The sequence below is a fragment of the Leptodactylus fuscus genome, chromosome 9 (genome assembly GCF_031893055.1).
Source record: "Leptodactylus fuscus isolate aLepFus1 chromosome 9, aLepFus1.hap2, whole genome shotgun sequence".
NCBI lineage: Eukaryota > Metazoa > Chordata > Amphibia > Anura > Leptodactylidae > Leptodactylus > Leptodactylus fuscus.
This window is the reverse complement of record NC_134273.1, coordinates 7,379,982-7,647,481: the sequence shown is the minus strand read 5'-3', so window position 1 is coordinate 7,647,481 and position 267,500 is coordinate 7,379,982. Positions and strand designations below refer to the sequence as shown.

The window sequence follows — 267,500 nt, the reverse complement described above, 5'->3', positions numbered from 1 at the left end:
ATATATATATATATATATATATATATATATATATATATATATATATATATATACAAATACTAGGGCCATAGTGAAACTTCTAGAAATGAGCTTAGTCTGTGTTCACATCACTACATATGAAAAGCCCAAAGAAGTGACTAAATTTACCTAATTTACAACAATGGAAATAAATCTCAAAATTACTAAAAATATTAGAATTTTTACAATTATTTTTCTTGCAAAAGAGTTATTTATTTTTCAGTTAATTCTCTTACTGAAATTTAAGTGTTTATATATTTTTTTGGGTAAATTTTTTTCTTTATCAAAATTTGCTTCATTTAAATTTTTTCATCGCCTTTCTTGCTAAAACTTAGAAATTTCCTTTCTTATCAAATTTAAAAACAAGGATGTGCGGGCAATTTCCCAGCCCAATCACTAGGGGCGCTACACAACATAGCACTATATAAAGTTGCAACCACTTGACTGAGCCAATGACAACATCAGACCTTTCATGCAACAATGGAATTTTAGAACAAATTAATAACCAAAACACAAAAATATGTGAGAAATTTTTGAAAAAAATATCCTTACCAAAATTCTATTCAAATTTTTTATTTACTAAAAGATTTTTTACTAAAAATTTCTTTCCTACAATTTTCTATCTGTATAAAAAATGTGTTATTTTATTTTTTATTTGAAAATTTTTCTTTCATATGAAGTTGAAATACAAAGATGTGCCGAGGATTTCACAACCCCCTCCCCCCCACTAGAGGAGCTATATAAAATTATAGTCACCTGATGCCCGACTCTTAAGGCAATGACTTCATCAAATCTTTTATACAACCTTTTATAGCAAATCCATAACCAAATTATAAAAATATAGATGACATTTTGATTTTTTTTCACACTTTTCAAAATTTAGTTTAATTTAAAAAATTTCTAAAAAAAATTATTAAAAATTCTTTACTAAAATTTTCCTTCTTTACTATTTTTTTTAAAATCTTTTTACTTGAATATTTCCTTTCTGATCAAGTTGAATTACAAAGATGCAGCCCAACCACTAGGGGCGCTATATAAAATTGCGCTATATAAAATTGCAGTAAGCTGATGCCCAACAATATTGCACCTTTAATACAACAATAAAATTTTATAAAAAATCCCTAATAACTATATCAGAAAAAATATGTATGAAATTTTGAGAAAAAAAATTCCTTGCCAAAATTTTATTTAATCAATCTTTTTATTTACAAAATTTTATTTTTGCTGTAATTTTTTTTACTAAAAATTTTATTTTATTTTTTACAATTCTATTTTTTAATTTTGAAAATTTCCTTTCTTATCAAATTGAAATGCAAAGCTGTGCAGGGAATTTCACCACCCACCCACTAGGGGCGCTCTATAAAATTCCATCTACCCAATCCCACCCCGGCCAATCCCACCTACCCTTTTCCTTCCCATACACAACAAGAACAGTAGACATAGATGGAGCTATGTGCTCCGCGCATCCGGTGCCATCTCCCGTCTCGTGGAATCTCGAAGAAAAAATATTGTTATTTCGGCACCGCCCGACCATTGTTGTTAGAAAAGCTGTTTATAAATATTCATCGGCAGACGCGCGTTCTCCATAACGGAAGGAATCACCCTGCCATTTTATTACTGCCAGGAATCAGTCACTAAAGATTACATTCCTAGAAGAAGAAAAAAAAAATTGACAAATAAAACGGCCCGAAACGCGCACAATCCTGCAGTTTTTTATTTTATTATTAATCTTTAATGTTTACTAAGCGTTACAGACAATCTACATCGTGCGCGCAAATTGCTTTACATGGCGCGCTCCCAGGAACACTATATCTGTGTTAATTCTTCCTAGGCCGCTTGCTTTACATATTAAGCAGCCGGGGCCTGATGGGCGATGGCAGATTCACTGACACTGTCTGACCCGATCTGACAACTTGAATTGAAATTGGAAATCTTGCTTTTTAGCTTGTGTGGCTTTAACAGCGGCGACGCCGTGAGCCGGGAATCAATTCTCGGTGTTTACAGACCATTTCACAGGCCTTTACCTGAAACATCACTTGTGTCAGTGCCATAAATATGTTGCTGTATAGAATGCTTGAATTAGCATAATGAATTCCGCGCAGCTTTCCAAGCACGCCATGAAGAAATGTCAACACGTTCCCTTCTCTTAAGCAATTAAGAACCATTATGCCGCCTCAGTGAAAATTTCGTCAAGGTTACAGACAAGCCCGGCACCCCCAGAAGCCTCCACGCGTTTTTGGTTTTTTTCACATTCCGACTTTACGAAATGAACCATAGAAATTGAAATGTTAGTAAACAGCGGAGGCCGAGTGAGATATTTTGGCATCAGGTTTAATCAGGAGGCGCGCGGCTCTCGCAAGTCAAAGTTCTCCGAGGGCGATTTTTTTGGAAGCGCGGTTTACGTGCCAGGGAAGGAAGATCTTGTGTCCAGATTCCATTTGCATGAGGGGGACGCAATATTACTAGGGTATAGGGAGGCCAACTGGACCATATGGGTTAAAGGGGTTTCTCAAGACTATGATGTTGATGGCTGACTAAGCACAGTGCCATACATTGTATAGTGGCTGTGCTTGGTATTGCAGCTCATCCCCCATTCATGTGACAACCCCTTTAAATCATACTTGCCATTGGCTGGGGGGTTCTCCCAAAAATAGAGATGACTTCTTTGACTCCGGGTTTGGCAGACTAGTTATCAGTCACCGAATACATAATTGGTGCTGGTCAAATGTCAAACAAGGGGTATGGTCAGCACATAAAGTACCCGTGTCACAGAAAAGAGGGTGTGTTGAGGTGGAAAAGGGGAGTGGCCATGCACATAAGTTGTCATGGCCCCACTCACAGTGCCAGTAGCCACATCTGGTAACTTCCATTCCTCCTAGACCCCACTCCCCTAGGCATGGCACAAAATTTCCATTAGGCCTCATGCCGCGACCATGTTCACAGTCAATGTACAAGACATGTTTTTCATGGCTGACCATTGATTTCTATGGCCCCATATACACAATGATGTATCTTCAGGATCCAGTATATGGGGCCGGGAACCGGGAGCTAAACTCAGGACAGGTCGTATTCTGGTCTGTTTTGTGGACTGTGCTCAGTGGCCTCAATGAATGGATGTACAGGGATGGCGTCCATCGTGTGTATGTTGCCTTAGGCTTATATCTGTGTAGGATCCTTGTTCAATGATACTGTCAAAACCCAAACAATTTAGTGCTGGAAGATTGATGGATGCCATAACGTAAACTGAATAAATCCCATTGCTGTCCATTATTGTCATGTGGAGGACGCAGCATTTCCATTAAAGAAGAACAATAATATTAGGGCAGATTTCAGCAGCCACTAGGGGGAGCTCACTGTATATACATGTATACAGCTTACATTACCAGAAGCAGGGAGCTCCCCCTAGTGGTGACTGCTAATAGCCATTACAAGAGGTTTTTCTGGACCACTGGGGTCCAACAAGATTCTTGTACAGTGTAAGAGATTGCACTGGTGTGGTTTATCTTTCCTTTTGTAAGTTAGATAATGGGGCAAATCCATTTTTTTTACTCCCTACCCCTTATACCTGTTCCATGTCCTAGTTGGGTGTAAAGGTGGTTCCGTTGTCAGGTTGTTGTAAAATGGGGCCAATGACACCCATATCATAAAGGGGTGGTAACTTCTGTTACACTGGACCGCTTGTGCTACCTGCAGCCACCACTAGGGGAGCTCCTTGTCATACCTATACAATATGATTAGCTCCCCCTAGTGGTCAGAAAAGCCAGAGAACTCTAAAGCCTTTATATAGATTCTGGAATTATTGAGCACAGAAATTTGGATGAAAAACTATTCCATAAACGTGGACTTTACTCCGGTCCTTTCAAGTCCGACCCCCAGGCGTGAAGGTGTTAATGTAGCCGGTATTAATATGTGACAAGTCACATTGGCTGTAACTAGGGCAGCTGCTTTTCATATTCATTTTGCGATCGCTCATATCTGCGAGGCCGGCCCGCGTTTTACACCAAAGACTGAAAAAATTTAAGAACTGTAAAATGTCTTTTTACGAGAGCGGGATATAAGAGATGAAATGTCGTATTTATCCTCTTCCTGCAGAGAATTTATAAGCACAGAAAGTTATTACTGCTAGACCAATAGTTATCATTGCCATGCAAAACATAAAAAGTGCATTTAAATTGACTAAACCAACTTTTTCCCTTTCAGATTGAAGATCTTCTCCACCTCTCTGCTCATTATGGCGGCCATATAATTCACCTGGAATACGGAGAATTAACCAGCAGCCGCCGCCGCCGCCATCGCCACCCGGGAGACTCAGCCGCCTAAATGTCACTTGTTAAGGAGCGCTTCTTACACAAATAATATTTATAAATGGATGCTATTGGTCTCCGGCCATAAATAATGCCCCTAGAAAACGCCGGACCAGAATGCATTGCAGCTCAGAGCGCAGCATTCCGATTCCATTCCACCATTATTGTCTCCTTTATTGATTCTCTATTTGGGATTCCTTAAAGGGACCGTCCAGGACTGTAATACTGGATGCTGCGGCCTCTTCACTACTTAAGCATAGCGCCGTACAGGATACAGTGGCTATAGTGGCTATGTACAAGAATATAACTACTATGGTACTACTCCTATATATAAGAATATAACTACTATAATACTACCTCCTATGTACAAGAATATAACTACTATAATACTGCCCCTATGTACAAGAATATAACTACTATGGTACTACTCCTATATATAAGAATATAACTACTATAATACTACCTCCCATGTACAAGAATATAACTACTATAATACTGCTCCTATGTACAAGAATATAACTACTATAATACTACCTCCTATGTACAAGAATATAACTACTATGGTACTACTCCTATATACAAGAATATAACTACTATAATACTGCTCCTATGTACAAGAATATAACTACTATAATACTGCCCCTATGTACAAGAATATAACTACTATAATACTACCTCCTATGTACAAGAATATAACTACTATAATACTACCTCCTATGTACAAGAATATAACTACTATAATACTACTCCTATGTACAAGAATATAACTACTATAATACTGCTCCTATGTACAAGAATATAACTACTATAATACTGCCCCTATGTACAAGAATATAACTACTATAATACTGCCCCTATGTACAAGAATATAACTACTATAATACTGCCCCTATGTACAAGAATATAACTACTATAATACTGCTCCTATGTACAAGAATATAACTACTATAATACTCCTCCTATGTACAAGAATATAACTACTATAATACTGCCCCTATGTACAAGAATATAACTACTATAATACTGCTCCTATGTACAAGAATATAACTACTATAATACTCCTCCTATGTACAAGAATATAACTACTATAATACTACTCCTATATACAAGAATATAACTACTATAATACTACTCCTATGTACAAGAATATAACTACTATAATACTACTCCTATGTACAAGACTATAACTACTATAATACTACTCCTATGTACAAGAATATAACTACTATAATACTACTCCTATGTACAAGACTATATCTACTATAATACTACTCCTATGTACAGGAATATAACTACTATAATACTACCTCCTATGTACAAGAATATAACTACTATAATACTACCTCCTATGTACAAGAATATAACTACTATAATACTGCTCCTATGTACAGGAATATAACTACTATAATACTGCTTCTATGTACAAGAATATAACTACTATAATACTACCTCCTATGTACAAGAATATAACTACTATAATACTGCTCCTATGTACAAGAATATAACTACTATAATACTCCTCCTATGTACAAGAATATAACTACTATAATACTACTCCTATGTACAAGAATATATCTACTATAATACTACTCCTATGTACAGGAATATAACTACTATAATACTGCTCCTATGTACAAGAATATAACTACTATAATACTACTCCTATGTACAAGAATATAACTACTATAATACTGCTCCTATGTACAAGAATATAACTACTATAATACTACTCCTATGTACAAGAATATAACTACTATAATACTACCTCCTATGTACAAGAATATAACTACTATAATACTGCTCCTATGTACAAGAATATAACTACTATAATACTCCTCCTATGTACAAGAATATAACTACTATAATACTACTCCTATGTACAAGAATATATCTACTATAATACTACTCCTATGTACAGGAATATAACTACTATAATACTGCTCCTATGTACAAGAATATAACTACTATAATACTACTCCTATGTACAAGAATATAACTACTATAATACTGCTCCTATGTACAAGAATATAACTACTATAATACTACTCTTATGTACAAGAATGTAACTACTATAATACTACCTCCTATGTACAATATAACTACTATAATACTACTCCTATATACAAGAATATAACTACTATAATACTGCTGCTATATACAAGAATATAACTACTATAATACTACCTCCTATGTACAAGAATATAACTACTATAATACTGCTCCTATGTACAGGAATATAACTACTATAATACTGCTTCTATGTACAAGAATATAACTACTATAATACTACTCTTATGTACAAGAATGTAACTACTATAATACTACTCCTATGTACAAGAATATAACTACTATAATACTGCTCTTATGTACAAGAATATAACTACTATAATACTACTCCTATGTACAAGAATATAACTACTATAATACTGCTCTTATGTACAAGAATATAACTACTATAATACTACTCCTATGTACAAGAATATAACTACTATAATACTGCTCTTATGTACAAGAATATAACTACTATAATACTACTCCTATATACAAGAATATAACTACTATAATACTACCCCCTATGTACAAGAATATAACTACTATAATACTACTCCTATGTACAAGAATATAACTACTATAATACTGCTCTTATGTACAAGAATATAACTACTATAATACTACTCCTATGTACAAGAATATAACTACTATAATACTGCTCTTATGTACAAGAATATAACTAGTAGTTATATTCTTGTACATAAGAGCAGTATTATAGTAGTTATATTCTTGTACATAGGAGTAGTATTATAGTAGTTATATTCTTGTACATAAGAGCAGTATTATAGTAGTTATATTCTTGTACATAGGAGTAGTATTATAGTAGTTATATTCTTGTACATAGGGGGTAGTATTATAGTAGTTATATTCTTGTATATAGGAGTAGTATTATAGTAGTTATATTCTTGTACATAAGAGCAGTATTATAGTAGTTATTAACTACTATAATACTACTCCTATGTACAAGAATATAACTACTATAATACTACTCCTATATACAAGAATATAACTACTATAATACTACCCCCTATGTACAAGAATATAACTACTATAATACTGCTCCTATATACAAGAATATAACTACTATAATACTACCTCCTATGTACAAGAATATACCTACTATAATACTGCTCCTATATACAAGAATATAACTACTATAAGGCTGCATTCACACTGAGTAAACGCTAGCTTATTCTGAACGTAAAACACGTTCAGAATAAGCGGCGTCTAAAGCAGCTCCATTCATTTCTATGGGAGCGGGGATACGAGCGCTCCCCATAGAAATGAATGGGCTGCTTCTTTCACTCCGTGCAGTCCCATTGAAGTGAATGGGGAGTGCCGGCGTGTACGCTCCGGCATGAGCAGAGCTTGCCGTATACGCCGGCACTCCCCATTCACTTCAATGGGACTGCACGGAGTGAAAGAAGCAGCCCATTCATTTCTATGGGGAGCGCTCGTATCCCCGCTCCCATATAAATGAATGGAGCTGCTTTAGACGCCGCTTATTCTGAACGTGTTTTACGTTCAGAATAAGCTAGCGTTTACTCAGTGTGAATTCACCCTAATACTGACTCCTATGTACAAGAATATAACTACTATAATACTGCTCCTATATACAAGAATATAACTACTATAATACTACTCCTATGTACAAGAATATAACTACTATAATACTGCTCCTATGTACAAGAATATAACTACTATAATACTACCTCCTATGTACAAGAATATAACTACTATAATACTACTCCTATGTACAAGAATATAACTACTATAATACTGCTCATATGTACAAGAATATAACTACTATAATACTACCTCCTATGTACAAGAATATAACTACTATAATACTACTCTTATGTACAAGAATATAACTACTATAATACTACTCCTATGTACAAGAATATAACTACTATAATACTGCTCCTATGTACAAGAATATAACTACTATAATACTACTCCTATGTACAAGAATATAACTACTATAATACTACCTCCTATGTACAAGAATATAACTCCTATAATACTGCTCCTATATACAAGAATATAACTACTACAATACTGACTCCTATGTACAAGAATATAACTACTATAATACTACTACTATGTACAAGAATATAACTACTATAATACTACATCCTATGTACAAGAATATAACTACTATAATACTACTCCTATGTACAAGAATATAACTACTATAATACTGCTCCTATATACAAGAATATAACTACTACAATACTGACTCCTATGTACAAGAATATAACTACTATAATACTGCTCCTATATACAAGAATATAACTACTATAATACTACCTCCTATGTACAAGAATATAACTACTATAACACTGCTCCTATATACAAGAATATAACTACTATAATACTGACTCCTATGTACAAGAATATAACTACTATAATACTGCTCCTATATACAGGAATATAACTACTATAATACTACTCTTATGTACAAGAATATAACTACTATAATACTACTCCTATGTACAAGAATATAACTACTATAATACTGCTGCTATGTACAAGAATATAACTACTATAATACTACTACTATGTACAAGAATATAACTACTATAATACTACATCCTATGTACAAGAATATAACTACTATAATACTACTCCTATGTACAAGAATATAACTACTATAATACTGCTCCTATATACAAGAATATAACTACTACAATACTGACTCCTATGTACAAGAATATAACTACTATAATACTGCTCCTATATACAAGAATATAACTACTATAATACTACCTCCTATGTACAAGAATATAACTACTATAACACTGCTCCTATATACAAGAATATAACTACTATAATACTGACTCCTATGTACAAGAATATAACTACTATAATACTGCTCCTATATACAGGAATATAACTACTATAATACTACTCTTATGTACAAGAATATAACTACTATAATACTACTCCTATGTACAAGAATATAACTACTATAATACTGCTGCTATGTACAAGAATATAACTACTATAATACTACTCCTATGTACAAGAATATAACTACTATAATACTGCTCCTATATACAAGAATATAACTACTACAATACTGACTCCTATGTACAAGAATATAACTACTATAATACTGCTCCTATATACAAGAATATAACTACTATAATACTGCTCCTATGTACAAGAGTATAACTACTAAAATACTGCCCCTATGTACAAGAATATAACTACTATAATACTACTCCTATGTACAAGAATATAACTACTATAATACTACTCCTATGTACAAGAATATAACTACTATAATACTACTCCTATGTACAAGAATATAACTACTATAATACTACTCCTATGTACAAGAATATAACTACTATAATACTACTCCTATATACAAGAATATAACTACTATAATACTACCCCCTATGTACAAGAATATAACTACTATAATACTACTCCTATGTACAAGAATATAACTACTATAATACTGCTCCTATATACAAGAATATAACTACTATAATACTACCTCCTATGTACAAGAATATACCTACTATAATACTGCTCCTATATACAAGAATATAACTACTATAAGGGTGCATTCACACTGAGTAAACGCTAGCTTATTCTGAACGTAAAACACGTTCAGAATAAGCGGCGTCTAAAGCAGCTCCATTCATTTCTATGGGAGCGGGGATACGAGCGCTCCCCATAGAAATGAATGGGCTGCTTCTTTCACTCCGTGCAGTCCCATTGAAGTGAATGGGGAGTGCCGGCGTGTACGCTCCGGCATGAGCAGAGCTTGCCGTATACGCCGGCACTCCCCATTCACTTCAATGGGACTGCACAGAGTGAAAGAAGCAGCCCATTCATTTCTATGGGGAGCGCTCGTATCCCCGCTCCCATAGAAATGAATGGAGCTGCTTTAGACGCCGCTTATTCTGAACGTGTTTTACGTTCAGAATAAGCTAGCGTTTACTCAGTGTGAATTCACCCTAATACTGACTCCTATGTACAAGAATATAACTACTATAATACTGCTCCTATATACAAGAATATAACTACTATAATACTACTCCTATGTACAAGAATATAACTACTATAATACTGCTCCTATGTACAAGAATATAACTACTATAATACTACCTCCTATGTACAAGAATATAACTACTATAATACTACTCCTATGTACAAGAATATAACTACTATAATACTGCTCATATGTACAAGAATATAACTACTATAATACTACCTCCTATGTACAAGAATATAACTACTATAATACTACTCTTATGTACAAGAATATAACTACTATAATACTACTCCTATGTACAAGAATATAACTACTATAATACTGCTCCTATGTACAAGAATATAACTACTATAATACTGCTGCTATGTACAAGAATATAACTACTATAATACTACTCCTATGTACAAGAATATAACTACTATAATACTGCTCCTATATACAAGAATATAACTACTACAATACTGACTCCTGTGTACAAGAATATAACTACTATAATACTGCTCCTATATACAAGAATATAACTACTATAATACTACCTCCTATGTACAAGAATATAACTACTATAATACTGCTCCTATATACAAGAATATAACTACTATAATACTGACTCCTATGTACAAGAATATAACTACTATAATACTGCTCCTATATACAGGAATATAACTACTATAATACTACTCTTATGTACAAGAATATAACTACTATAATACTACTCCTATGTACAAGAATATAACTACTATAATACTGCTGCTATGTACAAGAATATAACTACTATAATACTACTCCTATGTACAAGAATATAACTACTATAATACTGCTCCTATATACAAGAATATAACTACTACAATACTGACTCCTATGTATAAGAATATAACTACTATAATACTGCTCCTATGTACAAGAATATAACTACTATAATACTGCTGCTATGTACAAGAATATAACTACTATAATACTACTCCTATGTACAAGAATATAACTACTATAATACTGCTCCTATATACAAGAATATAACTACTACAATACTGACTCCTATGTACAAGAATATAACTACTATAATACTGCTCCTATATACAAGAATATAACTACTATAATACTGCTCCTATGTACAAGAGTATAACTACTAAAATACTGCCCCTATGTACAAGAATATAACTACTATAATACTACTCCTATGTACAAGAATATAACTACTATAATACTACTCCTATGTACAAGAATATAACTACTATAATACTACTCCTGTGTACAAGAATATAACTACTATAATACTGTTCCTATGTACAATAATATAACTACTATAATACTACTCCTATGTACAAGAATATAACTACTATAATACTGCTCCTATATACAAGAATATAACTACTACAATACTGACTCCTATGTACAAGAATATAACTACTATAATACTGCTCCTATGTACAAGAATATAACTACTATAATACTGCTGCTATGTACAAGAATATAACTACTATAATACTACTCCTATGTACAAGAATATAACTACTATAATACTGCTCCTATATACAAGAATATAACTACTACAATACTGACTCCTATGTACAAGAATATAACTACTATAATACTGCTCCTATATACAAGAATATAACTACTATAATACTACTCTTATGTACAAGAATATAACTACTATAATACTACTCCTATGTACAAGAATATAACTACTATAATACTGCTCCTATGTACAAGAACATAACTACTATAATACTACTCCTATGTACAAGAATATAACTACTATAATACTACTCCTATGTACAAGAATATAACTACTATAATACTACCTCCTATGTATAAGAACATAACTACTATAATACTGCTCCTATGTACAAGAATATAACTACTATAATACTACTCCTATGTACAAGAATATAACTACTATAATACTACTCCTATATACAAGAATATAACTACTATAATACTGCTCCTATGTACAAGAATATAACTACTATAATACTGCTCCTATGTACAAGAATATAACTACTATAATACTGCTCCTATATACAAGAATATAACTACTATAATACTGACTCCTATGTACAAGAATATAACTACTATAATACTGCTCCTATATACAAGAATATAACTACTATAATACTACTCCTATGTACAAGAATATAACTACTATAATACTAATATAACTACTATAATATTACCTCCTATGTACAAGAATATAACTACTATAATACTGCTCCTATGTACAAGAATATAACTACTATAATACTACTCCTATGTACAAGAATATAACTACTATAATACTACTCCTATATACAAGAATATAACTACTATAATACTGCTCCTATGTACAAGAATATAACTACTATAATACTGCTCCTATGTACAAGAATATAACTACTATAATACTGCTCCTATATACAAGAATATAACTACTATAATACTGACTCCTATGTACAAGAATATAACTACTATAATACTGCTCCTATATACAAGAATATAACTACTATAATACTACTCCTATGTACAAGAATATAACTACTATAATACTAATATAACTACTATAATACTGCTCCTATATACAAGAATATAACTACTATAATACTACTCCTATGTACAAGAATATAACTACTATAATACTAATATAACTACTATAATACTACCTCCTATGTACAAGAATATAACTACTATAATACTACTCCTATGTACAAGAATATAACTACTATAATACTCCTCCTATGTACAAGAATATAACTACTATAATACTACTCCTATGTACAAGAATATATCTACTATAATACTACTCCTATGTACAGGAATATAACTACTATAATACTGCTCCTATGTACAAGAATATAACTACTATAATACTACTCCTATGTACAAGAATATAACTACTATAATACTGCTCCTATGTACAAGAATATAACTACTATAATACTACTCTTATGTACAAGAATGTAACTACTATAATACTACCTCCTATGTACAATATAACTACTATAATACTACTCCTATATACAAGAATATAACTACTATAATACTGCTGCTATATACAAGAATATAACTACTATAATACTACCTCCTATGTACAAGAATATAACTACTATAATACTGCTCCTATGTACAGGAATATAACTACTATAATACTGCTTCTATGTACAAGAATATAACTACTATAATACTACTCTTATGTACAAGAATGTAACTACTATAATACTACTCCTATGTACAAGAATATAACTACTATAATACTGCTCTTATGTACAAGAATATAACTACTATAATACTACTCCTATGTACAAGAATATAACTACTATAATACTGCTCTTATGTACAAGAATATAACTACTATAATACTACTCCTATGTACAAGAATATAACTACTATAATACTGCTCTTATGTACAAGAATATAACTACTATAATACTACTCCTATATACAAGAATATAACTACTATAATACTACCCCCTATGTACAAGAATATAACTACTATAATACTACTCCTATGTACAAGAATATAACTACTATAATACTGCTCTTATGTACAAGAATATAACTACTATAATACTACTCCTATGTACAAGAATATAACTACTATAATACTGCTCTTATGTACAAGAATATAACTAGTAGTTATATTCTTGTACATAAGAGCAGTATTATAGTAGTTATATTCTTGTACATAGGAGTAGTATTATAGTAGTTATATTCTTGTACATAAGAGCAGTATTATAGTAGTTATATTCTTGTACATAGGAGTAGTATTATAGTAGTTATATTCTTGTACATAGGGGGTAGTATTATAGTAGTTATATTCTTGTATATAGGAGTAGTATTATAGTAGTTATATTCTTGTACATAAGAGCAGTATTATAGTAGTTATTAACTACTATAATACTACTCCTATGTACAAGAATATAACTACTATAATACTACTCCTATATACAAGAATATAACTACTATAATACTACCCCCTATGTACAAGAATATAACTACTATAATACTGCTCCTATATACAAGAATATAACTACTATAATACTACCTCCTATGTACAAGAATATACCTACTATAATACTGCTCCTATATACAAGAATATAACTACTATAAGGCTGCATTCACACTGAGTAAACGCTAGCTTATTCTGAACGTAAAACACGTTCAGAATAAGCGGCGTCTAAAGCAGCTCCATTCATTTCTATGGGAGCGGGGATACGAGCGCTCCCCATAGAAATGAATGGGCTGCTTCTTTCACTCCGTGCAGTCCCATTGAAGTGAATGGGGAGTGCCGGCGTGTACGCTCCGGCATGAGCAGAGCTTGCCGTATACGCCGGCACTCCCCATTCACTTCAATGGGACTGCACGGAGTGAAAGAAGCAGCCCATTCATTTCTATGGGGAGCGCTCGTATCCCCGCTCCCATATAAATGAATGGAGCTGCTTTAGACGCCGCTTATTCTGAACGTGTTTTACGTTCAGAATAAGCTAGCGTTTACTCAGTGTGAATTCACCCTAATACTGACTCCTATGTACAAGAATATAACTACTATAATACTGCTCCTATATACAAGAATATAACTACTATAATACTACTCCTATGTACAAGAATATAACTACTATAATACTGCTCCTATGTACAAGAATATAACTACTATAATACTACCTCCTATGTACAAGAATATAACTACTATAATACTACTCCTATGTACAAGAATATAACTACTATAATACTGCTCATATGTACAAGAATATAACTACTATAATACTACCTCCTATGTACAAGAATATAACTACTATAATACTACTCTTATGTACAAGAATATAACTACTATAATACTACTCCTATGTACAAGAATATAACTACTATAATACTGCTCCTATGTACAAGAATATAACTACTATAATACTACTCCTATGTACAAGAATATAACTACTATAATACTACCTCCTATGTACAAGAATATAACTCCTATAATACTGCTCCTATATACAAGAATATAACTACTACAATACTGACTCCTATGTACAAGAATATAACTACTATAATACTACTACTATGTACAAGAATATAACTACTATAATACTACATCCTATGTACAAGAATATAACTACTATAATACTACTCCTATGTACAAGAATATAACTACTATAATACTGCTCCTATATACAAGAATATAACTACTACAATACTGACTCCTATGTACAAGAATATAACTACTATAATACTGCTCCTATATACAAGAATATAACTACTATAATACTACCTCCTATGTACAAGAATATAACTACTATAATACTGCTCCTATATACAAGAATATAACTACTATAATACTGACTCCTATGTACAAGAATATAACTACTATAATACTGCTCCTATATACAGGAATATAACTACTATAATACTACTCTTATGTACAAGAATATAACTACTATAATACTACTCCTATGTACAAGAATATAACTACTATAATACTGCTGCTATGTACAAGAATATAACTACTATAATACTACTCCTATGTACAAGAATATAACTACTATAATACTGCTCCTATATACAAGAATATAACTACTACAATACTGACTCCTATGTACAAGAATATAACTACTATAATACTGCTCCTATATACAAGAATATAACTACTATAATACTGCTCCTATGTACAAGAGTATAACTACTATAATACTACTCCTATGTACAAGAATATAACTACTATAATACTACTCCTATGTACAAGAATATAACTACTATAATACTACTCCTATGTACAAGAATATAACTACTATAATACTACTCCTATGTACAAGAATATAACTACTATAATACTACTCCTATATACAAGAATATAACTACTATAATACTACCCCCTATGTACAAGAATATAACTACTATAATACTACTCCTATGTACAAGAATATAACTACTATAATACTGCTCCTATATACAAGAATATAACTACTATAATACTACCTCCTATGTACAAGAATATACCTACTATAATACTGCTCCTATATACAAGAATATAACTACTATAAGGGTGCATTCACACTGAGTAAACGCTAGCTTATTCTGAACGTAAAACACGTTCAGAATAAGCGGCGTCTAAAGCAGCTCCATTCATTTCTATGGGAGCGGGGATACGAGCGCTCCCCATAGAAATGAATGGGCTGCTTCTTTCACTCCGTGCAGTCCCATTGAAGTGAATGGGGAGTGCCGGCGTGTACGCTCCGGCATGAGCAGAGCTTGCCGTATACGCCGGCACTCCCCATTCACTTCAATGGGACTGCACAGAGTGAAAGAAGCAGCCCATTCATTTCTATGGGGAGCGCTCGTATCCCCGCTCCCATAGAAATGAATGGAGCTGCTTTAGACGCCGCTTATTCTGAACGTGTTTTACGTTCAGAATAAGCTAGCGTTTACTCAGTGTGAATTCACCCTAATACTGACTCCTATGTACAAGAATATAACTACTATAATACTGCTCCTATATACAAGAATATAACTACTATAATACTACTCCTATGTACAAGAATATAACTACTATAATACTGCTCCTATGTACAAGAATATAACTACTATAATACTACCTCCTATGTACAAGAATATAACTACTATAATACTACTCCTATGTACAAGAATATAACTACTATAATACTGCTCATATGTACAAGAATATAACTACTATAATACTACCTCCTATGTACAAGAATATAACTACTATAATACTACTCTTATGTACAAGAATATAACTACTATAATACTACTCCTATGTACAAGAATATAACTACTATAATACTGCTCCTATGTACAAGAATATAACTACTATAATACTGCTGCTATGTACAAGAATATAACTACTATAATACTACTCCTATGTACAAGAATATAACTACTATAATACTGCTCCTATATACAAGAATATAACTACTACAATACTGACTCCTGTGTACAAGAATATAACTACTATAATACTGCTCCTATATACAAGAATATAACTACTATAATACTACCTCCTATGTACAAGAATATAACTACTATAATACTGCTCCTATATACAAGAATATAACTACTATAATACTGACTCCTATGTACAAGAATATAACTACTATAATACTGCTCCTATATACAGGAATATAACTACTATAATACTACTCTTATGTACAAGAATATAACTACTATAATACTACTCCTATGTACAAGAATATAACTACTATAATACTGCTGCTATGTACAAGAATATAACTACTATAATACTACTCCTATGTACAAGAATATAACTACTATAATACTGCTCCTATATACAAGAATATAACTACTACAATACTGACTCCTATGTACAAGAATATAACTACTATAATACTGCTCCTATGTACAAGAATATAACTACTATAATACTGCTGCTATGTACAAGAATATAACTACTATAATACTACTCCTATGTACAAGAATATAACTACTATAATACTGCTCCTATATACAAGAATATAACTACTACAATACTGACTCCTATGTACAAGAATATAACTACTATAATACTGCTCCTATATACAAGAATATAACTACTATAATACTGCTCCTATGTACAAGAGTATAACTACTAAAATACTGCCCCTATGTACAAGAATATAACTACTATAATACTACTCCTATGTACAAGAATATAACTACTATAATACTACTCCTATGTACAAGAATATAACTACTATAATACTACTCCTATGTACAAGAATATAACTACTATAATACTACTCCTATGTACAAGAATATAACTACTATAATACTACTCCTGTGTACAAGAATATAACTACTATAATACTGTTCCTATGTACAATAATATAACTACTATAATACTACTCCTATGTACAAGAATATAACTACTATAATACTGCTCCTATATACAAGAATATAACTACTACAATACTGACTCCTATGTACAAGAATATAACTACTATAATACTGCTCCTATATACAAGAATATAACTACTATAATACTACTCTTATGTACAAGAATATAACTACTATAATACTACTCCTATGTACAAGAATATAACTACTATAATACTGCTCCTATGTACAAGAACATAACTACTATAATACTACTCCTATGTACAAGAATATAACTACTATAATACTACTCCTATGTACAAGAATATAACTACTATAATACTACCTCCTATGTATAAGAACATAACTACTATAATACTGCTCCTATGTACAAGAATATAACTACTATAATACTACTCCTATGTACAAGAATATAACTACTATAATACTACTCCTATATACAAGAATATAACTACTATAATACTGCTCCTATGTACAAGAATATAACTACTATAATACTGCTCCTATGTACAAGAATATAACTACTATAATACTGCTCCTATATACAAGAATATAACTACTATAATACTGACTCCTATGTACAAGAATATAACTACTATAATACTGCTCCTATATACAAGAATATAACTACTATAATACTACTCCTATGTACAAGAATATAACTACTATAATACTAATATAACTACTATAATACTACCTCCTATGTACAAGAATATAACTACTATAATACTACTCCTATGTACAAGAATATAACTACTATAATACTACTCCTATATACAAGAATATAACTACTATAATACTGCTCCTATGTACAAGAATATAACTACTATAATACTGCTCCTATGTACAAGAATATAACTACTATAATACTGCTCCTATATACAAGAATATAACTACTATAATACTACTCTTATGTACAAGAATATAACTACTATAATACTACTCCTATGTACAAGAATATAACTACTATAATACTGCTCCTATGTACAAGAACATAACTACTATAATACTACTCCTATGTACAAGAATATAACTACTATAATACTGCTCCTATGTACAAGAATATAACTACTATAATACTACTCCTATGTACAAGAATATAACTACTATAATACTACTCCTATGTACAAGAATATAACTACTATAATACTTCTTCTATATACAAAAATATAACTACTATAATACTACTCCTATGTACAAGAATATAACTACTATAATACTACTCCTATGTACAAGAATATAACTACTATAATGCTACCTCCTATGTACAAGAATATAACTACTATAATACTACTCCTATGTACAAGAATATAACTACTATAATACTGCTTCTATATACAAGAATATAACTACTATAATACTACCTCCTATGTACAAGAATATAACTACTATAACACTGCTCCTATGTACAAGAATATAACTACTATAATACTACTCCTATGTACAAGAATATAACTACTATAATACTACTCCTATGTACAAGAGTATAACTACTATAATACTACTCCTATGTACAAGAATATAACTACTATAATACTGCTCCTATGTACAAGAGTATAACTACCATAATACTACTCCTATGTACAAGAATATAACTACTATAATACTGCTCCTATGTACAAGAATATAACTACTATAATACTACTCCTATGTACAAGAATATAACTACTATAATACTACTCCTATGTACAAGAATATAACTACTATAATACTGCTCCTATGTACAAGAATATAACTACTATAATACTACTCCTATGTACAAGAATATAACTACTATAATACTGCTCCTATGTACAAGAATATAACTACTATAATACTGCTCCTATGTACAAGAATATAACTACTATAATACTGCTCCTATGTACAAGAATATAACTACTATAATACTACCTCCTATGTACAAGAATATAACTACTATAATACTGCTCCTATGTACAAGAATATAACTACTATAATACTACTCCTATGTACAAGAATATAACTACTATAATACTACTCCTATGTACAAGAATATAACTACTATAATACTACTCCTATGTACAAGAATATAACTACTATAATACTGCTCCTATGTACAAGAATATAACTACTATAATACTACCTCCTATGTACAAGAATATAACTACTATAATACTACTCCTATGTACAAGAATATAACTACTATAATACTACTCCTATGTACAAGAATATAACTACTATAATACTGCTCCTATGTACAAGAATATAACTACTATAATACTGCTCCTATGTACAAGAATATAACTACTATAATACTACCTCCTATGTACAAGAATATAACTACTATAATACTGCTCCTATGTACAAGAATATAACTACTATAATACTACTCCTATGTTCAAGAATATAACTACTATAATACTACTCCTATGTACAAGAATATAACTACTATAATACTGCTCCTATGTACAAGAATATAACTACTATAATACTCCTCCTATGTACAAGAATATAACTACTATAATACTGCTCCTATGTACAAGAATATAACTACTATAATACTACCTCCTATGTACAAGAATATAACTACTATAATACTACTCCTATGTACAAGAATATAACTACTATAATACTACTCCTATGTACAAGAATATAACTACTATAATACTACTCCTATGTACAAGAATATAACTACTATAATACTACTCCTATGTACAAGAATATAACTACTATAATACTGCTCCTATGTACAAGAATATAACTACTATAATACTGCTCCTATGTATAAGTATGTAACTACTATAATACTGCTCCTATGTATAAATATGTAACTACTATAATGTAGCATTAGTATGGCTTTGATACTTTCTCTGCTCTTTTGTACTTTTATTATACTTTTTGTCAGATATGAAGAGGGGAAGTTTTTTTTTTAACTCAGGGAATAAAAATCTCTTTTATTGGTTGCTTAGAATAAACTTAGAGAGAAGTTCTGCTATAATGGAGCTCGTACGGCCATTACCCCCTTCTTCCTGGGAAGGCAAAGAAATTTTTATTCAGGTAAGTAGGACAGGGCCAATAAATTTGACATGGCTTATGCAAGTTAGGCATTAATGAATGTCATCTTCTGTTTTGTCACGAAAAAAAAGATCTTTCTGCTGCTAAAAGAGACGGATTTAGATTATGAATGGCTACAGTGATTTGCAAAAATGGCTCCAGAGAGATGGAATGAGACTCCATGTACTCCTGACACTTCTGGTTTCTGCCCTTTTTGTTGAAAATTAATTTGTCCTGTGGGTTATTGGATTCCAGCTCAGCCAATGTATATTGCTCAGTCATCACAAATTTACTTAAAATTTAGTGGAGCTGAAGTTCATTCCACAAGACTGAAAAGTCTAAAGTTGAAAGCCTCTAAAAATCCCTCGCAAAGCGTTACCATAGGGAGGCCGAGGGAAATGGGTTTGCAATCTCCAAATGTTATGCATAAAGTTTAGTACGTTTTTCTCCCAGTTCGAAGTATGTCAGGGAGACAAATCAAAAAGGTGCTCAATAATGATCAGCCGGCAAATGGAGATCAGATGGAACGTCGGAGGTCCACGATGATGGACAGATCGGTTCTCCAATACGAAGGGGTCGTGAATGTCGTGATCTATTTAGAGTATGATATGCATGGTACACAAGCGTGGAACGATGGTCATCATGGACAGGTGTCCTCAACTGGTCAACCAAAGAGTGCCCATGGGCTCTACCACCAGCATCACGACTGAGAAGACCAAAGGGATTGTCTTCCACCTCTTGTAGATGTGATCTTACCACAACAAGGCCATTGAGGTTCAGAAGAGACAATGAAATCCACAAGAGAGAAACCTTCTTCCTCTTCTTAACCTCCCACCCACCCTATAAGCGAAACCACCTCAAAGGACAACCTCTTGAGAAAGACACCATCTTATCCAGACATGTTAGAGATTTTTGGCTCTAAGGTAAACCTTATATACCGGCCATCTTCTTTGGGAGGACCTTCCTTCTAGAAGACCATTTCTGGTCCTCATCTTACCTTCATATCATTCTTCTCAGTTAGGTGAGGATCTGTAATGGACATGGTAGTTTTAGAAAGAGTTGATCCAAACCAAATCTATGACCATTGATGGGCAATTGGCAATCTTGGCTCTTTGACCAAAGTTTTTGCTGTGTACCAACTTTTTGCGAGAACCTCAAAGAGTTTGTTGAACAGACAAATATTTCCTACGTCAATTCTTCAAGGAATTGTTTCTATGTAGGTGGAGAAATAGGGAATAGCCCCTTTAAGTAGACCCTTATACCTAGTGAGAAGTAAGGATAGAGTATGGTTAAGACCCAACACGTCTTTTCCCGACCTCTGTTGTCACAACGAAATCTGGAGACCACCATACACATTAAATTGTGGGCCAATCCTGACAAAATTAGCAGATTTGGCCAACTTTTACCCAACATCTGGCTTTGGGTTCTAGATTTGCAGAGTTGTACCAATCAAATGTGATTGATCTTTGACCAACAAATTAAGAAGCCCCCATTTTAACAAATTCATCATATGGGCCCCTACCATTGCCTTTCAGCAGTGCTGCATACCCAAAATAGAGAATTGGAGCTATACATGACCTCATACTGGTCAGGATTCCGTAAGTGGATGACATCGAAACTTGCTTTATTTAAATTGTTGGATCCATTAAAAAGATGTTTGCGAAAGTTTACACACCCCTCTTAAAGTTTCAGGATTTGTGTGGCCTGACGCACATTCACTTGACTGACATAAGAGGGCCTCCTCCTGGCGGCGGCGTGTTGTTACACACAATTACAGATACATCATCGCACCGCAGCGTTCCATTTAAATGAAAAACCACAAATGAATGACTTGATGAAAGGCCAAGTCCAGCCGTCTGCCCGGAGTCACGGGTGAGAGCATTTCCCAATTCATTTGTGTTGATCCATGGTGGTTTGTAGGACTCGTCTCCCACACAAGGAAGCCCCAGAATGTGACGGGAGTCAGCGCCAGCCGGTGTTATAAGCAGAATATTGGAGATTAATGGATCCTGGAAGCTGGAGGACAAAAAGAAGGATTCTGAAATTCGGAGATTTCCAATGAGAAGGCGACATAGTCTTATTTATGTGGGAACATACTGCAATTATAGGAGAAAGTGCCCAATAAACCAATGATGTTAATGATGTCACCACTCTCTAGTATACGGATAGCCTGTATTCTCAGTGATGTCACCGCTCTCTAGTATACGGATAGGCTGTATTCTCAGTGATGTCACCGCTCTCTAGTATACGGATAGGCTGTATTCTCAGTGATGTCACCGCTCTCTAGTATACGGATAGGCTGTATTCTCAGTGATGTCACCGCTCTCTAGTATACGGATAGGCTGTATTCTCAGTGATGTCACCTCTCTCTAGTATACGGATAGGCTGTATTCTCAGTGATGTCACCGCTCTCTAGTATACGGATAGGCTGTATTCTCAGTGATGTCACTACTCTCTATTATATAGATAGGCTGTATTCTCAGTGATGTCACTGCTCTCTAGTATACGGATAGGCTGTATTCTCAGTGATGTCACCGCTCTCTAGTATACGGATAGGCTGTATCCTCAGTGATGTCACCGCTCTCTAGTATACGGATAGGCTGTATTCTCAGTGATGTCACCGCTCTCTAGTATACGGATAGGCTGTATTCTCAGTGATGTCACCGCTCTCTAGTATACGGATAGGCTGTATCCTCAGTGATGTCACCGCTCTCTAGTATACAGATAGGCTGTATTCTCAGTGATGTCACTGCTCTCTAGTATACGGATAGGCTGTATTCTCAGTGATGTCACCGCTCTCTAGTATACGGATAGGCTGTATTCTCAGTGATGTCACTGCTCTCTAGTATATGGATAGGCTGTATTCTCAGTGATGTCACCGCTCTCTAGTATACGGATAGGCTGTATTCTCAGTGATGTCACTGCTCTCTAGTATACGGATAGGCTGTATTCTCAGTGATGTCACCGCTCTCTAGTATACGGATAGGCTGTATTCTCAGTGATGTCACCGCTCTCTAGTATACGGATAGGCTGTATTCTCAGTGATGTCACCGCTCTCTAGTATACGGATAGGCTGTATTCTCAGTGATGTCACTGCTCTCTAGTATACGGATAGGCTGTATTCTCAGTGATGTCACCGCTCTCTAGTATACGGATAGGCTGTATTCTCAGTGATGTCACTGCTCTCTAGTATATGGATAGGCTGTATTCTCAGTGATGTCACCGCTCTCTAGTATACGGATAGGCTGTATTCTCAGTGATGTCACCGCTCTCTAGTATATGGATAGGCTGTATTCTCAGTGATGTCACCGCTCTCTAGTATATGGATAGGCTGTATTCTCAGTGATGTCACCGCTCTCTAGTATACGGATAGGCTGTATTCTCAGTGATGTCACCGCTCTCTAGTATACGGATAGGTCAGTGATGTCACCGCTCTCTAGTATATGGATAGGCTGTATTCTCAGTGATGTCACCGCTCTCTAGTATACGGATAGTATTCATTGTTGACATATACATATAGATATAAAACTGACATAACACAAACTAGAATTGATAACTCGTCCTATGATTTCCTCGTGGCCCCGTTCCGCTCCCGCTCCCTATTATTAATCCATCCCATTCTGTACTTTTCTAACCACTTTGCGTCTATTTCCCGTGGCGCTTTGGGGGGGCTCAGCGCCTCATTGTTCTGTAACAAATGACAATACTACGGCCGGCGGATTTCATTCTCATAAATCTTATTCCTGAAAAGAAGAAGAAGAAAATAACGTTTACGGTCTTATGTGAAGCCTATTTATTTCTCTGAAGATTTATGAGCGCCTTGTAAGGTATGCAACTTATCTCTGCGTCTCCAGATTAGAAGGAGATGATCCTTAATCGGTGACTGGCATCATCTGGAATTGCAGGTGATCCGGCTTAAAAAATATTAATCGCAAATGTGCAAGTCAGATGGAAACCTATCCGAGGGCGTCAGGTGCAAAAAAACAAAAAACATCCCCCATATGGTCCCCAGTCGCTGATCACTATCAGGCCGGGTCCTTGTCCGCCAGGTGCAATCTCACATGGTTAGTAAGAAATTAGAGGAATTTCTATATAGCCGAGCCTCAGCTTGATTGATGCAAGAAGTTTACAGCCTGCAAACCCATCCGGGCTTTATTACAATTTAAGAACCTTCGAGCCAAAGTCTCTGGCTTGGAAAACAATTGAAATTGGCAGGCCGGGCCGTCATAGTGCAAGGGATGTTGTCTGCGGCATCTACCATAGGCCTGACTTGAAAGACACATGTACTCGGAATCAAGAATCAATTGAACACTTAATGGACAATTATCTGAACAGCTGTAAGGACTGTCAAGGAGGCGAGGACCCATCTGTACGCTGCTCGAGCAGATTCGGGACAGGCAAGAGACATGGGAGGGAAGGGGGGGGGGGGGAGAAAAAATCACCAAAATATTCTGCCTCGGGGCATCAGTTTCTATTATCCCGTGTCTCTTCCATGCGGAATGTAATGTTAATAGAGCGTCCTTCTCATTACAAACTATAACATGTGTACGGCGTTATGGAAATCGTTCTCGCCATTCGTCAACCTACCTCGATCGATAAATTTCACCATTCGGTGGCTAATGTAGATAAATTTTGGCATTTCATTAATGGTATGGAAAATCGCCTCTGACAACCTTCGGGGGGGGGGGGGGGGGAGATTTTTTTGGATAAATAAATTGCAAAAATTTAAGCATCTATTTGCAATTTTTTTTTTTTAATATAGATTTTTTAATTTTCTAGTAGGGATTTGCAAATAAAACATTTAAACAAAAAAATCACACCTTGAAAAAAAATAAGTATTTAAATGAATTCATTTTAGTATAATATTCCAAAATTTTAAATTGTAGATTTGGGGAAAAAAAATTATTTTTCCAAATTTCAAAATCCGATTTTCAATTTTATGTTTGAAAAATAAAAAAAAATAATTAAAAAAATGACCGTTTTACTGAACCCGCTTTATGATTATGAGTATTATTCAAATAAAAATGTTAAAAATTCCAGTTTTTGTGCTTTTTTTTTTTCGTGGCGTCTCTTTAGTCAGGGGATTTAACGCTCCGATCCGGTCATTATTCGCCTCCGGGCAGGGTCCATAACTCTCTTAACCACTTCAGTTGTAACGATCCTGAAATACATTGCCTAGGCCTCGCTCCCGGCCCTGGACAGACGACGTCCGCTAGGACATGACAAACGGCTTTGTCTTACTGGGGTGTTACGCCTGCTATTTGCAAATGGTTCTCTTGGGAGCCAAGAGGTTAAAATACTGTTCCCCCGGCAAAATGTCATTTGTGATAATTAATCTTGTATTTAATGTTAAAAGATGAACTGGAGGAATAATTGTGTTTCTTTAGGTTGTGTCCACCCATGGCCAACACTGGCCTAAGATAATACAAGCACGAAAGTCACATCAATAAAAACTCAAGAATACAGAAAAATAATAAATCTATATCCCGATGGCAATCATGTGTCAGATTTGCTGTCACGTGACTTTTTTGGAGTTGGGTACAAGACAAGGACCACGCGGTGACTGGAGATTCCATCGTGACGCTGTGACGTGTATCCGGGGGTCGCCAATGTGGTCGCATGGAACATAGCGCGGCTGTGTATCGGTAAGTAACACAATCTGTTAGTTTTTGTAATATGCAAATTTACCAGCTGAGTCCTTAAAGGGGTTGTCCAGGGGGGTTCTGATTTACTTATCTGGTTGATGATGGACCCAGGGATTCCAGCAACGTTGTTTGGTCATGTGATACCAGGCAGCGTACAACCCCCAATCCAGGCCGCTCTGCACCCCATCTTTCCTAAGGGTCCATTCACATGGAGGAAGTTGGCGCTGATTCTGGTACAGAACCCGCGTCGGAATCAGTGCTGAAAAAGCGCTGAAAAAAACAGCGCTGAAAAGAAGACTCCCATTGACTTCAATGGGTTCTGGAACGCTTTGAAATTAATGGGAGGCTTATTTTTCCCATTGAGTTCAATGGGTTCCGCGCAGAAAACGGATCCCATTGAAGTCAATGGGAGGCTTTATTTCCGTGCGGATTCTGACGTGAGTTATTACATCAGAATTAGCGCCAAATTACTCCGTGTCAATGCCCCCTTATACTCACAGTTAATTACCCGAAGGGCGGAGGGACCTGGTGGCCGTAGACTGCCTTAGATCATATGAGCTCCATCATCCGCAATCCTCGGGACCAGGTCGGTAAGTTACTACTCCTTGGAAAGCCTATTTATAGGAATTGTCCCTTTAAGGACACTTCTACCCTATCCCCTATCCCTATCGCTGGGGATCAGACAGCTGGATCCCCAAGTGATCAGGACAACGGGAGATCAAAAGTCCCTCCCTGCCTCCTCCTTGTGAATGGCGCGCCAGTGTGCTTGTGTGACAGCGGCTCCATTCACTGCTATGGGGACTACTGGACCTAGCGGACAGACCTCCAGCATTCTGACACAGGGCTCGTACCCATGTACCCCTAACCTAAGAACAGTCAGATCACAGTCATGCTGCATGTAAGTCCCGCACAACTTCCAGTGAAGTCTATTGTGCTAAAGTCATTTGACCTGCAACTTGAATATTCTGCAACGGTCATATTGCACAAGTCCAAAAGTCATAACATGAACCCTGGCCTTGGGGTATAGCTTGCATTTCTAGTTCATCTTTTGTGCATAGTTTAAAGGGGTATTCTGATCACAAGTTCCCCTCATTTCACAGGATAGGGGCTAACTTGCTGATTTCCACTGATCATAGGTTACATGGAGCAGTACCCTCCCCTTATACAGTTAGACTGCTGAAGATAGTCAAAGTATCTTTGACTCAGTCATTTAAAGGGAGTGTCCACCTTGTTACCATTCTTTGTAATGAATCATTTACTAATATGTGTTTATAATAGCTGACATCGATTGTTTTCTGGCACAGAGCTCCAAATCCTCTGCACAGGCAGCGAGCTGGATCACGATATCCTGCTACCTGCAGTCACCACTAGGGGGAGCTGAGATGTATACGTTTGTATTATTAAACTCAATGCATTATAAACAGGCAGTAAGCTCTTCAGCTCCACCTAGTGGAGAGAAATTTATGTTTTAACAACTTTGCAAGAAATTTGGAGCATAAACCGCTATAAATTCTAATAGGATATTAATGAATACAGACAACTAGACCTAAGAGGTGAACCGTTTTCATACTATAAAGTAAAATTCCCCTTTAAGAATCTGTATGGGTCATCCACATACCCATAAACCAACCTTCTAGGTATAGGGGAACCTCAGAAATTCACCCCAGTCCTGAGCACTGTGTACACAGAGAAGGATCCGGACTGGCAGGCCTGGGTTTTGCGCCGTCACCATCATTTTCCAGCAAAGACATCAATATCCGCTATCAATAAGCCGCTTCCTCTCTTCAATTGTCAGATCTACATTAAACTGAAACATAAAAATGATCCTAACTTATTGAAATATTATCCCAGGGCTGCGCCAGAGATCAAAACCTGTCATTCACAATCCCATTATTTTCTCAGTAGTGGAGGAAATGGATACAAATCAAGGCCTTTATTCGTGACTCCATTCTGCTCCAGCGGACCGCACACACAATCCATTTCTCACGCTCCCAAATTTCTGAGGATCATCTGCTGGATAATTCAGAAAACCTCTCACTTATTCAAAAATAATATTTCACTTAAAGAGGAAAAAGTGTCGGAGATTCTGATCTATTACACTGGATACAATGTAGAGAGGACCGGACACAAAGCATACATTGCCTATTACGGGAGGACCTGTCATGGCGGCTCGGCTGCTTTCATTGACCCCTGCCGCTGGGGTGATTGGCCCCGGTCCAAAGACTTGGTCCATCAGACTGGTTAGTCTCACTAATGTGGAGGAGTGCTGAAGACCTGCACACTATATACATGTATACAACATCACCATAAACACTTTATATACGGCCACATGGTACATGGTAGAAGCTAAACCTCTGTTATACTGTGCAGTATGTTCCACACAATTCCTGCAGATTCCAGCGTATTAGCCCATAGACTTTGGATGCCATATTTGCGGTACATTCAACATAGCAGTGCACAAGCCTTTACCTCCATAATGTTTTCTGGGTCGCAACTACCCATTGTGACCTTCTCCACCCAACAGTTGCATCCTATAAAATACAATTAAAATAAAGACTGGTGTTTAACACATACCCCAAATATTGCACCCAAAAAAAATCTATAGGTTTATATGGTCTTTAGGCCCCTTGAATTACAGTGTCTGTGTATCTTCACACTGTTCTCCCCTAACTCACTTCTTTCTACAGTATCTGTGAGTGCTGTGTGCAGAATCTCCAGTGTATTTCTATGAGATTCAGCTTTAAACTGCATTCACCTGCTTCACTTGCAGGCTATACTATCTATGAGTGCAGTGTGCAGGATATCTAGAGTATTTCTAAGACATATAGCTTCTCACTGTTTTTCCCACCTTACATTACCTGTCTATATTATCCTTGTGTGTTGTGTCCATTATCCCTACAGCATTTCTATAAAATGAAGCTTCACACTATTTCCCTCCTTGTGTGCTGTGTGCAGAATATCCAGTGTATTTCTATGAGATTCTGCTTTAAACTGCATTCACCTGCTTCACTTGCTGGCTATACTATCTATGAGTGCAGTGTGCAGGATATCTAGAGTATTTCTAAGACATATAGCTTCTCACCGTTTTTCCCACCGTACATTACCTGTCTATATTATCCTTGTGTGTTGTGTCCATCATCCTACAGCGTTTCTATAAAATGAATCTTCGCACTATTCCCCTCCTTGTGTGCTGTGTGCAGAATCTCCAGTGTATCCTATGAGATGAAACTTCATAATGCTCTCCCCTGACTCACTTTCTGTCTATACTCTCTTTGTGTGCTGTGTGCAGACTGTCCAAAGAACTTTTATGACATGCAGCTTCACACTGCTCTTCCCTGACTCATATTGCCTGTCTTAACAATCCTTGTGCTGTGTGCAGAATCTGCAGTGTATCCTGGGAAAATGTAATGATTAATGTATTCCATATTAGAACTCATCCACTGGACAGGTGATAATAGTCTGATCTCCTGGGGTGCCCCAATGATCAGGAGAAAGGAGCACCATGATTAGTCCAATAGAAGTCAATGGAGGTCACACAATCACAGGCACACATTAGGCGGATTTTCAGCCCACTTTCCTCCTGACCACTGGGGGACTCTATAATTGGGCATACACTTATTCCCTGTCCATAACAGCCCACCCCCTTGAAGCCCCTTTGCTGACCCCCATTGCCTCTTTATGAATGCTGACCCCTGTTTACACTGCGCTCCGTACCCCACCTCGTGCGCAGGCAACAACCACCATTACCGAGTAAGCAGAAGCATTTACTGACTGCTCGTTCTCATAGGACAGCGCAAAACAAGCATTAGCTTGAAATGAACAATCTCTCCCGTATAAAATGGATTCGGGTCCTCTCCATTTACGTGTAAATATGTATAAATATTTACAGTGCAGCATAATCCCGCCGAAGAGCGCGCTAAATAGACCCAGTGTGTGTTTTATCAGGAGGAAAGCCTGAGATGAGAACATTAGAGGCGCTCTCGTTAAAGCGGTAATAGTTACATTGATTCACTGTTGCAATTACTGCCAGATCTTCCTTAATTACCACAGTGGTATAGCAACTTCATTATGTGCCTGCAGTAATGCATAGAGGCTCGTAGAAGCCCCAGAGCAGAACAGAGCAGCTCGGAACCAACAACAATTGCGAAAGCACCGGCTGCCGGCATAATAAACATGGAGACGCCGACGCTATCTGTCATTTATGTCACGCTGCAAAGGTATCATATCCAGCCAGAACAAAGATGCCGCTGCCTATAGCAACTGGTGCTACGGTCTTCTGCTGGGATCGGCTGGCTACTGGTTAAGGCGTATGTTTCAGAAAACAGAATTATAGGATTGGATCGGAAAAACATGGCGGCCATAAGTAGCATCAAGTGCATTCACCGTAATATAGCCAAACTGCAATACCAGATACAACCCATGGCCAGGTGTGGTGCTGTTTCTCAATTTCCTAATCCTAGACAACTCCTTTGATAAATATGTGAACCTCAGGGTCCGAGATGGAAAAGAATGTGAGACCCAAAGTGGCGTCAAACCCAGTAGAAAAGGACAAGGAATATTTTTTTGACTATTTCATTTTCCCCATAACAGTGTCAGCCATGGAGCATCCGTCACATGACAACTAGTGACAGCCACAGTATTGCCATTAAGAGCCATCGACATTGCCCTGAATACAGTGACAGCCACAGTGCCCCAATAATAGTCAATGACAGCGCCCCCAATACAGTGATAGCCACAGTATTCCCATTAAGAGTCAATGACAGCGCCTCCAATGTAGTGACAGCCACAGTACCCCAATAAGAGTCAGTGACAGTGCCCTAATAAGAGTGACAGTACCCCAAACACAGTAACAGGTAGAGCATCCCCAATAATAGTCAATGACAGCGCCCCCAATGTAGTGACAGCCAAAGTATTACCAATAAGAGTCAGTGACAGTGCCCCAATAGTAGTCAATGACAGGGCCTCCAATGTAGTGACAGCCACAATGCCCCAATAATAGTCAACGACAGCGCCTCCAATACAGTGACAGCCACAGTGCCCCAATAATAGTCAATGACAGTGCCCCCAATACAGTGACAGCCACAGCGCCCCAATAATAGTCAATGACAGCGCCCCCAATACAGTGATAGCCACAGTATTCCCATTAAGAGCCAGCGACATTGCCCTGAATACAGTGACAGCCACAGCGCCCCAATAATAGTCAATGATAGTGCCCTAATAAGAGTGACAGTACCCCAAACACAGTAACAGCTAGCGTATCCCCAATAAGAGTCAATGACAGGGCCCCAATACAGTGACAGCCACAGTACCCCAATAATAGTCAATGACAGGGCCCCAATAAGAGTCAATGACAGTACCCCAAACACAGTAACAGGTAGAGTATACCCGTAGAGTATACAGTGACAGCCACAGCGCCCCAATAATAGTCAATGATAGTGCCCTAATAAGAGTGACAGTACCCCAAACACAGTAACAGCTAGCGTATCCCCAATAAGAGTCAATGACAGGGCCCCAATACAGTGACAGCCACAGTACCCCAATAATAGTCAATGACAGGGCCCCAATAAGAGTCAATGACAGTACCCCAAACACAGTAACAGGTAGAGTATACCTGTAGAGTTTACAGTGACAGCCACAGTGCCTCACAATAGAGCCAACCCATGTGCTCCCATAATAGTAACAGTCTCCATAGCAGAGCCATCCGCAGTAACCCTTTCACCTCCACTGGCCAGAAGTTACATGTAAGTAGCCAATCACTGGCCGTCATATGGAACTTCAGCACAGGCGGAAGAATCCTCCGATCATTTCTGCTGGACACACCAGGTAGTATATAGTATGTAGTCTATACTGTATACAGGACACTTGGGAGACACGGTCTAGATGTCTTATACATAGGCGTGTTTCTATACGTGGCAGCAGAAGAGGGCGAGAAAGCGATTTCCTAAGAAAGATTCTCCATACTTCCTATGTTATTTGTCATATGATACATTTATAGAAGATATGCCGTACCATACTGAGCTATAATGGGGCGACATCTGGGGGGCGCTGACTTTCCTTGTGGAGTCTTCCATTAGTCTTATAGGCCGGGCAATGCCCCCTGGGAAAAATGATATGCAAATGAGTTCAGACCCATGAGGACACAAGCTGTCTCGAGAGGAGCTAGCTATCCTATAAGCCTTTCATCTCTTCAATACAAGTTGGATGAGAACCCAAATTCTGCTTTGTACAAGGCCGAACACCCTGTATACAAAGTAAATCCTACAAAGGTTTCCCTTTAATTAACCCTTTGCAATTTTTCTGCATTAGCGCGGCCTCGCATCCTACCCAGACGCATTTGGGACCAGTCCTTGGGAAGCTTCTTCTGAGATGTGGATGAATTGTTTTTCTCTATTGAGTAGCGAGTTGAGTAATAGGGCCATTAACCCGTAACCTCCTTGACATATCTTGACAGATCTTGGTTGGGTCGACTTCGCTTCAAAGTGGAAATGGAACAACTGAGGCTTTTGTGCGTTTCCAGCTATTAAAATAGTTTTTGTATGAAGGTTCCCCCGAGTTTGTCAAGTTCTGAAGAAGAAAAACAATGGGAAATATGTAAGTGGGAGAAAGCAAAGATGATGGTTGTGTAATGCCGGATGGTATCTGATGGGAGATAGCCAGGAGAATACAATGTAACACTGGAGATCACACACTGTAACGACACGCAACGCTCGGCACTAGTCACTGGTGGAGGTTACAGAATAGGGAGTTGTCTTCTTCTGGGTATTGGGAAAGTCTTTTACATCGGGATCCCATTATGGATTACATAATGTCTTTGGAAGGAACTTTTCCTTGTCCTCATTGTCACCCCCAATGAGAAGGGAAGTGACAACTGCTCCCAGCACATCTATGACTTGCAGAAGAAGTTGTCATATCTCAAACCTATTTATCGGAACGGGCAGTGATTCCAATGGGAGATGTCTAAGACGCCTACCAGACCTCTGTAGAGTGACCACCAGACCATAGATCCCCATCATAAACATTGTATATGTCGGAAGAAGTTTAATGGTATAAATTCCCCTTAAAAGGTTGTAGGTTCATTGAACCACTTGGTAAAATCCCACAAATTGAGGGTCTTTCTATAAGCCAGGGTGGAAGTTCACTGCATTGTGACGTTGATAGTTTGGGTAATCTCATGGTTAAGTTGTAGTTCCCTAAAGGTGGGGAGATACAATGTAATTTCCTCTGTATGAGAAGATGTTGGGACTTGCTCTATAAATGAGGGTTGAAGACACATTTGGACTCCCTGTTGCCACCATGGAGGGTGACTGCACTGAGGCCACTGGAGGACCCAAACAACTGAGACCCCGACCACCAAAACTGAGGTTACCAGTGGACACCGGCAGACCCACAGACTATAAAGGGGGACATCGTTTTTATACTGAAATTGGCAGATACAAGTCCTCCGTACAGGACTGTTCTCTTTACTTGCAATGGAGATTCCAGTGTACATGTGTGCTTAGCCTTAGTCAGGGTGAAGTTACTTATTGGGGCTCCCACTATAATGGAGAGTCATGTTGGGACTTGAGGGTCACATCAGAAATTCCTCGACAAGTCAGGGTTGAGGGACGTCTTGGCATTTCCTCTAGGTAAGAGAATCATTGAGACTCCTATATCCCAGTATGGAAGCCATGTCGGGTCTTCCTCTATAAGCCAGGGTTGAGGGCCACCTTGGGATGACGCTTTAGGGCCCCACTTATAAGCCACAGATTGGGGTTTTATTGGGACTCCAATAATGGAAAGCCAAGTTGTTCGGGACTCTCGGGGCTCCCTCTATAAGTGAGAATAGGGGACCCCGCACATGGATGATATGCGACATTCAATGAAACCAATTGACATCCCATTAATCTCAGGTCATTAGATCGCTGATTGGCCCAGAATTTGTAAGACAGGTATCATAGTCATGTGACAACCTTCTTAATCTTAAGCATCCTCAGCCAAAGTCTTCCAAATTCAGATGTTCCTGCGGCTCTCGGCATCAACAAAACAAGCCCCAAAACTGGAAGCTATTAATAAACCCGTCTCCAAACAGGGACAATATTGTGCCTGGCTTTTACAATTGACAATGTCCAGCGATGAAGATCGGGGTCCACGGCTGACAAGGCTTTTTGTGTCATATGGAAGACTCTGACGGGCCACGTGTCATGGCTTGTTTCCATAGGGGAGAAAAAAAAATCTTTAGAAAGCGGACCTTGTAAATTGATCTTGCAAGAGCTTAAGCCCAGATCACTGAATAATGTCTCTCTGATCCACTGAAGTCTCTCGGCGGAATACATTACCCAGAGAAGAGGCCGTCGTGTCCACGTCGCGATGGGCAGCTGTGTTAACAGTCAACCCGGCACTTTTCTGAAGAGGCTCAATAATCACATTTCTCCGGAGACCGTGACTCATTAATCAAATATTCCTACATCTCTGTAAATCCTCCCCAAACACAGGGCGACACAGCCCCGCACAAGCCCGCTTTCATCCCGCACCCACAATGTGCTGCAAGCAACTTGTCATGTTTAGAATTTTTGATGTTTTTGTCTTGTCCCCAAAACCCCTTAGAAAACAGAAGGCGAGTCATGGCCGAGGCTCCCAGCGATACATGGCCACAATTAACATGATTCCACTATTGCTTCATCTGCAAATGAAGACCCTGAATCAATTCTTCTGTTCATTGTCCGACACCCGGAGCAGAAGCAGATTTTTTTTTTCTCCCCCTTGTTGAGATGGAAACCAAAGGCCGAGCGTCCAATAATAGGAGAATTTGTATTAGCATTAAAACAAGGAGCAACACACTGTGAAGGCTTGTAAAACCGCCATCCATTTACATTCTAAGCATTCCAGCATTACTGAGGCAGCAAAGAGCCATCATACAGAGGGGGCAAAGAGGTGACAGATCAGTCCTATAATCCGGCAATGGGTAATCAAATATATTACGTATTATAACAGAATCCTCAGGCTAGAAAATAGAATGAGAGTAGTACAATATACAAGAGAACGGACTACAACTACTATAATACTGCCCCCTATGTACAAGAATATAACTACTATAATACTACCTCCTATGTACAAGAATATAACTACTATAATACTGCTCCTATGTACAAGAATATAACTACTATAATACTACTCCTATGTACAAGAATATAGCTACTATAATACTACTCCTATGTACAAGAATATAAATACTATAATACTACCTCCTATGTACAAGAATATAACTACTATAATACTACCTCCTATGTACAAGAATATAACTACTATAATACTACCTCCTATGTACAAGAATATAACTACTATAATACAGCTCCTATGTACAAGAATATAACTACTATAATACTATGTACAAGAATATAACTACTATAATACTGCCCCTATATACAAGAATATAACTACTATAATACTGCCCCTACGTACAAGAATATAACTACTATAATACTGCCCCCTACGTACAAGAATATAACTACTATAATACTACCTCCTACGTACAAGAATATAACTACTATAATACTACTATGTACAAGAATATAACTACTATAATACTACCTCCTATGTACAAGAATATAACTACTATAATACTACCTCCTATGTACAAGAATATAACTACTATAATACTGCCCCCTATATACAAGAATATAACTACTATAATACTACCTCCTATGTACAAGAATATTACTACTATAATACTGCCCCCTATATACAAGAATATAACTACTATAATACTACCTCCTATGTACAAGAATATAACTACTATAATACTACCTCCTATGTACAAGAATATAACTACTATAATACTACTCCTATGTACAAGAATATAACTACTATAATAACCACAGAACACCAGATACATTAATAAGTATTTTATGACTGGATACAATACAGATTTCTGTGGATTTTCGCGAAACAATTGTGAATTTAATAGATCTTTCATCAGTCGTAGGGCTCGCTCACACAGAGAGAGGGGTTTGGTTTTGGCACCGAGAGTGATGCGGGGAGCTGCGTCACTCTCAGGTCAAAACCCGCCTGTAACGCCTGTCGCTGCTTGTGGCTTCCCCCTCTGGAGTCGGCTCAAATGAATGGGCCGACTCTGGAGGTTGCTGCTGCCCGGCGGACGCTGTAGCTCACTGAGCTGTGGAACCCGCCTGAAGAATGGGCAGCCCGCTTCTTTTTTCCGTTAGCGGTCTCCATAGATTATGACATGTATTACGCGCCATAACCCGCCCCCTCTGTGCCCGTGTGAACGGGCCCTTAGATCTACAGGGTTCACACAGGGCAGTTTTTTTTTTTTATTTCATGTTATTTCATTTAGCCCCAAAACTGCACGGCAAACTGCCTTGTGTGAATGAGGCCTAAGGTGAGGTGCACATCACAACCTGCACTTGGGTTGAGCAGCAGCTTCAATTTTTTTTGTACATTTTTTATTCCAGTCAGTCACAAATCCAGTTTCATAGGTCGGTTTTAACGAGGGCGGTCTGTAACGTATTGCCTAGTGTATGCGCCGCGTATCCGCAAACTATCTTACAGATCACAGTGACGTCCTGAGGCCTCAGAAAGTCATTAGTGTAGGTAGAAAAAAAAAAAAAAAAAAATTTCTTAAGGGCACAAAAAGCTAAAAATCCAATAAAATTTTTTTAAAAAAAAGCAAAAAGTTAGATTTAAAAACTAAAATTAAAAAAAAAAAAAAAAAATTCAAACCCACGGCCCTGTTCTAGTGTTTCGGTACGATGGACCCAATGTGGACGACTTCCAGGTAGAGGACACAAAGAAAAAATAAAAGTCAGAGCAAGACAAACTCCTCGGTGCTGAAGCTTTTTAATCTGTTCTTCTCCTCCTCCGTGTAAAGGTCACCCTGCTCGTAGACCGGAGTGCAGACAAAATCAAAGTCCTGAGCATGTCCGCTCACAAAGGTAAATAAAGGATAATTCTGCTTGCTGGAAGATTTCAGGACCTGGGAGGGAGAAGAACGGGACACGTTACACCAGGAAGATGTAGCAGATAGAATGCTGCCAAGTTGCAAAGTGAGCTCTGCTACATCTGGATACGTCTATGGCCTAATCCCAAAATAAAAAAAATTACACTAATATATACAGTACAATAGAAAATTATATATGCAAAATGCAAGTGGGTAACAAGATGAGGGCAGGGTGTAGGGTGACACCTGACCAGGTAAGGGCGGCTTTGCAAAAAAAAAAAAAAAAAAATTTGCAACGAATTCTACAGAATGGGTGCAGCATGAGAGAAGTCCTACAGGCGGCAGTGAGGAGGATACAGGAGTAATCCAGGAGGATGAGAGTAATGCCCAGTTCACACATGCTGATGTGTTCCGTCCGTAAGGGTCCGCATGAGGAACCCTATGGACGGAACACAAGCGCAACTGCAAGCACTGTGCAGTTCAAGCACATGGACCCCATTATAGTCTATGAAGTCCGTGCGCTTGAACTGCACAACGCTTGCAGTTGCACTTGTGTTCCGTCCAACTGGGTCCTCATGCGGACCCTTACGGACGGAACACATCAGCATATGTGAACCAAGCCTTACAAGCAGAAACAGGGAGGGTGCTGAAGGCCTGAATCACACAGTGCAGTTTTTTTTTTTTTTTGAGCCAAAGACAAAAATTCTAAAGGAATGGGAAATCTGACGGGCGGACTTATTGCTTCTCCCTGCTGGATCCAAAACCTGCAGGTGTGATACAGAGCATATAATCTGGTGCCGGATTGTCAGATAGTCTGGATTGTTAAACAGGTAAAGAAAAAAAAAAAATAAATAAATAAAAAAAAAAAAAAAATCAGGATTTTCATGGAGGTCGCCATGATCATTTTTTTTGCTTTCTCTGCATCAAGAAAATGACATGTACAATACTGAACTACAAAGACTCCGCGAGGACGAGGATGGAGCAAACTAGATGTATTCTGGAAGAGGTAAAAAAGTAACAAAAATGGTGAAGATTCTGCTCATAATCATTTTATTCTTCAGTAAGTGCTAAAGAGTCATAGACTGGAGGGACGATATTGGTGACTCAAGTGCGCCACCTCCTGGCAAGCAACAGACTTTGCTTTTGAGAAACATTTAGATGGAGACAAACTTTATGAACAAAATGTATATTGGTCACTAAACAGTAAGAACTCTAATAGAAGATTTACATTACATTACTTATCCTGTAATGATCCTGAGTTACGTCCTGTATTATACTCCAGAGCTGCGCTCACTATTCTGCTGGTGCAGTCACTGTGTACATACATTACATTACTTATCCTGTATTATACTCCAGAGCTGCGCTCACTATTCTGCTGGTACAGTCACTGTGTACATACATTACATTACTTATCCTGTATTATACTCCAGAGCTGCGCTCACTATTCTGCTGGTGCAGTCACTGTGTACATACATTACATTACTTATCCTGTATTATACTCCAGAGCTGCGCTCACTATTCTGCTGGTACAGTCACTGTGTACATACACTACATTACTTATCCTGTATTATACTCCAGAGCTGCACTCACTATTCTGCTGGTACAGTCACTGTGTACATACATTACATTACTTATCCTGTATTATACTCCAGAGCTGCGCTCACTATTCTGCTGGTACAGTCACTGTGTACATACATTACATTACTTATCCTGTATTATACTCCAGAGCTGCGCTCACTATTCTGCTGGTGCAGTCACTGTGTACATACATTACATTACTTATCCTGTATTATACTCCAGAGCTGCGCTCACTATTCTGCTGGTGCAGTCACTGTGTACATACATTACATTACTTATCCTGTATTATACTCCAGAGCTGCGCTCACTATTCTGCTGGTACAGTCACTGTGTACATACATTACATTACTTATCCTGTATTATACTCCAGAGCTGCGCTCACTATTCTGCTGGTACAGTCACTGTGTACATACATTACATTACTTATCCTGTATTATACTCCAGAGCTGCGCTCACTATTCTGCTGGGTGCAGAGGTAGAAACCATTATGGTGAGCGGTCACATGACATCCGTACCTTAGTGAGTTCCTCCACCACCTTCTCAAAGTCCTGTGCGTTTCTGCAGTAGAATCCTATTGTACAGCTCGGATCCATCTTCTTGAAGGGCATTTTCTTCGGGGAGGGGCAGTGGAATGACTGCAGAGAGGAAGAAGAGCAGTCAGATATAGTCACACAAGAACAATACAAGACTACACAACCTCTCTGGCCTGTCCAGGGACACTTTGTGCAGGAGGAGAAGTCTTCCCTGCACTGATACATTGTGACGAATCCAGCAGTTGGATCCCCACCCCCCACCCCCATAAGGCATGGATGGCAATTTGGAAAATATTCCAGAGAGATTCAAAGATTCTATCTTGATTAGATTCTAGAACCATTTATCTGATACTGTAAGCAAAAATCAACGTTTTTTTTTTTTTTGCTTTCAGCTGCCACTGGGGGGAGATCTCTGCAAACTGTTCTCTTGTGCACTTCAATGGTCAAGTTGTATACTGGACACTCCCCCACCCAATTAGTGGAGCCCACAGGACACTCCCCCATCCCCATTATTGGAAGCTACAGGACGCTCACCTTCCCCCACTTAGTGGAGGCTGCAGGGTGCTCCCTCACCTATTAGTGGAGGCCGCGGGATGCTCCCCTACCCCATTATTGGAAGCTACAGGAGGCTCACCCTCCCCCTTAGTGGAGGCTGCAGGGTGCTCACCCCCCCCTTCCTAGTGGAGGCCACAGCGTGCTCCCTCACCCATTAGTGGAGGCCGCAGGACACTCCCCCATCCATTAGTGGAGACTGCAGGATGCTCCCCCACCCCATTCCACTGTACTCTCCCCCTATTGGTGGCTGTAGAAAGCCAATATTTTGCATTTCACCTTTACAAGTACACATATAAGCTGGCGATGTAAAAACAGAGCGTTGACTGCTATACCAATACGATAGGGAAATATTTATCTTGGATTTTTTTTTTTTTTAACCCTATGCTTTAGGTAACCCACCTGTTATGCCACGACCACCAGGTGTGGCCATATTTAGCATTACACATACGACTTCTAAAAATTTTATATACGAAATTAACATAACTGACGGCGCCATTCCATATGTTTCCGGTTATGAAGCATTCACTATAAGAATGTATCCAGTAAATCTAGGATATGGGGTCTGCGAGCGTCCATCATATCCCAGCAGCTGCTTTAGTAGCCATTACGGCTGCAGTTTGCTCCTCCGCTGGGCGCTCGCCCCTTCGCTTTTCCTTAGCTTGAGCCTCCTCTCCCTCCACGTTGGTGAAGCAATGTTTGATCGCGTTAATGTGCATGTGATTCTACCTAATTAGATTTGCAAATCTATGTGAGCAGAGTCTGAGCTGTAGTGAAATGTACATTACTCCACTGGGCTCCATCTATCATTGTCAGGATATCCTGACGCCGGGCCTGTACACTCAGCCTGCCAAGGTTTAGGAGAACAGAAAAAGTTCTTCCCTGGCACACAGCGCCAATGCAAGCGGCATCACCAGGCCCGCAGGGCAAGTTATGACTGGGGGCGATTTTGCAGCAATTGCTCATTTTGCAAGGTAACGTGCCGGCAGCCTCACCTGTTGCTAGAATCCCAGCCACTTACCTTTACCTGCCCCCTGCCAGGCCTGGGCATCGTGCAACAGGTCATGCATTTGGTTTTTTTTTATATCCTGGGGAAATATTTGCCCCTACAATTACCATAACTAGGACCAAGGTGCGAAAAAAATTCCCATGACCTGTAGGAATTTGACGTTAATGCGGGGGCTGATGCTACCCAAATTCTGCAGCCCACTGAAATAACAATAAGCATCCTGCTCAATCTTGCTGCAGAGGTCACAGCTGATCCAGCCTTGGATTTCGCTGCATGAATCTAACCAGCAGCGGAAAACCGCAACGGAATATAGATGTCTTTCTTTCCACGGGTTGCAATGAAAATGAAGAGCCCCCAAAACCTGCATGACAAAGTTTTGCAACTTTCTAGGAGACGATGAGGCAGATATATGAAGACAAATGTTTCAGAGGTCAGACTTAATAAAGCTCCCGACTAGCACAAGGAACAAGAGTTATGAAGAGTTATAAATGTGTCAGGCCATGGAGTCGCCACCTACATCCGCACGACAGGGCGAGCGAGGCGCAGAAATGCGGTTATGGCGCATGTTTGGTGCTAGGATTTGTCCCTGTAGGAATAAATAGGAAGCAAGCAGACAGCTTAAAGGGATTGCCCGGCCACAACTGCATTTTTTATTTTCCCACAAGATAGGTCATCAGTATCTGACATGTTCAGGTCTGACACCTGGATCTGCTGATCTGGCATCCTCTAGGCAAGTAATAGCAGTGGAGCTGCAGTTCCCCAGTGTCACCACTAGACAGCGGAGGGAGCTGCAGCTCTGCACCTATTGTTGGAATAAAGGTGCTCTCCGTCCACTACTGTAGTTTCCAGTGCCCGGAGGCTGCCGGATCAGCAGATCTGAGCTGGATTTGGATGTTGGACACCCCCAGAGAGGTCATCATCAGTGTTTAAAAAAAACCCCAAACAGCCTTTTTCAGAAAACTTCTTCAAAAAGGTGCAAAATAAAGTCTAATCATTCTGTAGTAATCTGCAACCTTACAGGTTCTACGAGTGTAATTTGGGTTTCCAATCACTGACAGCAAGCAGAGATCTGAAAAATGGCAACAAATCGAAACAAAGAGGCTGAAATGTGACACAATGTATCAGCTGCGAGAAGTGACACAATATGGTTTTCACTGCAACACTGTAAGGTGGTGTTCACACTAGCGCCGCTGTCCGCCCAGGGGTTTGGCCTAAAACCCAGGGAAACTAGATATGCAGACAAGACGTCCCCTGTCCAGTTTCCCCGGGGTCTGGGCGGACAGCGGCGCTAGTGTGAACAACCCCAACGCTTGTCATTGATCTCTCTCTCTCTCTCTCCCATAATGCTCATTTGCTACAATGTCTCAGTGCAGGTATAACGTGCCAACCTGGGCAGTCTAGCGTTAGCGTTCTTCTGGACTGTTTAAAGGAGTCATCAATATCAGATCAGTGGGTGTCCGACAAAGCTAACTGATGGGGTTACAGTGTTTGGAAGAGAGCTGCAGCCAGTTCTTTGCTTCCCAAGTACAGCGCCAACGGGTGTATAGTGGCCGTGCTTGGTATTGCAGCACAGACCATGTAACATCACTGCCCTGTAAAGTGGAATTGGTGCTCACCAGGTGTCGCTGCTCTCAAACCCCCACTGATTGCATATTGATGATCTACTAACTACTGAGGGCCTGACTATTCGATTCCCAGAAACCCCCTTTTCAGGATTAGTTTTCCAAAAAAACAAACAAACGAAAAACCCCTCACCACTCATGGCTGCCATCTTCCAGAGACAACACCACTGCCATCTACAGCTTCTGTCTGTTACTACAGCTCACCCTATTTTACCGAGCTTACCTACCTGCAATACCAGACACAACCCGCATACAGATGTGGCGCCGTTTCTGGAAAGAAGGAAGCCAGATTTTTCTTCATTTGGAAAAATGATTTCAGGCTTATTTTGTTCAATGTTTGCAGCAGGAACTATTCACTGGCAGGCATTATGTAGGTGCCAACGCTCCCCCAAATCACCTCCGATTTCCCAGCTTCTTCACCCGTTATCACCCGTTGATCCTTGCCCTCCATATCCTTAAGTTTGCTCATTTTTTCCGCCCCAGACAGACGTTACCTGGTTTTAATGTTATGGCTGATCAGTATCACGCCAATGCAAGAGTACAACCACTCCCATCAGATCTCTCATTATAGGGGGAGTTATTACTTAAACTCAGAAAGCGCTGTATAATCTTTGCTTTATAATTAGCGCATAAATTATGGCGGGATGACGGTGCCAAGAGCGCGGCGACATTACCTCGAGAGGGAAATCCTTTATGCTGACATCTACAAAAGATTGGCAGTAATGAGGATCCATGTATATCAAGCTGTCATCTGCAAGGACAAAACAGAAGACAAGTAATTCCAAATACACTTTATTATTACTCCGCTTACAATCCAATTTCTATGCAGAAGAACAGAAGAGAAAAATCGCAGACAAAGGCTCCTGCCATTCGCCGGCGCCGTGACGGATTCGCGCCCCTTAACGGGACAGATTAACTTCTGCATAATCAAAGATGCTTGTATAAGCAGAATTTTTTTTTTTTTTTTTTTTGTGAAAGTGATGAGTCTGTCATTTAATTTTTGGTGATGAAATTACTTTCACAAACACACAATTATATTCCCGAGTTTGCCGATGAAAAATGCGTGGGGGGAACGCGGCCGACATCGAGGACGTATTACTTGTCATCTTAACATCAACTCGCGGCGCTTAAACTGCTCGAATGTAAATATGTAAATAAAATGTGCCAAATGAGAAGAGCGAAGGCGCTTAAAGTTTCATTAGACGGAAGGTAAAATATGCCGTGTTTATGCAGCGCCGCGAATTAAAGATGCAGTTTGCAGAAAGCAATTACAATGGAGGCTAAGTGACAAATGAGTGGACGGCGGCGGGATCTGATGAATTAATAGAGGCCTCGACGCCAGCCTAATTATTCAGGCCAGGGATGGTCATTTACAAATGAGATGGATTCTTCCTATTCCGAAAAAAAAAGAAAAAAAATGCAAAAAGTTAAAGATATACAACAGGTGCCGGATTAGCAAATATTCTGGATTATCAGGGGGCCGTGTAAGGGCGCCTTGGAATACCCCAGTCTGTTCAATCTGCTCAGTTTTGTGCAAAAAACCCGGGGCTCCGGTAATTCTGCTACATCGTGCATTATAGCTGTAGTAAGCATGCGTTCACGTCTGTGCAGTTTAATCCCGTCTTCTGATGCACCATAGGAAGAGCAGAATGGGCAAGGTAAGCAGATCAGTGAGGGTCCGACCACTCAGACCCCCACAGATTAGGAGAACAGGGGCCCAATACGAATGGTGCAGCAGGTGCACTGATCCATTCATTTCAATGGAGATGGGTGAAGTGCAGCGCTCTGCAATAACGGGTGTGGCCATTGAATGGAACGGAGCGGCGCACATGCTGCTCAGCCACCTGCACACCCACATTCAAAGCGGTCGGACCTCAACTGATCTGCAAGTTAACTTCTATTCTATGGATAGGAAATAGATAGACAAGATAACATTAGGGCCCCATAGACTGTAATGGGGTCAGTTGGGTAGCCATTGCTTTCTCCCTGACATTAGGCTTGCAGGAGATTTTCAACTACTATGGCGCAGATGTGAACGTAACCTTAAAGGGTTGTCTCATAATAGACACCACTGTCCATGTACAGCACATATAGCCAGAACAGGAGTCATTGTCCCGTACATGGGGGGGCGGTTCTAAAAGGACATATGGAAAGAGTTGCCGTCATGAGTCTTCCCTTTAGCGTTACGTCACACATGCCATTTTTGCAGCATTTCTTTTTAGGGTGTGGCAGATTTTTTCAGATTTGCGGCAAAAACTGTTTTGCAACTCTGCAGGAGAGTTGGCACATTTTATTTACATTCGAGCAGTTTAAGCGCCGCGAGTTGATGTTAAGATGACAAGTAATACGTCCTCGATGTCGGTCGCGTTTCCCCCCCACGCATTATTCATCGGCAAACTCGGGAATATAATTATGTGTTTGTGAAAGTAATTTCATAATAGCATAAATAAGATTTCCAATCACCGACAGCAAACAGAGATCTTAGAAATGGTGACGAGAAGAAACACAAAAGCTAAAACGTACAGAGAGGTAACAAATGGCAGGAGCAGCGTTACAAGGTTTCAGTGTAAGCAATTCCTGTATGTTGAACAGATCAGCACAAACCTCTCTCCCGTCTTACTTGTTTATTACTTTGGATTTTAAAGGTGTGTGCCCTGTGCGGACGAAACCTCAGGCCCCGGGCACACACAGACTAATCTAGAGCAGAGAATCTGGTCTGTACATCAGCTAGATGTCCTGGCCTGGACTCCCTGCTTTATAGTGGTCTATGATCCCTCCATGCAGCTATACTGTCCATGCTATATACAGTACTGGCAGGGACTCCTTATCCCCCTAGGATGCAGGGACTCCTGGTCCCCCTAGGCCACTAGTATGCAGGGACTCCTGGTCCCCCTAGGATGCAGGGACTCCTGGTCCCCCTAGGCCACTAGGATGCAGGGACTCCTGGTCCCCCTAGGCCACTAGGATGCAGGGACTCCTGGTCCCCCAGGGCCACTAGGATGCAGGGACTCTGGGTCTCTGGTCCTGATTTGTTCATGTGCGTGGGACCTAAGGGTAGGTTTGCCTGGAATTTTTCCGTGTGGATTCCAATGTGGACAAGATCCTGGAATTGGCATAGATAACACCAAGAAACATTGCATGTAATCACGACAGAGTCTAATCACCTAGAACTGGGTTACTATTGAATGACGACATGCAAAGATCTTGACATTGATACAGAACATGTAAAGGAAACCCTGTCCATATACACACACACAGTTTTATAGCACTTACCTTGGAATCCCACAAAATAATAGGACTGTTTTGGTCGCCCACCAATGATCCCAACACAATATTCGAGACTGAGAATCCCCTAAGGATGAGAAATATAAATTTTTAGGTGTGAGATAAAGAGCCAGTCACAGACTTCTATGAGATTTTGCAGTGGCCCATTTATGACCGTAACGTTGTCTGCTGTGATGCAGTAAGTGGCATGCACACAAGCAATGCACCTGCTAGTTCAGGGTGCAGGTGTCCTTGTGCCCTCACAACCTCCTTCATGCACCTCTCCCAGACTGTGCTGTATCGAATGCAGCGATTTCACAGCATCTCACGGTCATGGAATAGCAGAGGTGCATTCGTTCTAGATCTCACATCATCAGCATCTACTATGAAGGGAGTTCAGTTTAGATAAGATGTAATTTTTATGCAGCCATCACATGGACCGAGACCCCAAGACCTGGTCATGTCAAATGCACCTTGGCTGAATAAAAATCTGACCAACACAGGAATGAACCAATATACCCCGACTGCACACAGTCTTCTGCAATGAGACTAGGAATGAGCAAGGGACGGGCCACGCTACCCTTTTTGTCAGAGTGGCACTATCTGCACCTTTCACCCCTAAAGTCATCCATATACACAACAGACAAGCCTTTTATGCTATAAAGAATATGATTGCACTTATATGTCCACTTTCTGCCTGCTATTTTACAGTTACTCCTGGCAGAATAACAAGCAAATAAACCAGTAGTATCAGTAATAAGATAAGATAAGATAATCCTTTAATAGTCCCACCTTGGGGAAATTTCAGAATGGATAGGGGAGGGAGGCTGCTCCTTATTGTACAGGCCCACAGCCTCAGAGACAAAAGTAAAATGTGCTGCAGCCATAATGGGGCAATGAACAGCACACAATCTGATAAAATCCCATGTATGAAGACTTATACAGCCAGAGAACGGCCTGCCCAGCAGAGATTTCAACTTTTCATGATAACTCAGGTGCCCTTTAACTGGTCATGTGACCATGCAAGTTTATGGACAAAGGGACAGCGAGCTAAGTGGCTGCTAGACAAAGGATGAAGTAAGAGCAAAGCTGAGGTGCCAATACATGGTGCCCCACGCCTGCCCCACCTTTGTACCAGGCCTTACACTAGATTATGCTTTCATACGAACTAAGGTAAACCAATGTGGAGAAACCCTTTAAATTTAGTATTGTGATTGTAGCAGAAGTCCTAGTCCAGGAGAGGCTCCTCATGTGTGAAATGTGACAGCGGAGGACTCCCTTACCTTTACAAACTCAAAGTATTCAGTATTGGTCCTTTCTCCACCAAGTCTGACAGGAACCAGAATGAGAACGGCTTTATCACAGTCAGTATTATTTTGCTGGTCGTACACGTCGTCGCAGTAAACTGCAGAAACAAGGATGCAACGTTTACATCAGGCACAGTGTCACGCGGGTATATTGGCAGGATTTAAAGGGCTGTTCCAGTTTCAGACAAGCACTACTGTCTCTTATCAAGCACAGCGCCATACATTGTATAGTGGCTGTGCTTGGTACTGCAGCTCACCCCCATTCATTTGAATGGGACTGAGCCACGAATTTGACGTTGTGAAGGATCAGCTGCTTGCAAATGACAATACGCACAAGCACGGACAGTATATTCCTATATGACCGCTACCTACTTGTACAGTCCTGAGCGACGTATATGGAGATTCCCTGCAGCTCGGGGTCAGTGGACTCTTCATTTGCTTTCCTGCAAAACATTACAGATAAGCGGTTTCGATGTGTCCCATTATTACAGGATTAAACGTAGAGGGTGTGTTCGCCTATCAGCAATAGAATGTAGTTTACAGATATGGCAACCTCAGAGCAAGCGCAACACAATAGCAACAGTCCTCCCTTTACTACAGTCCTACCAAGAACGTACCGCAGGAGGTGAGAGACGACCGCCGGACCGTACCAATCTCCTGCAACTTTCCCCGAGCTCTTCCCGAGCTTGATCAGCTGGTGAATCCCAAAGTCGGCCTTGGGGTGATCCAAAAACCAGGAGATGATTTTCCGATGATAAAAAGCGGTTTGGTTTTTGTCATCGATTTCTTTGGACGTCTGATGTTTGCTGGAGGTGATGCCGCAGGTGTTGGTCTCATCGTACGACGCCTCGAAGGGGGCGAGCTTTCTGGCGCTGTTCCAGAAGTCCGCCTCGGGCCGGTAAAGGGCCAGCGCATGAGGCCATAACCAGTCTGTAAGATGGGAGGAAGAACATGTTCAGCTTACAAGTGCCACGGTCATGAGGCCAAAACACAACATAAAGGAACTGCCCACAAAGCAGTGAGGAAAGACCTGCCGTTTTGTGTATACAGCTCCTAAGCACATCAATGTGTCTCCATGGTAAGACTACAACGTGTCGTCTGGAACCAAGAAGACACATGAGGATGCAGAGGAAACAAAGGATTAACACACACAGGCAGGGTTAGGCTAACCATAGAGACACCTGCCCGCACAAGAGCTGTATACGCCAAACGGGCGATTTGTTTTCAAGTATCTGTTACGTGACTCGGGCCAAAAGTGGACGCAACCTGTTAAATAATTCGCACCAACCTCTTCCTATGAAGTGAACCAGAAGCCCCTGGGCCAGTAACATCTGCCCGGTCCTCAGGGTGCAGCCCCAGCCACAGTCCGTGGTCAATGTGGATCCCTCCAGTTGGGGAAACTCTTCCCTGTAGGTCAGCCATATCCTGGAAATAAAGTCCTTGCGGAAGTCCTCCACCGTGCCAAACCCATCTTCATTAGTCACCGACCCAGAATCGGAGCCATCGGGAGACGAATCGGACTCTGTCCAGAAGTGCAAAAAGTTAAGACAAAAAGAAAAAAATACTTTGCCCATCGTGGGGTGATCGGAGGGCAAAAGTTATTAGACATACATACATTAACCCTTGTGGTGCTGAGCAGAGTCTGGGGTCAACCTTCCCGTTCCCATCGGGACTCACCTTCAAATTTAAAATGGTAGCATTTGCCAAGCAAAAAGACAGGGGAGTTTCTTCTAAAATAAGTTTTTGTCCTGAGTACCCAGCCTGAAATAAAAGAGTTTAAAAAAATTACAATTTGCTATAATTAGAATTACAACAATAGTATAAGACATACATAGCCATAGCTGCAGGTTCAGGGATCAATGGAGATTCCCTGCTTGAGGAGCTACAAGTTCAGAGCTAAGTGACTGCTCACTGCTTGAGGAGTCGCAGGTTCAGAGCTAAGTGACTGCTCTCTGCTTGAGGAGTCGCAGGTTCAGAGCTAAGGGAGTGATCTCTGCTCGAGGAGTCGCAGGTTCAGAGCTAAGGGAGTGATCTCTGCTCGAGGAGTCGCAGGTTCAGAGCTAAGTGAGTGATCTCTGCTCGAGGAGCCGCAGGTTCAGAGCTAAGTGAGTGCTCTCTGCTCGAGGAGTCGCAGGTTCAGAGCTAAGTGAGTGATCTCTGCTCGAGGAGCCGCAGGTTCAGAGCTAAGTGAGTGATCTCTGCTCGAGGAGCCGCAGGTTCAGAGCTAAGTGACTGCTCACTGCTTGAGGAGTCGCAGGTTCAGAGCTAAGTGACTGCTCACTGCTTGAGGAGTCGCAGGTTCAGAGCTAAGTGACTGCTCTCTGCTTGAGGAGCCGCAGGTTCAGAGCTAAGTGAGTGATCTCTGCTTGAGGAGTCGCAGGTTCAGAGCTAAGTGAGTGATCTCTGCTTGAGGAGTCACAGGTTCAGAGCTAAGTGAGTGATCTCTGCTTGAGGAGTCGCAGGTTCAGAGCTAAGTGACTGCTCACTGCTTGAGGAGTCGCAGGTTCAGAGCTAAGTGACTGCTCACTGCTTGAGGAGTCGCAGGTTCAGAGCTAAGTGACTGCTCACTGCTTGAGGAGTCGCAGGTTCAGAGCTAAGTGACTGCTCACTGCTTGAGGAGTCGCAGGTTCAGAGCTAAGTGACTGCTCACTGCTTGAGGAGTCGCAGGTTCAGAGCTAAGTGAGTGATCTCTGCTTGAGGAGCTACAAGTTCAGAGCTAAGTGACTGCTCACTGCTTGAGGAGTCGCAGGTTCAGAGCTAAGTGACTGCTCTCTGCTTGAGGAGTCGCAGGTTCAGAGCTAAGGGAGTGATCTCTGCTCGAGGAGTCGCAGGTTCAGAGCTAAGGGAGTGATCTCTGCTCGAGGAGTCGCAGGTTCAGAGCTAAGTGAGTGATCTCTGCTCGAGGAGCCGCAGGTTCAGAGCTAAGTGAGTGCTCTCTGCTCGAGGAGTCGCAGGTTCAGAGCTAAGTGAGTGATCTCTGCTCGAGGAGCCGCAGGTTCAGAGCTAAGTGAGTGATCTCTGCTCGAGGAGCCGCAGGTTCAGAGCTAAGTGACTGCTCACTGCTTGAGGAGTCGCAGGTTCAGAGCTAAGTGACTGCTCACTGCTTGAGGAGTCGCAGGTTCAGAGCTAAGTGACTGCTCTCTGCTTGAGGAGCCGCAGGTTCAGAGCTAAGTGAGTGATCTCTGCTTGAGGAGTCGCAGGTTCAGAGCTAAGTGAGTGATCTCTGCTTGAGGAGTCACAGGTTCAGAGCTAAGTGAGTGATCTCTGCTTGAGGAGTCGCAGGTTCAGAGCTAAGTGACTGCTCACTGCTTGAGGAGTCGCAGGTTCAGAGCTAAGTGACTGCTCACTGCTTGAGGAGTCGCAGGTTCAGAGCTAAGTGACTGCTCACTGCTTGAGGAGTCGCAGGTTCAGAGCTAAGTGACTGCTCACTGCTTGAGGAGTCGCAGGTTCAGAGCTAAGTGACTGCTCACTGCTTGAGGAGTCGCAGGTTCAGAGCTAAGTGAGTGATCTCTGCTTGAGGAGTCGCAGGTTCAGAGCTAAGTGAGTGATCTCTGCTTGAGGAGTCACAGGTTCAGAGCTAAGTGAGTGATCTCTGCTTGAGGAGTCGCAGATTCAGAGCTAAGTGACTGCTCTCTGCTTGAGGAGCCGCAGGTTCAGAGCTAAGTGACTGCTCACTGCTTGAGGAGTCGCAGGTTCAGAGCTAAGTGACTGCTCACTGCTTGAGGAGTCGCAGGTTCAGAGCTAAGTGAGTGATCTCTGCTTGAGGAGTCGCAGGTTCAGAGCTAAGGGAGTGATCTCTGCTTGAGGAGTCGCAGGTTCAGAGCTAAGTGACTGATCTCTGCTTGAGGAGTCGCAGGTTCAGAGCTAAGGGAGTGATCTCTGCTTGAGGAGTCGCAGGTTCAGAGCTAAGTGAGTGATCTCTGCTCGAGGAGCCGCAGGTTCAGAGCTAAGTGAGTGATCCCTGCTTGAGGAGCTGCAGGTTCAGAGCTAAGTGAGTGATCTCTGCTTGAGGAGCTACAAGTTCAGAGCTAAGTGAGTGATCCCTGCTTGAGAAGCTACAAGTTCAGAGCTAAGTGACTGCTCTCTGCTTGAGGAGCCGCAGGTTCAGAGCTAAGTGACTGCTCTCTGCTTGAGGAGCCGCAGGTTCAGAGCTAAGTGAGTGATCCCTGCTTGTGGAGTCGCAGTTTCAGAGCTAAGTGAGTGATCTCTGCTTGAGGAGCTACAAGTTCAGAGCTAAGTGAGTGATCCCTGCTTGAGAAGCTACAAGTTCAGAGCTAAGTGACTGCTCTCTGCTTGAGGAGCCGCAGGTTCAGAGCTAAGTGAGTGATCTCTGCTTAAGGAGCCGCAGGTTTAGGGCTAAGTGAGTGTTCTCTGCTCGAGGAGTCGCAGGTTCAGGGCTCACAGAGCGTTTCCCTGCTTATACAGCTATAGGTTTAGAGTTTAGTGGGTGCTCCCTGCTTGAGGAGCTGCAGGTTCAGGATCCAGATTTTGCAAAACCTGTAGTGTCCCTTTAAGTAATGGTCTAATAAAACTCATCACCCAATACAATGCTGCAGAACAGGTTTCTTGTAGGATGAATGTGAATAAACCAGACTTACTGTATTTTACATTATGCCACACAGATAAAAACATGGACTTCACTTTGTCATCGCTGCCGCTGGCCTCCATCTTCACCCCGTGAGAATGAACCCATACCTTGTGCGGCCACGTAAGGCATATACCTGGAAGTAAAGACACAGAGTCACAAGTCCAATAAGGAAAGATCTCTGCTTGCCATCAGTGAATGGAACCCCTGGCTACACCCCCGACGTAATAGGGGAGAGCAGGGGATCCCCACACATTAGGCAGGCGGTTGTACAGACGAGTGTAAGTCTCAGAGGTTTCTCGTCTTACAGTAAAGATCGGTTTCACTTCCTTATTGTAAAGATTCAGAAGGAATGAAACCTACAACCTGCAGAGATGAAGCAGACACCAGCGCCAAGGACCAGCGCAAGTCTGGACCATTCTCGGGAGCTCTGCCTGCTGTCAGTGAATGGTTTCCAGTGTCCGACCGCCCTCCAGAGATCTAACAAACCCTCAGCTGTGAGAAGATTTCAGTCTGTCCATCCCCCACACCAAATATTTGGAAGGAACATCTGAATGCAAACACAGGGGAACAGGGAGCAGAGAGCCTTGTTATTGGCACGCCACCCCCTGCTCCACAACACCGCTCATCTGTATGGGCAGGATAGCACTGAGGCCAACAGGTGAATGATCCTGGGGCTGCCATATAATAACCCCTGGGAATATATGGTATATGAGCTGTGATAAGGCATTATATGGCGTTACTCTACAAGCTGTGATATGGCGGTCTTATCTTTGCCCTATATGGTGCTATTACATAAGCTCAAACACAGTTAGTATAACAAGTAATGGGTCAGCCTTGTTGTCGTCCAGGGTCCATTTTCTATGAAGTAGCCCTGTCCGCCCAGTAGCGCCCCCTGCAGTGCGGTATAGGTGCACAGATATGGTTATACGGACATAATACGGGACTACTAAGCCCCCCACCACCATAAGGGTGTGCATAGCTCGCTGCTGCTTTTGGGGTGCGCTGGTATATGGACAGACAGCACCATCACTGCTCTATAATAGTGGGGCACTACAAGTACCAGAGCACCGGAGGCTCCAGGGCAGCAGCTCCAGCTGGAGACCGGGAATAAACATTACTCACCCTGCACAACTTCTCCTGACAGCCCCAGACACCAGGGTCCCCTCGGACTACAGCTCCCGTGATGCTCGCACAGGCAGGACTGCGGGAGGGCATGCCGGGAAATGTAGTCCCAGGAAGGAGCAGAGGGGGAGGGGCGGTCAGGTGATGAGCGGCTGTCATCTGTGGACACAGGGCGGCGATGGCGGAGGGGGGATGGGGGAGCTCAGGGCTCCGGTACCGGGGCAGCCCCTACATACCGTGCAGCGTCTGCGGGCTGAGACACAGGCGAGACTCCTCAATGACTGCACCGGCCGGATGTTATCAGACGGCGGCCATCACCTCAGCACTTCCGAGAGAGGAGGAGAATGGAGCTGCTATATATGTACAGGCCGCAAGGGGGCGCTGCTATATACACAGTATATGTATAGGCCGCAAGAGGGCGCTGCTATATACACAGTATATGTATAGGCCACAAGGGGGCGCTGCTATATATGTATAGGCCACAAGGGGGCGCTGCTATATATGTATAGGCCGCAAGAGGGCGCTGCTATATATGTATAGGCCGCAAGAGGGCGCTGCTATATATGTATAGGCCACAAGGGGGCGCTGCTATATATGTATAGGCCGCAAGAGGGCGCTGCTATATATGTATAGGCCGCAAGAGGGCGCTGCTATATATGTATAGGCCACAAGGGGGCGCTGCTATATATGTATAGGCCGCAAGAGGGCGCTGCTATATATGTATAGGCCACAAGGGGGCGCTGCTATATATGTATGAGCCACAAAGGGGAGCTGCTATGTATGTATAGGCCACGAGGGGGTGCTGCTATATATACAGTATATGTATAGGCCACAAGGGGGCGCTGCTATATATACAGTATATGTATAGGCTGCAAGGGGGCACTGCTATATATACAGTATATGTATAGGCTGCAAGGGGGCGCTGCTATATACACAGTATATGTATAGGCCGCAAGGGGGCGCTGCTATATATACAGTATATGTATAGGCCGCAAGGGGGCGCTGCTATATACACAGTATATGTATAGGCCGCAAGGGGGCGCTGCTATATATACAGTATATGTATAGGCCGCAAGGGGGCGCTGCTATATACACAGTATATGTATAGGCCGCAAGGGGGCGCTGCTATATATACAGTATATGTATAGGCCGCTGCTATACATTTATAGGCCACAAGAGGGTGCTGCTATATATGTATATAGCCCACAAGTGGGCGCTTCTATATATATATATATATATATATATATATATATATATATATATATATATGAATGAATAGGCCACAAGGGGGTGCTTCTCATACGTGTGTGTGTGTGTGTGTGTGTGTGTGTGTGTATGTATAAGATAAGATAATCCTTTAATAGTCCCACAATGGGGAAATTTCAGTGATACAGTTTCATAGATGGTACAGTAGTATATAACAGGAGAGAAAAACACATACAAGCTCATGGCAGATAGAGAAATCCTAGGAATCAGAGCAACAAAAAAGAAAGAAACACAGACACACTGCAGGATCATTTAGTTCTCTGTGTGATGTGATGTTAATAATAATACAATCGACCGTGGTTGGAGGACACGAGGAGGGGTCACAGCATGTAGATATAACAGGCAGAAACGTTTTTTTGCAGAGGTGGGGGACATATGCAGCTATCACAATAACATGTGGTAGTTCTTTGGTAGGTGGTGATATCTCCTGCTCACAGCTGATAGTTCGGTATCTTGCATCAGCGCTATAATATATATATGTATTTTTTTATACCCCCTAGGGGTCTTGAACCCCAGTTTCCTGGCTATCTTGACTACAGATAGCCACCCCCGGACCCCCGGAGACAGTGATCCTGTTAAACATGTTGTGTCGGCAATCCAATGCATTGGAAGAGTTAATGCCTGCAGTAAAAGAGCGGGCGCCATCTTTGAGGTGCCAGTAATAGTACTGTGGAAGTCAGCAAAGGGTTAATGAATCCCCCAGCCCTCCATCTTCTGCCCTCCATCTTCTGCCCTCCATCTTCTGCCCTCCATCTTCTGCCCTCCATGTTCAGCCTTCCATCTTCTGCCCTCCATGTTCAGCCTTCCATCTTCTGCCCTCCATGTTCTGCCCTCCATGTTCTGCCCCCCATGTTCTGCCCCCCATGTTCTGCCCTCCATGTTCTGCCCCCCATGTTCTGCCCTCCATGTTCTGCCCCCCATGTTCTGCCCTCCATCTTCTGCCCTCCATGTTCTGCCCTCCATGTTCTGCCCCCCATGTTCTTCCCTCCATGTTCTGCCCTCCATGTTCTGCCCTCCATGTTCTGCCCCCCATGTTCTGCCCCCCATGTTCTGCCCTCCATGTTCTGCCCCCCATCTTCTGCCCTCCATGTCCTGCCCCCCATGTTCTTCCCTCCATGTCCAGCCTTCCATCTTCTGCCCTCCATGTTCTGCCCTCCATGTTCTGCCCCCCATGTTCTGCCCTCCATGTTCTGCCCTCCATCTTCTGCCCTCCATCTTCTGCCCTCCATCTTCTGCCCTCCATGTTCAGTTTTCCATCTTCTGCCCTCCATGTTCTGCCCTCCATCTTCCGCCCTCCATCTTCTGCCCTCTCTCTCTCACCACCTGCCCCTGAGCTGACACTTTCCTCTTCGTCACTGTTGTCCTCTGTTATCAGCCATGATTTACCTCAGCTCATCAGACCGCAGGACTTGTGCCCATATCGGGGTGATTTATTGCGCCTCATATTGTGACAATTTTCGGTCGTACAATGAGAATGGTCACAAATAGAAACGGGCGACCTCCTAGGATTCATTTTGTTTGGGGTGTCTCAGGTCTCTGATTCATTTTGGGTCAGACATGTTTGGCTAGACCTGGAGGTGTAATGATTATCCTGCGATATCTCTGCAGACCCCAGAATAGAATACGGGGAGGCCGAGAGGAGCGGCACAAATACCAGCCGTTCATCCTCCTCCTCCTCCTCACCTATGCCGGGCCGGCTCGCCGCATCCGCCGCTCTCTCGCTCTCCATAGTGACCTCATGCGCTCGGGGTCACCGCTGAGGCCTGTGATTGCGCCTCAGCTTGGAGTGACCATGTGACTTCTGTGGCCCAATCACAGACCTCAGCGGTGACCCCGAGCACGACCTCACCCATTATACGCTGGGGGGGGTGAAGAGACCTCGGCGTAAAATAATTTACCGCAATGCGTGTCACGGTGGCCATTTTAGTTAGTCTGAGACTAATCTGCAGTTCTTTGGTTTGGATCACACCCGGATTCGCTTCTTTCCTCTTTTACGTTGCCTCAGCCATTTCCAGTACAGGGGGTGTAGTAGTTTGGGGTTTATGACTCTTTACACCGCTGTCTCATTTATCGTAAATGTGGCGCATCCTCCGCCGGCCTGAGAGGGCCCCGTATAGCCGTCACCCAACCAATCAGGCGAGCACTTTCATTTTCAGTGGGGCCTTGGAAAGATGACTTTGGCTTGGGTGCAATGGGCAACGGCCTCTTTTTCTTTCCCACCACTTTAGATAATTCGTCCCCCATTACGTCTTATGATTTTTGGGCTCAGATTGAAGTTTTTAGTCAGATGGCGGCTGATCTGTACGACTGGAGCTGATCCTTTGGATCCAGTAAAAAAAATCTTGATCTCTAAGACCTAGTGCAATGGAGACTGAGGCCAGGGTGACATGGCGGCAAGTGACACGGTATTTTACCCCTAGAGTCCTCTCTGCTTTCCTCCATTACTCACATTATCTTCAGACGTATTCGGAGAGCAGACGTAGCCATACACTTTATTGTACCAATTCAGACAGACAGGTTTTTTCTCACCAGACAAAAGTCTGTAAAACAAAAATACAACAGAAAATAAAGTCTGTCACTCTGTGAAGAAACGGACAACCCGGAGACAGACGAAGTATTATACAGTATTATTACAGAGTATTATATGATATGGTGTATTATACAGTATTATTACAGAGTATGATGTATTATGTGGTGTATTATAGTATACAATATTATATGAAATGGTGTATTATACAGTATTACAGTGTATTATATTATGATATGGGGTATTATACAGTATAATTACAGTGTATGGCATTATATGATATGGGGTATTATACAGTATTATTACAGAGTATGATGTATTATGTGGTGTATTATAGTATACAATATTATATGAAATGGTGTATTATACAGTATTACAGTGTATTATATTATGATATGGGGTATTATACAGTATAATTACAGTGTATGGCATTATATGATATGGGGTATTATACAGTATTATTACAGAGTATGATGTATTATGTGGTGTATTATAGTATACAATATTATATGACATGGTGTATTATACAGTATTACAGTGTATTATATTATGATATGGGGTATTATACAGTATAATTACAGTGTATGGCATTATATGATATGGTGTATTATACAGTATTATTACAGATTATGATATATTATGTGGTGTATTATAGTATACAATATTATATGACATGGTGTATTATACAGTATAATTACAGTGTATTATATTATGATATGGTGTATTATACAGTATTATTACAATGGATGATAAATGATATGGTGTATTATTACAGTGTATAAGATATGGCTTATCATACATTATTACAGTGAATTATATTATATGATATGGTGTATTATACAATATTATTACAGAGTATTATATATATTATGCAGTATTATTACAGATGTTATGTTATATACAGTATTGGAGACATTTGTAAGCACTAGTATTCTGGAGGTTGAGGCTGCTGTAGTCAGTGTCCCCCCCCCCCCCTAGTGGTCAGGAGGCTGAGGCTGCTGTAGTCAGTGTCTCCCCCTAGTGGTCAGGAGGCTGAGGCTGTGTAGTCAGTGACTCCCCCTAGTGGTCAGGAGGCTGAGGCTGCTGTAGTCAGTGTCTCCCCCTAGTGGTCAGGAGGCTGAGGCTGCTGTAGTCAGTGTCTCCCCCTAGTGGTCAGGAGGCTGAGGCTGCTATAGTCAGTGTCCCCCCCCCTAGTGGTCAGGAGGTTGAGGCTGCTGTAGTCACTGTCTCCCCCTAGTGGTCAGGAGGCTGAGGCTGCTGTAGTCAGTGTCTCCCTAGTGGTCAGGAGGCTGAGGCTGCTGTAGTCAGTGTCCCCCCCTAGTGGTCAGGAGGCTGAGGCTGCTGTAGTCAGTGTCTCCCCCTAGTGGTCAGGAGGCTGAGGCTGTGTAGTCAGTGACTCCCCCTAGTGGTCAGGAGGCTGAGGCTGTGTAGTCAGTGACTCCCCCTAGTGGTCAGGAGGCTGAGGCTGCTGTAGTCAGTGACTCCCCCTAGTGGTCAGGAGGCTGAGGCTGTGTAGTCAGTGACTCCCCCTAGTGGTCAGGAGGCTGAGGCTGCTGTAGTCAGTGCCCCCCCCTAGTGGTCAGGAGGCTGAGGCTGCTGTAGTCAGTGTCCCCCCCTAGTGGTCAGGAGGCTGAGGCTGCTGTAGTCAGTGTCTCCCCCTAGTGGTCAGGAGGCTGAGGCTGCTGTAGTCAGTGTCTCCCCCTAGTGGTCAGGAGGCTGAGGCTGCTGTAGTCAGTGTCCCCCCCTAGTGGTCAGGAGGCTGAGGCTGCTGTAGTCAGTGTCCCCCCCTAGTGGTCAGGAGGCTGAGGCTGCTGTAGTCAGTGTCCCCCCCTAGTGGTCAGGAGGCTGAGGCTGCTGTAGTCAGTGTCTCCCCCTAGTGGTCAGGAGGCTGAGGCTGCTGTAGTCAGTGTCCCCCCCCCCTAGTGGTCAGGAGGCTGAGGCTGCTGTAGTCAGTGTCTCCCTAGTGGTCAGGAGGCTGAGGCTGCTGTAGTCAGTGTCCCCCCCCTAGTGGTCAGGAGGCTGAGGCTGCTGTAGTCAGTGTCCCCCCCTAGTGGTCAGGAGGCTGCTGTAGTCAGTGCCCCCCCCCCTAGTGGTCAGGAGGCTGCTGTAGTCAGTGTCCCCCCCCTAGTGGTCAGGAGGCTGAGGCTGCTGTAGTCAGTGTCTCCCCCTAGTGGTCAGGAGGCTGCTGTAGTCAGTGCCCCCCCTAGTGGTCAGGAGGCTGAGGCTGCTGTAGTCAGTGTCCCCCCCTAGTGGTCAGGAGGCTGAGGCTGCTGTAGTCAGTGTCCCCACCTAGTGGTCAGGAGGCTGAGGCTGCTGTAGTCAGTGTCCCCCCCTAGTGGTCAGGAGGCTGAGGCTGCTGTAGTCAGTGACTCCCCCTAGTGGTCAGGAGGCTGAGGCTGCTGTAGTCAGTGTCTCCCTCTAGTGGTCAGGAGGCTGAGGCTGCTGTAGTCAGTGTCCCCCCCTAGTGGTCAGGAGGCTGAGGCTGCTGTAGTCAGTGTCTCCCCCTAGTGGTCAGGAGGCTGAGGCTGCTGTAGTCAGTGTCTCCCCCTAGTGGTCAGGAGGCTGAGGCTGCTGTAGTCAGTGTCTCCCCCTAGTGGTCAGGAGGCTGAGGCTGCTATAGTCAGTGTCCCCCCCTAGTGGTCAGGAGGCTGAGGCTGCTGTAGTCAGTGTCCCCCCCTAGTGGTCAGGAGGCTGAGGCTGCTATAGTCAGTGTCCCCCCCTAGTGGTCAGGAGGCTGAGGCTGTTGTAGTCAGTGTCTCCCCCTAGTGGTCGGGAGGCTGAGGCTGCTATAGTCAGTGTCCCCCCCTAGTGGTCAGGAGGCTGAGGCTGCTGTAGTCAGTGTCTCCCCCTAGTGGTCAGGAGGCTGAGGCTGTGTAGTCAGTGACTCCCCCTAGTGGTCAGGAGGCTGAGGCTGCTGTAGTCAGTGTCCCCCCCTAGTGGTCAGGAGGCTGAGGCTGTGTAGTCAGTGTCTCCCTAGTGGTCAGGAGGCTGAGGCTGCTGTAGTCAGTGTCTCCCTCTAGTGGTCAGGAGGCTGAGGCTGCTGTAGTCAGTGCCCCCCCCCCCTAGTGGTCAGGAGGCTGAGGCTGCTGTAGTCAGTGTCCCCCCCTAGTGGTCGGGAGGCTGAGGCTGCTGTAGTCATTGTCTCCCTCTAGTGGTCAGGAGGCTGAGGCTGCTGTAGTCAGTGTCTCCCTCTAGTGGTCAGGAGGCTGAGGCTGCTGTAGTCAGTGTCTCCCCCTAGTGGTCAGGAGGCTGAGGCTGCTGTAGTCAGTGTCCCCCCCTAGTGGTCAGGAGGCTGAGGCTGCTGTAGTCAGTGTCCCCCCCTAGTGGTCGGGAGGCTGAGGCTGCTGTAGTCAGTGTCTCCCTCTAGTGGTCAGGAGGCTGAGGCTGCTGTAGTCAGTGTCCCCCCCCCCCTAGTGGTCAGGAGGCTGAGGCTGCTGTAGTCAGTGACTCCCCCTAGTGGTCAGGAGGCTGAGGCTGCTGTAGTCAGTGTCCCCCCCTAGTGGTCAGGAGGCTGAGGCTGCTGCAGTCAGTGTCTCCCCCTAGTGGTCAGGAGGCTGAGGCTGCTGTAGTCAGTGTCCCCCCCTAGTGGTCGGGAGGCTGAGGCTGCTGTAGTCATTGTCTCCCTCTAGTGGTCAGGAGGCTGAGGCTGCTGTAGTCAGTGTTCCCCCCCCCCTAGTGGTCAGGAGGCTGAGGCTGCTGTAGTCAGTGACTCCCCCTAGTGGTCAGGAGGCTGAGGCTGCTGTAGTCAGTGTCCCCCCCTAGTGGTCAGGAGGCTGAGGCTGCTGCAGTCAGTGTCTCCCCCTAGTGGTCAGGAGGCTGAGGCTGCTGTAGTCAGTGTCCCCACCTAGTGGTCAGGAGGCTGAGGCTGCTGTAGTCAGTGTCTCCCCCTAGTGGTCAGGAGGCTGAGGCTGCTGTAGTCAGTGTCTCCCCCTAGTGGTCAGGAGGCTGAGGCTGCTATAGTCAGTGTCCCCCCCCCCTAGTGGTCAGGAGGCTGAGGCTGCTGTAGTCACTGTCTCCCCCTAGTGGTCAGGAGGCTGAGGCTGCTGTAGTCAGTGTCCCCCCCCTAGTGGTCAGGAGGCTGAGGCTGCTGTAGTCAGTGACTCCCCCTAGTGGTCAGGAGGCTGAGGCTGCTGTAGTCAGTGTCTCCCCCTAGTGGTCAGGAGGCTGAGGCTGCTGTAGTCAGTGTCCCCCCCCTAGTGGTCAGGAGGCTGAGGCTGCTGTAGTCAGTGCCCCCCCCCCAGTGGTCAGGAGGCTGAGGCTGCTGTAGTCAGTGACTCCCCCTAGTGGTCAGGAGGCTGAGGCTGCTGTAGTCAGTGCCCCCCCCCTAGTGGTCAGGCGGCTGAGGCTGTATAGTCAGTGACTCCCCTTAGTGGTCAGGAGGCTGAGGCTGCTGTAGTCAGTGTCCCCCCCCTAGTGGTCAGGAGGCTGAGGCTGCTGTAGTCAGTGTCTCCCTAGTGGTCAGGAGGCTGAGGCTGCTGTAGTCAGTGTCCCCCCCTAGTGGTCAGGAGGCTGAGGCTGCTGTAGTCAGTGTCTCCCTCTAGTGGTCAGGAGGTTGAGGCTGCTGTAGTCAGTGACTCCCCCTAGTGGTCAAGAGGCTGAGGCTGCTGTAGTCAGTGTCTCCCTCTAGTGGTCAGGAGGCTGAGGCTGCTGTAGTCAGTGTCTCCCCCTAGTGGTCAGGAGGCTGAGGCTGCTGTAGTCAGTGTCTCCCCCCCCCCCCCCCCTAGTGGTCAGGAGGCTGAGGCTGCTGTAGTCAGTGTCCTCCCTAGTGGTCAGGAGGCTGAGGCTGTGTAGTCAGTGTCTCCCTAGTGGTCAGGAGGCTGAGGCTGCTGTAGTCAGTGTCTCCCTCTAGTGGTCAGGAGGCTGAGGCTGCTGTAGTCAGTGCCCCCCCCCAGTGGTCAGGAGGCTGAGGCTGCTGCAGTCAGTGTCTCCCCCTAGTGGTCAGGAGGCTGAGGCTGCTGTAGTCAGTGTCTCCCTCTAGTGGTCAGGAGGCTGAGGCTGCTGTAGTCAGTGTCCCCCCTAGTGGTCAGGAGGCTGAGGCTGCTGTAGTCAGTGTCCCCCCCTAGTGGTCAGGAGGCTGAGGCTGCTGTAGTCAGTGACTCCCCCTAGTGGTCAGGAGGCTGAGGCTGCTGTAGTCAGTGTCTCCCCCTAGTGGTCAGGAGGCTGAGGCTGTGTAGTCAGTGTCTCCCCTAGTGGTCAGGAGGCTGAGGCTGCTGTAGTCAGTGTCCCCCCCTAGTGGTCAGGAGGCTGAGGCTGCTGTAGTCAGTGCCCCCCCCCCCAGTGGTCAGGAGGCTGAGGCTGCTGCAGTCAGTGTCTCCCCCTAGTGGTCAGGAGGCTGAGGCTGCTGTAGTCAGTGTCTCCCTCTAGTGGTCAGGAGGCTGAGGCTGCTGTAGTCAGTGTCCCCCCTAGTGGTCAGGAGGCTGAGGCTGCTGTAGTCAGTGTCCCCCCCTAGTGGTCAGGAGGCTGAGGCTGCTGTAGTCAGTGACTCCCCCTAGTGGTCAGGAGGCTGAGGCTGCTGTAGTCAGTGTCTCCCCCTAGTGGTCAGGAGGCTGAGGCTGTGTAGTCAGTGTCTCCCCTAGTGGTCAGGAGGCTGAGGCTGCTGTAGTCAGTGTCCCCCCCTAGTGGTCAGGAGGCTGAGGCTGCTGTAGTCAGTGTCCCCCCCTAGTGGTCAGGAGGCTGAGGCTGCTGTAGTCAGTGTCCCCCCCTAGTGGTCGGGAGGCTGAGGCTGCTGTAGTCAGTGTCTCCCCCTAGTGGTCGGGAGGCTGAGGCTGCTGTAGTCAGTGTCTCCCCCTAGTGGTCGGGAGGCTGAGGCTGCTGTAGTCAGTGTCTCCCTCTAGTGGTCTGGAGGTTGAGGCTGCTGTAGTCAGTGTCCCCCCCTAGTGGTCGGGAGGCTGAGGCTGCTGTAGTCAGTGTCTCCCCCTAGTGGTCAGGAGGCTGAGGCTGCTGTAGTCAGTGTCCCCCCCCCCCTAGTGGTCGGGAGGCTGAGGCTGCTGTAGTCAGTGTCCCCCCCCCCCCTAGTGGTCGGGAGGCTGAGGCTGCTGTAGTCAGTGTCCCCCCCCCCTAGTGGTCGGGAGGCTGAGGCTGCTGTAGTCAGTGTCTCCCCCTAGTGGTCAGGAGGCTGAGGCTGCTGTAGTCAGTGTCTCCCCCTAGTGGTCAGGAGGCTGAGGCTGCTGTAGTCAGTGTCTCCCCCTAGTGGTCAGGAGGCTGAGGCTGCTGTAGTCAGTGTCCCCCCCTAGTGGTCGGGAGGCTGAGGCTGCTGTAGTCAGTGTCCCCCCCCCCTAGTGGTCGGGAGGCTGAGGCTGCTGTAGTCAGTGTCTCCCCCTAGTGGTCAGGAGGCTGAGGCTGCTGTAGTCAGTGTCCCCCCCTAGTGGTCAGGAGGCTGAGGCTGCTGTAGTCAGTGTCCCCCCCTAGTGGTCAGGAGGCTGAGGCTGCTGTAGTCAGTGTCCCCCCCTAGTGGTCAGGAGGCTGAGGCTGCTGTAGTCAGTGACTCCCCCTAGTGGTCAGGAGGCTGAGGCTGCTGTAGTCAGTGTCTCCCCCTAGTGGTCAGGAGGCTGAGGCTGCTGTAGTCAGTGTCTCCCCCTAGTGGTCAGGAGGCTGAGGCTGCTGTAGTCAGTGTCTCCCCCTAGTGGTCAGGAGGCTGAGGCTGCTGTAGTCAGTGTCTCCCTAGTGGTCAGGAGGCTGAGGCTGCTGTAGTCAGTGACTCCCCCTAGTGGTCAGGAGGCTGAGGCTGCTGTAGTCAGTGTCTCCCTCTATCCCTATTGCATGGTGCGCGCCTCTTGCAGTCATTACGGTAGCCGGCAGCCGCCGCCGTATTCCCCCGCAGTAGCGCGCACTCCGCTTCCCAGCGCTCCCGATCTTCCCTCCGCCGGGAGTCGCTGGTTGTGGCGGCCATGGCCGAGCGCCGCGCCTTCGCCCAGAAGATCAGCAGGTAACCGGGGCCGCCCGCTCCGCTCCACCCTACAGGCCGGCCGGGAATACCGGGAGAAGGGACCGGGCCAGAGGGGATTCCCAGGCTCTGCTCCCAGAACAGGCCGCCCCCGCCTCCGGGCTGACAGGCCTGACCGACCCCCTCCTCAGTGCTGCCTGTCAGGCCGGGCATTGTGTGCGGGGAGAGGGGGAGGGACGGGACAATGGGCACCCCAGACCTGATACCCCAGAGTGTGACATCTACCCCAGACCTGATACCCCAGAGTGTGTGACATCTACCCCAGACCTGATACCCCAGAGTGTGACATCTACCCCGATACCCCAGAGTGTGTGACATCTACCCCAGACCTGATACCCCAGAGTGTGACATCTACCCCAGACCTGATACCCCAGAGTGTGACATCTACCCCGATACCCCAGAGTGTGACATCTACCCCAGACCCTGATACCCCAGAGTGTGACATCTACCCCAGACCCTGATACCCCAGAGTGTGACATCTACCCCAGACCCTGATACCCCAGAGTGTGACATCTACCCCAGACCCTGATACCCCAGAGTGTGACATCTACCCCAGACCCTGATACCCCAGAGTGTGTGACATCTACCCCAGACCTGATACCCCAGAGTGTGACATCTACCCCAGACCCTGATACCCCAGAGTGTGACATCTACCCCGATACCCCAGAGTGTGTGACATCTACCCCAGACCCTGATACCCCAGAGTGTGTGACATCTACCCCAGACCTGATACCCCAGAGTGTGTGACATCTACCCCAGACCTGATACCCCAGAGTGTGACATCTACCCCGATACCCCAGAGTGTGACATCTACCCCAGACCTGATACCCCAGAGTGTGACATCTACCCCAGACCTGATACCCCAGAGTGTGACATCTACCCCAGACCTGATACCCCAGAGTGTGACATCTACCCCAGACCTGATACCCCAGAGTGTGACATCTACCCCAGACCCTGATACCCCAGAGTGTGTGACATCTACCCCAGACCTGATACCCCAGAGTGTGTGACATCTACCCCGATACCCCAGAGTGTGTGACATCTACCCCGATACCCCAGAGTGTGTGACATCTACCCCAGACCCTGATACCCCAGAGTGTGACATCTACCCCGATACCCCAGAGTGTGACATCTACCCCGATACCCCAGAGTGTGACATCTACCCCGATACCCCAGAGTGTGACATCTACCCCGATACCCCAGAGTGTGTGACATCTACCCCAGACCCTGATACCCCAGAGTGTGTGACATCTACCCCAGACCTGATACCCCAGAGTGTGACATCTACCCCAGACCTGATACCCCAGAGTGTGACATCTACCCCGATACCCCAGAGTGTGACATCTACCCCGATACCCCAGAGTGTGTGACATCTACCCCAGACCTGATACCCCAGAGTGTGACATCTACCCCGATACCCCAGAGTGTGACATCTACCCCAGACCTGATACCCCAGAGTGTGACATCTACCCCGATACCCCAGAGTGTGACATCTACCCCGATACCCCAGAGTGTGACATCTACCCCGATACCCCAGAGTGTGTGACATCTACCCCAGACCTGATACCCCAGAGTGTGACATCTACCCCGATACCCCAGAGTGTGACATCTACCCCAGACCTGATACCCCAGAGTGTGACATCTACCCCGATACCCCAGAGTGTGACATCTACCCCGATACCCCAGAGTGTGTGACATCTACCCCAGACCTGATACCCCAGAGTGTGACATCTACCCCGATACCCCAGAGTGTGACATCTACCCCGATACCCCAGAGTGTGACATCTACCCCAGACCTGATACCCCAGAGTGTGACATCTACCCCAGACCCTGATACCCCAGAGTGTGACATCTACCCCAGACCCTGATACCCCAGAGTGTGACATCTACCCCGATACCCCAGAGTGTGACATCTACCCCAGACCTGATACCCCAGAGTGTGACATCTACCCCGATACCCCAGAGTGTGACATCTACCCCAGACCCGATACCCCAGAGTGTGTGACATCTACCCCAGACCCCAATACCCCAGAGTGTGACATCTACCCCGATACCCCAGTGTGTGACATCTACCCCAGACCCCAATACCCAAGAGTGTGACATCTACCCCGATACCCCAGAGTGTGACATCTACCCCGATACCCCAGAGTGTGACATCTACCCCAGACCCGATACCCCAGAGTGTGACATCTACCCCAGACCCCAATACCCCAGAGTGTGACATCTACCCCAGACCCCAGTGTGTGACATCTACCCCAGACCTGATACCCCAGAGTGTGACATCTACCCCAGACCCGATACCCCAGAGTGTGACATCTACCCCAGACCCCAATACCCCAGAGTGTGACATCTACCCCAGACCCCAGTGTGTGACATCTACCCCAGACCTGATACCCCAGAGTGTGACATTCAACCAAATACCCCAGACCCTGTCGGTTGCACCTCGCAGTATCGCGCCCCTATAATACCCAGTATACCCTTTACCAGATCTCCGGGGCTATATATGTATAATCTATATCTATATAGGTCACAATGGGGGGGGGTTCCGCTGACAGCCGCAGGTTGGGGGGCTCTAGAGCAGGGGCGGCTTTTTGTAGGATTTCTTTGTTCCTTTTGTTTTTTTTATGTAAAATCCAGGAGGGCTGAGAAGTTCCCTGTAATATAGAGAGGAGGCTTTATATAATTACTGCTTATAGGAGGGTTATTGACAGGTCTGAACTGGGCCCTGACACAGAGACTGTCTATTACATAGAAGTGCACCTGCAAGCAGTCTATTGTTCTCTGTTATCAGACAATAATATTCCTGCCCCACCCCCATAATTACTATTATGTGCAACATATCACCAGTGCTAAGAAGCTACAGGTACATCATACGTGTGACTGATATAATACCGCCGTACTGTAATACATACATGATATAATACCGCCGTACTGTAATACATACATGATATAATACCGCCGTACTGTAATACATACATGATATAATACCGCCATACTGTAATACATACATGATATAATACCACCATACTGTAATACATACATGATATAATACCGCCGTACTGTAATACATACATGATATAATACCGCCGTACTGTAATACATACATGATATAATACCGCCATACTGTAATACATACATGATATAATACCACCATACTGTAATACATACATGATATAATACCGCCGTACTGTAATACATACATTGTGTAATACCGCCATACTGTAATAACCATAGCTGTAACTAGAGTTAGCGTACTGTGTATTTTCTTTAGTAGTGTGTGTGTATATATAAATCAAATCAAAAAAGCTTTATTGGCACGTCCGAATAGGTATTTGGCATTGCCAAAGCTAGTAAAGTGGGCGGTGGGGGGAGAGTTGTATTCGGGTGGGTGAGTGGTGGGTATAGGGGGTGGGGGGTGGTGGTTTGGGTTATAACAGTCCATGGAGTTTCATCTTCCTCTTCGTTGGTGACCGCTATATGGGGAGGTGGGGGTGGGGTGGGGCAGGTGTATTGGGATAAATATAACAGTACAATACAGTACAATACAAGTATATATATTACAGTACAATACTTATCCTGTATCCTGCGCTCACTATTCTGCTGGTGCAGTCACTGTGTACATACATTACATTACTTATCCTGTATTATACTCCAGAGCTGCGCTCACTATTCTGCTGGTGCAGTCACTGTGTACATACATTACATTACTTATCCTGTATTATACTCCAGAGCTGCGCTCACTATTCTGCTGGTGCAGTCACTGTGTACATACATTACATTACTTATCCTGTATTATACTCCAGAGCTGCGCTCACTATTCTGCTGGTGCAGTCACTGTGTACATACATTACATTACTTATCCTGTATTATACTCCAGAGCTGCGCTCACTATTCTGCTGGTGCAGTCACTGTGTACATACATTACATTACTTATCCTGTATTATACTCCAGAGCTGCGCTCACTATTCTGCTGGTGCAGTCACTGTGTACATACATTACATTACTTATCCTGTATTAGGGTGAATTCACACTGAGTAAACGCTAGCTTATTCTGAACGTAAAACACGTTCAGAATAAGCGGCGTCTAAAGCAGCTCCATTCATTTCTATGGGAGGCGGGGATACGAGCGCTCCCCATAGAAATGAATGGGCTGCTTCTTTCACTCCGTGCAGTCCCATTGAAGTGAATGGGGAGTGCCGGCGTATACGGCAAGCTCTGCTCATGCTGGAGCGTACACGCCGGCACTCCCCATTCACTTCAATGGGACTGCACGGAGTGAAAGAAGCAGCCCATTCATTTCTATGGGGAGCGCTCGTATCCCCGCTCCCATAGAAATGAATGGAGCTGCTTTAGACGCCGCTTATTCTGAACGTGTTTTACGTTCAGAATAAGCTAGCGTTTACTCAGTGTGAATGCACCCTTATACTCCAGAGCTGCGCTCACTATTCTGCTGGTACAGTCACTGTGTACATACATTACATTACTTATCCTGTATTATACTCCAGAGCTGCGCTCACTATTCTGCTGGTGCAGTCACTGTGTACATACATTACATTACTTATCCTGTATTATACTCCAGAGCTGCGCTCACTATTCTGCTGTGTAGTCACTGTGTACATACATGACATTACTTATCCTGTATTATACTCCAGAGCTGCGCTCACTATTCTGCTGGTACAGTCACTGTGTACATACATTACATTACTTATCCTGTATTATACTCCAGAGATGCGCTCACTATTCTGCTGGTACAGTCACTGTGTACATACATTACATTACTTATCCTGTATTATACTCCAGAGCTGCGCTCACTATTCTGCTGGTGCAGTCACTGTGTACATACATTACATTACTTATCCTGTATTATACTCCAGAGCTGCGCTCACTATTCTGCTGGTACAGTCACTGTGTACATACATTACATTACTTATCCTGTATTATACTCCAGAGCTGCGCTCACTATTCTGCTGGTGCAGTCACTGTGTACATACATTACTTATCCTGTATTATACTCCAGAGCTGCGCTCACTATTCTGCTGGTACAGTCACTGTGTACATACATTACATTACTTATCCTGTATTATACTCCAGAGCTCTGGACAGTGACTGTACCAGCAGAATAGTGAGTGCAGCTCTGGAGTATAATACAGTATAAGTAATGTAATGTATGTACACAGTGACTGCACCAGCAGAATAGTGAGCGCAGCTCTGGAGTATAATACAGGATATGTAATGTAATGTACGTACACAGTGACTGTACCAGCAGAATAGTGAGCGCAGCTCTGGAGTATAATACAGGATAAGTAATGTAATGTATGTACACAGTGACTGTACCAGCAGAATAGTGAGCGCAGCTCTGGGGTATAATACAGGATAAGTAATGTAATGTATGTATACAGTGACTGCACCAGCAGAATAGTGAGCGCAGCTCTGGTGTATAATACAGGATAAGTAATGTAATGTATGTACACAGTGACTGCACCAGAAGAATAGTGAGCGCAGCTCTGGAGTATAATACAGGATAAGTAATGTAATGTATGTACACAGTGACTGTACCAGCAGAATAGTGAGTGCAGCTCTGGAGTATAATACAGGATAAGTAATGTAATGTATGTGCACAGTGACTGTACCAGCAGAATAGTGAGTGCAGCTCTGGAGTATAATACAGGATAAGTAATGTAATGTATGTACACAGTGACTGCACCAGCAGAATAGTGAGTGCAGCTCTGGAGTATAATACAGGATAAGTAATGTAATGTAAGTACACAGTGACTGCACCAGCAGAATAGTGAGTGCAGCTCTGGAGTATAATACAGGATAAGTAATGTAATGTATGTATACAGTGACTGCACCAGCAGAATAGTGAGTGCAGCTCTGGAGTATAATACAGAATAAGTAATGTAATGTATGTACACAGTGACTGTACCAGCAGAATAGTGAGCGCAGCTCTGGTGTATAATACAGGATAAGTAATGTAATGTATGTACACAGTGACTGCACCAGCAGAATAGTGAGCGCAGCTCTGGTGTATAATACAGGATAAGTAATGTAATGTATGTACACAGTGACTGTACCAGCAGAATAGTGAGCGCAGCTCTGGGGTATAATACAGTATAAGTAATGTAATGTATGTACACAGTGACTGTACCAGCAGAATAGTGAGCGCAGCTCTGGGGTATAATACAGGATAAGTAATGTAATGTACGTACACAGTGACTGTACCAGCAGAATAGTGAGCGCAGCTCTGGAGTATAATACAGGATAAGTAATGTAATGTATGTACACAGTGACTGTACCAGCAGAATAGTGAGCGCAGCTCTGGGGTATAATACAGTATAAGTAATGTAATGTATGTGCACAGTGACTGTACCAGCAGAATAGTGAGCGCAGCTCTGGGGTATAATACAGGATAAGTAATGTAATGTACGTACACAGTGACTGTACCAGCAGAATAGTGAGCGCAGCTCTGGAGTATAATACAGGATAAGTAATGTAATGTATGTACACAGTGACTGCACCAGCAGAATAGTGAGTGCAGCTCTGGAGTATAACACAGGATAAGTAATGTATGTAGATATACAGAGCAGCTTTAGGTTAAGTATTTGGGTGTTGCAAGTAACGGACTTCACAGTTCTGATCTTGTATACACGGGGGATAGTACTGTGTGGTTTCCTCCTCTTGGCTCTGTATTATCAGGTAATATCTTTCTGTCCTCATTCCATTCATATTAGTCACACAGATCTGAGCGCCTGCCAGAATGGAATAAATATCTGTTATTGAGAGGAAAATTCTAGGTATTCTCCATGATTTAGTAAATTTTATCAGTTCTGAGCACTGTGATGGAGATAGATTGACATCTTGTGTCCATTAGGTTAAGTCACCTAGAAATAGCAGAATATATTATTGTTTACATTACATGACTTATCCTGCACTGATCCTGAGTTTATATTGACATCCTTTGTTATACTCCAGAGCTGTGCTCACTATTCTGCTGGTACAGTCACTGTGTACATACATTACATTACTTATCCTGTATTATACTCCAGAGCTGCGCTCACTATTCTTCTAGTGCAGTCACTGTGTACATACATTACATTACTTATCCTGTATTATACTCCAGAGCTGTGCTCACTATTCTGCTGGTACAGTCACTGTGTACATACATTACATTACTTATCCTGTATTATACTCCAGAGCTGCGCTCACTATTCTGCTGGTACAGTCACTGTGTACATACATTACATTACTTATCCTGTATTATACTCCAGAGCTGCGCTCACTATTCTGCTGGTACAGTCACTGTGTACATACATTACATTACTTATCCTGTATTATACTCCAGAGCTGCGCTCACTATTCTGCTGGTACAGTCATTGTGTACATACATAACGTATCCTGTATTATACTCCAGAGCTGCGCTCACTATTCTGCTGGAACAGTCACTGTGTACATACATTACATTACTTATCCTGTATTATACTCCAGAGCTGCGCTCACTATTCTGCTGGAACAGTCACTGTGTACATACATTACATTACTTATCCTGTATTATACTCCAGAGCTGCGCTCACTATTCTGCTGGTGCAGTCACTGTGTACATACATTACATTACTTATTCTGTATTATACTCCAGAGCTGCGCTCACTATTCTGCTGGTGCAGTCACTGTGTACATACATTACATTACTTATCCTGTATTATACTCCAGAGCTGCGCTCACTATTCTGCTGGTACAGTCACTGTGTACATACATTACATTACTTATCCTGTATTATACTCCAGAGCTGCGCTCACTATTCTGCTGGTGCAGTCACTGTGTACATACATTACATTACTTATCTTGTATTATACTCCAGAGCTGCGCTCACTATTCTGCTGGTGCAGTCACTGTGTACATACATTACATTACTTCTCCTGTATTATACCCCAGAGCTGCACTCACTATTCTGCTGGTACAGTCACTGTGTACATACATTACATTACTTCTCCTGTATTATACTCCAGAGCTGCGCTCACTATTCTGCTGGTACAGTCACTGTGTACATACATTACATTACTTATCTTGTATTATACTCCAGAGCTGCGCTCACTATTCTGCTGGTACAGTCACTGTGTACATACATTACATTACTTCTCCTGTATTATACTCCAGAGCTGCGCTCACTATTCTGCTGGTACAGTCACTGTGTACATACATTACATTACTTATCCTGTATTATACTCCAGAGCTGTGCTCACTATTCTTCTTGTTCCTCCTTGCAGACCTTTTCTCTCCTCCAGCGGAATCTGTGGTAGAGTCTCCGTTGGCGGAGTGGCCGGTCTTCATAAATCTGGGCCATAGTGCATTACATTTCTTATCCTGGGTTGCAGCCTGTCTTTTGCAATTTCAGAGCTGAAATCACTCAGTGCTGACATATCTTTACACTCTATTTGCTCCTCATGCTCCGTGTAGTGTTTGGTGACATTTCGGTTCTGCTGTGGGGTCTCTTCATGGACATTCCCTTGTACTATATCTAGTACGTGCAGTGCCATTGTCGGCCCAGGGTGCTTGGGGTAGATGGCAGGGGCGCAGTACTCTACACTAATGCCTGTTTCGTTATTCAGGCCCCGCCATACCCCTGGATCCAGCCCTATGGGGGAGAGCGGTGACCCCTGTAGCTCCGCCTTGCTATATTGCTAGTGTTGATGGTGCGGGGTGACGGCTCGCTCAGGCGTGAAGGGGCTTCTATGGTGTCCTAGATTTTTCAGTTTCGGTCTCTCGTCCTTTGCTTTTCTTTAGTTTCTAGACCTCTGGTTGCTGCCATGTATACAGCCCTGTTCACACCTGGTCTCCTCTTCTTCCAGTTTATTACAATGTATCAGAATGAATCCACAAAGTTACTTTATATCGATTGTATCTTTTGTGTATCACAATGATCAGATCTGTTCTCTCTGTATATTCTCTATGATATAACCATTCTTGGATCCTTTTCGTTCCTCTGTTGTTCCTCCTGGAAATGGTCGTTACCATTGCCCTTGTTGATGTCCCTGGCGAATCCTCACTGACAGCGCCACACCTGTTCTCTGGTAGTGTGTGGTATTGACACTTAGCCATATTCACTTTAATGGAGTTGAGCTGCAGTACCGGATACAACCCATAGTCAGATGTGGCGCTGTTTCTAGAAAAAAAGCCTTAAGGTTTAGCTGTGTTTTAAGGAATACTTATGGCAAAATTAAAGGGGTACTCCCATCTGATAGCTACAGCTTATGCCATATATGGATGGTAGATGAGGGTTGTGTCTCTAGGCCTCTGACCTGTCTGAGTAATGGGGGTCCCTGACCCCAGACCTATTTGGTTTGGTGGCTACGGGCAGTAGATGGAGAGGTGGCTGACATTCACTGGACTTACAGAGACAGCCGAGCGCGCCCACACTTGTGACCGCCATATGTCAGATATTTATAGCATGCGCAACCCCCGAGTTGGGTATTGCCCTTTAATACCGCCTAATGGGGCGGAGCATAAGAGTACCAAAGAGAGGACCCCGGTCTCATGCCCCGCCCCCAGCCCCATCTTTGACTGGGGTGTCCTTATTATTGAAGGCTTTATCCACCATAGACATTAATGTTGTCGTTTGCTATGGTGTCCCAGCATCCCCGGCAGCTTGTGGCCTATAGCTAGGCTTTGTATATGAAAGCTTTATTGTCCCTTATCCATCCCCATAGCAGTGCGTAAAGGTCACTTGTCTCATTTCCCTTCACCCCCTGCAGCCTGTCATTGAGGAGCGCTGCTCTGGGGATCTCCCCCCGTCCTCGCATTCGTCGCCTCATTCCCATCACTTCTTGTTTCTCTTTGGAAAGGAAAAAAAAAATGTATATATGAATCATCGCTTAAAATATATATCCTGTTTAGCAGAGCGGAGGCCGAACCCTGGCAGTATATAGTTATACTCCTCCAAGTCCATCATTTACATCTCAGATGCAGCAGAGCGGAGCGTGTCATGGCTATATACTGTATATATATCTATGGGCTCATGTAGCTCTGCATTACTGTATAGTGTCCGTCCAGTACCATGGAGAAGGCGCAGTATAGTCACCATATAATGTCTAATAAGACCTGCACACGAGACTGCGGGGGCAGGGACCTAGGGATAGTTGTCAGGTCACTTGTATGGGATCTGCTGAAGATCACCTATGTGGGATGAGAGTACTGAGATATTGATCAGATCACCTATGTGAGATCAGAGTACTAAGATATTGATCAGATCACCTATGTGAGATCAGAGTACTAAGATATTGATCAGATCACCTATGTGAGATCAGAGTACTTAGGCATTGATGAGATTACTTATATTGGGCTAGGGAACTAAGGTAGCATTGATCAGATCACATTTGTGGGATCAGATTACTAAAATATTGGATCCGGATCACCTCTGTGGGACAGAGTACTGAGGTATTGATCAGATCACCTATGTGGGATCAGAGTACTTAGGTATTGATCAGATCACCTATGTGGGATCAGAGTACTAAGATATTGATCAGATCACCTATGTGGGATCAGAGTACTAAGATATTGATCAGATCACCTATGTGAGATCAGAGTACTGAGATATTGGATCCGGATCACCTATGTGGGATCAGAGTACTAAGATATTGGATCCGGATCACCTATGTGGGATCAGAGTATTTAGGCATAGATGAGATTACTTATTTTGGACTAAGGTACTAGGGTATCATTGATCAGATCACCTCTGTGGGATTAGGTTACTAAGATATTGATCAGATCACCTTAGTGGGATCAGAGTACTGAGGGCACTAAGGTCACATTCATGAGATCACCTCTGTGGGATCGGGTTACTAAGTCATTGATCAGATCACTGTGGGATCTGGCTCCTGGCGCTGTCCGCAGCTCACCTGTGTGGGATCAATCTTCTAGGACCAGTCATTTGATCATCTCTGTGGGTCGAGGCTCCAAGGATCCGTCGTCATGTGGCCCAAATCTTACCCCTACTAGTCCTATGTGGTGAGGGCCGTGTTTTGGGTCAGCCTTGTGTTAGCCATCCCATTATCACCCATGTGGATTTGAGTTACTAGGGCAGTAATCAGACCAGATCCTCCTTGGGTTGTTCTCCCTATGCAGTGACCGGTCACACAGCACAGTGATAAATCTGCCCTTGTATTTCACTGTTCTGTCTATAGAGATGTGGCCACACCTGGGCAGGACATACCCTGGCCGACCGCCTCTTTAATTCCGTACGTAAGCAGTGCCCCCTTTAGGTGATCAGCTTTACCTTCATCCTCTTTCCACTTTCTTTTCTATTAAATGCATTTTCCTTATATTTTAATGTTTTCTATAAATACCCGATCCTCGGCCATCCGTCATCGGAGGCGGCAGCCAAATTCCATCCGTCAGCATCACATGAAGATCTATTGACTTCTTTGCTGCGGCTGCAGTTTTTTTTTTCCAGGGATATTTTGCACACGGACGGAGCCCGGATAGCCGATGGCCATGTTCTGCAGCTCGCAGGTTCTCCCGCCTCCGCTTTTTATGGATTTCAGAATGCCGCTATTAATATTAATCTGTTAATGCATAAATATCAGAGACGGAGATGTGGACTGGAGATAATTGCTCCTTGTGAGACGAGGGCCCCTTAAAGGGCCGCAGCACCTAATGTCCTGAGATCCCTGTATGGCTTTCTTCACACTGTATCCACTTGTACACGATACATTTTGCACAGTTTGTTCTGGCTTAGGTCTATCATACTTTAGGTTGAATTTTTTTGCAAATTTTTTTACTTATTTTTTTTTAGAATTTTCTGAATTAATTCTTTGTTTTTCCAGGACGGTGGCCGCAGAAGTTCGCAAACAAATCTCAGGACAATATGGCTCCCCGCAGCTCCACAAAAACCTGAGCGTCGGTGGAGGAGGATCGCACCATGCCTCGGTAAATTTCAGCGCTCGCTGTCAGTATGGCGGCACCCGTCCTTCCTAAATCTATAGGTCATGACTCCTTGTGATGTTTTCCTTCTAGGTCCCTCTTACTGAAGTGGTCGACCCTGTGGATTTTGAAGAGTATCTCATCAGTCATCCTATAGTCGCTGACTCCGGCCCTGTAAGGGATCTCTACGAATTTCCTGCTGATGACGTGGAGGTCGTCTACACGCCGAGGGAATGCCGGACGGTGGTGTCGTCCGTGCCGGAGGAGAGGTAATCCAGGATGAGTGTAGGGCCGCAGCAAGTTTGTGGTTGATCGGCTGTTGCATTGGACTATTTTAGGTGGGGTTTAGGATTTGCAGCCCAATTGGTTGCAGATTACAAAGTGCATGTGATTTTTTCCAGTGTAGGGGTCAATATAGGTCACATGCAACTACACTAAATTGTACCCAGCTCAGTGCCTAAAATAGTTGTGCAACCCCAATGTGACCAGTTTTGGACAAATGCACTAATTTCTGGGATTGCCCACCCCGATGTTGTGTAGCCAAAAAAATTGTGTTGCATGTTGTAACTCAACTAGATCATCTGCAAATCACTTGTGTTGTTGGCGTGACATCCTGCCCTCTAGTTGTCAGGTGACCAAGATAGTGGTAGCCGTAGTCTCACGTACAGATCTGCTATGGTACAGGTCGTCTGAAGTGGTGGCCCGTTGTATTTGTAAACCCTGAGTGACGATTTTAATGTCATTTTTGTTTTCTCTCGCAGCGATATGGAGCCGCACGTGAAGGATTGTGTACGCAGCTACACCGAGGACTGGGCCGTCGTCAACAGGAAGTAAGTTCAGTACATACACCAGTATAGAAAACCTACAGAAACGTAATGGCTATGCTAGATAAATTGGATGTGTTGGGGCTCATGTATTCACAGGGGCGGGCTGACCTGTGGGAGGATCAACGCATAACAGAAACCCCTATAGACCAAGGGGTACTGACACTGCTAAAAATCCTCCTGACCCCCACCATTAAGGTGGACTTTCAGCTTGATACAATGTTACACTGTGGTTGGCGATAAGCGGCTGCCCATCACCCCTGGCACCGCTTATCACCTGGATGAACCAGTGATGTAATAGGTACCATGTCAGATCCATGATTTCCCTGATGTCATTGCCCATGGGTGACGTTATAAGAATTTCTGACATACCCGATGATGATTTCTGAGTGTACGACAAGACCACTCTCTAATCTGTGCTGTGTACATGATAGATACCACAAGCTGGGCACAGGCTTCAACCCCAACACCTTAGACAAGCAGAAGGAGCGACAGAAGGGTCTTCCTAAGCAGGTCTTCGAGTCAGATGAAGCTTCGGAGAGCAGCAGCTATCAAGATGAACAGGTCGGTTGCCTCTTGTCATTGCTCAGCATTATATTCGTTGCCCCATGGTAAGGCGGGAGGATATATCATCTATGTGATTGTATCCAAAAATGGCAATTTTTTGTTATTTGAAAACAGCGCCATGCCTATACACAGGTTGTGTGCGGTACTGCAGCTCAGTTTTTATGATTGCAGTGGAGTTACAATACATGGACATTCGAGGGATCCGGGAGAAAGCCGTCATGCTGTGTATTTTTTTATGATGAGATACTGTTTAAGAGATTAAAAAGGTTTTGGAGGACTAAAATATCAACGAGCAGTCCTTAGGGTTGTCACTAATAGCAGATTGCCAGGGTCTGACACTCTGAAGATGCCGCAGCGTTGGGATCAGTTCTGCGGCCTTACTAAGGACAGCGCCGTTCATTCTGCAGTGGCCATGCTTAGTATTACAACTCAGCCCACTTGACTGATGATGCCAATGGTCAGTAAAGCAGAAGCCATTTTGGTCAGCAATCTGGGTGTCAGACATGGATATGGATCGGTCATTAATATGTTAGTCCTACTCCCTTTCAAAATAGTCGGTCAGGATTTTGTTATAAAAATGGCTTTTTCTTAAAAACAGCACCACACTTGTCCTCAGGTTGTGTGTGGTATTGCATCTCCTCCCCATTCACTTATAAGGAGCTGAGCTGCAATACCAACCACAACCTATGAACAGGGATGGCGCTGTATCTGTAAGAAAGTCGTGGTGGTGGTCTGATCCAGGATAATAAAATCCTACCAATGCGCTGCAGGCTGAACGTGGGGCGGATATGTCTGTAGTTTGGTTTCTTCCGTCTCTCAGGACCTCATTAACTTGTTTATTCTGCACAGAAAATCTTCTTTATCTTCAGAAATGATTTTTTTTGTTGACTTCTGATGGTTTTCTCCTTATTCCCGGGGGAGGTCATTAGCGGAGTCCGCCATCGCCCACATCACTAACATAGAGGATATCGGTCTGGAGAGATGACAATGTCTTCTGCCCCCACAGGATGATCTGAAGAGACGCTCCATGTCCATAGACGACACGCCCCGGGGGAGTTGGGCCTGCAGCATTTTTGACCTCAAGAATTCCCTACCTGACGCCTTGCTGTCGAACCTCTTGGACCGCACCCCGAATGAAGAGATCGATCACCAAAACGAACACCAAAGGAAATCCAATAGACATAAAGAAATCTTTGCACTACACCCAGCTCAGGACGAGGTAGAGGACCTATAGATAATACGGAGATAGTCAGCGTATGCCAGACGACACAATGTGTCTTTGTAGTCTCTTACCATGGAGACACAGATCCCCATAAGAGCTGTACTCTCATATGGGAAAGGTTCCATTGGATAAAATCTCATGGCTATTACTTGTAGGAGGTCAGCACCTACAGATCTGTGACCGGCACCCATCAGAAGGTGACTGCCCCTACTGTCTGTCTTTTTACCTTTTATCATACCTGATCTAATCTTCTTATCCGCAGGATGAACCCATTGAGCGTCTCAGTGTGCCAGAAGTACCAAAAGAGCATTTTGGGCAGCGGCTGCTAGTCAAATGTTTGTCCCTCAAGTAAGTTCAGCACCAGACACACACGCCACGTTCAGGAGCTTTGTTTCTTATTAATACTTTGTGTTTACATTTCCCGTCGGTACAGTAGATGCTGTGAGATGACCTATATATACCGTATATACTCGAGTATAAGCCGAGTTTTTGTGCTGTGAAAGCCCCCCTCGGCTTATACTCGAGTCAAGCAAAAAAAAAAATAATAATTTTTTTTTGGGGGGGAGGTAGTCTATGATCAGCTGCATTAGTAATGTATAGAATCTCCCATAAAATAGTGAAAAAAAAGAAGCTTTAAAAAAATATAATAAGAAAATAAAGTAAATAAAAGTTGTAAATCCCTCCTTTCCCTAGAATACGTATAAAAGTAGATAATGACTGTGATACACATACACATTAGATCTCCCTGTGTCTACTGAATATAGGGGATCTGCAGTGCTCCTGTTCCGTCAGGAAGGGATTAATAGGAGCACTGCAGATCCCCTATAGACAGCCAGGCTGAATTCCAAGTGAGGAGGAAAAAAAACCCAGTCCTCAAGCTCAGGGAAGGGGCAGACAGACAACCAAAACACCCCCTCCCCTCCCCCAGCACCTACTGCACCCAAAAACTCCAACCATTTTAATTTTTTAAATTTTCCAGTATCTGCTGCATTTCCCCCCCTCGGCTTATACTCGAGTCAATAAGTTTTCCCAGTTTTTTGTGGTAAAATTAGGGGCCTGGGCTTATATTCGAGTCGGCTTATACTTGAGTATATACGGCACCTGCTACCACCAGTACATCATAGTCTGACTTCAAAATAATCATCCAGGGAAGACTTACTGACATAGTATAGTGCCCCCTGGTGTACAGAGGGTACAGTGATGTGCACGTCCACCTAATGGGCTGAGTGCTGGTGGACACATAAGCTCAGGTCTCTTTCCATAGCAGGGATCTGCATAGTGATTCTTCCTTCAGTGCAGCACCGTCTATATTAATAGCTGTCTGCCCGGCTGGTCAGGAAGAAGCAGAGACTTTGTAGCAAAATAGCTGAGAAGACTCGTCCTATAGGGGAAGTAAGAGAGGGCTATATTGTCAGCTGCTAGAGGGGGAAGGAGACTGATCCTGTTCAAAGCTCACCCCAGCCAGTACCAAGGGGGACACACAAGGCAAACTGCCAAGCCTGCTGGTTAATGCCGCCTTTGCTTGAAGAATTCATCCTTCATCTCCTAGCTGGAGGTTCTGCTGCCGGAGGATATTGTTCTCCTTTGCCTTCCATCCTATATCTTTCCTCTCCTGGGCGTTATGTCATTGGGCTTATGCTTTTAGAAACATAATACTTGAGCCCCTGTCTCCATGCTAACAGACTACAATCAATCTGTGTAGTCTGATCCATCAAATATATTCCCTTGTAACTGACCCCGCCAGATTCTAATATACATTGGTAGGACTGATGGGAGTATTACTGCAGGATCTGACCACAAAGATGTGCTTGTAGTCTCTTACCGTGGAGACACAAGGCTACATAGGAGCTGTATACATATAACGGTGGGAGATTTTTAATCAAAATGTAACTTTTTAGCTGAATTGGAACATTGTATAAAGTATGTAAAGGTCTGTAAGTGGGTCACAGTACACAGTGTTGTCGGAGGGACACTTTAATAGATTTACTGGGTGATTTATTGCACATTTTCTAGTATTAATAGGACATCTTAATTGCGACTTGTGTTATTTCCCCCTTTCTGTCGCTCCTGTTACACATAACATTGCCACACCATGTCCCGTGTCTCGTCTCGCTCACACATTACGAGGCTCCGGGGAGGTCACATGACTCTTCAGTCTCATCGGAGTTCTAGCCTGGGGAGATGATTTCGGGTAGAAATTTCTTCCCCTCATTATTATTAATGTCTTTTCCTTTTTATTAGCAGTAATCTGCATCAGAGACCCCGGGGGCAGTTCCTCCAATAGTCGGCTTTATGTGAGCGGGCACATTACATATACACGGGCAGCTGCGGCGCGCGGACGCGGTTTATTACTATTGTGCATATATTTTGTGCTTTGTATGTTATTAGTTTTATGTCATTTACCAACCACATTTAGGCAGAATGACTTTCCCTTTTATGAGCAGGGCTCTCGGCACAGTCGACTTCTCATAAAGCAGAATATGTAGATTTAAAGGGGTAAATAACATAATCCATGATCAGAAGTGTGTGGGGGGGTCCTAGGAGAGGTTCGAGCCCCTCAGTGCTGTAGTAATTTCTCACTGCAGTACAGCCGAGTGGTCACTAGAGGGAGCTAGCATATTGTCCTAATTTATGGTTGAAAACTTAAAACCAAGTTTACCTCTAAAGTACACTGTCACAGGGCCCCCCCTAAAATAATGTGACACACTGAGTCCCTATTGCGGCTGTCTGCTGTGGTGCCTCTTATTGCGGCTGTCTCCCAAGGTGCCCCCCATTGTGGCTGGTATGCGGAGGCGCCCACTATTGTGGCTGGTATGCCGAGGCGCCCCCTATTGTGGCTTGTATGCCAACGTGCCCCTTATTGTGGCTGGTATGCCGAGGTGCCCCCTATTGCGACTGTGTGCCGTGGTGCCCCCTACCCTATTGCAGCTGTCTGCTGTGGTGCCTCTTATTGCGGCTGTCTCCCAAGGTTCTCCCCATTGTGGCTGGTATGCTGAGGCACCCCCTATTGTGGCTGGTATGCCAAGGCGCCCCCTATTGTGGCTTGTATGCCAACGTGCCCCTTATTGTGGCTGGTATGCCGAGGCGCCCACTATTGTGGCTGGTATGCGGAGGTGCCCACTATTGTGGCTGGTATGCCGAGGCGCCCACTATTGTGGCTGGTATGCCGAGGTGTCCCACTATTGTGGCTGGTATGCCGAGGTGTCCCACTATTGTGGCTGGTATGCCGAGGTGCCCACTATTGTGGCTGGTATGCCGAGGTGCCCACTATTGTGGCTGGTATGCCGAGGCGCCCACTATTGTGGCTTGTATGCCAACGTGCCCCTTATTGTGGCTGGTATGCCGAGGCGCCCACTATTGTGGCTGGTATGCGGAGGTGCCCTCTGGAGCAGACAGACGGGCTATGGTGCATTCCATTTCCTTTGCATAATTGCAGTAGAGCTAAGTAGTCACTAGAGGGAGCCAGCATATCATCTTTATGACTGAAGACTATCATCAGACTTGCCACACTTTGCAAATTGTCCCCTATCTAATGCTCTTGAGTCCCAGGTAGGACAGCCACATTGTTCCCTATGTTTGTGTTGACCACAGGGTCCCCCTAAAATAATGCAGTCACCAAAGGAAGACCTCAGAGGGAGCCTAAAGCACCTGGGACATAATTTTCAGACATTTTTTCCTGACTCTCTAAGCTGTGTCCTAATGTCTCCCATGGTGTCCCCGGCAGTGGTCACATCATCACAGCGCCCCTCACAGTGGATGGCGGTCTGTCATGTTAAACCCATGAGCAGTGGCAGCCGCAGTGTTATCACAGGGACATGGGGACCAACCTTACATAAAGTATACAGCCTTATTCACACTAGTGAGAGACATTATATAGATTGGATTTGGATTCTCATTTTTTTTCCCTTTTTTTAACTTTTAAGATTCGAAATCGAAATTGAGCCGATCTTTGCAAGTTTGGCTTTGTATGACGCCAAGGAGAAGAAGAAGGTGAGTGATGGCGAAGGCCATAGCGCTCGGACTGCGGGTTCTGTACCCTATAGATGGATTGTACATATATATATATATAGGCGGCATTATATGATCTATCCATAATAATAAAGGAGGAGTACAGACAAAAATCTGCCATTTGGTTATATAGACCGGTAGATGGTAATGATTTGGGGCCCCCTCTGTTCTACGTACACCTCAGCCCACCATCCTCTCTCATATCCAGGTCCTAGACTTTTGATTTTTTTACATTTTCTTCTCTTTATTTTTCCAGATTTCAGAAAACTTCTACTTTGATCTAAATTCAGAACAAATAAAAGGAATGCTGCGTCCTTACGTCACCCCGGCGGCCATCAGTACATTGGCACGATCCGCCATTTTTTCAATCACCTACCCATCCCAAGACGTCTTCCTGGTTATTAAAGTGAGTGCCAATTATCGCTATTGATATCCATTGTCCTATTCTGCGCCATTTTCTAGACCTCTGCTTGCTGTCACATTCATCAGCAGGATTGGCTGCGGGTGCTCGTGTGGCGATTTATTGGTTAATATGTCACTTATTTCTCTTTCCAGCTGGAAAAGGTGCTGCAGCAGGGCGACATCGGGGAGTGCGCCGAGCCCTATATGATCTATAAGGAAGCGGATACGGCAAAGGTGAGTGGCGGCATTCTATATGGCGTTATATGTGAGGTCTCACCGTGTAAAAGCGCAAGGGCCTAGGACAAGTTTATATACTTTTATTATTACAATATATTATCATATTTAGGCTTACAGTATATACATCTCTGCTGCTGCAGAACAGCTTTTTTTTAGAGGTGTTGGAAGTTCATATTAGTAACTGGTTAACCCCTTGTTGTACCTTGTAAGAACGGTACGACTTGGGGAGACGGTAGTTCGCACACCATGCTGCTTGTGAGCTGTGTCAGCACCATTCACAGTGGGCTTTGGCTGTCACACACACCCTGCTGCAGTGACAGATCTGTGGGGGTCTGACACCTGACACCCCTACCAGTAAGCTGATGGAAGGGGGCCCCACTTTAATGATTTGACATGGGTCTTCTGCAGCCAGAGTCCTATGCGAGTGAGTTGGATTGAGCTGTGATATCAGAAGCAGCCACTGTGGTGAAAATGCCACAAGGCCGGCCCATCTGCAGGGGGCCAATAGTCGGATTCCCACTGATCTAATCTTGATGGCCAATCCTAACAGGTCATCAACATAATAGAAAACCCCTTTAACCCCTGGAAGCCTGTCAGAGTCCTTACAACGTGATGGCTGGCTGCTAATAGGTAGGCAGGGTAGTTGGGGGTAATTGGTAACTACCCCCAGGTCTGCTGAGTATCAATGTCTGCCTAAGTCAGGACCGATTGGGTAAAACAATGACAGACACAATACACAACTAATGCATGTTTGCAAGAGCCATAGTGGGTCTGCCAGAGTACCAATCCAAAGCAATGCTATTTGCTACATGGTCATCGTCCGTGAGCAGTGCTAGCTACCATGTGGTCCACATCACTGATGCCCAATTCCCCGTGGCATTGTCGTCCTCTATATAAGCAGCCAGCCCGGTGTATCTTCCTTTTCCTGTGCCAGAGGTAGGTAAAGTGCAGAGACTCCCTGCAGACGGCCTATATGAGAAATGTGTTGTTTCCATTGCCCTTGGCTGTAGTGTTTTTGCTGCACAAGCCCCATATTGCTCTCTTCACCCATCCTGTCCTGATTCCTCATGGTATATTACAGAATAAAGAGAAGCTGGAGAAGCTGCGGAGTCAGGGCGAGCTCTTCTGCCAGAGACTGGGGAGGTATCGCATGCCCTTTGCATGGACAGCAATTCATCTAATGAACATAGTGAGCAGCGCCGGGAGCCTGGAGCGAGACTCCACTGAGCTGGAAATAGGACCTGGAGGTATTACACTGGCATTTTTATACTTGTCTGTGGAAAGGTTGTCGGAGGTGGGAATTGTTTAAAGACCATCGATTATTAGGAACACCGGGAAGTTTTGCTGAACTTTAAGTGCTTTATTGCCCGCCGTGCCCCGTCGCCCTTTTTTTCTCTTCCTAACCGCAAATTTATAATTGGACTCGAGTTTGCAGTTCCTGTTTCTTCCAAAAATAGTTTGCTAAAAACTTACCGTTTTGTGTATACAGCTTTTAGGTATAGCAATGTTCTAATGGTTACAGACTACAAGCACTTCCGGTGTTGTAGTCTGACCCTACTGTCATGTATGTTTCTTGTATATTACTAATCGACTAGGCGGTGTAGAGGGACGTGGTCAGAGCAGATAAGGGCTATGCATGCAGTATGGGTTATGTATCCCTCAGGAGATGCCATGTCAGTGTGTGAGAGGGATGGAGGTGATAAATGGACACACAAGCTACCCTAGGGAAAGGTAATGTGAGGAAGCTGAGAGGTAATACTGAGGTCTGGATGCAGGAGGGAAACGTAAACTAGGGAGGTAATGCCCACTGAGTCCTGAACATGCAGCTCTATGTGCAGGGAGGTAATGTCTACTGAGTCCTGAACATGCAGCTGTACATACAGGGAGGTAATGTCCACTGAGTCCTGAACATGCAGCTGTACATGGAGGGAGGTAATGTCTACTGAGTCCTGGACATGCAGGGAGGTAATACCCACTGAGTCCTGGATATGCAGCTGTACATGGAGGGAGGTAATGTCTACTGAGTCCTGGACATGCAGGGAGGTAATACCCACTGAGTCCTGGATATGCAGCTGTACATACAGGGAGGTAATGTCTACTGAGTCCTGGACATGCAGCTGGACATACAGGGAGGTAATGTCCACTGAGTCCTGAACATGCAGCTGTACATGGAGGGAGGTAATGTCTACTGAGTCCTGGACATGCAGGGAGGTAATACCCACTGAGTCCTGGATATGCAGCTGTACATGGAGGGAGGTAATACCCACTGAGTCCTGGATATGCAGCTGTACATGGAGGGAGGTAATACCCACTGAGTCCTGGAAATGCAGCTGTACATGGAGGGAGGTAATGTCTACTGAGTCCTGGACATGCAGCTGTACATGGAGGGAGGTAATGTCTACTGAGTCCTGGACATGCAGCTGTACATGCAGGGAGGTAATGTCTACTGAGTCCTGGACATGCAGCTGTACATGCAGGGAGGTAATTTCCATTGAGTCCTGAACATGCAGCTCTATGTGCAGGGAGGAAACTGAACCCGCCACTCTACATGTGGATTGGTAATGCCTACTGAGTTCTGAACATTCAGCTCCACATGCAACGTATAATGGCAAATGAGTTCTGAACCTGCATCTCCTCGTGCAAAAAGGTAATTCCTACTGAACAGTGCACCTGCAGCTCCATGTGCAGGGGATGAATGCTCACTGAGCCCAGAATTTGCAGCCTTACCCTGCTGAGCTCTGTACCTGCAGCTCTGCATGCAGAGAGGAAAGGCCATTGAACCTGTGGCTTTATATGTAGGGAGGTAATGTCCACTCAGCTCTGACATTTCAGCTCCATTTGCAGAGAAGTAATACCCACTGAGCCCTGACCCTGCAGCTCTACATACAGGAATGTTGGAAAATAAAAATGTAAGAAAATCACATTATAAAGTGTTGCACATTGATCTAACCTTTATCTCCCCTCATCAGAACGTAAAGGCTCCTGGTCCGAACGCCGAAATTCCAGCATTGTTGGTCGGAGGTCCTTGGAGCGTACCACCAGCGGAGACGAGTCCTGCAACCTGACCAGCTTCCGACCAGCGACCCTGACCGTCACCAACTTCTTTAAGCAGGTGAGAAGTCTGACTCTGTAAAAATGTCATTATAGCATAACACACGATGCGTTTTGGGCGGGACAGTGCCCTTTATCAAGTGTATAAAATTGATGACATCAGAGTCCCTGCCATGCACCATTGATTCCTATGGGTGGTTCCGTTACAATGCCACAGAGCAGGATAGGACCCGGATGAAGCATCTGAAGACATCTCGGACGCCACCCTTAGTCGTGTGCATGGGGCCTTAGACTTTCAGAAGATTTCCCCTGGCGATACATCTTAGCTTTTGGTTGGGTGGCCATCATGGCTGGGCAGACTTCTATGAACTGCTGCAAGACAGACTTGAGCTGTGAGTGATCGGGGAGAAGGAAGATCCTGATAAAGGGAGAAAGAAGCATTTTTCTCTGATAAGATACATTACAGGTTTCTTCTATCCGCTTGTACTATTGCTTTGTGTGTGCAGGGGATCTGTACGTTTGTGACTTTTGTATGTTTATATCTCTTCCCTGTATTGTTTCCTTCTGTCTTATATTATTGCTTTGTGGCTCCTGTAGGAAGGCGATCGCTTAAGTGATGAAGATCTCTACAAGTTCCTAGCTGATATGAGGAGACCATCTTCTGTTTTAAGAAGACTGCGCCCCATTACTGGTAAGCATTCCTTAGGTCATTATTCACACGTCCCCGCAGTAATCTGTTCATTAGTCAGCCGCCTGCAGTTTCCTGTTTCTTACATCCGATGGGAAGAAAGCTTTGTGCAGCCGTCCACGTAAGCTGTGATTCAGCCCTGAGGGTAGAGCTGGCGGTGGCCTTGTATCATGTAGTGCGCGTGTACAGCACCGGGCTCATGGTGTCCTTTGTACACTGACAGCTGAGCGCCACGTTACTCCGCTCACTGCAGAACTGCTTCCTTAACACTTACCCTGCCAGAGGATTTTAACATTTTTGACCTCAGGCGGTCAGGACGTTTCTCCCACTTCTGACATGTACAAAAAAAATACATAAAAAACATATTAACCCCCCCATCCCCACTCCCCCAAAAAATGGATTATTGGTGCAGCAGAATTATTAGAATGTCCTAGTCTACTATAAGCAGTGATATGATTGGCTGATGTGAAAATGATGTCACATGATGATACCAACTCCTTGTTTTATAGCTCAGCTGAAGATTGACATCTCACCGGCCCCAGAAAACCCCAATTATTGCCTGACCCCCGAACTGTTACAAGTAAAACCCTATCCAGACAGCAGAGTGCGCCCCACCAGAGACATCCTGGAATTCCCTGCAAGAGATGTCTATGTCCCAAACACGACCTACAGGTAAGGTACAAGATAAGTAATGTATTTCACCAGCAGAATAGTGAGCGCAGCTCTGGAGTATAATACAGGATCAGTAATGTAATGTATGTACACAGTGACTGCACCAGCAGAATAGTGAGCGCAGCTCTGGAATATAATACAGGATAAGTAATGTAATGTATGTACACAGTGACTGTACCAGCAGAATAGTGAGCGCAGCTCTGGGGTATAATACAGGATAAGTAATGTAATGTATGTACACAGTGACTGTACCAGCAGAATAGTGAGCGCAGCTCTGGAGTATAATACAGGATAAGTAATGTAATGTATGTACACAGTGACTGCACCAGCAGAATAGTGAGCGCAGCTCTGGAGTATAATACAGGCTGTATCCATGGGATTAGTTTATAATAATCCACATCCTAATGGTTCTTATTCTCGGAATAATAACTTCCTTGGTCCCACTATACAGTGCAGGGGCTCCTATAATGTGTCGCTCTCTCATATCAGCAGATTTTTATGATGCTATTATGACACTTTTGCTCTCTTTACACCCGCTTCGCCTCCTTGGCTGTAGCAGAGGTAACAGCAGGCAGATCTCCTCTGAACAACCTCTAATTTCCCGGGCCGCCGTAGACCCATGGAGTCGGCCCATGAGACAAGTTGACATTTTCTTTGAAGGTTAGAAGAAATAGGAGAGTGTAATCAATATGACAAGATAATTACTGTCGCCTCTAATGTAGCCGTCCCCAGGGGGCGCCAGCCCGGCTGATGATGCCTGGGTGATGTGAATTATGGGGGGGAACATATTTACTTGCGCCATTATGGGCTCACGGGCTGCGATTCCTTCTGGAAACAAAGACTTTTAAAGGAGTTTCTTTTCATTATAAGTAACAAGCTGATTATTCTGGGCGAATGCTAAGTAAAGATCACCGGCTTACTTTCAATAAAACTGCAAAAACAGTTGGAAGATATTATTAACTAAAGCAAATACTTCATAAGTGTGGGAGGGGGCCGAGGCGGACTCCGTATAGCTGTCTGATGCTGGGGTAGGGCCAGACCTAAAGGAACCCTCCACTGTTGTCCCCTCGTCTTTGTGTCTTCTGTTCCCGGTTTCTCCTTCCAGGCTCCAGCTCTTTCTCTCCTTTGTTTGTCGTGTTATTGTAAGAGCCTGCACCGCACCTTCCTGACTGTCCTGTTTTCCTGGCCTGCGGTCCTGGTTCGCTATATGGGGCTTCACAGCTTCCTGCTTTACATTTTGTTCCATCCTTTGTTACTTTATACATTTGAAAAACTTTAATAAAACCTGATTAAACCTAAAGGAACGCTCCAGGAAAAGTGTATACTTTATATCAGCTATTCCCGTGCAGAGTGTGAGAAGATGGCCTCATGTCTTTATCCACAAGAGGCAGATATAGGTGAACACAATGGTGAAACCTCTAGCTTCCTGCTCTACCATTCAGGCTGCTACTACTAATACCTATGGCTCGGTGCAGACCTGTTATACTGAGCCAGAGACAAGGGGAATAGGGCTGGGAAATTATCACTTTTTATTTATATGGCACAACTACTGTTTAGGGGAGCATTATACTGTGTATAGAGGCCACTGGGGAGCATTATACTGTGTATAGAGGCCACTGGGGAGCATTATACTGTGTATAGAGACCACTGGGGAGCATTATACTGTGTATAGAGGCCACTGGGGAGCATTATACTGTGTATAGAGGCCACTGGGGAGCATTATACTGTGTATAGAGACCACTGGGGAGCATTATACTGTGTATAGAGGCCACTGGGGAGCATTATACTGTGTATAGAGGCCACTGGGGAGCATTATACTGTGTATAGAGGCCACTGGGGAGCATTATACTGTGTATAGAGGCCACTGGGGAGCATTATACTGTGTATAGAGACCACTGGGGAGCATTATACTGTGTATAGAGGCCACTGGGGAGCATTATACTGTGTATAGAGGCCACTGGGGAGCATTATACTGTGTATAGAGGCCACTGGGGAGCATTATACTGTGTATAGAGACCACTGGGGAGCATTATACTGTGTATAGAGGCCACTGGGGAGCATTATACTGTGTATAGAGACCACTGGGGAGCATTATACTGTGTATAGAGGCCACTGGGGAGCATTATACTGTGTATAGAGGCCACTGGGGAGCATTATACTGTGTATAGAGACCACTGGGGAGCATTATACTGTGTATAGAGGCCACTGGGGAGCATTATACTGTGTATAGAGACCACTGGGGAGCAATATACTGTGTATAGAGACCACTGGGGAGCAATATACTGTGTATGGAGGCCGCTGGGGAGCAATATACTGTGTAGAGAGACCACTGGGGAGCATTATACTTTGTATAGAGACCACTGAGGAGCAATATACTGTGTATGGAGGATATTGTGGAGCCTCCATGTGGAAATCCCATGTGTGGCCTTGCCCTAAGGATTCACCCTGGCATATTTACCTAAATAAACATCTTTCTTCTTCCGTCCTCTTCTGTCTTAAAGGGGGTTCCCATTTTAATGCAGATCAATCTTATTGTACAGGGAAAAGTTCAGTAACTTCCTAATATTATTTGCGTCTCGGTTCCTCATCATTTCCGAGGTATTTTCTTGTGTTGCCGCCTACCCCCTGCTCTTCCTACCAGTTTACGCCGCTGACAGTCTCTCGGTGTCCTTCTCTTCTTCCTCTACTCCTTGTGCTGCCCATATTGTCATTCACTTAAAGGGCCTCCGCACACACCAATGATCCTGCCTGTGATCTCACCCTTGACTTGTACCTTTTTGCTAAACCTTTCCTGCCTGTGACCTGACCTTGCACTTGTTCCTGACATCGTATCTTTTTGCTTTTCCAGTCCTGCCTGTGACCCATGACCTGAGCCTTTGCTTGTTCCTCATCTGCCATACTAGTCCATGCCCAGGGATCTGACCCTGGGTTTGTTCCAGACCTCCAAACCTTGCTACCTTCTCAGACCTGACCCTTAACCTCGGTGCGTGTCCTGATTCCCTGCTTGTAATTGACCCGTTTTCTACCTGGTCCCTGGTACTTCGCTCCAGCATTCTTGGCCCACTGGGCCATCGGCTACCAGGACCACCTCAGGTAATGACTGGACCGCTGGTCTGCAAACTCTGCATAGACATGGCCTCGGTCACACTGCGGGTCCACAACCCGATGTCCCCCATAGTGGTCAATGAATTCATTATCATACATTGGCTAGTACCACTCCTGACCGTATCCTGTTTACACAGCTGAGGGTTTGTTTCAGTCTCTCCCTCAGAGCCTATGTTGGTTCCTCTTGTAACAAACCCTCAGGTGTGAGCAGTAATATATCTGTACAATCTTCCCATTCACTGACAGCAAGCTGAGATTGTACAACCATTGACCTCATGCACAAAGTGTTAGACAGTAGCAGCCAGTAGTGGAGGCCGGTGCGGGTAGATGGCGCGTTGCGTCTCTTGTCCCGTACTACACGTGCGCGGCTCCCGATTGTTTTGCTTGCTCAGCTCTATTTTTAGCTTCTTAAGAATGTGATGTTTTTGCTGTGAGCGTCTCACAAGGTCGTATGAATCATTCAGCAGTAAGATTCACTTCACCTTTTACCTAGATAACTTTCCTTAGCGGTGAGAAAGCTTCTCTCCTGCCCGATGGTCACCGCTCGCACCCTGTCACAGCTGGAACAGGCCTGTTTGTTTTGGCGTAACACAAAGTCAGTGGGAATGGATGAAGTGACCTCCTGCCTGTAGTGAGACCGGAGTCATCATAAGGAAACCATGGCCTATAGAGAGAGATGAAAGGAAGGAGACGGAGGGGTAGTAGAGAGAGAGACAGAGGGGTAGTAGAGAGAGACAGAGGGGTAGTAGAGAGAGACAGAGGGGGTAGTAGAGAGAGAGAGACAGAGGGGTAGTAGAGAGAGAGAGAGGGGGTAGTAGAGAGAGAGAGACGGAGGGGTAGTAGAGAGAGAGACGGAGGGGTAGTAGAGAGAGAGACGGAGGGGTAGTAGAGAGACAGAGGGGGTAGTAGAGAGAGAGAGACAGAGGGGTAGTAGAGAGAGACAGAGGGGGTAGTAGAGAGAGAGAGACGGAGGGGTAGTAGAGAGAGAGACGGAGGGGTAGTAGAGAGAGAGACAGAGGGGTAGTAGAGAGAGAGAGACGGAGGGGTAGTAGAGAGAGATGGAGGGGGTATTAGAGAGAGAGAGACGGAGGGGGTAGTAGAGAGAGAGAGACGGAGGGGGTAGTAGAGAGAGAGAGACGGAGGGGTAGTAGAGAGAGAGACAAAGGGGTAGTAGAGAGAGAGACGGAGGGGTAGTAGAGAGAGAGAGACGGAGGGGTAGTAGAGAGAGAGACAAAGGGGTATTAGAGAGAGAGACGGAGGGGTAGTAGAGAGAGAGAGACGGAGGGGTAGTAGAGAGAGATGGAGGGGGTATTAGAGAGAGAGAGACGGAGGGGGTAGTAGAGAGAGAGAGACGGAGGGGTAGTAGAGAGAGAGACGGAGGGGTAGTAGAGAGAGAGACGGAGGGGTAGTAGAGAGACAGAGGGGGTAGTAGAGAGAGAGAGACAGAGGGGTAGTAGAGAGAGACAGAGGGGGTAGTAGAGAGAGAGAGACGGAGGGGTAGTAGAGAGAGAGACGGAGGGGTAGTAGAGAGAGAGACAGAGGGGTAGTAGAGAGAGAGAGACGGAGGGGTAGTAGAGAGAGATGGAGGGGGTATTAGAGAGAGAGAGACGGAGGGGGTAGTAGAGAGAGAGAGACGGAGGGGTAGTAGAGAGAGACAAAGGGGTATTAGAGAGAGAGACGGAGGGGTAGTAGAGAGAGAGAGACAAAGGGGTAGTAGAGAGAGAGACGGAGGGGTAGTAGAGAGAGAGAGACGGAGGGGTAGTAGAGAGAGAGACAAAGGGGTAGTAGAGAGAGAGACGGAGGGGTAGTAGAGAGAGAGACGGAGGGGTAGTAGAGAGAGAGACAAAGGGGTAGTAGAGAGAGAGACGGAGGGGTAGTAGAGAGAGAGAGACGGAGGGGTAGTAGAGAGAGATGGAGGGGGTATTAGAGAGAGAGAGACGGAGGGGGTAGTAGAGAGAGAGAGACGGAGGGGTAGTAGAGAGAGAGAGACGGAGGGGGTAGTAGAGAGAGAGAGACGGAGGGGTAGTAGAGAGAGATGGAGGGGGTATTAGAGAGAGAGAGACGGAGGGGGTAGTAGAGAGAGAGAGACGGAGGGGTAGTAGAGAGAGAGAGACGGAGGGGTAGTAGAGACAGAGACAAAGGGGTAGTAGAGAGAGAGACGGAGGGGTAGTAGAGAGAGAGAGACGGAGGGGTAGTAGAGAGAGAGAGACGGAGGGGTAGTAGAGAGAGAGAGACGGAGGGGGTAGTAGAGAGAGAGAGACGGAGGGGTAGTAGAGAGAGATGGAGGGGGTAGTAGAGAGAGAGACGGAGGGGTAGTAGAGAGAGAGAGACGGAGGGGTAGTAGAGAGAGATGGAGGGGGTAGTAGAGAGAGAGAGACGGAGGGGGTAGTAGAGAGAGAGAGACGGAGGGGGTAGTAGAGAGAGAGAGACGGAGGGGGTAGTAGAGAGAGAGAGACGGGGGGGTAGTAGAGAGAGACAGAGGGGTAGTAGAGAGAGACGGAGGGGTGGTAGAGAGAGACGGAGGGGTGGTAGAGAGAGACGGAGGGGGTAGTAGAGAGAGACGGAGGGGGTAGTAGAGAGAGACGGAGGGGTAGTAGAGAGAGACGGAGGGGTAGTAGAGAGAGACAGAGGGGGTAGTAGAGATAGAGACGGGGGGGTAGTAGAGATAGAGACGGAGGGGTAGTAGAGAGAGAGAGACGGAGGGGTAGTAGAGAGAGAGAGACGGAGGGGGTAGTAGAGAGAGACAGAGGGGGTAGTAGAGATAGAGACGGAGGGGTAGTAGAGAGAGAGAGACGGAGGGGTAGTAGAGAGAGAGAGACGGAGGGGTAGTAGAGAGAGAGAGACGGAGGGGGTAGTAGAGATAGAGACGGAGGGGTAGTAGAGAGAGACGGAGGGGTAGTAGAGAGAGACGGAGGGGTAGTAGAGAGAGACGGAGGGGTAGTAGAGAGAGACGGAGGGGTAGTAGAGAGAGACGGAGGGGTAGTAGAGAGAGACGGAGGGGTAGTAGAGAGAGAGACGGAGGGGTAGTAGAGAGAGACGGAGGGGTAGTAGAGAGAGAGACGGAGGGGTAGTAGAGAGAGACGGAGGGGGTAGTAGAGGGAGAGACAGGGGTAGTAGAAAGTTGGGGAGATGTTAGAGAGAAAAAAAAAATGTTGGAGTATTAGAGAAAAGTGTTGTGGAGTATACTGTATACTACAGAGATTAGGACGAGCTGACGGGATTATAGAAGGGAGAGCTGGGGGGGGGGGGGGTAATAGAGAGAAGTGGGGAGGGGGGATCCTCGATATAAGAGAGCTGGAGGGATATTAGACCGAGATGAGCGATGTGCAGACGGCGCGGCCGGTTCTCACTCCACGCACTTTACACCATAGAAATATTTTCATCTTTATTATCACAAAACATATTAAAAAAAATCCAAATAATTTCACAATAAACGTCCAGAAATAATAATGTTATAATTCCATCCAATAAAAAAACCTGTAAGCGAATGAAGGCGAAATCTCCAGTGACTACAACTACAGAAGCTGCGGCTACTAATACAATACAGTACAGGAGTCAATATGACTCAGTGATAGCCCGCCCCTGCTTAAAGGGGCGGTGCCGATACAAGAGAGCCTCTAGATAAATACAGGGGAAGTAGAAGCCTCCTTTACAAGGTACCTTTAAATACTTAAAACTACATTTGAGCCCCCCTCCCCCCCCCCCCCCCTATAAGAAACAGAATACGACCTCGACCACCTCACATGGTTTGGATATTTTTGCAGTTCTTACTTATTATTAGCATTGTGTCTTTCTACATTTGCTACATTTACTGAAGTGATGCCAGATGGCTGCGACTAAAGGTAGTCCTAACGTTTTACCATTTGCATTGTTCGTGGTTTATACAATATAAGACCTTCTTTTGTGCGGATTCTCGTCTTCTCCTTCTTCGGGATCAGCATGGCTTCATCTTGAAGGACTATGTAAGTGTGCAGAGTAACTTTTTCCCAACTTTAATGATTTGATCCTCCTCTGCGGCCCGCTGTGTCCTTGTGATAGGGGTAAGACAAAGCCTTTGGGTTTGTTGGCTGTTTCATGGTTTCCGACACCTCCGGATAAGTCTACGTCTTAGCACCGTGTGGAATCGAGTGATCTCAACAGCCCGTGGTGGTTGGAGGTTGCCCTTTGATATCGGAAGGTCTTTCTGATGGGTCTGTATGACCATAAAAGGGTCGGTTCCTTGCAAAGTGTCTCTCGAGAACCAACCCAAACCCCTTGCGCTACTCGAAGTTCTCCAGCTCTGTGCGGTACAGCATCATCTTGGTGGACCGGAGCGAGTACATTCTGCCCTTCTCTGGTTTCCAGGTCAAGCCCTGTCCTCGTCGTCTCTCTCCTTTTACCCTCGATTTGGGTTTACTGTATTTTCCGTTCAGGTTGGTTCCTCCGCAGGAAGATTTCCACCATCCACCTGTAAGAAACAAAAGGACACTTAGTCTTTCGGCCAACCGTGGACCATCTTGAACTACTTGGCGGGCTCCCATGACTTCTGTGCAGCCACCTTCTGTACCTGCTCGGCCTACACTATCTTATATGTTTGGGTGGAGGTCAAGGTACCCCTAGAGATGGGACTCTGATTACACCCTCATCCTGTGGCTATGCTTTAAAGGGATCCTATCACTCACACACAATTTTTTGCAGGTACCACATCGGAATAGCCTTAAGAAAGGCTACTCTTCTCCTACCTTTCGTCGTCTTCTCTGCTCCGCCATTCGCTTACAATCCCGGATTTTCTCGGTATGTAAATGAGTTCTCTCGCAGCACTGGGGGCGGGCCCCAGCACTCAAACAGCACTGGGAGTGTCCCCAATGCTGCGAGAGAACTCTCTCCAGCGCCGCCTCCTCTTCTTCAGCAGCGCCATCTTCAGCCTCTTCTTCCGGCGGTGGCTTGTAACTTCTAATGCCTCAGGCCTTGGGCAGAGCAGACTGCGCATGCCCACAGGCCACGAGAAAATGGCCGCTTGCACAATATTGGAAGCAGCCATTTTCTCGTGGCCTGTGGGCATGCGCAGTCTGCTCTGTCCAAGGCATTAGAAATTACAAGCCACCGCCGGAAGAAGAGGCTGAAGATGGCGCTGCTGAAGAAGAGGAGGCGGCGCTGGAGAGCGTTCTCTCGTAGCATTGGGGACGCCCCCAGTGCTGCGAGAGAGCTAATTTGCATAAAGAGAAAAAACGGGATTGTAGGTGAACGGCGGTGCGGAGAAGATGACGAAAGGTAGGAGAAGAGTAGCCTTTCTTAAGGCTATTCTGACGTGGTACCTAGAAAAAATTGTGTGTGAATGATAGGATCCCTTTAAAAGGAATGCCAGCCACCATATAGGTCTGTGGTTGGGTCGTACATTAATTCTTTAACCAAGAAGTATTTTAAAGCAGCCCCACCTCAGAAGGCATAAGATCTGGGCACAAGATCGAGCAGCTCAGGGATATAGCAGAATTAACCCAACTTTCTGCAGAAAGTCATCTGTATCCTATGCGATATTCCTTAGGTCGGTCTGCTATGGCGTCTTTCCCCATGTAGGGTCGGGAGGAGTTTGCAGAGTATCATCCTCATACGTTACCTGATGAGCTTTCGGCAGGACACTTGAGATGTTGGGAGTGGTGGTCGCTGGTGGAGAAGGGCAGCGGTGTGTATTCCGGCAGGGCGCTCGGGATGTTCCCTAGAACCTGAGACAGTTGCAGGGTGTAGCTCGTCTCCTGACCTCCGAGCGTGAATAAATACTCCACAAATCGCTGGTTGCCCTTCCAGTCCTGCAGCTCGATGTGCAGGATATAGTCGGCCTGCTGGGACAGGGAGAAGATCTTCTTCAGGCCCAGCCAGAATTCCCCTGGAAATGAGAAGAATCTGTGATTAGGAAGGAAGCCACTACATCCTAAAGGGGCACTCTAATTTTAGCCATGGTGTTTATTGATGGCTTTAGCCCATCAGATCTATATTTATAGCCTTCACGTGCGGCGCAGCCCCCCCCCTCCGGCTTGTGTTGTGACCCGCTTGCTCTGAGTTGTGCCAGCGTGTACAGTTCAGTTGCACAAGTCAGTAGTGGGGCTAAGAGCAGTGATTTATTAACCAGAGTAAACATAGGCGTTGTAGTCTGACCGGGCCGCGGGCCCCCGTGATTGGCCCACTGGGGTTGGACCATGGCTTGGTCAGCTTGTTTGCCTTTTTAGATAAATATGTGATTTTTGTCAGTGTAGATGGAGCGTCTGCACGGACTCCATGATGCAATAGGGAGAATGGTCAGGTCATTGGTGTGTCATATAGTAATGGGGCACCGGACAGGGTCAGCCGGGCAATTGCCTCATTTCCTTAGACTGATGGCGTCCTACAGTGCTGTCCTATCGCTCGGCTCAGTCCCTGTTTGCATCACGAGACCATTTCTCCTACAGTCCAGCTGGAGATCTATTACACTTTATAATCTGTTCCTGGGAAAGCTGGGTGACTTGCAATGTGGTGATCTTTAGACTAGGGCTACACGGCGACTTTGGCCATGACCAAATATCGGCATGGCCCCCTGTGACTAGGACTTGAAGTCAGAGCCCCCTTGGGGTCACAGTGCAGCTCTAGTCACTCCCATTGGTGCAGGATTCGCAGGGTGGGGGGTCCTTGGTCTCAGCCTTACCGATACGTTACCGCTTCTCAAGACATGTGTGAATTACTAGGAATGTCATGGGCCAGGATATTGATGGTTTGGGCTGCGGATAGTCCAACCGTATCTCATGGGTGGGGGTCCAACTCTTAGCACCCCCGCGACTCTGCCATGTGCAATGCAGCAGCAAGCTCTGATGGGGATGTAATGCTTACAGTACCGTCACTCCGCTTTCCCAGGAACTGATAATAACCAAGTAGCACCTGAGTGTAATGTTTTAGTAACTTGGGGTGGAGGACGACTCCACCCGATTTTAAATGGATATGACAAGACAATCTCACCAGCAAGGTCACCAAAGCCTCGGGTATAATCTTCCCATGTCTGGTTAAACTCCACAGATCCATCTGTCCTCCTCTGGATAAGCGTCCAGGCCGAGTCTTAAAGAGATAAAGGGACCGGGATTAATATCGGCAGCAGGAGCCGTAGAGGGGGCAGTGTAGACATCATGAGGGGTGAGGGGCCCTGGGACTGACATCACGGCCGGTTCTCTAGTAGTGAGGGGCCCTGGGACTGACATCACGGCTGGTTCTCTAGTAGAGAGGGGCCCTGGGACTGACATCACGGCTGGTTCTCTAGTAGAGAGGGGCCCTGGGACTGACATCACGGCTGGTTCTCTAGTAGAGAGGGGCCCTGGGACTGACATCACGGCCGGTTCTCTAGTAGTGAGGGGCCCTGGGACTGACATCACGGCCGGTTCTCTAGTAGAGAGGGGCCCTGGGACTGACATCACGGCCGGTTCTCTAGTAGAGAGGGGCCCTGGGACTGACATCATGGCAAGTCCTGTAATGGTGCGGGACCCTGGAACTAGCCCCCCCCCCTTGTATGCAGGGCTCATTAGGTATTGCTGCAGATTGCTGTTACCTGTAGTGAATTCGCAGTAGGCGCTGAACGCTTCGCTGTTGTTGGGCCTTATGGTGTAGCTTCCGCTCTGCCGCTCGCCTTGGTTATAAATGTCACTGCAGTCCCTCGGAAGGTCTGAAAAGAAAAAAAGAAAGTTTTCTTTTACAAAGTGACTTTTCTTGGTTACAGACCTGGCTGTTCCTTATGGTGAGAGCAGCCCTGGCATTGTATAGTGCATTGTATAGTAACCTTATATAGCAGGTCTCCGGCTGCTGTGGAACTACAACTCCCAGCCGGATCCATTCACACCTATGGGAGCTCCAGGAGCAGCAGGGCATGCTGGGAGTTGTAGTATCACACAGCCGGAGTGGTGAAGGTTGCTGACCCCTGCTCTATAGGGGCCGTGGCTTATTTCATACTGGCAGGTTCGCCTTATATTCCCATATACGCTATATAAAGCCTATAAGTGATGCAACCAAATTTGTACCATTGGGATCCTGGACCGGATTGGTGGAGTTGCTTGGGTTGATCTGGTCGTCGAGCTTATGGATTCCAGGTGATCTCTTCTTACTCTCCACGACGCTGGCATTGCCAATCTGGAAGGAAAGGGTTAACAGTGAATATCCTCCGCCGTGGACCGCTGCAGACGTCTCATAGCCCATAGTGAAGGATCTTGTAACTACTACATCCTTTTATTGGGGCTGTACAGGGTTAAAAATAAAAGGATACCGTCTTCCCGAAATGGCGCCATCCCTGTCTATGGGTTGTGTCTGATATTGCAGCTCAGCTAAATGGAGCTGTAATACCATATACAGCCTGTAGACAGATGGGGCGCTGTTTACTTAACTACACCTTGAAATTCTCGTTAGATGCACCCAGCCACCATGGAGGGGCCATCACAGCTGCCTTTTGGGTCATTACCTTGTCCTCGAGGTCCTTTATTTGGCTGTTTTGGTAATCGAGCTGCACGTTCTGGTCGGCGACTACCTTCAGCAGACGTTTGATGTCCGTGTCTTGCTGCTCCACGTATTGCTGAAATGTAAATTTTTGAAATTTTTACTCTTTAAAATACAGATTTTGGTTATTTTATTCATTGGAGGTAAATTTTCGGATCTGCCTATTGACTGTCAGTTACTAATAGTGATGGCTGACAATGTGGCGGTCTCTAAGGCATTGCCGCCATCTCTGCTGTCTGTCAGTGAATGGAAACATTGCACAATCAGCACATAGCGTCGGCATCACTCAGATGAGGGTTTGTTACAATTGTATCCAGTCTGCACAGTTCTCTACAGCTTGGACTGCACCGATACATTGTAACAACTATCAGGACTTATCACGGGCTGTTGTGGCTGTTGTGGGCTCGCACTATGGTGACTTAACAAATCCGTGTAGCCTACGGGATAATTTGTGCTTAGGGCGATATCCTGCAGACAAGCGCCGGCATGTAATGTTGTCAGGGCAGTCTGCCAGGGCGATCATCTGTACGGGCTACAAGTCTGGGCACACGGGGTAACCATAAGGATTGCATTGTATGTGTCCGAACTAGACTGGCACTCATAGAGGGGGGGTCCTGCGCCCCAAAGGAAAAGGCTCGATACAATCAACACAGCTCCCTTGGAGGTTGTCACCCAACTTTTCCAGTCTCCTGATCTGCCTAGTTAAAAAGAACCTTTAACCACCTCCTCCAACTCATTGCACCCTGTAATAGACGCCCCTCCACTGATTCCGGCACAGTTGTTATTTTTTCTCTAACCCACACCGTTCCTGAGCAATGGGTGCAGATAATGTCAGGTGGGTGCAGAGAGACCGGAACATAATTGTGTTGAAATTAACAACATTGATTGCTCGAGACAGTCGGAAGCAGTGGAGCGGCGACTATTAAAGGGGAGGGGATGAAAGGTCCCTTTAAGTAGTGATACATCCATACCGCTATATAACTTGGCCGATGTCACTGTAAGGACACGTGTGGAGAACGGGACGGTGAGATCATGGACCAGACTTCGGTGTTAACATCACAAGATAGTAAGAAATGGCTTAAAGGACAGTTCCATAGTATCAGGTCTGGATGTAAGACCTCTGTTGCCTTTGTGTCCTGGCGTCGACCTCTTTCTGTACCCTACAAATCACTGGTTTCCAGCAAGATGTTGTGCAACTACAACTCCCAACATGTTGCGATAATGGTAGCCGTTCTAGTAGTAAGATTGTACCATGGAATTGCCCTTTAAGCAATTTCCTAAGCAGCAGTCCTGTTAATAGAGTGAGAGCCTTACCTTTAATGCGGCCACCTCTTTGTGGTCCTGGACCTCTTGGTGACCCTCAGTAATCTGGTTGAGCTTCTCCTCCAGCCGGACGATCTTGTCCTGGAGCTGGACCTTGTCCTGCAGGAGATTTTCGATCTGGGTGTAGATTTTACTCGACAGGTTTTTCAGCTCTTCGTTGTTTTCTTGCAACTTTGAGGTTTTCTCCTTGAGCTCCTCTTCCTTCTCCCGGATCTCGTTGGTCTGTTCTGAGAGGTCATAGAAGGACTTGTCGAAGAGGTTGAGCTTCTGGAAAATCTCGTTGATTTGGCCTTTGGTCTTGTGGACAAAATCCTTCAGGCCGTGGCCCAGCTGCAGGAGCCCGTTGGCCAAGATCCTGACGTCGTCCAACATGGCGAAGCGAGATTTGGATTCCGAGGGGATGGAGTCGAAGTGCATGTCCTCATGTTTCTCGATGGAGGCAGAGAAGACCAGGGGCGAGAGGAGGAGGAGGATGAGGACCTTCATGTCTCTGCCGCTCGAGTGTGTGCGTCCTGCCGTACTATTAGCTATATATATGACTGCAGGGATTAGGCAGACACTGCACGGGTTGATAATTAAACACCACGCCTGAACTAATGTAACCTCTGCCCAACTTTTTTTTTTTTTTTGCCTTCCGCAACGTGAAGCTGACACAACAGCCTGGAAAAAAAAAATTTCATTCATATTCTAATCCAAATACATAAACAATCCTCATCCTCATCCTCCTCATCTTCATATCTTCTGGGACAGCCTGACCCTTGTACTCCCTGCACTAAAAACAATCTGGAATGTGTCACCCCCTCCCCTTTTCCAAGGACACTTGGAAGGAATTTTCTATTTTCTTGGTATTGTGTTAGATACAGTGCGAATACACTTTGTGTTTGGTGATTGATACAAAGTTTACATCCAGGATTCCATATGGAGGTGATATCAAATGTAGCATTGGAGTATTTGTGGCCCAGGATCATGGACCGGACGGATTATATCCGTCTACAAGGTCACACTGTGTAATAATACACAAGTCCTGTCACTACGGCTCATATAATATCTTCATTAAAGAGAAATTCTAGGGCGACTACAGACCCCGAGTTACCTGCGCCGTCATCTCCTATAGTAGGGCTATGTTCATACCTGGCAGATAATGCAGAAATATCTACAAATGGAAATTTGCTCCATCCCCGAGTGGTTTCTGTAGCACAACAGGGAGTCCTTCAAATCAATGAAACCGGTCCCAAAATTTTTGCAACTAATTTGTCATAAGTGAATATTCCCAAAATCACAGCCCAGCAGCCGTCTAATCTCCATGGGCCAAAGGGGCAAGAAGATACCTGTGAGTGTGAGCGGGGGCGCAAGTCATAGCACTAAAAATATCTCTTAAGAGGTTCTGTAATGAAAAATCTTCTATCTAATCTATGTATCGTATGTATCCATCATCTGGCTATCTGTATCTTGTCTGAATTAATCATTATCTATCTATCTATCTATCTATCTATCTATCTATCTATCTATCTATCTATCTATCTATCTATCTCCTATCTATCTATCTATCTCCTATCTATCTATCTATCTATCTATCTATCTATCTATCTATCTATCTATCTATCTCCTATCTATCTATCTATCTATCTATCTATCTCCTATCTATCTATCTCCTATCTATCTATCTATCTATCTATCTATCTATCTATCTATCTATCTATCTATGTCCTATCTATCTATCTCCTATCTATCTATCTATCTCCTATCTATCTATCTATCTATCTATCTATCTATCTATCTATCTAATTCCTATCTATCTATCTATCTATCTATCTATCTATCTATCTATCTATCTATCTCTATCTATCTTTCTATCTATCTTTCTATCTCCTATCTATCTATCTATCTATCTATCTATCTATCTCCTATCTATCTATCTATCTATCTATCTATCTATCTATCTATCTATCTATCTCCTATCTATCTATCTCCTATCTATCTATCTATCTATCTATCTATCTATCTATCTATCTATCTAATTCCTATCTATCTATCTATCTATCTATCTATCTATCTATCTATCTATCTATGTCCTATCTATCTATCTATCTCCTATCTATCTATCTATCTCCTATCTATCTATCTATCTATCTATCTATCTATCTATCTATCTATCTAATTCCTATCTATCTATCTATCTATCTATCTATCTATCTATCTATCTATCTATCTCTATCTATCTATCTATCTATCTATCTATCTATCTATCTATCTATCTATCTATCTATCTCCTATCTATCTATCTATCTATCTATCTATCTATCTATCTCCTATCTATCTATCTCCTATCTATCTATCTATCTATCTATCTCCTATCTATCTATCTCCTATCTATCTATCTATCTATCTATCTATCTATCTATCTAATTCCTATCTATCTATCTATCTATCTATCTATATCTATCTATCTTTCTATCTATCTTTCTATCTCCTATCTATCTATCTATCTATCTATCTATCTATCTCCTATCTATCTATCTCCTATCTATCTATCTATCTATCTATCTATCTATCTATCTATCTATCTATCTATCTCCTATCTATCTATCTAATTCCTATCTATCTATCTATCTATCTATCTATCTATCTATCTCCTATCTATCTATCTATCTATCTATCTTTCTATCTCCTATCTATCTATCTCCTATCTATCTATCTATCTATCTATCTATCTCCTATCTATCTATCTATCTATCTATCTATCTATCTATCTATCTAATTCCTATCTATCTATCTATCTATCTATCTATATCTATCTATCTTTCTATCTATCTTTCTATCTCCTATCTATCTATCTATCTATCTATCTATCTATCTATCTATCTCCTATCTATCTATCTCCTATCTATCTATCTATCTATCTATCTCCTATCTATCTATCTATCTATCTATCTATCTATCTATCTATCTCCTATCTATCTATCTATCTATCTATCTATCTATCTCCTATCTATCTATCTCCTATCTATCTATCTATCTATCTATCTATCTATCTATCTATCTCCTATCTATCTATCTCCTATCTATCTATCTATCTATCTATCTATCTATCTATCTATCTATCTAATTCCTATCTATCTATCTATCTATCTATATCTATCTATCTTTCTATCTATCTTTCTATCTCCTATCTATCTATCTATCTATCTATCTATCTATCTATCTCCTATCTATCTATCTCCTATCTATCTATCTATCTATCTATCTATCTATCTATCTATCTATCTCCTATCTATCTATCTATCTATCTATCTCCTATCTATCTATCTATCTATCTATCTATCTATCTATCTATCTATCTATCTATCTCCTATCTATCTATCTATCTATCTATCTATCTCCTATCTATCTATCTAATTCCTATCTATCTATCTATCTATCTATCTATCTATCTATCTCCTATCTATCTATCTATCTATCTATCTATCTATCTATCTATCTTTCTATCTCCTATCTATCTATCTATCTATCTATCTAATTCCTATCTATCTATCTATCTATCTATCTATCTATCTATCTATATATATATCTATCTATCTATCTCCTATCTATCTATCTATCTATCTATCTATCTATCTATCTATCTCCTATCTATCTATCTATCTCCTATCTATCTATCTATCTATCTATCTATCTATCTATCTATCTAATTCCTATCTATCTATCTATCTATCTATCTCCTATCTATCTATCATCTATCTATCTATCTATCTATCTATCTATCTATCTATCTATCTATCTCTATCAGAACCTGCAGAGTTAGTTGGACACATTTTATGTTGTATTTTTATCTTGAGTTGTCAGAACTTCAGTATTTTGCATTGACTTCAGAAAAAAATTGTAGCAAAACTGCAAGGTGTGAATAATCCCTCATTATAATGTAATTCTAATTGCAAGCTATAGTAACTTTGTAGCCATGTTTCGTTGCGGCGCCCCCTCCCCCATCACATGCATAGTACATACATTCTTATTCTTATCCGTGCTCCGCCATTACCTTGTTCTCTTAGAGGACGGTATTACTTACTGTGTGATCTGGCGGCTCTGGTCCTGCCGTGTCTGCGGCGCGCTCTGCGGTCACCACCGACCCCTTCCCATATATACTCCGCTATGACTCAGCTGAGGGGTTACACAATGTTACAGACACCACAGAAGGGGAACTTTCTGCATTTCTCCTCGTTTGACTCATGCCCACTGGGTTACCTTTATGTTTCCCATAAACCACTTTACATAAAAATACAACAAAATTGCCCAAAGAAATGAGAATATTTTTACACTTTTTGGATAACTTTTAGGTGTGTCCGTGCTGTGGGGTAACTCCAGGCACCTCTGCTGTTTATTTAACCCCCACCATGTGCCCGGGGATATTTCCGTCACATCTGCTCTCCATTACTCACTGGATGCTGCGTTTTTTTGTTTTTTTTTCCTTTTCTTACGCCTTCGATGACTTTTCACCTAATTTCTGACACTCCCGGCCCAGCACTATGACATACAAGCATGTCTCCAATCACAAGACTGCAGGAAGTTATGACCCCCCCCCCAAATATCAGGACAAATGCCCCTTTCACAAGACTGGCTCGTACAGTTTTTTCAGTTTTTATGAACCCTGGTGGCCTTTTTTCTTCTTCTTTTTTTTTTGTTACAAGTAGCACATACAGTAGTGATGTGGTAATAGGAGGGGATCGGTGACCCTTGTACAGACTCCTTATAGAGTTGCTTATTTCTAATATATCTATGAAGAACTCTATCTGAGGGCAGCTTAGGATAGAGGAGGAGATGCGGAGCTCCGCCATGTATCATGTGCTATGATTTGGATCAATAATTTCATATACAATTTTTTATTAAGTTGCTGTAAAGAAAACCTGAGAGTCCTGCTTACCTCTGACTCCTAGAGAGAGCCTGAGAGTCCTGCTTACCCCTGACTTATAGAGAGAGCCTGAGAGTCCTGCTTACCCCTGACTCCTAGAGAGAGCCTGAGTGTCCTGCTGACCCCTGACTCCTAGAGAGAGCCTGAGTGTCCTGCTGACCCCTGACTCCTAGAGAGAGCCTGAGAGTCCTGCTGACCCCTGACTCCTAGAGAGAGCCTGAGTGTCCTGCTGACCCCTGACTCCTAGAGAGAGTCTGAGAGTCCTGCTGATCCCTGACTCCTAGAGAGAGCCTGAGAGTCCTGCTGATCCCTGACTCCTAGAGAGAGCCTGAGAGTCCTGCTGACCCCTGACTCCTAGAGAGAGCCTGAGAGTCCTGCTGACCCCTGACTCCTAGAGAGAGCCTGAGAGTCCTGCTGATCCCTGACTCCTAGAGAGAGCCTGAGAGTCCTGCTGACCCCTGACTCCTAGAGAGAGCCTGAGAGTCCTGCTGACCCCTGACTCCTAGAGAGAGCCTGAGAGTCCTGCTTATCCCTGACTTATAGAGAGAGCCTGAGAGTCCTGCTTACCCCTGACTCCTAGAGAGAGCCTGAGAGTCCTGCTTACCCCGGACTCCTACAGAGAGCCTGAGAGTCCTGCTTACCCCTGACTCCTAGAGAGAGCCTGAGAGTCCTGCTTACCCCTGACTCCTAGAGAGAGCCTGAGAGTCCTGCTTACCCCGGACTCCTAGAGAGAGCCTGAGAGTCCTGCTTACCCCTGACTTATAGAGAGAGCCTGAGAGTCCTGCTGACCCCTGACTCCTAGAGAGAGCCTGAGAGTCCTGCTGACCCCTGACTCCTAGAGAGAGCCTGAGAGTCCTGCTGACCCCTGACTCCTAGAGAGAGCCTGAGAGTCCTGCTGACCCCTGACTCCTAGAGAGAGCCTGAGAGTCCTGCTGACCCCTGACTCCTAGAGAGAGCCTGAGAGTCCTGCTGACCCCTGACTCCTAGAGAGAGCCTGAGAGTCCTGCTGACCCCTGACTCCTAGAGAGAGCCTGAGAGTCCTGCTGACCCCTGACTCCTAGAGAGAGCCTGAGAGTCCTGCTGATCCCTGACTCCTAGAGAGAGCCTGAGAGTCCTGCTTACCCCTGACTTATAGAGAGAGCCTGAGAGTCCTGCTGACCCCTGACTCCTAGAGAGAGCCTGAGAGTCCTGCTTATCCCTGACTTATAGAGAGAGCCTGAGAGTCCTGCTTACCCCTGACTCCTAGAGAGAGCCTGAGAGTCCTGCTTACCCCGGACTCCTACAGAGAGCCTGAGAGTCCTGCTTACCCCTGACTTATAGAGAGAGCCTGAGAGTCCTGCTTACCCCTGACTCCTAGAGAGAGCCTGAGAGTCCTGCTTACCCCGGACTCCTAGAGAGAGCCTGAGAGTCCTGCTTACCCCTGACTTATAGAGAGAGCCTGAGAGTCCTGCTGACCCCTGACTCCTAGAGAGAGCCTGAGAGTCCTGCTGATCCCTGACTCCTAGAGAGAGCCTGAGAGTCCTGCTTACCCCTGACTTATAGAGAGAGCCTGAGAGTCCTGCTTACCCCTGACTTATAGAGAGAGCCTGAGAGTCCTGCTTACCCCTGACTCCTAGAGAGAGCCTGAGAGTCCTGCTTACCCCGGACTCCTAGAGAGAGCCTGAGAGTCCTGCTTACCCCTGACTTATAGAGAGAGCCTGAGAGTCCTGCTGACCCCTGACTCCTAGAGAGAGCCTGAGAGTCCTGCTGATCCCTGACTCCTAGAGAGAGCCTGAGAGTCCTGCTGACCCCTGACTTATAGAGAGAGCCTGAGAGTCCTGCTTACCCCTGACTTATAGAGAGAGCCTGAGAGTCCTGCTTACCCCTGACTTATAGAGAGAGCCTGAGAGTCCTGCTTATCCCTGACTTATAGAGAGAGCCTGAGAGTCCTGCTTACCCCTGACTCCTAGAGAGAGCCCGAGTGTCCTGCTTACCCCTGACTCCTAGAGAGAGCCTGAGTGTCCTGCTTACCCCTGACTCCTAGAGAGAGCCTGAGTGTCCTGCTTACCCCTGACTCCTAGAGAGAGCCTGAGTGTCCTGCTTACCCCTGACTCCTAGAGAGAGCCTGAGTGTCCTGCTTACCCCTGACTCCTACAGAGAGTCTGAGAGTCCTGCTGATCCCTGACTCCTAGAGAGAGCCTGAGAGTCCTGCTGACCCCTGACTCCTAGAGAGAGCCTGAGAGTCCTGCTTACCCCTGACTCCTAGAGAGAGCCTGAGTGTCCTGCTTACCCCTGACTCCTAGAGAGAGCCTGAGAGTCCTGCTGACCCCTGACTCCTACAGAGAGTCTGAGAGTCCTGCTGACCCCTGACTCCTACAGAGAGCCTGAGAGTCCTGCTTACCCCGGACTCCTAGAGAGAGCCTGAGAGTCCTGCTTACCCTGGACTCCTAGAGAGAGCCTGAGAGTCCTGCTTACCCCTGACTCCTAGAGAGAGCCTGAGAGTCCTGCTGATCCCTGACTTATAGAGAGAGCCTGAGAGTCCTGCTTACCCCGGACTCCTAGAGAGAGCCTGAGTGTCCTGCTTACCCCTGACTCCTAGAGAGAGCCTGAGAGTCCTGCTTACCCCTGACTCCTACAGAGAGTCTGAGAGTCCTGCTGATCCCTGACTCCTAGAGAGAGCCTGAGAGTCCTGCTGACCCCTGACTCCTACAGAGAGCCTGAGAGTCCTGCTGATCCCTGACTTATAGAGAGAGCCTGAGAGTCCTGCTTACCCCTGACTCCTAGAGAGAGCCTGAGAGTCCTGCTTACCCCGGACTCCTAGAGAGAGCCTGAGAGTCCTGCTTACCCCTGACTTATAGAGAGAGCCTGAGAGTCCTGCTTACCCCTGACTCCTAGAGAGAGCCTGAGAGTCCTGCTTACCCCGGACTCCTAGAGAGAGCCTGAGAGTCCTGCTTACCCCTGACTTATAGAGAGAGCCTGAGAGTCCTGCTGACCCCTGACTCCTAGAGAGAGCCTGAGAGTCCTGCTGACCCCTGACTCCTAGAGAGAGCCTGAGAGTCCTGCTGACCCCTGACTCCTAGAGAGAGCCTGAGAGTCCTGCTTACCCCTGACTCCTAGAGAGAGCCTGAGAGTCCTGCTGACCCCTGACTCCTACAGAGAGCCTGAGAGTCCTGCTTACCCCTGACTCCTAGAGAGAGCGTGAGAGTCCTGCTTACCCCTGACTCCTAGAGAGAGCCTGAGAGTCCTGCTGACCCCTGACTCCTAGAGAGAGCCTGAGAGTCCTGCTTACCCCTGACTCCTAGAGAGAGCCTGAGAGTCCTGCTTACCCCTGACTCCTAGAGAGAGCCTGAGAGTCCTGCTTACCCCTGACTCCTAGAGAGAGCCTGAGAGTCCTGCTGACCCCTGACTCCTAGAGAGAGCCTGAGAGTCCTGCTTACCCCTGACTCCTACAGAGAGCCTGAGAGTCCTGCTGACCCCTGACTCCTAGAGAGAGCCTGAGAGTCCTGCTTACCCCTGACTCCTAGAGAGAGTCTGAGAGTCCTGCTTACCCCTGACTCCTAGAGAGAGCCTGAGAGTCCTGCTTACCCCTGACTCCTAGAGAGAGCCTGAGAGTCCTGCTGACCCCTGACTCCTAGAGAGAGCCTGAGAGTCCTGCTGACCCCTGACTCCTAGAGAGAGCCTGAGAGTCCTGCTGACCCCTGACTCCTAGAGAGAGCCTGAGAGTCCTGCTGACCCCTGACTCCTAGAGAGAGCCTGAGAGTCCTGCTGACCCCTGACTCCTAGAGAGAGCCTGAGAGTCCTGCTTACCCCTGACTCCTAGAGAGATCCTGTGAGTCCTGCATCGCCAGCCTACACTGAGGCTACGTGTATAGTATTGAATATAAAGAGGGCTATAACATGTCTCACAGACTTTCTCAATGTGTGGGGGGAAGTCACAGAATTGGTTTGGGTGGTCAGAGGATGCAGGACACACAGGCCTCCCTATGAGGACTGGCAGAATTTAATAAAAATGTTACATTTTACTTAAAGCTATCCTGTATAATGCTGTGTCCTATATCCGGGTTCGGTAACCTTTAAAGGTTGGAGATCCCTGTCCTATATAATGCTGTATCCTATATGATGCCGTGTCCTATATAATGCTGTGTCCTGTATAATGCTGTGTCCTATATGATGCTGTGTCCTATATAATGCTGTGTCCTATATAATGCTGTGTCCTGTATAATGCTGTGTCCTATATAATGCTGTGTCCTGTATAATGCTGTGTCCTATATAATGCTGTGTCCTGTATAATGCTGCGTCCTATATAATGCTGTGTCCTATATATTGCCATATCCTGCCCTCAGATCCATTTTAATAACTTTGCAGATACTTTACTCTCCTATTTGTGGTCTCATCTTACGTTTCATTAGGTTTTATGTTTTGGTCCCTCCAGAGCTGCATTTATACTTCTGCTGATTTTCTCAGTTTCCATTGACTCTCACATCTCGCTGCTGCCACCTGTTGGTTGCGTATGAGCGCAGCATGTGCTGAGTTACATTCTATAACTTCTATGTCCAGATCTAGCTCGGGATACTGTTATTTGTACCCCCATCGTACCACTACATCCCCTCCCCCCTTTTAGTGATAACTGAGATACTTGTTTTTCATCCTTGTCCAAAAAACTCAAAGTACAACCCGATAAACCAGGTCCCCTATACAGTAGATGTGTGAGGGCAGTCAGATGGCGTGTCCTAAAATAGGAGGAACAGCTAAACATGGCCTTGTATCCTCAGCGAGAGGTTATCAGGGGGCTGCAGCAAGCCTTCCATAGGGGGCGCTGTTGCTTTAATAGCTGTTCCCTAATATGTTGATAGTGAGATTCTAATAACTGAGGGGCCAAAGAGCTCTGCTGTCTCTAATATCATGTCCTCGCTCTATCTGAAACTAAATCTCTCTAAGACTGAACTACTACTGTTTCCACCATCTGATAGATCTGTCCCTGATATATCCATTGCAGTCTCAGGCCTTACTATAACTCCTAGACAGCATACCCGCTGCCTCGGGGTCATATTTGACGCAGACCTTTCCTTCACCCCTCATATTGAATCACTCGCACGTTCATGTCACCTCCACCTCAAAAACATCTCCAGAATACGCCCTTTCCTCACCAGAGATACACTAAAGACACTTACTGTCTCTCTGATTCATTCTCGCCTTGACTACTGTAACTCCTTACTAATCGGTCTTCCCCTCACTAAACTCTCCCCTCTACAATCTATTCTGAATGCAGCGGCCAGGCTCATCTATCAGGCTAGACGCTACAGCGAGGCCTCGGGTCTGTGCCAGTCACTACATTGGCTGCCTATTCATTATAGAATAAAATATAAAGTTACCCCCCTCCTCCACAAGGCTCTCCATAATGCCGCACCTCCCTACATTTCTTCCCTCATCTCTGTCTACCGCCCAACCTGTGCTCTCTGCTCACTCAATGACCTAACACTTCCATCCTCTATTATCAGAACCTCCCCCGCTCGTATACAAGACTTCTCCCGAGCTGCACCACTTCTCTGGAATGCTCTACCCCGGACAATAAGATTAACTCCCAACTTCTACAGTTTCAAACGCAAACTAAAGACACATCTTATCAGACAAGCCTATCACAATTCCTAATGTAAACCCTTCCGTACTACAATTCTGATGTCCTTCATTGCTAAAAGAATCCCTAAATTTAACCCTCCTCTGTCCCCGCTCCCACACTACCCCACATGATATGGTGCCTTTTCAGCCTAACTTATCTGTTCAAGCTCCATCCACATGTTAAAGGTCACCACTAGTGACGGCTCATTCAGTATTATTTGTGTAATGACAGTCACCTCTATTACAGAATTGTCTGAATACTGTATAAGCAATACCACCCCCTGCTACCTCTTGTGTCACCCCCTCTACCTCATAGATTGTAAGCTCTTGTGAGCAGGGCCCTCAGTCCCATTGTGTGAAATGAAGTTCTTTGTTATGTATCTGTCTGTATCTGAACCCTACAAATTGTACAGCGCTGCGGAATATGTTGGCGCTATATAAATAAAATGTATTATTATTATTATTACATAGTACTCCTGAGCCATCCTGATTCACTGGAATGGGGCTGAGCCGCAGATTTCGCCATCACTGGAGCTTCTTATTTTTTGAGGGTTTCCTCGTGCCCTGTCACCATTTCCGTACAGACAGAAAAGTATCACGCGGCTTGTCGATGAGGGCGTCGTACACAGAATGTGTGTAAATGACATCCCTGGGGATCCCCAATTTGTATGCCACTTTGCACGAGCACCACCCCAAACTGCAACCCTTTACATGGGTCAGTTTCCCAAAATACAGGACAGATGGGAGGTGTGCAGAGTGTCCTGTGGCTGAGCCCTGCAGCAATCAGCTCCAATCTATGGGGACACCTTGCAGTAACTGTCAGATTCCCTGCAGCGCCTCCACTGGTGGAGTACAGTATTACACAGCTCCCATTAGGTGCTGTGCAGGGGTCCAGGAAAGCTGGGTGGGTGCTGTAAAGGCAGCTATGTTGGTTGTCTGAGTCCTTCCTGCTTTTAATACAAGAGAACTTCAGAGTATTAGAGACCTAGCGCCACCTACTGGCACTTTCCTTTAATATCGATTCATTTTTTTTTTTTGTGGATATCATTACATCACTGCATCTTTGGAATATCCTGTAGTGTTTTCTCTTATAACATCCATGTCCCGGGGTTGCAAAACTGCATGACCCAATAGGTGTGTGCAGGGGCATGTTGGGAGGTTGGAGGCCCCCAGGACACTGGTATATACACATGCATGATCAGATCTTCTGCAGGTGCACATTGCAGCGTCTGTGGTCCGCTTTGATCATGTGACCATATTGCCAATGCTCTTTATATACACTGTTCATAGTTTTTGACAGTTCTTTTTTTTATTTTATAGGAATCTCCTTTATGTCTATCCACAAAGCCTTAATTTTGCAAATCGTCAAGGGTCAGCCAGGAACATCACTGTGAAAGTGCAGTTCATGAGCGGAGAAGATCCTAGTAATGCCATGCCGGTAAGTCACCATCTTACATACCTGGCTACAGCTCCAGGCATGCACCTGCAGAATCAGCGCCTCCATGGGTTGGGTCTGGCATTGCAGCTCAGCTCCAGTCATTTCAATGTAGCTGCAATACCGGACACAACCCTTGAAGAGGTGTGGCACTGTTTCTTGAAAGAGACATGATTTTTTTTTTTTTAATTCTGCCACAAAAAAGACCTCTGTTAGGATATAGAGATATGGTAGAGGGGGTCTTAGGACTACCCTCTGTGAGTCAGGACAGGCCGCTGTGTAATTTCACTCTCTTTCATACTTGTAGGTCATCTTCGGAAAATCAAGTTGTCCAGAATTTTCGAAAGAAGCGTACACTGCGGTCGTCTACCACAACAGGTGAGGGCTATGCACAGGACATATGTGCCATGGGATAATAGCTTGAATTTTTTTCCCCCAGAAACAGCACCACTCATGACTTTGTGGCTGTATCTGGTAATGCAGCTCCAATCCATTCCAGTACAGACAAGACATGTGCATAAATTATGAAAATGCAGATGGATCCTGAGCGGTCCGCTGTGTTCAGTATGTTGTAGCTCCTGGACTGCGGCAGAGGCTCCAGGACTGAATACAGCAGCTCAGGGCACAGGGTGCATGCTCGGCCTGATGTCTGCAGATTATGTGCAGTGTCCACGCTGCAGTGTCCCATCCTTAATGCATCATATGCCCCTTGTAGACCCTAGTTTGACTCGTAATTTACATGTTATTTTTTTCCTTTTATCCCATCCAGGTCCCCAGATTTCCATGAAGAGATCAAGATCAGGTTGCCAGCCACATTAAGTGATCATCACCACTTGTTATTCACCTTCTACCATGTCAGCTGTCAGCAGAAGCAGAACACCCCTCTGGAGACCCCAGTGGGCTATACAGTATGGCCTGTCATGTAATATTACCTTGTACCCAGAAGTGTCATCATAGGGACACATTATAACCGTCATTGTGTCTTCCTCCCCAGTGGATCCCGATGCTCCAGAATGGCCGCCTGAAGACTGGACAGTTCTGCCTTCCCGTATCCTTAGAGAAACCTCCGCAGGCGTATTCCGTGCTTTCCCCTGAGGTCAGTGCCCCTGATATGAATACAATAGGTTACCATGTCAGGACATAAGCAGATCTCAGGGCTGCCTCTGTATAAGGAACCTCCTCTATTCGCCACTCATGATCTACTGCAATAAAGAAGTCTCTAGACATCCATGAATACTCATAATGCCCCTAGTGGCGGCTGCAGACATAGAATTGCCCCTTGTGCCAGGGATTTTGAGTTATTTCAATGCTTTCCTCTTTTTTAGGTCCCGCTGCCTGGAATGAAATGGGTTGACAATCATAAAGGAGTGTTTAATGTGGAGGTCGTCTCTGTGTCCACAGTTCACACCCAGGTGAGTAGACCTATACCTTTGGCCTTACACTGTAAGATCCCCGTACTAGGCCATGTGATAGAATAAACAGGTAATAATTGATACGAGGTTGGATATTACAGTTATACCATAAACTGTTGTCTGTGCTGCTCTTACTGTGAAGAAGCCTTTCCTCTATTGAGGCTGGAGCTGCCTTCCTATTAAGGGCGGGTTCACATCTGCGCCGTGCGCGCTTTAAGCAATCCTGCTGGGTTTCCGTCTTCTGCCCCAAGAAGCCGGACAGGGGATGGAAACCCGGCAGTCAGTTTTCAAACCCATTCAAGTGAATGGGTTTGAAAAGTGAGCGCCCGTGAGCGGTTTCGTACCTGTCCGTGGCAAAACCGTTTTTTTTTTAACCAGACACAAAGTCCGACTTTGTGTCTGGTTAAAAAAAAAACGACTTCGCCGCGGACAGGGGCAAAACGCTCACGGGCGCTCACTTTTCAAACCCATTCACTTGAATGGGTTTGAAAACCTACTGCCGGGTTTCCGTCCCCTGTCCGGCTTCTTGGGGCAGAAGACGTAAACCCAGCAGGATTGCATAAAGCGCGCACGGGCGCAAATGGGAACCCACCCTTACCTGTAATCACTTAGACATAGTAATAAGATCACGTCTAAGACTCCTCTTTCCAAGCTCAAGAACAGACTTACCATTACATGCATTAATCTTGTTTGGTTGTAGAGTTGTCAGTGGGTGATACCTGTAAGTATTATGTAACAGTGCACTTTGTTGCCAGATTTTTAATTGCCCCAATGTATCAAAAAAAAAAAACCAAAAAAAACCCAACAACTTTGCAAAATCGTCTTACCATATTTTACGGACTATAAGGCGCACTGGACTATAAGGCGCAGTCCGGTGCGCATTATATGTTATTGAAAGCGGCGGCACGCAGACTTTGCCAGCGGCCGCTTAACCCCCCGCGTGCCAGCCGCTTCTATTGGAAGCACTCGGCAGGCGAGGAGTGGAAGGGGCTCTATCAGCAAAATCATGCTGATAGAGCCCAACCGTAAAAGTTATATTAAACTACCCCCCCCCCCCCCCCCCCCGTTTTAAAATAAAACCCTGAAACAGAATGTGAAACTTACCGAGCGGTGCAGGGTGGGCGGGCATTCAGGCCTCCTCTTCCTCCGATGTTCCGTCCTCCTTCTCCGGCGCTCGCGAACTGATAATGGCCTTGGCGCATGCGCAGTAGCCATAGTAGAAGCATTATGATATTGCGCATGCGCCCAGGCCATTATCAGTTCGCGAGCGCCGGAGGAAGTGGTCAGGACATCGGAGGAAGAGGAGGCCTGAATGCCTGCCCACCCTGCACCGTTCGGTAAGTTTCACATTCTGTTTCAGGGTTTTATTTTAAAACGGGGGGGTAGTTTAATATAACTTTTAAGGGTGCATTCACACTACGGAACGCCAGCGTGTATCACAGCCGTACACGCCGGCGTTACAGCAGGGCTGCCGGACACTTCCCATTCATTTCTATGGGAGCCGGCATGCGAGCGCTCCCCATAGAAATGAATGGACTGCTTTTTTCCGTTATAGAATATAACATGATTTCTTTTTTTGTAGGATTCCTCCCTTGACAAGTTCTTTGCCCTGGTTCACGCCCTGGATGAGCACATGTTCCCCGTCCGTATAGGCGATATGAGGATCATGGAAAATAACCTGGAGAGCGAGCTGAAGAGCAGCATCCTGGCCCTGAACTCGGCGCAGCTAGAACCGGTCGTGCACTTCCTCCACCTCCTGCTAGACAAATTGATTCTTCTGGTCGTCAGGCCGCCGGTCATTGCCGGTCAGATCGGTAAGTGAAATCTCTTGCGGTTGTGGCTAGATAAAGATTAATGGCCGAGCCGCTGCGGCACGTCACGTCCATTGCACTTTACGAGATTGCGTCTGCGTGTGTGGGGGCGATGGAGTCCTTGTACGTTTAATGGACGGAGACTTTCTCCTGACATGGAAGCCATAAAATAAAAACTTGTTCTTGTTAGTTAACTTAGGTCAAGCGTCATTTGAGGCAATGGCTTCCATCACCAACAGACTCCATAAAAACCTGGAAGGAAATCAGGACCAGCACGGGAGGAACAGTCTCCTGGCGTCTTACATCTACTACGTCTTCAGGCTTCCAAATACCGATCCCAATTCACCATCCCCGGGTAAGTAATGGTGGAAACGTGTGTGTATACAGGGCTTAGGCAGGTCTCTGTGTCTCCATGGTAAAAGACAACCTTCTGTAGTAGTAGGAGGAGTCACGTAACATGTGACTGCAGGATCGGGGTTTGTTTGCCGATGGAGACATGTCAGTCTACACAGGACCTGGATACATCAAATGGTAGTTTAGCAAAGTTGCTGCATACATGGGGGAGGTAGAAGGGGGTGTCCTACAGACCTCAGTTCTGAATGATTCCAGGCATGTATTATCTGATCAGCGGGGGTTCCGACACCCGGGACCCCCACCGATCAGCTGTTTGAAGAGACCACAGTCTGCAGACATTCGCTGCAGTTTCTTCCCTGCGTATCGAGCACAGTGCCCTACATTCTATAGTGGCAGTGTTAGGTATTGCAGCTCAGTCTCGCTCACTGTAATGGGACTGAGCAGCAAACATGCCATGTGACTGATGAATGCGGCACCGTTGCAGCTTTGAGCAGATGAACTATGGGGCTCCCAGTTGTCGGACTCCCCCAATTATATATTGATGACCTGTTCTAAGAATTTGGGGTGGGGGTGACTTTCTTTATTGCTGTATTCTGATGTTTTCTTCAGGCCCCGGAGGTCTCGGAGGATCGATGCACTACGCCACAATGGCCAGGACTGCAAACAGACCGGCAAGCCTTAACCTAAACCGCTCCAGAAGCCTTAGTAACAGCAACCCCGACATCTCCGGGACCCCCACATCACCAGATGACGAAGTCCGATCCATAATCGGTAGCAAGGTAACAGAAGTCTACGGAAAAAGAGGAATAAAACAATGGGGACATTTACTGTGTTATTAGTGACTGTATGCAGTGAGCTCCCCCTAGTGGTGGCTGCAGGCAGAACATTTATATGTGCGATGGGGTATCAGAGAAACCACACTTAGGTTTTGACCTTAAGAAGAGAGCACCGGTGACCCTGCCGTCCTGTCTGGTCATGGCCGCCATATCCAGGCAGGGAACAAATGCAGCAATCTCCATTCACTTCTATAGGCTATATAAAGCAGGTCGGCCGCCATGAGCCGGGACGTTACACTGACCTGTATTTCACATATAAGCTAGAGGTGAAGAGTCTGTACAAACCTCAACGTTTCACAACCTCGCAGGTCAAACACCCTTGACCTCAGCAAAAGGCCGTAGATGAAATGTAGCCAGAATATTGCAGTATGAGCTGGATTTCTCTCCAGGGGATTTTTTTTTTCAATTTTATAATAAAAAAAATACAAGGCAAAAAATAAAATAAATGTATGCCTGAGCAAAAAAACACAATCCATTTTTATAACATGGCGGTCTATGGGTGACTACGACTACGTCCGTCATTGCACTGGCGTCCATTGGAGGAGGTATACAGTATGGCTCCTACTTGGGGCTGCCTTGGCCACCATTTTTAGGGTCTGTGCAGATATCTTTGGCGTCAGGTTCTAGACTCTTGTATTTTTTGTGTCGGGGGAGGGGGATTCATTGTACAATTTTATTGCAGTTTTTCAACCATGTGAAGTTTTTCTGAATATTAATGATTTTCTGTGTTTTTCTGAATTGTTAACATGACTAATGATTCGGCTGACGTGTCTGTGTAACCGGTAACGCCATCTTTCCTTTCCCGCTTGCCGCCGTTTGCCTTGTGATCAGGGCTTGGATCGATCCAACTCCTGGGTCAACACGGGGGGTCCCAAGGCTGCCCAGTGGGGGAGTGACCCCAGCCCCAGTGCTGACTCGGTGCAGGTGGTGTTTCTGTGCAGTGATTACTTTCTTCTTCCGTATATTTGGGGGTGTCTTGCTTGCGCTGTCATCGGGGGTGGGGGTGGGGGATCTTTCATCATCATAATGGCAGCCTAGTCATGCTGAAGGATTGTAGAAAGCAACGGGTCGTGCTCATATAGTATACAGGCTGTCCGTCCGCTGCTTGTTGTCAGTGAATGGAAACATTCATTGATACAAAGAAAGCAGCGTCCTGATACACTGTAACAACCCTCCACCTGGATCAAAGCATGTTGGTGGCTGTCCATGAGCACCCCTTCCCTATGAAGCCTGTAAACTCAATTGAGTCTGATGAGACAATCCCTTTAAACTTAAGGACTCTGATATTGAGCGCCTCTTCCTCTTCTCAGGCCAATGACTTCACTTCCTTTGGTCACATGGACGTGTCACATCTCAGTCCCATTCAAGTGAATGGGGCTGAGCTGCAATACCAAGCACAGCCACTATACCATATACGGCGCTGTGCTTGGTGAGTATCATGGTCCTTGACTAACATATAGAAAACAGAAAACCCCTTTAATGGATCAAATCAGCTTGTCTGATCCCTAGGCATGACCAATCGCTCTGCGATCCACCCCGAAATAATGTAACTGTTGCTTTAAATGAATCCAGATGTATTGACTGCTGCCTCTACATGTCAGTAACACCTTCGGGAGTCAGTAAACATTCATTATTCTGCTTGTCTTCCGTCTGTCCGTATGTCTTGCGTCTTGCATGTGATTTTCGTGGTATTTGGGCACACGCTGTCATGGCTGCCGGGCGAGATCCTTTCCTACAGGTCTATTAGAATAACATCCTATAGTAAGGTATCGACATTAGATATCTGCAGATAGGAATATTCAGTGGCTTCTGCTAATACTTGCAATACCAGACATGACCACATGGACACGGTGGCGCTACTTCTAGCAACAAACTGATAAGCCCCTTTCCTTATTTTAGTCACTTATAGCTGCTGGGGACGGGGTCACAATATCACCGTATAACCTGCGCAGAATCTGCAACATGTCCTGAAATTTACTGCAGAAAAATCTGCAACAAGTCTTCCAAGTCTGAATAGGACCCTAATATAGAGAGCCCGGACCCTTAGTGTTAAGTGCCTATTCCTAGGATGTACCATCAATTTACGATTGGGACCCCATTGTTAGAATGAAGGGGCCGCAGCTCTGATTTAGTACTGCAGCGCCCTAGGCTAACCTGGCTGCCCAGGGAATTGCAATGCGACTGCCTCAGTGGTGTGATTCTACGGCCCCTCGCACCTTTAGGGCCTGAGACCTTTTCATGCTCTGCTATGGTTGACATCCAAGATATCTGCCCCCTACTGGTCCTGGTGATATAGCATTATTTTTTTAAAGGCATATTCCGGGTGTAGGATATTACAGGGGCAGTTTGATCCTTGTCGTTGGAGTCTCTGTTTGGGCTCTTTTTGGGGTCCCCTTTCGGCTCTGTACCCCCTGATTATTACACTGATATTAACCCCTGCACGTTACTTTGCATGTGCTTGGAAATCCCTGAGATTAAGCCGCTTGGACTAACCGTGCCCAAAATAATCAATTTACCCCCTCCCCCCCCCCCCCCTATCTGTTTGCCTAATTTTCACCCCTGGGTTCCAGTCTTTGATTTGGGTAAATAGATTTCATGTTTCTACCTGACAACCGGTCAGTGCGAGGATAAGAGTCCAAGTGTAACGTAGTCTCATCCTTCATTCATCTCCACCCAGGCCACCGAGCGCTGTAACCGCATGTCCTCGCACACCGAGACGTCGAGTTTCTTACAAACTTTAACCGGACGGTTACCAACTAAAAAGGTAGATTTATCGGCGTCACTTCTTCCAGGTCCAGAAGAGAATTTACCGATTCTGCCCATCGGTCTGTGAGGCTGACTACGACTACAAAGTCATTACCGTATATAGGTTTAGTCAGAGGCAACATTTACTATGACTCGGGACAGACATTGACCTTAAAGGGTTAAATATGGCTGATTTCCTGTTTAAAACAGCGCCACCCCCTGGCTATAGGTTGTATGGGGTATTGCAGCTCAGCCCCAATCATTGTAGTGGAGCTGAGATATCAGAATGAACCCGTAGACAGGTGTGGTGCTGTTTTTAGAAGAAACTGGTGTTTTTGTAATCCTGTGACAACCCTCTTAAAGGGATCCTATCAGTCAGGCACAATTTTATTGTAGGTAGCACGTCGGAATAGCCTTAAGAAAGGCTATTCATCTCCTACCTTTTGTCGTCCTCTCCACGCCCCCATTCGCTTACAATCCCGGTTCTTGTTGGTATGTAAATGAGTTCTCTCGCAGCACTGGGGGCGGGCTCCAGCGCTCAGACAGCACTGGGAGCGTCCCCAATGCTGTGAGAGAACTCTCTTCAGCGCCGCCTCCTCTTCATCAGCAGCGTCCTCTTCAGCCTCTTCTTCTGGCGGTGGCTTGTAATTTCTAAGGCCTTGGGCAGAGCAGACTGCACATGCCCACAGGCCACGAGAAAATGGCCGCTTGCACAGTATAGTAAGCGGCCATTTTCTCATGTGCAATCTGCTCTGCCCAAGGCTCGAGGCCTAGAAGTTACAAGCCACTGCCGGAAGAAGAGGCTGAAGAGGACGCTGCTGAAGAAGAGGAGGCGGCGCTGGAGAGAGTTCTCTCACAGCATTGGGACCGCCCCAGTGCTGTCTGAGTGCTGGGGCCCGCCCCCAGTGCTGTGAAATAACTCATTTACATACCAACAAGATTCAGGATTGTAAGTGAACGATGGCGCGGAGAAGATGACGAAAGGTAGGAGATGAATAGCCTTTCTTAAGGCTATTCCGGCGTGGTACCTACAAAAAATGGTGTCTGACTGATAGGATCCCTTTAAAAGGGTTGTCACATTCTAGCCACGCTGTCAGACATTTGCATTCCATGATTTTGCATTGTTCTCCATTCACATCCAAAGCTACGTCCTGCAGTGCATTATGGGCGAGCCGAGCTGTTAGTTTATATGACCGTCGCCAAGGTTGTGGCTACATTGCTGTTTCTGAGGGCAACCAACAGGAAACGGAAACCTTCTAAAGATACAGTAACACCGAAATAGTCGCAGACGACCCGTCATCTCTTTCACTAAATACTTGGATTTCACTTACAATTAAAGTGTTCTTCCTGATGTAAAGTCCCTCTGTTATTACTCCTGGAAGTTTCTGAGAGTTACGGTTTGTCCCTATGACTAGAGCGCTGGCATTGTCAGACTGCGCAGAGACACAAACATTAATAGGCTGGACAGTAAACACCCAATGTCAGGTTATTTGTACGTTACCAGGAGGAATAACAGAGGAACAAGAAGGTTCTTAGAAATGAGGCTCACGGATTGTAATTTTACAAGTAGATGCTTTGGGAGAGCCGACAGGTCCTCTGCAAGATGGTAGACGACGGTCTCACCTGCCCGCTGACGAGTTACCTGCAGAAATTCCACTTGGGATGTGACTGGAGAGTAACTGGAGGAAACAGTCATCACAGGTGTGGGGGTGGGGGCAATTGGGATGGGCGCCCATTGTTATGTTATACCTGATCATAGAGCGTTCCCAGTGTTAGCACCCACAGCCAGTGCATCAACCTGCTGGAATGGGTGGACCGCCCCTTTAAATTGTATACTGACTTAGTACTGGAGAGTGCAGTGGTTTTGCGGCTGCCGCTGACCTGCCGGGATCTGTGTCAGCACCGCTGGTTTGTGCGCTGCGTGCCTGTCGTGGTGTCAGACATCGAGCCGCCATTGTCTTGCATTGTGCTGTGATGTTTTTTGCACCCGGCGTTCAGTTCTGTGTTTCATTTTATTTTTTTTGTCGGAATTTGTTTCCTTTTCTGTGTTGTTTGTTTATTGTAACATTGTAGACGGCGACATAATATAGTAACTGTGTTCTAGTTATTCCACGAGGAGCTGGCGCTACAGTGGGTGGTGTGCAGCGGAGCCGTGCGCGAGTCTACCCTACAGCAAGCATGGTTCTTCTTCGAGCTGATGGTGAGTGAGTGTGTATTATACTGTATATAATGTAGTAGTGAGCGCAGCTCTGGAGTATAATACAGGATAAGTAATGTAATGTATGTACACAGTGACTGCACCAGCAGAATAGTGAGCGCAGCTCTGGAGTATAATACAGGATAAGTAATGTAATGTATGTACACAGTGACTGCACCAGCAGAATAGTGAGCGCAGCTCTGGAGTATAATACAGGATAAGTAATGTAATGTATGTACACAGTGACTGTACCAGCAGAATAGTGAGCGCAGCTCTGGAGTATAATACAGGATAAGTAATGTAATGTATGTACACAGTGACTGTACCAGCAGAATAGTGAGCGCAGCTCTGGAGTATAATACAGGATAAGTAATGTAATGTATGTACACAGTGACTGCACCAGCAGAATAGTGAGCGCAGCTCTGGAGTATAATACAGGATAAGTAATGTATGTACACAGTGACTGTACCAGCAGAATAGTGAGCGCAGCTCTGGAGTATAATACAGGATAAGTAATGTATGTACACAGTGACTGCACCAGCAGAATAGTGAGCGCAGCTCTGGAGTATAATACAGGATAAGTAATGTATGTACACAGTGACTGCACCAGCAGAATAGTGAGCGCAGCTCTGGAGTATAATACAGGAGAAGTAATGTAATGTATGTACACAGTGACTGTACCAGCAGAATAGTGAGCACAGCTCTGGAGTATAATACAGGATAAGTAATGTAATGTATGTACACAGTGACTGTACCAGCAGAATAGTGAGCGCAGCTCTGGAGTATAATACAGGATAAGTAATGTAATGTATGTACATAGTGACTGCACCAGCAGAATAGTGAGCGCAGCTCTGGAGTATAATACAGGATAAGTAATGTAATGTATGTACACAGTGACTGTACCAGCAGAATAGTGAGCGCAGCTCTGGAGTATAATACAGGATAAGTAATGTATGTACACAGTGACTGCACCAGCAGAATAGTGAGCGCAGCTCTGGAGTATAATACAGGATAAGTAATGTAATGTATGTACACAGTGACTGTACCAGCAGAATAGTGAGCGCAGCTCTGGGGTATAATACAGGATAAGTAATGTAATGTATGTACACAGTGACTGTACCAGCAGAATAGTGAGCGCAGCTCTGGAGTATAATACAGGATAAGTAATGTATGTACACAGTGACTGCACCAGCAGAATAGTGAGCGCAGCTCTGGAGTATAATACAGGATAAGTAATGTAATGTATGTACATAGTGACTGCACCAGCAGAATAGTGAGCGCAGCTCTGGAGTATAATACAGGATAAGTAATGTAATGTATGTACACAGTGACTGTACCAGCAGAATAGTGAGCGCAGCTCTGGAGTATAATACAGGATAAGTAATGTAATGTATGTACACAGTGACTGTACTAGCAGAATAGTGAGCACAGCTCTGGAGTATAATACAGGATAAGTAATGTAATGTATGTACACAGTGACTGTACTAGCAGAATAGTGAGCACAGCTCTGGAGTATATTACAGGATAAGTAATGTAATGTATGTACATAGTGACTGTACCAGCAGAATAGTGAGCGCAGCTCTGGAGTATAATACAGGATAAGTAATGTAATGTATGTACACAGTGACTGTACCAGCAGAATAGTGAGCGCAGCTCTGGAGTATAATACAGGAGAAGTAATGTAATGTATGTACACAGTGACTGTACCAGCAGAATAGTGAGCACAGCTCTGGAGTATAATACAGGAGAAGTAATGTATGTACACAGTGACTGTACCAGCAGAATAGTGAGCGCAGCTCTGGAGTATAATACAGGAGAAGTAATGTAATGTATGTACACAGTGACTGTACCAGCAGAATAGTGAGCGCAGCTCTGGAGTATAATACAGGATAAGTAATGTATGTACACATTGACTGTACCAGCAGAATAGTGAGCGCAGCTCTGGAGTATAATACAGGAGAAGTAATGTAATGTATGTACACAGTGACTGTACCAGCAGAATAGTGAGCGCAGCTCTGCAGTATAATACAGGATAAGTAATGTATGTACACAGTGACTGTACCAGCAGAATAGTGAGCGCAGCTCTGGAGTATAATACAGGATAAGTAATGTATGTACACAGTGACTGTACCAGCAGAATAGTGAGCGCAGCTCTGGAGTATAATACAGGATAAGTAATGTATGTACACAGTGACTGTACCAGCAGAATAGTGAGCGCAGCTCTGGAGTATAATACAGGATAAGTAATGTAATGTATGTACACAGTGACTGCACCAGCAGAATAGTGAGCGCAGCTCCGGAGTATAATACAGGATAAGTAATGTAATGTAAGTACACAGTGACTGTACCAGCAGAATAGTGAGCGCAGCTCTGGAGTATAATACAGGATAAGTAATGTAATGTATGTACACAGTGACTGTACCAGCAGAATAGTGAGCGCAGCTCTGGAGTATAATACAGGATAAGTAATGTATGTACACAGTGACTGCACCAGCAGAATAGTGAGCGCAGCTCTGGAGTATAATACAGGAGAAGTAATGTAATGTATGTACACAGTGACTGTACCAGCAGAATAGTGAGCGCAGCTCTGGAGTATAATACAGGATAAGTAATGTAATGTATGTACACAGTGACTGTACCAGCAGAATAGTGAGCGCAGCTCTGGAGTATAATACAGGATAAGTAATGTAATGTATGTACATAGTGACTGCACCAGCAGAATAGTGAGCGCAGCTCTGGAGTATAATACAGGATAAGTAATGTAATGTATGTACACAGTGACTGTACCAGCAGAATAGTGAGCGCAGCTCTGGAGTATAATACAGGATAAGTAATGTATGTACACAGTGACTGCACCAGCAGAATAGTGAGCGCAGCTCTGGAGTATAATACAGGATAAGTAATGTAATGTATGTACACAGTGACTGTACCAGCAGAATAGTGAGCGCAGCTCTGGGGTATAATACAGGATAAGTAATGTAATGTATGTACACAGTGACTGTACCAGCAGAATAGTGAGCGCAGCTCTGGAGTATAATACAGGATAAGTAATGTATGTACACAGTGACTGCACCAGCAGAATAGTGAGCGCAGCTCTGGAGTATAATACAGGATAAGTAATGTAATGTATGTACACAGTGACTGTACCAGCAGAATAGTGAGCGCAGCTCTGGAGTATAATACAGGATAAGTAATGTATGTACACAGTGACTGCACCAGCAGAATAGTGAGTGCAGCTCTGGAGTATAATACAGGATAAGTAATGTAATGTATGTACACAGTGACTGTACCAGCAGAATAGTGAGCGCAGCTCTGGAGTATAATACAGAATAAGTAATGTATGTACACAGTGACTGTACCAGCAGAATAGTGAGCGCAGCTCTGGAGTATAATACAGGATAAGTAATGTATGTACACAGTGACTGTACCAGCAGAATAGTGAGCGCAGCTCTGGAGTATAATACAGGATAAGTAATGTAATGTATGTACACAGTGACTGCACCAGCAGAATAGTGAGCGCAGCTCCGGAGTATAATACAGGATAAGTAATGTAATGTAAGTACACAGTGACTGTACCAGCAGAATAGTGAGCGCAGCTCTGGAGTATAATACAGGATAAGTAATGTAATGTATGTACACAGTGACTGTACCAGCAGAATAGTGAGCGCAGCTCTGGAGTATAATACAGGATAAGTAATGTATGTACACAGTGACTGCACCAGCAGAATAGTGAGCGCAGCTCTGGAGTATAATACAGGAGAAGTAATGTAATGTATGTACACAGTGACTGTACCAGCAGAATAGTGAGCGCAGCTCTGGAGTATAATACAGGATAAGTAATGTAATGTATGTACACAGTGACTGTACCAGCAGAATAGTGAGCGCAGCTCTGGAGTATAATACAGGATAAGTAATGTAATGTATGTACATAGTGACTGCACCAGCAGAATAGTGAGCGCAGCTCTGGAGTATAATACAGGATAAGTAATGTAATGTATGTACACAGTGACTGTACCAGCAGAATAGTGAGCGCAGCTCTGGAGTATAATACAGGATAAGTAATGTATGTACACAGTGACTGCACCAGCAGAATAGTGAGCGCAGCTCTGGAGTATAATACAGGATAAGTAATGTAATGTATGTACACAGTGACTGTACCAGCAGAATAGTGAGCGCAGCTCTGGGGTATAATACAGGATAAGTAATGTAATGTATGTACACAGTGACTGTACCAGCAGAATAGTGAGCGCAGCTCTGGAGTATAATACAGGATAAGTAATGTATGTACACAGTGACTGCACCAGCAGAATAGTGAGCGCAGCTCTGGAGTATAATACAGGATAAGTAATGTAATGTATGTACACAGTGACTGTACCAGCAGAATAGTGAGCGCAGCTCTGGAGTATAATACAGGATAAGTAATGTATGTACACAGTGACTGCACCAGCAGAATAGTGAGTGCAGCTCTGGAGTATAATACAGGATAAGTAATGTAATGTATGTACACAGTGACTGTACCAGCAGAATAGTGAGCGCAGCTCTGGAGTATAATTCAGGATAAGTAATGTAATGTATGTACACAGTGACTGTACCAGCAGAATAGTGAGCGCAGCTCTGGAGTATAATACAGGAGAAGTAATGTAATGTATGTACACAGTGACTGTACCAGCAGAATAGTGAGCGCAGCTCTGGAGTATAATACAGGATAAGTAATGTAATGTATGTACACAGTGACTGTACCAGCAGAATAGTGAGCGCAGCTCTGGAGTATAATACAGGATAAGTAAAGTAATGTATGTACACAGTGACTGTACCAGCAGAATAGTGAGCGCAGCTCTGGAGTATAATACAGGATAAGTAATGTAATGTATGTACATAGTGACTGCACCAGCAGAATAGTGAGCGCAGCTCTGGAGTATAATACAGGATAAGTAATGTAATGTATGTACACAGTGACTGTACTAGCAGAATAGTGAGCACAGCTCTGGAGTATAATACAGGATAAGTAATGTAATGTATGTATACAGTGACTGTACTAGCAGAATAGTGATCACAGCTCTGGAGTATATTACAGGATAAGTAATGTAATGTATGTACATAGTGACTGTACCAGCAGAATAGTGAGCGCAGCTCTGGAGTATAATACAGGATAAGTAATGTAATGTATGTACACAGTGACTGTACCAGCAGAATAGTGAGCGCAGCTCTGGAGTATAATACAGGAGAAGTAATGTAATGTATGTACACAGTGACTGTACCAGCAGAATAGTGAGCACAGCTCTGGAGTATAATACAGGAGAAGTAATGTATGTACACAGTGACTGTACCAGCAGAATAGTGAGCGCAGCTCTGGAGTATAATACAGGAGAAGTAATGTAATGTATGTACACAGTGACTGTACCAGCAGAATAGTGAGCGCAGCTCTGGAGTATAATACAGGATAAGTAATGTATGTACACAGTGACTGTACCAGCAGAATAGTGAGCGCAGCTCTGGAGTATAATACAGGAGAAGTAATGTAATGTATGTACACAGTGACTGTACCAGCAGAATAGTGAGCGCAGCTCTGGAGTATAATACAGGATAAGTAATGTAATGTATGTACACAGTGACTGTACCAGCAGAATAGTGAGCGCAGCTCTGGAGTATAATACAGGATAAGTAATGTATGTACACAGTGACTGTACCAGCAGAATAGTGAGCGCAGCTCTGGAGTATAATACAGGATAAGTAATGTAATGTATGTACACAGTGACTGCACCAGCAGAATAGTGAGCGCAGCTCTGGAGTATATTATATAGGATGTATCCAGTATATATTACAATGTTTCTCTCTGTCGTTGTCTCTGGTTACAGGTGAAGAGTATGGTGCATCATCTGTACTTTGCTGACAAGCTGGATTCTCCTCGGAAGCATCGGTTTCCTGAGCGCTTTATGGATGACATCTCAGCTCTGGTCAGCACGATGGCTAATGATATAGTCACTCGGTTCCAGAAGGTAGGGTTCACACCAGGCCGCCTCTCCATTCACTGTAGCTCTTGGACAGTTTTCTCTAAGCGGTTGCTCTTCAGATTTAGCAGAACTACAAGTGACATCACACCCGACATGCTGGGAGTTGTAGTATTGTTAGTGGTTTATGGGTCGTTTTTCTCCCCCTCTGCAGGACACAGAAATGGTGGAAAGACTCAATGTCAGCCTGGCGTTCTTCCTGAATGACCTGCTGTCCATCATGGACCGGGGCTTTGTCTTCAGCCTGGTGAAGGCCTACTTCAAGCAGGTGAGTCTGTGGCGCCAGGTAGATGGGTGGTGTAGTAGAGCGCCCTCACTCTGGGGACAGGATCAGAGGAGTTATGGCTCGGTATTTTGGAGCTTGTTTTTTCCTTTGCTTTCCATCACCTTGGGCCATGTTGCAGTGTTTTGGGTTTTTTGTAATAATCTTGCACACATTATACCCCAGAAATAAAGAAGTGGTTTGTGTGGAATTGAAGTTTGCATCATTTGTAGGCCGGAATAGCGCACCGTGCAGTATTATTCTTATTGGATTCAGATATACGCCAATGAGATCCTGGATTTATAGATTTAGTTACGATTGAACAATTAAAATCCAAGAAATAATATATTTCTCCTGACCACTAGAGGTCAGTGTAACGATTATTTTTGTATGCTTGACCATGTCACTTTACAGCTTGCTGTAAAGAGTGATTATTCCTAGTAAACTGAGCGTTAGAATGGCAGAATGCTGATTTTGTTGTGGATTTTGTCTTTAGAATATACAATAAGTAACTTATGGTGGGATTTCTTATACAAGGGGACTGTCTTGTGTGTGACTTTCTATTGTCATTTCCCAGGTGTCCTCAAAGCTTCACATCATCCCTAACCCCAGTATATTGGTATCTCTGCGGCTGGACTTCCTTCGTATTATCTGCAGTCACGAGCACTACGTCACTTTAAACCTGCCCTGCAGCCTCCTGACCCCGCCATCTTCTCCTTCACCGTCTGTGTCCTCTGCAACCTCACAGGTAGGTAACCGAGACCTGAATGCTATCAAGGAACCGATCCAATTTCCGGTCTGTAACCCTTTCACAACCAGGCCTGTTGTCACCCGTATTTTGACCCTTTTTTGATAGGCTGCCCTTAAATATTTTGCGGCTTATCAAATCCTGCAGACAGCCGGTGACTACTCTAGTGAATGGGAGTTGTGAAGATTTCCCAAATTTTTTTTTAAATTTCCCTGGCGGCCATCGCCACTTGTCACATGGAGTTGTTTTATTTGAGGTTGCGCTCGGTTATGATGATGCAACACTTTATGGTTGTCGTCCAGACCCCGTTTAGGTCATCGTCTGCTTTTTTTCTTTGTTTTTTGGCAGAGCTCTGGGTTTTCGACCAATATCCAGGACCAAAAGATCGCAAATATGTTTGAGCTGTCGGTGCCTTTCCGCCAGCAACATTACTTGGCAGGGCTCGTGCTGACTGAACTGGCCGTCATCTTGGATCCCGAGGCAGAAGGGTGAGCCGTGATGGGGGGGGGGGGGGGCGACAAGGTTTTGGTGCATTCATAGCTGCAAAATACTTTAAAGGTGGTTTCTAGGATTAATAATAGATGACCTATCTTTAAGTACAGTACTTGGGAACCCCGCTGATCAGCTGTTGGAAGAGGCTACAGCGTTTGATTGAATGCTATGGCCTCTTTACTACTTACCAAGCACAGCACCTCCCATTGTATAGTGGTTGTACTTGGTATTTGCCGTTGAGCCCTGATCACTGAGTTGTGACCAGGCCATGTGATAGGTGAATGTGATGTCAAATGTTCTTTGAAGTAGCAGTGGTGTTCAGGGTGTACCGCTGCAAGCAGCTGATCTGTGGGGGTCCTAGGTGTCGCAACACCCCTGATATTCAATTCATGACCTATCCTACTGTTTGGTTGTGCACAAGACAACATTTCCTGATCTAACAAGGTTGCTTATTCACATAGCAGTAGTGCGCAGCTTAGCAAACACAGTTCTGCATTGTGATTTTTCATTGCCCATGTGCAGGCGAAACACGTTGCAAGCTGTGCAGATAAAAAAAAGTGTTGCAAAAAATTTGCAATAATCTTAAGAAAGCCTTGCAGTGTTGCACATTACTGCTATGGGTACGGGCCGTGTGATGCTTAAGAACGGTTTAAAGAAGAACTTTCACCCCTGCACCAGCTTAAACTTTTTTTCCCCACCATTCCAGTAGGCTCCTCCCCACTGATTCTGGTATAGTTGGAACCCCCGCAGTCCCGGATAGGCTATTTGATCTCCTTACTGTCAAGAGGGCGGTGCTAGGAGGAAATAGGGGGGGAGCTAATTCTGATCCAGATGCCTCCTATTGGAGCTCGGAATCACACCCCCCTACCTGACACCGCCCACTTGTCATTAGGGAGTCTAGTTAGTATATCAGGTACCAAACCTAACTGCACTGATTGCTCGGGAACGGTGGGGGCTAGAGAAGAAATTCTAATTGTCCTGGAATTGATGGAGTGGGGCTATTATAGAATAAAGAGTCTGATATGGTGAAAGGTCTTCTTTTTATGTGACTCAAAATTTAATAATGCAGAAGATGGGGCACCAAATCTGCGCCCTGCAATCGGGGTGATAAGGACGTAACCTAGAAGAACCTACTTGGCTCTATTGGGTTCCATCAGGGGTCCTGTAATACATGGTGATATATCTGAAGGAGGGGGGACGTTGTGGCTCCTGTGGGCGCCCCCGAGTCAGCTCAGTCCATGCAGTTACATAAATATTCTGTAGGATTTAGTTAGACAGTGATGTTTGCTCTGCGGCTGATCACTAACCGCGCTTACAACACTCCTCGCTCAGGTTATTTGGATTGCATAAGAAGGTGATCAATATGGTACACAACCTGCTATCTACCCACGACTCTGATCCCCGCTACGCTGATCCCGAGGTAAAAGCCCGAGTGGCCATGCTTTACCTGCCCCTGATTGGCATTGTCATGGAGACGGTCCCGCAGCTGTACGATTTTACAGGTACGGTCATTGACACACATGGTCCGAGATTCCTCCCCTCACCACCCCGTCCTTCTGTATCTCTTGGGGTGACCTTTGAGTCTACAGTCAGCGATGTCCGCAGCCTCATGGCCTCAAATGCTGAGATGATTTTTAATTTAGATTTTGTTACTGTGAAAACTCACATTTCCTGATACAGTGTAACAAATCTCCTGCATAGCATAAAATGATGACATTCTGTGCATGTAGTCACCACTAGGGGGAGCTTTATTATTGAATTTAATAGGATCTGTATACATTGAGCTCCCTCTAGTGGTGGGAGAAGGCACATGGCATTGTATCATTCAACTGTATGGCTTTTATATTTGGCAGCAGCTCCGACTACAGTCCTAGGACTTACCGTATTTTTCGGACTATAAGACGCACTTTTTTTCCCCAAAATTTGGGGGGAAAAGAAGGGTGCGTCTTATAGTCTGAATGTGGCGCCTGGCATCCGCTGTAATAAGAGAGGCGGAAGCCGGCAAGTGATAGACGCCGGGGCCTGAGACATCGCTGTGCTCCTCTGCCCTGCATGAAGCCAGCAGCAGTGATGCTATTCCGCTTCTCCGTCCCCCCTGCCGCTGGCTTCATGCAGGGCAGAGGATCGTAGCGATGTCTCAGCACCTGTGATGGCGTCTATCCCGTGCCGGCATCCGCCTCTCTAGTACAGCGGATGCCGGGTCTGCAGTCTGTATCCGTGGCCCCTTCTCCCCCGGGGCCGGTCCCCACCGGCCCTGTACCTGTGACGTTGCAGGCCGGCTCCTGCGCGGCGATATCGCAGGAGCCGACCTGTTCGGGTGACAGCCGGGAGCCTAATGAGGCTCCCCGGCCTGTCACTGCTGTATTAGTATTGCGACTGGTCTCTATGACCAGCCGTAATACTAATAGACAGAATGTCCCATAGACGGCAATACAGTTGTGTAATTACATAATGACTGTACCAGCAGAATAGTGAGCGCAGCTCTGGAGTATAATACAGGATAAGTAATGTAATGCTCTGCGGTATAATACAGGATAAGTAATGTAATGTATGTACACACTGACTGTACCAGCAGAATAGTGAGCGCAGCTCTGGAGTATAATACAGGATAAGTAATGTAATGTATGTACACAGTGACTGTACCAGCAGAATAGTGAGCGCAGCTCTGGAGTATAATACAGGATAAGTAATGTAATGTATGTACACAGTGACTGCACCAGCAGAATAGTGAGCACAGCTCTGGAGTATAATACAGGATAAGTAATGTAATGTATGTACACAGTGACTGCACCAGCAGAATAGTGAGCGCAGCTCTGGAGTATAATACAGGATAAGTAATGTAATGTATGTACACAGTGACTGCACCAGCAGAATAGTGAGCGCAGCTCTGGAGTATAATACAGGATAAGTAATGTAATGTATGTACACAGTGACTGTACCAGCAGAATAGTGAGCGCAGCTCTGGAGTATAATACAGGATAAGTGATGTAATGTATGTACACAGTGACTGTACCAGCAGAATAGTGAGTGCAGCTCTGGAGTATAATACAGGATAAGTAATGTAATGCTCTGGGGTATAATACAGGATAAGTAATGTAATGTATGTACACACTGACTGTACCAGCAGAATAGTGAGCGCAGCTCTGGAGTATAATACAGGATAAGTAATGTAATGTAGGCTCCTCCCCACTGATTCTGGTATAGTTGGAACCCCCGCAGTCCCGGATAGGCTATTTGATCTCCGAACTGTCAAGAGGGCGGTGCTAGGAGGAAATAGGAATAAAATAGTAAAAAAAAAAAAAAAAAAAAAAGCTTTAAAAATATATAATAAAAATATAAAATAAATAAAAGTTCTAAATCACCTCCTGTTTTTTTTTCAATACAAGGTGATCTAAGAAATAGACATTCCCCAAAATGGTATAACTAAAAAGTACATCTGGCCCCGTAAAAAAAAAACGCCCTATACATCCCCGTACAGCTGCAGGGTCACCTGTCAATGTGGCCTTGCAGCTGTTGCAAAACTACAACTCCCATATATTAAATATTTTACCAGTTTTTGCTTCAAAATTTTTTTTTCCCTATTTTCCTCCTCTAAAACCTAGGTGCGTCTTATAGTCTGAAATATACTGAGACCCGACCCTTAGGATAGATCATCAGTATGTGATCTGTGGGGTCCGATGCCTGTCAGCTGTATGAAGAAGGTGCAGATTGTCTGTGCTGATGACATCATGTTCATGGGTCACATGGTACAGCAGCAGCTCAGTCCTGCACTCAGCTGCAATTCCAAACAAGGCCACTACAATATTAACGGCGCTATCCTCAGTATTCAGTGAAGGGAATTCTGCGCCTTCTTCAAACAGCTGATCGTGGGGGTCCTGGGTGTTGGACCCCCCACCAGTCACATATTGGCAATGTCTCCTGAGGAGAGCTGTAAGTCCTGAGATCTAATTAAACATAATGCGAATTTCTATTTTATGTGGCCAGAATCTCACAACCAGCGAGGGCGACCCAACTGCGGTGCTGGAGAGGATCACGAAGGGGACGGCGGCAACATGATCAGTCAGACTGTGGCTATGGCCATCGCTGGGACGTCCGTCCCTCAGCTGACCCGACCCAGCAGCTTCTTACTGACCTCACAGGTAGGGGACTATTGGATGGATCGTGCAGGGTACAGGTGCAGTAAGCAGCCGCCGTACGCCATGTGTGTATTTGTACGCCATGTGTGTATTTGTACGCCATGTGTGTATTTGTACGCCATGTGTGTATTTGTACGTTTTGTCGTTTCCAGCCCCCTCGGCAGCACTCCACCTTCTCCGCAGAGTCCAGCCGCAGCCTCCTGATTTGCCTCCTCTGGGTGCTGAAGAACGCGGATGAGATTGTGTTGCAGAAATGGTTCACGGACCTGTCCATCCTGCAGCTGAACCGCCTGCTGGACCTGCTCTACCTCTGCGTCTCCTGCTTCGAGTACAAGGTGAGGGCTTTGTAGGTCACGAGTGGGTGACAACCATTCACATCCAGTCCCCACAGCAAGGTGTCCGTACTTTACTGATTCTGGCACAGTTAGAATTTTTTCTCTATCCCCCACCGTTCCTGAGCAATCAGTGCAGTTAATTTTGGTGCATGATCTGTTAACTAGACTCCCTAATGTCAAGTGGGTGGTGTCAGGCAGGAGCAGACAAGGGGGCGTGACTCAGAGCTCTGTCCACCTCTGATTTGAGATGGACACACTCCCTTGCTTCTGTCCATCTCTGGTTGGAGCCCCTAGTTATCCCCTCCCTTGCCTGTTCCTGCCTTCACCCACTTGATGTTAGGGAGTCTAGGTAGCATATCATGTACCAAACCTGAGAACGGTGAGGGCGAGAGTAAAAATTCCAACTGTGCCAGAATCCGAAGATGGACGCCGATTAAGGAAGGACTATAGATAGAATTGGTTGTGGTGGTGAGAGGTCCTCTCTAATAGGCGCTCCATATACATGTATGCAGCTCCCCCTAGTGGTGGCAGAACAGAGTGCAGGCTTTTGTTGCAAGAAAATGCAAGGTCCAGGGTTTTTTTTTGTAAATTTTCATCTTTCTATTTCAGGGCAAGAAAGCCTTTGAACGGATGAACAGCTTAACATTCAAGAAGTCGAAAGACATGAGGGCCAAACTGGAGGAAGCCATTCTGGGCAGCATCGGGGCCAGGCAGGAGATGGTCAGAAGAAGCCGAGGTCAGCTTGGTAGGTCTGTCCAGACCAACTTTGTAAGGATTATGGGGCCCAGTGTGTATGGAGTGATTTCGGTTGGGGGGGACATTGCACCCGTGTAGATACTGTCACCCCGGAGACTATGAGAAGTATTAGCCATTCCCTATTATACTGTATGTTATGATCAGAAAGCTCTGCACTCGGCTACTTCTGTCTGCCCTGTGGATTGGCGATGTGTGACCGCTGCTCCGTTCACAAGTGGGGCCCCGGAGCCTTGTCCTCCTGCGAGGTCTGCTCCATCATAGCCCAGCAGCGCAGCTTTACCATCACTTTACCCTAAAAGGACATTTCTCCTGTGCTCACTGCTGCCCCCTATCTGTCCTCTCATGTCATTGCTGGGATATTTTTGGCCCGCTGCAGTTAATAAGTAGTCGTCTGGAGACTTTCTAGGAGTCGTAAACAATGCAGAGCAGATTCTGGAGTTTCTTCCTCTCACTGCGGCTCTGATTTAGTGCACGGCACGGAGGTAAATCACCCGCCGTGGCGCCCGCAGATTTATGACGCGTCACGTTCTGCTCTCCAACTAAAAACGCTGAGTCAGCTCCATTTTTCTTGGCAGAGCGGAGCCCGTCTGGAAGTGCCTTTGGCAGCCAAGAAAACCTACGCTGGAGGAAGGAGATGACGCACTGGAGGCAGAACACAGACAAGATGGACAAGTACGAGCCCGCGCACCCATGATGTCGTGTCTTGTCATTCTGAATTGATCTGTTGCTGGATATTAGATGTAAGACGACCTTTCACCTTCCCCACCAGCTCCAGTTATTTGCATCTTTGAATAGCCGCCTCTCCACTGATTTCGGCATAGTTGAATCTTTTTCTCTCGCCCCCACCGTTCCAGAGCAACCAGGGCTAGTAGTTGTGCTGCCTAATATGTCAAGTGGGTGGTGTCAGGCATGGGCAGGCAAAGGGGTGTGACTCATGTTTTCAATCACTTGCCCACTACTTCCTGAAACCACTCACTTTAGGGAGTTTAGTTAACATTTTAGGCAGCAAAACTGATTGCTCAGGAATGGTGGGGGTTAAAGGGAAAACTCCAATTGTGCCAAAATCAGTGAAAGGGCGGCTAATAAAGGATCCAAAGACCCCGAGCTGTTGTAGGTGGTGAAAGGTAAGGATTATGACATCTAGTGGCCAAATGGACAACATTGCAGACTGGTCCGAAAATAGCTTCTCGCTTTACGGCCTGCTGTAAATGTTTTGTTTCATTGCCATAGTCTGTCTATGACAAAATGTGAGATCTGATGATGTCAGCAGGGGAGGGTGGAGTTATTTTGGAAGGGTTGGTGACATCACTGCCCTCCTCATATACGAGATTTGAGGTTATTAGGTTTTATTTTTAAAATTTTAAGTAATTTTAATTCTGAATCTTTTAATATGGGAAGGGGGGGTGTAGGCGATCATTTATACGTCCTTCCTATATTTTTTTTTGTAAGCCCCGACCCTTTGTGGTCCCCCTGTATCTCCCCCTCCCCATCCTAATGATACTTCTGGTTGTCTTTCCACATGCGCTGTGTATATAGAAGCCACAAACCCTGCAGGTACAGTGTCTGTAGTGTGCGTCCCCCCATAACAATCTGCATTTATGGATCCCTCCGTCTTGTGGTCGTGTAAAGGCTGAGACAACACCCGTGTATTCAGTGTTATTTGTATGCTGTATATTACATGGAGTGATGGCGTCTGTCTATATATGGTTAATACATAGGTTATACTGGATATAGGTGCCTGACACTAAGCATAATTACATAATGACTGTACCAGCAGAATAGTGAGCGCAGCTCTGGAGTATAATACAGGATAAGTAATGTAATGTATGTACACAGTGACTGTACCAGCAGAATAGTGAGCGCAGCTCTGGAGTATAATACAGGATAAGTAATGTAATGTATGTACACAGTGACTGTACCAGCAGAATAGTGAGCGCAGCACTGGAGTATAATACAGGATAAGTAATGTAATGTATGTACACAGTGACTGTACCAGCAGAATAGTGAGCACAGCTCTGGGGTATAATACAGGATAAGTAATGTAATGTATGTACACAGTGACTGTACCAGCAGAATAGTGAGCGCAGCTCTGGAGTATAATACAGGATAAGTAATGTAATGTATGTACACAGTGACTGTACCAGCAGAATAGTGAGCGCAGCTCTGGAGTATAATACAGGATAAGTAATGTAATGTATGTACACAGTGACTGTACCAGCAGAATAGTGAGCGCAGCTCTGGAGTATAATACAGGATAAGTAATGTAATGTATGTACACAGTGACTGCACCAGCAGAATAGTGAGCGCAGCTCTGGAGTATAATACAGGATAAGTAATGTAATGTATGTACACAGTGACTGTACCAGCAGAATAGTGAGCGCAGCTCTGGAGTATAATACAGGATAAGTAATGTAATGTATGTACACAGTGACTGCACCAGCAGAATAGTGAGCGCAGCTCTGGAGTATAATACAGGATAAGTAATGTAATGTATGTACACAGTGACTGTACCAGCAGAATAGTGAGCACAGCTCTGGAGTATAATACAGGATAAGTAATGTAATGTATGTACACAGTGACTGTACCAGCAGAATAGTGAGCGCAGCTCTGGAGTATAATACAGGATAAGTAATGTAATGTATGTACACAGTGACTGCACCAGCAGATTAGTGAGCGCAGCTCTGGAGTATAATACAGGATAAGTAATGTAATGTATGTACACAGTGACTGTACCAGCAGAATAGTGAGCGCAGCTCTGGAGTATAATACAGGATAAGTAATGTAATGTATGTACACAGTGACTGTACCAGCAGAATAGTGAGCGCAGCTCTGGAGTATAATACAGGATAAGTAATGTAATGTATGTACACAGTGACTGCACCAGCAGAATAGTGAGCGCAGCTCTGGAGTATAATACAGGATAAGTAATGTAATGTATGTACACAGTGACTGTACCAGCAGAATAGTGAGCGCAGCTCTGGAGTATAATACAGGATAAGTAATGTAATGTGTGTACACAGTGACTGCACCAGCAGAATAGTGAGCGCAGCTCTGGAGTATAATACAGGATAAGTAATGTAATGTGTGTACACAGTGACTGTACCAGCAGAATAGTGAGCGCAGCTCTGGAGTATAATACAGGATAAGTAATGTAATGTATGTACACAGTGACTGTACCAGCAGAATAGTGAGCGCAGCTCTGGAGTATAATACAGGATAAGTAATGTAATGTATGTACACAGTGACTGCACCAGCAGAATAGTGAGCGCAGCTCTGGAGTATAATACAGGATAAGTAATGTAATGTATGTACACAGTGACTGCACCAGCAGAATAGTGAGCGCAGCTCTGGAGTATAATACAGGATCAGTAATGTAATGTATGTACACAGTGACTGTACCAGCAGAATAGTGAGCGCAGCTCTGGAGTATAATACAGGATAAGTAATGTAATGTATGTACACAGTGACTGCACCAGCAGAATAGTGAGCGCAGCTCTGGAGTATAATACAGGATAAGTAATGTAGTGTATGTACACAGTGACTGTACCAGCAGAATAGTGAGCGCAGCTCTGGAGTATAATACAGGATAAGTAATGTAGTGTATGTACACAGTGACTGTACCAGCAGAATAGTGAGCACAGCTCTGGAGTATAATACAGGATAAGTAATGTAATGTATGTACACAGTGACTGCACCAGCAGAATAGTGAGCGCAGCTCTGGAGTATAATACAGGATAAGTAATGTAATGTATGTACACAGTGACTGCACCAGAAGAATAGTGAGCGCAGCTCTGGAGTATAATACAGGATAAGTAATGTCATGTATGTACACAGTGACTGTACCAGCAGAATAGTGAGCGCAGCTCCGGAGTATAATACAGGATAAGTAATGTAATGTATGTACACAGTGACTGCACCAGCAGAATAGTGAGCGCAGCTCCGGAGTATAATACAGGATAAGTAATGTATACAGGAGGTCGCTCACTATTTTCTATACTAATTATACATGTTCTGTAAAATAATATTTAGATTTTATGTAAATGAAATCATTACTTGGGGTGTCTTTCGGGCAGGACATTATGGTGGAGGGGTTCTCTGCCTAGTACATATGTCTCTGTTTCCTCCATGCTCTCCGCTGACCAGGAGGATTCTTGGGGTGGAATCTCCATCTTATCAGATCTTGGATATTTCTGAGCATGTTCCTGTAAATCTCTCACCATCCTGTTCTGTATCTGACGTACTAAAGATTCTTCTATAAAGTCTTCTATACTAACCGTGTCTGCATGTGCCGTGTTACATTTACTTTTCATGTTATTTGCCATTGAACATAAAAAATTTCCGTTGAGGTTCAGTCACCAGCATAAGTTCTGGTCACCACCATACTTTACACTGCAGGCTGAATTAGAATTCAGATCAACCTTTAATTCATTACTAGAAATGTGACTATAGTCTGATACTGAGTAGTTAGGTTTTTTCCTGCCATCCATGAAACACATAGTCTCCGCCCCATGTCCCTGGTATAGACTCTGCCCTGTGTCTCAGGTATAGTCTCCGCCCCCTGTCCCAGGTATAGTCTCCGCCCCATGTCCCTGGTATAGACTCTGCCCTGTGTCTCAGGTATAGTCTCCGCCCTCTATCCCAGGTATAGTCTCCGCCTCTGTCTCAGGTATATTCTCCGCCCTCTGTCCCAGGGATAGTCTCCACCCCCTGTCTCAGGTATAGTCTCCGCCCCCTGTCCCAGGTATAGTCTCCACCCCCTGTCCCAGGTATAGTCTCCGCCCTCTATCCCAGGTATAGTCTCCCCCCCCTGTCCCAGGTATAGCCTCCGCCCCCTGTCCCAGGTATAGCCTCCGCCCCCTGTCCCAGGTATAGTCTCCGCCCCCTGTCCCAGGTATAGTCTCCGCCCTCTATCCCAGGTATAGTCTCCCCCCCCTGTCCCAGGTATAGTCTCCGCCCCCTGTCCCAGGTATAGTCTCCGCCCCCTGTCCCAGGTATATCTGCAGCACCTTCTCCACTGCATGGTCTCCGCCCCCTGTCCCTGTCTCCGCCCCCTGGCTCAGTCTCCGCCCTCCGCTATCAGTCAGTGACTATAGATCTATGTGAATGTTATCTGGAGTTCTCTTGTGCTGCGTTTGTTGCATTTTGGGATGTGATGGAGCCATGTGCCGTCTGCTGTGTTCATCCTCCGCGGTCTCTCTTGTGCTTTCTGTTATCAGCAGTCTCTTTGGCTCGTATCTGATCCTTCTTCTCCTTCTCTAGGTCCAGAGCAGAGCTGGAGCACGAAGCCCTTATAGATGGCAACCTGGCCACCGAGGCCAATCTGATCATACTGGACACGCTGGAGATTGTAGTGCAGGTCAGGGCGGGTTACACTGGACAGTCTTAGATCCTGGGTAGAAAGTTGGGTCAATTCTTACATATTGTCTCCCCTCCCCCCCCCAGACTGTGTCTTTAACAGAGTCCAAAGAGAGTATCCTGGGCGGAGTACTGAAGACTCTTCTCCACAGTATGGCCTGTAACCAGAGCGCCCTCTATCTGCAGCACTGCTTTGCAACACAAAGGGCATTGGTCTCTAAGGTAGGGTGTGAATGGCCGTGTAGACCCTGTAGGGTCTGTATTCAGGGTCTGCATACGTGCAAATAACATCTCGTACGAGGATGGCAAGACATCAAAAGTGATCTAAAGATACATTTACGATTGTATGTCCGACTCTACATGCAGCAGACAGACCTGGCCGACACTGATGCTGGGGTCTCTTCAGCAGTGTCAGCTCCTGCATATTGATTTCTTTCTCTAATCTCCTGTCCTTTCTGTTTTCTGCTTCTCTCCTGCAGTTTCCGGAGCTGCTGTTTGAGGAGGAGACGGAGCAATGCGCGGACCTCTGCCTGCGACTGCTCCGACATTGCAGCAGCAGCATCGGCACCATCCGCTCACACGCCAGCGCCTCGCTCTACCTGCTCATGAGGCAGAACTTTGAGATTGGCAATGTGAGTGCGGCCATCTTGTCCTGGTTTTATTCTAAATTTGTGATCTCTCAGGAGCCTCAGTTAAAGGGGTCCTCTGCGTTGGATTATCCCTTTTACTTAAAGGGTTCAAGTCAATCGATCTCAAGCTGTCCCACTGCTTAGATTTTCATTGACCTGCTGTAATAATTGGGGGATCCTATCAGCAAGCTTTTATATATCTGCAGCGCCACCACAGGGGAAATCAGGTATTGCATAGTTGTAATGTAATGCGCAGATACCCCAGATCCTGCACTTGGGGGCAACTTATTAGGCATGGGTCTATGTTCAGAATGTCTTGCGGAAATCTTATCTGGACTTAGTCTGGAGCCCTGTGGAGACGTCTTCTGCTGTCCGTAGATAAAATACTAAGACTGATACATTGTAACAAACTGCTCAGCTATAGATAAGACGTTCGTGTCTATTCACTCCCAGCAAGCAGAGGTCTGGATCTTCTAGGTCTGGTCGGGTCTACCACTTCCTTCTTATCACTTTCTACGAGTATCTGACACCGTTCATGATTTTTCCAGAATTTTGCCCGGGTGAAGATGCAGGTGACCATGTCATTGTCCTCCCTTGTCGGAACATCTCAGAATTTCAACGAGGAATTCTTAAGGCGCTCCCTGAAGACCATATTAACCTACGCCGAGGAAGATCTGGAGCTTCGTGAGACGACCTTCCCGGATCAGGTGCGTACGCAGTGACTGGGAACAGACGGATACGGTACTAAGGGATCCTGCACGTCCTTAGGGTGTCCATAGTGGATTTGCTATCTCTATAATGTATAAGGTGTGACCTTGCTGAGAGAGGGTGTGACACTGAAACTTCTTTATAACTGAGATGTATTTCCAGCAACCACCACTAGAGGGAGCTCAGGCTGTGAAATTTCTTCCAGTTTCCTTCACATTCATTTGAATTGAACATAAAGTTTTTTTTAAGAAAGTAACTAAATTAAAATAAATAAATACAATTTTTAGAGGACGTTTCACATTGTGTTTTCGTCTCCAGTCACATCTAAAGCTAAATTCAGAATTCTGTTGCTTGCATGTTACCAGCAGCAAACTAAGCTATAAACCAGTGGAAGGCAGCTTTGGGTGTGACTAGAGAACCTGGCATAAGACCTCAGCGTATCTATAAGGCCACATGGAGGTTTGTGCTGTAAATGGAATATTTTTTTTATCACCCTGGTTCTCCGATAGGAAAGATTTTTGGGTCCAAATTTTTTTTGGTCATTTTATTTCCTAAAATTTTTTGATAGGCCCTAAAATTTAGTATTTCTGGGTTTACAAGTTTTGGTTTGAGTTTTCTATTTGCCATCATGTGGACTAAAGCGGTTTTCTATTTCAGGTCCAGGATTTGGTCTTTAACCTCCATATGATCCTTTCGGACACGGTGAAGATGAAGGAACATCAGGAGGACCCGGAGATGCTGATTGACCTCATGTACAGGTGGGGGAAGGTTTACCGGGGTGTGAATAATTTTGCAATCATTATTCAGCACTTTTATTTCACATGAGCCGAATTCAAAATACTGTTTGAGATTTTCACACCGGACCACGTATGGATCTGCTTTTTTAATTTCAGATGCAATGGAAGACTCCAAGGAATGGTTGCAAAAGTCTCCACCCCCTTATCTCATGGTCTACTTTAGAAAATGGGATTTTCACACATAGATATTTTCTCCTTGTCTCCTTGTTTTAGAATTGCCAAAGGTTACCAGACATCACCAGATCTGCGGTTAACGTGGCTGCAGAACATGGCGGGGAAACATTCCGAAAGGAGCAACCACGCAGAATCGGCGCAGTGCCTGGTGCACTCCGCCGCGCTGGTCGCAGAGTATCTCAGCATGTTAGAAGACCGCAAGTATCTGCCCGTAGGCTGCGTCACATTCCAGGTGAATATACACAAACAGTCAAGATATATATATATATATATATATATATATATATATATATATATATATATATATATATATATTTATTTATTTCCAATAGACTTGATGTATCATTCTCTCTGTGTCCTTCTTCACTTATCAGGCTGACTTTTTACATAGAAGTCTATGGAAAGGGGAAGGGGAGGAGGCTTCTGGCAGTAACAAATAATTGCAGCTGCTACACTGAGAGTCAGGGAGCTTTTTTGATTGTGTTGTGTCTCAGGATGAGACAGAACATGCCAGCAATTCAATGAGCAGCCGCCTCCTCCCCTCTCCATAGACTTCTATACAAATAGCAGCCTGCCTAGTGGAGAAAGAAACAGATTTCTTCAATATCATCTATTACAAAGTTACTTCTATTGACCTGCACGATTCCTATATGACAAGTGGTTTTATAGTTGGAGGTCATGTGACGCGTACGGATACCGTCTACGGATTATATAATAATTAAGCTATTTATCTAAAATTGTAACTTCATGATGAGATGATCTCCTTCCACAGAATATCTCCTCCAACGTCTTGGAAGAGTCTGCGGTGTCGGACGACGTGGTGTCGCCAGATGAAGAAGGAATCTGCTCAGGGAAATACTTCACAGAGGCCGGACTGGTCGGACTCTTGGAACAGGCGGCAGCGTCATTCTCCATGGTAATGTAACGGTTAATTACTGACGGTAACATTTCCGTGAGATGAGCAGCAGGAGCTCTAGGACTTTGCATCAGATGCATCTTATATGTCGGGTAATCTCCTCTGCCTCAGGCTCCTCCTCCAAGGAAATGTTAATTCACTATAAGTAGGAAACAAGGCAGCAGATGTATCACAGCAGGGATTAGCCAGCAGTGTCTGCCCACTCAGTATGGCATCTATAGGGGACACCAGGGCTAAACTGCCTCCTGCGGGGACATTGCTCACCTAAGGAGATGTTCTGGATTTGTTAGGACGTCTGCCATGGCAGGGAAAGTGTCGTATATCGCCCATCATTGTGCTACTGATACAGTATATACATAACCCCATAGTGTTTCAGCACCTATAGGAGCCACCAGGGCTAAACTGCCTCCTGCGGGGACAATGGTCACCTAAGGACCTGTTCTGGATTTGTTAGGACGTCTGCCATGGCAGGGAAAGTGTCGTATATCGCCCATCATTGTGCTACTGATACAGTATATACATAATTCCGGAGAATTTCAGCATCTATAGGAGCTAGCAGAACTAAACTGCCTCCTGCGGGGACATTCGTCACCTGAGGAGATGTTCTGGATTTGTCAGGACGTCTGACATGGCAGAAAAAGTGTCATATATCACCCAGCATTGTGCTACTGATACAGTATATACATAACCCCATAGTTTCTCAGCATCTATAGGAGCCACCAGAACTAAACTGCCTCCTGCGGGAACATTGGTCACCAAAGGAGCTATTCTAGATTTGTCAGGACGTCTGCCATGGGAAGTCTCGTATATCACTCAGCATTGTGCTACCGATACAGTATATACATAACCCCGTAGTGTTTCAGCCTCTGTAGGAGCCACCAGAGAAAAACTGCCTCCTGCGGAGACATTGGTCACCTTAGTACCTGTTCTGGATTTGTCAGGATGTCTGCCATGGCAGGGAAAGTGTTGTATATCACTCAGCATTGTGCTACACACAGTATATACATAATCCCAGAGTATTTCAGCATCTATAGGAGCCACCAGAACTAAACTGCCTCCTGCGGGGACATTCGTCACCTAAGGAGCTGTCCTGGATTTGTGAGAACCTCTACTATAGCAGTGACACCAGCAAACTTGTGACCTAGTCACACTACATAGCGCTTATGAAGCGACTTCTGTCTTCTCCTCGGTGACCCTGCTCTTACCACCATTAAAGACTGGGTGGTTGTTGAAGGGTTAAAAGTGTGGTGACAATTTTAGATGTTACAACCCAAGGAGGTTTGTCCCATATGAAGTTGATTATAGGGAGGCCGGACTAGACAAACCCTATCTATATAGTATATATGGGTGTATAGATGTAATTGAGGGGTGTGGCCAATTCAGAAACCTCAACCATGAAAAAAATCCATCTAATGTAAAACAGAAAGTGGAGGACAAAAAAGGAGAGGAGGCGGCTGCAGCTTCTCTTTCTCTGTGTGTGCATGCTGCGAGAGGGGAGGAGGAGCAGCATGGGAGGCATATGATTGGCTTAGAGCACACAATACAGCTGTGACATCACAGCAGGAAGGGCCGCCCACTCAGCTAGATCCATAGAACTTTATATATAATGACATTCTTCCCGCCGCTCACTCTTCCTGATTGGTGACTTTTTTCCAGGCTGGAATGTACGAGGCCGTGAATGACGTCTACAAAGTTCTTATCCCCATACACGAGGCCAACCGAGACGCCAAGAAACTGTGTACAATTCACGGTAAACTGCAGGAAGCGTTCAGCAAGATCGTCCACCAGGTGTGTGTGGTGTCCACACTGTACAATTCACTGTCATCTCGGGGTGTAGCTGTCATGTTGTAGTCATGTGACTTCGCTGGTGGTGATTGATGGTGATCAGGCACTACACAAACATCTAGTTCACTGCCCTCTAGTGCCCGCCAGGTGTATTACATCTCCAGACACTTCTTACATGAGTGCACAGAATCCCTGCTGGAGATGAAGGCGTCGCGCACGTTCACACTGACATTTACAGTCAGACAGCGCAGATCTACAGATTAGGACTGACAGGCAGAAGATGTTATTACCCCCCTGTAGTGATGACCTTCTCCAGCGGAAGAGTCTACACCCAACAGAGCCGAGCACTTACCCATCATCTCCAGCTCTGCTATATACACTGTGCGTCTCATATATACAGTATATATATACAGCAGGGGAATGTCAGAGAGATCCGGATATTCTGTCTAGATATAAAGTAACATCATCATCTGCGGAGAATATCTATCTATCTATCTATCTATCTATCTATCTATCTATCTCCTATCTATCTATCTATCTATCTATCTATCTATCTATCTATCTCCTATCTATCTATCTATCTATCTATCTATCTATCTATCTTCTATCTCCTATCTATCTATCTATCTATCTATCTATCTATCTATCTCCTATCTATCTATCTATCTATCTATCTATCTATCTATCTATCTATCTATCTCCTATCTATCTATCTATCTATCTCCTATCTATCTATCTCCTATCTATCTATCTATCTATCTATCTATCTATCTATCTATCTATCTATCTCCTATCTATCTATCTATCTATCTATCTATCTATCTATCTATCTCCTATCTATCTATCATCTATCTATCTATCTATCTATCTCCTATCTATCTATCTATCTATCTATCTATCTATCTATCTCCTCTCTATCTCCTCTCTATCTATCTATCTATCTATCTATCTATCTATCTATCTTTCTATCTATCTATCTCCTATCTATCTATCTATCTATCTATCTATCTATCTCCTATCTATCTATCTATCTATCTCCTATCTATCTATCTCTCTCTCTCTCTCTATCTATCTATCTATCTATCTATCTATCTATCTATCTATCTATCTATCTCCTATCTATCTATCTATCTATCTATCTATCTCCTATCTATCTATCTCCTATCTATCTATCTATCTATCTATCTATCTATCTATCTATCTATCTATCTATCTCCTATCTATCTATCTCCTATCTATCTATCTATCTCCTATCTATCTATCTATCTCCTATCTATCTATGTATCTCCTATCTATCTATCTATCTATCTATATATCTATCCATCTATCAGCACTATACCACTTCCCCATATACTATGAGACATCTCGCGCTGACTACACAATAGTGACACTACTAATATTCCGTATCTTGTGCGCTGTCTTTGTGGTTCAGGGTACGAGGAGACTTCTCTCTGGGGCCGCACTCACTTCCCAGAATGCTTTGCCTGAGTCTTTCTATTTCCACCAGCCGGAGACCCTCAGTGAGTCTGAGCTGGTGTTCCTTGCTGAGGCTCGGACACGACATGCTGGGAGTTGTAGTCCTGCCTGATTGCCCGGGCCTGTGATTGTACATTGTTGACGCTGTTTTTTATCTCCTTGTTACACAGAGCACTGGCTGGGAGGTAGGTACCGTGCGTGCGGACAGTGACGACCACTAATAGTCTGAGCCCCTCTGCTTGTCCCACCTGTGCTAGCGGTGGGCTGTGTGCTGTCACCTGACACATGGCATCAGAGCAGGCCAGCTAGACCTAGTGCATGAGCTCACAGCCCCACACTAATCCCATCACCCTCATCATCCTCCACATGTAGTCACCTCCAATATCAAGGGGTCGATTCAGCCATCATAGTCTATATACCCTTAGGTGGTGGATATATACAGCCTAGGTCAGCCATCATAGTCTATATACCCTTAGGTGGTGGATATATACAGCCTAGGTCAGCCATCATAGTCTATATACCCTTAGGTGGTGGATATATACAGCCCAGGTCAGTCATCATAGTCTATATACCCTTAGCTGGTGGATATATACAGCATAGGATGCTCTAGGTTTCTGTGTATCCCAAATTGTTCTCCAAAAACAGCCCCCCCCCCCCCAAATAAAAAATATGTAGGAGTCCATTAGCGCTCCCGCGTGGGGCTCACCCAGCTTTCCCAGACTCATAGGGTAGATAGTATGAGCTGGTTCTCCACCTGCAGAATAGTGAGCGCAGCTCTGGAGTATAATACAGGATAAGTAATGTAATGTATGTACACAGTGACTGCACCAGCAGAATAGTGAGCGCAGCTCTGGAGTATAATACAGGATAAGTCATATAATGTATGTACACAGTGACCGCACCAGCAGAATAGTGAGCGCAGCTCTGGAGTATAATACAGGATAAGTAATGTAGTGTATGTACACAGTGACTGTACCAGCAGAATAGTGAGCGCAGCTCTGGAGTATAATACAGGATAAGTAATGTAATGTATGTACACAGTGACTGTACCAGCAGAATAGTGAGCGCAGCTCTGGAGTATAATACAGGATAAGTAATGTAGTGTATGTACACAGTGACTGCACCAGCAGAATAGTGAGCGCAGCTCTGGAGTATAATACAGGATAAGTAATGTAATGTATGTACACAGTGACTGCACCAGCAGAATAGTGAGCGCAGCTCTGGAGTATAATACAGGAGAAGTAATGTAATGTATGTACACAGTGACTGCACCAGCAGAATAGTGAGCGCAGCTCTGGAGTATAATACAGGATAAGTAATGTAATGTATGTACACAGTGACTGTACCAGCAGAATAGTGAGCGCAGCTCTGGAGTATAATACAGGATAAGTAATGTAGTGTATGTACACAGTGACTGCACCAGCAGAATAGTGAGCGCAGCTCTGGAGTATAATACAGGATAAGTAATGTAATGTATGTACACAGTGACTGCACCAGCAGAATAGTGAGCGCAGCTCTGGAGTATAATACAGGAGAAGTAATGTAATGTATGTACACAGTGACTGCACCAGCAGAATAGTGAGCGCAGCTCTGGAGTATAATACAGGATAAGTAATGTAATGTATGTACACAGTGACTGCACCAGCAGAATAGTGAGCGCAGCTCTGGAGTATAATACAGGATAAGTAATGTAATGTATGTACACAGTGACTGCACCAGCAGAATAGTGAGCGCAGATCTGGAGTATAATACAGGATAAGTAATGTAATGTATGTACACAGTGACTGTACCAGCAGAATAGTGAGCGTAGCTCTGGAGTATAATACAGGATAAGTAATGTAATGTATGTACACAGTGGCTGCACCAGCAGAATAGTGAGCGCGGCTCTGGAGTATAATACAGGATAAGTAATGTAATGTATGTACACAGTGACTGCACCAGCAGAATAGTGAGCGCAGCTCTGGAGTATAATACAGGATAAGTAATGTAATGTATGTACACAGTGACTGTACCAGCAGAATAGTGAGCGCAGCTCTAGAGGGTAATACAGGATAAGTAATGTAATGTATGTACACAGTGACTGCACCAGCAGAATAGTGAGCGCAGCTCCGGAGTATAATACAGGATAAGTAATGTAATGTATGTACACAGTGACTGCACCAGCAGAATAGTGAGCGCAGCTCTGGAGTATAATACAGGATAAGTAATGTAATGTATGTACACAGTGACTGCACCAGCAGAATAGTGAGCGCAGCTCTGGAGTATAATACAGGATAAGTAATGTAATGTATGTACACAGTGACTGTACCAGCAGAATAGTGAGCGCAGCTCTGGAGTATAATACAGGATAAGTAATGTAATGTATGTACACAGTGACTGCACCAGCAGAATAGTGAGCGCAGCTCTGAGGTATAACACAGGATAAGTAATGTAATGTATGTACACAGTGACTGTACCAGCAGAATAGTGAGCGCAGCTCTGGGGTATAATACAGGATAAGTAATGTAATGTATGTACACAGTGACTGTACCAGCAGAATAGTGAGCGCAGCTCTGGAGTATAATACAGGATAAGTAATGTAATGTATGTACACAGTGACTGTACCAGCAGAATAGTGAGCGCAGCTCTGGAGTATAATACAGGATAAGTAATGTAATGTATGTACACAGTGACTGCACCAGCAGAATAGTGAGCGCAGCTCTGGAGTATAATACAGGATAAGTAATGTAATGTATGTACACAGTGACTGTACCAGCAGAATAGTGAGCGCAGCTCTGGAGTATAATACAGGATAAGTAATGTAATGTATGTACACAGTGACTGCACCAGCAGAATAGTGAGCGCAGCTCTGAGGTATAATACAGGATAAGTAATGTAATGTATGTACACAGTGACTGTACCAGCAGAATAGTGAGCGCAGCTCTGGAGTATAATACAGGATAAGTAATGTAATGTATGTACACAGTGGCTGCACCAGCAGAATAGTGAGTGCAGCTCTGGAGTATAATACAGGATAAGTAATGTATTATTTCCTTCCACACAAGTTTTCTGACCATTTTTCCAGTGATTTTCCCCTTTAATGTGGATTATTTAGGTCTCAGTTTAGCTAAATCGACCCCTGCCCTTCTTCTCTGGTCCATCCATCTTTCTGCATGATAACTTCCATCCTCTCCTTCTTCTGCTCTAACTCCAGGGTAGACGACCTGTCCTTGCTGGCACTTCTAGTCCCCGTTTCCTGCTCAGCCACGATCGTCTACCTTGTGCTGCTTCTCACGCATGTCCTTCTTCCCCTCCATCCACTAACCCCGCTGCCTCTGCATCGCCCCCCGGCTCCACACTCCTGTCATTGCATTTGTTCGTCTTCCAGTTGAATATTTGTTTTGATCCATTTATTTTTGACGATCCCTAATTAAAGTAATTTCTGTTTTTTTCCCCCCTTCCCCCACTGTCTCCCCCCCCCGGTTGCTGACCCTTCTCTCCCCACTTTTTACTCTTGTCTGTTGTGGTAAGTTCCATTTCGTGGATATTAAAGTTTGTCTCATTTAACTTCAGCCAAGAGAAAAAAAATTTAAAAAATTTACATCTATATGATTGACCCTTTATGTGCCAGATGACCGGGAATTTTTTTTCTTTTTGAATTGGACCCAAAAATTTTTGAAAAAAAAATAAATTTAAATTTGCACCATTTTAGCGAACTGTAATTTTTCCCACTTACAGTTTTCTATGGTGGTAATAAGGCGTATCCCGGCTGGCGCAGACCCCTCCCCCTGTGATAATGATCCCCTCCCCCACCCTACGCAGCAGCGATGAGAGGGGTTTACCGTGCGCTGTATAACAATATGGTGGCTGTGCGCTATCTCTCAGCTCTGGTAATGGCTCTCCGGTGTAATCTCCTCTCTCAGCTGCCCCTATTATTTGTTCCCTCTGGAAAATAATAGGTTAATCAGCGCTTTAGTTTCCTATAATCCTCTCTGCTACTGTGCGCGTCCGCCTTGTACATGGAGCCCCCCCCTGGTGGCGCTATATCCATCACATTCACCGCACACACACTCCAGATAGTCGCCGTCCTCTTTGGTTCTAGTCATCTCGGAGGGCGAGGTTTGGTCCCTATATGAGCCGCAGCCGGTCAGTGCACCCGTAGCCACCCCAGGACAGCCGCCATCGCCGGCCTGTGTCACTACGACTACCGGCCCGCAGCCTTCAGAGCATGCTGGGAGTTGTAGTTCTGCAGTAGTCGTCCATGGCCAATGGAGTTGCTCTGAAGCCCCGAAGTTCTGCATTTGTGACAGTGTTATGGAGGCCGCCATGTTTATTGATGATGATGATGATGGAGTCTGCAGGATAGTGGGAATGAGGACTGATACAGGCGTTAAAGGGTGTGTAGACTTTTGCCACCATTATTTTTAATGTTCCGGTGCATCTAAAATAGAACTTGTAACAATTCCAGCTCTTTTTCTATGCGTACCTATGTGTTTCCATCCTAACAGACTACAGGCAACCCATGTGTAGTCTGACCCTGCAGTCCTGTATTACTTCTACGGTCTGTAGAAGAGTCCGCGAGGGAGTAACACAGGAGTGCAGGAGCAGACGGCGCAGGGTTACACCCATAGGTCTGTGCGGGAGCTGTATACACAGAACGGCAGGATATTTCTCTTCTTTTTTAGATGCATAATATTTTCGAGTACTTACACATGGTTGCAGAAGAATGCACACCCTCTAAGCGTCAGGCGCCATTGCTTCATCCACTGCGTGTATCTGAGCGCACTACAGTTGTTGCAGGGTTTCTTTCACGGAGTTTCCCAGTATTGGTCAGTGGTCTCTTCCACCTACCGGGCGCCACGGACCATCTCAAGTTAATTCATATTACTTGTACACATCCAGAGCTGCATTCAAAATTCTGCATTAGTAAAACAAAAAATATAAAAATGAAAAAAAAAATCTGCCTCAGTATGGTTAATGGCAGCCGGGAGAATCGTGAATGCAGCTCTGGAGGCAGCTGGGACGTAAGAGAATACGTAACTCTCGATAAGTGACGTGATTATGGGATGTTCTGTATAGATGATCAGAGTATTGGTTGTAAGTCCTCCGGTCATTAACCATGTGATAACTTAGCCCCTCCCCCTTCTCCTTAGGTCGGGAAGAGAATGTTTGGGACCTATTTCCGTGTTGGTTTTTATGGAACCAGATTTGGAGATTTAGACGAACAAGAGTTTGTTTACAAAGAACCAGCGATAACCAAACTAGCGGAAATATCTCACCGGCTGGAGGTAAAGCGCATGTATCACTATAGACAGGGAGACAGTACTATCTGTGCCTACATCTTATGTATATTGGGTGGGGAGGCCGTACCTAGAAGCACCTCATATAGTAAAAGAAACATGGAGACAGTATTATCTGTGCCCACGGGGAAACCGCACTATGAGTGAGCACCTCATTGTTTTAGGCCCAGATAATACTGCCTCCCTCTTTCCTATATTTATACAGAGAGACAGGGCAGCACTACTACATGTGTCTGCATAATTAATTTAAAAAGTCAGGGAAGCAGTACTATCTGTGCCTTCATTATATATATATATATATATATATATATATATATATATATATATATATATATATATATATATATATGGGAAGCAGTACTATCTGTGCCTTCATTATATATATATAGGGGAAGCAGTACTATCTGTGCCTTCATTATATATATATAGGGGAAGCAGTACTATTTGTGCCTTCATTATATATATAGGGGAAGCAGTACTATCTGTGCCTTCATTATATATATATAGGGGAAGCAGTACTATCTGTGCCTTCATTATATATATATATAGGGGAAGCAGTACTATTTGTGCCTTCATTATATATATAGGGGAAGCAGTACTATCTGTGCCTTCATTATATATATAGGGGAAGCAGTACTATCTGTGCCTTCATTATATATATAGGGGAAGCAGTACTATTTGTTCCTTCATTATATATATAGGGGAAGCAGTACTATCTGTGCCTTCATTATATATATATATATATATATATAGGGGAAGCAGTACTATCTGTGCCTTCATTATATATATATATATATGGGAAGCAGTACTATCTGTGCCTTCATTATATATATAGGGGAAGCAGTACTATCTGTGCCTTCATTATATATATAGGGGAAGCAGTACTATCTGTGCCTTCATTATATATATAGGGGAAGCAGTACTATCTGTGCCTTCATTATATATATATATATATATATATATATATATATATATATATATATATATAGGGGAAGCAGTACTATCTGTGCCTTCATTATATATATATATATATATATATATATATATATATATATGGGAAGCAGTACTATCTGTGCCTTCATTATATATATAGGGGAAGCAGTACTATCTGTGCCTTCATTATATATATAGAGGAAGCAGTACTATCTGTGCCTTCATTATATATATAGGGGAAGCAGTACTATCTGTGCCTTCATTATATATATAGAGGAAGCAGTACTATCTGTGCCTTCATTATATATATAGGGGAAGCAGTACTATCTGTGCCTTCATTATATATATAGAGGAAGCAGTACTATCTGTGCCTTCATTATATATATAGGGGAAGCAGTACTATCTGTGCCTTCATTATATATATAGGGGAAGCAGTACTATCTGTGCCTAGGTTATTTACATAGAGAAGGCAGTACTATCTGTGCATCATTTAATGTGAATGATCTCCCATCTGAACCTCTTTAATCCGCACTTTTCTTGCTCTTCAGGGATTTTACGGTGAGCGCTTCGGGGAGGATGTTGTTGAGGTCATCAAGGATTCCAATCCAGTCGATAAGTGTAAATTAGACTCTAATAAGGTAATGGAAGATCCCAGATCTGCCCCGTGTGTAACAATACAAATGAGAGATCTGCCCCGTATACAACAATACAGATCAGATATCTGCCCCGTGTGTAACAATACAGATCAGATATCTGCCCCATGTGTAACCATACAGATGACATTACAATATTCTCCCATCCACCATTTATAAGGCGTTGTGGCCGCTGCCATATCTTACCGCAGATGTCACATGGTAAGCCCTGATCTCCCGGCTGTCATCCTTCTGCAGGCGTTCATCCAGATCACTTACGTGGAGCCGTACTTCGACACCTATGAAATGAAGGACAGGATCACCTACTTTGACAAGAACTACAACCTGCGGCGGTTCATGTACTGCACACCCTTCACCCTGGACGGGCGGGCGCACGGAGAGTTACACGAGCAGTTCAAGAGGAAGACGATCCTGACCACATCACACGCCTTCCCCTACATCAAAACCCGGATCAACGTCATTCACAAGGAAGAGGTGAGGGGCCGCCCGGGGGGTCGTAGAGCAGCCGCGGTACATGTGGGCTTAGGGGCAGTCCTAGGGAAAGTAACTTAAAGGGATGGTACTGAGGTGAATGTTTTTAGTAATGTCTCCTGTACACATCACAGATCATTCTGACTCCTATTGAAGTTGCCATTGAGGACATGCAGAAGAAGACGCAGGAGTTGGCCTTCGCCACCCACCAGGATCCGGCCGACCCTAAAATGCTGCAGATGGTCCTACAGGGTTCAGTGGGGACGACAGTGAATCAGGTCAGTTCTGATCTCCGGCGGCTGCGGGATATAGCGTGTCACACGGTAATGACATCACACAGACCGAGATGGTGATTGGACAGTGTCGGTCTCTTCAATGAGGTGGGAGGAGCCTAAAGCACATGGCTACCCCTGTGTGTTCTGTTAGGGATGAAGGCTCCTCCTTTCACACAGGGCGGGTTCCGCTGACGTTTCGTGTGCGCTTCTCCTGCAGGGTCCGCTGGAGGTCGCTCAGGTGTTTTTGTCCGAGATACCAAATGATCCTAAACTATTTCGCCACCATAACAAGCTCAGACTCTGCTTCAAAGACTTCACAAAGAGGTGAGTTCCCCTTTAAGGATATAATGATCAGGCACGGCGTGTATTTTCTGACGGCTTCTGCTCGCGGGGGGGTCCCAGAAGACCCCTGTAAGATGACATCGTATTGTCTCGTAGGTGTGAGGACGCTCTGCGAAAGAATAAGAGTCTCATCGGGCCGGATCAGAAGGAATATCAGCGGGAACTAGAACGGAACTACCACCGCCTGAAGGAGGCGCTGCAGCCGCTCATCAACAGGAAGATCCCGCAGCTCTACAAAAACGTGGTCCCTGTCACGTGTCACAGGTAAACGGGCAGCGCCGCATCTGAATTTGGAAACAAGTTTTAATGGGTTTTCCAGGTTTAGGGTAAAGGGGTTTTCCCTGAGCTAATAGGTGACTTGTCCATAGGATCGGCCATCAGATCAGCGGCGGCTGCCAATGTCCTCACGTACAACTATGACTGATATTAAATCAGTATATCTCATATCCAAAGTGGGTACTGGATATACCAGAGATAAAGTAGAACGCGCTCACTCGGACCAATTTAAAACAATTATTGTAGTTTATTCAGATAACGCGTTTCGGGGTTTGTTTGGAGTCACACAGGATTCCACCCCTTCATCAGATCTTGCACTCAATGCACAGTACCTCAATGTGCTATAGCTGGTGTTAGTGTTTCAAATTTGCGTTGCTTTGATGTTTGCTTGGATTAGGAGGAATGCTGGGAATCGGCAGAGAATGGTAGAGATCTTTTTTTGGTGCCAAAAGCTCTCCTGAAGTTTCTTCAGTGTTGGGAGTCCACAAACGTCTGTCGTAGTTCCCATAGACTTTGGACCTTTATTACTGTCAGTACAATGGTGAAATGTGGTGCAGCAGGTATAAAGCCAGGTGGAAGGATAAAGATGACGCCAGTGGGTCCTGTGGATGGGATAAACTCCCTTTATCCCATCCACAGGACCCACTGGCGTCATCTTTATCCTTCCACCTGGCTTTATACCTGCTGCACCACATTTCACCATTGTACTGACAGTAATAAAGGTCCAAAGTCTATGGGAACTACGACAGACGTTTGTGGACTCCCAACACTGAAGAAACTTCAGGAGAGCTTTTGGCACCAAAAAAAGATCTCTACCATTCTCTGCCGATTCCCAGCATTCCTCCTAATCCAAGCAAACATCAAAGCAACGCAAATTTGAAACACTAACACCAGCTATAGCACATTGAGGTACTGTGCATTGAGTGCAAGATCTGATGAAGGGGTGGAATCCTGTGTGACTCCAAACAAACCTCGAAACGCGTTATCTGAATAAACTACAATAATTGTTTTAAATTGGTCCGAGTGAGCGCGTTCTACTTTATCTCTGGTATATCCAGTACCCACTATGATTTTTGATCTTTGATCGTGAGTTCAACGCTGCCATCATATGCTCGGCACACCGTTAAGGAGATTTTATTTACCAAAAAATTTTTTTTTGCTAAGGCGAATTATTCCTGCTTTTTCTAAGATCTAAAAGGAAGCGTGGTTTTTCTTGTCTACTTTTCTATATCTCATATCCAAAGGGGATTTATACTGACAACCCCATCACTACATGATCAGCAGAGGTCTGACCCCCGGACCTGGCAACGATCAGCAGAGGTTGTCTTTGCTGTGGACAGGGCTGGAAGCAGCTCTGCTCCTATCCAAGTTAGAGCCGCTGTACTACAGCCCCCGCCACACTGTAATGGCCGCACTGGGAACTGCAGCTGTTTATCTGGCGGTATAGTATTGGCCCGGGCTCCCTTTAGCCGGCGGTATAGTATTGGCCCGGGCTCCCTTTAGCCGGCGGTACATTATTGGCCCGGGCTCCCTTTAGCCGGCGGTACAGTATTGGCCCGGGCTGCCTTTAGCCGGCGGTACAGTATTAGCCCGGGCTGCCTTTAGCCGGCGGTACAGTATTGGCCCGGGCTGCCTTTAGCCGGCGGTACAGTATTGGCCCGGGCTGCCTTTAGCCGGCGGTACAGTATTAGCCCGGGCTGCCTTTAGCCGGCGGTACAGTATTGGCCCGGGCTGCCTTTAGCCGGCGGTACAGTATTGGCCCGGGCTGCCTTTAGCCGGCGGTACAGTATTAGCCCGGGCTCCCTTTAGCCGGCGGTACAGTATTAGCCCGGGCTCCCTTTAGCCGGCGGTACAGTATTGGCCCGGGCTGCCTTTAGCCGGCGGTATAGTATTAGCCCGGGCTCCCTTTAGCCGGCGGTATAGTATTAGCCCGGGCTCCCTTTAGCCGGCGGTATAGTATTGGCCCGGGCTCCCTTTAGCCGGCGGTATAGTATTAGCCCGGGCTGCCTTTAGCCGGCGGTATAGTATTGGCCCGGGCTCCCTTTAGCCGGCGGTATAGTATTAGCCCGGGCTCCCTTTAGCCGGCGGTATAGTATTGGCCCGGGCTGCCTTTAGCCGGCGGTATAGTATTAGCCCGGGCTCCCTTTAGCCGGCGGTATAGTATTAGCCCGGGCTGCCTTTAGCCGGCGGTATAGTATTAGCCCGGGCTCCCTTTAGCCGGCGGTATAGTATTAGCCCGGGCTCCCTTTAGCCGGCGGTATAGTATTTGCCTCTGTTCCCTTTCGCTCGCCGTACACTCTCCTTATGTATTCTCCCGACTTTCTGTTCCTTCCAGGGATTCGTTCAGTAGAATGAGCCTAAGAAAGATTGACCTGTGAGGCGCCGGCGTTGCGCTCGCTCCTCCCTGACTGAGGCACCGGACGGAGAACAGACACCAGTCCTGCACGTTGCGGCAGCGTGACCACGTCAGACTGTTACAGGAGGTCGCTGCTCTGCGTTCCTTTATGTCCTGTGGTACAAGACTCCATTTTTATGGCTATTTATACAGCAGTCATTTGTATTAAGTTTATATTAATTTATATCCAACCACTTTCCTCATTTTAATCACTTTTTTTTTTTAATGGTACTTTAACCCCTTCCTGTCCGCTCTCGCACATCTTCTTCCAGCTCCGCTCTGTAGGGTTATACCACAGCCATGAACTTGTGAATAGTTTTTAATAAGGTACGAGAGATGGGAAGGGTTAAACACAGAGTCCGCCGTCCATCTTACACCCCTTATGAGATTTCTGTAATGTCTTGAAGATGAAGTTGTGGCCAAATCTATGCAGAGGTGAAGGATCAGATTAGAGGCGTCTTCTATTGGCATGAATATACTTCCCGTAGTAATCGGTGACTTCTGCCACTACCTTGGTGGACACAGGTCATGTGTCATCTCCTCCATCTTGCCTGCCTGCTCAAACCCAGAGGGGGCACTATTACTTTATTTATTGGACAGGAGGATTGCCATTGCCGGTACAGTCACGTCTGATCCAATATGGCGGCTTCTTGGTCAGACTTAAGTTGCCAAACCTTGCGCCATTAGAGTAGAAGCACCTTAAAGAATCTTTCACTTTTCTTCCATTTTTTTTGCGCCAGTAGAAGCGATTTCTATTTTCTTATTCAGTATTCACCACCCTGTGTCTCTCTGCGCCTGCTGGGAGTTGTAGTCCATGGCTAGTCAGCTCTGGGAGTGGGCACAGCGTGGTCCGGTTTAGGTAGGTGATAAGGTCCAGGACTCGTCCTCTATTCCCCGGTAGGTAGGTGTCCTATACACAGCACAAGTTCCTCTCCAGCCGCCCGCACTTAGGACTATCCCCACAACTTGTCACTGACGGGTTCATACACTGCGGCTATTTATTGCTCCTCAGATTATATTCCGTGTATATTTTGTATTGTATTATTTGGACTCATTAAACTATGAAATATTTTTACTTGTGAACTCGCCCTGGTTTGTACCATTAGTCTATGTCTGGCACCACAGGGGGGCGCTGTCTGCATACAAGTCACACATTGAGCTTTCTAAGCCCTCCAGACTATGGAATTAATTAAGGTCATAGTCACACCTGTTGGAGCAGTTTGGGTCCCCTCACAGACCCCTGCACCCATGTGATGCAATACTGATGACCATTAGGGGGCACTACTATTATAAGTCATAGCCCTGAACAGCAGTGAGCAGATAAATAAGCGCCATACTCGATCTTCAAGCAGATTCCACCTGATCTCTCCCATAGAAGCGAATGGAAGGCGGCAAATACCATCTGGCAAGTGCAGATTTTGGCTGAAAAATTCAGCGTCAAGTTCCTGAAGCTTTTCCTCCGTGTTCACTCAGCCTAAGTGTAGAGACCAGATCAGTATCAGACATGAGGCCTGGTTCAGGCAGAATCCACCTCGAATTCCAGGGTGCATGTTGGGACTAAGTGCAGAACATCGCCAATCCCTTTACTAGACAATAAGTTGTGAGATACTCTATTACTAAAAATCGAAAGTAAGTCCGATGGAAATGACAACATAATCCAGTAAGTGACCCCTTGCAGTAGGACAAGGCCACACAATACGTTTAAGGGGGCTCTCAGAGCAATGGCAGACCGCAGGGGTTGTAGGTTTGGAACAGTTGTCGGAAAGTTTAGTTCCACTTTAAGATCCCCGGTGATCTCAGCGCTGCAGCTGTCACCTGACTACTCAGTGTACAAGAAACGCAGCCCTGTTCTATCCAAATACACAAGTGCACTGCATACCCTGCACAACAGGGGGTGGCAAGGACCCTCTGTGCAGCGACCGAATGGGTTATGGGGTCCCAGAGACACCAGGAGGTACAAACGTAACCCCCACCCTGCTGCCGCCATCTTCAGCCCTAGACCCTGTACACACTGCAGAGATATAAGACAGAAGCCGGAAGAAGGTAGAAATCTATAAAACCTTTATCCAATGACAAATCCTTTGTGTGGTCACAACAGCAGAAAACACTTTACAAAAAAACCTTAAGAAAATTCCTATTAAAAACATTCAGCAACGATTCTCGTCTCCCTGCAGACATCTGTGCGCGGCCGCGGCCCCGGACACAGAATAGCTCGGATCTGTTAATAAATAGGTTCCAGAAGTCTGTACATTATTGCTCATTGACCGGATATGACTGGGGGGCATGAGGGGGTCCATGTCTGGTCACTGCGCCCTCAGATATATTCGGTTGGTATTTTTAGTATATAGAAGAAACTATTAAAAAACATAGAAATCGGGAAATGTAATAAGTGTCTGTGGAAACAAATTATACACAAGGCAATCTATATATATATAGATCTCTCTATAGGTATATACATACAGGGCTGTGCATATGGTTATATACAAGTTACACATATTTACATACACTGGCTGGGGCTATACACGCAGTACGGGCCGCGACCTCTACGCCATCTTCTTGTAGAATAGCAGGTACGGTGTGGACGTGGACTGGGCGCCCGGAGAGATCGTGCTCAGGAAGTCTTTTTCCTCCATCATTTTTACTTCGGAGTCGTCAAACAGCAGCCATTTTCCCTCAAACTCGCTCAGACTTTGTAGCGCACAAATTACAGACTCGGCAGAGAATCCGTCTGCGGCGGTGATTTGCCGTCTTTGGTCGTGTTGGCTGTGGATATTCCCATTGGTACCAGCTAGTCTTTTATCCTCAGGGAGGGAGCTGGGAACCTTCTCAGCTTTTGGGGGTTTTGGTGTAGGTAGCTGCTCATAGTCCAGTTTACTTTTCTGTCCCCCGAGGAGGCCGACCGTGTCCGTAGTCTTTTTGGCTACTTTGCCGCTCGCAGGTAAATTTGCCCCAGTTCGAAAAGAGACTTCGCCATCATCGAACGCTCGCGCTTCCTCTTCAGTCAGTGGCTCGGCCTTCAGTAATTCTTGGGGCTTGCTCGGAGATTTTACCCCGTCTATTTTGATGCCGAGGTCGCTCAGCTTGACGTACGCCGTGTAGTGTCCGCTACTGATGGTCACCCCATTGTGCATCACCACAGCAAAGAGACCATAGACGTCCCGGGATGGCTTCGTGCTCCACTCCGACAGGGACAGCTGCAGAGGGGTTAATAAGGGAGTGTTGATTTTAGAAAGTCCCCCGTAATCAAACCTGAAAGGAAGAAATAAAATGAATTAATCGTTACCCTTCTGCCTAATCAGACATTTCACATAGAAGTCGTTTGGTTTTGGCGTCTCCTCTTATGACGGCTCCAGGACTCTACGGCCCTCACCTGGAGCTGAGGGTTTTCTCCAGCCCAAAACGGATAGTCACACTGATGACCAATCCACTGGATAAGTTACCAGTAAGTGACCCGTCGGGGTCTGACACCCGGACCCCTCACATATCAGCTGTTGTAGCAGGCCAGGGTGTCAGCAGCTGTTAGTGGATGGATGGTATACAGCACAACACCTACTTAAGCAGTAGTAGGAGCAGCAATTCCCCAGAACCACCATTAGGTAGGGAGGGGGGGGGGGGGTCTGATGTGCCACACTCCTATTAATTGAACGGGAGCCATGCTAAGTAGAGACTCAGGGCTCAGCAACCTTCTGCACTTCATCTGCTGTGAAACTACAACTCCCAGCATGCTCCATTCACTTCCATGGGAGTTCCAAGATCAGCAGAGCCAGTATGCATGCTGGGAGCTGTAGTCTAACAACAGCTGGTGTGCTGAAGGTTACTGATCCCTGTTCTAGAGAACTGATATCTGGTGTAAGGCACAAACCACAGGCTGGTGACAATAATTGGTGTAAGTTGCACCTCTCGCACCAGTTTTGCCTTCATAGCTGCACCGTCATCCTGAACATATTTTAGGTTTTTTGTTTGTTTGTTTTTTAGTTTATGGGCCCGGATACGCTAGCCATGGTGTCTTCAGATATTGGATCTTTGTGCACCATATACCTTTGGAATGGCTGAACAGATTTGGATAAACAAATCACAAGTACGCCAACGGTGAAGGTGTCGGTGCCGATCAGAAATCATTGGGCTGCTCAGACCCGGCTCCAAGTCCAAACATCTATCGCTCCTTATCTTACACCACCAGATTTTTGATAAGACAAGGTGCAAGATAAGACGAGGTGTTGGCACCTCAGACACATCACATAAATACTTACTCCAAGCTGTTGGCAGAAAAACACTTGAGATGAATGGTGACGATTTCTGGGATCTTGTCAAACAGAAGACTCCTCTCGGCCTCCGTGTAATGGTTACAGTTCTCACAGAAGTATTTATCGTCTCCGACCAATCTCTCCACAGACGCAAACTGGGAAATCGCCCACTGCAAGGATTTCATCTCCTGTCTGGGATCAGGCGAAACTGTAAGAGAAAGTCATCTGTGGTGTGAACAGGTCCTAAAGCTCCTCCTCTATGAGTGTCTGCTATAAAGATGGAGGACGCACTTACTGTCAGACGAGTCTTCTGGCTGCGGAGGGCTGTTCTCCTGCACAGGAACGCTGATATCTTGGAAGACTTCCTTGCGCTCCGATAAATACTCGCACTCCAGACACCGCGTTCGGAACGCCAGCTGGCCCTGGAACAGTCTCTCCACCAGGTCGCACTGACTCGTCTCTATAATCAGGAATCAGAAGCCATGTGGATCTCTACACAGAACATTCAATGCTTTGTACACAGACAGCGAGAAAACACCACAAAATTAACCTATAAGAGGATCTGCCCCTCCCCCGACACGGTTTTTAGTAAATACTCGGGATCATCTTTCTTACAGCTCCGCCTTGTTCTATTACCCGGCTACTTAAGGCTATAAACAGCTTAAGGACAACCCCTTTAATTGCAGTGTATGACTTGTTACCATTCTGTGAGGTTTTGGAGTCTCCGCCGCTCCCGTTTTCCTTTGCTGGTTCCTCGTTCTTCACCTGGTCGGGGTCAGGTTTGAGGCTGGGGGTTCGCTGCTCAGCAGGGGAGGGTTTGGACGAGTTGTCGGCTTTACTGAGACTCTTGAACTTGGATAAGATACTTGGCTGTTTACTTGATTTTAACCAGTTCAGGCCCAGTCTGGACTTCTTCTGTTGGGTGTGGTTGGCGGGGGCCGGCTCCACACTGGTCTTAGGGCCGTCCGCTTTCTCATCCAGCTTTTCCACCGCTGACTTCCTCTTGGATCTGGTGACTCTCTGCTCCTGGGGCGCCGGCTCTTTCGTCAGTCTCGTCTTTTTCTTGACATTCCCGACCTCATTGTCGCTCTTTCGTTTTTCACTTTTCGGTCCCTCCATTTCGTTATTCGTAGACGTCTCCTCAGACGGGGCCAGCGCCTCGCCGCCATTGGGTTCTCTGCTTGTATCTTGTGGTGCGGTTTCGTTCACCTGTAGCCCTTTCATCTCTTTTTTCAGGATCTGACAGGCTTCCTTTACATTCCCCAGGATACACTGTAAGACTTCTTGTGCGTCGTGCTGTAGATATCCCTCATACATCGGATTGAGCTCTCTGGTGAAATAAGGACAACGGACAGCAAGTCAGAGTCAGCTACATCATAAAGGGACTTTCTGTGTAACAAGAAAGGAGATTGCTTCTTAGTTACTCCCAGCAATCCCTCTTCTGCAGTCCTGAGTGTATTAGGTAACACGTGGTCACTAAACACCTCTAAGGCCGGGGCCCCACGGGCAAAAATCGCTGCGTTTTGCCTCTGCAAAGTGGATGGATCCATGCAAATCCCATGTCCACTTTAAATTTCAAACCGCAGCGCGGACATGCTGTGATTTCCAAAACCGGCGCGATTTTGGAAATCACAGTACGTCAATTATATCTAAGGGTCAGTTCACACGTGAAAACCGCCTAGCTTATTTGTGCGAGGTAAAAAACCTCGGGGAGTTTTTTTGACGCTGTTTTTTGCATTCCACGTGGTTTTTGACGCGGTTTTCACTAGCGGTTTTCGCTAGGGTTTTTTTTTCCTATATGTGCTATAGAAACTGCAGGCGAAAACCGCGCGGTTTTTTGCAAAAAACCGCACGGTTTTCTGTGCAAAAAAACCGCGCGGTTTTTTACCGCGCGGTTTTCGCCTCCCATTCACTTCTATGCAATTCTTCAGGCGTTTTCCGCCTGAAGAAAGGTCATGTCGCTTCTTCAGGCGGAAAACGCTAGGAGGAAAAAAAAAAAGCTAGTGGTTTACATAGACCACCATGTTAAAGGAGAGGTTTTTAAAGCGAATTCCGCTGTCAAAAACCTCCCCTTTGCCCACGTGTGAACTAGCCCTAAGGGTCCCATCAGACACTTCTACATTGAGAGAGACCTATTTCCGGCATATCGTGACCCCCCATACATACCTCAGCGTGTTCAGAATCCTCCTGGGTTGGGCAGCGAGCTCGGTCTCGTAATTCTCGGGGTTTAGCAGGTAGCTGATCTGTAGGAGCTCCGTGGACTCGATCAATGCGCTCAGACTGCAAATGACCTCATAACTTGCAGGAAAGTAATCTTTGGCGCCTTCCTGTGACGACACGCATACTCAATAAGACACACACCAAAAAACGTGACGCAAGTCTGTAACGTAACACACATTTGTAGATCGCTGCCTGTTATAGCAGAAAACTATAAACCTACTTTATTTTCGGGGGCCTGTTTGTCCTCTTTCTCCATCTTCTTAGCAATGGTATAACACAGTTGTCTGACGCCATTTTTAAACCCAGGACAGTAGCAGAGGACCTGCAGGCGGGGAAAAAAAACGGAGGAGGGAGTCAGGGCTCACAATAAGGAGAAATATATAGATTTTATGTAGATTGTGAGCCCCATATAGGGATATATGATATGATACAGGGATCACAATGTACTTTTTCTTCCTATCAGTGTGTCTTTGTAGAATGGGAGGAAATCAATGCAAACACAGGGAGAACATACAAACTCCTTGCAGATGTTGTTCCTGGCGGGATTCAAACCCTGGACTCCAACGCTGCAAGGCTGCAGTGCTAACCACGAAGGATAATATAATGTGGATCTGTATAATACAGAAAGTTTAGTATCGGGCAGACACGTACCTGCAGGACACTGTTCAGATAACAAGTGTTCCCAAGATTGCTGAGGCCTACAAAAGGGACCAAGCTCTCCTTCTTTGTACAGCAGACAGGGGGCGATATCTGGGCGGCAGGGACGACCTGGTCACAGCTCCTAGAACAAACAGTGGACAGGTCAGCAGGTGTGACACCAAACAGCCGCACGGCCATACACACACACAGTCTATTCGGCTACTTACACTTCCGTCTCCTTCTCCTCCTCCTTCGGCTCCTCGGGTTGGGGGGTTTCTGCAAAGTCCAGAGCTCTTTTTGTCTCCTTTTTCTGGAAGAAGCGCAGGGACAGGCGGTTCTTTCTGGTGGGGCTGCCTTTCACCAGCACGGTTTGACTTTCGGAGTGATTGACCCCCGGCATTTTCGTCTTCTAGGGAAGATCCAGGGTTGGCCCTTGGAGAGCAGTCACCTGTAGGATTAATGCAACGTACATATAACATGCAGGCCAAGGGTCTGATCATACATAGGGCAGAGCTGTGATCAGAGGGCCTGTATACAGCCATATACACCGCTGGGCCTATATACAGTAGCAGGTCATGATATATTCTTGATTTATTCAGTGAATCCAACAGAAAAACTTTAAAAAAAAAAATCAGAGTTGTAGTAAGAGTCCGTACACTTGTGTGTGCATGAGACCTAAAACAGAGCGCCAAGGATAACAAATGGGTTATGCCATCAGTTTGGTGGGATCAGACAATACGTGCCCGCCTTCACCCCCCATACGCCTTCACACACCCATGTCTATCACCAGTTGTCCTTCCATGGCAGACCTTTGGGCAGGTACCAACCACTACAGACCAGGAACGTCCTACACCCTGGAGATCCTCTGGCCCAGGCTCAGCCTACGTCTTACTGGTGACTTACTATTTGGGTCTTCTACTCACGTCTATGACCGTGGGGTCACTCTTGTGTCCTCAGACATAACCCATTTGACAAGACAACACTAAGACCCACTGATAGGTCCTGAGAATGGTCACCACATCTGAGTGTGCCCATGTGGAGGACGTCCGCTTGTGTAACCTCCATTTTGGATTCCAGGGCCATGCTTGTAGCCATTTTACACTCCTCTGTTTAGAGAGCTCACCCCCCCCACCCCCAAATGAGATGCGACTCCTCTCCAATTACCTTTACAATGGCCATGGCCAGAACTAATTTACAACCTTCCCACCAATCATGGCCATGCAGTGCTGGAGGTGTCACGTCTATCACCTACTGTATATAGACACACATAGATATATACATTTCTAGCCAAAGGCAACTCCTTCCCATCTCCCCATAGGAGCCAAGGCCTGGACAAGTGCACATGGGTGACCGAGGACGACCCGCTCCAAGCACCAAAGTAATACAATTGTTTTATGAGCCGGTGGAAAGAAACACAAACTTGGGATTAAAGTGATTTTATCTACGCCGTTTTTGCATTTTTAAATAAGCCTAACTTAAAGGGAATCCATTATTAGAATCATTTTTTTATATATATATATATATATATATATATATATCCTACTCAGATCAGAGATAGATATATATATATATATATATTATAGACATCATCCCTTTAATGTAGCCTTTAGGCTGAGGCCCCACGGGCTGTAATCGCAGCACTTTCAACAGAAAGTTCACTGAGTTTTCCTCCGCTGACTTTCGCTTAACATTATATCTATGGGAAAGCCGCTGGTGTTTCCGTAAATATAATTGACATGCTGCGATTTGTGCGTGTCCGCGCTGCGTTTTTTCTCCGCAAAGTGGGCATGGGATTTGCATGAATTCCATCCCCTTTGCTTGCACTGTAAAACACCGTGATTTTTCATAATCTAAATCGCGGCGTTTACGCCCCTTTGAAAGTTTTTTGGCACTTATTTTGACACCAAATTCGGCTTAAAATCAGCCTCCAGAAAAAAGCCTCCCAATAGAGGTCCACTAGGAGGATTTTTTTGGAGGCGGATTCAGCATCAAAATCAGTGTAAAAAAACTGCCATGTGCACTGACCCTAAAGCGGCTGACCTCAGCTCTGAGAAGGGACAAGAGATGCCCCCCAAGTTATTAGGGGGTCTGCGCCTCCGAGACCTCCTCCCCCAACTATTCCTCTCAGTAGGAGACCAGAGCAGGTTTATCAGTGTAAAGATTCCACCTCACAAAACCCATTGAATGGAGAAGGAGGTGGAGAGAAAAAAACACAATAGGTTTCTATCTTACACCTCACATCCATTACAATGAGCCTTACAAGGTGAAATCCAACAAAGGATTCTGCCCCCCCCCCCCCCCCCCCGAGGTGAATAGGAGAGGGGGGAACCTGCAAAACACTGTGTGAACTGACCCTTAGAAGCAGAGGAGATAAAGACTGTGGTATCCAACAGGTCTGCTGTATCTAATCTGCATGATAACAGACAGTATCACATGACCCTGCATATTGTGTTATAGGGTCTGCTGAGCTCATTAGATACAGCACCTCAGGAGACAGTATAATACAGGACTGGATTAGATACAGCACCTCAGGAGACAGTATAATACAGGACTGGATTAGATACAGCACCTCAGGAGACAGTATAATACAGGACTGGATTAGATACAGCACCTCAGGAGACAGTATAATACAGGACTGGATTAGATACAGCACCTCAGGAGACAGTATAATACAGGACTGGATTAGATACAGCACCTCAGGAGACAGTATAATACAGGACTGGATTAGATACAGCACCTCAGGAGACAGTATAATACAGGACTGGATTAGATACAGCACCTCAGGAGACAGTATAATACAGGACTGGATTAGATACAGCACCTCAGGAGACAGTATAATACAGGACTGGATTAGATACAGCACCTCAGGAGACAGTATAATATAGGATTGTATTAGGCCCAGTTCACATCTGCATTCGGTTTTCCACTTGGAGACGCCTGAACTGAAACTTTTGCAAATCAAAAAGCTGAATCTTTAACCAAAAATAGTAGGTCCGCACTCCTCGGGTTCCATAAAATATAACTTTTAATAAGCCATTAAAAACTCACACAACATAGAACACTTTGTGAACAAAGTGTTCTATGTTGTGTGAGTTTTTAATGGCTTATTAAAAGTTATATTTTATGGAACCCGAGGAGTGCGGACCTACTATTTTTGGTTAAAGATTCAGCTGAGGAGTTGCCTTATTCAGTCCGGAGGTTAAAGGCCGTGCACCCGGAGGGTTATTTTGGCGCATACTTATATGGTGAGATCGAGACTTTCTTTTTTTTCTTTCGCATCTGTGAAATCAAAAAGCTGTTACCTTGGAAACCCGCGAACCCCATAGACTATAATGGGATATGTGTGGTTTCCGTTCGGTTCCTGCACAAAAAAAAAATGTGGAGAGAAAAGCGTTACTTGCAGGACTTCTCTCCACATGTTTCATGCAGAAACCACACGGACCCCATTGTAGTCTATAGGGCCCACGGGTTTCCCAAGTAACAGGTTTATTTATGCATATAAGTTTCCATTCAGGGGGTCCCCAAATGGAAAACCGAACGAAGATGTTTAACTGGACCTCAGATACAGCACCTCAGGAGACAGTATACCACAGGATAGGATTAGATACAGCACCTCAGGAGACAGTATAATACAGGACTGGATTAGATACAGCACCTCAGGAGACAGTATAATACAGGACTGGATTAGATACAGCACCTCAGGAGACAGTATAATACAGGACTGGATTAGATACAGCACCTCAGGAGACAGTATAATACAGGACTGGATTAGATACAGCACCTCAGGAGACAGTATAATACAGGACTGGATTAGATACAGCACCTCAGGAGACAGTATAATACAGGACTGGATTAGATACAGCACCTCAGGAGACAGTATAATACAGGACTGGATTAGATACAGCACCTCAGGAGACAGTATAATACAGGACTGGATTAGATACAGCACCTCAGGAGACAGTATACTACAGGACTGGATTAGATACAGCACCTCAGGAGACAGTATAATACAGGACTGGATTAGATACAGCACCTCAGGAGACAGTATACCACAGGATAGGATTAGATACAGCACTTCAGGAGACAGTATAATACAGGACTGGATTAGATACAGCAGCTCAGGAGACAGTATACCACAGGATAGGATTAGATACAGCAGTATGTGTAATCCCTTCATGCATGGCACAGTGTACAGAGCTGCTGTATCTAATGCCATCATATGAGATAAACTATGGATCTGCTGTATCTAATCCTTACACGTGTGACACTCTCTGACGGCTTTCAGATCACACTGACCGTCTCTCCAATCAAATATTAGCGACACCGGAGCGCCCCAGACCCCAATGGAGACTCCGGCCCAGACGTGAACGTCGCCTGAGCTGATGTATCCAAGTCTATAATGTGATACCCCGCTCAGCAGCCTGTATCTAATCCCACACATTGTGACACCGCCTCCTGAGCGACATATCCAAGTCTATAATGTGATACCCCGCTCAGCAGCCTGTATCTAATCCCATACATTGTGACACTGCCTCCTGAGCGACGTATCTAAGTCTATGTGATACCCCGCTCAGCAGCCTGTATCTAATCCCATACATTGTGACACCGCCTCCTGAGCTGATGTATCCAAGCATATGAGGTGTAAACATCCCCCATGTGAGCTGCAGCCTGGACTACAACCCCCGTCATGCCACACACTGAGGTAATAATCCCATCCTGGTGTGCAGCCCCCCACACTATATACAGGCAGAGGGCATGCTGGGACTTGTAGTCCCCCCACACGTGCAGCGCCACAGGTTGCAGACTGAGGAGATCTACAAGTCCGTGTTTCTCGCCGCCGGACACAGAACCGCTTCCCCCGGCCAGTAACACAAGCACCAGCCCCGCCATTGCCCTCCGTGTGTTGCGCGCACTTCAAAATACACATCCCCTGGGGGCGGGCCGGTGGCGCAGGGACACAAACAGCGGCCGCGGGGCCGACACACATGACGGAGATACAATTACCTGTCTGCCTCGGTGCCGTGCGCCGCCTCAGAACATCTGGACTCGTCTGGCGGGAAAGAGCAACACAACTCAAATCAACGGAGCTCCAGAGGCCGGTGCCCGCCTTTCCTGACGTGATGACATCACCAAGCTTCCACGTACGTCCGCTTCAGGACACAGGTTTCACTTTTTCTTACGGGCAAACCGGGTCCGGGGCATCCGATTGGAGGAATGGTACCACGTGGGGTGGACGCTCCTCTACTATTGGCGGGGAGGGCTTGAGTGACGTAACTCTCGTGGGACTGTTTGATTGGCTGCTAAGGTGGTTGCTCTGGTTTGAAGAAGTTGGAGGTTGGGGAGGGTTTTTGGCGGGAGAGGGAGGAGGAGGATGAGGCTGAGGTGAAATTAGTGCTGAGGGCGTGGCTTAGGGTGCAGTGCTTGTAGGCAAAACCCGGAGTGATAAAGGGAGTGAATGTGAGGTAAAAGGTAGGAGCCGGTCTTGACCGGTGGGAGGGTCTGTTGTCAGTAGCCTCCATGCCTTGGACCGGAGAGCGTTGTGGCTTTGCTGTCAGGACATTTTTTTGAAGATGGCCGTTCTGTTATCACCACGCAGAGGGGCCTTCCGACTACACTTCAGTATCCCTGTTGGGGGTCACGTCCCTGGGGGTAATGCAATTAGACGTTGGGCTAGGACATTGGAAAATACTGGTTCAACAGCAACTCCTTCAGCCATTGGTAAGACCCAGAACAGTAAGAACACCTCAGAATGTCCTCCTGGTAAGAAATGCCATTGAGGTGTCTCCCGGGCGCTCAGCCGTAGGCATACAGTTACTCTGGGCAGTTCTAGCAGATCTTTAAGGAGAATTTTGCGCGAAGATTTACAGTTTCACCCATACAAAATAATGGGGGTTCAAGAGCCGTCTCCCTGTAACCTCGAAAATCGTCTGAACTGCTGCCAAGAAATGGAGAGAATTCCAGCAAATTCCACGTTTTTCAGCAATGCCGAGGCCACGTCCACCTGTGTGGAGCGGTTCAGAAGCCGAATTTTCGCTATTGGCCTAATGAAAACCCAAGGGAAATTCACTCCCCTAAAGTGACTGTATGGTGTGCAGTGTCCCAGTTTGGGATTATTGGTCCTTACTTTTTCGAGGATAATGGGCGAACCGTCGCTGTCACCGCCGAGCGTTATGTGACAATGTTAGGGCTCGTTCACATCTGCGCCCAGGTCACCGTTGTGCAGCTTTCCGTTTCCTGCATAAAACAGAGCAGGAGACGGAAACCTGCAGGAGTCTTTCTCACCCATTCATTTGAAGGGGAGAGAGAGATGTGCGGCGGTGAGCGTTTTGCGCTCTCTGCCGCGAAACCAGGTTTTATAATCCGGACACAGAGTCGGACATGCAGTACTCTGTGTTCGGATTAAAAAAATCCGGTTTCGCGGCGGAGAGCATAAAACGCTCACGGCCGGACCCGGTCTGTGCTTTGCGTCTTCTGGCATGCAGAAGACGGAAAGCACAGAACGGAAAGAAGAACTCAGGTGTGAACCTAGCATTAGAAGAGTTTTTCGAACCTCAGTTGGAAGAATTGAGCGAAGCAACTAATCTGGGAGTCGTCTGGTTCCAACAGGACGGGGCCACATCCCACACTGCTAGAATTTCAATGGCGAGATTGAGGCAAATGTTCCCCCAGCGCCTCGTCTCTGTGAGGGGTGACGTGGCGTGGCCTGCGCGCTCACCAGATTTGAACATTTGTGACTTTTTCCTTTGGGGGTACCTAAAGGAAAAGGTTTTTAAAAATCGTCCACATACCCTGGAAGAACTTAAGGACAGAATCAGGGAGGAAGTTACGGCAATACCCATCCAAATGTGCAGAAGAGCTGTTGAAAACTTCAGAATTCGCCTTCAAGAGTGTATCGCTGCTGACGGCCACCATCTTCCTGATAGCATCTTTAATAGAAATGAGCGAACAGTGTTCTATCGAACACATGTTCGATCGGATATCAGGCTGTTCGATGTGTACGAATCGAACATCACGTGGCAAACTCCAAAAAAATTTGATTCCCCTCCCACCTTCCCTGGCGCTTTTTTTGCACCAATAACAGCGCAGGGGAGGTGGGACAGGAACTACGACACCGGAGGCATCGAAAAAAAATCGGAAAAAGTCATTGGCTGCCGAAATCAGGTGACCTCCATTTTAGACGAATAGTGGATTTCAAATCCGGGTCATATGAGAATGTGAACTTTGTGACTAAGAGACAGGGATAGCTGTACAGGCAGGGATAGCTAGGGATAACCTTTATTTAGGTAGGAATGTTATTAAAAATAACTTTTTGGGGCTCTATCGGGTGTGTAATTGTGATTTTTGTGACATAAACTTTTTCCAATAGGAATGCATTGGACAGCGCTGATTGGCCAGAGTACGGAACTCGACCAATCAGCGCTGGCTCTGCTGGAGGAGGCGGAGTCTAAGATCGCTCCACACCAGTCTCCATTCAGGTCCGACCTTAGACTCCGCCTCCTCCGGCAGAGCCAGCGCTGATTGGCCGAAGGCTGGCCAATGCATTCCTATGCGAATGCAGAGACTTAGCAGTGCTGAGCCAGTTCTGCTCAACTACACATCTGATGCACACTCGGCTCTGCTACATCTGATGCACACTCGGCTCTGCTACATCTGATGCACACTTGGCTCTGCTGCTGCATCAGATGTAGCAGAGCCGAGTGTGCATCAGATGTAGCAGAGCCGAGTGTGCACACTCGGCTCTGCTACATCAGATGTAGCAATCTGATGTAGCAGAGCCGAGGGTGCACTAGAACCCCTGTGCAAACTCAGCTCACGCTAATAGAATGCATTGGCCAGCGCTGATTGGCCAATGCATTCTATTAGCCCGATGAAGTAGAGCTGAATGTGTGTGCTAAGCACACACATTCAGCTCTACTTCATCGGGCTAATAGAATGCATTGGCCAGCGCTGATTGGTCGAATTCCGTACTCTGGCCAATCAGCACTGGCTCTGCTGGAGGAGGCGGAGTCTAAGATCGCTCCACACCAGTCTCCATTCAGGTCCGACCTTAGACTCCGCCTCCTCCGGCAGAGCCAGTGCTGATTGGCCGAAGGCTGGCCAATGCATTCCTATGCAGAGACTTAGCAGTGCTGAGCCAGTTCTGCTCAACTACACATCTGATGCACACTCGGCTCTGCTGCTGCATCAGATGTAGCAGAGCCGAGTGTGCATCAGATGTAGCAGAGCTGGCTCAGCACTGCTAAGTCTCTGCATTCGCATAGGAATGCATTGGCCAGCCTTCGGCCAATCAGCGCTGGCTCTGCCGGAGGAGGCGGAGTCTAAGGTCGGACCTGAATGGAGACTGGTGTGGAGCGATCTTAGACTCCGCCTCCTCCAGCAGAGCCAGCGCTGATTGGTCGAATTCCGTACTCTGGCCAATCAGCACTGGCCAATGCATTTCTATGGGGAAAAGTTAGCTTGCGAAAATCGCAAGCTGACAGGGATTTCCATGAAATAAAGTGACTTTTATGCCCCCAGACATGCTTCCCCTGCTGTCCCAGTGTCATTCCAGGGTGTTGGTATCATTTCCTGGGGTGTCATAGTGGACTTGGTGACCCTCCAGACACGGATTTGGGTTTCCCCCTTAACGAGTATATGTTCCCCATAGACTATAATGGGGTTCGAAACCCGTTCGAACACTCGAACAGTGAGCGGCTGTTCGAATTGAATTTCGAACCTCGAACATTTTAGTGTTTGCTCATCTCTAATCTTTAAAACTTAATGTAAAAAAAAACTAGATTCTGAACTGAATTAAGCAATATAAACAGAATTTCTGTACGTTGATTTGTTTTTGTTTTATATCCCTTTAAAACCGGTTCATACCTTTTGCCCCACCCTGTACGTCATATGTTATCTGGGTGCAGATGTGTCATACGTGGGGTCGGTTTTGCTGGCGTTGAATGTTTTTTGTTAATTTAGGCGCAACTTTAACCCTCGCAGCCATGTCCTGAGACGTCACTGCTTCTGTTACCCCCGCTGGAGCAAGATTAGGACAATTTTTGCGACTTTAACCCATTAACTGACGCAATCCCCAATTGGGGATGGGGTACTTTAACCCGCCTATGAACACCATCTGTCATTGAGGAATAAAAACAGGACATGCACAAGCCCATGATAGGAAACCTAAGGGTCCAGTCACACGGAGGAAAATGGCGCTGAATTTCCTGCACTGAAAAAAACAACGCGGTTTTTGACAAAAAACGCGTTGCACCAAAAAACTGCTGACGTCCTGCATTGCCTTGCGCTCACGAGGTCGTTATCATGGTGCAGTTCCCGTAGTATTGAAAGAAAAATAATTGGTAGTTAATGGGTTAAAATGCAAAATAGGCCAATAAGCCCCGAAATATCAATGACGGTGGTGTACGAGGCTTCATAATACCCCCACACGCACTCACCCCCCGGTCTACTTGTTAACTCTTGATCATCCTCAGGGGCGCACCCGCCATGACACAAAGGCCTCAGGTGGCGTTTCCTGAGGGGCGGCATTTTTTGATCCATCCCTTACCCATTGGATTATTCTAACAGGTAGTCGCCGATATTGTACTTGAATCCAGTCAGGTCTCTGATGTCTGTCCACATCCGGTGTCCGTGCCCGACAAATCTAATACCGATGGCCTATTCTAAGGATCAATCTCAGACTCTGCTCACATCAGCGTTCAGGTTTCCATTTGGGGAGTCTCCTGAATGAAAACCTATCCATATAAAAAAAGCGGTTACCTAAGGAAACCTGCAGACCCCATAGACTATAATGGGGTCCATGTGGTTTCCGCTCGGTTTCGCACAAAACATGCGGAGAGAAAAGTGTTGCTCTCTACACATATTTCATGCAGAGACGGGAGCAGAATGGGCCTAACGCAGATGTGAAGTCGGCCTTAGAAACCAGATATCCCCTTTAGGGTCCATTCACACGAAGTATTTTGGCGTTGATTCTGGCGTGGAATCTGCATCAGAATCAGTGTGGGGAAAAAAGCCTCCCATTGACTTCAGTGGGTTCTGTTTTCCACATGGAAATCAATGGGAGGCTTTTTTTCCCCACGCTGATTCTGACGTGGTCTCCACAGTGCCAAAATACTCAGTGTGAATGGAGCCTTAAAGGGATTGTCCAGGAAATGCTGATAATGGACTCAGGGGTTCCAGCCAATCCTCAGGTCATGTGATCCTGGGCAGCCCCTCCCCTCAGGTTGGATTTGTATAATTAGCATAACATGATTGGTGGTAAAATTGTAAATTAGTTCTGGCTTGTGGCCATTGTATAAGAAACAGGAGAGGAGTTGCATCTTATTAGGAGGGGGGATGTGAGCTCCTTAAACAAAGAGGGATGGCTATAGGCGTGGCCCCACGTAGGGGGTGAGTGTTTGCTATATTAGCATTTTGCATCTGAGATGTTTTCCTCATACTGCATGAGCCTTTATATGATTTCTTTTTTCTGTGATCTGTTACAAAGCTGCAGTCCCCTGACATTACCGCTATAACCTGGCACTACCGCTATAACCTGGCATTACCGCTATAGAGTGGACGGTGCTGGAAAAGCCTCTGGAAGCAGAAGATGTCTGCCCGGTGCAGGTTCAGGTGTTAGACCCATAATGATGGTGGCAACTGGAGTAACTACATAGGGGTAAGTTGCCGCTGTTTTGCAGTCTGATTACTGTGCCCATACACCTCAGTTATGGATTTGTATAGGTCATCACACAGCAGAAATCCAAAGCAGTCACATGACTGATCTCAGCCACCATGGAGCTACCTAGCACGAGCCTCGCACTGTGGACTCTACAGCTACAGAAGTTGGAGCAGCACGCTTCTTTATTCAGCAACCTGCATCAAAACCAGCAGCCTATCCGATTGTGTGAATTTAGCCCTATAAGAAAGGCAGCAGGCTTCTTGTGCAAGTTACTGCAAAATACAGGTGTGCATGCCGTGCGCCACATTTACAGTTATCTCAGTTCAGCGCTGTGTGTATCCATGTCATAAAAAGGGGCGTGATGCCCCACAAAGGAGGCGGAGCGTTAATAAAGGGGACTTAGTCATTTTTTTTTTTTTTTGGACTTGGAGCTCCAAAATTTCCCAAAGGCTTCGTTTACATGTGCGTCAGTTATCCCATAAATTGTAATACCGCCCCATGTGGACTCCCCGAACAGATTAACCAAACATAGATGTGAACTGGGGGGGGGGGGGGATGGGTTAAACACAGTCACTTTGCCAGTACCCTTAAGTGACTTGGTGACATAACAAGTGGCAGAGTGCGTGACCATCATCACAGAGGGGTGGTCTTCAGTGGGAAAGCAGGCTGCTGGGATTTGTAGTTCTCTAATAGAAGACTAGTGATGCGTCTTTTGGTGAATGTGTTGGTTTCTGTGGATGCGGCTGTAGAGAATAATGGACAAGGCGCTCTTATACGAGCTGTGCGCGGTCCTCGGGCCATCTGTGCCGCTGACAAACATCCCAGTATAATGCAGCATTCTTCTACTGCGTCCATAGGAGGTTCATGGACATCAGGACAGGACTACAGCACTGGATTAATGGGAATAACCAAAAACGGTTAACAAGGCCAAAGTTTTAAGTAAATTCTGCTCATCTGGTAAATCAGATTACAGTGCGGTTAATGGTCGGGATCTGTGTGTGATGTCCGCTGGGGATCTGACACTAAAGTAGCCTCGTACACAGGGTCACTTACATATTGCGGCTGCAGATCCCTGCCCCAACCCCTTTTTTTGTGGTCCGACAGGTGATATAAAAATTTAAAAAACGTATTAATCCCTGCAGTCACCACTAGGTGGCGCTCAGGCCCTTACTCCAGTATATGATCGATCACTGATAACTGTTCATCAAATGTTGCATCATTTCATAGTATAGACAAAGGTAAAAGGGGTGTAGGGATAAATGGCAAAGCCAGAGGGGGTGAGAATGAAAAAAATAAAGTGCTACTCCCCTGCCCCCAATCCTCTGTCCCTTGGGGAGTCCCCCGTCCTCTCCAGTGCCCAGACTGGCTGGGGCAGAAGTGAAGGGTCTCCGGTGATCACTGCAGCCAATCAGCGTCCTCAGGGGTCACGTTTGGTATTGGTGATGTATTAATGGTGACGTCACTGTGATGGATGAGGCCAGTGAGTGGCACATTGACGGTCGCCATTATAGTCACTGGGACACTTTTGTGTCTGTCTTATGGCTTACAGAACAAAAAAATAAAGAAAAGTCTGATGTGAACACGTCCTTAGAGACCGAGCCTGCAGCAAAAACTGCAGTACACAAGTCCTACAATGGCCATAAATAACATTATCCTGGAAACGTATTGCTAAGCTTCACTTCTTTATCTCTGCAGCGGATTTGGAGCTTTGTAACAGAAAAACTGATCTCCAACCACTTGAAAGATCTATAAAGAATAAAGGCTATTCCCGTACAAGCGCCCGCCCGGCCTGAGCGTGAGTGATATGTAGGTCAGTACCTGGAGGGGAGATTACCTGCCGCTTTTTACCTCCGCTCCATTAGGACAGATGTGATCTGTTACTACCTGTCGTATCATTTGATGTTTCAGGATTTGCAGCTTTGTGTGTTCACATGAGGAGTCATGCTACACCTGGCCATTATGGGATGTATAGTCTGCAGTTTTTAGTAGTTTTCCCCTTTGCGCGCTCTCTGTAGTTTGCAGTTCACCCTGAGCTGCTGGATGGAGACAAAATACACAGTGAGCACAGGAGAATCTGCTCTATGGCAGTCTATGGAGAACTTAGACAACCCCAAGAGCCTGCAGGACAAATACTGACTTATACTTGTAGTGCTTTGGTTGTGATGGAAAGTTCTATTCAGCTCCATCCTGCTTGATCTTCAAAGACCGGGCCGATCTTCATTGGATGACCCGTCTTACCCCTCGTTCACATCTGCGTTGGTATTCCAGGCCTCCAGGGTGTCTTATTAGTATAAGACTACCTCCAGGTTACTTTGTTCCTTCTCCTAATCCATAATTTTGAGTCTTTTTTTGCGTTCGCCTCCGGCAGCCGCGGCGTCAGGTTGTTATATGATCCATGTGAACTTGTTTACAAGCTCCCCGCTTGTTTTATGAATAAATAACACAGAGTCAATAGAAACTCACTAAATATTTATGACCACTAGAAGATGAACCGCTGTGATAGTGTGCTGACACAAGGTGGCACTGCTCAGCAATCATAAGGGCACTATATACGGTAACTCTCTCCCTCCTGTTCTCTAGGTTTCGGTATGCAGCCCGTCACTGCTGACACTGGTGTTATTAGCAGGATACCCAGTATGTATTTCATAGACAGCACTGATGTTTGGATGTGTCCCGTGTTATATTGGCTCAGTTTTTGCTCCTGTAAAGTCTTGCAGATCCCTGTCACACCACAAGTCTCATGGACTAAAATATCAGTACCCCACATACTCTCCTGCCCCCTCCCGTGATCCGTTGTCTTCCACCAAAGTCCTGTCCTGCCGCTCCTGAGGTCTTGTTCCAGCAGAAGTCTGCGCCGCACGTGATCACGGATACCGATCATCGGCCTATGGTGACCGAGTGCATTCCTAGGCTGCTTATAGGAGGCGAGGACTAGCCCCAGGGTGCCGCTAAGCCAGATAGCATCAGGGGGACACCTGGGGACAGGTGACTATGGGCTTTTTCATAGTTTTCGGTCTTTTTTAACCTCTTCCTCAGACTCCTTGTATATCCTGGAAAAACCCCTTCAAGTCTGCAACAACACACTTGTATGTTCTTGCAGAATTAGCAGGGATTCGGCTGTCAGTCACAAAGAGTCGACTGACTCTAAGTCACATAGAAATAAGGGGTGACTCTTAAGTCACCCCTAGCCCACAGGAAAGGCAGGGATGGTTTGTTACAGTCCCAACCTTCCTGATGACTGTATATACAGTGCTTAGTATAGAAGTCACCATGACTGTGAGCTGCTGGGTCCTCGAGGACCCCGATCAGCTCTGCAGTGAATACTAGGGGGCTTTATTCCTCCTGTAACTGGGGCTAACCAGCAAGACTGCAAAAATAAAGATGGTATGAAATAAAGCTCTACATAAACCGCATCTACCCCACGTCATGGCCCAGTCATGAAGAGGTTAATCCTCCTGACCCGCCGTCAGTGTGTTAGTGGCCTCTGGTGCGGGTTTTGCTCTGTGACTTTAGAGTTTACAGTTTTGCTTTTACCCCCCTTAGAAATTATTTTCTACATAGCAGTGAGATGGAAATCTCCGGGGCTGACAACCGTGGTCGAGGCCAGAGTGACACCCTGATTAGTCAGGAGCGCCGACAAACCACAGGCCGTCCTGGAACCAGCTAAGTACAGGGGAGGCCTCGGCTCTGATCGTATTATTACTGCTGAGAGCTGGAAATAGTCACTAAAGCAGAGCCCTCTGTCAGGTTATTAAAGGGGAACTGCCGACATACTAAGAACAGCCTGATCACCTGTATACTGCCTGTCTATGAGTTGTATATTGGAACAACTTTGTACTTTGCTATTGTAATGTGGTTATTGTGCTGCAACCTCATCAAGCACAGCGCCATAGATCGTGTAGTGGCTGTTCTTGGTATTGCAACTCAGCTTGACTTGAATGGGACTGAGCTGTAGACGATACATTGTATAGTGGTTGTGCTTGGAATTGCAGCTCAGCCCCATTCGACTTGAATGAGACAGAGCTACTGCTGCACCATGGGGCCAGTGAGTGTGATGCTGCTGCCGCCACTTCAGACAGCTGATAGAGGGGGGGGGGGGGGGGGGTCGGACAATCCTAAGGACAGGATATCAATATATGTCCAGGACACCCCTCTAACCCGCCATCTAGTGCCCCGTCTATATGACTGATAGAAGTTTAGTTTGACATGATTTGGTTAAACCAGCCCTTCTGTGCTATTTTTGATTTTCCTTGGCTTCTATTCCGCCCTCTCATGTAATTTGGGGTTTATTCTCTAATATGTGGCCCGTGTTACAGTTTTCCACAATAACCCACAAGCGGTTTGATATTTTATCAAGATCATTACTCACTGCAGAATTTCTACTGAAACTCGTACGTGAGGCGGCCAAAGCCGGGGAAAAGCTGAACCTTCTGGAAAGTTGGCAAAATTTGTACCAGAAGTATAAGCCTGAAGCTGCCGGGCCCTAGATCTGTCCTATAGGATCCGTGTGGAGGGGCCCTGCAAGCTCTAGGGCCCATGTACTGTCCTATAGGATCCATGTGGAGGGGCCCTGCAAGCTCTAGGGCCCATGTACTGTCCTATAGGATCCGCGTGGAGGGGCCCTACAAGCTCTAGGGCCCATGTACTGTCCTATAGGATCCGTGTGGAGGGGCCCTGCAAGCTCTAGGGCCCATGTACTGTCCTATAGGATCCATGTGGAGGGGCCCTGCAAGCTCTAGGGCCCATGTACTGTCCTATAGGATCCATGTGGAGGGGCCCTGCAAGCTCTAGGGCCCATGTACTGTCCTATAGGATCCATGTGGAGGGACCCTGCAAGCTCTAGGGCCCATGTACTGTCCTATAGGATCCTTGTGGAGGGGCCCTGCAAGCTGTAGGGCCCATGTACTGTCCTATAGGATCCGTGTGGAGGGGCCCTGCAAGCTCTAGGGCCCATGTACTGTCCTATAGGATCCTTGTGGAGGGGCCCTTCAAGCTCTAGTGCCCATGTACAATCTCCTATAGTTACACCGCTGTATAATGCGCCCGCTCTGTGCAGTTCCCTCCGAGCCAACACTTATTACGTCTCCTTTTTCTCAGATATACTGGACGATAAGACGTCTCCAAGTTTATATGGAAGAAAAGAAGATGAAGAGTTGAAGGAATCGTTTATCGCAGTCTGCATCAGCTACAATGATGAGAAGTGATGGAATAAGATCCGATGCTGGAGTATACGGTATACACTAATATAAGGGTATGTGGCGGTATGTATTATAGGGCTGGCTGACCACTTCATTGTAACTGGCTCTCTTAGTGGAAAATTCTGTCTCTAGTTATTGGTATTACACACTTGTTATGGCGCCCCCTGTGTTACACACCTGCCACAGCTCCCACTATATACTTATTGCTTCCCTGGTTTTACAGACTTGTTATGGTGCCCCTTGGTGTTAGATACTTGTAATACCCCCCCTTCCCTGGGTTTTACTTGTTATTGCGCCCCCTGCTGTTATTTTGTTTCTCCCTCAGAACATTCAGCTTATGTCCAGGACTGGTGGTCGCACATGCTCAGTTGCTCTCCTAGGCCTATGCACATGGGCACATACCATCCAGAAAATCCATATTGTGTATTGTCTATATTGCCCTGGAGGTCGGGACCCCTTGCATCAAAGTGATGTATAATTCTGGGAGCACGTATATAGCAGCTGCAGGGACTCCAAACATCAGAGGTCTCCGATTGGCTTCAGATCAGGAAATCTGTTTGATGTATGGACCATATATATATATATATATATATATATATATATATATATATATATATATATATACTGTGTAACCTTATATATAAATCTGCGCCCAGGTCCTCAGTGCCTTTGGCCACATGGCTCCATCTAACAATTTACACCATCAGAGCCGGGACGTGACTGCCCGCTCCATTACGTTGCCCATAAAGCGCACAGGCCTGCCCTGCTCCCCCATAGAAGGAACATTTCTGTTTGCTCATCACTAATAGTCTATGCATCTCAGCAGTTCAGAGCGCGGCGGGATCACAACGGAGACGCCACTGACACCATCATTTATCCCAATCAGTGATATGGATTATTGTAAGCGGCTAGAGGAAGCGGAGTCGGCCTCGCTCTCATTACCTGTCCGGGTAGGCACGGACGCTCTGTCTCCAATAGATTGCTTTCCTCTGTTACTGAGGATCACTCACAGACTCTTCCTCCAGGATGGCATTTTATTATCCTGCTTGGACAAGCGCTGTAATGGAGAGATGTGCATGGCATCGGGATTGTACTGTGTGAGAGCTGACAGATCAGACCCTGCCCTGGGGAACAGAGCAGCAGGGGAAATCTCTGTGTGTGTATATAATATGCAATCTATCTATAACTGCATAGATGTCAGGTTTCCTGCTCTACCACTAGGGGGAGCTTTCTGCATAGACGTCAGGGCTCCTGCTCTACCACTAGGGGGAGCTTTCTGCATAGACATCAGGGTTCCTGCTCTAACAGTAGGGGGAGCTTTCTGCATAGACATCAGGGCTCCTGCTCTAACAGTAGGGGGAGCTTTCTGCATATACGTCAGGGCTCCTGCTCCTGCTTTGGTTCCAGGCGTGTTAGCTGTGAGGTCTCAGCCCGTCACACCTTGGCATTTATTGCAGTCTGATTCATATTACATTAACCCTTAGTTAACTCTTCTGACATGTTCAGGAGCCTCCCACAAAAAGGGGGACCTCCCGACATCCCACAAGACTGGGCAAATCTCCTGATCCAGCAGAAGGCTCCTGCATCCACCGGTCTCTGGGTCACGTTCTGCATGGCCTGGACGCTTCATGTGTCGGCTACACTGCAAAGAGTGAGTGTGACCAGTACATTATGTCCACGTAATACACAAAAAGGGACATGTGATGTCCCAAAAGAGGGTGGAGACACAATTTTTGGTTCCCAAGTGCCACTTGCCAAAGGTTGGCGACTATACCCTAACCGGTCTTGCTTGTGCACACGGAATGAATAGGAAGGGGCGTAAAATACTGCAAAAAACTTTATCATTAAACTCTCTGACTACAGTTCCCCTTCCCCAGATCCAGGCAACTTTGGTAGGTTTCTCAATAGAAAACATTGGCCCATCACTGCGGCTGCCATTTATTTATTCATTTATTTATTTTTATTTTTAATTTTTTTTTTTTTTTTTGGGGGGGGGCAAAATTTTATGATTTCTATATTTTTCTGATTTTATAAATAGATGATTTGCATGCAGCCACCACTAGAGGGAGCTCACTGCATAGAAGTTAATAGGGCTGGTGGTGTATTTAATGTATGCAATAATGCTCCCCCTAGTGGTGGTAAGTGGAAACCAGGGCCTTCATGCTGCACCCCTCCCGCCTGCCTTCCTATGATACTATTAACCCCCTCCCTGCTGGCCCTACACTATATGCACCCATGCTGAAGCCTCCATTGGTTTGTTACATTATGGTTACAATCTATTATTGTGTCTTATTATCATACTGTGTGATCTCGCGTTGCCGCTTGTACTGACACAGAATTGCATTTCTAATGTTACACCCCGATGGCAGAGGCTACAGGATGCACCAGTTTTTCGGGTTTGATCTGACATGGGCGGCTACAGATATAATCCATAACAAATATGTGATATCCAGATTGATGTGCTTGGTTTCATGTATGAATGCAAAAAGATTTAATTTGCCATATGGGATATTCTAATGAGCTGGAAGAAATGGAGTCTGCGCGGCCCGGAGAATTGTAATGAGAGAGAGATGGTGGAGATTCTTATATAGATGGAAGCGTCTGAACCCTAAAAGCTGCAGCAACATTCTCCAAATGTCATATTACCCATAGTGATCTCTCCTATGTGTGACAGTGAGACACACCCCCCCCCCCCCCCACACACACACACACAGTGATGTCACAGTACAGGAATAATACACACAGTGATGTCACAGTACAGAGATAATACACACAGTGATGTCACACTACAGGGATAATACACACAGTGATGTCACACTACAGGGATAATACACACAGTGATGTCACACTACAGGGATAATACACACAGTGATGTCACAGTACAGGGATAATACACAAAGTGATGTCACAGTACAGGGATAATACACAAAGTGATGTCACAGTACAGGGATAATACACACAGTGATGTCACAGTACAGGGATAATACACACAGTGATGTCACAGTACAGAGATAATACACACAGTGATGTCACAGTACAGAGATAATACACACAGTGATGTCACAGTACAGAGATAATACACACAGTGATGTCACAGTACAGGGATAATACACACAGTGATGTCACAGTACAGGGATAATACACACAGTGATGTCACAGTACAGGGATAATACACACAGTGATGTCACAGTACAGAGATAATACACACAGTGATGTCACAGTACAGGGATAATACACACAGTGATGTCACAGTACAGAGATAATACACACAGTGATGTCACAGTACAGGATAATACACACAGTGATGTCACAGTACAGGGATAATACACACAGTGATGTCACAGTACAGGATAATACACACAGTGATGTCACAGTACAGGGATAATACACACAGTGATGTCACAGTACAGGGATAATACACACAGTGATGTCACAGTACAGAGATAATACACACAGTGATGTCACAGTACAGGGATAATACACACAGTGATGTCACAGTACAGAGATAATACACACAGTGATGTCACAGTACAGGATAATACACACAGTGATGTCACAGTACAGGGATAATGCTCAATATAATTTCATAGTAGAAGAATAGTTGCTATGACATCATAAGATCTGGTAATCTATTACAATAATGCCACAGACCAGGGATAATTTGCAGGTATTCTGCAGGAGCAATAATACACATATAACTATTACAATGACTCCTGTATATTCCTAATTTATTCCACTAGGGGGCGATTACTACAAACAGACTATTACAGCTAGGACTAGGGACCGTACTGACTCTCAGCTCCCCCTAGTGGTGACTGCTTGCCACCAAATTATCACAAATTAAGTCAGAGAAGCAACAAATTTCTGATTAATGTCAACTTTATTCTGGTTTCCTTCCAGTGGTGATATGGGGGGCGGGGGGGGGGGGGGAATATTATATGGGGATCTCTCTAATAGTAATCGTAACCATCTTGACAAGTTATAGGGAGTGTATTTGGCAGCACATAGGTTCTGCTCACCCAGCATTCCTGTATCCGTTGTCAGTTCTGGCATTCTATTCGTGTACCAGTGAGATCAGGATGAGCAGGACTATTGCACACCCCCACATTGGAGAGGTTAGGTTGCAGGCAGATATAGTTATATATGTTACTGTAGATACTCGTGCGCACTTGTCAATGTTGTTCTATGCGTTGTGATAGACGTGTTATTTTGCCACCCCATGAAATTTCCTTGCAGACTTATTTTCGCGGCAGACGTGATTTAGGATTTATTTTTAGGCCTTGTTTCCCCTTTTGTTTTCACTCTGGTCATGTGTCTTCGGTCGGACCGCACGCCTCAGTCTCACATCCCCTTCAGCGGCTCTTGACATCAAGTGCAGTTATTTGGAAAGTGACTAGTCAGAGGCCTGTCACCGTACAGGCGTAGTAAAGGTCATGGGGGCCACTGTAATCACTTACAGGACCATTAAACGCGAAAATATAAATGACCCTATAGAAAAAACACTACTAACTACAGTACTTATGGGTTTACAAGAGTTGCGATCATCAATGATCATGAAAATGGCGAACCTTGACCCCTATGTAATAAAGACGTTATGGGTTTTGGTTCCGTCAATATCTTTTATATCCTGCTGAAAGGTTCTAAGCAGAAGTCTACATTGTCCAACCAAGGGCCACATTAAACGTCGCCTGCGTTCTGCTGACAGGCTGCCAACAGAGCAACATTGTTCTAACCACAAGCCAATATAAACATGTTTGTACTCTGCTAACAAGGTCCAAACAAAACTACGTTATTTGATCATAAAACCAACTTAAACATCTTCTGTATTCTGCTGACAGACATCTTGTCTAGGCACAGACCATCATAAACTTCTGTTATATTCTGCTGACAGTCTCCAAATGGAACTACATTGCTTTATCTACATGCCAATATAAAAATCTTTTGTGTTCTGCTGACAGGATCCAAATAAAACTACATTATCTGATCTTAAACCCCTTCTGTGTTCTGCTGACAGGCACATTGTCCAAGCACAAACCATCGAAAACTCTTTCTAAGTTCTGCTGACAGACTCCAAATAGAACTATACAGACTCCAAGCAGAGCTACATTGCACAGACCACCATAGACTACTTGTATATTCTGCTGACTGGCTCCAAACAGAACTACATTGCTATAACCGAGTGCCAATATAACCATCTGTTGTATTCTGCTGACAGGATCCAAATAAAACTACATTATCTGATCACAAACCACCATAAACGCCTTATACGTTCTGCTGATAGGAACGTTGTGCAAACACAGGCGGTCATAAAGGTCTATATTCTGCTGACAGATTCCAAATAGAACTACCTAGTCTGATCACAGTCTAATATAAATATCTTTTGTATTCTGCTGACAGGGTCAGAACAAAACTACATTGTCCAATCACGGACCACCTTAGACACCTTCTGTATTCTGCTGACAGGCTCGCCTCCTGGGTTGCGCTGAACTACCTTCGTTGACAACGGGGTCGTCTGTGACAGCATGTGTCTTCTGCTGACAGAAAATAGGAAGGTGAGATATTCTCATTGTACGGAGGATTATAGCGATGTAATTTTAAGGGATTGTTACTTGTGTAATTTACTACGGCACTGCAGCGACCACCATGCACCCCCTCTGTTGTCTGCTGACAGTGGAGGTTGTCAGATTCATGTGCAGGGATTGTGAGATTGTTATTTAAGCAGTTGTCCCCCCCTCCCATAGTCTTCTCTGCTCAGATCCAAGACATCATTTCATCTGTTCACATCAAAGAAAGCAAAACGCAGATTAATATTTTGCAATTAGAAGGGGGGGAGGGGCGACTGACTATTTTAAGCAATGTCTTGTAGATTGTCCAAGACACTTGTGAGGTAAAGCTGCAGAAGGCTTTCTCCCTCTCTTAAGGAAGGACAGCGCACTGAAGTAAGTTTCCTACAAGGCAGATTTTTCATACTCCTTAAGAAAGACAGTGTCAGCATCTGGCGGATGGAGTAAGAATGTAGGACCATCCCACTCGCAGGCACTTCACACACACACAGCTCCATGTACAGTCTGCAAACCTGCAGGAGCCAGGCAGACCCACACCTCAAGGTAAGACCCTGCCTCAAAACCCAAATCCCTTAACCTTAGGACTGACCAAGAGGCCGGCGAGGAGGAGGAGGAGGTGTGAGGGCGAGGGGGACTCGGCATCCTATGGAATATCTGCAGCTGTTTCCTTGCAGATAAATCCGCTCCGCGCTATCAATCCCCCCCATTCCTACATCTCCTTTCCCACTCATTGAAAACAATGGGATCAGCTCCGAAACCAGGGAGGAATTTTGGAATCTTTCTATTGGCAAAATAACTTCGCCTTTTTTTCCAAAAAAAATATCCCCCCCCTCCTCCCTAAAATCGTTTGTTCTATATCAATGAGGTTATTTAGCTCGGTGGCTTGATGAACATGACTCCATAGAAAGACCCCCCTTATGGCCCCCTAATAGGAAACATCTGATTGTACCAGGGACCTGAGCGGGCTGTGCCGAAACCTGGAGAGAAGAAAGGGAGGCATGAAATAGTTAACCCCCCCAACCCCATGTTTATAATGAGAGGCTCGCCTAATATTTAATTGCTCCTCGATGGGATTACACTCAGAGAAGAAAGGTAAAGGGCCGATCCGTCTAGGAATGGGGCGACTCTCCTCCGGGAGAGGTGGGTGTGTGCCCTTGTGTTCCTGACAAAGGGAGAACTTCGGGATACTGTATTCAGGGGCTTCATTGTTTCCACTCCCAAATTTTAGCTGATCTTGCGAGACTTGTGGGATCTTTCATTCTGATAGCTGGGCTTTTGTGACAATGTTTGTATCACCGCTGAATGTTTAACCTGTGGGAGATGAGTCCTGGCTTTTAGGGGGTTAATATTGTGTCACATGAATTGTGGCGATTTGTGCAAGACTAGTGAAAGCTAGCAGGTCTGCGTTCTGGTGTTTGAGGGGTTAACCTCGGCCGGGGGCAGGGGACGGTTTGCAGGATGTGGATTGTAATCTGGTGGTAAATTAGAAAAAAACACACAATAAGTTTAATATTTTCCACTGCATCGTGCAGACGATGAAGTTTTTGCGATACCACAAACTCCAGTTGTCAGTGGTTCTGCATTGAGTGAAGGAGACTACAACACTTTCCCAGGACTGAGATGGGCACAGAAATAAAAGGAGGCAGTATTACACTCTAAGAGGTAGCCATGCTGCCAATGGTCTTTATTAAAGGGGTTTTCTGGCAGCTACTTAATAAAACCTCCCCTTTAGGATAGGTCATCCATAGGGGTCCGACACCCAGGACCCTTAAAGAGGCCATAGCGCTTATGTTCATTGAACTGCAATGCCAAGGACAGCCATAGACCATGTATGGCGCTGTGCTATGTATTCAACCAACAGATCTATGGGGTTCCTGAGCGCCAGACCACCCTGATCCTATGAATAGGTATGTCCCAAAAATCCCTTTGTATACGCAGCTCCTATGTAGGCTTATGTGTCTCTGTGGTTACAGACTACAAGCAAACCTCATGTAGTCAGGCACCTTTAATATCTATCAGAGGAACTCAGCAATGCCTTTCGACTCCCTGACACGTGTGCACACTTGGCTCAGTCAGGCGTATGTGTGTGCGTCCTAAATGGTGAGAGGGGATTACATCCGACACTTCTGTCCTTCCCGTACGCCTCTGCTGGTGGCTTAACGAATGAGGCATATTAAATTTTAATATGTCCCCCAACATGGTACGGGACCCCGCCATACACATTAGGTAACGGACTGGTCCCTGGACTTTAGGGGTGGACTTCAGTAACAGAGGAAGCCCCACTGGGATTGTCGTCCCTCCTAATGTCTGTACAGCTGCAGGACTGACATATTCTCACCAGTAAAGGGCGCCCTCCTAGGAAGTGCAGCTCAGAACTTAGACTTTTTGGGTTTGGGATGATCCTTATGAGGGAGGGTCCTAGATTGCAGGTGACCGATGCTGGACTTGTATGTAACTATGACAGGGGCACATTCTATTCTATCTGGAGGTCTTGACCTTGCACAGATATCCTATAGACATGTTCTCCGCTGCCCCCAGGAAGCCAAGACATCAAAATATGGGACACCTTAAGAAGGTGAGAAGAGTAAAGAACCCCCCTTACCTGTAGCCAGCCCATGGAGGAACAAGGAACCTACTACTGCTTGTGTGGATTCCTAGTCATGTGGCCCTATTGTGTTCTGTAGGGCCAGCGCTGTGTTATTTATGTCTGACGGATTTCCAGGCTCAGATTATTGATGGTGTAAGTCGTCCATATCAGATTGGGAGGGTCCAGCTCTCCGCAGCCCTGTGGTCAGCTCGTTGTAGGGGCCGCGGTTAGGACAAATCTATAATACCCTGGAGAACGGTCACCGTGTAGTGTGTGCAATGACGTGGATTGGTGGGGGCGCTGAGGGTTGGGACCCCGCTGCTCTAATATTGAGGATAGGCCGTGGATATTCTGAACGTTGTGTAACAAATCAATGACCAATCCTTCTGGTATTGCAGAATGCGGAGTTCAGCCCACACCCCAACTCTCCGGGGGTTTGGTGTGATCTGACTCTTAAAGGGGTTATTGAATTTTAAAAGAAAAAAAACAAAACATGTTTTCGTTCCTAGACTCTTTCCAATATATTAGTAAATGTAAACCTTCAATGTTCACACTGGAGAGGTTGGAAATCTTCCCTGGATTAAAGGGTTTTTTTGGGGCTTGGGTCATCAATATATAGCATTGGGTCATTACTATGTGATCAGTGGGGGTCTGACACCCAGGAGCCCTGCAGATCAGCTCTAGCGTGGCCTCTTGCCTGTGCCAATGACGTTACATGGCACAGCAGCAATCCAGTCCCATTCAAATGAATGGGGCTGAGCTGCAATACCAAACATTGCCACTATGAACACTACAGTGCTGTGCTCGGTACTCTCCTGATCGGTGGGGGTCCCACATCTCAGACCCCCACCAATCAGATATTGATGACCTATCACTGCATTAACCTTGGCCCAAAGCAGGCAATTTTGGCAGGATAGATTGAGGGGCTAGGTTGATATTCTGGTTCCGGTGGCCCTCTCCTATATATCTGCGGGGCTCATGCGATTGGCCGGCTTCTAAGGCTCCCTGTAAAATTCTTCATCAGTCTTCCTATTACTTAGCAGAGGTGCAGCATACAGATCCCTGGATAGTGTGACCCAAATACGTCCGCAAATCTTTCCATTTATTGACAGCGAGCAGAGCTCCTGCAAACACTGAGACGTGTCCTGTCCCATGCAGGAGCTCTGCCTCCATCAGACCGGGAGACTCCTTTATACCAGTACCATAATAAAATCCTCCCTGTTTTTCTCAGGAGACGCAGATTATTTTTTAGGCTGAGGATAGAAGATTCTGTTTTCTCTGGCTTCTCGCTCATCCCGTTTCCGCATGAATATAAATAGTGCGTCTTCCGTTTTGTTTTTTACATGCTCTCTTATCTGATTGTATTCTGGATTTGTCTCGGTCCAGGAGATAAACCTAAGGGGGAACGAGTTAAGGTCGGATGTATATAAGGCCTCTTGGACATTTGGGGTTTGTTCACCTCGTGTAATAGTGAGGAATCATTGTTGTCGCGCTGGTGGTATCACTGTTATGGACACAACAATATCCGCACATATCACCGATACATTAGGGGACGCAGGGGAGCGTCTATGGGGACAGAGGGGGAGGTTCTATGGGGACGCAGGGAAGCGTCTATGGGGACGCAGGGGGAGCGTCTATGGGGACGCAGGGGGAGCGTCTATGGGGACGCAGGGGGAGCGTCTATGGGGACGCAGGGGGAGCGTCTATGGGGACGCAGGGGGAGCGTCTATGGGGACGCAGGGGAGCGTCTATGGGGACGCAGGGGAGCGTCTATGGGGACGCAGGGAAGGGTCTATGGGGACGCAGGGGGAGCGTCTATGGGGACGCAGGGGGAGCGTCTATGGGGACGCAGGGGGAGCGTCTATGGGGACGCAGGGGGAGCGTCTATGGGGACGCAGGGGAGCGTCTATGGGGACACAGGGGGAGCGTCTATGGGGACGCAGGGGAGCTTCTATGGGGACGTAGGGAAGCGTCTATGGGGACACGGGGAGCATTTATGGGGACGCAGGGGGAGCATTTATGGGGACGCAGGGGGAGCATCTATGGGGACGCAGGGGGAGCGTCTATGGGGACACAGGGGGAGCGTCTATGGGGACACAGGGGGAGCGTCTATGGGGACGCAGGAGAGCGTTTATGGGGACGCAGGGGGAGCATCTATGGGGACGCAGGGGAGCGTTTATGGGGACGGAAGGGGAGCGTTTATGGGCACACGGCCTCGCCTGCAGCAACCAGCATGAATCATGGTAGGAGTCCCAGAGCCAGTCACCAAACCGAGCCTGGGAGAATTGTAAGGATCATTACATCTCCTTCGTGCCCTGACAACTGTTTTCCTAAGGTAAGCGAAAGTGAGCTGACCTAAGATGTAAGTCGTCACCAGAGGAGCGATCGGCCTCCTAATATATCACAAAGCGTTTCCTAACACACGGTGAAATGATCTGTGACCTTGGCAAACATCTTTATTAACAGACTACAAACAAACCCGGTGTAGTCTGCTCCTACGGTTATTCTTCCTTGCAGCCTCCCTTACTTTTTACTAGCCTACATTTCACAGATTAGGAAGGAGTTGACTGAAGAATCAGACGACAGGGGGTTTGTTTGTCTGTCACCATGAAAACACATAGGTCCGTATAGGAGCTGTATACTCACAAGGTAGAATATTTTTAATTTGGACCGTATGCTAAAGTTGTTTAATTTTCTTATTTCTTTATGGGGGGACCAAACCTCATGTAGATGTTACTGTCCCTGATGTTGTGCGCATGCGCCGCACCGATCTTTCAATATTGCACATGGGCTCCGGAGAAAAATAGAGATGCCCATGAGGAGCAAGGGGGCAACGTTGGGCGGGGTTTATGGAGGAGACCCGCCAGCAGGACCTCTTATTATATACTCGCCTGTTATTAGATATTTTGTAGCTTTCTCTTCTATCGGATATTTTTTTGTGCGTTCCATAATCTGCGCAGGTTGTGTGCGCCCAGCGGTGCACTGGGGCTACGTATTGACCGCTCCAATGACGGATTGCTGGGCCCGGGCACATATTGTCGGTCTCAGCAGTTCTGTAATGACACTCGCTGGTGAAGATTTAGCGGGATGTCGATCTCTCAGTCCTTACGAGGGCAGATCTTGCCGCAAGAAAATAAATACAATCACCAAAGCTTCAATCCTATCACGTGACATTGCTGTAATTTATGATTGTTACAGTGTTGTCATCAATAAAGTTATTTCAGTGGGAATGTCCATGAATCTCCGGCAGCAAAGAGCTGGTCATGGGAGAGGAAATCGGCGGGTATCCGTGCAATCCATGTAGGAGCCCTTCTGCTTTTCGTTAGGGGTATACAGACCAGGAGACCACACGGCATTGCAGGGTATATGGATAGGGGTTGCCTAGAGTAATCCTCCCCTCTAAATAACGCATATGATGTTGCACTGATAGGGTAAGTTCACACGGAGTAAAATGGAGTGTAATTTGGAGTGTAATTTTTACACGTGTAAAAAATTTACATGTGTATTATGGAGTGTTTTTTTTTTACACGTGGCGTTTCAGTAGCGTTTACGGAGCGTTTTTTGGAGTGTTTACTGAAGCGTTTTTTTTACACGTGCAAATGCTCCAAAAAACACTCCGTAAACGCTACTGAAACGCCACGTGTAAAAAAAACACTCCAAAATACACGTGTAAATTTTTTACATGTGTAAAAATTACACTCCAAATTACACTCCATTTTACTCCGTGTGACTTACCCATATACTGTACTTGCAGTGCATTGACTTGTATATACAGGTTGGAAGCTTGGCAGTGACTGCGGCAGGAATGCGAAATAATTTGTTGCTTTACCTAATTGCATCCCTTTAATTAAAGTGGTTGTTCAGGATTAGAAAACCATGGCTGCTTTTATTCTAAGAACAGCGCCGCTCCTATCAACAGGTGGTGTTTCAGTATTTAAAGGGGACCTCTCACCCCCTCCACTAACTCCACCGCTTTCCATCCTTCAATAGATGCCCCTCTACCGATTCCAGCACAGTTGGATTGTTTTTCTCCAGCCCCCACCCTTCATTGCTGTTATAGCCTCCAAGATGCCAGTTAGGCTCTTTACTGTCAGGAGGGTGGTCTTTTACCATCCACTCTACCCTAGGACCGCCCACCTGACAGTAGAGCGCCTCATTATCCTATTGAGTGTGGACACTTACAGCACTGATTGCTCAGGGATGGCGGGGACTAGAAAAATAAAATACAACTGTGCTGCAATCAGTGGAGCCGTGACTATCGAAGGATGGAAAAGGTAAAAATTGGTAGTGGTAGTGAAAGGTCCCCCTAAGTAAGGATTAGTTATCACCCCCCCATCTTTCAGCAGCACAGAGTATTTTAGTGTTGATCTTGTGGGAAGCAGCAACATAATAGGAGAAGGGACATCCCTTTAAGACCGCGCTTGTGTGTTGCACATATAAATGACAATCACAAAGAAGCAACTGTGTCCTGTAATACAGATATGGGGACGTGGCGTGCGCTGGAATAAAAGGCATCACTAATGGGTTAACATTCCTCATGACGGAGGAGAAATATGTGTGAGATCTGCGAAAATAGGGACAAAAGTGCACGGACGTTCCCCTGGTGGTATCATGTGGCGCTGCCCCGCTCACATGTCAGCCCGCAGTCCTATCATCACATGAGCAGGCCGGTCACTGACTCCTCAGATCTGCCCACGCCCCTCCTGAGACATAGCACAGCCTAGAACATAGGGCAGGCGCAAACATTCCACAACTGTTATGAAGACTTGTGCATCTCCATGGCAACAGACTACAAACAAACAGGATCTGACTACACAGGGCTTGTAGTCTGTTACCAAAGAGACGCGTAGGAGCAAAGAGAACCCTGAGACCTCATTGGATACAATTACAGAGCTGGAATATGGGACTTATACAATACGTGATAGTCACTGGTAGGATCGGGACTCGATGAATGGCCACAATAGGAAATGCCGGGCCCTGGGTGAAGTTTCCCTTTGGCAGTAACGACCCTCTACAGATTCCAGCGTATTACCCATGATGCATCGTTCTGGAGAGTCGTTTTCATCACTCCTGTCCCATTATTATCAATGGGTCATCTGGGCGGCTTCCTCACCGCCCCAAAGATGAAGAGGATATGCTCAGAAAATAAAAAGAATTTACGAGGAGGCGGAACCGGCCGAAATTCCTGTGAAAGGCCCCAGATATTTATGAAGGCCGATTTTATCACTTCCTGCTCATTTAGGGAAGAAAATTCTACAAAGGATTAAAAATGAGGTTTCTCCAGAATGCTCCGCACGTAGAGATTATACTGTAATATACTCCACGTAGCAAATATCTGCTGAGCCCTGACAGGTGTATACGTCTGATACTATCTGTGATATACCGAATCCTAAATATCCTCCTACTAGGGGCCCAGTAACCGCAGCGAGGGATACAGAAATGTCAGCACATTCATTGTAATGTATAATACAGGATCAGCAATGTATGTACACAGTGACTGCACCAGCAGAATAGTGAGCGCAGCTCTGGAGTATAATACAGGATAAGTAATGTAATGTATGTACACAGTGACTGCACCAGCAGAATAGTGAGCGCAGCTCTGGAGTATAATACAGGATAAGTAATGTAATGTATGTACACAGTGACTGCACCAGCAGAATAGTGAGCGCAGCTCTAGAGTATAATACAGGATAAGTAATGTAATGTATGTACACAGTGACTGCACCAGCAGAATAGTGAGCGCAGCTCTGGAGTATAATACAGGATAAGTAATGTAATGTATGTACACAGTGACTGTACCAGCAGAATAGTGAGCGCAGCTCTGGAGTATAATACAGGATAAGTAATGTAATGTATGTACACAGTGACTGTACCAGCAGAATAGTGAGCGCAGCTCTGGAGTATAATACAGGATAAGTAATGTAATGTATGTACACAGTGACTGTACCAGCAGAATAGTGAGCGCAGCTCTGGAGTATAATACAGGATAAGTAATGTAATGTATGTACACAGTGACTGCACCAGCAGAATAGTGAGCGCAGCTCTGGAGTATAATACAGGATAAGTAATGTAATGTATGTACACAGTGACTGTACCAGCAGAATAGTGAGCGCAGCTCTGGAGTATAATACAGGATAAGTAATGTAATGTATGTACACAGTGACTGCACCAGCAGAATAGTGAGCGCAGCTCTGGGGTATAATACAGGATAAGTAATGTAATGTATGTACACAGTGACTGCACCTGCAGAATAGTGAGCGCAGCTCTGGGGTATAATACAGGATAAGTAATGTAATGTATGTACACAGTGACTGAACCAGCAGAATAGTGAGCGCAGCTCTGGAGTATAATACAGGATAAGTAATGTAATGTATATACACAGTGACTGCACCAGCAGAATAGTGAGCGCAGCTCTGGTGTATAATACAGGATAAGTAATGTAATGTATGTACACAGTGACTGTACCAGCAGAATAGTGAGTGCAGTTCTGGAGTATAATACAGGATAAGTAATGTAATGTATGTACACAGTGACTGCACCAGCAGAATAGTGAGCGCAGCTCTGGAGTATAATACAGGATAAGTAATGTAATGTATGTACACAGTGACTGCACCAGCAGAATAGTGAGCGCAGCTCTGGAGTATAATACAGGATAAGTAATGTAATGTATGTACACAGTGACTGCACCAGCAGAATAGTGAGTGCAGTTCTGGAGTATAATACAGGATAAGTAATGTATGTACACAGTGACTGCACCAGCAGAATAGTGAGCGCAGCTCTGGAGTATAATACAGGATAAGTAATGTAATGTATGTACACAGTGACTGCACCAGCAGAATAGTGAGCGCAGCTCTGGAGTATAATACAGGATAAGTAATGTAATGTATATACACAGTGACTGCACCAGCAGAATAGTGAGTGCAGCTCTGGAGTATAATACAGGATAAGTAATGTAATGTATATACACAGTGACTGCACCAGCAGAATAGTGAGCGCAGCTCTGGAGTATAATACAGGATAAGTAATGTAATGTATGTACACAGTGACTGCACCAGCAGAATAGTGAGTGCAGTTCTGGAGTATAATACAGGATAAGTAATGTATGTACACAGTGACTGCACCAGCAGAATAGTGAGCGCAGCTCTGAAGTATAATACAGGATAAGTAATGTAATGTATGTACACAGTGACTGCACCAGCAGAATAGTGAGCGCAGCTCTGGAGTATAATACAGGATAAGTAATGTAATGTATGTACACAGTGACTGCACCAGCAGAATAATGAGCGCAGCTCTGGAGTATAATACAGGATAAGTAATGTAATGTATGTACACAGTGACTGCACCAGCAGAATAGTGAGCGCAGCTCTGGAGTATAATACAGGATAAGTAATGTAATGTATATACACAGTGACTGCACCAGCAGAATAGTGAGCGCAGCTCTGGTGTATAATACAGGATAAGTAATGTAATGTATGTACACAGTGACTGTACCAGCAGAATAGTGAGCGCAGCTCTGGAGTATAATACAGGATAAGTAATGTAATGTATGTACACAGTGACTGTACCAGCAGAATAGTGAGCGCAGCTCTGGAGTATAATACAGGATAAGTAATGTAATGTATGTACACAGTGACTGCACCAGCAGAATAGTGAGCGCAGCTCTGGAGTATAATACAGGATAAGTAATGTAATGTATGTACACAGTGACTGTACCAGCAGAATAGTGAGCGCAGCTCTGGAGTATAATACAGGATAAGTAATGTAATGTATGTACACAGTGACTGCACCAGCAGAATAGTGAGCGCAGCTCTGGGGTATAATACAGGATAAGTAATGTAATGTATGTACACAGTGACTGCACCTGCAGAATAGTGAGCGCAGCTCTGGGGTATAATACAGGATAAGTAATGTAATGTATGTACACAGTGACTGAACCAGCAGAATAGTGAGCGCAGCTCTGGAGTATAATACAGGATAAGTAATGTAATGTATATACACAGTGACTGCACCAGCAGAATAGTGAGCGCAGCTCTGGTGTATAATACAGGATAAGTAATGTAATGTATGTACACAGTGACTGTACCAGCAGAATAGTGAGTGCAGTTCTGGAGTATAATACAGGATAAGTAATGTAATGTATGTACACAGTGACTGCACCAGCAGAATAGTGAGCGCAGCTCTGGAGTATAATACAGGATAAGTAATGTAATGTATGTACACAGTGACTGCACCAGCAGAATAGTGAGCGCAGCTCTGGAGTATAATACAGGATAAGTAATGTAATGTATGTACACAGTGACTGCACCAGCAGAATAGTGAGTGCAGTTCTGGAGTATAATACAGGATAAGTAATGTAATGTACGTACACAGTGACTGCACCAGCAGAATAGTGAGCGCAGCTCTGGAGTATAATACAGGATAAGTAATGTCATGTATGTACACAGTGACTGCACCAGCAGAATAGTGAGTGCAGTTCTGGAGTATAATACAGGATAAGTAATGTATGTACACAGTGACTGCACCAGCAGAATAGTGAGCGCAGCTCTGAAGTATAATACAGGATAAGTAATGTAATGTATGTACACAGTGACTGCACCAGCAGAATAGTGAGCGCAGCTCTGGAGTATAATACAGGATAAGTAATGTAATGTATGTACACAGTGACTGCACCAGCAGAATAATGAGCGCAGCTCTGGAGTATAATACAGGATAAGTAATGTAATGTATGTACACAGTGACTGCACCAGCAGAATAGTGAGCGCAGCTCTGGAGTATAATACAGGATAAGTAATGTAATGTATATACACAGTGACTGCACCAGCAGAATAGTGAGCGCAGCTCTGGTGTATAATACAGGATAAGTAATGTAATGTATGTACACAGTGACTGTACCAGCAGAATAGTGAGCGCAGCTCTGGAGTATAATACAGGATAAGTAATGTAATGTATGTACACAGTGACTGCACCAGCAGAATAGTGAGCGCAGCTCTGGAGTATAATACAGGATAAGTAATGTATGTACACAGGGACTGCACCAGCAGAATAGTGAGCGCAGCTCTGGAGTATAATACAGGATAAGTAATGTAATGTATGTACACAGTGACTGTACCAGCAGAATAGTGAGCGCAGCTCTGGAGTATAATACAGGATAAGTAATGTAATGTATGTACACAGTGACTGCACCAGCAGAATAGTGAGCGCAGCTCTGGAGTATAATACAGGATAAGTAATGTAATGCATGTACACAGTGACTGCACCAGCAGAATAGTGAGCGCAGCTCTGGAGTATAATACAGGATAAGTAATGTAATGTATGTACACAGTGACTGCACCAGCAGAATAGACTGGGCTGATCACCTGGAGGCGCTGCACAGAAAGGGCCACAGCAGACTCTACCTGCTCAGGAGGATGAGGGCCTTCGGAGTCCGGGGGACACTTCTTAGGGCCTTCTTCAACTCTGTGGTTGCCTCAGCCATCTTTTTCGGTGTGGCCTGCTGGGGAAGCAGTATATCAACCAGGGACAGAAATAGACTTGACAGGCTGATCAGGAGGGCCAGCTCTGTCCTGGGGGGCCCCTTGGACCCAGTACAGGTGGTGGGTGACAGAAGGACACTGTCTGTGGTGACCTCCATGCGGGAGAACAAATCCCACCCCATGTATGGGACCCTGATGGGACTTGGCAGCACTGTAAGCGACCGTCTGCTTCACCCCAAGTGTGAGAAGGAGCGCTATCGCAGGTCCTTCCTTCCAACCGCGACCAGGCTGTATAATCTACATCAGACCAAACGAAGACTCCGCACAGAGAACTAATGATTATGACGATGACCATGAGGTCTTCCTCTTTCTCTTCTGTTTTTCCTTAGCTGCCATGGACTCCTAGTATATCTTCTCTTCTCAGCTTATCTGTGTCTACGTCTGTAATATATTACTCTGTATTATCCTGTATCTGTATTACTATGCTGCTGTAACACGCTGAAATTTCCCCAATGTGGGACTATTAAAGGATTATCTTAATAGTGAGCGCAGCTCTGGAGTATAATACAGGATAAGTAATGTAATGTATGTACACAGTGACTGTACCAGCAGAATAGTGAGCGCAGCTCTGGAGTATAATACAGGATAAGTAATGTAATGTATGCACACAGTGACTGTACCAGTAGAATAGTGAGTGCAGCTCTGGAGTATAATACAGGATATACCTCGGGGTCAGTACTGTAATACACTTGATGTAGATTATGTAACTTTAGTGTCTTTGACCCTGTAACTCTCTCTTAATATAGACAGAAATTGACATTAGGAGTCACACGCAATTTATGATGGTTAAAGACAAAATAATGAAAGGACAGGAAGTTCTCGGGGAAGTCGGTAATGTACACAAGCCGAGGTCAGTATCCAGTCATCCAGTAGAACAATCCTTGGCCCCGGTAATGCTGCAGTTAGAAGTAAGATGTCAGGGACTTCTCGGAGAGGTGCAGCTGTCGGCTATAAGAGGGAAGCCTGAGCACAATGCCTGATATCAGAGGATTGGCAGGAGCGAACCAAACACTTGTGGCTCAACTTCCTGACAGCAAGTACAAATCCTTGTCATGTCCAGATATTAATGATATGGCGACAGGAAAATACTCCAAATCGCAAAGTGCAGGGGAAACAATTACATCATATTAGTGACTAGTTCTGGCTGGTTTGTCAGATTCTTATGGGGCAGTAATAGTGAAGGCACCTTGGGCAGCGTTTATAGCCTTGGGTTTGCTCTCATGGGTCTGTATCTGCTCTGAACATACACAATTACATCTTTTTTTTTTCTCAATCTTCTTTGCAAAGCCATAGGCAAGTTCTTGGTGGATGGACAGCACAGAGTCCGGCCCCAACGTCTCAGATGGATCATTGTTGTATGTCTGCGTAACTTTGACACCAAGTTTAGGATTGAGAGATTTTAGGTGACCTCTGTGGGGTCCCAGATGTCAGACCAACCCCCTTTTGGTTGTCAGATCCTCCTAAGGATAGCTCCTTAATATCAGATCGGCAGGAATCTGACACTTGGATGTTTGAAGGTCCGTGACGTCAGGTTCATCAATCACATGACCTGATGACCGCTCTGTCTCATCCAAGTGAATGGTGCTGAGCTGCAATACCAAACACCACCTCTATACACTATATGGCGCTTTCTTGACAACTAGCATTGGGATGAGGTCAATGGAGACTATTCATTGATCTATTGTCTTATCTTGAATCCTAGCAATCTTAGAAGTGTTCTCTCGCTCTTAGTACAGCAGAGTTCAGCCGCTGCAGTTATTTGTGTGTGTTTTCCATTCACCTCCTCCATAGACTTCTATGTAGAAAGTAACTCCGCCTTTAATAAGATGTAAGAAGTTGTTATTATTAGAGGTCACTTTAAGTCTCCGCTGTATAAGATAAGTGTACGAGTTCAAGTTTCCTTCTGTCGAGAATCCTTGACTTCCTTCCCTCCTCCGTCCGCACCTCTGATCACCTTGCAGGATGACGGTTTTGGATGTTTGTGTGTTTTTTTTAGGGGAATGTTGCAGGAAGCCGCCGGCCTTTGATGACCCAGTTTTTTTTTTCTGGTTGTTTATGAAACCTTCTCTTCACTTGGAAATATTTACTCAGCTGCAGGGCCGGTCACGACAGCTGATAAGTCGTGTCAGCGGCCAAATATACTGTTGTACACGACTTCTCGTACACAAGGAGCACGATGTGGCATTCCTTACATATGAAGATTACCTCTGGGATTGTGCCATGTGTCTACTTGCAGAATATTGCACAGTAAGATAGATGGGTTGGGGTCACCAGAATCGATCGCGGTTTCCCCATATGATTCGCGGCCTCCGTTGCGAAGAGGTTGCCATTTCTGTCTATGCAAATGAACTCTGTGGAGCAATGACAGCGGGACCCTTAGGTTGGGATTTGATCATAAAGAGTAAGCAACGCAACCCAACATTTTATATAGGGTTTAACTGTGCGATATTGTTCAAAGTCAATTCCCTTTAAGATTACCTTTTTGATGCCATATTTGCTACCAGAGTGCACAGGACACTGCCATGTCGCATCAAGGAGCGACATGGTGCGTTTTGTAAATTGGCTGCAGTCTTCAGGTCTCCTCGAGTCACATCTGCAGGTCCTGTTTCCCTTAAAGGAGTTGCCCAGGATTAGAAGAACATGTCTGCTTTCTTCCAGTCACAGCGCCACTCCTGTCCATGGGTCATAGGTGGTATTGCAGGGCAGCTCTGTTAAAGTGAATATGCTGAACTGCAATACCACATATAACCTGTGGACAAGTGTCGGCGCTGTTTTTCTAATTCCTTAACATCATTGATACAGAATGGATTGTACTAGTATCAGAAAATGGGTAAACTTGTGGACTATGGACCAGGCCAGGAAACCTACGGCTGAGAAAGTGTAACCTAGAAGCCGGGTCAAAGCTAGAAGGAGTGTCCGAAACGAGAGCAGAAGAATGACCGGGCCCAAGCCAAGAGATCACAGATAAAACCAAACAAGTAAGAGAGCGAACCAGAGTCAGTAAGATGAGATACAGCAGATAACCAGACAAGTTCTGAGCATAAAGCCGGATCACAAGGTAATCACAGGCATCGGACAAGTCTCAATGCCAGGTTTCAATACCCCGCCTCATCTCAGGATGGGGCCGTACTCTGACACCTCAAAGCTCAGCCAAAGCTTCACTGCTATAGCAACCTTCAAGCATGGGCTGTGAGCAGTGCTGCACTAAAGAGCATGAGGGATACAAGTAGGAGACATACTAAGATTCCTAACATTGCCTGTATCTGATCTGTCACTCCTCTCCATTGTTTGCATTGCCTCCCCCCCAAATGACGGATATTTTGTTTATGGCTTGCTGATAATTTTGGACCCTTCCATTCCCATGAATCATTTGCTACCTGACTAATGATGGGATTGTTCCATCGTTTTGCTTCCAAATAGTAACAATCGTTCTTGGCCTAAAGGCTTCGCCTAGTGATTGTTTCCAGAAGATCCCGACCTGTTACGTGTTCCTAGAGAGAACAGATCCCATTCCTGTATGATGTTATGGTATGGAGAGTATCCAGGGGCCTGCACAGAAATCCTAGGGCTCATAGCAAACCACGGACTGGGCTCCTATCCCCACAATGGGAAAAATCCAGAATACCGATGCGGTTTATATCTTCTCTATCTGTAAGGACATTAGATACGTGAGCACAACATAAGATGGGAAAATCCAGAAATCTGAGTGAGCCCTGGACATCTGCGCTAAACCAGCCAGGGCCGGGATTTCATATACCGCCATCTTGTGTGGTTTTCTGGTGCCGCAGTGTGGAGAGTATACCAAGAGTGGAAAAACATTCAGCGAGGGGCGAACCTGTGGATGAAAGGATCAGAGGAGGACGTTGGGTATCTTCAGGTTTTCTTGGTGCACTCTTGGTCTTGATACCTGTGTATGGCACCACCAATGGCTACAGTCCTGAAGGCTAAAGGAGGTCTGTTTCTCTACTAGATGGGTCTCTAATAAAGTGGCCATTCAGTGGAGAGATTTTTTTTTTTTTTTTTTTGGTGCCGTGCAGAACGCCTGGTAATATTAGACGTGTCACAGTCTTATTAACACCTCGCTGACACCTACGATGAAGCGAATACAGGGAAACAGCATTAATCCCTGCAATGACTCAATGCTAACACTTCCTTCACGTCACTAGATCTCCTCCAGAAAATAAATGGTTATGAACTACATGAGACATGTATGGCCTTGTAAGGCTGGGTTCACACTGCTGCTTTGCAGTCCTAGTCGTAGGGTCCGAACAACGGACCGAAACTGTGACAGAATGATGGATGCAGACGGAGCATCTACCGTTTTCATCATTCGCCCTTCACGCTTCCATCTTGTTTGCTTATCTTTCAAACGGAAGATCAATTCTGCTGGATCAGAACAATGAACCTAAAAATGCAGTGTGACATTAGTCTTATGAACAGTGGGTGACAGGTTCACAGATTCGTTTGAGTACTGTGTGGTTGGGATGGAACTCCCAGTGTTAGAGGTTACTATGATATAGGGAGTTCTGCTTTGTAAGCCTTGCTCCAGGAAATGCAGCCGTCACATGGACTACGTTACCCACACGGCGCACAGGAGGTCATATGTCAGTGCTGACTTTTGGATTAATTAACTTCATGTCTTCATTTTTCTCAGTAGGGTCCTCCGTGTTCAGAGCTCATTGCCTAGGTTTCCGACCACCTCTGCTATCTTGCTGCAGTGGCTAGGTTGGTGACGTCTGTCACTATTCCCAGCACCGCTCTACTCTTCTCTCCACTATGACTGACTGCTGATGGCGCCTTCTGTCAACTCTGTAAGGTGCAGCACAAATGGCTAGAACAGGGCTTGATCAGTGCCTCTGTAATGTCTCTATCAGTAAATCCAAAGATTATTGGATGTAGTTTAGAAGAAGCACAGTCTCGGGAGCTCGCTGATGGCCGGTATGTCACACAGGCTAAGCCCACCCACCAACTTGTAACTGAAAACAGGAAGTGGAGGGGAGAGGAGACCGGAGAGTAGGAGAAACCCTGGGGAAAACCCTCTATAATTGTAATATTCTGATTGCCTGTGGTCACCACTAGAGGGAGCGTAGGAGATTTGTGCACTGAACTCAATGATGAGGCTCTACGTGGTAAGCTCCCCCTAGTGGTGGCTTCAGTTGGCTATATTTTACAGCAATGTGAGTGCAGGGGATTTCGCCCTTTTCTAACGAAGAAACTAATAGGCACAAAATATTGAGATTGAAAGTCACAAAATAGCCTTCGAGGGTAGAGATGTTCTTTAATATTAGGACTTCTGACCACAACTTTGGTCATATCCCTGTACCTTAACAAAATTGGGCATAACGTGGAGCTATAGTCATTTAATGTGCTGCCTTGCGGTGCCTTCATATGGTGCTGTATTATGGCGCTGTCCTCCCTGGACTATGAATATGTCAGTAACACTAGATCCAATGGAACATGCCCCGGTGTTTTTCAGCTTCGTAGGGCCCCATAGACCGCGAGGGTTCCCATATCACCGCTCCGTACTACTCGGAGGTTATAAGTGTGCACAAGCGCGTAGTCTGCAGCCTTTTACCTATTGAATTATGGCAGGAAATTGCAAAAAAAAAAATGCTAGTATTAAATTTTTTTTCCACGCCCGCTGGAGCTGACATTTGAGGCTTTGGGCAATTCTGTGCCCATCAAAATCTGAGAATATTCTGTGTGACATCCTGCGAGCGCTCCCAGAAATTGGATTCGGTCTCTGCCGGCTGTGATACTGTTATTTCGGCAGCTTGCAGCCTATATTTATTTCGGGCGTTCTGCAGGAACACAAGTCACGCTGACAACAAAGCCTTGGGATTTCGGATGAAAATAAGACGCCATTAATATGGTGGCTTCGTGGCCGTGTTATTTCCGTGTCTGGACGCCAAGAGTAAGTCCGAGGTCCAGATATAAACAGGATTAGAAAATCATCGGCTATTATTAGATCCATCCCAGCGCTCATTGCTACCTTTCATCTCCCGACATTTGCACATCTCTTTGAAGTCGTCGGCCATGACACCTGTTTAGCCAAGGGCCAGTTGTTCAACTGTCAATCACATGTCTGCCCATCACTAGCAGAAGCCATAGGTCTGCCGCCAAGAGGTTATTTGGGGTGATCTGAATGATCCAGGGACATGGTGATATGGACGACCTTGCCTAAGAATAGGTAACTCTGCAACATCTTTATCCAGAAGAACCTTGAAAGGAATGTGTCTCCAGAAAATGCTAAGACCAGTGACTAAGCCTAATTATAGCCTGAAACTTGCCAATTCTGTAGAGGTTTGCTTTGCTGCAGTTGTTGCCTTCACATCAGACAGGATTACAATAGAAGATAACACCTCTATAGATGGCTAGAGTGAAGAGTGGTTTACAATGAGTGTCTCCACCTCTGGAGGACCAGACCACTGCCGATCACTTCATTGGTACAGAACTGATCTGAACTAGCCAGGTTTACACCCAGAAAAGACAAGACTCCAGTCGATTCCGGGGCGCGCTATGATGTCATCCAAGGTGTAATTTGGGCATCACTCCCTGGGTCAATCAAGGAAGGAAGGGAGGGTGAGGGGAGCTAGATTAGCCCTCAGTTCTCCAGAATGCTCATTTGCATATTTGCATCGCTAAGCATCCCATTATGGTGCCCTGGATTTGTGAGGGACAAATGGCACTGTCTTCAGATGACTAATCTATGCAATTGTGCAGTTGGTTTTATATGGTCAACCCTGATGACAGACTCCCTTTAACAAGTAGCAGTTACCCAAAGCAGAGAACCCCTTTTAGTAGAGTTTCCTAAATTTCTGGCACCCCCAATAATCACTCTGTAAATGTACAGGGAGCCGAGCCCCAGACTAAATTTCCTGGTCATGAAGTGTAGGGTTGAGCCGATCTTGAGATTTCAGTATCGATTTTAAAATCCGATTTCCGATCATTTTCCAGCCCATCCCGATCGTGAAATTTGCTCGAATGCCAATCGGGATCTGATCTTTCCTGATCCTGATTGCTCAACCCTATTAATGATATATACATGAATAGGGTTGAACCAATCTTGAGATAACCTCCGACCTTGATCCCGCCGGAAAAGATCTGGATCGGAATTCCGATCATTTTCCAGCCGATCCCGATCATGAAATTTGCTCGATCGCCGATCAGAATCTGATCTTATCCGATCCCGATTGCTCAACCCTAATGAAGTGTCATCCTACTGAGATCCACAGTGATCATTATCTGTGCAGAAACCTGGCAGGAAGTGTTCAATTCCCCTGCAGCACCACCACAGGGGAACAGAGGTATTACACATCTGGGTCCTCCATAATAGAAATGGCCATCTGTAGCCGATCTGCACTCTGTTTAATACATATGGATCTTATTTCTTGGGTTTTCTAAATTTGGCCTCTCCTTTTTTATTATATGTGTGTTGAACCTGATCTGGGTAAAATCTCCATGAAGTTCCCGTGATCTCGGCATGTTCTCATGGACACTTCCTGTGCTACCTGCACACACTTACACACCCTGCCTTCTTATGACATTGATCCTACTGTCAGTGTGCACCTTGGATGATGGCAGTGCTGTTTGCCTACTATGTCAGTAGTATAAATAATTCAGCGCTGTTGACGGGTCCTGTCGTTCCTCTTCATACTGGAGAGGGGCCTTGTTGTTACTGGAGTGTGAAGTAAGAACATCAGATCAGAATGTCGACAGCACAAGTAATAGGGGATTTGTGTATTTTCTCTCTCTCTTCCCGCTGCTCCATTGCCCTCTTGCAATTTATTTAGGAACGAAGTGTCTCCATCTGTACAAATTGCTCCATTCTCGGGGTCACTGATAATGAATTGTGCGGCCGCCGATTTGGCACTAATTAGCCGACATCCTTTTGAAGCATTTTGACCCTTATCAGCAGCGGTTAGGTGGTGGACTGTAAAGTGCGGGTTGTCGGCAATTTGGCAAATTCTGTTATTAGAGAAAGGAAATTGTATGTCGGGCTGAAAGAAGACGATACAATATTATGCTAAGTTACTAAAACAATATGATGGCAGCTCCACATCTATGTCAATAAGGAGAACTCATGGCAGCGGAGTTGCACTTTGATATGCTGGGGGTCCATATAGCCATCCAGACACAACTACGGCTGAAGGAGAGATTGGACAGTCCCATATACATGTAATGGTCATTGTTAACTAAAGGGATGTGGCAGGGGTGTAACCTAAAGACTCATGGGTCCTGGTGGTAAAACTTAGCTTGGGCTCTCCTGGACAACTTCTCGCAGCCCTCAGCTGCTTCCCATCCATACATAAGCAGCCTTTACATTCCCCTTGTCTTCTCTATCCAGCCCAGACCACCATCATGACTTCTTCACACCATGTCTTTGCACACAAGCTTCCCATCATCCCCAGTCGGTGCCTGCTACATAGTGATCGTGTCCCCATAGATTTGCTCCTTCACTATACGCTGCTGACCAACTGCTTAATTTTCTCCTTTCTGACAGGCTAAGGCTGTGTATTAGAAATCTTCTCCTCCATTACATGAAAGAGCCGGGGGATGGAGAAGGAAAGGAAAATCTAAATACTGCTAAAAGGTATGGATGGAAGGCAGCTGATGGTTGTAAAGTGTGACTAAAGGCTCCTCGGCCCTGGGGGTAAAGCTCCCCTTGGGGGGTCCCCAACACAACTTCTCACAGTCATCAACCATGTCCCATGCATTCATATTAGCAGCATTCACATTCCCTATTCCTTCTCTATCCCACCTGCCCTCTGGTGAGCTGCAGTGAGAAGATTTATGATACACAGCCGTCCACTGTCAGAAAGGAGAACATTAAGTCTATTGGTTGGTCAGCAGCGTATAGTCCAGGAGGGATTCTGTGGGGGAGGCTGTGGTAATACAGGGGGCACAGATCGGGGATGGGAATGATGGGAAACTTGTGTGTACAGGAATGGAGAGAATAAGTCGTCATGGTGGTCTGGGCCCAAATAAAGGAGGAAAGGGAATATGAAGGCTGCTAAGTGTACAGGGGACACACACATGATGTTCCAAGGGGAAGTTGCACAAGGGGGTCCGAACTGAGCTCTTGCATCGGGGCCCGGGAACCTTCAGTCATGCCGATGTTGTTGGTCCTGATGATTTTGCTGACCTTTATCTCACGCCTAGGACTCTTTATTAGGAAGTTTTGCCAGCCCCTCTATGACTATATCTATAGTTTACTAATAGAGGAGTAAATAAATTTTGCAAAGAATTTCCTAAACTTTTTTGTGGATACGTTTTGCTGACTTGATCAGTGCGAGTCCTGTGATATGATAAGACTGTCCGGGGATTGTCCCGCTGCAGCATTCACCATACTGGAAACTCATTACATCAATTTCCTGTGTGGAAGAGAAAGAGAGTTCAGAACGAACAAATATTCCCAGTGAGGCCGCACGTATTTCTGGAATTGCAACGAAAACTCTTGTGCTCTCGGCCTGTTCTCACCTCTTTGTGTACCCGCATGGTGGAATTAAGGAGCGGTGCTCTGGAGATTGCAATTTTCTGCTATAAATCCTCCTTTTATGAGGTCCTGCAGGTGTCCCTTTAAAGGATTCTTAATAGAAAACCCTGGTAAAAAGTTTTCATTGTAATTATTCGTTAGGGGGTAAGGAGAAGCCATGAGGGACGGGAGCAGCTGCACGGGCCAATACGGTGGGCTAGAAGTATCTACATAGTCATGGGCATGCACGCTACAACACATGGCGCAGAATCATCTCCTGTTGTTTTGGTTTTTTTCGTGAGAAGGGTCACTCATTTTAACTATGTTTGCATAACTAAATAGTACAGGCCTTCTTCACTTGTCAGGTGTTTTGCCTGCTCCTTACAAACCGTCATAGTAAATATCTGCCGAGTCCGTCTTGGTCTGCTGCAAACCCCTACAGAATTAGTGTCAGTCTATTATTAGGCTTAGTGGCCAGAGTGAAAATTGCAGCATCAACAACCTGACACTGCTATGACTACAAAAGCAAGAAGTGAGAATCTGTAGTGCTAATGAGATTCTCCATCCTAGAGGTTATATAACTTGCAGGCAGTATATACGCTGTATATGGGTCACAAAGTATGTATGGCCTTGTCTGAGTAGCATATTCTGTGAGTACCTCGGACCAGGAGCATCTGCAAATCTCAGAGACAATCCTCAACCTCTAGGGCTCTGGAGAGAAGAGAGAGATGACCCAACAGTGGTTACAATAACAATAAATCCCACGTTAATGGCAAATATTAATAGCATAGCTACATCATAAATATCTGATCAGTGGGGGCCGACCAGAAGCCCTAAAATCTCCTCTGTTCTCATGTTTCCTCTCCACTGGGTTCTAGCATGGAACCCTCATTCTTGTGAACAAGGGGGGCCTATTAGTTGGACATCCCATAAATTGTATTGGTGGAAACCTTCTTAAAGGGACACTGGTTTCTGGTGACAGTAACCTATCTATCTGCAGGGCTGGGGTGATATGCTGGGTCTGGTGACAGTAACCTATCTATCTGCAGGGCTGGGGTGATATGCTGGGTCTGGTGACAGTAACCTATCTATCTGCAGGGCTGGGGTGATATGCTGGTTCTGGTGACAGTAACCTATCTATCTGCAGGACTGGGGTGATATGCTAGTTCTGGTGACAGTAACCTATCTATCTGCAGGGCTGGGGTGATATGCTGGGTCTGGTGACAGTAACCTATCTATCTGCAGGGCTGGGGTGATATGCTGGGTCTGGTGACAGTAACCTATCTATCTGCAGGGCTGGGGTGATATGCTGGTACTGGTGACAGTAACCTATCTATCTGCAGGGCTGGGGTGATATGCTGGTTCTGGTGACAGTAACCTATCTATCTGCAGGGCTGGGGTGATATGCTGGTTCTGGTGACAATAACCTATCTATCTGCAGGGCTGGGGTGATATGCTCGTTCTGGTGACAGTAACCTATCTATCTGCAGGACTGGGGTGATATGCTGGTACTGGTGACAGTAACCTGTCTATCTGCAGGACTGGGGTGATATGCTGGTTCTGGTGACAATAACCTATCTATCTGCAGGGCTGGGGTGATATGCTGGTTCTGGTGACAGTAACCTATCTATCTGCAGGGCTGGGGTGATATGCTGGTTCTGGTGACAGTAACCTATCTATCTGAAGGACTGGGGTGATGTTCTGGTTCTACTAACCTATCTATCTGCAGGGCTGGGGTGATATTCTCACCTTTTCCAATGCCCCAGTCTGTGGTCACTGACCCCCGGCACAGGACTGTATATACCGGAGCAGCCATCACTCACACTGGTCTTTACCATTTGTCTTCTCCTCCATCTACCCATCTGTTGTATTTTTGGTACAGTTCGGTCCCCGTATACAGTAACACCCCAGACTGCTCCATATATTATATATGAGGAATAAAGGGGCCATTTATAAGGCGGGAGGTCTCCTGTAGTGGTGTTTGGAGAGGTCCCCATGGAAGAGCCTTCTGTATATTTGCAGATCTGGGCCCTTTTTTCCCCCCTTTTTGTCCTTTTTTCCATCTTGGTGATGTTTTGTACCTCTTGGCGCAGGTAACAAAACTGTATATCTTAAAATAATCCGGGCTCTGTTCTCGTCGCCCTGTATATAAGACTGCGCTCTACCACGTGGACATCTGTGAGATATCAGGTAGCAAAGAAGAGGCCAAAGGATTTAACCCCATAAAGACTGCAAGGTTTTGATTCCGGGGAGCAATTTTAATTGTATCAGAATTGGAGTAAAATCCGATGCGGCAGATTTGTTGGCGATGTCTGCAGTGGTCTCATTCATCTGTATGGGGTTTGCAGAAATCCAAGGGCTCGCTGCCTGTACAATCCAAGCCAGGTCAGCACCAAATCTGCCATGTGTGACCGCAACCCTTCGTTCTCTCGATCGGTCAGACCTCCACCGATGACTTATCTTCGTGACATTACATCTCTATGGCCGTACAATCCCGCCGTCCTCCGCTTCGTTGGATCCCCACACAACACAAACCTCTTTTCTTCGCCGTCCGTCTCACTTGATGGCAGAATCCGCTTATTGCAATCCTTTATCTTAATAATCGGATCATTTTTACTCCTTATCGTCTTACGGCGCCCCAAGACATTGTGAAGACGCGGTCCCCTCCCCCATCACTAAAGGCATCATCTCTTACCTACTCTTCATAACATTGTCTCCACCGTTTAGAATTCCCTTCCACATTTCATCCAGTTTTTGAAGATAAAATTGAGCTCGCAGCCATTCGTCGGATGCCGGGTCTGCAGTCTGTTACTTTGAAGGCATTAACTAAGAAGATGAATAATATAGCCGGCATACTAATGTTTCTGGAGGTTCCTCACAGCCAGGCGTGCGGGGTCCTGTGATTCCTCCCTGTCTGTACAATGCTCTATTAGAATAACACCGCGGCCGCGTCTGCTCTTAATTATTACACGGGCCGGGAGGTTTTGCTTTTTTGTTTTAAAACCTTTCTTCTGTCTCGATGTCGCTGAAGTTTCTGTCCTGCAATTTGTCGCCTGTATATGCTAAATCCAATCTACTGTGTACAGCATAGCGGCCATAACAACTATGTCCTACTACACACCAAGCATACACTACTGGCAGCTTCATATTCTCATAGTCAGGCCAAAGAAACCAACAAGCAGAATATAGCATACAAAACAGAAAGGGGAAACTTATAGGACTCCAGAGCTGCACTCACTATTCTGCTGGTACAGTCACTGTGTACATACATTACATATCCTGTATTATACTCCAGAGCTGCGCTCACTATTCTGCTGGTGCAGTCACTGTGTACATACATTACATTACTTATCCTGTATTATACTCCAGAGCTGCGCTCACTATTCTGCTGGTACAGTCACTGTGTACATACATTACTTATCCTGTATTATACTCCAGAGCTGCGCTCACTATTCTACTGGTGCAGTCACTGTGTACATACATTACTTATCCTGTATTATACTCCAGAGCTGCGCTCACTATTCTGCTGGTGCAGTCACTGTGTACATACATTACTTATCCTGTATTATACTCCAGAGCTGCGCTCACTATTCTGCTGGTGCAGTCACTGTGTACATACATTACTTATCCTGTATTATACTCCAGAGCTGCGCTCACTATTCTTCTGATACAGTCACTGTGTACATACATTACATTACTTATCCTGTATTATACTCCAGAGCTGCGCTCACTATTCTGCGGGTGCAGTCACTGTGTACATACATTACATTACTTATCCTGTATTATACTCCAGAGCTGCGCTCACTATTCTGCTGGTGCAGTCACTGTGTACATACATTACATTACTTATCCTGTATTATACTCCAGAGCTGCGCTCACTATTCTGCTGGTGCAGTCACTGTGTACATACATTACATATCCTGTATTATACTCCAGAGCTGCGCTCACTATTCTGCTGGTGCAGTCACTGTGTACATACATTACATATCCTGTATTATACTCCAGAGCTGCGCTCACTATTCTGCTGGTGCAGTCACTGTGTACATACATTACATATCCTGTATTATACTCCAGAGCTGCGCTCACTATTCTGCTGGTACAGTCACTGTGTACATACATTACATTACTTATCCTGTATTATACTCCAGAGCTGCGCTCACTATTCTGCTGGTGCAGTCACTGTGTACATACATTACATTACTTATCCTGTATTATACCCCAGAGCTGCGCTCACTATTCTGCTGGTGCAGTCACTGTGTACATACATTACATTACTTATCCTGTATTATACCCCAGAGCTGCGCTCACTATTCTGCTGGTGCAGTCACTGTGTACATACATTACATTACTTATCCTGTATTATACTCCAGAGCTGCGCTCACTATTCTGCTGGTGCAGTCACTGTGTACATACATTACATTACTTATCCTGTATTATACTCCAGAGCTGCACTCACTATTCTGCTGGTACAGTCACTGTGTATATACATTACATTACTTATCCTGTATTATACTCCAGAGCTGCACTCACTATTCTGCTGGTACAGTCACTGTGTATATACATTACATTACTTATCCTGTATTATACTCCAGAGCTGCGCTCACTATTCTGCTGGTACAGTCACTGTGTACATACATTACATTACTTATCCTGTATTATACTCCAGAGCTGCGCTCACTATTCTGCTGGTACAGTCATTGTGTACATACATTACATTACTTATCCTGTATTATACTCCAGAGCTGCGCTCACTATTCTGCTGGTGCAGTCACTGTGTACATACATTACATTACTTATCCTGTATTATACTCAGGGTCGGACTGGCCCGCCGGAGCACCGGGGGATCCCCCGGTGGGCCCCCGGGCCCCGAATATATTGCTAATCATTTTAGCATAGGCAGGGGCCCGATCATCAATGGGGTGGATCGGGTGGTTAGGGACCCGATCGGGCCCCTGACATTTCAATCGGGCCCCTGCCCATGTCAGAGGAGGATTAGGGGAGGCGCTTAGGGCGCCTCCCCTAATCCTAAGAACCAGCGCAAGGAGAGCAACCGCTCTCCTTGCGCTTGTTCAGGCATCTACGTATCAGCGTAGGCGGCGTCATCACGCCGCCTACGCTGATACAGAGACGTCTGACAGAAGAGGATGCGGCAGCAGTGCGCGGTTGGTCGGTAAGTATAATAACAGTTTTTTTTGGTTTATAATAGGCCGCTGCCTGCTGGAGTATCTACCAGCAGGCAGCGGCCTATTACCAACCCGGACCTGTTCACTGCCGCCCCCGCTTCCCCTTTTACTTTAGGCCGCGGCGGGCGGTAGTGAATAGGCCTGGGCCAGGCCGTGACCCACTGCCGCTGATATTATACTCGGGGGTCTTTTCAGACCCCTGAGTATAATAATCGGAGCCCCAGGGGAGGTGAGAGAACATAATAAACAGTGTTACTCACCTCTCCGGGATCCGGTGTTACTCCTAGCTGGAATATTACCATATAGGCCCGAAGCCTGTTCTAGCAGTAACATATAGGCCCGAAGCCTGTGGTAGTAGTAATAACCTGTTACTGCGAGCACAGGCTTTGGGCCTGTATGGTACTGCTAGCACAGGCTTTGGGCCTATATGTTACTGCTAGCACAGGCTTTGGGCCTATATGGTAATATCCCAGACCACGTGACGTCTGACACATTACCATATAGGCCCAAAGCCTGCTAGGAGTAAAATCGGATCCCAGCGAGGTGAGTAACAGTGTTTATTATGTTCTCTCACCTCCCCTGGGGCTCCGATTATTATACTCAGGGTCTGAAAAGACCCCCGAGTATAATAATAGTTCATGGGTGTGCAACTGTGGCGCATAATAGAGCTTGAAGGGTCCACTGTGGCCCCTGTAACCTCTATTATGCCCTACAGTGGCCCCCCTGCAACCTCTATTATGCCCCACAGTCTATTGTGCCACTGTGGGGTATTATATAGGCTGCAGGGGCTGTATATATATATATATATGGGTTGGGTACATGGAGAAGTGAGGAGTCAAAGATGTCTGTGTTTCAAACTTTACAGCGTCAAGTCACAGCTGGAAGAAGTGGTCATGGCGGTCCAAAGGGAAGAGACGGGAAATGTGGGAAGACGTCTCCTGTGAGTATTACTGCACAAAATATTACTGCCTTGTATTTATTGTAATGTTGTGATTTATTGTAATGGTACTGCTAGCACCCCCAATCCCCCCGCTGTCTGAGGTGGACAATCGAGAGATGCCCCCAAATCTTTCAATTACTACAACTCCCAGCAGCTCCAGATGCCCTGGAACTGTTGAGAGTTGTAGTCCACCCACCCCATAGATGATGTCCCACTCTGTTGTTATGCTGGTGCCCTTTTCTAGAGCTCCAGCATAACAATATCCAAGTTTCAGAAACGCTGAGGACTTAGGATATGTTCACACATCAGTATGCCATCCGTCCGTTTGAATTCAGTTTGACACTTCAAAACGGACTGATACACATACTGATCTCTACTCTGTTTCCAATTGCTACTTGTAATCCCCTTATCTGTCCTCTAGGGGACGGAGAGCGTTTGCTATCAGCATAAAAAGGTGTCAGTATACAATCAGTATGTGCCTCAGTCCGTTTTGAAGTGTCAAACTGAATTCAAACGGACGGATGGCATACTGATGTGTGAACATACCCTTATCTGCCTGACAATGCCTGAAAATGGCTGACACCTGGCGGACTTCATTATGTTAATGAGGTCTGCCACTGTCTGCGTGTAACCGCCATTTTGATAGTCCACCTCTCCGTCATTCTGGTCCCATTGTGGACCTGTATGACGGAGAGCTTGCCGCTGTTGTGAACCTAGCATAAGGCTATGGCTACACTATAACTTCTGTCATACAACCAAAGATGTGTCGCCCTGTGATTCTTTCACTCATGTTAGTGAATGGAGTCACATTGCAACCTGAGGGACCCAATGCGGCTCCATTCACTAATGTGAAAGAGTCCCAAAGGGACACTGCGATCTTTGGTTGCATAAAAGAAGTAGTGTAGCCATAGCTGTTTTGCACACTGTATTGTGCGTGAAAATGCACTTTAAACGTGTATAATGGCAAAAACTGGATGGGCGATATTACATATGGCAGTAGGGTGGGCCCCTGGAAATAATCCCACTGGTGGGCCCTAGGCACCCCAGTCCGACCCTGATTATACTCCAGAGCTGCGCTCACTATTCTGCTTGTAGAGCTTGATTGTTGACAGAATCAACCAATCCAAATAGATTCTGCTCACGGACACTCCGGACCTCCGCAGGCTTCTCTCTGTACAGCCGCCATCACATTGCAGTCAGTGCCAGTTCATATCATGGAGCATCCGTACAGTGCACACCTATGCCCCCACCATATATCATACCTGCAGATGAATCCCAGCACGATACACTGCACATAGTCCACAGTCCTTCGCACACCCGGCACATGTCTCTCATCTGTACAAGCGCAGTTTGTAGTAGGGGACTGTTCACATCTGCACTATTTGATTCTATAACTGAGCAGAAGATCAGATTAACCCTTACAGACAGTCCATCTAGTGACAGACGCATCTGATCTCCAGGGCCCCTCTGAGGTCCATCGAGTATTCATGGTTTAACCCCTGCCATATCAGACTGATTCTGCACTGCATGGCAGCGGGTCTTGGCTAGTGGCTCCTATATGTGGCCACTACTAGCCTTAACCCTTCACCTCCTCCCATAGTAACCAACAGAAAAGCTCATCTGCAACCTCTGGACCTCGTCTCCCGATTCCTCCAAACACATTATTTTATTTGCTCTGCTCTGAAGGTCACCGGTCACCTGACTGAGCCTGTTCATAGGGAGAACTCTCACTTCGCTGCCTGCTGTAAACAGGCATGGGAGCAGATCTATGTGTGAGGGTAACATCAAACTTCTGGGCCCTTCCCTGGGCATGCAGGTAGGAGAAGCTCCGGCTCACAACACGGCGATGCAATGTTCCTGAGACTGTGATTGCTCCGGTCCCCATTGGGGATTTAGATTTTTTTTTTCCCTCCCTTTCTAAACCGACTGCAATGCAGAAGGAGATGACAGCCTCCTGCTCGGCGAGGTGGCGACGGTGTTAATGAGCAGTTCTTAATGTGCTTTTTTTATTTTCCCTCCTCTCGCCTCCTTTTTAGCCCCGGATTACGTCTTAGTTACTGCACGGGGCGAGTAATTGCATCTCATTTTTGCAAAATCTCTTTTATGTGTGAACGTTATGCAAGATATGCAAATTATTTAATGATCTAGTTACGTGGCGGAGATAAAGCAGGTGACGTTGCGCCCGGGGAATTCGCTCTTTTGGGGGCTTTTTAATGGTTTTGCAACGAGCTAGGCAGCAAATCACACAGGGGGTCAGGCAATACCTGTAGTGGTGACTACGTCGTCTGGTGTCCGCTCAGATCGTGCAGGTGCGTCCATGTCACCGGTAACGGACTGGGAGATGGTTCCGGCGTTATCCGTCCCTGGTGATGGATGTCGCAGTGAAATCGGCGTGAAATATACAGGAGGGGGGGGTAATAAGTGAATTTAGCACAAGCTAGAAATAGCACGCCGCACGTACGTACCGCAGCTAGAACAATCTGTTCCGTCAGGCCGGTTTTATTTTTGATCTATAGAGTGTTTTCTAAATAAACAGGCACCTGGTGGGAAAGCGGGAGACTCGCCGTTTGTAGGTTAGCGGAGGTGGGGGGAAGCGTGAAAGCTGAATGGAAGCGATTGCATTGATTTTGTGCATTGAGTTTGTCTCTTGTGCCGAGGCTCCAGGTGGTGTCGTTTCAATGCCATATTTAACGTCTTCTGTGTTTTCTTCTTCTTTTTTAGGTTTTAACCCGTTTTCTGGTGTGGATGAAGTTTGCTAGTTAACCCCTGGGATCAGCTATGGAGAAAACAAATGGTACGTATTCGTAGAGGTGACCGTTCACGTCTGCGCCATTGTTGTAGGAGCAACAAAGGGCGATCTATAGATACAGTACCGTGCAAAAGTTTTAGGCAGGTAGGGAAGAATTGTTGCATAGTAAAAAGTCTTTCAGAAATAGAAGGGTTAGTCATTTTTTGGTGAAATATAAATTCCATCAATATTCGGTGTGACCTTTGCCCTTTGCCCTCCATCAGTTTTTCTCGGCACTTGCAGACAGTTTTTGGCAGAACTGAGCAGGTGGGTTGTTTTCGCCGCTATTTTGGAGGACTAAGCCCAGATCTTCCGTGGATGTTGCTTCCTCCAATCAGTCTGTCTCTTTATGTCACCCCAGACAGACTGGACGATGTCGAGATCAGGGCTATATCCATGGGGGCCGGATCATCACGTCCAGGGCTCCTCCTCCAAAGGGCAAAGGTCACACCAAATAGAGATGGGATTTAGTTTTTGGGATATTGTTAATATAGTTTATTCTGTTTCTGAAGGCATTCTCACTTTGCGCCAATTTCTCCAAACCTGCCTTAAACTTTTGCACAGTATTGTATGTAAAGTATGTCACATCCTACAAAAAAAACAAAGCTCCATACTGTACCGTACATCTACACGGGAAAAAAAATGGTTAGGTCTGACAGAATACAAGACGAGCATTGAATACCAAGCACAGCGCCAGTCATTGTCTAGTGGCTGTGCTTGGTATTGCAGCTCAGCCCCATTCACTTGAATGGGACTGAGCTACAAAAGGCCATGTGACAGATGAATGTGACATCACTGATCTTGACCTTCACTGACCTGATAGTCACCAATCCTAAGGATCGGCGCTTAAAATTGAAATCCCGGAAAACCCCTTTAATAGAAAATCCCTTTAAGCACAGTCTTCCCCATGCATCATATCCTGTGTGTCCTGAAATAATCTAAAAGAGAAAATTCTGTATCTGGAACCTCGTCTGCTTATTAAATCTATTAATCTAATTCTGCTGCTGCGGAGCGAATCCCGACCGCACCGCGTGATTAATTACCTGTTAGACAAAGAGACGAAGTCATTAGCATTTCCACTTAACTCTTCCTATCCGACTCTGTAAAATGGGTCATAGAAAGCCGAGGTGTTCTGTATTACACCGGACCGAACAAAAGAATCATGGAAGGGAGTTTAGTAATGGTATGAAATCCATCAATTAATGTAAAATAATAATAATAATGATCTGCCCGCGAGCAGGGATCAATTATAATAATTATTAGTCCATTACCTATTGGAGTCTCCCATTGTGGTTAAATAGATTACCAAAGTAAGGACCGATCAATGATCCGCTAATACTGGAGACATGTGGTATTACATCACTAGAGAGGCTGCAGTGTAAAATATGCTTGTGTTATATCCTCTGCAGTGTAACCACTTTTTGCAGCTCCCTGTTGTGTTTAATAGAAAGGTGTCCTCAGCGATAAACCTAACCCTCTATAATATACAGGGGATATCATATCACTATTCTGTGGCTAGTGCAGTCACTGTATACATACATTATTGATCCTGAGTTATATCCTGTATTATACTCCAGAGCTGCACTCACTATTCTGCTGGTGCAGTCACTGTGTACATACATTACATTACTTATCCTGTATTATACACCAGAGCTGCGCTCACTATTCTGCTGGTGCAGTCACTGTGTACATACATTACATTACTTATCCTGTATTATACTCCAGAGCTGTGCTCACTATTCTGCTGGTACAGTCACTGTGTACATACATTACATTACTTATCCTGTATTATACTCCAGAGCTGCGCTCACTATTCTGCTGGTGTAGTCACTGTGTACATACATTACATTACTTATCCTGTATTATACTCCAGAGCTGCGCTCACTATTCTGCTGGTACAGTCACTGTGTACATACATCACATTACTTATCCTGTATTATACCCCAGAGCTGCGCTCACTATTCTGCTGGTACAGTCACTGTGTACATACATTACATTACTTATCCTGTATTATACTCCAGAGCTGCGCTCACTATTCTGCTGGTGCAGTCACTGTGTACATACATTACATTACTTATCCTGTATTATACCCCAGAGCTGCACTCACTATTCTGCTGGTACAGTCACTGTGTACATACATTACATTACTTATCCTGTATTATACTCCAGAGCTGCGCTCACTATTCTGCTGGTGCAGTCACTGTGTACATACATTACATTTCTTATCCTGTATGATACTCCAGAGCTGCGCTCACTATTCTGCTGGTACAGTCACTGTGTACATACATTACTTATCCTGTATTATACTCCAGAGCTGCGCTCACTATTCTGCTGGTACAGTCACTGTGTACATACATTACTTATCCTGTATTATACTCCAGAGCTGCGCTCACTATTCTGCTGGTACAGTCACTGTGTACATACATTACATTACTTATCCTGTATTATACTCCAGAGCTGCGCTCACTATTCTGCTGGTACAGTCACTGTGTACATACATTACATTACATTACTTATCCTGTATTATACTCCAGAGCTGCGCTCACTATTCTGCTGATACAGTCACTGTGTACATACATTACATTACTTATCCTGTATTATACTCCAGAGCTGCGCTCACTATTCTGCTGGTGCAGTCACTGTGTACATACATTACATTACTTATCCTGTATTATACTGCAGAGCGGCGCTCACTATTCTGCTGGTACAGTCACTGTGTACATACATTACATTACTTATCCTGTATTAAACTCCAGAGCTGCGCTCACTATTCTGCTGGTGCAGTCACTGTGTACATACATTACATTACTTATCCTGTATTATACTCCAGAGCTGCGCTCACTATTCTGCTGGTGCAGTCACTGTGTACATACATTACATTACTTATCCTGTATTATACTGCAGAGCTGCGCTCACTATTCTGCTGGTACAGTCACTGTGTACATACATTACATTACTTATCCTGTATTATACTCCAGAGCTGCGCTCACCATTCTGCTGGCACAGTCACTGTGTACATACATTACATTACTTATCCTGTATTATACTCCAGAGCTGCGCTCACTATTCTGCTGGTGCAGTCACTGTGTACATACATTACATTACTTATCCTGTATTATACTCCAGAGCTACGCTCACTATTCTGCTGGTGCAGTCACTGTGTACATACATTACATTACTTATCCTGTATTATACTCCAGTGCTGCGCTCACTATTCTGCTGGTACAGTCACTGTGTACATACATTACATTACTTATCCTGTATTATACTCCAGAGCTGCGCTCACTATTCTGCTGGTTGTTACAGGAGATTCCCCACCAGCTTGTGGACAGACACTTACCTAACAGTTTATCTGAGCTTCTTTAGTGTTGTTTCCCTATTATCAGCTATGTGCGGTATTACAGATGAATTATACCGCTGGTATCTGTAGTGCCTAATACGGTAGTTAACCCTTTGTTATAGCGCCGATCCTCCTCCCTATGAAGCAGGCAGACGATAATAAGAATCATTGATTTTCCCTCTTCGGTAACATGCAGTTTTGTGTCGCGTTCGTGCCCTGAGCTTGTGTTTTATGAGACCAATATTCAGCCATTGATCCGCCGGGGCCTGGTGGCATCACTAATGCATTAGACGCTAAATGCTGAACAGGCTGAGGGTTGGTTAAGACTATGTAATGAAGGTTTGAGCTCTTGCCATAGAAGATTGTCTGTCTGCGAATATTACATTTCTTTTTCATTTCTTCTCTCATCCCAGGAGAAAACGTTGCATCGAAGGAGGAAAACCGTGTGTCCTATTCGGTGGAGACACCTTATGGCTTTCACCTGGACCTCGACTTTCTGAAATACGTCCATGATATTGAGAAGGGGAACACCATCAAGAGGATCCACATCCACAGAAGAGCGAAGCAATCCAAGTTTAGCACACTGCCTCGTAACTTTAGCGTGCCGGAAAATGGGTCCCAGTCCTACTCGGCGGCCTCCAGCAGAACCTGGAGCCCCAGCAGCTACAGATCCGAGGCCAGGGACTCTCACATGTTTTCAGGAAATGACTCCTCTTTACGTTTGAGGTACGTCCACGAGTTAAACTACCGGCGCAAAGACACCATGAGCGACGCCACGTTGCAGGAATTGGCGCCTGAAGATTTTAGCGGTTGCCGAGATCGCCCGCACTTCGCTCGAGCCTCCAGCCTTCCGGCCAGCCTTCCACAAAGCACAATGTTGTCAGATCAAAGCCACTTCTTGAAGGCGACGCAGAACGAGAGCAGTTTTGGCGACGGTCGATCGGGCGCCTCGGAAGAACCCGCAAGTCCATCACCAATCCAGCCTGACCACCAGTTGGCCGCTGCCTTCAAAAAGATCAAGGAACTTGAAGAGCAGATAAGAAGTATTCCAGAACTGCAAAAAACAATCTATGTGCTCGAAGGGAAAAACAATAAACTAAATACTCAGCTGAAGTCACTTTCTCAATTTTTGGGGAACATGAAAGATCAGGAAGAGGCAGACTTTTCGGAAAACAAGACCAAATCTGAGAGCTTGGACCATGGAAATGGAGAGGTCAATGGGCAGGTCAGTTATGACAATTTAAGCGACTCGCCATTCTCCAACATCAAACTGCAGGTGAGCGAGTTGACCAAACGATTGAACGACCGGGCCAGGGAAGTGCACAATCTGAGGGTGTTGGTGGAAAAGCAAAGCAACGAGTTGAAGGCCAAGGATGTGTATATTACCGATTTGACAAAAATTATGGAAAACGCAGAGGAAAGCAGAAGGGAAGTAGTTAGTAAGCAGTCCAGGGATGTGGCGGTCAACACCGAAGAAGACCAGGTTGAGGAGAAGAGGGAATGTCTCGATAAAAACACTTATGCCAATATTAGTGCTGAGACTCGATCGGTCGGCTGTGGCGTCCTACCAGTAGACCTGGATCCACCGCCAGACACCGCTCGTAGTCTGGAAGGGTCCAATGAAGAGGACGACAGCACAGTCATAGAAAACATGTTGGTTGATGATAAAGTTGAATGTAGTAGAGTGAAACAAGAGAACGTTACTAAGGTTGATGTCAGAGAAGGTCCACCAATCCACCAACCCCAACTGTGTGACAATAATAGAACCTGCAGCTCTGAAGAACCGACCAAGGTCCGGCCGTGTCCCCCTGTCCATCAAGCTCCCGCCGATGCTTCAGTAGGACAATACGTCAAACGAATCCAGGATCTCCTCCAGGAACAGTGGACGTGTCTAGAACATGGCTATCCAGATCTGGCCAGTGCCATAAAACAACCGGCGTCCAAGCTCAGCTCCATCCAGAACCAGCTGGTCAATTCCCTCAACTTGTTGTCCTCAGTTTACTCCACTCCAACCTCTGCCGAGAGGGAGAACCTCAAGCCCGTGAGCCAACAAGGAGGTCAGTAAGAGGCGGCCAAGTCATCTTAATTGCCGTTAAAGGTTTTGGAAGAATAGATGTGGCCCGTGTCGTAAATTATCGGGAGACCCGGCAACGACTTTCTTCTTGTATTAAAAAAAATCCCATAAAGTGCTGTTTTTTTTTTTAGTTTTGGCTGGAGTTGAGTTCTGTATATCAGCTCAGCTTATCTCCCCTGTAATAATTTCTACCTGACAGGCCGGCGGCCATGGTGGAAGGGGGGGGGGGCTTGTTTATTTAATATTTCCTGCCTTGCGGTCATACATCTTGGGGAGCCTCATTGGGATTTGCAGAGATAAGCCAAGTATGTGTGCTTAAAGTAAGCAATAGGAGCTCGGAAATGCAACGCACGCTGGAGTTTCATTAAGAGAGAATATAGATCATGCGTAGGCGTTATATACCATAGAGGAAGCCCATTAAGTAGTGATGGGGCCCAGGAGAAGAGCAGGATCGGCTCACATTAACCCTATTGCTTGGTTGCAAATTTCTTAGGAGATAAGCGTCTGGAATGATCCAAGGGTCTGTCCTACCATATACTAGAAGGGTGAGGCAATGGGTACAGAGCTGTAGTAATTCACACCGGGACCCCTGTCTGTTATTTTTGCTCTGATGTTCCCTCTAATCTGTAAGAACTTCATTTTCTGTGACCGTCTTCTCTCCTGGTTCATAGATGTCCATAGCTTATCGTTGTCAAGGGGCATTAGCATCGATGGCCTAACCATTAGTGGGATGGGCTGCAGTACCAGACACAACCACTAGGCCGTAGCTTCATTTGTGTGACTAAATGTTGATGGCTATCCACATGATGGGCCATGTTGTTTAAGTCTCCGGCAATGTCTGGCTACCTCTTCCCCTCTCATGTCAAATGTAGAGAAACTCTAGAGCAAAGCTGCAGCTGCATCCCCCTCCTCTCCCCTACCAGAGAAGTTTGTCAACTTGCAACTTTGTATACAGGGAAAGGTGGAATTTTGAAAGTAGAAGTGTATGGAATAAGGGAAGATGGTTTAGAATGAAGAGAAGGAAAAAGGTAGGAATAAGGACTGTAGAAAGGGAATAGTAAGGGAGATAGACAGCAGTGCAGACCCTTCACCCCCTGGTTATAGATATGAAATCTTCTGCAGGATCCGGCCTTCCATCCTCGTGTCACTCTATAGACTGTTCCATCCCTTACAGAATTTCCCCCACGTTACCCTTTTGCTTTCTGACTTTCTTCCCCCCTTCCGGCCCCCTACCCCTAGTTCTGCTGCTGTCTCGGCCTAATAACTACAACTCCCATCATAGACTCGTCTCGGGATCTTTGCCCGATGTTTTCACTCGGGTTTATCCTTGAATCTTTATCGCAGCTCCAGGTTTTTGTTGTTTCTGACTCTTGTCCAGAGGACGCGGTTAATGATTTTCAGTTCTCCTCTAGTCAGACATTTGTTATCACTGACTCCAGATCTCGCTGATCGGCTCCTATCGGACCCCCCATGTGCTTTGTGTACTTGTACGGTTAATGATCCACATTGTGGGCTATGGTGGGCGCTGCCAGGACGGTCTGGGCCGCACTCATTCTCTACCTCACTTTCAGGGTATTCTGCCAACCCAGCGCTGTGCAAATCCAAAATGAACATTTTATAGGCAGCGTTTGCCTTTTAAGGCTGAGAGCAGTAAAATATCATGTTAAAGGGAACCTGTCAGATTTATTAAAGGGAAACTCCAGCTAAAACTGCAGTATTGGATAGATGGTGCACAGGGGTGTAACTATAGGCTCATGGGTCCTGGTGCAAAAGATCAGCTTGGATTGCCCTGCACAACCATCATCCGTGTGACCACCGCACATTCTTACAGCCTTGGCTTTTCCCTTTTCTACTCTCTGGGCCCAGATCACCATGATGACTTCTTCACGCCATGACACCGTGCCCCACAAGCTTCCTGTCATCCCTATTCCCTTTCCGTGCCCCCCCCCCCATTAGTAACCTTGTCTTGAAGATCTTGTTTTGAAAATTCTGCTGGCTCACAGCTGGAATCTGTCAACACCTTGCTGACAGACTCCTCCCCATATAATACTCTACGTGTGATGTATCTACGTTTGGCGGGTAGTTGGCCGTGCATTTTTTTGTTTTTTTCTCCATTAAGCCCCTTGAGTAATAGCTCTACCCCTGGGTATTCTAAAAATTTTACTAGGGGCTATGACAGTGCCCCCCCCCCCCGTCATCATTCATGTCTCTTGTAAGTGTCCTCCTCCACCGCAGCTCATCCTAACCATCCATCTCTGGGTTTTTCCTGTACAGAAGCCTCTCCAAGGAGCCTGAAGTCCATCATGAAGAAGAAAAACAGCGGCGGCCGCTCGGCGGGAGAAACCAGAGCTAAGAAGAATCTCCAGTTTGTTGGGGTCAATGGTGGGTAAGCATCACAGAGGAGGCACTCCGTACCAATGTGTCAGGACATATGACTGTGTTATTGGCATTATAGGGGATTGGAGTGACATTTATATAAAAAAAACAAAAGCAGCACCACAGCTGTGCACAGGTTGTCTACGGTATTACAGCTAGGCCCCATTCCCTTTAAAGGTCCTGTACTGCAATACCTGACATGGACAGATGTGACGCTGTTTCAGGAATGTTTTGATAATCCTGGACAAACCATTAAAAATGACTGTATGACAGAACATTATCGTTCATGGTGAACGTCCTGCAGAGCTGAAATCTATTTCTGTCTCTGTAGATATGAAACCACCTCCAGCGAGGATTCTAGTTCGTCTGAGGACGATGGAGACAGCGACGGGGAGAAGACTGAGATAGTCCTACAGGATGGAGGAGAAGGTGGTGAAGATCACAAGGAACTGCAAGAAAGTGAATATGTAGAAGAAGTGTTACCGGAAACTACAGGCCCGACATTATCAGAGACTCAACACAGTGCACAGAGGTGAGAGAGTTATTAGTCAGTATTCAGGTCAAGTAAAGGAAATGTTCACCATTGATCACCTACAAGTAAAGATGAGCCACCGTGTACATACATTACATTACTTATCCTGTATTATACTCCAGAGCTGCGCTCACTATTCTGCTGGTGCAGTCACTGTGTACATACATTACATTACTTATCCTGTATTATACTCCAGAGTTGCGCTCACTATTCTGCTGGTGCAGTCACTGTGTACATACATTACATTACTTATCCTGTATTATACTCCAGAGCTGCGCTCACTATTCTGCTGGTGCAGTCACTGTGTACATACATTACATTACTTATCCTGTATTATACTCCAGAGCTGTGCTCACTATTCTGCTGGTACATTCACTGTGTACATATATTACATTACTAATCCTGTATTATACTGCAGAGTTGCGCTCACTATTCTGCTGGTGCAGTCACTGTGTACATACATTACATTACTTATCCTGTATTATACTCCAGAGCTGCGCTCACTATTCTGCTGGTGCAGTCACTTTGTACATACATTACATTACTTATCCTGTATTATACTCCAGAGCTGCGCTCACTATTCTGCTGGTGCAGTCACTGTGTACATACATTACATTACTTATCCTGTATTATCCTTTATTATACTCCAGAGCTGCGCTCACTATTCTGCTGGTGCAGTCACTGTGTACATACATTACATTATTTATCCTGTATTATACTCCAGAGCTGCGCTCACTATTCTGCTGGTGCAGTCACTGTGTACATACATTACATTACTTATCCTGTATTATACTCCAGAGCTGCGCTCACTATTCTGCTGGTGCAGTCACTGTGTACATACATTACATTACTTATCCTGTATTATACTCCAGAGCTGCGCTCACTATTCTGCTGGTGCAGTCACTGTGTACATACATTACATTACTTATCCTGTATTATACTCCAGAGCTGTGCTCACTATTCTGCTGGTACAGTCACTGTGTACATACATTACATTACTTATCCTGTATTATACTCCAGAGCTGTGCTCACTATTCTGCTGGTACATTCACTGTGTACATATATTACATTACTAATCCTGTATTATACTGCAGAGTTGCGCTCACTATTCTGCTGGTGCAGTCACTGTGTACATACATTACATTACTTATCCTGTATTATACTCCAGAGCTGCGCTCACTATTCTGCTGGTGCAGTCACTTTGTACATACATTACATTACTTATCCTGTATTATACTCCAGAGCTGCGCTCACTATTCTGCTGGTGCAGTCACTGTGTACATACATTACATTACTTATCCTGTATTATCCTTTATTATACTCCAGAGCTGCGCTCACTATTCTGCTGGTGCAGTCACTGTGTACATACATTACATTATTTATCCTGTATTATACTCCAGAGCTGCGCTCACTATTCTGCTGGTGCAGTCACTGTGTACATACATTACATTACTTATCCTGTATTATACTCCAGAGCTGCGCTCACTATTCTGCTGGTGCAGTCACTGTGTACATACATTACATTACTTATCCTGTATTATACTCCAGAGCTGCGCTCACTATTCTGCTGGTGCAGTCACTGTGTACATACATTACATTACTTATCCTGTATTATACTCCAGAGCTGTGCTCACTATTCTGCTGGTACAGTCACTGTGTACATACATTACATTACTTATCCTGTATTATACTCCAGAGCTGCGCTCACTATTCTGCTGGTACAGTCACTGTGTACATACATTACATTACTTATCCTGTATTATACTCCAGAGCTGCGCTCACTATTCTTGCTGGTGCAGTCACTGTGTACATACATTACTTATCCTGTATCATACTCCAGAGTTGCGCTCACTATTCTGCTGGTGCAGTCACTGTGTACATACATTACATTGCTTATCCTGTATTATACTCCAGAGCTGCGCTCACTATTCTGCTGGTGCAGTCACTGTGTACATACATTACATTACTTATCCTGTATTATACTCCAGAGCTGTGCTCACTATTCTGCTGGTACAGTCACTGTGTACATATATTACATTACTAATCCTGTATTATACTGCAGAGTTGCGCTCACTATTCTGCTGGTGCAGTCACTGTGTACATACATTACATTACTTATCCTGTATTATACTCCAGAGCTGCGCTCACTATTCTGCTGGTGCAGTCACTTTGTACATACATTACATTACTTATCCTGTATTATACTCCAGAGCTGCGCTCACTATTCTGCTGGTGCAGTCACTGTGTACATACATTACATTACTTATCCTGTATTATCCTTTATTATACTCCAGAGCTGCGCTCACTATTCTGCTGGTGCAGTCACTGTGTACATACATTACATTACTTATCCTGTATTATACTCCAGAGCTGCGCTCACTATTCTGCTGGTGCAGTCACTGTGTACATACATTACATTACTTATCCTGTATTATACTCCAGAGCTGCGCTCACTATTCTGCTGGTGCAGTCACTGTGTACATACATTACATTACTTATCCTGTATTATACTCCAGAGCTGCGCTCACTATTCTGCTGGTGCAGTCACTGTGTACATACATTACATTACTTATCCTGTATTATACTCCAGAGCTGCGCTCACTATTCTGCTGGTGCAGTCACTGTGTACATACATTACATTACGTATCCTGTATTATACTCCAGAGCTGTGTTCACTATTCTGCTGGTGCAGTCACTGTGTACATACATTACATTACTTATCCTGTATTATACTCCAGAGCTGCGCTCACTATTCTGCTGGTACAGTCACTGTGTACATACATTACATTACTTATCCTGTATTATACTCCAGAGCTGCGCTCACTATTCTGCTGGTGCAGTCACTGTGTACATACATTACATTACTTATCCTGTATTATACTCCAGAGCTGCGCTCACTATTCTGCTGGTGCAGTCACCGTGTACATACATTACATTACTTATCCTGTATTATACTCCAGAGCTGCGCTCACTATTCTGCTGGTGCAGTCACTGTGTACATACATTACATTACTTATCCTGTATTATACTCCAGAGCTGCGCTCACAATTCTGCTGGTGTATTCTCTGTGTACATACATTACATTATATTACTTATACTTCAGAGCTGCGCTCTGTACTGCACATAATACAGCTCCATATTGAGGCAGGACATGTATTACAGAGCAGTATGGCTCTTTGTCTCATCCAGATGGTCCTGCCATGTGCACAAGGACATACAGTATATTACTGGGATAGTTTTGGGGAGGGGGGGGGGGGGTTGTTGTTTGACTGATGTAAACACAGTAACATTTGTCGCTGCGGCCATGGGATGAGTTCCGCCTTCATTCCATCATATGTCGCGCAGATTCCTGGAATTCGAGCATTGTTCTTTTCTGTCCATTAGTCGCTGACTCTTCTCCGTCACCAGAGCTGCTCTGTATTATAATTTCCAGATGTGATCTTCTGCACACACGGGCCCGGGCGACCTTCAGACTACATTGCTTAAAAACATGGCTGAGCCCCTTACAGCTATTACAGACATGACGCGGGGGAGGGGGGCGCTCCTGCTTTCATGTATTATTTCATGTAACAGACCACCGAGAGGAAATATTTATGCAAAGTTCTGTATCCAGGCTGAACAATTTGGCTTCGGAAATGGAATCGCTGCGGTGTGATGGTCTGTTGAAGACATGGAAATAAGATGTTGCTTGTTACGTTGTATCTCCGTCATGCAACATGGTCTTGAAATCCAAATATCAGGTGCAAAACTGCAGTCATATGGCCCTTGGCGCAGACCACCCTGGATCACGCTTGCTTCTTCCCCAAGACGATGACCCCATACAGATTATCGACTAGGATATGGGGGGGCTCCAAGTAATAGCAACAAGAGGCTGTGGTGCTCCAGCTACTTCGTTATATACAGCGCCGTGCCGTTGGTTGTGGCTGTGCCTGGTACTGCAGCTCTTTAGAGATCCGTTCCTTTCCTATAGGTTACACGTGTCCTCTTTTCTATGTGCGTGTCGTAGTCAGACTGATGCGGTCTTCACGGTACTTTTACCCGTGGGCCTGTTGTTTTCCTATCGTGTTCTTGGATGGAAGTTTCTCTAATCTTTGTTATTCCGCATACTTCAGTTTGTATGACATATATTTATTCATGCAGATAATCTGCGGGTTATCGCCTATGAACAGGAAATACGAAATCATATCAGCGAGATAGTGACAGGGCATTGTGTGGCATTGCCAGATTACCGCATCGGCTTGTGGGGGCCGGACGGGGGACCTTCCTCTAAAGTAAGAAGGTATACAGTATATATACTAAGTAACAGACTGTGCCATAAGGGACCCTAAGGAGGGTTTAAAGACCTTCCCAGACCATTCATTTGTCGTACCAGCCATAGGTCTGAGTGTATCTAGGACCACAGTGTAGGGATTGTGGTGCAGCGGGCAGACCCTGTCCTGCCACCCCCTCTGCGCCATGCATAATTTCAGAGAACCTTTCATCCCCTCCACCAATTCTCTCCCACCCCAACACAAAGTCACTGATATACACAGATTCCACCACAGTTGGAATTTCCTCTCTAGCCCTCACCATTCCTGAGCAATCAGTGCAATTAGTTGCAGCACCCCATAGGCTACTTAGGTGGGTGGGACTCTACCTGGGTCTTGGTCCCACCCACCATATAGGTTTTGCACACAGTGTGCTAACTAGACTCTACTAGCAGCATTGGTTGCTCAGGAATGACGGGAGCTAGAGAAAAAAATTGAAAGAGTTGGAGGTGGTGAGAGGTCCCCTTTAAACCCCTGACTTCCAAATAAAACGCAAGATCTAGAGTTAAATAAAAAAATAATAATTTGGCTGAATAATTCCATAGCAATATTCTCACCTGCGTAGAATCCTATAGTCCATGTTAGTTCCGGTTAGCCATCAGCCACTTGTCTCTGTGCCCGGGTGACCACTATGTGAGACCACGATGCCTCTGCATCGGCACAACTTAGATCTTTATTACACCTCCAGGTATTTACATTGTCGAAAGGGAAAGTGATGTCAGCGCCGACTGTATGGGTTATTTTCATAGAAAGCAGACGTCTCCGCTACATCAGAGCTTGGGCTTAGAATCCGCCACCTGTACAAACAGTCACAAAAATATGCGGGGTCAGACCAGAGCCGCCCCACAGACACCAACCTATAGACACCCCACTAGTGATGTGAGAGGAGACCTCAGTCTGTGACCTGCACGAACGGGAGGGAATCGCTCTGATGTGACCACCTGGGCCTGTCGGTGACATCACTCTGCCTCGCACATTAGTGTAATTGTGCACAATTGTGTAAGAGGAGTAATGAGCACAAGGACGGCCTGTTCGCAGGATATCATGTCATGTCGCTGCAGACTATGGAAACTGTCAGGGTGGAATGAACGGAGATGTGGAGAAGGTCAGGGATGGAGCTGGAATTCCAAGGGTCTTATTCACGGGGTGGGATTGGTCATTTTTAATTCACGTCCAAAAATGTTAAAACTTTCAATACTTGTTACATATTAAGGGTAGTGCAACTTGATTTTTTGAAATTCTGCATTTTGAGTATACAGCTCTCCTGCAGATCACTGCATCGCCATGAAGACAGACTACAAACAAATGCCAAGGATACCGGCTACAACCTGCAGGTGTCACTCTACTTCCTCCTCCTCTTAGTCCACTACAGACCGTAGAGCAGGGGTCAGACTGCACTGGGTAACCCGTCACACCAGGCTGACTACATGTGATTGGTTTGTAGTCTGTAACCATAACGTGTAACGTGTGAGTTCCCTATGTCTTCAGATGCATTGGGAAGCTTGCATTTAAAGGCGCTGTCCAGCCTAATTTTTTTTTTTTTTTTAATTGAAAACTTATCCTCAGCATAGTTCATCAATAAAAGACACCCAGGACCCCTGCAGATCAGCTGTTTGAAGGCGCCCTGACCCCTTCTCCATTTACATTGCATGCTGTCTGTTTTATAGTGGCACAGAGATGACAGCCAATACAAGTGAATGTGATGAGGCTGGAATTACATTGTGGCCTCTTCAAGCAGCTGATCTGTAGGGGTCCTGGGTTTTTGGAACTATCCTGTGGTCATCACTATAAATGAGCTAGACAACCCTGCTGAAATGAGTTCAAAAGTCTACAAACCCTTTATTGTCACCTTTGATTATCCTGAACAGTAGTCACAATAGTGTCCATATAATATAGCACCAGCCCCAACTATAGTGCCAAAAGCCCCTGTTATGTCACTCCTTGTGTGCATGTAGTGCAGTGCTAGTGCTTTCTGGCCAGCCCAGTGTGTATTACAGCTCAGATCTGCTGCATGCTGTGCATACATTGCACCATGTTTCCTATAAGAGCCTTACTATTAGGGTGCCTATATATTACACTGGGAGCTTTATATGGCTGCAGGTAACAATAGGCGCTGTCTCTCCCCATGTCGGCCATTTATGTGCAGCATCAGATCTCTAAAGAAGCTCAATTTGTTACATGTACTGAAGAAAGTATCCTACAGGGCAGGTGCACTCCGGTGCTCTTATTCCGGTTTATTCCACCCCTCTAAATCCTCTCCAGCTGATGCTTCGTCACAGTGTCATCGCTTCTTATTTGACCCGGTATTATCTTGTCTTTGCTCAGTTTCCAGTTTCTGTTGTCTAACGTCATGACATTTAATGTTCCTTGATCCCTTTACACACGCATGTACATTATCACTATGTGACAGTGAACCTGGGGCAAAATTTTGGATTTTGCAGCCCAGGCTCTCTAGATAAGGTGAATGTGTCCATGGAGGCATAAGCAGCATAGGATATCATCTACGTACCGTCTTAACACAGCCTGGGCACTGGCACATGGTCGGGTGTACGTAGCCTAATGCAGGGAAACTAAGGCTGGGACTCACTTTAATAAGATACTGCTGAGCATTGTATAACTTAGAACCACGATCCTGGTGTCATAGGAAAGATGAGATTCTCTGCTTTCATACGACTCCAAGAAAGCAGTTCTATCTGTATTATTTCTGGAGATGTCAAGCATGCACAGATACATGGCTCTGTATAGGAGCTGTATACACAAAACGGTTGGGTTTTGTTTTTTGTTTTTTTTTAAATGAGGACTACTTGCCGCACACGTGCACATAAGGTGTAGTATAAGCCGCCCCGGGCTCTCTATAAATGGCGGATGATGATAATAATAGTCGTCTAAAAGCAATTACACTGCACTGAGTCGGCAGGACTGGAAATCATGCAGAATCCTACAAGAATTGATTAGACATTTATTAATGCCAAAAAATTCCTGGTTTCCTTCCAGTAACGCGCCGGTACGAGGACTCTTTTACATCTCCGTGTTTGTTCTTACTAAAAAAAAAGCAAGACCAAATTACATGAACAACACTTGTGTGCCCCGGCAGGTGCCTCGCTGCATTGTTCGTGTCTGGAGCAGCTATTGATTAGTGCAAAATAGGGAATGAGGCCAAATCAGGTCTTTGTTATGATTGTGGTAGGTATAAGACACCCTGGATTGGGGTGAAAACAGGACTGATCAAAGGACGAGGCTGTAGAAGAGAAGGTAGACGTCTAGGAACTGCATGTACACGAGATGGACGACGTATACATACAGGAGCAGAGGTATATATTACCTTAGGAACAAGCTTAGAAAAATATAGTGCCACTCTTATCCATAGGTGGTGTCTGGTACTGCAGCTGAGACCCATTCTAGTGAATGCTGCAGTACCACACACCGCCTCTCGGCAAGAGAGGCGCTGTCTATGGAAGACCGTATAGCCACGTTGTTTCAATCTCTTTAAAGGTCAATTTTAAAATGTATTCATTAAAACCAAATAATAAAATCTATCACTTTTTTTTTCCAATCTGTTTTTATTTTCTGATTGTAGACTCTGTAATTCTATTTTCTGTCCATATCTATGGGAGCGGCCATCTCATCTGAGCTTCTCCTCTGCTCTATTAACGGCATTTGGTGATCTGCTTTACAGCATTAACCATGGCTGAAGGTTTGTTACAATTATATCTGGCCCATAGAATCGACTCGCATCAACAGAGAACTCTGTCTACTTTGTTACAATGTATCAGTGCAGGTAAATGCATAAGGGTTCATGTTCACATACCAGCACCTGAAAAAGTACTCCCTATACAGTGTTAATCGTACGATAATTGGCAGCTGCCGCTACCTGAGCATGCCCCGTAAGGATGTTTTGACTGGACGTAATTGTAACAGAACCTCAGCTGAGAGAAGTATTATGCATGTGCTGATATCTTCAGCAAGCAGAGATCTTTGTCCGTACATTTCCTGGCTCAGCAGGTTGTCAGCATCCAATGTGAAGCCTTGTCAGACCTGGAGCCTCTGCTGAGCTGCTGCAGAGAGTAAAGGAGCAGATTATCAACTGGATTACCAGGATATCTGGAGAATGTAGTGCAGATTATTGGAATTTTACTATATTGTATGAATACAGGAGACTGTACTAGAATGTCGGAACTTAGCCAAATGACCAAATATTTCCTGTTCTCTCCACACAGGTCCACAGTGGGGGAAACGTTCCGGAGCGAGTGCCAGATATTGAGCTGCCATCTTGCAGAACTGAGGACCACCACAGATAACAAACTGGTACCAACCCCCCCCCCCCCCCCCCCCGCCCCACTCTGTCCCTCCCCTTTGTTCTCATTGCCCCAGGCTGTGTGTCATGATTGGAGTTTTAATTAAAAAGCGCCGGGTTACTGCAAATGTTGTAGTCTAAAGACAAGAGCCGGGTAATGGAATTTACTGTATAATTAATCTCATAAGATGGTACATTTCCTCTAAATGGGGCAATTCATCTGAGCGTGAAGAAAGGTCAGCGAATATACAAGATCATGCAACCTTATAACAAGTGTAAGGGCAGATTCAGAAGATTTTCTCATGCCATGTTCAAATGTTACAGCCCTTTATAAGCCGGCTTTTATAGTAATTTCCCATAAGTCAGCGCCCACTACTATACTGTGTAGAAGAATAGAACTATTATATTACTGCCTCCAATATGCAAGAATATACCTACTATAATACTGCCCCATGTACAAGAATATAACTACTATAATACTACTCCTATGTACAAGAATATAACTACTATAATACTACTCCTATGTACAAGAATATAACTACTATAATACTGCTCCTATGTACAAGAATGACTACTATAATACTACCTCCTATGTACAAGAATATAACTACTATAATACTGCTCCTATGTACAAGAATATAACTACTATAATACTACTCCTATGTACAAGAATATACCTACTATAATACTGCCCCATGTACAAGAATATAACTACTATAATACTACTCCTATGTACAAGAATATAACTACTATAATACTACTCCTATGTACAAGAATATAACTACTATAATACTGCTCCTATGTACAAGAATATAACTACTATAATACTACTCCTATGTACAAGAATATAACTACTATAATACTGCTCCTATGTACAAGAATTTAACTACTATAATACTACTACTATGTACAAGAATATAACTACTATAATACTACTCCTATATACAAGTATATAACTACTATAATACTGCTCCTATGTACAAGAATATAACTACTATAATACTACTCCTATGTACAAGAATATAACTACTATAATACTGCTCCTATGTACAAGAATGACTACTATAATACTACCTCCTATGTACAAGAATATAACTACTATAATACTGCTCCTATGTACAAGAATATAACTACTATAATACTACCTCCTATGTACAAGAATATGACTACTATAATACTACCTCCTATGTACAAGAATATAACTACTATAATACTACTCCTATGTACAAGAATATAACTACTATAATACTACTCCTATGTACAAGAATATAACTACTATAATACTGCTCCTATGTACAAGAATAGGACTACTATAATACTACCTCCTATGTACAAGAATATAACTACTATAATACTACTCCTATGTACAAGAATATAACTACTATAATACTACCTCCTATGTACAAGAATATAACTACTATAATACTACTCCTATGTACAATAATATAACTACTATAATACTACTCCTATGTACAAGAATATAACTACTATAATACTACTCCTATGTACAAGAATATAACTACTATAATACTACTCCTATGTACAAGAATATAACTACTATAATACTACCTCCTATGTACAAGAATATAACTACTATAATACTACTCCTATGTACAAGAATATAACTACTATAATACTGCTCCTATGTACAAGAATATAACTACTATAATACTGCTCCTATGTACAAGAATATAACTACTATAATACTACCTCCTATGTACAAGAATATAACTACTATAATACTGCTCCTATGTACAAGAATATAACTACTATAATACTACCTCCTATGTACAAGAATATAACTACTATAATACTGCTCCTATGTACAAGAATATAACTACTATAATACTACTCCTATGTACAAGAATATAACTACTATAATACTACCTCCTATGTACAAGAATATAACTACTATAATACTACTCCTATGTACAAGAATATAACTACTATAATACTGCCCCTATGTACAAGAATATAACTACTATAATACTACCTCCTATGTACAAGAATATAACTACTATAATACTACCTCCTATGTACAAGAATATAACTACTATAATACTACTCCTATGTACAAGAATATAACTACTATAATACTACCTCCTATGTACAAGAATATAACTACTATAATACTACTCCTATATACAAGTATATAACTACTATAATACTACCTCCTATGTACAAGAATATAACTACTATAATACTACTCCTATGTACAAGAATATAACTACTATAATACTACTCCTATGTACAAGAATATAACTACTATAATACTGCTCCTATGTACAAGAATATAACTACTATAATACTACCTCCTATGTACAAGAATATAACTACTATAATACTACCTCCTATGTACAAGAATATAACTACTATAATACTGCTCCTATGTACAAGAATATAACTACTATAATACTACTCCTATATACAAGTATATAACTACTATAATACTGCTCCTATGTGCAAGAATATAACTACTATAATACTATTCCTATATACAAGTATATAACTACTATAATACTGCTCCTATGTACAAGAATATAACTACTATAATACTACCTCCTATGTACAAGAATATATACTATAATACTGCTCCTATGTACAAGAATATAACTACTATAATACTACTCCTATATACAAGTATATAACTACTATAATACTACCTCCTATGTACAAGAATATAACTACTATAATACTGCTCCTATGTACAAGAATATAACTACTATAATACTACCTCCTATGTACAAGAATATAACTACTATAATACTACCTCCTATGTACAAGAATATAACTACTATAATACTGCTCCTATGTACAAGAATATAACTACTATAATACTACTCCTATGTACAAGAATATAACTACTATAATACTACCTCCTATGTACAAGAATATAACTACTATAATACTACTCCTATATACAAGTATATAACTACTATAATACTACCTCCTATGTACAAGAATATAACTACTATAATACTACTCCTATGTACAAGAATATAACTACTATAATACTACCTCCTATGTACAAGAATATAACTACTATAATACTGCTCCTATGTACAAGAATATAACTACTATAATACTACTCCTATGTACAAGAATATAACTACTATAATACTACCTCCTATGTACAAGAATATAACTACTATAATAGTACCTCCTATGTACAAGAATATAACTACTATAATACTACTCCTATATACAAGTATATAACTACTATAATACTGCTCCTATGTGCAAGAATATAACTACTATAATACTATTCCTATATACAAGTATATAACTACTATAATACTGCTCCTATGTACAAGAATATAACTACTATAATACTACCTCCTATGTACAAGAATATATACTATAATACTGCTCCTATGTACAAGAATATAACTACTATAATACTACTCCTATATACAAGTATATAACTACTATAATACTACCTCCTATGTACAAGAATATAACTACTATAATACTGCTCCTATGTACAAGAATATAACTACTATAATACTACCTCCTATGTACAAGAATATAACTACTATAATACTACCTCCTATGTACAAGAATATAACTACTATAATACTGCTCCTATGTACAAGAATATAACTACTATAATACTACTCCTATGTACAAGAATATAACTACTATAATACTACCTCCTATGTACAAGAATATAACTACTATAATACTACTCCTATATACAAGTATATAACTACTATAATACTACCTCCTATGTACAAGAATATAACTACTATAATACTACTCCTATGTACAAGAATATAACTACTATAATACTACCTCCTATGTACAAGAATATAACTACTATAATACTGCTCCTATGTACAAGAATATAACTACTATAATACTACTCCTATGTACAAGAATATAACTACTATAATACTACCTCCTATGTACAAGAATATAACTACTATAATAGTACCTCCTATGTACAAGAATATAACTACTATAATACTGCTCCTATGTACAAGAATATAACTACTATAATACTACCTCCTATGTACAAGAATATAACTACTATAATACTACTCCTATGTACAAGAATATAACTACTATAATACTACTCCTATGTACAAGAATATAACTACTATAATACTACCTCCTATGTACAAGAATATAACTACTATAATACTACTCCTATGTACAAGAATATAACTACTATAATACTACCTCCTATGTACAAGAATATAACTACTATAATACTACTCCTATGTACAAGAATATAACTACTATAATACTGCTCCTATGTACAAGAATATAACTACTATAATACTACCTCCTATGTACAAGAATATAACTACTATAATACTACCTCCTATGTACAAGAATATAACTACTATAATACTGCTCCTATGTACAAGAATATAACTACTATAATACTACCTCCTATGTACAAGAATATAACTACTATAATACTACTCCTATGTACAAGAATATAACTACTATAATACTGCTCCTATGTACAAGAATATGACTACTATAATACTACCTCCTATGTACAAGAATATAACTACTATAATACTGCTCCTATGTACAAGAATATAACTGCTATAATACTACCTCCTATGTACAAGAATATAACTACTATAATACTCCTCCTATGTACAAGAATATAACTACTATAATACTACTCCTATGTACAAGAATATAACTACTATAATACTGCTCCTATGTACAAGAATATAACTACTATAATACTACCTCCTATGTACAAGAATATAACTACTATAATACTACTCCTATGTAAAAGAATATAACTACTATAATACTACTCCTATGTACAAGAATATAACTACTATAATACTGCTCCTATGTACAAGAATATAACTACTATAATACTACTCCTATGTACAAGAATATAACTACTATAATACTACTCCTATGTACAAGAATATAACTACTATAATACTGCTCCTATGTACAAGAATATAACTACTATAATACTACTCCTATATACAAGAATATAACTACTATAATACTACTCCTATGTACAAGAATATAACTACTATAATACTGCTCCTATGTACAGGAATATAACTACTATAATACTACTCCTATATACAAGAATATAACTACTATAATACTACTATGTACAAGTATATAACTACTATAATACTACTATGTACAAGTATATAACTACTATAACACTGCTTCTGTAGAGCTGATATCCGCAGTAATGTGCAGTTTGGCAGTTTTTAAGTTAAAAACAAGAATTTGGAGGAATTTTCTAATAGGAGCTAATTATTTAGCACTTCTCTGAGCTGATAAGATTACGGTACAGTCTTTCTATAAATACCCTCCATGCTGAGGTCCTCATTACGCTCCTCACCAGACAGAAGTGCAGTCATCTCCTGAGAGACTATTTAATTAAGACAGAGGGGAGGGGGCGCCGGGTAACACTCCGTCTGTGCAGCACATAGAATATTCAGACTGTGCGGTACTTTTATTTCTTATTGATCACTGTTCTGGGTTTATCACTTTGCTGATTCTCGGTTGTTCCCGTGTGACCTCCGGTGTGACCTCAGCACAATATCACATTCTGTCTTCATTAAAGCAGTGAACACTAATGTGATGAGCCGAGAGATCCGCAGCTCACAATGTTCAGGAGATTAGATCAGTCCACGAGATCACGTCACCTCCTATTTCTAGAATGAGATGTTGTGTTGTCCTCATAGCTTGTAGGGGCCGGGTCCTACCTGTCAGGAGATACAGGGTTATACATTGGGGAGCTCTTCAGGTTCCGTTTGACTTTCTGAATAAGGTAAGGGAATCCAAAAGCTCGGGGCAGCACGAGAGAAGTCTCTGAAATTGTCAGACACAATGTGGTGGAACAATGGGGACCTAGACTTAGCGGTTTTAATGTGATGACCAGTTGGTGTATATTCAGATCACGGTTATTATCATGATAATTATGTGGCGTCCCCCAATTCTTGCACTTCCCTTTAAAGCATCTCCCTCAAGTCCAATCTAGGATCAGGTCCAAGCCCCTCTTGTGACCTCATCACGTTGCTCTCATATTTGATCCTCGTAAGGATTTGTTACAGTGTAAACCATTAAATTCACTCCATGGAAAGATGTTCCGAGTTTCCAATAAAAGTTTGATTTATATGGAATCTCTTAGAACACGGAGTTGCGGTTACTTCTCACTTGCGGTTACTGCTCTGGATTGTTTGCAGATAGACATCACCATTTGGCCGGCGTCCGTAACTAATCATAACTTTTCTGCTGTTGTAGAGACAAACGTTATACACCGTCTGCCAAGAATGGTTCCGGGTCTCCAGCCAGAAGACGTCGTCGCCGGATCTGGTCGCTGTTTATCTGGAGGAATTCCGATCGATCAGCCCACAGCTATTGCAGATGGTTGTCAATATCGCCGATGAGAACGGGAACACCGCCCTGCATTACAGCGTTTCCCACTCCAACTTCAGGATTGTTAAGCTCCTTCTGGACACAGGTGAGGAACGTTCCGTTTGTAATGTTACATTGTGGTGTTGAACAACTTGGGTAGTAATTTGCATATTTGTAATCCCATGAAGCATTGCCCGGTAATCTTCAGGTATCAGTTGCATCTCCTCAATGGAATCCGTACCCATCAGAGGATATTGTGACTCCAAGGAGGTTCAGCACAGTCCCCAAAGGGGCTTGTTCTCAAAGAGGAATCCCTTAAGACCTGCACAATGGTAAAACCCTTGTCTTAAGGCTCAGTTAGACACTTATTAGAAGAGGAAACTTTTCGGTAACCATTTGATTTGAGGTGCAGCACGAGAGAAGTCTCAGAATGTGGAGGTAGAGCGTCATGTATTGGAATAGACCCTTGTTGTTGAAGGAAGGAGTTAGGATGGCAGTGATGTTACCTTTGGACACCACTAATAGGACTGCACCAATTAGGTCACCACTATTGTGATCCTAACTCCTTCGGAACAGATTTCCATCACCACCAAAGGTCTATTCCAATCAATGGCGCTTTACTTAAAAATCCAGAGGCTTCTCTGGTGCTGCACCTCTCTTTTTGACGAATGATCTCCCCTGGTCTCAAGAATATCTGGTACAGTAGAGGAGCCTTAAGATGATGGAGCCCCATAAGACATAATATGGCCAGGAATCAAGAGATCTGAAGCACAAGCAGCGAAACTTACGAGAGTGCGAGACAGCTTGTAGTGACTGCACATGAGGATTATTTTTGGCTACAGGTGCGCTGTGTTGTGGTCTCTGCCGCGCTGTACTTTATTCTGTAGTAATAAGAACATAGGTGTGGGATTAAAGAAAAGTCAACAAAATGATCATAAAACATGTCCATGCTGCGACTGAGGAACGCTGGTAAATAAATACATCGCGGCGTCATCAGTATCATTTTTATTGTTTTGGTTTTTTTTCTTTTTATTTTGTCTGTTGTATAACTATGAGCTAAAAACAATTAGAATGTCAAAATCTCATAGAGAGGGGGCATATTAGTGACTACTGGGGATGACACTGCTGTGACTAATGGGGTCTCTAGTGGGAAGTGGGAGGCACTGCTGCAGGCTGGATGGTACTGCTGTGACACCAGCAGGAAAGAGGAAGGCACTGCTGTGACTAGTGGGGAATGGGTCAAGTGTGAAAGGAGGAAGCATTACTGTGACTGCTAGAGAAATGGAGGGAAAGACCCTGCTGTGACTACTGGGGCCTCTGGTGACTAGCATGGGATGGGACACTGCTATGACTTGTGGGGAGCGGGTCAAAAGCTTCACTACTACATGAAAGGAGAAGCATTGCTGTGACATTTAGAGAAGTAATATGGAGGGCACTGCTATGACTACTGGGCCCCTGTAATGACTAGTATGGAAAAGGGGCAGGCCGTGCTGTGGCTACTGTGTGAAAGGGCTCGGCGTTGTTGTAACTACTGGAGAACATGCAGGTAAAGCAATGCTATGACTTTTGGGGCCCAGTAGCAACTAATGTGGGAAGTGGCCACTGCTTTGGCAACTGCAGACAGAGGTTGACATGGCTACCACTACTGGAAAAGTAGAAGAATAATCACTGCTGTGACTACTGGGGAGTAGTGGGAAACCCCATGACTGATCAGGGTCTGTAGTAAAGTGTAGGGTGGGAAAGGGGGAGCTCTGAGAATATGGCAGGAAAGGAGGAAGGATTGCTGTGAGGACTGGGGAGGTGGAGGGACTGCTGTGACCACTGGGGAGAGGGGAACAAAACTGCTATTATGGGGCTAGTGAATAAATTACGTACAAGGGGTAGAGGGGGCACTGCTGCAAATACTATTGGAACATGGGAGACTATGATTAGTATTGGGGGACACTGCTGAGACTACTGGGGGAGCCTGGTACTGTTATCCTGGGGTGTGGATACACTACATATAGAGGGGGGAGGGGAGCCAAAGTAGTCGTAGCCTTTAGGACCCTCCTGCAGATATAATGTAAGGGCCCGATCCTGGAGAACTTCACATTGAGCCGATTTGTAATTGTGTGAAATGGACTGCAGGTAATAACCGGCGGCTCTGGCTCATTGACGTCGCCGCAGACTAAGCCGATTCCAATTTTACTCTTCAGCAGTTCAAAGGTCATGGTAAACAAGCCGCCATCACGAGGGTATTTACATCTTACCAGTGACAAAACGTCTGCCGGGCGCGGGTCCCTCCTGACTGGCGTCTGCCCGGGATCCGATAGTGAGGCCCCAGCGCTGCCGCCGGGACGTGAAATCTCGTCTCTGCGCTTTGTCATTGATCGGAAAAAAAAAAAAAAGCCAAAAAGAGCAGACGGGAAAGTTTCTAAGTCAGAGATAATGATTTTTCTTGGTGTCCCTAAATCATCCCATTAGTAGTCGTGACACGTGCGCTCTATCGGAGGAGCGGCCTGGAAAACCCATTAGCCCCGCTCACATGGGAGAAGTGCAGAGCTGCAGGATGGAGCCGAGGGAGAAGATCTGTCATCTGCTGATGTTTCATCCCATGTCTGATATCAAGTGACTGACAGCTCCGCGCCGCACCGCCATGTCTGCAGCAGCTGCTGCCACTTCTACTTCAAGCACCGGAGAACGTTACCCACTTGGCACCAGACAATGAGCCCATCGTATAAGCCGAAGCCTCAATCCTCGTACTGAGAGCCCTCCACAGCTCCGTGCAGATCAGTGTACCAAGCAGCTATAAGGTTATAGCAGTGTGCATCCAGTAGGAGGCGCTGCCACAACTCAGCTCTGCCCACCATCCCCTCCAGCTAAGATACCCAGAGCCGCTAACTAGGCCTCTCCTGTCTGCAATCCTAATCCGAACCCACCTGGTGTAACCTGGACACTACAGGTGATGCTGCGAATTGAATTGACCAATGGGGCCCAGTAATTACTAGTGGGAGAATGTGTGAGGGGTGTGGGCACGGCAACGAAAACTGCAGAAAAGGGTTTGTTTTACTACAACTACTGCGATAGTGGAGGAAAAGGCCCCGCTGTGACTGCTGGGGCTCTGGAGCATGTCTCTCCCCCCTTCCTCCGGCTTGTAATAGGTTTCTCCCATTCCGCTTTTACAAGGAGGAGTCATGGAAGAAGAGTGCGAGGTTTCATCTCCTAGAAATACACTGTAGATTCTGCACACAGCACTCACAGATAGTAGAATAGGCAGTGTCAGGGAGAACAAAGCCTGAGTCAGTGGGATTTATTACACCGATATTCTGATGACTTATTTTCCTGCCACTTACTATAAGTGTATGTCAGTGAGGGGCGCTGTGTGCGGCCTACAGAGGAGGCTTTTATATGGGATCGTGTTGTTGTATAAACCTTCTAAGTAAGCTTTTAGTCTCTGACTGTAAATGTCATCAAGTGGAAAGTCAGCAGGGAGCGAGGGAGACGAGAGAGGGAACGGATTAGGAATACAGGGTATTGATTCAAGAGAAAGGTTCACCAGTGTATAGAAAGTGCAGAAGAAGTAACGTAACCCCGCAAGTACTGATACAGAAGTCTTATAGGCCAATGTAACTACCAGCAGAATAGTGAGCGCTGCTCTGAAGTATAATACAGGATAAGTAATGTAATGTATGTACACAGTGACTGTACCAGCAGAATAGTGAGCGCAGCTCTGGGGTATAATACAGGATAAGTAATGTAATGTATGTACACAGTGACTGTACCAGCAGAATAGTGAGCGCAGCTCTGGAGTATAATACAGATTAAGTAATGTAATGTATGTACACAGTGACTGTACCAGCAGAATAGTGAGCGCAGCTCTGGAGTATAATACAGGATAAGTAATGTAATGTATGTACACAGTGACTGTACCAGCAGAATAGTGAGCGCAGCTCTGGGGTATAATACAGGATAAGTAATGTAATGTATGTACACAGTGACTGCACCAGCAGAATAGTGAGCGCAGCTCCGGAGTATAATACAGGATAAGTAATGTAATGTATGTACACAGTGACTGTACCAGCAGAATAGTGAGCGCAGCTCTGGAGTATAATACAGGATAAGTAATGTAATGTATGTACACAGTGACTGTACCAGCAGAATAGTGAGCGCAGCTCTGGGGTATAATACAGGATAAGTAATGTAATGTATGTACACAGTGACTGTACCAGCAGAATAGTGAGCGCAGCTCCGGAGTATAATACAGGATAAGTAATGTAATGTATGTACACAGTGACTGTACCAGCAGAATAGTGAGCGCAGCTCTGGAGTATAATACAGGATAAGTAATGTAATGTATGTACACAGTGACTGGACCAGCAGAATAGTGAGCGCAGCTCTGGAGTATAATACAGGATAAGTAATGTAATGTATGTACACAGTGACTGTACCAGCAGAATAGTGAGCGCAGCTCTGGAGTATAATACAGGATAAGTAATGTAATGTATGTACACAGTGACTGCACCAGCAGAATAGTGAGCGCAGCTCTGGAGTATAATACAGGATAAGTAATGTAATGTATGTACACAGTGACTGTACTGCAGAATAGTGAGCGCAGCTCTGGAGTATAATACAGGATAAGTAATGTAATGTATGTACACAGTGACTGTACTGCAGAATAGTGAGCGCAGCTCTGGAGTATAATACAGGATAAGTAATGTATGTACACAGTGACTGTACCAGCAGAATAGTGAGCGCAGCTCTGGAGTATAATACAGGATAAGTAATGTAATGTATGTACACAGTGACTGTACCAGCAGAATAGTGAGCGCAGCTCTGGAGTATAATACAGGATAAGTAATGTAATGTATGTACACAGTGACTGTACTGCAGAATAGTGAGCGCAGCTCTGGAGTATAATACAGGATAAGTAATGTAATGTATGTACACAGTGACTGCACCAGCAGAATAGCGAGCGCAGCTCTGGAGTATAATACAGGATAAGTAATGTAATGTATGTACACAGTGACTGCACCAGCAGAATAGTGAGCGCAGCTCTGGAGTATAATACAGGATAAGTAATGTAATGTATGTACACAGTGACTGCACCAGCAGAATAGTGAGCGCAGCTCTGGAGTATAATACAGGATAAGTAATGTATGTACACAGTGACTGTACCAGCAGAATAGTGAGCGCAGCTCTGGAGTATAATACAGGATAAGTAATGTAATGTATGTACACAGTGACTGCACCAGCAGAATAGTGAGCGCAGCTCTGGCGTATAATACAGGATAAGTAATGTAATGTATGTACACAGTGACTGCACCAGCAGAATAGTGAGCGCAGCTCTGGAGTATAATACAGGATAAGTAATGTATGTACACAGTGACTGCACCAGCAGAATAGTGAGCGCAGCTCTGGAGTATAATACAGGATAAGTAATGTAATGTATGTACACAGTGACTGCACCAGCAGAATAGTGAGCGCAGCTCTGGAGTATAATACAGGATAAGTAATGTAATGTATGTACACAGTGACTGCACTAGCAGAATAGTGAGCGCAGCTCTGGAGTATAATACAGGATAAGTAATGTAATGTATGTACACAGTGACTGCACCAGCAGAATAGTGAGCGCAGCTCTGGAGTATAATACAGGATAAGTAATGTAATGTATGTACACAGTGACTGCACCAGCAGAATAGAGAGCGCAGCTCTGGAGTATAATACAGGATAAGTAATGTAATGTATGTACACAGTGACTGCACCAGCAGAATAGTTAGCGCGGCTCTGGAGTATAATACAGGATAAGTAATGTAATGTATGTACACAGTGACTGCACCAGCAGAATAGTGAGCGCAGCTCTGGAGTATAATACAGGATAAGTAATGTATGTACACAGTGACTGCACCAGCAGAATAGTGAGCGCAGCTCTGGAGTATAATACAGGATAAGTAATGTAATGTATGTACACAGTGACTGCACCAGCAGAATAGTGAGCGCAGCTCTGGAGTATAATACAGGATAAGTAATGTAATGTATGTACACAGTGACTGCACTAGCAGAATAGTGAGCGCAGCTCTGGAGTATAATACAGGATAAGTAATGTAATGTATGTACACAGTGACTGCACCAGCAGAATAGTGAGCGCAGCTCTGGAGTATAATACAGGATAAGTAATGTAATGTATGTACACAGTGACTGCACCAGCAGAATAGAGAGCGCAGCTCTGGAGTATAATACAGGATAAGTAATGTAATGTATGTACACAGTGACTGCACCAGCAGAATAGTGAGCGCAGCTCTGGAGTATAATACAGGATAAGTAATGTAATGTATGTACACAGTGACTGTACCAGCAGAATAGTGAGCGCAGCTCTGGAGTATAATACAGGATGTAACTCTGGATCAGTATGTAATATAACTGTATGTAGCTCTATATATAGTCTGTACATAATGGGACATTACAGAATTGCTATATCCCAGTACATATAACGTACAATCCTCCCGCCCAGGAGTATAACCCAGGACTGCTCCAGAATTCTATAAGGACAGAGATGATTGTAACCACAGGCGGTATTTTCATGTCCTTGTTTCTCTCTCTGGTTTGGTACAAGTGCAGATGCAAAATACAGAGAATGTGATCAGGATTCTGCGTGTCCGTCCTCTTGTCTGTACAACTGGATCTTATCTCATTTGGCTCAGGACGCGTCTGTAAATGAAGCATTGATCGGGTCTCTCAAGTGATTGAAAGTTTTAACTTGACACAGACATAAACCAATTCAATTACCCATGTAATACCGTCAGTCCGGGCACCCTGTAATGTCTGGATCATTCTCACACAACACAAGTGCACATATTAAAACCACAATGCTGTATATTGTATATTGTATGGGTACGTTCACATCTGCGCCAGGATCGCAGGGTCTGCCTGAAAGTCAGCAGAGGAAAAAGTCTCCCATGTGTATAATATACTGTATATAGTAATCTATAGTATCAGAGCTCAGCAGATATAAAGCAGGTTCCTTTCTGTTGTAGGTGTCTGTGATGTGGACCATCAGAATAAAGCGGGGTACACCCCAGTGATGCTCACCCCCCTGGCCTCAGCCGAGACAGAAGACGACATGGAGGTGGTGAAGGCTCTGCTCACAGTCGGGAACGTGAACCTCTCTGCCTCTAAGGTATACGGCATCTCACATGATGTATATTATAGAATAACTGTATGTATATGCTCTAATAATCCACCCGTGTATACATAATAACATGGGAGGATATCCGTCATATGGACATCATGGACCATCTGTCTTATAAGGGTTGTCTGGGGGGAAACTGGAGCAGAAACCCCCAAGACCATGGACCACAGGGACCACAGGGATAGGGGAGCACTTTGAAGAGGGGGGGGGGGGGGCCAGAGGAACATCTGTATGTTCTGTCATATAATTGGGAGCACATTACAGAAAACACATAGGATTTCCTATAATTACTCAGAAACAAACAAGAACATCTGTCCGTCTCCTGCCGCCAAAAGGCTCTGAAGAATTTGTTTGGCCAAGTTCTGACGATTTCTTCTCCACACTAGCGGTCGCGTCGGATCATGGCCATGTAAACACATGCGTGTGAATTATCCGCTCGCTCTGCCGTTACATCAGCAGCAAGCATATGTTTCTGTAAGCCGTGTTCACATGAATGAGATTAGCACAGAAATGTATGCAGCAAATCTGCCGTGTGTCAATATACACTGAGAGGCCGAACCAGGTATAGAGCCAGCTAGGAGCCCTCTGTGTCCAATAGACTTGTAGATGCTGCAGTGGAGGGGACAGCAAAATATGGGCTGCAGATCCCAAAAATCAGGGTCATATAAAAATCCTGCTAATGTGTGTGTATAAGATATATATATTACATATACATACACACAGCTATATATGTATGATTGTATGGTCCCTAGTAAGTTCCCTACTCTCCTTCCCCCTCTGGCAGCTGTGTATATAGTCCCCAGTAAGTTCCCTACTCTAATTCCCCCTCTGGCAGCTGTGTATATAGTCCCCAGTAAGTTCCCTACTCTCCTTCCCCCTCTGGCAGCTGTGTATATAGTCCCCGGTAAGTTCCCTACTCTCCTCCTCCCTCTGGCAGCTGTGTATATAGTCCCCGGTAAGTTCCCCACTCTCCTTCCCCCTCTGACAGCTGTATATAGCCGTACGTTCCCCACTCTCCTTCCCCCTCTGGCAGCTGTATATAGCCCTGAGTAAGTTCCTCATTCTCCTTCTCCCTCTGGCAGCTGTATATAGCCCTGAGTAAGTTCCCTAGTCTCCTCTCCCCTCTGGCAGCTGTATATAGCCCTGAGTAAGTTCCTCATTCTCCTTCTCCCTCTGGCAGCTGTATATAGCCCTGAGTAAGTTCCCTAGTCTCCTCTCCCCTCTGGCAGCTGTATATAGCCCTGAATAAGTTCCCTCGTCTCCTCTCTGGCAGCTGTATATAGCCCTGAATAAGTTCCCTTGTCTCCTCTCTGGCAGCTGTATATAGCCCTGAATAAGTTCCCCATTCTCCTTCTCCCTCTGGCAGCTGTATATAGCCCTGAGTAAGTTCCCTAGTCTCCTTCGCCCTCTGGCAGCTGTATAAAGCTCTGAGTAAGTTCCCTAGTCCCCTCCTCCCTCTGGCAGCTGTATATAGTCCTGAGTAAGTTCCCCAGTCTCCTCCTCCCTCTGGCAGCTGTAATATATCCTATTAATATTATAAATATGAAAGTTTGTGAGTTTGTGGGTTTGTGTGTTTGGATGTTTGCATGTTCAGATGTTTGTTCCTCAATCACGGAAAAACCGCTCGACCGATTCGGCTGAAATTTTCCACAAACATAGTTAATACACCCGATTAAACAATAGGCTACTTTTCGTCACAATAGCGCACATACGTTTGTGCCAGGACCCCCACAAAACCCAAACTCACACCACCATCTCTGCAATCTCACACACTTTGGACCATAGCAAGCCACAAAATTCCTATTGCCCTCTACAGCCTCGCCCCTAACCCCACACAATCTCATATACATATACTTTACCACTTTGCCCCTCCCCTTACCGATACTCCAGGAGTCTCTCTTTAACGCTCCGGAGCAGCCATGTTTGCCGACCCCCACCGCTCTGACAATCCGCGACACCACCCACCCATGTCAATACCCCTAGGCGGTCTAATAAATGCAAAAAAAAAAGTTTAAAAAAAGTAAAAAAAAAAATAAATAAAAAGGATTAAAAATTCAAATCACCCCCTTTTCCCTAGAATACATATAAAAGTACTTAAAAACTGTGAAACACATACATATTAGGTATCCCCGCGTCCGAAATCGCCCGCTCTACAAAGCTATACAAATATTTTTCCTGTTCGGTAAACGCTGTAGCGGGAAAAATGGTCAAAAGTGCCAAACCGCTGTTTTTTCACTGTTTTGATTCTGATAAAAATTTTAATAAAAAGTGATCAAAGCAATAACATTTCCCGAAAATGGTAGAACTACAAAGTACACCCAGTCCCGCAAAAAAAGACGCCCTATGCATCCCCGTACATGCACGTATAAAAAGTTACGGCTGTCGGAATATGTCAACTTTTAAAAAAAAAAAAAATTTAAACACAGTTTTGGATTTTTTTAAAGGGGTCAAAATGTAAATAAAACCATATAAATTTGGTATCCCCGCAATCGTAACGAAACACAGAATACAGGGGACATGTTATTTTGGTTGCACAGTGAACGCCGTAAAACCAAAGCCCGTAAGAAAGTCGCAGAAATACATTTTTTCTTCAAATCCACCCCATTCTGAATTTTTTCCCTGCTTCCCAGTACATTATATACAGTCCTATGAAAAAGTTTGGGCACCCCTATTGATCTTAATCATTTTTAGTTCTAAATATTTTGGTGTTTGCAGCAGCCATTTCAGTTTGATATATCTAATAACTGATGGACACAGTAATATTTCAGGATTGAAATGAGGTTTATTGTACTAACAGAAAATGCGCAATATGCATTAAACCAAAATTTGACCGGTGCAAAAGTATGGGCACCTCAACAGAAAAGTGACATTAATATTTAGTAGATCCTCCTTTTGCAAAGATAACGGCCTCTAGTCGCTTCCTGTAGCTTTTAATCAGTTCCTGGATGAAGGTATTTTGGACCATTCCTCTTTACAAAACAACTCAAGTTCAGTTAAGTTAGATGGTCGCCGAGCATGGACAGCCCACTTCAAATCATCCCACAGATGTTCAATGATATTCAGGTCTGGGGACTGGGATGGCCATTCCAGAACATTGTAATTGTTCCTCTGCATGAATGCCTGAGGATTTGGAGCGGTGTTTTGGATCATTGTCTTGCTGAAATATCCATCCCCGGCGTAACTTCAACTTCGGCACTGATTCTTGAACATTATTCTCAAGAATCTGCTGATACTGAGTCGCATCCATGCGACCCTCAACTTTAACAAGATTCCCGATGCCGGCATTGGCCACACAGCCCCAAAGCATGATGGAACCTCCACCAAATTTTACAGTGGGTAGCATGTGTTTTTCTTGGAATGCTGTTTTTTTGGACGCCATGCATAACGCCTTTTTGTATGACCAAACAACTCAATCTTTGTTTCATCAGTCCACAGGACCTTCTTCCAAAATGAAGCTAGCTTGTCCAAATGTGCTTTTGCATACCTAAGGGGGCTCTGTTTGTGGCGTACGTGCAGAAACGGCTTCTTTCTCATCACTCTCCCATACAGCTTCTCCTTGTGCAAAGTGCGCTGTATTGTTGACCGATGCACAGTGACACCATCTGCAGCAAGATGATGCTGCAGCTCTTTGGAGGTGTCTGTGGATTGTCCTTGACTGTTCTCACCATTCTTCTTCTCTGCCTTTCTGATATTTTTCTTGGCCTGCCACTTCTGGGCTTAACAAGAACTGTCCCTGTGCTCTTCCATTTCCTTACTATGTTCCTCACAGTGGAAACTGACAGGTTAAATCTCTGAGACAACGTTTTGTATCCTTCCCCTGAACAACTATGTTGAACAATCTTTGTTTTCAGATCATTTGAGAGTGGGATGTCCATGTTCGGCGACCATCAAACTTAACTGAACTTGAATTGTTTTGTAGAAAGAAATGGTCCAAAATACCTTTATCCAGGATCCAGGAACTGATTAAAAGCTACAGGAAGCGACTAGAGGCTGTTATATTTGCAAAAGGAGGATGTACTAAATATTAATGTCACTTTTCTGTTGAGGTGCCCATACTTTTGCACCTGTCAAATTTTGGTTTAATGCATATTGCACATTTTCTGTTAGTACAATAAACCTCATTTCAATCCTGAAATATTACTGTGTCCATCAGTTATTAGATATATCAAACTGAAATGGCTGCTGCAAACACCAAAATATTTAGAACTAAAAATGATTAAGATTAATAGGGGTGCCCAAACTTTTTCATAGGACTGTAGAATAAATAATGGTGGCATCATGAAGAAAAATCTGTCCCAGGAAAAATTAAGACCTCATATGCTTCTGGGAGCGGAGAAATAAAAAAGTTATGGGGTTTAGAAGGAGGGGAGTCAAAAACGAAAATCAAAAAATGCCATCGGCGGGAACTTCAAATACTTCTGTCCCAAAGTCACTATGTAAAGTTTCTCACAACACCGTATATATAGCAGCTCTAATACAAAGTAACTTCAACACAAAAGTCTCACGTATTCTCTGAATTACAGAAAAAACAAGATACAAACTTACATTTCATATCCCATACCTTATACACAGTACGAAAACCTTACCCACACCTGTATCTACCCACTGCTACAATCACCGCAGACGAAGTCGCGGGTAGTCCCCAGTATATTCCCTGCAGATAGTTAGATAACACTTGTACCATGGCGCCCAGAGCTGTGTGTGATAGAATTTGCGGGTTTGTTTTTCCAAGTTCAAGTGTCAGTGCGAGTGTGACCTCGGTGACCTCACTGGACAAGCAGAGACATTGACAAGTCTTCTCCATAGATGTAAAACTTTCCAGTTTGGCCCCAGCTGTGATGTGAATAGTGACAGTGGCTGCACAGATGGCGGGGGATGGCGGACACTGGAGCATTGTGTCCGGCACCGCTGCATAGCAATGTATTCACCATCATGTCACCAAAAATGTCTGACACATGGAAGGTTTCCCCTTCACCCCACACCCACTAATAGACATCGCATTACAAGATTGTCCACCACTGTCCAGATCTCTGCTTGCTGTCAGGAATGGAATCAACTCCGAGACGGATTCTTATCTGACAAGTTAGTAGAGAGAGCTCTAATACACTGAAACGAGCACCGCACCAGTGTCTGGACAGGTTTTCAGGCTTTCTATATAAACTGTGTTTCCCCTTAGTAATAGCAAGCAGAGATCTTAGAAAGGAGGAGGAAAAGTAGATTAGAAAGTTGTAAATGTTTTCATAAATTTTTCATAAAACTGAGGCCTTAAAGGATCTTTGACCACCTCTAGCCACCCCTCCACAGATTCTAGCACAGCACTGATTGCTCAGGAATGGTGGGAGCTAGAGGAGAAAAATACCGGCTTAGTTTGGGTGCCTGATATGGTGACTAGACTCCCTAATGTCAAGTGGGTGGTGTCAGGCAGGAGCAGGCAAAGGGGTGTGACTCAAAGCTCTTACATTGTATGCTTCTGATTGGTGCCCTGAGTCATGCCCCAATTTCTGCTGCTTCCTATCAGAAGCTTACAGTGTAAGACCTTGGAGTCACACGCTTGCTTGCTCGCTCCTGCCTGACACCACCCACTTGCATTAGGGAGTTTAGTTACGATGTCAGGCACCAAAACTAACAGCACAGATTGCTCAGGAAGGGTGGGGGCTAGAGAAAATTTGTAAAATGTGTCAGAAACAGTGGAGTGAGGGGAGGGCAGCTATTATAGTATGCAAAAAGATGGAGTTGGTGAAGGTGAAATGAGAAAATTGGCAACATTTAGGGTGTCAAATACATTATCTGTATTTTATTCTTACATGTATCTGACGTGTGTGTGTGTGTATATGTGTGTGTGTGTTGCAGGGCGGACAGACAGCGCTGATGCTCGGGGTCAGCCATGGTCGCTCAGACATGGTGAAGGTCCTACTGGAGTGCGGAGCGGATGTGAACCTGGCGGCCGAGGACGGAGAAACCGCTCTGATCATCGCCTGCCAAGTGGGAAATCTGGAAATCGTGAGGCTGCTCCTGTCCCACCCAGACTGTGACGTGGAGCTGACAGACAAGGTACGGTCAGCTGCTCAGAACCGGGGAAGTGCTTGAAAAATGGCGCCCCCTACCTGTATAATTAGGTAGTGCAGGAACTCCATCATCCAAGACGTACCCAGCACCGCAGACAGATTACAGTCACCTGAATCTGGCTAGAGTTTTTTTTTTTTTTCTTTCCTCCTCTGTGGTGAAGATATTGCTGGTTGTTGTCAATATGTAAATGAGCTTTTTGGTACAACAGGGCGTGGCCATTACTCCAAAGGGTTAATTTGTGTACTGACAAAAACAGCAACAGAGGCTGCGATACACAAGGGGGAGACACTGTTAGATCGATTCAGGTGACCCTCACCTATCTGCATGGCAGGGTGATAGGTCGGGGTCTGGTGACACACTCCCTTTAAGGGGCTGCTGTGCTGATTTGGCACGGTGTCCCCTTCTAAATTTTCCGCACACACCGGTGTCCTGGTCACTGGATGGAAAGGTGAGTGAATGGCATCAGCTGCAGTTCCTTGTACAGCCGGGTGACCAGGGCACAGTGAAATTAGAAGCGGAAGTAGCAATACAGCCCCTCACTCTCGGGGAGATTTGGGGGTCCCGGAGTTCACATTTCAACCATCATAAAAGGATATAGCTATGATCAGTGGGGGATTGATACCCAGAACCCCACCCATCAGCGGCACCAGAGGTCAGAGGTCAGTGACGTCATGATCCTCAGTCATGTGACCTGTTAATGGGGAAGACCGGCAATACCAATGAAGAAGCTGCAGAGCTCTCCTGAATGCTGCAGCCTCCTCAAACTGGGGGTGCCGGGGGTCAGACCCCCACCATATGCTATACCAGGTTTCATTAGACCCTGTTGGACCCCATTATAAGTAAGTAGGGGGGGGATGAAATGCCTGATCGGTGATCGGTCACACAGGACATTATAAGCAGAGGTGATCAGAGGAGGAGGGAAATGGTGGAAATAGCTGTGACTGACACGTCCGCTTCCCCCCAGCTCTAGAATATCCAGACATTCTGGCTCAGACCTCTGTAATGTGCAGGAGACCACCCAGCCTGGGCCAGCCAAGGGGGCCGCTCCCCACCCCCGCACACCCCCAGCCTCACATATACTATTTCCTTGGTTATGAAGTTTATCACATTTGACAGCAGTCGGCCAGATCCTGACATGTACTACAACTCCCACTGTGTACGGGAGGATTACCACTAATGGGTAGAGCCCCCCCCCCTCCTATATCCTGTATACAGTATATACCCGGCGCTGACCTCAGATACCTATCACTCACCTGGCATATAAATCCTGATACAGATAAGCCTGGTATGCCCGGTATGTGACAGCTGGCATCAACGTGGCAGAGGCTGCGAGCGCTCCAGCCAAAGTAAATATCAGGTGCTGCAGCGTCTCCTGTATCCGGACATGCCGCCTGCCCCTGGGGCCACATACTAGATATGGGGAGGGGGTCTGGGACCCTGCTATACCCACATCAACATTATACAAAGGCCAGACTTACAAAATATCTCTCTCTCTCTATATTATCTCTCTCTTATGTATCTCTCATCTGTTTTCCATACAGACATTCTTTCTTCTTTTACTTTTTGGAGACACATAATATATTATAGATATTTCTAGGCAATTGTTCCAAAACCTGGAGAAGGGGTTATGTTGTTGGGTCATTAGAACCTGCAAGACCAAGACCAACTAAATCCTAAGACCTCTGGGTATCTAATGTCCTTTCTAGCTGTCTAGTACTCCTCCATCGTATAGTTATCATATCTATAGAATTATATCTATCTATCTATCTATCTATCTATCTATCTATCTATCTATCTATCGTATTCTATCTATCTATATCTATCCATCCCTCTACAGTGTTGGCCAAAAGTATTGGCACCCCTGCAATTCTGTCAGATAATACTTGTGTTCTTCCAGAAAATGATTGCAATTACAAATTCTTTGGTATTATCTTCATTTAATTTGTCTTCAATGAAAAACTACAAAAAGAATTGTCAAAAAGCCAAATTGGATATAATTCCACAGCAAACATAAAAAAGGGGGTGGACAAAAGTATTGGCAGTGTTTGAAACATCATGTGATGCTTCTCTAATTTGTGTAATTAACAGCACCTGTTACTTACCTGAGGCACCTAACAGGTGGTGGCAATAACTAAATCACACTTGCAGCCAGTTGAAATGGATTAAAGTTGACTCCACCTCTGTCCTGTGTCCTTGTGTGACCACATTGAGCATGGAGAAAAGAAAGAAGACCAAAGAACTGTCTGAGGACTTGTGAGGAAGCCTGAGCAATCTCAAGGCTACAAGTCCATCTCCAAAGACCTGAATGTTCCTGTGTCTACCGTGCGCAGTGTCATCAAGAAGTGTAAAGCCCATGGCCCTGTGGCTAACCTCCCTAGATGTGGACACAAAAGAAACATTGACCAGAGATTTCACCGCAAGATTGTGCGGATGGCGGATAAAGAACCTCGACTAACATCCAAACAAGTCCAAGCTGTCCTGCAGTCCGAGGATACAACAGTGTCACCCCGTACTATCCAGCGTCAGCGTCTGAATGAGAAGGGACTGTATGGTAGGAGACCCAGGAAGACCCCACTTCTTACCCACAGACAGAAGCCAGGCTGGAGTTTGCCAAAACTCACCTGAGAAAGCCAAAACCGTTCTGGAAGAATGTTCTCTGGTCAGAGGAGACAAAAGTAGGAGAAGGCCTCAACATAGAGATTACAGGGAAAAAGAGAAGAAGACGCCCCCTACAGTCAGACATGGCGGAGGTCCCTGATGGTTTGGGGTTGCTTTGCTGCCTCTGGCACTGGACTGCTTGACCGTGTGCATGGCATTATGAAGTCTGAAGACGACCAACACATTGTGCAGCATCATGTAGGGCCCAGTGTGAGAAAGCGGGGTCTCCCTCAGAGGTCAGGGCTCTTCCAGCAGGACAAGGACCCAAAACACACTTCAGGTCAGCACTAGAAAATGGTGGTGAGAGAAAGCCCTGGAGACTTGTAAAGTGGCAGCAATGAGTCCAGCCCTGAATCCCATAGAACACCTGTGGGGGAGGGGGAGAGATCTCTTGGTGGCAGTTTGGAGAAGGCCCCCTTCACATCTCAGGGGGGACCGCGAGCAGTTTGCCAAAGAAGAAGGGTCTAAGATTCCAGCAGAGCCTTGTAAGAAACTCATTGCTGGTTAGCGGAAGCGGTTGTGCGCAGTTATTGTGTCTAAAGGTTGTGCTACCAAGTATTAGGCTGAGGGCGCCAATACTTCTGTCCACACCAGTTCTGGAGTTTTGTGTTTTTTCATTGCAAACAAAATAAATGAAGATATTACCAAAGAGTTTGTGCTTGTAATCATTATCTGGGAGACAACGAGGATTATCTGACAGAATTGCAGGGGGCCAATACTTTTGGCCAACACTCTATCTCTCTCTCTCTCTCTCTACATATAGAGTTCCCTGGTGTTCAGTTTCTCGCTCTTCTGTCCTGGGCTCCTGTAATATTTGGCTTATGGTTCGGTCCCGGCAGTGCCTGGGGATGGATAGATAGAACATTTGCTCTGTGGACGTTGCTGTAATCTTCCAGATATTTTCTTTAGACATTTCTTGTTAGTAACGTCAGTATTAGATCGCCACAAACTGTAAGTAGATTCCTCCTGGCTGACCGTCATGGCCGCTGTAGATTACCTGTCCCCATCCGCTGCACATGTTGTCAGAGTTCTGGGACTACATGACGGATAATATTCGCTTTTCCTACAATGAATGCCACTTATCCTTGTATAACGGCCTTAAAGGGGAGCTCTGGCTAAGTATAATTATAGAAAAATCCGGCAATCTTCATCTTTGGTCGGCCGGGCGGCCCCTTCACTTTTCCACTGTCAGCAAGTAAAGGGATTAAAACATCTCCTTTAGTCCAGGAACAGCGCCACCTCTGTGCACAGGTCATGTGGGGAATTGTAGCTCTACCCCTGGAATCAGGGTGGGTTTGGTGCAGCTGCTTTGTCTCCAATGTATTTTATGTACATGAGATTTACAATTACAGCAGCTCTTAAAGGGAATGTGTCACTTTTTTTTTTCTTTTCCAAAAACCAGAAGAACCTTGTGCCACCCTTACCCATAGGTGGTGTCTGGTACTGCAGCTGAGTCTCATGCAAGTAAATGCTGCAGTACCACACACTGCCTCTGGACAAGAGAGGCGCTGTTTATGGAAGAATTTTTTTTTTTCATTTATTAAACCCAAATAGTGAAATCGATCACTTTTTCCTAATTAACTTTTATTCTATACATTATGGGGGCGGCCATCTTGCCTGGTCCAGACAATCACCTGTAACAAGGCAGAGCTTAGCTGGTCACATGTCCTACAGCGGAGTGAGTGTGCCTGCTGGGAGTTGTAGTCTTACAAGAACTGGCGTGCTGACCCTTCCCCTATAGAATAGGCTTAGTGGTCAGAGTGAAATTTGCAAGATTTAATACTTCCATTTTTTTTGGATATTATTTGGATATTACAAACCCAACTCTGCAACATGTGGCGGTCACCTAGAAGTCGCGGCTTGGGTCCTGACCTCTTCCTGACACGTCTTTAGGTCTAACCTGGGTTTTGTGTTGTCTCTTTGGTTCAGGCCGGGAGCTCGGCTTTGTCTATTGTGCAGGATTCCGCCCACAGTGAGATTGCAGAACTTCTACAAGCCCACACAGCGCACCGACACTCCTGCCCCTCCGCTGACACGGGAGAAGGAGGCTCATTGTAAACCGCCATGGAGGACAAAAGACTCATTCATGTGAGCGCTGACGGCGGCCCGAGCGGATCTCATCAGCCATCTCTGCATTGTCTTCATTTACACTCAGCTATTCCAAGTATGTCTATACGTTCCTGCCCTCTGCTGTCAGGAATGGGGGTCCTTATAGCCGGGCACCGTTATGACGATGGAAATTTTTGGTTATGTAGGCGGCAACTTTTTGGAAGTTCTGGCCTCCAATGTTTGCATGCTCTCTGTGTCGGGGGCCACGAGCAAAAAAAATTAGGTGAAAAACACAATGTAACGGGTGCAGCCACTTTATTTTGTGACTGGTAAGTATTCACACCCCTCCTCTATGTTACCTCCTGAGTCATGTGACCACTGCTCCCGCCCAGTGGCACCAAGGCTCTCCAGCCTATCGCACACCCGTCATTCACTTTTGGCGAATTTACACGTAAAGGACCAAATTGATCAAGTCGTTGCACAACATTTTTTTTTTTTTGGAGGGGACACAGTGCCATATGCATGATGGAAAGAGGTGTAAACTGATGGCAGAGTCATCCTGCTTATGTGTGGTCACTTGGGGACCTTTAAGAAGGTGTGATGATGTCATAGCACAAGATGATGTCATAGATCACCTCAATGGTGTTATAGAGGACAGGACATAGCCCCTGTAATATCAGGAAGGAGTCCCATGTACATAATATATTACCGTATACTATTTTTATATTCCCTTTAAAGCACAACAGAACAGTGAAGGATCCGGGGCCCCGCCAGGCAGAACTCCAGGGGCCAAGGGCAGCACTATCAATCAAGGTGTGTATTCTCTCCTTAAAGGGATATTCCTGTCTTAAAGAGCACTCTACAGTCACAATTCTGGGGCATCCGTTCTTAGATCTGTGTATTGTGAAGTCCCTCTGTTATTCCTCCTGGAAATGTATGACAAGGGGAATGGCAGCACTTGTATTCAAAGGGGTGTGCCACTATTTGGGACTGTCCACTCAGCTGAGTGTGGAGACGTGTCACTGTGACACTGAGCAGTCAACTTCTCCATAAATTTCTAGGATGAGTAACTGAGGAACAGCATAAGAGCTCGACGTAAAAAAGCTCCAGAATTGTGAGATTAAGGAGAATACAACTGAAACAGACATGTCAGGAGAGGGACAGATCTATAAAGGGGACCTGTCACTGATTCTGGCTCAGTTACAGACTTTTCTCTAGACCTCACCCTTCCTGAACAGTCAGTGCTGGTAGTTTTGGTATCTGACATGTCACATGGGTGGTGTCAGGCAGGAGCAGGCAAGGGGGCGTAACTGAGCCCCAATCAGGCAGACCGTATCACAGTTCTGAGTCACGCCCCCTTGCCTGACACCACCCATGTGACATTAGGGAGTCTAGTTGACATGTCAGATACCAAAACTACCAGCACTGATTACTTCGGAATGGTGGGGGCTAGAGAAAAAAGATCCAACTGAAGTGGAGGGGCGGCATTAAAAGAGGAGACGAGTTCAAGTTGGTGGAGATGGTGAAAGGTCCCCTTTAAGCACTTACAGCATATGCCATGCAAGTCACTCTGTATAGACCCGCACCGATGAGACTGGCCTGACATGGAATATCCCTTTAAGACTAGCCAGCACAAAACAATCCTCTAAGAACAGAAACCTCCTGTAAAAAACAAAATGTATAAAGATTATTAATCCACTAGAACGTGAGAGGCAACATGGAAAGGGTTAAAAGGTGCACAACAAAAAGGCAGGTATTGCTGCTGGGACTTGTAGTTCCATACAGCAATACAGGACCTGGACTAAAAACAATGAGCACAAAATCTCATCCACGTACACTGCGACCTCTAGAAGGTCATCCATGTCCAGCCTGCAGGCGACAACCATACGCAGAGTCCGCTACTAGCAGACAGCTCATTGGTCAATGCCATCACTGAACAAGTATTTAAGCTCCGCCCCTTAGACTCATTAGAAAACCCCAGAACACGAGGAAAGTGAGAGTCCATGAAATATTCCCATGAGGATATCAGATCGCCTGACCCCGGCTCCATCTGTAATATAACATATAGTGGACACTGCGGGCCGGGACAGAGGATCGGGCTCTGGCTCCTCCCATCTGTCAGATTATATCAGGGCCACAGAGCGATCCATCACATCAGGGATCACAATGTTATATTCTAATTCCCCGGCGAGGACACAGATCTCACTGATACTGCCAAACACATCCGAGACGGTGCAGATACAAATAGATCCCGTCTGATTATATCTGATTATAAGACAGCGAGACAGAAATAGACTCAGAGAAGGAGAAGAGGCGAAACGTGACGGAGCCGCCGCCATCAGGATAAGCACAATGTCATATAAAGGGACGAGCAGGATCACAGCAAAACTATAACAGATTATATATAGAATTCATCTACATAGAGAGTCACTGTGTACATAGAACCCAGGATAAGTCATGTGATATATCCTGTATTATACCCCAGAGCTGCGCTCACTATTCTGCTGGTGCAGTCACTGTGTACATACATTACATTACTTATCCTGTATTATACTCCAGAGCTGCGCTCACTATTCTGCTGGTGCAGTCGCTGTGTACATACATTACATTACTTATCCTGTATTATACTCCAGAGCTGCGCTCACTATTCTGCTGGTGTATAATACAGGATGTAACTCAGGATCAGTACAGGATAAGTAATGTAATGTATGTACACAGTGACTGTACCAGCAGAATAGTGAGCGCAGCTCTGGGGTATAATACAGGATAAGTAATGTAATGTATGTACACAGCGACTGCACCAGCAGAATAGTGAGCGCAGCTCTGGGGTATAATACAGGATAAGTAATGTAATGTATGTACACAGTGACTGCACCAGCAGAATAGTGAGCGCAGCTCTGGAGTATAATGCAGGATAAGTAATGTAATGTATGTACACAGTGACTGAACCAGCAGAATAGTGAGCGCAGCTCTGGGGTATAATGCAGGATAAGTAATGTAATGTATGTACACAGTGACTGTACCAGCAGAATAGTGAGCGCAGCTCTGGGGTATAATACAGGATAAGTAATGTAATGTATGTACACAGTGACTGTACCAGCAGAATAGTGAGCGCAGCTCTGGGGTATAATGCAGGATAAGTAATGTAATGTATGTACACAGTGACTGTACCAGCAGAATAGTGAGCGCAGCTCTGGGGTATAATGCAGGATAAGTAATGTAATGTATGTACACAGTGACTGCACCAGCAGAATAGTGAGCGCAGCTCTGGAGTATAATGCAGGATAAGTAATGTAATGTATGTACACAGTGACTGCACCAGCAGAATAGTGAGCGCAGCTCTGGAGTATAATGCAGGATAAGTAATGTAATGTATGTACACAGTGACTGTACCAGCAGAATAGTGAGCGCAGCTCTGGAGTATAATGCAGGATAAGTAATGTAATGTATGTACACAGTGACTGTACCAGCAGAATAGTGAGCGCAGCTCTGGGGTATAATGCAGGATAAGTAATGTAATGTATGTACACAGTGACTGCACCAGCAGAATAGTGAGCGCAGCTCTGGGGTATAATGCAGGATAAGTAATGTAATGTATGTACACAGCGACTGCACCAGCAGAATAGTGAGCGCAGCTCTGGAGTATAATACAGGATAAGTAATGTAATGTATGTACACAGCGACTGCACCAGCAGAATAGTGAGCGCAGCTCTGGAGTATAATACAGGATAAGTAATGTAATGTATGTACACAGCGACTGCACCAGCAGAATAGTGAGCGCAGCTCTGGAGTATAATACAGGATAAGTAATGTAATGTATGTACACAGCGACTGCACCAGCAGAATAGTGAGCGCAGCTCTGAAGTATAATACAGGATAAGTAATGTAATGTATGTACACAGTGACTGCACCAGCAGAATAGTGAGCGCAGCTCTGGGGTATAATACAGGATAAGTAATGTATTGTCGCTGACTATCTGTAGGCTAATTCTATATATAAGTTAATTGATGAGGTTTTATAACTTTGTGTTCTCGGCCCCCTCACCCATTATCTGTAGGTCTCTCATACACAGAACTTCTCTCAGTCTGGAGGACTCAGCACATTTATACATCGCACACACAGACTATTGGGGATTGTATAATACTTCCGTTCTCCCATAGGGGCACTGTGAGGGCATTGATCAGTTGCTGTCAGGTTCTTCACCCGATTACGTCTGATCACTGGTGATTCCTGCAGTCGGACTTGTGATCAGTTCATCATCATTGACTTTACTAACCCCGAGGTATAAGCACAGCAGAGAATCTCTCCGATACGTTACATTTATTCCCGGGTTCCGGTTCTGACACTTTCAGGTTCTACAAATACAAGATTTATGTGCTAAAGTGCCAAATATGAGTATAAAGCCCGGGGGGCGGGTGAAGAGGCCAGAACACCCCCCTCGGGCCCCAATCATTACAGCACAATGTGAGTGTGTCCGGCCCCCGCACCGCCGCCATGTATATACACTGTATACCGTACGCGCTGGTCCCAGCTCTTACCTTCAGGGTGACTTACGTCTTATTATACGAAGCCGCTTCCATAGTTTAACCCCTTAACGCCCAGTTACTCCATGCACTTCTCTTTTGTATCCTCTTTACTGTTCTGGTATTTTTCTGTAAGGTTTTTTCGTCTCGCCGCGTATTATTCTACCGATTCTTGTTATATATATTTTTATGTCAAGTCGAGCAATAAAATATAACTTGTCATTTGTCATCTCTGTCCTGCCAGTTATTAGCGGATCTGAAGGGGGGGCTTAGCGGGACGGGGGGCTTATGGGATGGGAAAATAAGAGGGGCGCGACTGTAGGATCAGACTACACAGGGTTTGCTTGTTGTCTGTTACCATGAGGACACGAGAGTTCTACAATGTGACAATGTTTCTGAAGTTGCTTCTTCTTCCTTAGTAAATACTTTGTTTCCGTTCTAAGAACTTGAGACCAGGACAGAACGGATTACGGTCTGATTTTTCCTGGGGAGGTTTCTTTTATCCTATTCAGATTCCAGTAATCCGTTTAGGATTCAGTGCAGGACGTTTTCCCTTCCCCTGTAGATTGATGCAGACGTCTATAGCGCCCCCCGCCTCCCCATTCTGTGTATTTTTATTCCGGTAGTGATGTGAGCGGAGCAGCGAGGCGCAGAGTAATAAATCTACGTATAGTAAATCTAAAAGCTTTTCTGCATGAAGATGTTCTGTCCTAATAGAGCCGAGTCCTCGCCTGCGCAGCCGAGCGTCAAACAACATTTACTGCCGCGAGGCCGAGACAGAGCGCCGAACATCACAGACAAGAGGACGCGGCCGCGTTATTGGGACTGGCGTGTATTTATTATCTATACATGCACATTACATGGCGGAATATAGAGGAGAAATTATGGGGCAGAGTAATAAGACGAGCGCCCTGTACTGCACCAGATTTATCACAGTGCCTAATGCGGTTTGACAGACCTATTGGATTATTACACCGGCTCCTCTGACTTTCGTTTACACCAGAAAAGATCACAAAACCTACAAGGCCTCGAGACCTCAGATGAGACGACACAGGGATTGTTTGCAGTCTGTTACCATGAGATGCATCGCTCTGTACAGGGGATCTAGAAAGTAGGAGGAGATTTTTGGTAAATCCTGTAAGTAACGCTATTACTTCTTATCATTGCAGATCCATTAGCACAAGAGAATAGAAGGGCAGATTTACAAGAGAGCGAAAACCAGGAGCAGACAGATTTATCACAGTGTCTAAGGTTATTTGATCTGTTTCGTCCCACCTTACACCCATTGGTTGGCTTAGTTTATACCGGTATTTGGCAGACTTTGTGAAATGTGGCCGTGGTCTGAGCTGTGACACCGTGCACCAAAGCCACGATTGTATCTACAAGTAGTAAAAGTATCTAGAAAGTGTCTAAAACACTTAATAAATGAGGCGCCGCCTGGGGGACAGCTTGACGCAAATTTTGCCTGAATTCTGGCTCCTGTTACTTTGTAGATATCCAATGGTATATACAACATGAGGTACATATGTTACACACCGTGTGCCCTGTATATGACATGGACACTTTGTATACATTGTACGCACTCTGGACATGGTATATACAGGACGATACACTGTATATGCACTATGGACACGGTATATACAGGACGGTACATTGTATACGCACTATGAACAAGGTATATACAGAACAGTACACTGTATACGCACTATGGACACGGTATATACAGGACAGTACACAGTATACACACTCCACACATTGGGCACATTTACCTTCTACCTTTGCACTGTCAGACTACAAATCCCATCCGTGGCTTTAACCCCTTTATGACTCTGTCGCACGGACCTTCCTAAATATGGAGGTTTCTAGAAGCTCCAAAATTTTGGCTCCACATGAGACAAATATTTGGCGCAACAATGGAGACACAGCCTGCGAGTTTGAAGTTTGCGCCAAATATTTGTTTAAGATTTTTGTCTACAGATTCTAAGACCCCACAATTCTTGGTAGAACATAAGACGCAGATACGAGAGAACAAAGGAACTGGTCAGAAATTACCGAAAACATTCTACACTCGGAACAGGAAATCTGCGCAGTATTCTATTCTGTTCTATGAATGTGACTGCAGCTCTGGGTGTGAGTACAGTAAAAGCGGCGGCTCTGGGCGTGAGTAGAGGAGAAGCGGCAGCTCTGGGTGTGAGTACAGTAAAAGCGGCGGCTCTGGGCGTGAGTAGAGGAGAAGCGGCAGCTCTGGGTGCGAGTAGAGGAGAAGCGGCAGCTCTGGGTGTGAGTAGAGGAGAAGCGGCAGCTCTGGATGTGAGTAGAAGAGAAGCGGCAGCTCTGGGTGTGAGTAGAGGAGAAGCGGCAGAATAACTTCTAGATACACATATATTGTCCCCCCCCCCTCTCGTCACTATTTGAGGACAGGACCACCTTCCAGTGATAGCCCACCCCCCTATTATCAGCTTTACCCCATGAGGGCTTTATGCAGGTTCATACAATACACTATGGGCCGCTCCATGGAGTATTTAATATGTTATATGGATCGGTCACTTGTCACATCCTGACATTCGGGGCTGTTATGGGGGGACAGGTCAGAGTATTAAGGCCGACCTATTTGGGGAGGGGTACTCCCTGCACCACACACATCTTCCTCACGACTATTACAGGAATCATTTGCACGTCTTCCCTGTAACTTATAAACTTCTACACACTCCATAAACTTCTCATCGCTCTCTGGCCTGTGATCATTAGATTCGGAGAGGGCAGAAGTCGCCGTATCCATCAGTGCGGGTCAGCGGCGCGGCCTCATCTGCAGAGGTCACAGCAATGACCTTGAAAAAATTAATTATATGCATGAAGAGGCGAGAAGGTAAATTAGTGAGACTGGCAGGACAAGGGCGCCACCTGCTGGACACAACCAGGACTGACCAGGCTTGAGCCGCAGTGTCTTGTCAGTAGTCAGGATAACGGGACACAATGTTCTTATGTATAATGGACAGCAGGGGGCACAATACTCCGTATAATACCTACCTGGGCACTCTGTACGCGGACTGTTGACTGTCCTTTGTCCAGGTCTGCCTTGTGCTGATATTGACCCAAACCTGCTGCTGCAGAACCTCTTTTTGAAAAGAAAGCCAAGTCTCAGGGCAATCACAGGTTAATGCATTAATTTTGTGTTACATTGAGACCCCCCTAGAGGGGCAGAGGACACACCAGAGCAGACAGGGGGCGCTGTAAGCAACCATTTTATTACAACCTTGTAAGCTTAGTAAAATATTCTGTTCACATGATCGGCCCGGACGAATTAACCCTAAAAACAACAGCAAAAAGAAATCACCTGAGAAGACACATGACCCTAGAAATAAAGGTACAGACCCCCGACATGAAGGACCCCGCACAGTCCCACCATCCTCCGCCGCGCCAAGGCTACTTATTGCAGAATTTGGCACACACTGTAGACATCCGGATCCTGGTGGCGGATTCTGCCTCGACATATAGCAGAGAGATATACATATATACAGAGGGTAGGGGATAGAAGCCACCGGGGGTCCTTCAGACAGGAAGTCAGTGCGTAGAAAAATCTCCTCCTCCACTGCGTTCCCGCCACGTCACTGACCACAGAATCTCCAGACACATCTGTGAATGGAAAGTGAAGCCCCGACCTGGAAGAACATCGGCCGATCAGATCTGCACAATCTCTGTACAATCTCATTGTACACTTGCTGAATGGAAACCATCAACAAGCGGCTATGTGCAACGCCCCCTGCAGTCCGACTTATTAAAGGGGTTGTACCATCTAACCAATCCCATGTGCCCCCCTATAATTGGGGGCAGTGGAGCCCCCAACCAACCAGTCATCTCTATAGGCCTGAGAAGAGCGATGAGCAAACCAGATTCAGCCTAGGTTTTGGGTTTGACGGAACCTGAAACTTTTGGGTAGCGCCATCTAGGATCTCTTCAGACCCCGAAGTATAAAGATCAGAGGGCCAGAGGGGTGCAGGATAGATTAGATACCTATACTCGCCTCTCCTTGGTCATGTTCCGGCCTCCTGGGTGATGTCATGGGTTCTCGGGCTTCACGCCTCGGCAGTCAGGTGGGGCGCGCTGACATCATGACGCTTGTGTTAATGTGCCACATGGATGGCGCTCCCCATGTGACCACTGAGACCCAATCACAAGCCACTGATGACCAAGGAGCAGCCCGGGAGAGGTGAGTACCAGTGTGCATTAGGTTTCCGCACCTCCCCCTGATCCCTGATTATTAGTCTCTGGGGTCCCCGGCGTCAGGTCCCCACTGATCAGATCCTATAGACGGGTGATAAATTGGTACAACCCCTTTAACACTTCAATATCCAAACCAGGATCTGGCAATAGCAAACAACATGCTTGCTGATGGTTTCCACATAGCAAAGTGACTATAAAAGAGAAGTTACAGACGACAAATATTACCGGGGCGACTCTCCAGGCCGGAGCTTCACGGTCAGAGATCTGTATCGGAGGACAAACCCAAAAAATATGTAAAAAAATGACCTTAAATAATATTCTTATTAATCTCTCCCGCAGAAGCAGCCGACAAATATATTCATAGATTTCTGAAAAATTAGCTCTTTGTCTTAAATAGAATATAACTTTGCGGTATATACAGATATAGGTCAGGGACGCCGTATACAGGACAGACATTGTGCGGTAATACAGGGGAGATGGCGGGATACAGCAAGACAACACAGACGTACAAACAGGAGGAGCCCGACAGACATAGAGGGGACTGGATTAGTGCAAGTTCACCAGTGGATGTGGCCGTGTCGGTGACTGGTGCTGCTGGAGTCGCTGGATGTAGGCACCGGGTAAGGGGAGGGCAGGCGGCCGTCCTCACACACAACCAGGGGATGTTAAAGGGGCGCTCTGGGTACAACTGACACATTGTGGGATGTTTAGTGCAGAACATGGGGATTGGAGAGGACCGCTGTGCCATGCTCCGCCCACTTAGGTCCTGCACTATATACAACACAATGTATCCATTTAGCATGGGAATAGTCAGTGACAGTCGCTGTGTCAGGTCATATACAGGGCGGTCACATGTACTTGCTAACTTGGGCACACGTTACAATACTTAATGGTGAAACCTCCTAAACTAACCATTCGTTTGCTTGTCTAACCCTTGTGCGGATTTAGGATTTTCTTCTCCAGTTACATCCAAAGCACAATATAGACTTTAGACTTCCACCCTGCAAGGCATTGTGGGTGATGGTGACAGACGGCAGATTCCAAGAGCCACTGGCACAATTTTGAATGCAGCTTTGGATGTGAGCAGAGCGCGGTTGCGTGTAAGGACGGCGACTTGTCTTACAATCAGTTCATTGTATAAGCACCAGAAATATTGCGAGACGGCGACACAGAACTGGCGACAATATGGAGGCATCTGACGATTGGCTAGCTGTAGCGTCCGCCTCTATAGTGAGGACACCCCGACGGCGCAGGGACGGACATGTGGTTGAGCAGTGACACAGGACAATGGCTCGTCGTCTACAGAATCGGCTGGAAGACTTATCAGCTTAAGGTAACCGTGACTATGATATTATTAGTGTGACCAGAGGCGGACAGTCATAGGCGGCCATAGCAGTGGGGGGAGGGGACTACAGATCCCAGC

General features: G+C 44.8%; 6 protein-coding genes across 19 annotated transcripts in view; 2 read left to right on the top strand and 4 right to left on the bottom strand.

Moving 5' to 3' along the window:
- Positions 1-37,464: 37,464 nt before the first annotated feature.
- ATG4C (autophagy related 4C cysteine peptidase) lies at positions 37,465-53,704 on the bottom strand. 2 transcript variants are annotated; one of them, XM_075286385.1, is made up of 11 exons: positions 53,606-53,704; positions 52,258-52,380; positions 49,337-49,420; positions 48,948-49,181; positions 48,277-48,589; positions 48,032-48,102; positions 47,636-47,757; positions 46,362-46,440; positions 43,763-43,839; positions 39,888-40,007; positions 37,465-37,830 (listed from the first exon to the last, which is right to left on the bottom strand). In XM_075286385.1, exons 2-11 carry the CDS (start codon positions 52,325-52,327, stop codon positions 37,660-37,662), a joined length of 1,341 nt encoding a protein of 446 aa, XP_075142486.1. In that variant the 5' UTR covers positions 52,328-52,380; positions 53,606-53,704; the 3' UTR covers positions 37,465-37,659. The 2 variants fall into 2 exon arrangements, with proteins under 2 accessions (XP_075142486.1, XP_075142485.1); XM_075286384.1 differs by lacking the exon at positions 53,606-53,704 and adding an exon at positions 53,370-53,428 and having other exon boundaries at positions 37,466-37,830.
- A 10,303-nt stretch (positions 53,705-64,007) lies between these two features.
- DOCK7 (dedicator of cytokinesis 7) lies at positions 64,008-158,164 on the top strand. Of its 12 annotated transcripts, XM_075286645.1 has the most exons (51): positions 64,012-64,087; positions 75,922-76,024; positions 76,112-76,287; positions 76,780-76,848; positions 77,277-77,406; positions 78,416-78,628; positions 78,894-78,979; positions 82,555-82,621; positions 82,896-83,045; positions 83,195-83,275; positions 84,360-84,525; positions 86,248-86,390; positions 86,927-87,020; positions 87,527-87,689; positions 112,411-112,528; positions 112,833-112,903; positions 113,295-113,433; positions 113,520-113,621; positions 113,851-113,937; positions 115,520-115,751; positions 115,939-116,103; positions 116,712-116,881; positions 117,770-117,862; positions 119,616-119,702; positions 121,788-121,883; positions 127,736-127,876; positions 128,043-128,156; positions 128,728-128,898; positions 129,247-129,386; positions 130,723-130,892; positions 133,375-133,529; positions 133,679-133,861; positions 134,471-134,606; positions 135,193-135,289; positions 136,154-136,171; positions 139,877-139,973; positions 140,060-140,194; positions 140,452-140,604; positions 141,150-141,308; positions 141,967-142,067; positions 142,320-142,512; positions 143,053-143,196; positions 144,853-144,984; positions 146,628-146,642; positions 151,590-151,724; positions 153,218-153,307; positions 153,560-153,796; positions 153,928-154,071; positions 154,286-154,392; positions 154,507-154,674; positions 157,022-158,164. In XM_075286645.1, the coding sequence occupies exons 1-51, from the start codon at positions 64,050-64,052 to the stop codon at positions 157,062-157,064; spliced, it is 6,417 nt and encodes a 2,138-aa protein (XP_075142746.1). In that variant the 5' UTR covers positions 64,012-64,049; the 3' UTR covers positions 157,065-158,164. The 12 variants fall into 12 exon arrangements, with proteins under 12 accessions (XP_075142742.1, XP_075142740.1, XP_075142738.1 ...); XM_075286641.1 differs by lacking the exon at positions 117,770-117,862 and having other exon boundaries at positions 64,008-64,087; XM_075286639.1 differs by lacking the exon at positions 119,616-119,702 and having other exon boundaries at positions 64,008-64,087.
- Positions 94,529-101,211, bottom strand: ANGPTL3 (angiopoietin like 3). The gene is made up of 7 exons (XM_075287629.1): positions 100,584-101,211; positions 99,235-99,345; positions 98,801-98,909; positions 98,335-98,448; positions 97,755-97,850; positions 96,388-96,654; positions 94,529-95,241 (listed from the first exon to the last, which is right to left on the bottom strand). Exons 1-7 carry the CDS (start codon positions 101,076-101,078, stop codon positions 95,054-95,056), a joined length of 1,380 nt encoding a protein of 459 aa, XP_075143730.1. The 5' UTR covers positions 101,079-101,211; the 3' UTR covers positions 94,529-95,053.
- A 1,010-nt stretch (positions 158,165-159,174) lies between the features above and the next one.
- Positions 159,175-169,270, bottom strand: USP1 (ubiquitin specific peptidase 1). Its single transcript, XM_075287376.1, has 9 exons — positions 169,189-169,270; positions 164,412-164,632; positions 164,197-164,326; positions 163,766-163,867; positions 163,492-163,652; positions 162,027-162,655; positions 161,621-161,785; positions 161,332-161,533; positions 159,175-160,330 (listed from the first exon to the last, which is right to left on the bottom strand). The coding sequence occupies exons 2-9, from the start codon at positions 164,582-164,584 to the stop codon at positions 159,625-159,627; spliced, it is 2,268 nt and encodes a 755-aa protein (XP_075143477.1). The 5' UTR covers positions 164,585-164,632; positions 169,189-169,270; the 3' UTR covers positions 159,175-159,624.
- A 16,718-nt stretch (positions 169,271-185,988) lies between these two features.
- On the top strand, positions 185,989-259,788 carry KANK4 (KN motif and ankyrin repeat domains 4). Of its 2 annotated transcripts, none has more exons than XM_075287472.1 (10): positions 185,989-186,146; positions 216,043-216,115; positions 219,863-221,506; positions 223,798-223,909; positions 224,231-224,431; positions 232,956-233,043; positions 239,282-239,501; positions 246,406-246,548; positions 252,411-252,611; positions 257,214-259,788. In XM_075287472.1, exons 2-10 carry the CDS (start codon positions 216,100-216,102, stop codon positions 257,340-257,342), a joined length of 2,754 nt encoding a protein of 917 aa, XP_075143573.1. In that variant the 5' UTR covers positions 185,989-186,146; positions 216,043-216,099; the 3' UTR covers positions 257,343-259,788. The 2 variants fall into 2 exon arrangements, with proteins under 2 accessions (XP_075143573.1, XP_075143574.1); XM_075287473.1 differs by lacking the exon at positions 185,989-186,146 and adding an exon at positions 213,295-213,321.
- Positions 259,789-265,082: 5,294 nt separating this feature from the next.
- The window catches only part of PATJ (PATJ crumbs cell polarity complex component), a 150,656-nt gene continuing 148,238 nt past the window's right edge, over positions 265,083-267,500 (bottom strand). Inside the window, exon 46 of the mRNA XM_075287116.1 lies at positions 265,083-267,500. This exon is cut by the window's right edge and continues 232 nt beyond it. The gene's annotated coding sequence lies outside the window, so the exon portion shown is untranslated.

Bases quoted from the DNA above. Each gene is read 5' to 3' on its own strand.
- DOCK7 (XM_075286645.1), top strand. From the start codon at position 64,050: ATGGCCGAGCGCCGCGCCTTCGCCCAGAAGATCAGCAG. The intron at 113,622-113,850 runs GTCAGTGCCCCT...CCTCTTTTTTAG, and splicing joins ATTCCGTGCTTTCCCCTGAG to GTCCCGCTGCCTGGAATGAA. The intron at 116,104-116,711 runs GTAAGTAATGGT...TGTTTTCTTCAG, and splicing joins TCCCAATTCACCATCCCCGG to GCCCCGGAGGTCTCGGAGGA.
- ATG4C (XM_075286385.1), bottom strand. From the start codon at position 52,327: ATGGAGGCCAGCGGCAGCGATGACAAAGTGAAGTCCATGTTTTTATCT. The intron at 46,441-47,635 runs GTAAGGGAGTCC...TCTCATCCTTAG, and splicing joins AATACTTTGAGTTTGTAAAG to GGGATTCTCAGTCTCGAATA. The intron at 37,831-39,887 runs GTACGGATGTCA...TCTCCCTCCCAG, and splicing joins TGGTGGAGGAACTCACTAAG to GTCCTGAAATCTTCCAGCAA.
- KANK4 (XM_075287472.1), top strand. The intron at 224,432-232,955 runs GTGAGAGAGTTA...CTCTCCACACAG, and splicing joins ACTCAACACAGTGCACAGAG to GTCCACAGTGGGGGAAACGT. The intron at 246,549-252,410 runs GTATACGGCATC...TGTGTGTTGCAG, and splicing joins TGAACCTCTCTGCCTCTAAG to GGCGGACAGACAGCGCTGAT.
- ANGPTL3 (XM_075287629.1), bottom strand. From the start codon at position 101,078: ATGAAGGTCCTCATCCTCCTCCTCCTCTCGCCCCTGGTCTTCTCTGCC. The intron at 99,346-100,583 runs GTAAGGCTCTCA...TTTACATTTCAG, and splicing joins AAGAGGTGGCCGCATTAAAG to CAATACGTGGAGCAGCAAGA. The intron at 97,851-98,334 runs GTAACAGCAATC...TATCTCTTTAAG, and splicing joins CTACTGCGAATTCACTACAG to ACTCGGCCTGGACGCTTATC.
- USP1 (XM_075287376.1), bottom strand. From the start codon at position 164,584: ATGCCGGGGGTCAATCACTCCGAAAGTCAAACCGTGCTGGTGAAAGGC. The intron at 163,868-164,196 runs GTACGTGTCTGC...CCCCGCCTGCAG, and splicing joins ATCTGAACAGTGTCCTGCAG to GTCCTCTGCTACTGTCCTGG. The intron at 163,653-163,765 runs GTAGGTTTATAG...GTGTCGTCACAG, and splicing joins AACAGGCCCCCGAAAATAAA to GAAGGCGCCAAAGATTACTT.